The 283,519-nt window shown below is 46.0% G+C and overlaps 10 protein-coding genes, 2 long non-coding RNA genes and 2 other non-coding genes across 27 annotated transcripts in view; 9 read left to right on the forward strand and 5 right to left on the reverse strand.

Annotated features, from left to right (window-relative positions):
- Nucleotides 1–13,642: 13,642 nt before the first annotated feature.
- mmadhcb (metabolism of cobalamin associated Db) lies at nucleotides 13,643–20,707 on the forward strand. Of its 4 annotated transcripts, none has more exons than XM_075478905.1 (9): nucleotides 13,643–14,114; nucleotides 14,561–14,622; nucleotides 14,926–14,984; nucleotides 15,254–15,398; nucleotides 15,776–15,936; nucleotides 17,165–17,273; nucleotides 17,827–17,957; nucleotides 19,200–19,286; nucleotides 19,977–20,707. In XM_075478905.1, exons 2-9 carry the CDS (start codon nucleotides 14,568–14,570, stop codon nucleotides 20,187–20,189), a joined length of 960 nt encoding a protein of 319 aa, XP_075335020.1. In that variant the 5' UTR covers nucleotides 13,643–14,114; nucleotides 14,561–14,567; the 3' UTR covers nucleotides 20,190–20,707. The 4 variants fall into 4 exon arrangements, with proteins under 4 accessions (XP_075335020.1, XP_075335022.1, XP_075335021.1 ...); XM_075478908.1 differs by having other exon boundaries at nucleotides 13,919–13,950; XM_075478907.1 differs by lacking the exon at nucleotides 14,561–14,622 and having other exon boundaries at nucleotides 13,648–13,950.
- A 1,056-nt stretch (nucleotides 20,708–21,763) lies between these two features.
- Nucleotides 21,764–34,267, forward strand: LOC142396321 (transmembrane protein 50B). 6 transcript variants are annotated; one of them, XM_075478911.1, is made up of 8 exons: nucleotides 21,785–21,870; nucleotides 23,187–23,724; nucleotides 23,906–24,105; nucleotides 27,287–27,399; nucleotides 28,563–28,630; nucleotides 29,117–29,209; nucleotides 29,636–29,693; nucleotides 30,744–34,267. In XM_075478911.1, exons 3-8 carry the CDS (start codon nucleotides 24,007–24,009, stop codon nucleotides 30,787–30,789), a joined length of 477 nt encoding a protein of 158 aa, XP_075335026.1. In that variant the 5' UTR covers nucleotides 21,785–21,870; nucleotides 23,187–23,724; nucleotides 23,906–24,006; the 3' UTR covers nucleotides 30,790–34,267. The 6 variants fall into 6 exon arrangements, with proteins under 6 accessions (XP_075335024.1, XP_075335026.1, XP_075335027.1 ...); XM_075478912.1 differs by having other exon boundaries at nucleotides 23,187–23,254; XM_075478909.1 differs by lacking the exon at nucleotides 23,187–23,724 and having other exon boundaries at nucleotides 21,764–21,870.
- Nucleotides 34,268–36,981: 2,714 nt separating this feature from the next.
- Nucleotides 36,982–45,079, reverse strand: ifngr2 (interferon gamma receptor 2). The gene is made up of 7 exons (XM_075478917.1): nucleotides 44,919–45,079; nucleotides 44,263–44,377; nucleotides 43,884–44,056; nucleotides 42,741–42,886; nucleotides 40,339–40,480; nucleotides 40,028–40,167; nucleotides 36,982–37,514 (listed from the first exon to the last, which is right to left on the reverse strand). Exons 1-7 carry the CDS (start codon nucleotides 45,013–45,015, stop codon nucleotides 37,404–37,406), a joined length of 924 nt encoding a protein of 307 aa, XP_075335032.1. The 5' UTR covers nucleotides 45,016–45,079; the 3' UTR covers nucleotides 36,982–37,403.
- Nucleotides 45,080–45,819: 740 nt separating this feature from the next.
- LOC142396322 (interferon alpha/beta receptor 1b-like) lies at nucleotides 45,820–61,085 on the reverse strand. The gene is made up of 8 exons (XM_075478916.1): nucleotides 60,880–61,085; nucleotides 52,635–52,764; nucleotides 50,709–50,896; nucleotides 49,071–49,231; nucleotides 48,019–48,172; nucleotides 47,424–47,575; nucleotides 47,142–47,314; nucleotides 45,820–46,571 (listed from the first exon to the last, which is right to left on the reverse strand). The coding sequence occupies exons 1-8, from the start codon at nucleotides 60,932–60,934 to the stop codon at nucleotides 46,316–46,318; spliced, it is 1,269 nt and encodes a 422-aa protein (XP_075335031.1). The 5' UTR covers nucleotides 60,935–61,085; the 3' UTR covers nucleotides 45,820–46,315.
- Nucleotides 61,086–63,973: 2,888 nt separating this feature from the next.
- On the reverse strand, nucleotides 63,974–69,195 carry LOC142396324 (interleukin-10 receptor subunit beta-like). Its single transcript, XM_075478918.1, has 7 exons — nucleotides 69,030–69,195; nucleotides 68,730–68,853; nucleotides 67,408–67,580; nucleotides 66,712–66,866; nucleotides 65,405–65,555; nucleotides 65,021–65,166; nucleotides 63,974–64,676 (listed from the first exon to the last, which is right to left on the reverse strand). Exons 1-7 carry the CDS (start codon nucleotides 69,079–69,081, stop codon nucleotides 64,527–64,529), a joined length of 951 nt encoding a protein of 316 aa, XP_075335033.1. The 5' UTR covers nucleotides 69,082–69,195; the 3' UTR covers nucleotides 63,974–64,526.
- Nucleotides 69,196–89,129: 19,934 nt separating this feature from the next.
- Nucleotides 89,130–90,809, forward strand: LOC142396070 (uncharacterized). Its single transcript, XR_012772497.1, has 3 exons — nucleotides 89,130–89,392; nucleotides 89,541–89,823; nucleotides 90,024–90,809. It is a non-coding gene; the product is annotated as an uncharacterized LOC142396070 (long non-coding RNA).
- Nucleotides 90,810–91,702: 893 nt separating this feature from the next.
- nifk (nucleolar protein interacting with the FHA domain of MKI67) lies at nucleotides 91,703–95,377 on the forward strand. The gene is made up of 6 exons (XM_075478610.1): nucleotides 91,703–91,919; nucleotides 92,561–92,689; nucleotides 93,034–93,142; nucleotides 93,355–93,566; nucleotides 93,783–93,848; nucleotides 94,091–95,377. The coding sequence occupies exons 1-6, from the start codon at nucleotides 91,803–91,805 to the stop codon at nucleotides 94,286–94,288; spliced, it is 831 nt and encodes a 276-aa protein (XP_075334725.1). The 5' UTR covers nucleotides 91,703–91,802; the 3' UTR covers nucleotides 94,289–95,377.
- LOC142397037 (small nucleolar RNA ACA64) lies at nucleotides 92,814–92,944 on the forward strand. Its single transcript, XR_012772606.1, has one exon. It is a non-coding gene; the product is annotated as a small nucleolar RNA ACA64 (small nucleolar RNA).
- Nucleotides 93,884–94,012, forward strand: LOC142397036 (small nucleolar RNA ACA64). The gene has a single exon (XR_012772605.1). It is a non-coding gene; the product is annotated as a small nucleolar RNA ACA64 (small nucleolar RNA).
- A 953-nt stretch (nucleotides 95,378–96,330) lies between the features above and the next one.
- Nucleotides 96,331–192,983, forward strand: clasp1a (cytoplasmic linker associated protein 1a). 4 transcript variants are annotated; one of them, XM_075478919.1, is made up of 44 exons: nucleotides 96,331–96,474; nucleotides 98,123–98,799; nucleotides 123,947–124,025; nucleotides 124,421–124,524; nucleotides 124,641–124,732; nucleotides 125,009–125,084; nucleotides 125,639–125,736; nucleotides 130,711–130,781; nucleotides 150,327–150,464; nucleotides 150,560–150,633; nucleotides 151,111–151,203; nucleotides 151,297–151,442; nucleotides 153,098–153,233; nucleotides 153,441–153,511; nucleotides 153,876–153,935; nucleotides 154,355–154,432; nucleotides 154,525–154,692; nucleotides 155,001–155,047; nucleotides 156,180–156,350; nucleotides 156,892–156,915; nucleotides 161,825–161,932; nucleotides 163,659–163,685; nucleotides 164,193–164,387; nucleotides 166,674–166,832; nucleotides 168,730–168,792; nucleotides 169,398–169,501; nucleotides 169,828–169,851; nucleotides 170,560–170,804; nucleotides 171,429–171,492; nucleotides 171,718–171,881; nucleotides 171,978–172,056; nucleotides 172,137–172,280; nucleotides 172,969–173,064; nucleotides 178,538–178,687; nucleotides 178,797–178,903; nucleotides 179,530–179,655; nucleotides 179,961–180,108; nucleotides 181,503–181,749; nucleotides 182,331–182,387; nucleotides 184,085–184,275; nucleotides 187,349–187,480; nucleotides 189,259–189,465; nucleotides 189,863–189,979; nucleotides 190,785–192,983. In XM_075478919.1, exons 2-44 carry the CDS (start codon nucleotides 98,602–98,604, stop codon nucleotides 190,869–190,871), a joined length of 4,965 nt encoding a protein of 1,654 aa, XP_075335034.1. In that variant the 5' UTR covers nucleotides 96,331–96,474; nucleotides 98,123–98,601; the 3' UTR covers nucleotides 190,872–192,983. The 4 variants fall into 4 exon arrangements, with proteins under 4 accessions (XP_075335034.1, XP_075335036.1, XP_075335035.1 ...); XM_075478921.1 differs by lacking the exons at nucleotides 156,892–156,915; nucleotides 163,659–163,685; nucleotides 168,730–168,792; nucleotides 179,530–179,655 and having other exon boundaries at nucleotides 166,728–166,832; nucleotides 187,352–187,480; XM_075478920.1 differs by lacking the exons at nucleotides 156,892–156,915; nucleotides 163,659–163,685; nucleotides 166,674–166,832; nucleotides 168,730–168,792 and having other exon boundaries at nucleotides 187,352–187,480.
- An 880-nt stretch (nucleotides 192,984–193,863) lies between these two features.
- Nucleotides 193,864–222,205, forward strand: tfcp2l1 (transcription factor CP2-like 1). Its single transcript, XM_075478611.1, has 15 exons — nucleotides 193,864–193,922; nucleotides 205,766–205,914; nucleotides 210,272–210,345; nucleotides 212,169–212,274; nucleotides 212,512–212,618; nucleotides 212,695–212,847; nucleotides 212,928–213,038; nucleotides 214,781–214,881; nucleotides 217,274–217,325; nucleotides 217,459–217,552; nucleotides 217,689–217,779; nucleotides 220,600–220,682; nucleotides 221,280–221,422; nucleotides 222,031–222,082; nucleotides 222,168–222,205. The coding sequence occupies exons 1-15, from the start codon at nucleotides 193,864–193,866 to the stop codon at nucleotides 222,203–222,205; spliced, it is 1,413 nt and encodes a 470-aa protein (XP_075334726.1).
- Nucleotides 222,206–226,455: 4,250 nt separating this feature from the next.
- LOC142396326 (sterile alpha motif domain-containing protein 9-like) lies at nucleotides 226,456–237,173 on the forward strand. 3 transcript variants are annotated; one of them, XM_075478925.1, is made up of 5 exons: nucleotides 226,456–226,706; nucleotides 226,948–226,999; nucleotides 229,444–229,504; nucleotides 229,587–229,651; nucleotides 231,633–237,173. In XM_075478925.1, exons 4-5 carry the CDS (start codon nucleotides 229,628–229,630, stop codon nucleotides 236,097–236,099), a joined length of 4,491 nt encoding a protein of 1,496 aa, XP_075335040.1. In that variant the 5' UTR covers nucleotides 226,456–226,706; nucleotides 226,948–226,999; nucleotides 229,444–229,504; nucleotides 229,587–229,627; the 3' UTR covers nucleotides 236,100–237,173. The 3 variants fall into 3 exon arrangements, with proteins under 3 accessions (XP_075335040.1, XP_075335039.1, XP_075335041.1); XM_075478924.1 differs by lacking the exon at nucleotides 226,456–226,706 and having other exon boundaries at nucleotides 226,741–226,999; XM_075478926.1 differs by lacking the exon at nucleotides 226,456–226,706 and having other exon boundaries at nucleotides 226,741–226,999; nucleotides 229,447–229,504.
- A 4,780-nt stretch (nucleotides 237,174–241,953) lies between these two features.
- On the reverse strand, nucleotides 241,954–247,471 carry LOC142396073 (uncharacterized). The gene is made up of 2 exons (XR_012772498.1): nucleotides 247,386–247,471; nucleotides 241,954–243,575 (listed from the first exon to the last, which is right to left on the reverse strand). It is a non-coding gene; the product is annotated as an uncharacterized LOC142396073 (long non-coding RNA).
- A 22,670-nt stretch (nucleotides 247,472–270,141) lies between these two features.
- gli2a (GLI family zinc finger 2a) overlaps nucleotides 270,142–283,519 on the reverse strand; it is a 76,624-nt gene continuing 63,246 nt past the window's right edge. The window contains exons 8-14 of the mRNA XM_075478927.1: nucleotides 282,003–282,113; nucleotides 281,480–281,620; nucleotides 278,626–278,775; nucleotides 276,671–276,835; nucleotides 275,502–275,783; nucleotides 274,208–274,568; nucleotides 270,142–273,859 (exon numbers count right to left, since the gene is read on the reverse strand). Coding sequence (XP_075335042.1) covers nucleotides 271,551–273,859; nucleotides 274,208–274,568; nucleotides 275,502–275,783; nucleotides 276,671–276,835; nucleotides 278,626–278,775; nucleotides 281,480–281,620; nucleotides 282,003–282,113 — 3,519 coding nt within the window. The 3' untranslated portion in view covers nucleotides 270,142–271,550. The remainder of the gene's footprint in view (nucleotides 273,860–274,207; nucleotides 274,569–275,501; nucleotides 275,784–276,670; nucleotides 276,836–278,625; nucleotides 278,776–281,479; nucleotides 281,621–282,002; nucleotides 282,114–283,519) is intronic.

A 283,519-nucleotide genomic window follows, 5' to 3' on the forward strand; every position in this document is an offset into this window, starting at 1 on the left:
TTGATCGGAGCCAGACTAAATTAGACATCCAATCCATTTAGGCTGGTTTATCAGGCTAACAAACACTTACAACACTCATAAACAAACACACACAGAGAGGGACTGCTCAAGGGGCCCATTTGGGGTTATGTTTGTTTTTCTTAATTTAATTTGTCTGTTTTTTTGTTTGTTAAGACTTTGCATACCTAAAACAATTTATTTTAAAATATAGCAGAATTTAGTGTAAAAGTGAAGAATTGTGATTTTGGTATAAATAAAACAATTTTTTTGTTCTTTAAGTAGCTAGTTTATGGAGATGGGATACTGCAAGGGACCCACCCCCCCAAAAAAACCCGAAAGAAACCCCCCCACGCACATGGCCCGGCCCCTGCCCCGCCCGAATCTCACTCCAAGCAAACTTGAAAACTTGAGAGCCCTGAGGAAGCTATCCCAGACGACGGACGCGTTGCTGTAAAAGGGGGAAAAAAATGGTTCCGGAACCTCAAGGCATCAGGGGTGTCTCCAGACTCTGCATATTATAAAATTATGGAAGAAAAAAGGTGGAGATGATTGTGTTAAATGTGCTTTAATTTGGGAAAATAAGTTTTGTTTTCCACAGGGTGGAAGTTTGAGTGTGAACCAGTTAAATAAAGTAAAAGAGTTTATGGATGGAGATTGGGAGAAAAATAAGAATAAAATTAAAAACAAGATTTAGATCAGAGATAAATATGGGTAAAGTGTTGGAATGAATGGATTACGGAAGCCGTACCTAAGAAGAAAAAAAAAAAGAAAGTCGGAACTGAAACAAATGGCAGGGAGGAAAGATTTGTCTGGGGACGTGGGTAACAGACATGACAATGCTGGTCATTCTGTTGATAGTCCCACATTTCCACCTCCATATAGACCTAGTGATGCTTCACCCTCTTTGCTTATGCTCCATTACAGATGGATTTGCAGGCCCTCCAGATGGCTGACCCGGATCTGGACTCCCGTCCCCCTCCACAGCCCGTGCGTCAGCCTGGAAATCGGCCTGAAAGTCAGCCCGCGGATCAATCCGCACATCAGCCTGTGGTGAAGATGGCGATTTAAATCATCAAAATGGCCCATGGTATGCTGCCATGTAACATCTGTTTGCTGATTTGATCACAAAGTTTCCACAGAGGAGTGAATGTGCCGTTTTACAACAAGTGAAACAACGTCCTGATGAGACTGTCCCTGATTTTCTCCATCGCATGGAAGAAGCGTTCAGTAAACACTCGGGTTTAGAACGCCCCGCTGACTTTACTGTTTTGGGCCCCTGGGAGAAAATGCTGTGTGGGTACATCATGGAAGGACTTCTCCCTGAGATCGCTGCGCAAACCAAGACTCTTTATGATGGATGGAGACATGGAGTATGGTTTGAGGAACTGAGAAGACATGCTTTACACAGCGATGACGTTATCAACGACAAGAAGAAGAAAAAAGTAGATAAAAGAGAGACTGAGTTGCATAATGCTGCCTTGACTTTGTATTTTGCCACCAATCAAAGTGGTTCCCGAGGACGGCGAGGCAGAGGTCGGGGAAGAGGACAGTGGTCCCGCTACGATGCTTGCCATAATTGTGGACAGTTTGGACACTGGGAGAAATGAATTTCCAGAGAAATTGCAGCAACCTGACAACGGCTATTGACGGGTGGAGGACGGGACCCTGGATCCGGCTGCCACTCGTAGTGAGAAGGGACCTCTCAAGGGGCGTGAGATCACACAGACACACACACGATTGCATGATGATTCTGATTCACATAGGGTGCTTACAGAGGCGATCATACACTTAGAAGGTGCCACCGCTGTTTTATCAGGCACGTATCTTCATACACAGACCCCTGCCTTTAAAAGAATGCCTATGTTTTCTATGATGGTGATGGGTGAAGAAATTTATTTTGTTGTTGAGTGAGGAGCAACTCACTCTGTTTTATCAGCTAAATGTATCAACGAGAAGCCAAAACTTAGTGGTCGCTATGTTCATTCTGTCTCTGCTTCAGGTGAAACAGTTACAGAAGGCTTCTCAGTTTCCTTAAAATGTTCCACTCGTCAGGGCGTGGAATTTAAATATTCTTTTTTGGGGTTTCCTTTGTGTCCTTTAAATTTGGTGGGTAGAGATTTGATGTGTAGATTAAAAATAGCTATTACTTTGATTTCTGATGGACTGACAGTTCACACCCGGGATGACTTTGACTACACCGCAGCATATTGGACTCAAAATCAATTTTTGTATGCATATGAGTGGAAGCTTCCAGCTGGGCCTGCATCCCAGCATTTTGTCACATTAGCAGTAAATGCTGTGACACCTGACAGTGATATAATGGCTGCAGATGATTTGCATTGTACTTCAGATGGACCTGATTTTGAATATGAGGACGGTTGGTATGAAATCACAGATGAGAGAGTGCATCTCTCTGACATGTACTGGAATGATCATACAGCAGCTTTATCTGTGACTTTGACTTCTGAACAGCTGAACTTATTTCAAGCTTTTGGCTCGGTGCCATACCGAGCTGTATGTGTTTTCTGTCCCTGTGTTGGCTAAGGCTAACAATATGGAATGGAAGGATGTGGGGATATTTGTTAAGAGCTGTCTCCTTGCCACAGATTGGAGGGAGACAGATGTGTTTGTGTCTCTTTCTCAAAATGCTTTTAAAAGGTATTGTCCCACTGTTGTTGCCTGTAATGGTACAGTGCAGCTGATTTCACATTCACATCTATTGTTGGCTACTGCTTCTTCTGCGGATGCAGATCTCGCAAAGCTGCCTATTTCATTGTGGGCAGCTCATAAATACAATGTTGGCCTTATTAAGGATTGTGAACCAGTTGTTATTATTGTTGTACCCGTCTTTGTCAGGGATACACTGAAGGTCCAACTATTTTAACACAGCATTGAAATAATCTCTGGCTGATTTGACTCTGACTCCTGGAACTGTCCTTATCTAACACGTTGATGATTTATTACTTTGTAATGTAGGACAGACATGTTGAAACTGCTTCAACATCCTCATAGGAAAAGGTCACAAAGTTTCTAAATCTAAAGTGCAATTTGTGCAGGAAGAAGTGACGTTTCTTGGTCATGTTCTCTCACATGAGAGCAGAAAACTGTCCTCTCAGCGCATTGACGCAGTTCTGAACATCCCAAAACCTCTCACGAAGAAACATATGATGTCATTCTTGGGTATGACAGGTTATTGCAGAGTTCACATTGCAAATTACTTTGAGCTGGAAGAGCCATTGGCCAGCTTAATATATGGGAGGGGCTTGGCAGCAGCAGAAAAAAATTCAGTGGACTGCTGAGGCAGAACTGGCTTTCATTGATTTGAAAACAGCCTTGTCCTTTGTACCTGCATTGGCCTTACCAAATTCTGAGAAACCATTTATCTAAATGGTGGATGAAAAGGCTGGTTTCATGTCATCTGTGTTGTTGCAATCCCATGGTGATAAATTGCGACCTGTGGCTTATTATTCTGGTAAGCTTGATGCAGTCGCAGCGCTGTTGCTGCAGCTGAGAAAGCAGTGTTAGCGTCACGTGACATTGTTGGATATAATCCACTGACAGTTTTTGTTCCACATTCTGTTTGTGTCATCCTCCTGGAACAAAAGACGTCTCATTTATCTGCAGCAAGGTGGCTTAGATATTCATTATATTATTGGACATGCCTAACATTATAGTTAAACGCTGTATCACTTTAAAACCAGCCACACTTCTGAGGAGGATGGTTAAAAGTTAACTTCTGCTCACTAAGGGGGACGGAGAGCGGCATGACTGCGCAGCTGTTTTGAATGTTGTTTGTTCCCCCGCCCTGATAACGGGTCACCCCTTTGTCTAACCCTGATCTTGTCCTGTATGTTAATGGATCCTCCTTTCATTTGTTGTGGGTTTGAATTAATTCCTTTAACTGAGGCTTGCAAGTTAGCGGAAAGAAAAAGCTGGCTGTACTTTTGACAGCGGTTCTGGTTGTCATTTTTCTGATGGTAGACCATGCATGCCTAAACATTTTTTTTTTCCTGGTTTGCTAAGTGGACGCACGGATTAGATCATGCGTCCAAAGGAGGAATGCTGGATATGGTTGAAAACATTGATATTGGTTATGTTAACTTTTGTGGGAGTTCTAATAATATAAATTAAAATACAGTCCATGCCCATGGTTCTATGTGATTAATTAAATTAATTTGGCAAAGTGAACTATTGATTAAAAATTCAAATGAAATTATATTATCAGGGATATAACGAGGAAGAGAAGGAAGGCATAGAGGATGTGAAATTCTGGTTGATTCAAGCAGAAAAGAAAGAAGGAACTAGAGAAAGTAAACGCAGAGAAAGAAAGAAGTCAAACCGCACCAAAACCAAAGTGATGTTTCACAGAAAGGAAGATGATGAAATGATGGTTTGTGTGCGGAGAATGCAAGTGGAGGAAGAAAGTGATGATGAGATTATGGTGGACAGATTTTTGTGAAAAGGAAATTAAGGCAAGAGACTTATTTGTTCTAAAAGGAGCTGGATCACCCCTTTATTGATACAAATTAAATCTGCTAGAGAAAGATCCAGCTGGTACAGCCACAGCCTTTTTAACTGAAGGAAAGAATGTAGTGTCCAGATTACAAGACTATATGTCAGCAGAAGCGTTGCATGTTACTCTTTGGTTTAAAAATAACCCAGGACCCGATGAAGATTATGAAAAACAATTAAAAAAGAGTAACCCCAGTAAAAATAACTTTGTTTCTCATGTATATGCGGATGAGAAATAGATCCAGAGCTAATTTGAGACCCGCAAACACAGGAGGAGGACCCAATACTAACTTTAGCATGCTAATAACTGCTCATTTTGAATATTCCATGTTGGAATATTGTAAGGTTCTGTCACGTTCTCTTTCTCTCTCTCATCAGACAGTGAAAGCTGCCCTACCCCCAGTGGCTGATAAACCCCTGCACCAGTTCCAGCCAGCACAGTGGGTGCTGATCAAAGACACCAGGAGACGTCACTGGAGAGACAAACAGTGGAGAGCTCCGTTCCAGATTCTGCTGGTGACTCACACTACCATGAAGGTCCAGGGAAGAGACACCTGGGTTCATGCTGCGCACTGCAAAGTGTTCACCACACTATCTGAAGAGGATCCTGGTTCTGAACCCCCTACATAGGGGGTTCAGAACCAGGGGCTTCCACGACCGCCCACCTGTACCAGACTGGTAACAGCCTGAAGCGCAGAAGCCACTCAGACAGAGGCAGCAGGAATTTTTTTTTAATTATTATATTGTTTTATGGTAGTGTTTCTTCTGTTTTATTACAAGAAGAAAGGACATCCCACTGCGAGATTACAATGCAGTTGTATGGAAGATGGTCTGCATTGGTATTGCGAGTATTCTGATCAACCTGTTTTTATTTGGGGAAAAGGTACAGCACAGACAGTTTGTGATTAATCTGAGTAATTATCTCAATAATATTCATCAGCTGACTCGAAGAGAGATTCATCACATCCCTGACAACCATGATCATGCGGATAACATCTGGTGGCAACTGATGCATCAAACGGCAAGAAAAATAAGGAATGACAGTTGCTACGTTTGTTGTTTGACTCCACATGCTATTAATGATTAACCAGTGTTGGTACCTGTTATACCTGCTTCATGTGCTTTAATCAACAGAAATAAATCCAGGCCATGCTCTATCAGAACTAATACTTATGCCATTTCAGTATCTGCATTCTCAGTTCCCTATTTGTTAACTCTTAATCTTACAGCTTTACCGGATGGAAGTAAATTGTATGGTTATGCAGGTAAATTAACCACAGTCTCTATTACCTTTCCTACTAGAGATGGGTACTCGTGTCCTAAGAACATGGTTTGGATGTGTGGAAATAGATCATATTTGTATCTGCCTGCTGACTGGTCTGGAGTATGATATTTAGCTCATCTACTACCTACTGTCACTACTTATGATTCAATCGCCCCGTTATTAGAAAGGAAGACAATGCTTAAAACGGGAGGAGAGATCTAGGATTCCACACTGGAAAGGGATTTTGGGTACACTCATTCCTAGTTATGGTGTTGCTAATGCAGCCCATAGGATTAATGATTTGTCAATTGAGTTAGGAAATCTTACTGCTGTAACTGAGGAAGGTTTCACTTTGCTGACAAAGGAACAGCAGGCTATAAGAACTATGAGTCTGCAAAATAGAATGTCTTTTGACTACTTATTAGCTGAGAAGGGAGTTGTCATTTAATAGGGGAACAATGCTGTACTTTTGTTCCTGATGTGTCTAATAACATGACTGACATCCATGGTAGATTACTGGAGGTTGGACCTCTTGGTTAATGAGGATTGGAGCGATTATTTTCTTTTTCTTTTTGATTTTGATGTTTCTTTCGTGTTGCATTATTCCAATGGTTAAAGCTATGGTAGTGAGACTGATTAATGTTTCCATGCTGAAAGTTGATACGGATGTAAACTTGATTTCTGTTTGTGATGAGTCTGCATTTGAGATTACAGATTTTATGGATAAGGATTATATTATATGAAGATGCTAATGATGATGTAATAACTCTAAACTGTTTGGGGAGTTGAGACTGATATTTAGAATTATTGTGGTATATATATGAAGTTAGGAATATCCTTTAACATTACTGTTCTCCTCATTATTTTAGCTTTATTTTGTTAGTAATCTGAAGGTTATTAGATCCGGGAAAACAACAAATGTGTTTGATATATTTTTTTTTGTTTCCATTTTAATCTTTATGGTTTAGGAAGATGGTTTTGTAGAATTTTATTTTGTTTTGTGATTATCTTGTAATCAAAAGAAAGGAATGTGATGGGAAAATTCTTAAGTGGAAGTCTTTTAGTAAGTAAGTACTAGTGGTATTAGTTGTCCCATTTTATCCAAAGTCTGTTGTTTTCCATCTGAACTATTCAACTTGTGACCCTTCTGTATGGTCAGTGAGGGAAAACAGATGTTTACTCTATTGGGGGAATGTTCATGGTCGACACCTTTTGGGGAGATTAGTTCAGGGGGTCGTAAAGAGGCTACCTCATAAACTGTGTCATTTCAGATGTACAAGAGAGCACAGAGGAGGGGGATTATTGTTTATTGTTCTTTGTTCCCAACCTGAGGGGGAGAGATGACCCACCTATATAAGGAAGGGCTGTGACTGCATTCTGGGCTCTCTGTCCTACACAGGAGACTGTTCAAACGCTGTGTGCCTTTGAATAAAACTTACAGAAAGACAAAATCTAGATTTTCTCTTGTTATTGAGTAACTTCTTATCCACCTTGATAAAAATTCCACTACACAACCGATTGGATTTCTCTTTGTAAGCCACATGGAGAGGACATTAATGCCATGACTGAGTGTGTGACTGACTATATAAACTTCTGTGTGGACAACACCATCCCCACCAGAACAGTGAGATGCTTCCCTAATAACAAACCCTGGATCACCAGTGAGCTAAAGGAACTATTGAACAGGAAAAAAAGAGCCTTTAGGGAGCGAGACAGGGAGTTACTGAGGAGTATACAGAAGCAGCTCAAAGTCAAGATCAGAGAGAGCAAGGAGGTGTATAGAAAGAAGCTTGAGAGTAAACTGCAGAGGAACAATATCAGAGATGTGTGGTCAGGAATGAAGAAGATCACAGGCCTCAAGCAGAGGGAGGATCGGATGGATGGAAGTCTGGACAGAGCAAATGAGCTGAACACATTCTTCAACAGGTTCAGTTCAGGAACAAGCTCACCATCCTCCCCTCCTGTTCCCAGCCAAAGAGACATCCCACCCTCCTCTGACCCACAGCTTTCCTGTAACATCTCCACCTCCACCTCAGTCATGGATTCTTCTGCTTCCACTAGTTTGTCTTCAACCAAAACAGGAGATGCTGCTGTCCCCTTTGCCTCCCCCTCCCACTTTTCTGTTTCTAGAAGTCAGGTGAAGAGGCAGTTGGAGAGACTGAACCGGAACAAGGCTGCAGGTCCAGATGGTGTCAGCCCCCGAGTCCTGAAGGCCTGTGCAGAGCAGCTCTGTGGGATTCTGCAACACCTTTTCAACCTTAGCTTGACCCAAGAGAAGGTACCACTGTTGTGGAAGACATCCTGTCTGGTTCCGGTACCAAAGAAAACTCACCCTTCAGACATCAATGACTACAGACCTGTTGCCCTGACATCCCACATCATGAAGGTCCTGGAGAGACTCCTGTTGACCCACCTGTGTAAGCAAACCAGCACATATCAGGACCCCCTGCAGTTTGCTTATCGCCATGGAGTTGGAGTTGAAGACGCTATCATACACCTGCTTCAACAAACCCACTGTCATCTGGACAAAGCAGGCAGCACTGTGAGGATCATGTTCTTTGATTTCTCCAGTGCATTTAACACAATCCAGCCTGATCTGCTTCGTCTGAAACTCCAGAAGACTCAGGTGGAGGCCTCAACAATCACCTGGATTAATGACTACCTGACAAACAGACCACAGTTTGTCAGACTGAAGAATTGTGTGTCTAACCAGGTGATCAGCAGCACAGGAGCACCACAGGGGACTGTACTCTCACCATTCCTTTTCACTCTGTACACTTCAGACTTCCAGTACAAGTCAGACTCCTGTCATCTACAGAAATATTCAGATGACTCTGCAGTTGTCGGGTGTATCAGAGATGGACAAGAAGCTGAGTACAGAGAGCTGGTGGACCGCTTTGTGGCATGGTGTGGGAACAATCATCTCATCTTGAATGTTAACAAAACAAAGGAGATGATTGTAGATTTCAGGAGAAACAGGGTCAGATCAAACCCTGTTTCCATCATGGGAGAAGAAGTGGAGGTGGTTGAGGAATATAAATACCTTGATGTTCATCTGGACAACAGACTGGACTGGAGACACAACAGTGAAGCCATCTACAAGAAAGGACAGAGCAGACTGTACTTCTTGAGGAAGCTAAGGTCCTTCAAGGTTTGCAGCAAGATGTTGCAGATCTTCTACAAGTCTGTTGTTGAGAGCGTCATTTCCTCTTGCGTCATCTGTTGGGGCAGCAGCATCAGAACCAGGGACCTAAAAAGACTCAACAACCTGATAAGGAAGGCTGGTTCTGTTCTGGGGACGACTGTGGAACCTCTGGAGACAATAATGCAAAGAAGGATTTTGCATAAAATCAAGAGAATTATGGACAACCCTGAACATCCTCTCCATGAGACTGTTATCAGAAAACAGAGTCTCTTCAGTCAAAGGCTTCTTCAGTTTGGATGCAAAACGGACCGCTACAGGAAATCATTCCTGCCCACAGCCATCAGCATCTATAATAACTCCTTGATTTAATTGAGCTACATCAACATTTAATTTCCCTCTGGGATAAATAAAGTATTTTTGAATTGAATTGAATTTGAATTGAATTGAATAACATACCCATCCTCTCCACCAGCTGCTTGTTGGACAGCGGAGCTCCTTTTCCAACAGGCTCATCCAGCTCCGCTGTCACAAGGAACGATTCAGGAAATCCTTCCTACCAGCAGCCATCACCATCTTCAACTCCCCTCTGGCTGGAAGAGAACTTCAAGCTCAATAGGCTTGAAGTCTCTCCTAAAAAACAATAACAAAAAAAAACTCTTGACACTGTAGATATGTATATAGCGAATGTTTCTTCACTATTTTTATTTTATATTTATTTTATTCTATTCTATTTGCTTATTTTTACTGTATGCTGCTGCAACAAAACAATTTCCCAAATTGGGACGAATAAAGTATCTATCTATCTATCTATCTATCTATCTATCTATCTATCTATCTATCTATCTATCTATCTATCTATCTATCTACTGTATCTTACCTGTGATGCACCTCCCTGACCAGCTGGTGGCGGTAGTGATCCTTTTCGTTGTTTGACACCCGCCAATAAAGCTCAACAACAGGAGGAGGAAGAAGCAGGTTGGATTGACTGATGGTCAGAATGTAGTCACATCTAGTATTGGTAAAGCGGAGTTAATAGCTAAGACATTAAGTAAGGTGCATAGCTCAGATAATCTTAGCCCTAGGGAAAAGGCAGCAAGAGCTGAAACAGTGAGGGGGCATCAAAGTAACGATGCGAGTGCAGGTGTATTGGAGGAGGATCTCAATATGCTATTTACAATGACTGAACTCAATAAAGCACTTAGAAGGCTAGGTAAATCTTCTCCAGGGGGTGACAGGATTTGTTATGCTATGCTGGAAAATCTTTCTGACAAAGGGAAGGAAATATTCCTCTCCCTGTATAATAAGGTCTTGGTGGAAGGAAGAATTCCAAATGGATGGAAGGAATCTGTAATTGTTCCAATTAAAAAACCTGGTAAGGACGCACATATCCCTAGTAATTATAGGCCCATAGCTCTTACCTCTCAAATGGGTAAGACGATGGAAAGGATGATTAATGACAGAATAACGTACGTTGTTGAATCTAAAGGCTTACTTCAACATTATCAGAGTGGGTTCAGAAGGGCCAGAGGTACTATGGACCCGTTAATCATGCTAGAGGATATTGTAAGAAAGGCACAGGTGAACAAGGAGTCAGTAGTAACTGTCTTCTTTGACATCGAAAAGGCGTATGATATGATGTGGAAGGAGGGAATACTGATTGAGTTGCATAAAATGGGGCTCAGGGGAAGAGTGCTCAGGTGGGTCAAAGAGTTCCTGACTGACAGGACAATATCAGTTAGGGTTAATGGGGTAATGAGCAACCAGTACACTATTGAGAATGGAATTCCACAAGGGAGCCCATTATTGTTCTCATTAATGATTAACGGTGTTTTTACCAAGCACTTAGAATATGCTGTGGAGCTATTAGATGCACACCAGTCGCAGCCATCCAGGTGGAATTGGGGGAAGCACCTCTGTGCCTCAGGAGAGAGCAGCTAGCTGCTGTTTATTGGGCAAACTTGAAGGGACATTGTGCCAATCACATGAGCCAGGCAGTTTTGCAGCAATGTCAGGAGCACCTATGTACTGAGATAAGAAGTTTTGGATGGAGGATCCATGACTCTGTAAGAGGAATGGGTCTCTCAGAACTGAATGTGAGTCCTGCAATACCACTTCCAAATGCTCCGCCTTGGACATTTGGAGAACTCACTGTTGATTTGGGACTGCTGGGAAAGAAAAATAAAAGTGATTTTGATAAATATGAGGTGCAGAGTTACCTAATGGGGAGGTATGAACATGGGCTGAAAATTTACACCGATGCATCAAAACGAACAGACAGTAGGGTTGGGGTGGGGAATGTCATACCTGTGCTCAAACATGAAGAAGGGAAAAGGCTGAATGATGGTTTGGCAGTTTACACAGCCGAACTGATGGCGATGTGGCTTGCGCTGCAATGGGTTGAGGAGAAAAGGCCAACCAAAGTAGTGGTGGCATCAGATTCTAGTTCAGCACTAACCAGCATTAAGACTGGTCACTCAGAATCCAGGCAAGACATTGTCTATAAAATTGCAAGTATGGCAAATAATTTAATGAAATCAGGGGTGGATATTTCCTTTGTGTGGGTACCAGCTCATATAGGTGTTCAGGGAAATGAACTGGCGGACCAATGTGCAAAAAAGGCGACTAAACATGAGCGTGTAGACCTGCAAGTCAGCATCAGCAAAGCTGAAGTGAAGAGTATTGTGAAGCATAAAATGAAGGGGAGGTGGCAGACATTATGGGACTCAGGGCTGACTGGCAGACAATTCTATAACATTCATAAAAAAGTTGGAACTCCTAGGATGACAAACAGAAGTAGGAAAGAGGAGAATGTTTTTTCAAGGCTAAGATTTGGCCATAAATGCCTCAACAGTACCTTGTTACTAATGCAGAAACATGTTGATGGTAAATGTTCATACTGTGGTGGTCCTGAAACCGTAGAGCATGTTTTTCTTCAGTGTCCTAAGTTCCACGAAGACAGGCAACATTTAATTTTACAATTGGAAAGAGAAAAAATACGGTTTGATCTGAAAAACATATTGCAAAGAAGCACAGGAGAAATCAGTTTGAATTATGTTTTTAGTTTCCTGAGGAGTACAGGATTGATGCAACAAATTTAGATTACTCAATTTTGTTTTGTTTGTCTATTGTTTCTTTCTTTCTTTCTTTCTTTCTTTCTTTCTTTCTTTCTTTCTTTCTTTCTTTCTTTCTTTCTTTCTTTCTTTCTTTCTTCTTTTTTATTTATTTATTTATTAGGCCCGAGCAGCTAAGCGCTGCGAAGGCCTATTGTATCTGTAGGATTTCACTATTATTATTATTCCGGCTTCTTTTTCTTTTCCGCGCGGAATCGCAAATGGGGACGCCTGAACGTATTCGAAAACTCACCAAACTTTGCCCAAAATTGTCCCCCGCGTGAAATCACATGTTTTTAATGGAGTCGAAAGTGGGCGTCGCCAAACTGCTCTACAGCGCCACCTAACGTGAGATAGACCGAACCGTACGTCGTAGAGATCCGAAACTCGGTATGTATGTAGATCGCCTCAAATCAAGAACAAAAGTCTCTTGGAGGTATGCTCTAAAACGTACAAGGAGGCGGCCATTTTGGGTCAAAGGGCAAATTTTGGCCATTTTTCATATTTACACACCTCGCAGGAAAATTTTCACGCCCCAGGGATTTTGAGCTACGGACTTCATCTTTGGTCGGTATGAAGTTAAGGGATGGGGGCACAAAAGTTATCAGATATTTTGAGTTTTTGAGCATGTTTAGGGGGCTTGGCCAAGCCACGAACTTGGCGTACTCGCCAGTGTAAACGAAACGCTATAACTTTCACCTAAAAAGTTAAATCTGCACCAAACTTGGTATGAGTCATCCATGTTGGATGCATGTCAATCCTACGTGGTCATATGCTGACGTCATCTAAGCCCCGCCCCCTCAGAACAGGAAGTCACTTTTGTTACTTGGAAAGCTCCATCTCTGGCCCCCTTCACCTAATCAACATGATCTTGTGTGAGAATACAGAAAACAAGTTGGTCTCACTTGCTTTAAAGCACCAACAGTTTTCAGATGAAGGCGTGGCTATGGCGGCTTGGCGAAGTCAGACATCACGCCGTTACCATACGTTTGGCTCTAAATTCTACAGTTTTGAGCCGAGATGCACCAAACTCACTGGGATCGATCCTAATCCGCCCCTCAACAGGTTTGCAGTGCAATATTTGATGGGCGTGGCTTAATACCTCAACAGCGCCCCCTAGAAAATCTAAAAACATCAGCCCCAAGCCATGCTTTCACCGACGATCATGAAACTCAGCACATCTGTGCGTCTTGTAAGGTCCTACAAAATAGTGTGGGCGTGGCAGAATGGCACATTCCAATCCCTCGCCGTTTGCATACGTTCGGCTCTAAATCTCACATGCATCATCCGATTTGCACCAAACTAGATAAGATTGACCTTTGTTAACCTCTAAAGAGCCCAATAGGATTATATTGAAGTGTGACTCCAGTGCGCCCCCTAGATAATATAAACAGCTATATCTCCTTGAGACATCATCCGATCTGCACCATATTTTTTGTGCATCATTACGGAGCAGCGCTTGAAACGTTGGCGTGGTATATTTCTGACGTCGCTAAACCCCGCCCCCACAAAACAGGAAGTGACGGTAACTCCTGTCTGGAAGGTGAGATATCGCTCCAACTTTGAACACGTGCCACTGGTGTCTTACTGACGTGGACTGAAGGCGATTTGGGAGATTCGTCGCACGCTCCGCCCGGTGGACGGGCGCGGGAGACGCGTGACGGCGTCGATGATCACGTCGGGGCGGCGGTGCCGGCGGTCAGGCGGTCGCATGGCCGGAGCTGCGCTTGGCTGCGAGGGCCGTTATCACTGCTTGCAGTTCTTGTTTATTTTTGATCTCATTGAGTGATTTAGGTAAGATACTTCAGTTCATACCCCAGTCCAGATGGTGGCGGTAATGCACCAATTACGTTAGTTTGCCAGCCGCCATAAAACCCAAAAAAGAAGAAGAAGAAGAAGAAGGAAGCAGCAGCTTCAAGGTGAATCTTTTATGTTTAGACCTAGTCAGACAAGTTTTCCCTTTTAAAGACCCCCGTCACCTGAAAGAGTTGTCGGGGCCACATGTACCGCCTTGGCTCAGTTTCTGGTACCGCAGAGGGACCAAACTGAGCGAAGTTATTTTCTCTGAACTCCATATCGTCAGGTGAGATAATGCTCCGTGTTCCTGCTACTTTTCTTCGCTTAAAGTGCGTTCAAACCTGAACAGTCACCCTCAGATGTGTGACATAATCACGGTTCGAGGTTTTCTGGTAAAACGACACTGATATTAATGTTGACGTCAACTTTTATGGCTGTTTTAACTTCATGAATTTGTGCAGCATTAGATGCCTTTGGTCTTAGATGATCTACAGTCCTGCGTCTCAGAGCAACAACTAAAGCTGGAGAGCTGCTTTCAGCTTTTATGGAGCATATATGTGGAACAAAGTCCCAGATAACTCTTTAAAATCCAGCCTGAAGACTTTCCTGTTCATTACTGCTTTTAGATGATCACTCATCAATAACTTTGAACCACCCATACAAATAGCCCATTGTGTTTGCATGAGTAATTCATCTGTCATGTGTATTATTAATGATGTCATGTTCCTGCAGCAGACAGATGGACGCAGGAGGAGTTATTGACTCCATTTCCAAATCAGACCTCGTGTTTCTTGGTGTGTTCTGATATGCTGCTGTCTATCACATGACATGATGTCGTCTCTGGCAAACATCAAACTGACAAATCTCAGATCCATTTTCTATACCGGCTTAATCCACACACACACACACACCCACTCCTAGGGGCAGTTTAGAGTCACCAGTTAACCTAACATGCATGTTTTTGGACGGTGGGAGGAAGCCGGAGGACCCGCAGAGAACCCACACATACAGGGGGAGAACATGCAGACGCCACACAGAAAGAACCAGCTGATTACTTTAGGAATGGCTCCTAATTGTACCAAGATGTCCTTTTTCAGACCCTTCCCTGGACACTGCCTGTAAGCAGAGGCCCACCAGAATGGCCTGTATAAGTCAGGTACGCAGTCGTCTGTTTTCTCTAATATATTGATTCCTGATCATATCATTTATGAACTCAGCATAAAGTAGATGGACTTCGTGGTGTTGCAGACTGTATGAGAGCATGTTTGACTTGTGAGAGTGAACAGCCGAAGGGAGATGAAGGTATAGCTCAGGGGAGTGTTGAGTAACTGCGCACGTGTTTGATTTGGAGTTGTTGAGGTCATTTTAAAGGTAAAAAGATCCGTCTTAGGGAGCATGAATGGTTTTGTCTTTTTTCTTCTTCAGGTGCTGTGCAGCAGAACCAGGTTTGTCAGCTACCTACCAGGGATCCACGTGTTGGTGCACAGTGTGGCCGGAACCAGAGCCTCCTCTGCTGCTGTGTCCTCGGGCTCCGGTGAGCCCACGATGACAGCCGCTTTCTCTCACATGGGTACGTCATGTAAGGCTACGTATCTTGATTTGATTTGATCGGGTCGCCATTTAATTTGAATTGAATTTGGTTCTTGTTTGAAAATGATTTTCAGTCATTTTAGAATCTGTTTGCAAAGAGAGCAGAAACGAACCTAAAATGAAATGGACCCGTCATGATTATGTAAAAACACGCTTCCCACCTGATAAATACTGTAATGATGACACCTATAATCACTGTTGATTCACATTGCCCCGGCTGGCAGTGTTAATCATCGTTCATTTCTATGTTGTGAATCCATTGTAAATGTCTTCAGAAGATAAGACTTGTTAGGAATATGTAAGCGTTTCTGAACATGCATCATGATGGCATACTAACATGCCATGGTTCTGCTTAAGGACTGCGAGGTGGGCGGCCCGATGAGAGCACGAGGCCCTCGTGGCCCTTGGACCAGAGCTTACATCTGCCTGGAGTTGAGGAGCAGAGGAGGAGCCTGGCCGAAAGAGTGGCTCCTGACGTGCTGTCTCCTTCATCCAGCAGTGAGAAACACGAGGTGTCTGTAAGTCCATCATCAGCAGCTTTCCCCATTTAAATGCTGAACATAACGCAGGAAAAATGCTTAAAAAATGGTGACGTATAGCTCGTCTCTTAAAAGATGGAGCTCTGCTACAAAAGTAGCTCTAAAGGTGGAGTCTGAATGTGTCGTTTGGGGCTTCTGGGTCATGAATATTCTACATCGGTTTTAGATTAGAAAACAAAAAGAGAAGACACATATTTGTAGAAGAGGATGTGTGCTGGTGAACAATATGCCTCACTACTTTGGGTGCACTGATTACATTTCACACATTTCCATTGAAAATGAGAAGGAATGGAAAGCAGAGCTTCAGTCAGAACGGAGAGTTATGCACCTTTAAAAATGAAACTGTTTGAAAATACTGGGGAATTTCTTTAGTCAATGGCACATTCCATAGAAATGTGCAGGTTCAATTCAGTTTGATTTATAAATGGTCAAATCAGAACAATGTCATCTCTGAGCATTTCATAGATACAGTCCAATTCAAGCCCATTAGAATCCAATTCATTAAGTTCCAAATTGGTCCAGTTCATATGGAGCCAATTAGAAAATAAGTTTCCCAGCTAAGGAAACCAACAGACTGCACCCAAACTTCTCTCTGATCCAATCTCCCGTCCTGAGCGTGCACGAGGCGACTGTGGAGAGAAACGACTCCCTTTTTGTAAGACAGGTTGTGGAGGGTTACCTATCTGTTGTGAAACTAATTGAATGTTTTATCACAAACATAACCTGCTGCTGTACTTTGGCACTGCTCCCCATGTCAAAGAGAAGCAGCTCTTTAATACAGAACTCTGACAGTTAAAACTCTGGGTTAAATCTACCGTCACCTCCTGAGGCCTCACATCATGCTGTGAAGCGCAGGTCACACACGGAGTTCTGAGTCTCTGGCTTTATTTCAGCAGTCACAAACACAACAACTTTGTCATTTTTCTGTCTCTGTCTGTCTGTCTGTCTATCTCTGTCTGTCTGTCTCTGTCTGTCTCTGTCTGTCTCTGTCTGTCTGTCTCTGTCTGTCTCTGTCTGTCTGTCTCTGTCTGTCTGTCTGTCTCTGTCTGTCTCTCTGTCTCTGTCTGTCTGTCTCTGTCTCTGTCTGTCTCTGTCTCTGTCTGTCTGTCTGTCTGTCTGTCTCTGTCTGTCTCTCTGTCTCTGTCTGTCTGTCTCTGTCTGTCTCTCTGTCTCTGTCTGTCTGTCTCTGTCTCTGTCTGTCTCTCAGGACAGAGGTGACCCGACTCCTTCCCACAGCAGGGGTACAGCTGAACCGTACTTTGACACCTCCAGAGTGGAGTGTGCTATTCAGTCCTGTCCTGAGCTCCTGAAGAAAGGTGCACCATTATTCTTTATTCTTCTCACATTTATGACATCAGCATCATTTTCTGTTTTATTTCTCTAAAAAACCAAAGGTCCACATTGGACATATTGGCATGGTAAATACGGTGCCCGTATTCACCCACCTTGACATTTGTCGTAGATTAAAATAAAATAAATTTTTTTTTTTTTTTGTTATTTTTAGTCTACTTTTTTTATTATTCACTTTGCATCATCAGTTTGACTTATGAAGGTCCGTTACCCAAACTCCCCAAACACCTATTTTAGTTCCATGTTGTAAGGCAGGCGAGTCCTTTCCAATAAGCTGCCCACAGCACATGCTTCACTTTAAGGCTGTGATTCACAAACACATTTGCTATAATGCAGTTGGTCCTCCCTACATGGATTCCAGAGGTTCTTTATACTTCTGTTGCCAAAGTAAGAAGTGTACAGATGTTGCAACCTGTTTTCAGGGAATTGATCTATATACAGAGATTAATGATGAGTGTGTGTGACCATCATCTCTTTCAAAGCAAACATTAAGTTTGGCTCTCATCATGTGACCAACAGATTTACAGTCCATGTTTCCTGAAGCACCACTCTCTGGTATGATGGTCGTCACGGTGACCCAAAGGACCCAGAACGACATGATGTCATGGCGTGCTGAGGTGGAACAGGAGAGAGAGCATATGCTGGACAAGGTGAACCTGTTTCTGTGTGCACGTTGACTTAATTCAGTCATCCCAGGCAAACCAGTTCAATATAAATTGATTATCAGTTTATTGATCAGTGTAGCAGCTTTCTGTCCCACCTTCATCGTGTTCAGTGTCACAGAGGCGCTGACACTGTGCCCGCTGTCACAGGGTAAGAACAAACGCAGGAATCAAACTCTCCACATGCCTCTGAACATCTCCTGTGTTCGACTGCACTAGAACCACTGAAGTGTGCAAATGTCAGTCAACACATCAAGCCTGCCTCCCTGCAGAGAGCGTTTACTAAAGGAGCTACATGAGTGGTTACCTACAAGGATTACAGCGTTTCAAATGCAGCACGACTCATACGTTCAGAACACACACACCAAGGCTGCAGCATTAGGCCCAAAGGGAAGCAGCGTGGCTACTGCCTTCTCATGTAAACTAAACGACAAACTCTATTTACAAGAAGCTGCTCACAATAAAGACTCATTTAGATTTTCCTGTTTCTGACTTTATGTTCTGAGAAAAGTGTGAAACAGCTGTGGTCACGTTGACATGGCGTGGGATGTGATGCCAGCAGCTGATCGAGTGGGAATGCCAGAGAGGGTTAACGAGTTAAGTTGTCTGTTCTGTGTGGACACAACACTGGTTCATCCCTTGAGTTAGGAGCCTTTTTCCTGCCTGAATGGTGCATAGGTCAGAGTTAAGAAAAAACACATTCCTCTGAAGATGCTCAGGTACAAGGACTGGACTGAAGATGAGGGAAGAAGCAGAAAATGTCCAAAGAGGAACTCTGAGAGAGCTTCAGGAAGCTGCAGAACTGCTGATCAGGACTCTTTAAAGGTTACAGGAAGTCTGGAAAAAAGAAATGAGGACTGGGCCGGGACTCTGGGTCAGAACTCTGGATGATATTAATTCAAAGTTTTATAATATTAATTAAAGTAGAATATGGTCATGTACGATTCCTAATCTCGTCAAAGTCATTAAAGAATCTGAATACATCTGCTGAAATCGGCACTGAGCGCCTGTGGTCTCAAGTACAAGATGATGTCATATATGTTCAACTTTTGACGTGTTTTCTATGTTCTGCTGTTATGAAATATTGATTTGAGAGATTTGTACATCCTTGCATTCGGCTTCTGTTTACATTTTACTCGGCATCCAAATAGTTTTAATCAGGATTGTAGAAATGTGCGTGTTATGCGAGGCGTGTAACAGCCGTGCTGAGCCGGTCCTTCTGTTGTGCAGTTTGTTCACGGAGCAGAGGACATATGCATTGCCTTGCAGAAAGAGGGATTCTGGGCTGACTTCATCGACCCTTCCTCAGGCCTTGCGGTAAGACTCTCCCTCTGTTGTAAAAGGGACTGAAGGGTTTCTGTGTCTGCAGACACTCACCTGGTCCTATATGTGTTGGCTGTGCTCGCAGCTCTCATGCGTGTGCATGTCATCAGTCTAAAGTGCATTTTAGTCTCAGCTTAAAACAAGAAACCATTGTTTCTTTTAGTCCTGTCTGTTTTCTGGATAGTTATCGATCCCACCACATGCGATCAGTCTGTGGTCATAAATATTTGGGCTGCATGTGGTTGGCCATAAGGCCCCGGTGAACTCGTGAGATGATGAAACTTATGCCACACGGGCCTCATGGTCGAGGGTCGCCCAAAGCACGAGTTCCTTGTACGAATCCGATTGCATTTTACCAGTTCTCAGGCTGGTTCCAAATTTGCCTGAAATCCACATTCTTTACAGTTAAAGATTGTCCAGAATTCAGCTGACTTCCACCTAGCTAAGTGTAGCTCAGCTCAGCTGGGTGTGTGGTGTGCCACTTCATGGCACAAAGGCATGTCAAAGGCAGCTGTTCTGACTGAGAACAGAGAAGAACCTCCAGCAGAACCTCAGTTTTCAAACATGTTTCACATGGAAAGCTGCTGATCAGATGGATTCAGACATGTGGAAATGTTTAGAAGAGCCTCTTTCTAAAGTAAATTGGTTATGATTTTGAGATCATTTCTGTGTTCTCCTCCTCAGTTCTTCGGCGTGTACACCAACAACACACTGTTTGAGACCGATGACCGATACCGTCACCTGGGCTTTCAGATTGAGGACTTGGGCTGCTGCAGGGTGATCCGGCACTCTCTTTGGGGGACGCATGCTTTTGTGGGGACGATATTCACCAACGCCCCTCCCAGCACTCTGATGAAGAAGCTGCAGAGCAGCTCCACACCGGCTCAGGGACGGTGAAACATCTGCGCTGTGGTGTGGTAGTTTCTACAGAATGTCTTTAAAGTCTGAGTAAAGCTCAAATGGATGTCCCTGGAGTCTCACCTGGCCAATCGTGGACATTTGAAATCCATCCCATTAGCTTTCAGTCTCTTAAGTAAGTGAGCAGTATTCTCTGATCGAAGATGCTAATCCCACACCGATTGACAGATTTCAGGTCAGTGAGAAATGAACTGCACCTCTCATACAAAGTTGAGTTAGTTGTAACCAAAATAGAGATGAAATCACAAACTGCAGTGAGGAAATATCTGGGTCACTTTCAGGTTCCAAACTGTACAAACACATACTCGTATGGATGTATTTCCACAAAGTGAAGGCTCCATGCAAATGTCCAAGTTTGCTCTACTCTGACTTTAAGAAGATGAGAAATGAATTCTTCAGTATTTTTACTGAACTATTCATTAACTGATGTGTACACACGTGTTCAAATGCAGATGCTGAGCACTGCTCCTTTCAGAATAAAGTCAATCCTGCACTCATTCTTTCTCACTTCTTTTGGAATTCAGTTTTCTGACCCGAAACACCTGCAAATCAAGAGAATCTGACCAAACAACAGATTATCCGATTAGCTCACAAAACACGCATGAGAAAAAGACACTTTGAGGTTGTCCAATCAGAATTTAAACAGCAATGGCAGCTGTTTAATGGCACATCTCGTTCCATGTCATTTCAGTGTGCTTTTCTGTTAATCCAGTTTCATTGGATTACTGGACCTCAGTAACCGGAAGCACCCAGAGCAGACTTGGATTTGATTCTGGATTCAACCATAAAACTCATCTGAGGAGCTGAGAAACCCAGTTGAGTTCTACACAGCCAGAAAGTTAGAGATGCCTTGGAGGCTGAGCCATTGAGTGCTTTATGGGCTTTTAGGATGATTTTAAAGGTACCTCAATGTGTCCGTTCACTGTGAAGCATCAGCCAGGGATACCTGGATCCTGACATCCACATGCACAGAGCAGTGACGTTGTTCCACAAATTCCAACTCTTTAGGTCAATTTGTGTCGTTACTTTGGGATTTCACTTTAGAGAGAAAAAAATAAAAATCTCTGACAAGCTGCAGTGCCTCCCGAGCAATTGTGGTCTGGTATTTCTCAGTTCTAATAATATGCAATTAAAAGAAAAAGAAAAAGCTTAAATGCAATAAATCAAATTATCACACATTTTAAAAACTCAAAATTCTTGACTGAAAATATTTTTTCATCCCAAATTAAATTTAAGGCAACTTTTAAATGTTGTAAACCAGGGATGTCCACATCCGATCCTCGGGGGGGCGCTGTCCTGCAGGTTCGAGATGTTTACCTGTTTCAGCACACCTGATTCAGATCAATGCGTCATCAGCAGGCTTGTGCAGAACAATCTTTTGAAGAGATCCATTTCATCTGAATCGGGTTGAAGCAGGGAAACATCTCAAACCTGCAGGACAGCGGCCCTGGAGGACCGACTGTGGACATCCCTGTTGTAAACCAAAGCGTCATCTTCATTTATACAACACGCCGATAGGTGGCGGTAATGCGTCCAGCTCGTTGTTTTCTAACCACCATTAAATCTGAAGAAGACGAAGAAGGCAGAGGCACTCTTCAAACGGTGGGCGTTTATATATAATGTTAATGGTTTATACCGCCACCTGCAAGCGTCTTATCAGGTAAACACTAACGAGTCTTTACGGTAAATAAGTTTATTCCTGCTTTGTTCATGGCCGGAGTTTGACAGCCGTTAGTTGGTCTGCTGCGCAGGCGTAATGTAAAAAGCTTCATCTTGAGTTATTAATCTTTATAGTTGAACAACGCTCCGTTAGCCACCGTTAGCTCCGCGGTGCTGAGCGGGACATACCAGTGCGTTCAGGTTGGGGGGGGGATGCGGTCCAAAAAATAGATAAATTCACAGAAAAACGCTGGCGTCCACTATTCCGGCACGTCAAGCCGTATCCAACGCATTCAATTCATTTTCAATGAAATCCGGCCGATCGTTGTCGCCGTGCTCGCAAAGCATGCTGGGATTCCGGCACGGCGAGCGGCGGACCTGCGGCACGTCAAAAAGTTGGGCTCGGCCGGACTTTATGCAAATTTGCCACGGCGAAGTGCGTTACCCAATGACAGTAGATCATGTGATCTCCTGTGTCGCAGCAGCACAGCAGCTCTCCTCGCTCGCAGATCCGGATCCATGGTACAATATGAAATAATGTTCCATTGCTGACGATTTATACACATTAATTTCCCTCCAAAACTCAAATTTTTAGAGGGAGAAACTTCGGTTGGTTAAAATCACAAGTTATTTACTTTCCCCCGGAGCCATTCTACACGCCCCACACACCCACTGTAGTAGCAACACGGCGAGACTAGGCATCCAATCCGGCGAGTTACGTTGACGTGCCGGAATACTGGACGCCTAGCGTTAACCTTTGGTTATGTTTAAATGCACAGCTGAATTCCCATGGCAACCAGAGTATCTTTGCTGCCAGCGTTTTCTGTCACCTTATCCCTGAAAAGGTCATTTTAATTTATGTGCAAACCAGAGGAAAAGGATGGCAGGGCATGAGAAATCCGCCACAATACACCAGGAGCAGCATAGATGCAGGGTTTTCATATTTATCTTTTGGTTGAATTCTTTAAACGAATCAAAAAAGGATGTTGTACCTATGAATGTGAATTTAAATTGATTATTGACTGTTTTTCCTTTACTTTGGTAGAAGTCCAACAATGTAAATTACCAGGTGGGAAATAAATGCAAGTCCAAAATAAATCCCAAAGAGTAGTTTACCTCAGAGTCCTCTTTATACTTTGGACTTTGGATTGGATGGATTACCTTCCACCTTACTGGTTAACAAACATTCTGAGGTTAGGCGCCAAATCTTCTTTAATTCCAGGTCAAAATGAAGATTAATCCAGTAGAAGATGTCATTGGGAGCAGAGCTCATTTCTTTTTGTAACAAAGCGCTTGTGTTGGGGATCTTCTCGTTAGCAGAGAGACGGATCTGTCCAGCTGCTCTGTTGGTGGAGATGTTTCTGAGAAGCGGTCCAGTACCTGAGGTGACTCACCGCTCTAAGCTCAGCGGGAGAGACTGAATTAAGGGGTGAAGAACAAATAGTGTGGAAAAAAGCTTTATGTTTGTATAATACAGCAGAAAGGAAGTTCCAAATCTGGCATTTCTGAGGTATAATTTGGTAAAAGGGCTTTGATAAGAGCTCTTGTAACTCCCATCCACAGATTTATCTGCATGTGCATCAGGTAGACTTTTGGTACGTGTGCTCAGAATGATTCACACACACACACACACACACACACACACACACACACAAATGAGTAAATCACATAAACAGGAAAGCTCGTACTTCCTGATAATGTCAACAACAAAGCAACACTGACTCAACCAGCATCTTTAACACAGAGTGTCCTGTCCAGCTGCCTTTTTTAGGCTTTAAAGGAAAGTTCCAGACTGAGCTGGAAGTAAGTGAACAGCAGCCGTGATCAGAGAAATACTGAGTGAGCCGAGCTGGAAGTAAGTGAACAGCAGCCGTAGTCAGAGAAGTACTGAGTGAGCCGTAACCCTAACCCTGATTTTATAGCCACAGCTTCACCTGACAGAGTCCCCATTAAAGACAGCGTCTGTGCAGTGAACTCAGCTGTGAGGACATGTATGGTGACTGTGTTTTCTCATGCTCTGTGTATGTATCTGGTAGAGGAAGCTTCATCTGAGTCCCCGACATCCTGAGAAGGCAGCAGGTCCTGACGCAGGCCGAGCAAAGACGGTCCATTTGTCCCCCTGAGGAAAACACTGCAGATGGCTGGCTTTCTGGATAACTTCCGCTGGCCAGAGTGCGAATGCATTGACTGGGGGGAGAGGAGGAACGCCGTGGCCTCCGTTGTGGCTGGAACTCTGGTGAGTGGCTGGATGATTGAAGGATAAAGAGTGGACAGGACTTTCATCCATATTATCGTCCAGGGTACGATAAACTATAATGCACCAAAACATGAAGTGTAAGACTCTGAAAGCATATGGACATATACAGTTGTACAGTTTACGTTCACTTACTTCCCAGCAGCCAGACTTCCCTGGAACCTTTAAAGTGTCCTGATCAGCAGTTCTGCAGCTTCCTGAAGCTCTCTGAGTTTCTCTTTGGACATTTTCTGCTTCTTCCCTCATCTTTAGTCCAGTCCTTGTACCTGAGCATCTTCAGAGGAATGTGTTTTTTCTTTGTTAAGCCACTTCACTCTGACCTATGAACCATTCAGGCAGGAAAAAGGCTCCTAACTCAAGGGATGAACCAGTGTTGTGTCCACACAGAACAGACAACTTAGCAAAGAAGCCATTTTAAACAGGATCTTTAGGCTCTTTGTTCCCAGCAGCCTGTCACAGAGACACATCATTTGTTCCCATTTCTTTAGCTGCATGTGTGAAAAACAGCAAAGATAACACAGTGTGACAGACAGAAAACAGGATTTCTGCAGCAACAAGGTGATTCCCAAAGAGCTGTTAGCTGAAAACTTGGCATATCTCAGCATGGTGTGCAGTGTGTCCTTAAAACATTTGAGGAAACTGGACAAGTGGAGGACAAAAGAAGAAGTGTCAGGCCTAAAGAACTATCTGCAGCAGATGAACAGGATCTGAAAGTGATGTCCTTAAGAAAGAGGAAAAAATCCAGCAAAGACCTGACACAGGAGCTGAGAGATGCATCTGGACCTTCAGCTGATCCATCTGCTGTTGGCCCAAGCCTCATCAGAAATGGGCTCCATGGAAGGGTGGCTGTCAGGAAGCCGTTCTTCAGGAAGGGAAACAGGGAGAAAAGGCTGAGCTGTGCCAAAGGACACAAGAAGCCATTGTTAAAATTGGCTTTGTTCTTAGACATTATGAATGAAGTAGTCTCTGTACTTTTCCACGATGACCTAAAGTGATCCAGGAATGGGGAGACAAAACAATTAGCCTGGGAAAGCAGGGGCAGATTCACACACACACATTGTTTTGGGCTGATCCAGAGAATATGACGAAGCATGTTGACCCTACTCATGTCCAATCATACTCGGTCGAGTGCGAGTCCAACCTATGAGGCTATAAATGCAAATGATACCCGGAAATCGAGGCTCAGTCTGACGGATTTTCTGCGGGAGCTCTGTTCCACTGAGCCCAGCGCTGATATGCTTGACGTATGACTACCAATAAACACTTTATTTAACTTGAGATTCCTCCGGCTTGTTCTTGAGCTTCCATTGAAAGAATCGATCTTACACCATTCTTAAGGAAATGTATTATTAAAAAAACTGTTTATGTCCTTTGTTTTTCAATCCTGCCCTGCATGTTTTAGATGTTTCCTGCTCCAACACACCTAATTCAAAGGATCAGCTCCTTATCCGGCCACTGCAGAGCGTGATGATGAGCTGATCATTTGAATCAGGTGTGTTGGAGCAGGAAACTTCTAAAACATGCAGGGCAGTGGTCCCAGAGGACCAGGATTGAAAAACACTGCTTTGGAGCACACATGTGGGTGTCTGAAGTCCCAAAGCCGACGCTTTGTTTTGTGCCCCCTACGTTTAAAAAGGTCACCTGCTCAGTTTCAGTGGAAACTCATCAAGTTGGACCCCGCCTCCTCTGTTTGGCCTCAGCCTCTGTGACTTTGGAAAGGGTGGGGAACAAGTTTTGGAGATTCTTCTGTCAGATGGTGTGTGTCTGCAGCGGGTAGGAGGGGCAGAGTGTTTGTGTCGGGGGCACAGGAAAACAAACGAGGACCCTCTGGCCCATGAGCATCATGTATCCTATGATTGGCATGTGCAGAAAAATGGTTCCATCTTTTTTTTGTGCACCATGAACTTGTGTTGGAGCTGGACTGTGTGGTGGATACGAAGATGAAGAGGTGCAGCTGAGAGAAGGACGGGGAGTAGCTGACAAAACGATATTACTGTGTGGTTTATACTGAGCCAGATGTTGGGCTGCAGCAGCACACCTGCCTGCAGCTCCCTGTGTGTTTGGGTCTCACAACCTGCAGCTTTAGAATACTGTTGGAGACTAAAAACTAACTACAGACGTTGCACAAGCTGCTGTGAAGGATTTGATCTGCCATCATGTACAGACTGCAGATGTTATTCTGAAGACTTCCTGAGATGCACAATGAGCTGCTGCTGTTGCTGTCCTTTCTTTTTCCCACTGGGTGCACAGCATTTAACTGTTAGTTTAACTGCAGTTAGAACACTAAATGTAACACAAAATGGTTGACATAGTGGAGCACAGCCAGACGTTGCCTTGCCTGATGGCCCTACAGCCAGAAACTCCCCCTGTTCAACACAGAATGAGTGGCTCCAGAACCTGACAGGAATGTTAATGCGTGGCCAAACATGGGAGTTTATATTGAGCTTTTCTCTGATATACATCTTTGTCATACTCGCCATGTGTACCTGTGAAGAGCTGAGGAGCAGCAGCGAGCATTCCTTCTTAGTCTTTCTCATATAGTGGTGGTGCCTAACAGGTGAAGAAAAGATGTCCGCGTTCCCTCCTCGGCTCCTACAGAGGAGGCTCGGCCCTACGGCGTCCTGTCCTCACACGCATCGGCCTGGCGTTGCACAAGAGGCTGCCAGCAGCAGCGTGGGTTAGAGGCATGTTCAGCCATGTGGGGTTGATGTGTGTCAGCCTCACCTTCTTGGTCCCCTGATGTGTCAGCTTTACCACCCTTAGTAGCTGAGTCAGGTAATGCAGGACAAGGTTCACGGTTGGATTGATTCAAAGCACACAGCCCAGGGAAACCACATCTATCCAGTCTTATAACGGATCATTTCTCTGTGTTAGTTTGGCCTTGCAGTGGGTTGTACAGCAGCAGCAGAACGGTGTGTCCTCAGCCTGCTTTCAACACCGTCCCTCAGACACCTTCCCTGAAAGCTTCCTTATGTACCGGCTTGGACTTTGCTTCAAACAGACATGGTTTTACTGTTCTGTTCAGCAAACCTTCTTTAGACTTAATTGAGAGTTTTTGTGTACATTTAGTGACTGTTTTTGGGTTATTCTGGACTTTTCTGTCCAAGCCCACTGTATTGTATTCAGACATGTCAGATACTGATTCTGTATTCTGCTCTTGCAGTTCTTCACAGGCTGGTGGATAATGATTGATGCAGCAGTGACGTATTCATCCCAGGAGCAGATGAACCATGCCTTCCACACATGTGGCGTCTTCTCAACCATAGCTTTCTTCATGTAAGTGTGGGACACCCAGCTTAAGCAGTGCTGCTCCATGGATGCTGATGCCTAGGGTTTACCTGGATACTGCAGGTGTCAGTTACAAGGTGACCGTAGAGACATCCAGGAGGCAGCTCGCTTTTCCAACTGCACACCTGGATGCAGGATGTGTCCGAGGCATCAAAGGAGGAGCCCTGGCATTACGTGGCTGAGGGCTCCTGATTCTGCCAGTTTTGGCTTGATCCAAAATAATTCGTGCTGCAGAGAGCTCAGAGAGGAAACGGGATGACCGACGGATGCACAGTGAGCTTCACTGTTGCCACCAGCCAGTAATAACTGATCAGCTCTCTGGTTCTGACCCGCTCGCTCTGCTAATGTCTGTGGGTGATGTGATGTGCATTACGTTGCTCGTGTATTCATTTCACATTCAGATGCTTCATAAATGTAAATGAGAAGAAACAAAGTGTGTCCACTCAGCACATATTACATAGAGATATGCAGCCCAGATGTAGCTGGACTCTTTCAGTGAGCTCTTGTGTTGTTTTTGTCAGCGTCTTTGACACGTTGACATGTGCAGGGTCAGGGTGAGAGATTGTTTCTGCTGCAGCACTGTTACACACCTACAGCAGGAGGGGGAGAACTCTTACTTCTTGGGGCAGCTGCTTTGTTCGGTGTGTGGGGCAAATGTTAGTCAGGCACAGAGTCGGTTCTTTTCTTCTGAGATAAGGCTTTTATAATAACACAGAGCTGCTATGACCACTGGGGCAAAAACAATTCAGTTCTAACGCACATTGTTGCGCCATCGCTCCCTGGGTGTAGTTGAGCGTTCTTATCTACTTTCCCTCCCTAACTACAGCCAAGGTTACCCACAGCTGCGAGTACCAGCTTCCTTTCTGTCCTCCTTAAAGTTGTTTTATCAGGTAACGAGCACACGATGCCCTCAGGAAGGACGAGAGACAAACAGTCTGGTGTCTTCATTACCGGTTATACACAGTAACACTCTATACAAAGCATAGAAGAATTCATTTTCCTTTACAGGTGCAGTAACCCTTTAAAGGTGGAGCTGATTGTGTGTGCTGTATGAGAGTACAGAAAGCCTGAATAAACAGAAGTGACCCAATGTTTGTCATGGGAAGACTTTAGGATGAGTTTCACCTTCATGTGACTGTCTTCATTTTCAGGATTAATGCTGTGTCGAACGGCCAGGTGAGAGGAGACGCCTATGGAGAAGGCTGCCTTGGCAGGACAGGTGTGTTTCTTTATCGTGTGTGCACATACTTTCTATTGTTGGAGGGTAAGAAACAACGCTGCTCAGCCCTGTGGAGGATGCAGCTTCATCCTGACCGCTGTCAGGCCCGACTCTCACGCACGTGGTTCAGGCAGTAACGGTTGCCAGGCGCATAAAGGCTGCAGCCAATCATATCCTCTGATCTAATCTATCTGACCTGATCTGATCTGATCTGATCTGATCTGATGGTCACTACAGTGCCAAACGTCAGTCAGACGGTGAGCAGAGCAGCTGGACAGCAGTAATGTAACAGTGAGAGCAGATCTAAGCATGTGTGAAACCTTCTCTATCCTCTAAGCTAAACAGGATCTTTCGGCTGAATGTGATTTGTGTTAAAATGAGCTCATAACTACTTTGTTCCATACAACAGCAGTGAAAGTTGCTACAGTGCATTTCAGTGTTTTGCCGTCGGTGTGAAAAGTGATGGGTGTGGTTCTGGTATCACAGGAGCTCGTCTCTGGCTTTTTATCGGCTTCATGATGATGTTTGGCTCGCTCATCGCCTCCATCTGGATCCTGTTTGGTGCATATGTGGTTCCAAGTGAGTGTTTCCTCTGCTTTTCTTGCTGTTTGGTCACTACTTGTGTGTTTGTTCTTTGGTTAACTTTGTGTTGGGCTAACAATCTGCTGAACCTACACGACCTTCCTGTTCACTGACCTCGGTGTGTACTGTATGTGCCACATGTATCAACCAGCCATATGAGACAGAGATCTTGGATGTTGTTCCTGGGATCTGTTGCAGATCTCTAACTCTAACCCCTCAGGACCTGCCTCAATCTCTGTGGGGGCTTGATTGTAGCTGACTTCCTTGTGTGGGAGCCCAAGGTATTTGTAGCTGTCCTGAACCTCTGTTCTGGTACCCTCCGCCAGAAGAACGGATCCTTGGATGGATCTTTGTGGGGGGGGGGGGTCCACAGATAGATGGATCCTTCATAGCTCCCCCTCTGACTGTCTGTTTTTCCCACAGAAAAAGAAGTGGCCCCGGGCCTGGCTGTGTTCTTTCAGAATGCCTTCATTTTCTTTAGGTAAGTAGAACACAAACACTGGACTAAGATTAGATTTATTGAATTAGTTAATGCTTGAATAATAATAATAATGATGATAATGTTGTGCAGAGCAGGTGGAGGCAGTTGTTCTGGAGGTCTGAGGTGTTCAGAGTGCAGAGAAACAGTGAGAGTACAGTCCCCTGTGGTGCTGCTGTGCTGCGGACCACCTTCTCAGGCACACAACCCTTCAGCCTCACAAACTGAGCTCTGTTTGTCAGGTAGTTGATAATCCAGGTGGTTGAGGAGGCAGCCACCTGGATTATCTGCTGCTTCTTACATAAAAGTTCAGGCTGAATTATATCAAAAGCACTGGAGGAATCAGAGAACATGATCCTCACAGTGCTGCCTGCTTTGTCCAGAGGAGAGTGGGCTCGCTGAAGCAGGCAGATGATGGCATCTTCAACACCACCCCAGGACGATGAGATAACTGCAGTGGGTCCTGAAGGTAACACCTCACTTACTGAGGGGAGCCAGCAGGACCTTCATGATGTGGGATGTTAGAGCACCTGGACTGTAGTCGCTGTTCAGGTACTGTAACACGGCAGGATGTCTTCCACAGCTCTGCTGCCTTTAACCGAGCAGAGCTGACACCGAAAGAAATCCCAGAAACTCTTTCAGGGTAGTCCTGGGAGTGTTTGTCCCAAGAGTGGATAGATTTGTTGCTGGTTGCTGACGGGGGCTGGAAAGTAGTTCAATCTCTCTACGGAATCACCAAGTTGGAAACACTGGCAGTGCTGGTCTCCTGATTCTGCACTCCAGTGCAGTGAGAAGTGAAACAATGGTGTGGAAGCACATGGGAAGAGTGGATGGTGTGAGGTCATAGTTAGCAGGGGAAACATGAGCATCAGACAGCACCTTCCTGAGCTCTATGTGGACTGGCTACGAACCGTGTGCAGATGAGACGGTCACAGCACGATGATGTGGTCATTGTTTTCATCTGAAACTGCTGCTGGATACATGCTGGCTGTGCCTCCGACCGGCTGAAAGAAAGCTGCTAACAGACCTTTCCCTTTCTCTGTGTCCCTGCAGCACTCTGATCTACAAGTTCGGCCGTACTGAAGACCTGTGGGGTTAGAGGAGCCGGCCCCCAGGACCACCGGGTGTGTTGGAAGCAGCTGTTTTAAAGGCAACAGCTGGCAAAGCTCCACATGAATCTGCTCAATGTTTCAGCGGCTGCATTACTTTTCTAATGGACACCCATCAGTGCTGCTACACGCGCACGCGCGCGCGCGCACACACACACACACACACGTTTGTGCAGCTATCCTTATTAGGACATTGCATTTTTTAAACCTTACCTTAACCGAGCCCAAGTTCACTCCTTAGCCCTAACCCTCACCAGGGGCCTCACCAGGGGCCTCACCAGGGGCCTCACCAGGGGCCTCACCAGGGGCCTCACCAGGGGCCTCACCAGGGGCCTCACCAAGCTTTGGCCCCATAAGGACCTGGTCCCAACGAGATCAGTGAGCTTCTGACATGGTGGCAGAAACAAGAGCACAAACTGACTCGTGTAGTGTTTAAATACTGAAAACTACATTTTCAGAAAAGTTGGAGTTTTCTAGAGTGCAACAGCAGTTTAAATCTTGAATTTGTAACCTTTATTTAACAAAGTTCAAAAGAATAATGATCTGTTCACCGACCAGCTGAACATTTGTAAAGAACCTGCTGCAGCAACACTGTAAGAAATGTCCCGAGGGAAACCAAGAAGGACAGAAAGGAACGGCGTTCTGGAAGCTGCTCCAACCAGCAGGTCACCTGCTGACAGGTGGGGGTGTCAGGGTCGGGTAGAACAGCAGCATCCACCAAAGGAAGGGTCGTGGCTCACTGCTTTGGGCCAAACTCCATCAGAGAATCATCAATAAGTTCAGCAAATGTTTCTCAGTCAGACTGTAAAGAACTTTGGTCTCTCAGCATCTGCAAAGCAGAATATTGAGAAAGATTCAGGGAGTCAGGGGAAACTTTGGCCAACAACATAAACCACTGTAGCCTGCAACCAGCGGCTGGTGATGGCTCCAGAATGAGCATTTATTTATCTTACCAGGCCTGCCTGCCTGCAGTCCACATCTGTCCACATCTGCCTCCTGCTGAACATGTTGGAGCATCATTCAATTCAATTCAATTTTTATTTATATAGCGCCAAATACAACAAATGTCATCTCAAGGCACTTAGATAGTAAGTCCAATTCAAGCCAATTGGAATTCAATTAATTAATAATATCATCATGAAGAGGAGAACCAGACAGCAGCAACCAGGGAGCAGCTGGAATCTGGGATTCAGCAGGAATGGACCCAGATTCCTCTGAAAAACTGCAACAATCAGTGTCCTCAGTTCCAGGCAGACCCGGGCGGGCAGACCCGGGCGGGCAGACCCGGGCGGGCAGACCCGGGCGGGCAGACGAATTCTAGATTTATATTTTTGTTGCAGTCTATAAAACTTGTGTACTCTCTGAAAATCTTTTGTGGTTCATTCATTAGTTGAAATGCGTTCCCAACCCTCCTCTCTGTAAATACAATCTGCCCTTTAGTGTAAAATAAGGATTCATGTTTGTTATCCATGAAAACTTGATCTAAGTCTTCTTGTATCACACATCTGTTCGGCAGGTATGTAAAGAGTAGTTTCACTTCCGAATCTGAAAGGGAAATCCATGTCTCTCACTGTCATGTAAAGAGCACTTTGCAGGTTCATTTAAACTGTACCTCATCTTTAGTAGAATGGAATACCCAGGAGACGTGTCAGATCCCACTGAATCCAGCAGATTGTGGCACATCAGCCTCAGCGTTTGATGTTTCCTCTTTGCTGTGTGGAGAAGTAGGTGCTTCTGAGTCTCAGTGAGGAAATGATTGTGTTGGAGCTGCTTTTCAAGCAGCAAGCTTTCAGGACACAGTCAGAGTTTTTCCTCCTGCTGCAGCGATGTGTTCATGTTCGACAGGAGGACTGACTCTGAAGCTATAAGCAGCTTCCCTACCTGGCAGTAGCCTCTGGTACCGGTACCAGCAGGAACAGACTGCTGAGGTCAGTGACAGATCCAGCTAATATTTAGATATTTAGCTAATCTTGCGCGCTGCAGTAAGACCTTTTGTTGGATGACGTACAGCCCACCAGCTGACTCCTGGGCATTATGTTCTGTTTTTAATCTTTCTGCTCTGACATGCGATCCCAAAGCTGCACTTTGCCCTTTTCCTGCTCTCTGACTCGCTGTAGGCTGCTGTGCTTCTGCTGTGGAGTCCATGTTTCCAGCTTAGATTTGGCTACAACCAATCGTATATCTTTATTAAATAACTGTTATTTTGGTCTTTTTTTTTTCAGATCAAGTAGAGAAAACAATTAGCTGAATCACCTTCTAATTAGTATTTTTAAAACAAATACTGGCTGAAGTCTGCAGTTGAATCAGAGTTCCTGCAGAGGATGGTGAGCTGTTCCACCTGCTGATTGGCTGGCAGCAGGGCTCTGACAGCAGAGCTGTTCCACCTGCTGATTGGCTGGCAGCAGGGCTCTGACAGCAGAGCTGTGAGCTGTTCCACCTGCTGATTGGCTGGCAGCAGGGCTCTGACAGCAGAGCTGTTCCACCTGCTGATTGGCTGGCAGCAGGGCTCTGACAGCAGAGCTGTTCCACCTGCTGATTGGCTGGCAGCAGGGCTCTGACAGCAGAGTGGAAACAATAGAAAGAGTTCTAAACTCAGCTAACACAACATGTTGGCTGTTCCCAGTCAGCTGGCTCTGGGTGGGGGGGTCTGATTTACTGACACTTGATGGACCCTGAAGGGGTCCTACACTGGATGGTAATGTCTCTGGGGTTGCTGGCTCAGACTCTCAGGACAGTCGGTTTCCGGTGGACTTTTCTGTGGTGGTGGCTCAGGGTGAGGAGTGTTTGGTCCTCTTGCACTTTTTCCTTCTTTAGCTCTTATTTGTAGAATGAAACCTGCTCTGAACTGAGATGTGAGTGTCGGGTATATTATGGTACACAGCTAAATGTAATCCATGGACATGTCTAATATCTGGAGAGGTGGCCAACAGAGCACAGTTCCTCCTGAAGGGATCCATCCTGGTTCCTTTGCTTTCTGGAAGAAACCTTGGTGTATTTTCTTGGATTTTATGTGATGGACCTAAACAGAATATTCCCCAAAAAAACAACTCTAATTTGAATGGTTAAATCGTTTAAATGACTGGAAAACCACCTTTCAAACTGCTCGTATTGCTGAGACAGCGCTGATGCAAACCTCCTCAGGTCCAGTATGGTTAGGAACAACTTTTCTTCCTGCTCTAAATGCAACCTTTAATGCTTGTTTCTGACCAACTTCTGTCTGAAGCCTTTTTAATTGGCTGAAGTCTACTCTCACAGATGAGCCGGGGGCAGCTGGGCCCCTTTTTAACTGATGCCAGGTGATTTTCTTGAACTCAACGTGGAACTGGGACTCAGATCTCAGCTTTGACCCTTTGTTTTTGTCACTTTTTTATTGTATGTATTGTTTCTTGCATATTGCTGTGGAAATAACTTTGTACCACATTCAGTTTGTATGAAAAGTGCTGAAAAAATAAAGTCTGATGGATTGAGTCCACCTGTCAAAATGTTTTTTAATCGTAAATGATGGAAGCATCGATGCAGTTTAGAGACGGAGGGATGTAAAGGCTGTGTGAGGTAGAATCACAGACACCCTGAGGACGGCCCGGTGGTTCAGTCAGGAGCACTGAACCACCGGGGGAGGGAATCGGAGGTGCTGAAGGCTAACGGTCATGGCTGACCTGTTTGACGGGTAATGATAGAGAATGAAGCCGATGCATTTCTGATCATCAGTTTCATGTCAGTTTTAATACAATAAGTCAATTCTAGTTGTGTAGTTTGAGCTCATTTAGTGGATGATCAAAAGTCTGAGGATGAGTGAGTCGAACTCTTACAGGTGAGGATTCCACTCATTTTATCTGATGGTATCAGCTCTCAGGGGGCATTAATTAGGATTTAGGATTCATGTTACAGGGAAACAAGCCAGCAGTGGGAAGTTTGGGATTGCTTCGGGACCCCCAGGAGGAGCTGGATGTCTGGGTTTTCCTGCTGGACCTGTTGGTTTTGAGACCCGACCTGAGATGAGAGGAAGATGATGATGATGATGGACGGAGTGCATGATGAGACTCTGCACTAATGTACTGAGGGAAGAAGATTAAATCTACATTTATCTCCTTTAGTGAAGGAAACGGAAGCCCACCCTTTATAAAGTGGAGGGAGATCATTCTGTCCCAGTTTCCTGTGTTTTCCCGTTTTGCCCCAGTTATACGAACTGTGCTTCATGTGGATGAATATGAGGACAGGGTGGTCCCCTCACAGAAAGAGGGGTCCAGGTTCAACTCCCTGCTGGAGCCTTTCTGTGTGGGGGTGGCATGTTCTCCCCGTGTATGTGTGGCTTCTCTGGCTTCCTGCCACCACCCAAAAACATGTTCGATTTTTAAATAGGATTTAGCCCCAATGTAAGATGAGATTAGAATTAGAATTAGAATTTCAATCTGCCAGAGACTCAAAGAAACTGAACCAACTGGTGAGGAAGGCCGGCTCTGTGCTCTGAGGTCCGCTTTAAAACTCCAGCCACTGATTGTTACGACATGCTTTGAGATGTCAGACTTTTCACTTAAAAAGTGATTGCTCTGAATAGAAAAAGTCAATTTTAAATTATAATGATCCTGCAGTTTTATCCAGAATAAGAAACAACGACTCAGAAATAAGCTGTTTTAATGTTTTCAGCAAATTAAGCAAAGACAACCAAACGTCTCTTTACAAGCTCTAATGTACAACAAGGAAATCCAAAGCTGGCAGGCTTTACTTCACATTAGACTCACACAGTGAAGAAGTGCTGACAGTCACAGTAGTCATTAAGGCATTCTGGGACAGAAATAGTCATGTGTTGATATATTTGAGCAGGTCACTCATGTCTGAACTCTTTCACTAATCAGTGCTAACAAACAGGAATAAAACATGTAGCATTGAACATGTCCGTTAACACATACTGGGTGGACAGAGATAAAGAGAAAAGAAACCCAAACCCAGCAGCCGGGACTCTTTCTGCTCCTTCCAGCTTATTGCTCACCTCATCTGTTGAACTGTAAATCTGTCGGCTCAACATTTCCACTTCCCAAAATACTAAAACAAGAAATGGCGCCGTGCAGGTTTGTAGAAAACGATTGGTACCCAAGGCGGTTCAAAGTGCTTTGCAGCTACTCAACATTCAGGCTCCATTTTTAAATAGGCTCACTTTGGCTACTCTTCTCCTGCCCGTGAGCTACGTCAGCCGGGACTCACACGGGGACTTCTTCCACCACCATCATTCCTCACTTTCTCTGCACTTCTGGAAAATAATACTAAACGACACAAATAGAATGAAACTAATCAGCTAAAAAGCTGCTGGTTACCTGCTTGTGTATTCGGTTTAATAAGCTCTGAGACGACATGTTGAAAACTAAATAGATCAACTGAGATTCATTTAAAAGATTATGTTGCAAACTAAGTTTCACAAATAAATTGATTTACATTAAAAAATGACCATCTCTGATCCAGCAGCCAGGTCTTTGGGGTGCAGTTACACCGAGTGGTCAGTGGGGGGCAGTGTGTGGGAGGACTGATGAATGAAGCAGCAGCTGGAACTATCTGGGTAGTTCTGTGGTCACCTCTGTCACTGCAGAAACATTGTGGTGAAGTCCAGAAGCGGTTCAGACCAGCATGAGAACCATCCTCAGTGTCAGCTGGTTCCTCACCTGCACCGTGTGTCCTCTGTCCCCGCAGACGGAAAGTTGGACATCTCTAAGTTATCATCATGTTTTTCTGTCGCCTCTTTGTTTTACTCACTGGTGGTGCTCTTAAATGAGGAGACACACCTACCATCTGAGTCATAAAACCCAGAAGAAGAAAAAAAAACTACCATCAGATTTAGAACCTTAGAACTTTAACAAATGTTGGCCCAATCCTGACTCCGCCCCGTCCTGTCCTGACCCCGCCCCGTCCTGACTCCGCCCTGTCCTGACTCCGCCCCGTCCTGACCCCGCCCTGTCCTGACTCCGCCCCGTCCTGACTCCGCCCCGTCCTGTCCTGACCCCGCCCTGTCCTGACTCCGCCCCGTCCTGACTCCGCCCCGTCCTGTCCTGACCCCGCCCTGTCCTGACTCCGCCCCGCCCTGTCCTGACTCCGCCCCGCCCTGTCCTGACCCCGCCCTGTCCTGACTCCGCCCCGCCCTGTCCTGACTCCGCCCCGCCCTGTCCTGACTCCGCCCCGCCCTGTCCTGACCCCGCCCTGTCCTGACCCCGTCCTGTCCTGACTCCGCCCCGCTATAAATGTGCGTGATCTGAACTCATCTCAGATTTAAAAAAAAAAAACATTTAAGAGCAAAAAAGAAGCAATAAAAGATCAAAAAGTGAAACTTGGCTCAAATGAAAGGAAAGTCCAAAGATGAGAGGCGATGCTCTGAGAGAAGCATCGCTAACCAACCCGTCATTGGGATGAACCTCAGCGTTTGGATACCTTTAACTGCTCTGATTTAGAAAGATTTAAACCGAATGAACCAGAGACAGGGGCTCTGTGGCTCAGTCTTTATCTGGAGTGCGAGTTAAATGCAGATTAAATCAGACTTTCCACTCCGAGCAAGAGGAGCTCCAATTGTAAGTCGAGTCCTTCACGGCAGAGTTCTGATTTCCAGAGAGGGGGGGGGGGGGCGTCATGCAGAGTCCGGGGAGCTCGGTGGGGATATGCTGGAAATGCGATCGTAGTGGTCCTCGGTGTTGGATAGGATGGGGATCTGAGCCTTTAAGCCTGGCTCCAGGAACAGCTGGAGAAGAGAAGAACATCCATCAGTGACCTGCCGATCTCTGTGCTGACTCCAGCCTACAACGCTGCGCTGCACAGAACACAGCACCTGTCTCAGGTTCCTTCATGTTCTCAGAAATAACAAACGTTAGTGTTTGAATGTCCCAGAGATATGCAAACCCTTCGGGGGTTCCTCTCAGAGGAGGCCGAGCACAGCAGTCCCAGTGAGGGTTCAGCTGCAGCTGCTGCTGCTGCCTCCCTCTGCAGCTGCTGCTGCTGCCTCCCTCTGCAGCTGCTGCTGCTGCCTCCCTCTGCAGCTGCTGCTGCTGCCTCCCTCTGCAGCTGCTGCTGCTGCCTCCCTCTGCAGCTGCTGCTGCTGCCTCCCTCTGCAGCTGCTGCTGCTGCCTCCCTCTGCAGCTGCTGCTGCTGCCTCCCTCTGCAGCTGCTGCTGCTGCCTCCCTCTGCAGCTGCTGCTGCTGCCTCCCTCTGCAGCTGCTGCTGCTGCCTCCCTCTGCTGCAGCTGCTGCTGCCTCCCTCTGCTGCAGCTGCTGCTGCCTCCCTCTGCTGCTGCTGCCTCCCTCTGCTGCAGCTGCCTCCCTCTGCAGCTGCTGCTGCCTCCCTCTGCAGCTGCTGCTGCCTCCCTCTGCAGCTGCTGCTGCTGCCTCCCTCTGCAGCTGCTGCTGCTGCCTCCCTCTGCAGCTGCTGCTGCTGCCTCCCTCTGCAGCTGCTGCTGCTGCCTCCCTCTGCAGCTGCTGCTGCTGCCTCCCTCTGCAGCTGCTGCTGCTGCCTCCCTCTGCTGCTGCTGCTGCTGCCTCCCTCTGCTGCAGCTGCTGCTGCCTCCCTCTGCTGCAGCTGCTGCTGCCTCCCTCTGCTGCAGCTGCTGCTGCCTCCCTCTGCTGCAGCTGCTGCTGCCTCCCTCTGCTGCAGCTGCTGCTGCCTCCCTCTGCTGCAGCTGCTGCTGCCTCCCTCTGCTGCAGCTGCTGCTGCCTCCCTCTGCTGCAGCTGCTGCTGCCTCCCTCTGCAGCTGCTGCTGCTGCCTCCCTCTGCAGCTGCTGCTGCCTCCCTCTGCAGCTGCTGCTGCCTCCCTCTGCAGCTGCTGCTGCCTCCCTCTGCAGCTGCTGCTGCCTCCCTCTGCTGCAGCTGCTGCTGCCTCCCTCTGCAGCTGCTGCTGCCTCCCTCTGCAGCTGCTGCTGCCTCCCTCTGCTGCTGCTGCCTCCCTCTGCTGCAGCTGCCTCCCTCTGCTGCAGCTGCTGCTGCCTCCCTCTGCTGCAGCTGCTGCTGCCTCCCTCTGCTGCTGCTGCCTCCCTCTGCTGCAGCTGCCTCCCTCTGCTGCAGCTGCTGCTGCCTCCCTCTGCTGCAGCTGCTGCTGCCTCCCTCTGCTGCAGCTGCTGCTGCCTCCCTCTGCTGCAGCTGCTGCTGCCTCCCTCTGCTGCAGCTGCTGCTGCCTCCCTCTGCTGCAGCTGCTGCTGCCTCCCTCTGCTGCAGCTGCTGCTGCCTCCCTCTGCAGCTGCCTCCCTCTGCTGCAGCTGCTGCTGCCTCCCTCTGCAGCTGCTGCTGCTGCCTCCCTCTGCAGCTGCTGCCTCCCTCTGCAGCTGCTGCTGCTGCCTCCCTCTGCTGCTGCTGCCTCCCTCTGCAGCTGCTGCCTCCCTCTGCAGCTGCTGCTGCCTCCCTCTGCAGCTGCTGCTGCCTCCCTCTGCAGCTGCTGCTGCCTCCCTCTGCAGCTGCTGCCTCCCCCCTCTGCAGCTGCTGCCTCCCCCCTCTGCAGCTGCTGCCTCCCCCCTCTGCTGCTGCTGCCTCCCCCCTCTGCTGCTGCCTCCCATCTAACTGAATATTACAGTAAACTGGACTGCACCTTTCCACTGCCTTAAGATCCCTTTTTTGGTTTATCCACTAAGTGAAACTGAACTTTGGTGGTTTTTACATGTTTCAAAAGGAGAACTTGCTGCACCTCAGGAGGAACTGCAAACAACACAAATCACCAGCTGTTTCTGGTAAACACACCCTCATAACTTACTGACATCTTCATGATGGAATATCCCAGATATTCACAGATTTCAAAGTAATTATTCTACGTGAGCCCCCTCCATCTCCACTTGTGTGTGTCCACCACAGTATCTGTTGTCTGCTTTTCTGCTGGAGGCAAGGCTCTGCTTCGGACCCCTGCTTCGGACCCCTGCTTCTTCTGTCACTTCAAACAAGAAGCAGCCCGTTTCATGTGGGTCTGTGGCCCAGTCTGTTGATAAACTGCTAATATTCTACACAGTACAACATGATGAGTCTATGCTACAGGTTTCAGAGAGGAGTGTGTGCAGGCCAGGTCCCACAGCGTGTCCAAGCAGCCCGGAGCTCTGAACCTAACCTGAAGACTGCGTCTGCCTCAGCAGACTAACTCTGGGGAGTTAGAACCTGCTGTGAGGATTCACCCTCCACAGAAACCCAGATCAGCACACTTATTGCTGCCTTTGAAAAGGAAATGGGCACAGATAATTAGGGCTGTAGTCTTTGTGTGGTGTGAGAAACAGTGGTGGTGCTTACTGATATTTCACACGGGGGTCTCAGCAACTGTTTGACTTTCCTCAGCTGGAAGATGAGCAGATAGGCAACCACAGGCACCAGGACCACCAGGCCGACGGCCACCACCACACCTGCGATGATGGCTGCTTGTTTGAGGTAATCTGGGGAGAAGAATGGGGCACATTCTGCTGTAAGTGCTGTAAACACTGAAGCTCTGCTGCCTTTAAAGCTCAGAACTCAGCTGATTTCAGACTGAGATACAGCAAAGATGCAGCATCAGTCTGCAGCACAGAGGAGTAACTGCTGAGGCCTTCACTTTCTTTCATTCTTACCTGATGCACGGACGGTTTCACACTGGCTGCAGCCGGCCGGTCCAAAGGGTTCGTCCCAGAGAATGTGCTGTACCTGTACACAGTACCGCTGACCCGCCTCCAGCTCACTGAGGGACTCTGAGGCAGCAGCGTCTCTGCAAAACTGATGAGAAAACAGGGAAACCATGGCATGACAGCTCGCAGACCGACTTAGGCTTCATTTACACTGCAAGTCTTGATGCCCAGATCTGATTTTTTGCCTAAATCCGATTTTTTTTAACGTGTGGTTACACGTACTTTAATAATGTGACTCATATCGGATTCACGCGATTACACTTGCCTATCACCTGAAACATCACGCATGCTTACTTAAGTGTTTACCAAACTCTGCTGCTGAGGCAAATGGACGACGTTGACATAGGTGTGATGCTAGTGTTGCGGTACATGAGAAGTTTGCCCAACATTGGCAGGATTTTAAGGCAGAGAAGGAGGAAAAGGGCCATTATTGCATCCTGTGCACACGCTGCAATTATTGCCTCCCCAGCTGTTCAGAGGAGTGTCTGGGTGCGAGACCGATCCCAGTTCCTTGCATATTTAATGACGTGTGGAAACCAATGTGTAAGAATATCCGATCTTCCTGTTTACACGGCGGTCGCATTGTCACATATCCGATTCGTATCTGATAAATTTCCACATATGAAGGAGGCCTGTATCCGATCTCAAAATATCCGAATGCATGCGTCCTTGTCCTATTTACATGGTCAAAAAACATATCCGATCTGTGTCACATGAGAGCAAAAAATCAAAATTGGGTAACATTTAACTGACAGTGTAAATGTAGCCTTAGAGTCAATGAAGCATTCTGATTCGGACGTGTTCAGAAGGAAGTTTAGCAGATTCAAACAGAGAGCATCCACTGAGGGAACAGAATATTTGGGAGCTTTGTAGCACCGTGCATTCTGCACTCACCTGAACATATCATGCCTAAAGAGAAACCAACTCTGGTGTCAGCTTTACCTTTCAGTAAAAGAAGCTCGAGTCATGTGTGCCGTCCTTAGAGGACACCGTGACACTAAAAGCTTTCTGCACAGTAAACTGAATGAGAAAGAACGACTTCTTAGAGCAGCTGAAACAAGCTGCTCACTCCCGTATCCCATGTTCCCTCCCTGAACCACAGAGTGTCCACATTCAGCCTGCAGTCTGCTTCCACCACACATGTTCGGAGGTTTTTAGGCTTGAACAGGACACTGAACAGCCAGGAAACAAGAGAAACTAACTCTGAGTGAGTATAGAGATGGCTGAGTGAACTGTGAACTGGAGCCAACCCCCTCCTCACAGAACAGCCTCCGCGTTAGACGTCACTTTCAGTAAGAAACCTGTGGTCTAACGCTTTGCTCAACAACCCTCTGCTTCCTGTTTAAAGCACCAACTGTGTCACGTGCTGTGTACTGTGGGACTGTTTCCATTTGCAGAACACGACGGGTGTCACCTGAATGCTGAAAGCTGCGGAACCCTTTTACACGCAGCATTAAAGGGATAAGCCGGAGTAAAATGCACTTTAGATCAATTTACGGGATGTTGGGAGTACATACGTTGAGTTGACATCAAAATCATGTCATTCGGATGCGTTTTGAGAATTTCGATTTGACCGTTTTTAGCCAAAAGTCGTTAGCCTGGAAGTGAATGGGGCAAATCATGTCACCGCTACAAAACGCTATTTTTATACCTCTTCTACAGCTCCAAACAACATAACACTTACGTGGTAGTGAGTAGAGGGTCCCTAAAGCCAAACCGAAGTGTCCCGAGGTCTTCATGTGGTCGGAGAGAGAGTCCAGAATGAATTTAATGAAGCCAGTACCTTTCCGGAAATGTGTCTGCTGCAGCTGCCGCTGCAGACCGTGGTGAAGTTGGTTTGATATTGGATATTCGACAGATATTCACAATAAGGAAATAAGGTGTCTTTTTTTTCAAACCAATATCAAACCAACTTCACCACGGTCTGCAGCGGCAGCTGCAGCAGACACATTTCCGGAAAGGTACTGGCTTGATTAAATTCATTCTGGACTCTCTATCCGACCACATGAAGACCTCGGGACACTTCGGTTTGGCTTTAGGGACCCTCTACTCACTACCACGTAAGTGTTATGTTGTTTGGAGCTGTAGAAGAGGTATAAAAATAGCGTTTTGTAGCGGTGACATGATTTGCCCCATTCACTTCCAGGCTAACAACTTTTGGCTAAAAACGGTCAAATCGAAATTCTCAAAACACATCCGAATGACATGATTTTGATGTCAACTCAACGTATGTACTCCCAACATCCCGTAAATTGATCTAAAGTGCATTTTACTTCGGATTATCCCTTTAAGCAGAACCGTATGAACATGAAATCATTCAACCTAAATAAACTGGGACAGATTCTCACCCTCAGAGGCTCTCCTTCTTTCCCAAAGCAGATCCGGTGTTTGGCGTAGTCCGCATATCTCCGTGCAAGGCTGTTGTTTCGGCTCAGATGAACAGTCAGCGAGCCGGGCCCCGGAGTCAGACTGAACCTCGGGCTGCACGAGTCACCTGAAAGGTACAGTGTCGACAGTGAGGATCTACTGTGAGCCGGCCCGAAGAAGCTGTGCAGCTGCCAGGACTCAACAGGTTCCATGTCAGTGGCAGCTGCCTGAACTGGAAACCATGTTAGCAACAGACAATAATTCCAGTGAAGTTAAGAAGAATAGCTGGGCTGTTGGAAGACTTTCACACTTCTAACCGCAGGGTTTACACCCTGGTTAGGATGGTTAACCCGTCAAACCACATGACACGATACAGGCAATGTCACACCAGCCGTATCAATGAGGTTGGGGCGGTGCAGAATGTCTCATTAATGTAGACTTTTATTTCTCTGCGACGGGAGAAAGCAGGAGCAAAGATGGGCAGATGAGCTGCTGTGAGGGGGGGGGCAGGTACCGATGATGGGGGGACGTTTGGGAAGTCCTCCCCAACACATCCCAAACATCTCAGTGTGGGTTCAGGTCTGGACTCTGAGGTGGCCAAACCTTCATGCCTCATGCTCCCTGAGCACCACCATCTTGGAACATGCCCATGCTAACTCATGCACTCTTTTTCTGTTCCAGCTGACCACCCAAAGCCCTTTCTCACACACACATGGACATGTGGCCCGGGGAAGCAGGGGATCAAACCTCCATGCTCCTCCACAGCTACAGCTCTCATCTGCTGCCTTCAACTTGTTGTAAAGAAAAGAGAGATTTCTGCATCCCGTTCTGTCTCCTGTGAGCTGCAGAGCGGCCTGCCTGCAGTCCTGACCTGTCCTGAACTCTGAAACAACCTTTTTGGGACTTTTATGGGACGTGTTGCAGGTCTGAGATGTTCATCAATGTTCATGAGAAATATCATAGATCTATACCGTCTGCAATGATTGCCATTCCAACATTTATGCTTGTAGTTTGATTTGTGCACTATGAGCCCAACACAACAATCATCATCTTTGATTTTCTAAAGTATGGAGCGCAGTGTTTGTGTGCAGATGAATACATCAACTACACAGACAGGCCGTTACCGTGTGTGCTGCAGGCTCTGACCGCGGTGCTTCTCAGCCCGGCTCTCTGCACTTGTACACGCAACATAACGCAGTCATGTTCAGCAGTAGCAGCTATGCTAGCTGCTATGCTACAGGAGTGTGAGGGTATCTCTTCACATCCCGGCACAGCTGTCCACTCCTCTTGGTCAGAACTGAGAATAGGAGACAAAAGCAAGACACGAGTGTCATGATTCTGATATCAGTCAGTGGTAGATCTTTATCAAAGTGACTCCCATTAAAGATTACATCGCTTATAATGTGAAAGAATAATAATGATGACTTAATAATCCTTTAAGAAACTTTAATAATTATATGGAAGCTCTGAAGGAACCATCCTGAGATCAGCATGTGGACCCACCTGAGGTATTCCACCCTATATGTGAGGTCAGCGTCCTCTGAGCCAGGGGTCCATGTCAGCTGGCCCCCATCAACCTGGACGTCCTGTGGTAGGGGGGGTGTCCCTTCAGATAAAACTGGGACATGAGAGAAGAGTCATGTTATCCCCACAAAGCCCTCAGGACTGAAGACACATGCATATATAGATCTATTTTTACTTTAATCATAAATGAACAGAGCCCTCCCACTGCTGCACTACCCGATGCCCACAGAACACCAGCAGGCCCAGCTCATTCATGTAGTTTAAGGAAGACCACCACCAGTCTGGTGCAGTAGTGTTTCTAACGCGCACAGGGGTGTTGTTCCGGTTATTAGACATTTCATATAGTTTGTAACCAGAGTCTAATAAAGAGTGACGTTATTTCACTGGACACAAGCAAAAAGAAGAGACGAGTCTTTCCTAGCGGAAGACAACAGGTTAAAGGTCGGGTTGGAGCCGTTGGAGAATACAGATTATTTCATGACTAAAACAGATTATTTGTTTAAAATCAATGGGCCAAATCCGTGTGTCATCGTCTTCTCTTTGTAACGTACTCATAGGATCGGAGACGAACAAAATATCCCAAATAATCCAACAGGAACACGGACTAAAATCGAAACCTCTGGGGTGTTGCCTACCTTGAACAGCGGCTTGAAGGCAGAAGAAGAGGAAAATCATGACTGCTTCATTCTGGATATATCCGTTTTTATAAAATCTACTCAACAGCCGCCACATGACACGCAGACAAACGCTTCCTCACACAGGAACAAAATCTGGGCAGTAATGGAGCCTCAGCGACGGCTTCTTCCTTTACTGGAAGTCTGAGGCTCATCCGCGCTAGCGCCACCCAGTGGTAGGGAGTGCACACTTAAAGAAGTTACTTTACTTTCATTTTAACAACAATTAATCAAAGCACATTGACTTTCCCTTCTTTAACTAAAATACTTCCTGCTTGGTAGCACATACCTGGGTCCAAAGTGTTGATCCTGTGGATAAACCCCGGCTTTTCCACGGTATAAATGTCCAACATGTCATGGGACAGCATCAGGGGGACCGGGTCCCCTTCTGTCATACGGATACATTGTAAATGATTCTTGTAGCGGTGGAAAACTGGAAAAGCACTGCAGTTAAAATGTCTCAGCAGGCAGCATGTTACTGAACTACGATGCAGAGAGATTCTTAAATTAAACGTGTTACACTGCAATTATATATTACCATCTCAATGTTTGTCTCAAACATTCCCATAAAAATAAAAAAAATTTAAAAAAATGAATGAAGAACATTTTATTTTTTCAACATTTTATTCACAGGGAGCATGAGACTGGTAACCTTCAGTTTATTCAGGATTAGTTTTCTGTCTCCACTGGTGGGAGTCCAACACAGACGCTGTGAACTCAATACTCACCACCAACATCCAGTTCGTTCTTTCCACTTCTTCATAGTAATCATATGTGCAGTTTCAACATGAGCAAAAGGCAGTAACGAGGAAGACGTGACAATGCAGCGAGAGAGAGATTAATTACAAGGCTGACTCTCAGTTCCATCCGAGCACCAAATGGAAAACGGCTTTTGGGTTTCTTTATTTTTCCCCCACACTGTGACGACTCCTTTACAACACCTGCTGCCTAAAAATGTCAAAACCAGAAATCCTTACAGTGCACATTCATTAAAAGGCCATTTGCATTTACAAAGCAGATAAAAGTTAGTTCATCTCTACAAGCGCAGACAAGCCTCTGAAGCAACTGCCAAAGCAGGCCGGCCACACCTTTATCACCGATGAGCGCTCCAGCCGTACAGTACTGGGAACAAGTCTCTTTTCTTGAAATAATGCCATGAAAGTGGAGAGTAAGTGCAGTGATTTACTGAAACATGGATGTAAATACGGTAGAATAGGCTTTCTTTAGGAATAGTTCTCCAGGCCCTTCTTTGTGAGGTGCTCTGTCCTCTGAGGACACTTCAGTTTTTCCAGAGTCTTCCACTCTTGCTCGTATCTTTCGTCCATGTTTTCTGAGAGTCTCTTCCTCTCTTTGGGCTGTTATGACACGTGGATAACAGGCATGCTGCACATTTCCAACAAACCTGCATCTGTCTGAATACGGTCCTCACTGGTTGACTGCACATCCACACGTGTGTGCATTTTCACCCGCTCGGGGTCCAAAGGGCCGGTCCAGCCGTCCCCCGTGCTGGTGAAGCACTGATTTATGCTGGGCAGCAGCGCACCGGAGGTGCCCCCCGTTGAGTAAACCCCAGAGTCTCCACTGGTGCTGCTATCTTGTCGACTGTGTCTGCCACTGGAAACATTGAAAGGAAACTAATTATTACCGACCTCGTCAGGAAAACACTAAGGATCCTCCACACTGGAATAAATATTCACAATGCAATATTTTAAGTTCCTGAAATTACATTGATACAAGAATTTTCACTATTACTGAAAAGGTCTATTTGGAAATATTTGATTAGAATGAGTAGGATTTAAAAAAAAAAAAAAAGTTTTATCACTGAAAAGCTGTTCAGTTCATTTCAACACTGAACACCAGAGAAGAAGCCCCTGCGCCTCTGCTCTCTGCCACCGCTGTGAGGATAAGTCCTCCTGCAACGCTACCCAGACTGGCCTCAGAGGGAGGAGGGTAGAGCCCAGGAGGAAATTAGGATTCAAATCTGCTTCTGGTGCATCAGGGAAGGCAGTACTGTTGATTACATGGCAGCCATTTAAACAAGAAAGGGGGCGGGGGGGGTCTGGAGCATATACAGGCTGCCACAAAGCGACAGGCAGGGTCCAGTCAGACTGAAGATGTGAACACAACACTTCTGAGGAAACAACAAAACACACAGGCTGTGTAAGAACAAGAAGTCCAAGCAACCTGCTGTCTGGATCCAGGTCTGGTGTGGGTGCTGGGAAGGCCTCAGCCTGAGCGCTGGGCACTTCAAGGATGGCTGGCTGTGGGCAGACAGTCACGTTCTCACACAGCAGCTCCAACTGCGAATCCGAGTCCAGGTGGTGAGGAATGCCAGAGCCAGGAGAGCCATCGATATACTGGGAGGAGGCACAGAGGAAGGAGGCAGTTAGGCCCAGGTTTGTCCCCGCTGCCTGCAAAAAGCCCACAGTCATTCAGGTAATGCCGTGAGAAGAAGTGTCTGCTTACCTCTTTCAAGGATGGAGGCAGCTGTGGGAAAAACGTAGCTTTGTATGACCTGAAGCACCAGAAGGAGCCATAGATGGAGAGCAGCGAACCCAGGAACCAGATCATCAGAGAGGCCAGGAAGCACACAAAGATATACCACCAAGGGATGGCACCTGTTACAGCACACACACACACGCACACACACACACACACATTAGATCAGGGCGTCATCTACTTACACAGATGTAAAGAAACATGGAGATGCGGACGCATTCCCCCGTTTATGCTCCATCAGGCTTGGAACTACAGAGCTGTAAGGGCAGTTTGACCCTGGCCAGTAGACAGGTGAAATGCTTAAATCTTATTATCATCATGTCTAAATATGGAGACAGCAGCAAACATTCAGCTTCTCCTGAGAAAAATGGTCAAACACATTCAAATACTCCTGCTTATTGTGTGAATGACCAATAAAGCTGAGATTTCATGACTGTGCTCCTTCTGTTTATCATGAATTCATTTCCATCTGGGCCAGAAACCCTTTTTGCTGCTAAAGCTGCTTCTACAAGCGGCTCTCTGATGCTGCGGCCAGCTAAAATGGCATGGATCTGACTGTCACCTTCAGTCTGCATACAGTGCGGCGGCGTGAAGGCGCTGCTTTTGTTGTAGAAGTCGTAGCGCGTCTGGACAGCCACGCAGTACCAGGTCCAGGCTTTCAGCTCGGACAAAGTCACCGTACTGACACTGCTGCTCAACGTCTGGGGGCTAACAGCCTGAGGGACATGGAAACGAGAGAAATGCTTTAAATTCAGGACATTTACTTCATTGATGAGCCAGAACATATAAAGTGAGAATGTGGATCAGTGATGCGTGGTCTGGTGGAAAATAAAGAGGCAGAGGAACGATGTTGTTTTAGGCTGGCTGTTAGAAACCCTTGTTGGTGTCATGTTACCAACTCATAGGGCACTTTTAAAAGTAGAACCCCAGCCTGACGTTAGCCAACAAGCTAACAGAGCTCTGCGGCTTGACTTTCTGAGGACATGTTCACGTGATCCTGATCTGCCGCTGCTCCTCCTCACAGCTCACACCTGCCAAACAGAGGCTCAGCCCTGCGTCGCTGTGTGCCGAGCGATGCCAGCACACCGGAGGCGGGTCCATTTCGCCTCCGTGACCACCTCCCTCACCATCCCAGAGGCATATAAGTGGCGGGTCAACCTTGTACCCCCGTCCTGCTTCTGTACGTTCACACGATGCACGTCCTGGTTTGAAAAGGCGTAAGGCCCTGCTTACTGTACAAAACTGGGATTTTTTACATGTGAAATAGCAGCTTCAGTCTTTTATACGTCCGCTCAGCAACAACATTTTTCTTGCTTTCACCTGTGTGAGCATCCTCCTCTCTTTAACAGCAGGATCTACCACCACTGATTGGACAAAGGAGGGACGTGTTACAGTACTTTGGCCTTCTGAGAAGGAGCTCAGGTAGACTTTCAGGCGCATGTGCTCAGTTTCACGTGATCAAGTTCACAGTTTTATCCATCTGAAGGCAGAGAATTTAAGTTCCAGAAAAGTGCTGTATGCAGGAAGTTCTACGAGGTCACACTTTGTGAAAGTGAGTTCAGGGCTAGAACGTATTCACGGGGCTGGTGTTGAGCACAGGAATGACTTTCCTACCTCCGTCTCCACAGAGCGGTCCCAGTACAGAATGCTGTAGTAGAGCTTTGGGAGATGCTCCTTCATGGAGCCGTTGGTGCTGGTCAGAGGGTCAGAGATTAAAACCTCCAGGCTGCGGTCAGCTGGAGAAAGGTTAACCGAGGCCGGAGGACCAACACGAGCTACAAGAAGCAAGAGAGACAGACGAGACATTTCACTCAGGGACTGTGTGCTGTCCACACTCATGTTTCAGTAGTACAGTTAACAGTGCACGATCAAACACGTGACAGCAGAATCCAGTATAAAGTAGCATCTAACACCGGAGACAATAACCAGAACTGAATTTGGCCGTGGACCATGTTGGCTTTGACCTGCTGGTCTGACCTGGGAAGCTCTGGTGAGCATATTTTACAGACAGCATGATTAACAGAGAAGATAAGTGACACTCATCAGCCCTGTTCATGCAGGCAAACCTGTGTTCACTGTGATTAAAGAATCAAAGGCAATTACAGAGATCTGAGAAGGCTGGGTTTAAATGATGAATGAATGAATCATATGTTTGTGTTCAAAGATATGAAGGATATGTGAAAAGTGGGCCGGCCTGTTAATCTACAGGAAATTTAACCGAAGAAAACCCGGAACCCAAGCTGTGCTCCGTGTCTCAGGCAGTCAGTAATCCAGCTGGTGGAGGAGCTTTCAAAGAGATGGGCCGTACCAGTGAATATATACTGGGAATCCCCGGCATGTCCACTGAAACTAAACAAGCTACAGGAAATAAAGTCAAACACAAAACATCAAGAGCTTCAAAAAGCTGTTGCATGACAACTGGCCAGTTAAAACCCTGGCAATCAATGATACGCTCTGATAACATCTGCTATTGTATCTGGACACTTTAGTGCTTCTCTAGTCCTTGCTTTTAAAATGCGAGCCATAATGAGCCATAATGAGCCATAATGAGCCGTACACATATGCACAGACAGCAGTTCTGTTCACGCAGCCCTTTTTGTCCGTCTCAAACACATTCACCCACCAGTGGCCACACCCGAGATAACCTGAGCTTCAGGGTCATGCCCACAAACACCAGACATTTGGGGCTGATATCACTGACTGGCAGCTCTTCCTCAGGATCTACAGCTGGCATTTAAGACACTTTTTTCCTGCACTCTGATTGGTCTAAAAGAGAAAAAGCTTCAGCAATGATTCAGCAGAAATACTTTATCTTCCAAATGTTCCACTCTGAGAGAAGCTGACATGAATTCATTTAAATGATTTTATTTGTTTCTCTTTATATTCTTTTATGTATTTTTAATGCTTCTTGCACTCCCTGCTGCAATGCTTTTATTTTATGTAAAGCACTTTGAACTGTTTGTACATGAAATGTGCTATATAAATACATTTGATTTGATTTGATGAATGGATGCAGATTTATTTTAGTTTAAATTTTCTTTTACTTAATTTGTCATGACACTATAGTGTTATAATAAAGTGAATGATGAATAAATTATGATGATAAAAGACTTTTTTTACACCAGATCTCTTGTACGTCACACAGCTGCACAGACTGAGTCAGTGTGGAGCGTAGGCGTGTCAGAACAGAGACTCTGTGTTTGAACATGTGTGGAGCAGTGAGCCTGACACCAATGAGCGCCTCCCTCTTACCGTCTTTATCAGGGCAGAACTCCTTCTGCACCCAGACAGAGTGCTGTCCGTTCACACTGGCTCGAACACGAAGCATGTAGATGCCCAGGTAGTGCAGGTTGAGCGCAGTAAGGTCACATGACCTCTCCGATGTTTCGTTACACATCTTCGACCAGTTTGGACCTTTTTTGGACCTCAGTTTGTACTTCCTGAGGAGGGAAGAAAGAAAAAAAACACGAGACATTAATCATGGTAACTGATCATCATTTATGGTGTGGGACACCACGAAAAATAAAAAACCATGAATGATCATTTTGGACTAATATTTCAGTGGTTGCTCATCACTTCTCTCATCTCGTTGGGAGGAGCAGGCTGCTGACAGAGTGAACAGTTCATGTTCCACGCCCAGCGCCTCGTGCACAGCAGACTGTTTTACATGCAGTAATAAACTTTATGAAGCTCAGTGGAGGTGAAATGGACCCAATAAAGCCTTATGTGAAGGACTGAGAGCGCACCCCTCCGGTTACTTTGTCCAAATTGTGCTGCCATGAAGAGGAACACCTGTCAGCGTGACACTGGGCTGCTGATCAGTGTGACATTACAAAAAGGTGGGCTGATCTTAAAGTGGATGGAAGCAGGGGGGGCTGAGTGGAGGCCACAGGTGGAGCTGGAGCTGATGGTACACCACAGAGGGTGGCTCCTACAGTCAGACACTAGGGCTGAACGATAGGGACAAAATTTCATATCTCGATATTCATGCCAGATATCTCGATATCGATACGATACGATATGACTACGGGTTCGGTGAAAACCAAGCATTTTTCAGAAAAATAAAAACATCATAAAACAAAAGAGTGCAGTTTTATTGATTAATTTTCGCCAAGCACGACCTGCACAACACCTCGCTCTGGTCGACATCATCCTTTCTAAATCCAAAATACCTCCAAATAATGGAGGATGATTTATGTTTTGGCACAAAATTAGATCCTGCACTGCCACCGGCCGAATTATCTTCCGCGCTCATGTCACTTTTCTTTCGTTTTGATTTCGCCGTGAATTCCCCGTGACTGTGTGGCTGTGTGCGTCTCAGTCTACTTCTCCCTCACTCCCACCCTCCTATGTTTGTCATTGGTTGGCTTCAGCTGTCGATCCACAGCAAGCGTGAAATAAGCTTTGTGGTTGGCTGGCGGTGGGGTGCGTTCAAGCGCAATCTTAAAAGTAATGTTTATGGTGACTGCCGGAGCTGTATAAGCAGGGCGAGCGCGGGGAAATATATCGTTTATATCGTTGCTTTTTCAAAATTACTTTCTTGAATGTTCATATCTCGATATAGATACGATAACGATATATCGTTCAGCCCTATCAGACAACCATTAAAGCCTAGTTCCCAGCACAAGAGTTTAAGGCTGATTTTCATGTTATAGAGAACTGACGAAGGTCAAAGATAAAGGAACCAGAGGTGGTTGAGTCTGTGTCAGTGCTCCAAAGACATGGTTCAGAGTCTCAGAGAGGATACCCATCAGGTTGGAGATGATAACTGCTCAAAGCTTCCGGATCATTTTCAGTGAGCGGGCCAGATGCAGGAAGACAACACAATCATCATCATCACTCTGAAAATACTGCTGCTGCGTATCAGCACTATATAAACAGGTAATCCATCAATGCACAAGATCTCAAAAAGATCATTTGTTTCTTACCAGCGACAGCTGCACTGAGAAGAAAAAAGAAAGGAAGAATGTGATGACAGGTAAGGTTACAGAAATAGATATTATTTCAGAGTGGAGCAGATTATTGTGATCAGAATGTTAGTTTCACTTAATATTTCTCACTAAATCTATTCACTTCAGATTCTGCTGCACTCGTTTTCTAATGTATGTGCATGAGTGTGTGTGTGTGTGTGTGTGTGTGTGTGTGTGTGTGTGTGTGAGAGAGCATAGCGAGACTTACGCAACATATTGTGTGGTGAAGGTGACGGCGTCAGACTCTGCAGCCCTTTGGTCCCACTCCCAGCTCATGGTGTAATGAGTGTTCAGTGTGATCATGGTCAACATGCTTGGTGGGGCCAGCTCTGCTTCCACTGCAAGAAAGAAGCCAAAGGATGACATCATTTATATTGTTAGAACAATAATCATCAGGCCCCCCATCTGCGGTCAGATGGATCAGAACCTGAAATTCAGTCCTCCAGACTAAAGAGGAGCTGGACCAGGAGAGCTGCACATGTGGAAAGGCTCCATCAATGCTGAAAGGTCTAACCAGGTTTAGAGCAGCACCTGCTCCCATCCAGACCTCGTGCTCTTCAGGAAGGCCTTGCATGTTGCACACAGACAGTTCTACACCACATACTGCATCAGTCATTGATCTCTGCCCCAGATTGTTCTCAGTACGCAGCGCTGCAGCCGTGCACGCTGCAGCCGTGCACGGCTGCAGCGCTGCTCTCCCACCTCCTAACAGAAACCACTTTGTGTGAAAGTTGTTTGATGGGACTGAGAGGTGGACTCCACCCAGCTTTCAAACAGCCTAAGCAAACAGAGACTTTGGAAGGTGGAGGTGCAGCAGTGCTAGTTAACAACAGATGATGTCATCCTGAACACATCACTGTGGAGGAGAGGCTCTGTATCTGGGACATTGAGCTGTTAGCTGTGTGTTTACAGCCTCATCACCTACCAGGGGAGCTCACCTGAGTTACTCTTTAACAGTTTATCTCACCCCGCCCTGCTGCATGACATCACAGACGTCATCAGCTCAGTGGTTGCCAGGCTACAAACTGTCTGTGACGTCATCAGCTCAGTCGTTCCCAGGCTGTCAGCCTCTGTGTGGAGGGGACAGCGAGGTGCTTCCCCAGGAACAAACTCCGGATCAGCGGTGACGCTGATGTTGTCCAGCAGCACCACAGGGGACTGTACTCTTTCTGTTTCCCTTCACTCTGTACACCTCAGACTTCCAGAACAATCCAGAGCCCTGTGCTGCAGCTGCCCAAACTACCATAATCCCAAAGCCAAAGACAACACAAGACAGATTAAAGTTATCAAATTACACTTTAGAAATAGACAGTGGAAAGAAACTACATTCATTCTCAATAAAAACAGTTGCTTCTGTAGTTTCTGAGAAAAGTCCCAGAACTACATATAAAACATTTATCAATCAATGTTTAACCCATTGGCGCCTAAAGCACCTGCAAAAAAGGCTGCTCAATGCCTAAGCCAGTTTTTAGAAAAGGTCCCCAATGCCTGAGGTTTTTTTAACTAAAAACAATTCATTGAAAACACCTAAGAAAAATTAAAAAAAATTTCGCTGGCTGGCTGGCTATTATACTACTATTACTATACTGTTACTATACTATAACTAAATCATAATCATAATATCAGCAATAATAATGAATGATAAAAAAAAAACCTGCAATATATCTTGCATTGTGCAGTTATACTGTATACTTCAGTGACACGACTTCTAAAACATCATAGTTGTCATACTGCAGTAATTCGCACCGGGCTCTCTTGTTTTTTACATAAGGGCAACGCCACTCAAATAAGAATGAGAAGTCGTCAGAATGCAGCGCAAGAATCAATAATTACATCATGTCGAAACGATCTCGTGCCATCACTCGGGCTACATTTGCCTGATACAGCCACTTGCTCTGCCTCCAGTAGCCTAATCCCGGCGAGTTGGTAGTTTGATTATTCCAAAAGTTAGGCAGAGACCGATGAAAGATTTCATCTCCTGCTTTGACACGGGGCTCCACTTCGAGTTGGATGGTGTGTGGCCGCGCCAACACCACATCACTTCCATCGCTGTCACAGTATGTCTTGTTAACCGCAGCCATTGTAGCCGAGCTGTCAAATTAGCTACAAACGCACTATTGCAGAACAGGCTAATCGAAAACACCCACCTCATGTGTATTTGAACCAATTATTGTGCATTACATGCTGCATGCGTCTTGAAAATAATGATAAATGAACAATGTTGCGCTACGCAACAACCGGCGTCAATGGGTTAAGGAACATGTAACCCCCTGTGGGTCATTCTCTGTATTCAGAAACAACGGATCGAAGCAGGCGACACAGGAGGAGTCATGTTATCACCATGAATGTTACTGCTGCTCAAATTCTACAGCTAAAAGATGAACAGGAACACGGAGCAGAAACCATACAACAAGCTTATGATTGATGTAAAGATAAAAAGTTCAATTAGGGACAGCAGTCTGCTTTCCCCTCTCAAACTTCAACACTAAGCTCAACAAAGAGGAACTAATCAAAGAAGAAGAAACAACTTGTAGCTGTTCAGAGGTTAGAACACCTGTGCACTGAGAACCAAACCGAGTCATCGGAGCATGTAAACCCAATCCCTGTCTTCTGCAGAATGGGGAAGCTGACTTAAAGCAGATACAGACAGGAAGGCTGTTTCAGTCTCTCACATGACTGAAACTGCACAGAGTGCTCGACAAAAACAGGAAATACTGATGGTGTGAAACAGCTCTCAGGGAGACTGGGTTAAACCGGTTGTCTGTGCTTCTCCTTCTGAGTGTCGACAGACGCCTGGGGAGCTGGAGTCATAGCTTCGTCCATGACTCAGTTCCCTGCATACCTTTCCTGAGCTCAAGTCTCCCAGAAAAAGCCCCTTAAAACCTCATCTAAAGGACAAGTATGTGCATTATGAAGGAATAGTCCTGAACACTTTGTTAAAGATCACCATGGAGACTAAACACCTCACATAACTCAGCATTATCAGTTATCCTGAGTCACATGACTCCTTACAGTTTTTTCTGTTCGCTAAAGCACATTTTTTGTAACTTTGGCTGTTTAAGCTGAACTCTTCACACATATACACAAACATTTCACCAATGTAGCAAAACTGTAAGCACAAAAACGGATTTGCACTGAGTTTGATATGTTAGAAAGCACAGTTTGCTAAATGTACCAAAGCAATCCATTGCACAACACTCTTTTTGCATAACTGTAAACACAACTCACTGCTTTACACACAATTTCCAAATGATGAACACACTCCTAGAAAAACTATACACATTAATGGATATTTTGTACACTATACTACTAATTATTAGACAACATGTGACAGGTGGACACAATGTTAGATAATCACTTCACCTTGCAACCAGCCTTGAAATAAGTCACAGGAAAGCTTTCTGTGTGGAGAACAATGGAAGGAGAAAGACTTTTCGGAAGAGTGAGGATCAGAGGAGGACGAGGCAGAGGACGTGAAGAAATAAGAGGGAGAGGACAACATGGACCGAGACAAGAAAATGAAGTCTTAGGAAGAGGACGAGGGGGGCAAGGAGCAAGAGGACGAGGAAGGAGACAAAGACACATAATTACAGATGACATAAGGGCCACATTGGTTGACCATGTCATCAACCATGGCATGAGCTACAGGGAAGCTGGAGAAAGGGTTCAACCCAATCTGAGCCGCTACACTGTAGCAAGCATAATCAGAACATTTTGCACTGAGAACCGGTATGTAGAGTCATTTCATACTCTATACATTTCATACTTCATTTCAACATTGCAGTATAGGCCTACTTGCAATCTGTACATAGAAATACAGTGTACATGTTAGACAATATGTATACTTCTGTAATATGTAAAATACAGTAATGTACAAATGATGCCATTGCTACTTTACAGAATTGCTAGAATTCCGAGAGCTGGGGGCAGAAAAAGACTGTTCACACCTGAGCAGGAGATCCACATTGTGAATATGGTGATGGCGAACAATACCATATGGCTGCGTGAAATTCAGCACCGTGTAATTGAAGATGACATAACTTTTGCAAATGTAAATACTGTGAGCATCTCAGCAATATCACGCTTACTTGGCAGAAACAAAATTTGCATGAAGCAGGTCTACAGAGTTAGCCTGGCGACGCCATCCTACGTACTTCCGCCCAAAGATTTTGGCTCCGCACATAGTCTGGCCAAATCCCCCTACCTCGGTTCGCTCAGTGTTTTGCCAATCAGCAAACAGTTGCGAGTGGTGACGCAGAACTCACGCGCGGAGTCCATTGTAGTCCATATAATTGTAGTTCAACCGCAGCGGACATAAACATGGCGACGGAAGAACGCTAGAAGCTATCCATGAAGTTGTCTCTACTCTGGAGAGCATTACACAATTAAAACAAGAGCAAAAGGAATGCCTCGTCAATTTTGTTAGTGGCAAGGATGTCGTAGCTCTCCTTCCAACTGGCTTTGGGAAAAGTTTGATTTCTCAAATGGTACCGGTATAATGAAAGCGGATGTGGGAAGCTAGAGCCTCGCGAGAGTAAGCATGAACCTCGGCGCATAACCTACGTCCTTTCTAAACATTACTGATTGGTTAAGGGAACTCCAATTAATTTAAGTTGCTGAGTAAGGTCCCACCCTCCATGGAAACGGATTCCTCTTGGGTTTTTCCAGACTGTTTGACGGAGTCAACAGTCGGCTTTCGCCCAGGCTACTACAGAGTGCCCTTTGAAAGGAATTCAGAACGAGTAAAGCAACTGCGTTGTGAATATGTGCAGGTAAGCAACAGTATTGGTGTTGAATTCAGAAGTGTATACATGGTCCTTTTACATACTGAAGTGTATGTATTTTGTTTGTTTTTTCTTTTTCAGAGAGTAATGACGCTAGAGGCAGATGCCATGGGCCATGAGCTCATATTTGTGGATGAGGCAGGGTTCAACCTCACTGAAACAAGAAGACGGGGCAGGAATGTCATCGGACAGCGTGCCATTACAAATGTGCCAGGGCAGAGGGGGGGCAACATAACAATGTGTGCTGCGATCAGCCAGAACGGTGTCCTTCACCATCATGCCACACTGGGCCCGTACAAGACAGACCCCTCAGGCATGTGGGGATATTGACCAGGCAGCATGTCAGGGCTGGATACGCCATGCAAGGCGATACTTTCCCCGCTGTCTTGCACTTGAAGACATAGCATGTGACGTTGATGAAATCTTGTGGCCAGATCCAGCAAGGCGTATGGATGTTCAGTAACTTTCTTTTGTTTTCAGTACACTTATATTGAGTTTTCTTGTGTTTTTATTTACATGTAAAAAAATATTTTTAGTTTGTTTTGGTGAATGTAAATAAACAGTCACGATTGAAGTGATTCCCTGTGTGTTTATATCAAACATATTCATAATAAAAGTATGATGTAAAATTGATTTACATTATGCAAAGAAAAGCACCAGCCAAATGTGTGTATCATTTATAGCATTTGTGTGTAGTTGCAGTGTGGGCGTGTTAATCAAAATGATAGGTTGTGTGAATGATTTGCCACAAAAATGCAATTTTTACAAAGGTGTATAATGTTTTTCAACCTTAGTTTGATTTTGCAATGTATCTACAATGCTTTGCTAGATTGGTGTGAAGTTCTTGTAGTCGTGTGTAGAGTTTTGCAAAAGCAGCCAAAGTTGCGAAAATTGAACTTTAGCAATCAGAAAAAACTGTAATAGTTGAGCCTTGTCATGGTATTTAGTTTAAACTTGCTTTTACTTCCACTTCAATCCATTTTCCACAGCTGCTTTACCCATTGGTAAGGGTCTTCCTCGTACATTTAGTCTATTCTTCCTCACTTGTATCTGCCACAGCTTCTTATGTGAAATGACATCAGTGCCTTTCATTTTTCTTAATTCATTTATTAGTGCAAAAGTGTGTTATGTAGCTGCTGGCGTGTTACGCGAGTCTGTACGACTGTGTGCCGGAAACCAAAGATCTGAAGTGTGGCATCTCAGACCTCAGACATCACTTCAAAACAAGCACATCGTTTCAATTGTTGTTTTACAGCCATTCTCTTTCTGCATGTGGCTTCACTTCCTGTCTCATTTCACAACAGTATGGCCAGTTTAGCTTCACACACAGCAGAATGTTGCGCTATGGGCTCAGCCTTCATCTGAAAGAAGCAGCTCAATGTCACACATTACATTCAAAGCCATGAGACTCATCAGTGAAATGAGAAGCCAACTGTAGGCCTGCAACCAAAGCAGGTGAGGTGCTCAGTTACCCAGGCAACATCAACCATTTACCCTCTTAAAGGTACATTTACGCCTGAGAACAGCAGCAGGAACCAGAACTGATGGCAGAATAGCCTTGCACCGGACACTTTGGTGCTATTTTGACCAGTCGTGCACGTCCAAATTTTTGTAACCTGTTGCATAGCAGAAGTTTGACTTTGTGAGCAAGTTTGCCTAAAAGGCACAAGTATGACCAAACAACACCCCAGGTAACAGCTACAGGCACAGGTAACGGGTAAAGGGGAAGGTTGGGTAGCAGCTGCAGGTAACAGCTAACAGGTAACACCTAAAGGCAGAAAAACTCGCTTTCTGCCCCATATTCTGTCCTGATTACCTGGACAGAATATTTTTACTTCCTGCTCTCGGTGAAGGAGGACGCTTTTTCTCTCTGCTCCCAACCCTCCCTTTTTTTCCCTGCTTCTTTTTGGAGCATCTCTTTACATATCAGACGAATTCAAGTATGATGGATCTGGTCAGCTGGTCTCTCAACGCTATTGATCAAATTTTCTCTAATGCAAAGTTGGGGAAAGGAGAACCCTCATGCCCTGATGGGACATTCTTCGCTGGATACTCAATGGACTCCTGGGGGAAATGGAGAATTCTGTGTGTAGCGATGCTGTACACCGAGGACGTCGACGATGCCTATATATTTGGATTTATGATACTCGGGTTCCTGCTATTTGGAGTTGGAGGATACCTGGTATTTCACAAAGTTAAGAGAACGTGGAAAACGTTCGAGGGGGTCACAAGAGCAATCAACGCTCAGACTGAGATGCTAAGTGAGCTGAATCGGAAGCTGGATGCGCGCGCGCAGGCCGGCTGAGATTCCTGGACTCAGAAGAGAAATGGATTAAAACTGGGAGTAAAGTTGATTGATTACTTGGACCGGGCGGAAATGATCTACATTCCACAATTCGGCCGATCGGATTTCGCCACGAGACGCACCAGCAGAAACTTAAAGATAGACGGCAAAATCAGTAGTCTGTCTGAACCAAAAAACAAAAATTGTTATTTCAATCTGGCGCCCCAGGACTGGACTGGCCTGACAAAATCATTCTCCAAGTTTGTAATGTAAACATCTCTCTCCTCCTCTCCCCAATGTGTTGTTTCCTCTCTCATTCTACCCCTATCTCATTAACGCTTCACTAAGAGGAAAACTTAGTCATATTCAAATGGTTTATTAAGACCTATTATCACTGTATAAACCTTAATATTTCCTCTCAGATGAAAGTTTTTTACCCAAGTCCCCTTTAATTTAATTTATGGACCATCGAATGGCTTCTTAAATGCTCCCTCTTAGAGGAAAGCTTATCCATGTTTCTGATCTTATTAATGCTTAATGCTTCACTAGGAGGCAAACTTAGTCATATTCATATATTGAAGATCTGTTATCATTTATTATACCAACCGTTCTGTTATTAGCTATATTTTTAAATGCTTCCTCTTAGAGGAAAGTTTATCCATGTTTGTTAGCTTTTGTTAGTTTACTCAAATTACCTGCTCTGTATTTCTGTGTATTTTTTTCTGTGTTGTATTTTTTATGTCTTTATGTAAAGCACATTGAGTTGCCTGTGGTATGAAATGCGCTATATAAATAAAGATTGATTGATTGGTTGATTGATTGACATATCACCAGAAAACAGGTGCTGTTCAAGACTTACACACAGAAAACCTCAAAAGAGTCAAAAACAGGAGATGGTGTGACCTGTGGCTATGGTCACGTGCAGCTGTGAATAACACCCGCGGAGGGGGGAGGGGGGTGTTATACACATGTCTGTAAAAGATGCTAAAGGGGAATAGCCCCATTTTTCAGCCAATAATTCAAAGCCTGGTGACGGGCCACAGAACAACCGAACCATTAGCCACATACCTGCCTGGGTTTAATCCAGGTTAAACACCATCTTTTTTATTTGGCTGAAGTCCAAATAAAACGTCATTCTCGGGTCTTACTTTCAGTTTTCCTCAACAATGCAGACAATATTCAGTCCTGAGCTTCAGACCGTTTCTACATGAAAGCAACGCGTTTCAGCTGCTTTTCTTTTAGGAAAACGTTCATTTTCTTACGTTACGTTAGAACCCAAAGTCATAAAGATGTTAGTTTCACAGTAATTCAATAACAAAGCATTTCACAGAGTCCACATCAGGCCGACATGTCAGGGGGGTGCAGGGTGGTCCCAGGGAACTTACCCGCAGCGCTGCGGTGGCACCAGAGCAGGAGGCACGCGGAGACCACCACCAACATGGCGGACACGGAGCTGGAAGCACACCTTTAACACACCGAGTGGCAGCCGCTCATTGCCCTGCCTCTGTCCGGGAAGACTCACAGTACAGCAGGCTCGCTTCCATGGAGCTTCGCCTTCGCTTCTGTCGTCTTCTTCTTCTTCTTCTTTTTCGAGCTCTTCAAACAGTTGACATCCACGGAGTCGCATTACTGCCACCTACTGGATTCATCCTCAGATTCTCCCCAGTCCTCTTCAGGGTATTGAAAAGTCATTTTGTCCTTGTCCTTTTTCACCAGAATATTTTCCAGTCCTGTTCCAGTTAGTCCTTCTCCCTGCAGCCCAGTACTCAAAGTCAAATTGATATTTCTTGTCATCTCTCCACAGTTGGAGCATGTAGTTTGTAATGTACACATGGTGTAAACAGATAGAAAGGTAAGATATTGGATGAGAAAGGATATTTACAACTAAGTAGGCAAAGGCAGTGCAAAAAAGAGCAATCTGAGAAGTAATCCCAGTGACATCAAGTAACTATACTTCCATGGTCCTCAGCTGGTCCTCAGCTGGTCCCTAATGTGTTCTGTATATGTGGACCCAAAAAGAACCATGGTACCCGTAGGGAACATTCAAACAGAGCGTGACATATATGTGATTGATCTGGCTCTGATGCTGCAGTATCTCCTCCTGCATGTGGGGCGAGTGAGGGCCCCTGCACAGAGCTGCAGGCTCTCTGACAGACCACATCCTGCAGAGATGAACAAGGCTCTCTGCAGGGGCCTGTGGGCAGATGTGCTGCAGGGGCCTGTGGGCAGATGTGCTGCAGGGGCCTGTGGGCAGATGTGCTGCAGGGGCCTGTGGGCAGATGTGCTGCAGGGGCCTGTGGGCAGATGTGTCTGCAGGGGCCTGTTGGCAAAAATAAGCCTTTCATGGACAACATTTCTGTAAATGTGGGATTACCAGGGTCTGGGGTTTGGGTGTGTTTTGGTTTGCTTATGTCCCTTCCTCCTCCTCCTCTGCTCCTTGGGTTCAGAGGCTGCCGGTTGCTGATTGCCCTGAAGCGTTCCACCTGGGGCTGAGGCTCCTCCTCTGAAGCTCGAGTCTCTCCAGAATTCGACGTTCATCACTAGAAGGAGCTTTACTGGCCAATCACGCACGTTCATTCTAGTGTCAAGTCTGGCTTTGTGGAAACACTTTGAAACGTTGTTTACCGTTTCTGTTCTTAGAAGAAACCTGGAGGAAGGGTTTCCTTTGCACCATGTGTCACGCTCACAGTCTGAAGGAGCCAAACTGCACAGCCTTAAACCAGCATCATCAAAGCCAGTTCAAGGGTCCCTCCTTGCAGCCACTGGTCAGAACTCTGCTGTTTCACCAAGGTTCCAAGTGTCTCTTTCTCCCAAGCACCATGTTGAGCTGTGCCTTCCTGTCTCTCCATTAAAGGTGTAAGAGCTGTCCAACTCAACAAGTCTTAATTCTGCTCTTTCCGTTCATTAGTAGAGTAATTCCACCCCCCAAACCCCTCCTCATTCCTACAGTATTCCAAACTTTTTTCTATAGACTGGGATGTTAATAATTGTTGTTCTGTTTCAGTAACATGCTATTACACTCCTCATCCCAACTCCACCTACACTCTTAGGGAGTGATCCCTGTGCAGCCTTCCTTCATTTGGTTACCAGCTCCTGCTTCCATGTGATCAGCAGTAGAGCCCCAGCACTTCAGTTTGTTCCCAAACAAATACCTTTTGGAGATGGACTGTCTGTACATGCAAACTGCAGAGTAATGAGATTTTCCAGTGATACCCTGGAGACCCCAAAGCTCTTGAGCATTCCAGCACTTGACATACTTGGAGTTACAATATTGCCTCCTGCTGCCTTTAGCCATCCATTACAGCTGCTGTTCAACATCAGTGTGTTTAAGAATAACAGTTGTGATCATTGTATTACTTTGTACAGCTGTGAGCTGAAGGATATTTGATCACGAGGGCATGGGTGTGTGAGACGTGCTCCACACGAAAACCTCATTTCAGTGCATCCAGAATAGAGCAGCACCGAGGTTGGGATGCATAAAGCCAGATTCAGACTAAATCAGCCAATAAACGTAGCTGAGAATGTGAAATAAGTTGTCCCAGCCAGGATGGTGAACACACTGAGAGGATATGGACAGTTACAGCAAATGAAAGAGTGAGTGTTTATGACCAGTCAGGGTGGGGGGTGTGGTGGAAGTTTTAGTAAGGCACAGAGTCAGTTATTTCCTGAGGAGATAAGATGCTTTTAATAATGTTTTGCAAGAGAGAACAACACAGTACAGAGCTGCTCTGACCACGTGGGCAAAAACAATTCAGTTATAATAGAGATTATTACGTAATCGCTCCTTTGATATGTTCAAGCATTTTTATCTATTTTCCCTCCCTTCCTGCAGCCAAGGCTAACATGAAACTTTCCCACCATCCTCCCTAAAGTTGTTTACAATGTCCTCATTGAAAGGAAGAGGAAAAAGATCATTACGGGTTATACACAGTAACACTCAATATAATGCATATAGGAATTAATTTCTGGTTTATTTCACTCTCTCCTCCTTGGGGAGGTGGCATAGCTCAGCTCATTTTACAACCTCAACAATTACCCCCTTAATACCCGGGGGTCATTCTTGCATGTTTTTGGGAGTGTGATTAGATTCTGAAAGGAAATATCTTCTGAATGACGACTCTTCTTTAAATTGCTCCATGCAACAGAGATGCCTTCTATGGGCCGGCCTCACAGCAGCCCTCAGGTGGCAACCGCCACATCCATTGGCTTGGCAGCAGTGGGCCGACTCATGTCTTGATGGAGTGGTCTGTGGCCCGCCTGCAGCCATAAGCCTCTGCAGGCCTGCAGGCAGCACACAGGTTGGTTAAAGAGAGGGTGCAGCACGGCCGACCTTCATTTTCACTTAGCTGGGTCTGATAATTCACAGCAAGAACAAACAAAATGGGAAGGTTGGAAAAGGGAAGCAGTCGTCTGTCCTCTGAAGTATACTGATAATCTACCCAACAACAATAGTGATATCAGTGTATGAATTTGTTGAGATATTTTCGTGCAGAAACTGCCTCTTTATTCAAACCCGACAGGACAAATGTGAGGAGAAGGGAACAGGGAAGTTGGACAGCGTTACATGGTAACAATACTGATTTTGAATATGGCTGAATAAATAACAAGCTCACATGTTCTTGAATTCTCCATCACAAATACTTCCGGGTTTACATAAAAACATAATGTTTCATGTCACAATGACACAGTTTCACATCCAGAATCAACGACAGAAAGATGCGGGCGGGCATCCATTAGAGCCACGGCAGCGAGGCTGCACCATGTCTTACATATATACTATATATATATATATACACACACACACACAGTGTATATGATAAATGGTGAATTAAGAAACATATGATCAAATAAATGCCTGGATGAGACATATTTCCATGTCTGCCACGTATCCCTCCACAGTAGCGATCCCCCCAGGTGATAAGTCTTTGCTCTTATCGGGTCCAGAAGGTCATCTCTGCTGATCGTCTCCACAGTCCCATTTCCCAGCTGAATGCAGATCTGCTGGTCCTTACGGTTTCTTTTCCCCGACTCTTTATCCTTCCCCAGCGGCTGCCTCCCCAGCAGCCGCTTGGTCCACCGTCCTGTCGTCTGCAATGACTCTGACTTGGTGATTGATCTCCTTGGGGGGCTGCATCTCCTGCATTGCTAAAAACATGGAGGACTTGGGTGGTGCCAGCAGAAACTGAGAGGGAAAAAGAGATGGGACTGATTTTAGATTTGTGCAACATAAAAGCAGTTTCAATCAAAACCCTCATGAAGCCTTAGATGAACCTCATCATTAGCAAATATATATCTATAAAACTGGAATTATCCTAAAGCCTACAGTATAGACTGCTAATAATAAACTGATGCACCTAATAATTTAGACATAAGAGTAAGAGGTAATCTGTAACACAGGCCCCTGGCTTGTTTGACCCCTCTGTAGCTGAAACTGCAGAAAGCAGCGCACTGATTTCTGGAACAGAGAGACTGGCCCTTCTTGGCAGGAGAAGCAGACACAGAGATGCACGAAGGAAACATACTAACCTCTTTATACTGCTGGAGCAGCGTGTCTTTTGGGCAGAGAACTTGGGAAATGCTTTTCCAGTTCAGCACGGTGAGCACCACTGCTGCCACGATCACTGCCATGATGACAAACACAACCACTGCTGCCTCCCACTGAACTTCTGTTTCTGCAATTCAATCAGACCAAAACGCTTCAGGACCCTTCAGCTTTAATTCAGAGCTACGTGCCGTCATGTCTCTGGAGCAAAGCCTGCCACGTGATACCACAATAAAACTTAGAAACCCATCAAAGAAAAGGTTGTAAAAGACTCTTTCCTAATAACTGCTCCAGATCCACATGATCGATCACACCAGAACCGCCAACCAGGACTGGAACCTCTAATTAGACACCTATAAGATGCTCACCACTGCTGGTGCTCTCACAGACGATGCTGCTGGGCTGGCTGGGCTTTGGGTTCCTCACTGTGTTTATGTGGACTTGGACACAGTACTTGCTCAAGGGTTCCAGGTCATTCAGAACAACTCGGTTCTGCTTTATGTCGCTGATGCGTTTGATCTGCAGGAAATGAGAAGAGTTTTAAGGCTGTGTGGCTGCACCCTGCAGCAGCTGCAGGACACCACCGCTGAGGGGAAAGCATGTCAGGATTTACAGATAATCTCCCGTGCTTTGTTCTACAGTGCAGACAGGGAGCAATCAGCTGGTCCCCTGCAGGTGTGTGGAACACCACACTGATCTCACAGCTGCTTTTATCCACATGGGACATGTGGCTGCTGAGGACCACAGACCCAGTAAACCAGGAAATAAAGACTGATGTGTAAATCCATACTCCCGGCTGACAACCACGTCTATGAACATGCTGATACAGCAACAGAGGATGAACCGTAGGTATATGTGTGATGCTGTAACGACTCCTAATCCCTGTATTTTCCTCTAGTGCCACCGTAGGTGAAAGGTTTCAATTCATTCATCAGTTTAAGCTGTGCTTTGTCCTTTCTCCAGGTTAGAAAATACTGGAATGCCTGCGGGCAGAGCTGAGTTGACAGGCATGGCAAACATTATCTGATAAAAAACAGCATATCAGCAGTGCCACTAATGGCCCATCTTTAGCATGCATGCTGTATTCACACATTGTGCCAACTAGGGAACATGCTAACTTTATGGAGAGCCAGCCCTTTAAATCTGAAGATTTCCCAACTCCTCAGTGTGTCACCCTGGCAGCTGGGATCTATCACATCAGAACAACAGAGAATGCACCTTTGGGTCAGATTCATAGTCTGAGAAATTCTAATTTGTTTATTAGAGAGTAATCCTAAAGTTTGAATGGGGCAACTGGACTAAAGACTGAAGATGTTTAAGCTCTCATAACAAGGTTTTTCTTCAGTTCTCAAACCGGAGGAGGAGAGTTTCATCTTGGAAGCAGTTGACAGAGCATTCAGACTGTGGGCCTGTGAGCTGTGTAAGTGTGTTTAATAGTCACAGGATCCACGGTGTGCATGGCTGTGAAACCTGGGGAGGAGAGTCCAGGCTGCACCTGAGACCCCCTCCTCTGTTTGAAGCCTGAACTACTGTACTACTGGCTGTCCGTATTGAAAATAACTCGTTCTATGGTCTGACCTGTTAGGATCGCTGTCACACTCCTCAGGAACGAAGCTGGACTCTATTCAATGCAGTCAGCTGTCATACGTTACTGAAACCCAACAGTGGATCCCACCTTATCAGGCTGCTCACTCTTCCAGTAGTTGATGCTGTAGGAGGCAAAGCTGTACACATCCCTCAGTGTTGAGATTGAGAACACAGGATCTTTGATGATGAGCTCCAGCGCTGCCTCTTTAGAGAGGATGGACACAATGGGCGAACCGATGTAGGCTAGAAGAAAGGGAGAAAATCGGAAAAAGTATCCGCTGTAAGCATCGTCTTTGTTCCCTGAATGATTGTTAAAGTGACGGGCATGCAGGAAAAAACAGGAGTCATGTTCAACTGCTGGCTGCTGAGAGAGTTCACCTGTGTGTGACATCATCAGCTCAGTTGTTTCTGAGCAACAGAAACAGCCCGACCCACTGATGGAGATCTCTACCACACCTTCCTCTCTGCTGCACTTCAGCTTTCTGCGTGTTTGTCAGCTGATGTATATTCTATTTAGTTACCTTCCTATTACAACAACATGTCTATATATATCACCTTTGGGCATTAATAAAGTATCATTGGGCTGAATGGACCGATTCTTGCGGTGCAGTGCGGGCTGCAGCACTGGTGTGTGCTCTGACTGCATGTGATATGGTAGGCTGGATGGACTCTGACTGAACTAATTCAAGTACAGAGCCATCTCCTCCTGAGGCTGATGAATAACACCGTGGCTCATCATCACCACCGTTTTTAAGACACAGACACACAGCAGTGCTGTACTTACTGTCCATATCCAAAGTTATCTGGTTACTCTCCACCCACGGTGAGCTCTCTGCCCCCAGCTGCGCCCGGACCTTCCCAGTATACGTTCCGTACTGACTGATGTTGCCGGTGGGGAGGTGACATAGGAGGGCTGAGATGTTGAGGCAGCCTGGGAAGTAGTTTAATACCTTGCTCCTGGAAAAAGACAAAAAGCAAAGGCAGCGTGGCTTTGACAGATGTTCCAGTGGTGATTTCAGAGTGATACCGACAGAAGAAGGGCAGCTCTGATGTGAACAAACCCGATGCCTCAGTGGAGCAGCAGTGCAAGCTGGTGTGTTACAGATCTGCTCCTTCTCTGTTCACTTTGGCCTCTTTCTGCAGCTCTCTTCTTTGTCCTGAACTTCCACTTCCCTGCTCTAACCAAGTCATCTGTTAGGCTTAGGGACCTCTACATGTCACTCTGCCTTATAAACCATCTTTCATGCAGGACTCGGCTTCCTCAGCAGCAGGGGTTGTAGCCGAAACCGTGGTCTGTCCTGGGACCATGGTCTCTGGCACGGACCAGTGGTTACTGCCACTAGGGGCGCTAGAGACACTGGTCCTGCAGCTCCTCAGTGGTCTGTCCCGTGGTCCTTGTGGTGTGAATCAGTTAGTGAGTGGTCTGTGAAGCGGCTTTTGTAATCTTGATACATCTTCTCCCTTTTCTGGTCATGGTGCCAGCACTGTTTGATGACTAAAAGTCTATAAAATACAATCTTCTATTATTTATGCAGGTCCATGTGGTCAGGACCAGCTGGTCTCTGGCAAGGACCGGTGGTCAGTGACCACTATGTGACTAATATGTGTCCTATTAGGAACACATCAGCATGGCAGATCAGATGCTGTTTTTAGGTCATCTGACAGCAGAGTTTCAGAGAAGAGGAACAACGTGAACAAAGGGTCATTTTTCATCGAGTGAGGAGCGGCATTTAACCCGCCTGCACCCAGCAGAACTGTGGACTCTGTTAGCTCTCCTCTGCCCTTTCAACAGTTCCTCCATCCTCTCTCTAAAGTCAGAAAAGAAGGAACAACTGGTGGATCAGCCCATCTGATGACTGGCTTTTAGTGTAAAGCTGGACTTCATCACATCACTGCAGGTGGCGCTGCGCTGGCTGAAGGCACAGGGAACAGGGGGGCTGGTGTCCGGACCCTCAGAGGGCAGCACGAGAAGCAGGAAATGCTCGGTGTCTGACACTCCGACACACCTGCTGCTGAGCGTTTCAGGAATCTGCTCTACAGTTCCAGATGTGGACTCAGGCTATAATGATGATGTGCTGATCTGAAGAGGAAAGCAGAGGTACTCACCTGAACTCAGTGGTGTAGACCAGCCCGCCGGGTGCCCCCTCAGGTGGGTCCCAGGCCAGCACCAGGTCCAGGTTGGAGGAGTTCAGGTGGACATTGGTGGGACTGCTGAGGACCCCTGATGCCACTGCAAACACAGCGCTGTTAAAGCCACTGCCGCATGTCCAACATGTACCGGCTTATTCTAGGGCTGAAAAATACTGGATCCTGAAGAGAAACGGGCCCCTGAGAGGAGCGGTGTGTTTACACACACACACACGCGCACACACACACACACACAGATGAACAGAGAGGCAGCCTTACCTCCGGACAGGGCAGAAAACGTCAGGATGAGCGCTCGCACAGCCGCGGACATGTTGAGCTGTGTCCCGTCTGAGAAGGAGGAATCAGTCGGTGTCCTTCACACATTTATTTCCTGGTAGCACTCACCAACAAGGCTCGGGGAAATACGCGGAAACGAAACTTTTCTTCTTCTTCTTCTTCGGTCAGAGATTAAAGGCAGGGCTGGCCTATTACTGCCCCCCCCTCCCCCTTACTTTTTCATTTCAAGCCAACATACACTGCATGTTGAAATAGAGGTGAGAGTTTGAATTGAATTTGCATAAGTTTGATTGTCAGATCGTGTACTGCATTCCAGAAATGGTTTAATTTCTTGCAATTCCAAAATACGTGGATAAGCGAACCAGTAGATGTTTTACAGCGATGACATTTAGAGGACACAGTGGGATACATCTTGCTAAAACGGATTGGTGTTAGGTACATTCTATGCATGAATTTATAATTCTGCTCAATAATTTTGTTACAGGATAGAGAAACAAAGACATTATGACACATGTTGGTCCAAAGCTCATCATCAAGATCTTGTTCTAAATCTTTCTGCCATACAGTTCTAAGGGACATTAAAGAGGAGCTTTAATGGTCCAGTAATGCACCGTAGATCACAGAGATCTTCCCTTTCAGCTTTGTGGAGTTTACCATGATTTCTTCAATGGCTGATAAAGTAAAGGACATTTGCCCTGACTTTTCCAATGTAGTTATATAGTGACGAAGCTGTAGGTATTTATAAAAGTCTTGGTTTGGAATTTCAAATTCTGATCTGAGGTCTACAAAAGATTTTAGAGAGCCCTCCTCAAATAAATTTTGGATCTGATGTATGCCATGTTCTTTCCATTTAGTGAAGAGTGAAGTCCCTATCAGGGGTGGCAGGTCTGGGTTAGAGGATAAAGGGGCCAATATAGAAATGGTGGTATGTGATCCACAGAATCTTTCCAAGCCTGAAGGGTGTTTGCTACTACATATGTTCTAGATGTTGATTTTATGGCTTTTATGTTGTTGATGAATGGCAGAGTACTGATTGAGCTGGGGAAACAGAGTTCACTCTCAATTTCTGTCCAATGAGCTGTTGTTCGGTTCTGTATCCAACTAATCATATCCTTAGTCTGTGCTGCCCAGTAGTACAGTTGAAAATCTGGGAGACCCAGTCCGCCCTTTTCTTTAGATTTTGTTAGGGTTTTCAAGGAGATCCTGGGGGTGGATTTCTTCCATATAAAATAACTTATTGTCTTGTTAATTGACTGAAAGAATCGTTTGTTCCAGTAACAAGGTAAGGACTGGAAAAGATAATTAAATCGTGGCAATACATTCATTTTAATGACATTTATTCGTCCAATAAAAGAAATGGGAAGCAGAGTCCAGTACTCCAATTCCTCTTTGATTTTGTTAAGTAGGGGGGTGTAGTTTATTTGAAATAAGCCTTTTAGGTTAGGAGAGACATTTATTCCCAGGTACTTAAATCCACCTTGAGCCCAGGTAAAGGGAGAAATTATTTTAAAGTTTGGTTGAAATATCTGAGTTAAGTAGACAGGCATTGGATTTTGCAAAGTTAATTTTATAACCTGATATTCTTCCGAATTTGTTGATTAGGTCCAATACTGCTGGAATTGATCTCTCTGGGGTAGACAAGTACAATATCACATCGTCTGCGTAAAGAGAAATTCTATTCTCTTTTTTACCAATATATATATCTTTACTTGCCCTAACAGCCTCTACCAGGGGTTCAATAGCCAAATTAAATAAGAGAGGAGACAAAGGGAAGCCTTGACGACAGCCTCTAAATAGACCAAATCCTTCAGACAAAGAGCCATTGACACACACTTGTGCTTGGGGATCCCTGTAAAGATTTATAATCCACCTGTTATAAATTGGCTTTATTCTTAGACTTTATGTATTCATATTCTGTAGTTCTCTAGATAATCTATGTTCCTAGTTTGTACGTTACACTCTGCTCATACAACGCAAATGTATGTCCAACACTTTAAGATGACGTAGCGGGATAAAATAACTGGGTCAGATAAAGCGTCTCTTAGGACAGATAGGTCTGGTGCAGTAGATGCACGCCTGAAACAACAACACACACAGCTTATCACATCCAAACAACATGACAAAGACGGTGGATGGCCTGCTCACATCATGGGGAAGTATTCAATGATGCGTCGTCAAATGTAAGTACAACCTCTGTGAGATAAAGGTGGACATAAATATGAAATGTTTCCAGATATCGGGGCTCTCTCTGATGGAGGCCCTGCGAGGGCTCTGTCTCTCCAAGTTCAGCACGGCTAAACTTCACATGTGACCACGAATAAATACTTTAACTTAAGATTCCTCCAGCTTGTTCTTGGGCTTCCAATAAAAGAATCGGGCTAACAGCTGGTGCCGCGACCCCGTGAATTGGACTGACTCCGAGGGAGGACTGCCGGAGCTGATTGAGGGGGTCACTTTATTCAGACAATTCGAGGCGCCCGAGAAAAAAGGTGAGCAGAAAACCTCTTATATATGAATATATGTGAAATTTCTGCACATTGGACAAGCTAAATTAAGTTGTCTGAATTAAGATGTCCCCTGATCAGTAAAAATCAAAGTATAAATTTACTGTCTGATGGTCACATTGAATGCTGATATGTAAAGTATAAACACATTTGAAAACATAGGAATATGTCACAAAAAATGATCAATGAGTGGAAAACATGTAAATCCCGCTCTTTGGGATCGGCATTATTTGACACCTTGACTAGATGGCAGAAAAAAGCAGAAATATTTCTGGCAAAAGTTAAATTCTCTATTCAGAGACAGTCCTCTGCACAACTACCACATCAAATGCCAGTCAAGACGTTATCTTCTCCAGAGACACATCCTACTACACAAGAAGATAAGATGCCTCCGTCCAACATAACTGACACGTTTGAATCACGGTCAAAAGAAACCCAATCAGGGGAAGCACCATCTGAACCTATCTACATGAATAGATCAGGGGCTGCAAATGGTGGTCCCTCAGTAAATGGCCTGACTTCTGTGTTTGAGCAAAACAGACCGAGTGAGTGGACAAATCGTACTGAACATGTCCCTGCTCAGAAACCAGATAGCGGTAATGTTCACTCTCGCACAGACATCCGCCGCAGTCATCATCAGATGCCATTGGTAATGGCATCTACAGGTGATGGTCGCACCACCACCACGTATAATCCATTTTCCTTGCAGGACACTGTAATGATTAAATCCCAGTTACCAGACATAAATAAAGGGGGCACACCATGGATTAAGGCATTTCTAGAAGCATGTGCTGGAATAGTTCCAGCCCTAGGTGATTTCAGACGAGTATTTGCCTCATGCACGTCATTGGGCATGTTGAAAGAAATTGAGCAACGCTGCCAAACTGATACGGCCCTAGACAGTACGCCCCTACATCAGCTTGTGTACTTGTTATGGCCACTAATACGAGAAAAGTTCCCTGTACACATGAGGTCAGCTGAACTGTGTCGACTACCACCGAATGGAGATGAGAGAGGGGCAGCCTATTTACTCCGGGTAAGAGGGCTATGGCAGGATAGAACTGGTGAAGATCCAGCCGTAAGTGAAACCATTGAGATGCTATTTAGAGGAGCTGTGGAAGGATCACTGTCTCCCTCTGTGCAATCTACGCTGAAACAAGGGGTTGGATTAACAAACTTGACATATGCATTATGGGCAGCCCATGTCACTCAATACATTGATAATGAAATAGAAGAACGGGAACAAGAGAAAAAGGAATTAATTTCCTTGCAGGTACAAGTGGCAAAATCACAATTGAAAGAAATAAGAGAAAAGGTAAATCATAACAAGGCTTATGTTAAACAAATATCTCAGCAGGCCCCTCCTCCTGCTATGCAATCACACCATCCACCTGCTTCTTATGGGCCATACCCATACCCACCTCCATTCAGAAATAGGGGAAGAGGAAACCACCACAACAGGGTCAAACTCACCCGAAGAAGTAATGATCGATGCTATCAATGCAGGGGCTACGGCCATGGGGCCAAACAAGGTCGGGCCCAACAGTACTCACACCAAGTACGGGGGATTCCTCAGTATGATTACAATACTTACCCTCCTCCAAAACAGGATCCTCGTCAAGCCCCTCCACACTCAGACCCACAATCAATCTAACGCCAAACTAACAATCACAAGAGCAACAAGCCAAATTAACCTAGCATCAAAGTAACATCTTTTTTTTTTTTTTCCCAAAGGTTCATTGACAGAAGTTAATAATTTTTTCAGCATCAACGCACTAATAAGAGACCTATAAGGAAAAAAGATCAACAGAGTTGGAAACTTGGCCTGAGAGAAAGTTTCTAACTAAAGATTGGCTAAATAATGAATCACACAGATTAAAAGCTCCAAACACTTTTTCAGATAACTGATAACCTCCAAGCTGCTCCATAATGTTATTAGTTGTTCTCTGTCATAAAATACTATCACCCTAAGAGTGTCTCATCTCAATCCTGCTTCTTCTTCTCTCATTCAGCCTGAGAGCGAGGACAGTCTAAACAATACGTTTATCTACGGACTCTGAGGGATCATTGGCCGGTACTTTAAGAGTACAAGAACTACATCTAGTTATTTTAACATGAATATGATTAGGAGAGATACCAAAGTACTTAGATAAACTGAAAACAGCTTTTCAATGCAAGAATCACAGTGAAGAGATAAGAAGCAACAAAATGTCCAAAATAAATCCAGGAAAACAAGACATTCATACAAGTTGTTGCTGAAATAAGATTTACACAAGCAGAGTGTTCAGAATATTTCCTCCTTGGATTGAAAAGCTGTTGGAACAAAAACAAATGTTCTACAAAGTGAGACTTTATGATTTCCACCTGAAGCAGGACTGAGATCAGACAGTCAGACCATGTGACATAGGTTGAACAATCAGGATTTAACAGCAAGGCCAGACAGTCAGATGTCAAACAGCCGGTTATTGTCAGGTTTGGGTGTGGAAGGGAGGACACGGATGCGGACTTACAAAAAAAAGGTTGATTTATTAATAACAAAAAACAAAGTACCAACATAAAACACGGCTGAGCCGGAAAAAACGTAACTGTGAACGAAAACAACGAACTTAGCACGGCATGGATAAATAAATACTTAGCTTAGAAAACGTGGAAATCATGGGACGCAGGAATCCTGGCATGGGTATACAAACTGACATCAAACAAAGATCCAGCAAACTGAAAGAGGAGACTGGAAACTAAATAGGAGGTGAGAGTGATTGGGGAGTGAGTGCAGCTGAGGAAAAAACACAGGTGAAGTGAGTGAACCTAATGAACAGAGTGAAGGGAAACTAAGGCAAAACTAAACATGGACTGAAAACAAAAGCATAACCTAAAACATGAAAACTAAAAATGAGTCCATGGGCGTGACAGTTATCATCTTAAAGCAGTAAAGGTTAGCTGTTATTATTTTAGAGATCATATTAACATAACTCCAAAAATTTGGCTGATCTAAATAGGTCTCCTCTGCCTCTCTTCACCAATTCTGAGTTAATAGTGATCAATATCCATATACCATTTAACTATTTAACTGCAGCAGATCTATGAAACAATTAAAATGCTCTCTTAACAAAGCAGCAAAGTGCTTTATAGAGAGGTTTAAAATAGGTTAGATTATTAGGATATTAACAAAAACACAACAAAAGGCGCTACAGGCAGATATCACCAATAGCTTTCTTAAAGAGGAAAACTACAGCTGCAGTGAGACTGATTCATAACAAGACAAGATAAGTTTTGTTTTTATGACGCATTCAAAAACAGCCACAGTGACCAGAGAGCCGTACAAGAGAAACAATATATCAACACAATTAGCAGTTTCTAACCCTGCAGATAAATGATAATTGAATTAAACAGTATAGCATTGGATAGAATGGGTGAAATAGAAATAAAATTCTGTTTACAGTTAAAGAGATGCCACTCAACCATAGTAACAAACTGAGAATTTTAGAACATTTAAAATAATTAGAGGTCTGAGCCGCTCTGATTGGAAAAGGAAGATTAATCCGTTTATAAGAAAAATTTTTGTGAGCTCAGCCGGCGCCCTGTTAAACACCTACATCAACATCAAGCAGCAGCTGCTCCAACTGGAAGGCAAGACAATGAAAAAGAGAAATAAGTCATTAAATGGCTTACAAGAGAAATTATTCCAATATTTGGGGTACCAGAAGTGATAAGATCAGACAATGGTGCTCACTTCTCTTATGAAGAACTAAGAGAAGTGGAACAGATGTTTGGAACTGGACATAAGCTCGGTGAAGTCTATCACCAGCTTCACAAGGACGAGTGGAAAGAGCAAATAAGAACCATCAAAAAGGCCCAACAAACTCTGTGCAGACACACAGTTAACTTGGGCTGAAGCTCTCCCTATGATGTTAATTAACCTGAGATTTACTCCAGATGCCACCATGAATGTTGTCAGGTTGTCCCACATGAGGCCTGGGCAGGGAGAAAAGACTCTGTCCATTTACTACTGCACCAACAGACTCACCCCCTGTTCTACGACAGTATGAAAACTTGTGTGAATAAGTGAAACAACTGAATAACACGGTGATGAGTATATCTCAACAGGTTACAGAAATGCTCACTAAGGAACAGGACCGCCATACTTCACCTGTTGAAGTAGGAAACTGGGTCCTAAAGAAAGTCAACAAACGTGACTGGTCCTCTCCTCTGTGGACGGGACCAAACAAGGTAGCTGCATACATCGGATTGTGTAAAGGTTTGGTTGATAGGAGACAGACTGAGTAACTGGAGCCACAAGACTCGCTGTACTCATGCTCCAGATCCCACCGAAAGAACACTGACTGAGGAACCTCACCTACTGACAAAGACTGCATCACTGGGACTAAAACTCTGAACAGACCACTGACGTTGAAAACAGTAAGAAAACACTGCGTTGGAGATTAGACTGTAGTACCACAGTGGCAGTAACATCAATGGTTACAATCACTGCAATGCTCATTTTCATTCTCCGCCTGGGGTGGGAGAGTCGAACATGAAAAGCTCAATAGGGAATGTTTCTGATTCAACTGGAACCGGAAAAACTTAATGCTAACCACAAACATTTCTGTCCTGCAGCAGAGAGCAGCACAGGAGCAGAAACTGCAGTGGAGATGTTCGGCAATTTATTACTTCTTAAGTTTTCCCAACAAAATTCTCTGTGTGTTTTTGTCTTCTTTTGTCTTTGTTTTGTGTTGTTTTGTGTTGTGTCTCTGTGGTGATGTGTTCTCTAAATGATTTGAAGTTTTTTTTCCACAGCAAAATGAAATTGATGGTACTGAATTCTGCAGTAATGCTGCACAACATTGAGTTACATGAGCACTGTTATGGTAAATTCGATGTCTGCTAACCTTTTGTCTCTTAAAAGACACCTTGTTGTAGACCCAATGTCTGCAGACCATGTGTCTGTTGATTAACACATTGACAATAATCATTCAAATGACCATTGTCTCCGGATTCTGCATCTCCCCAAAGTGCGAGACTTTCCCCCAGGGGGTGTGGCAAGGAGACAGTTGGAGAATACACACGGTGTGTTCTTTCAGGTGTCACCTGAAAGAACCAAACCCTCCTCTTTCTGTATAAATGCATCGTATTTCCTTTGTTCTGGGTCTCTTCTCACCACGAACGCTGACTGGTGAGGATTGACCTCTTTTGCAGAAGAAAATAAACACGTGGCCGGCCGGCACAAACATTGAAAGTCTATATTTCACTTCTCATCAGATGTAATAGGAAGGTAAGCAAAATCTTAATAGGGAGTTCAGACAATAATTCCATAACAATTTGGCGTTGTCGGCAGGAATTCACGCGCAATCGTCCGGGGCAAGACACGGGAAGCGATTGGCCGTCCTGGATTATATAATTCAGCCTCCGAACGTCTGTTTAGTTTTTAAGACGGGAGGGCTAACCGTGTATTTGTCCTGAATCGTTGGGGCTGAAATCCAACGAACATAATTCAGCGAAAAACCATCTGGTGAGTACTGAAATATTGACTTCTAAATTATTATTTCAAATTTGGGTTTTAGCATTTCCATTTCTCATGATCTTAGCAGGTGGCAAAGTTTTTTGCTGCTTGTGAACTTAAGAAAACGAAGCAGAGACGTTAAATGTTGTCTAAATGTAGTTTTTTGCTGCTTGTGAACTTAAGAAAACGAAGCAGGGACGTTAAATGTTGTAAATGTTGTCTAATATGTGTTTGTTTGTAGTTTTTTGCTGCTTGTAAACTTAAGAAAACGAAGCATGAGGAAAGTTAAATCAGTCGTACGACGCTTCCTATTTGGAATGGGGAGCAAGGTCCCCGTTGAGGAGCGCGGCCTACGGGGAGGGCCACTTGTTGACGTTATGAGAAAGAAATGTGGGGGGAAAAAGGTTAAAATATCTAAATGTTTGGGTTCCCAATAGGGGGTCCCTTAGTTTAAGAGACACGAGGTGAGAGATATACACAGATACAGATTCCATTTACATGCGAAGGAGTTGAAACCAATGGCGGCTGGATTCTAATCTCAACGCACCAACTCCTTCACACACCTCGTCTACCACACCCTGAACATGACTTTTGCTAACCAATGGAAATTGCAAACTTTAACATGCTTCTGAGTTTTGTTTCAGCCAAGAAAAGCAAACGACTTTAAGACACCAGAGGACCTGGAATGCATTCCTTATGTGCCACCTGAGGAATCATATGGGGAAGGCTGGTTAAAGGAGAGGTTTGACAAACTCGCATTGAAACACATTTATTGGACACAACATAAATGTGCTGCACTAGTCTCATTCAGGCCCACACATCCCACTAGAAAAACACACATCAGATAGTTGGGAAGATTTAAGCCCCGTTATGAAATCATGTAAGCGTGCAGCCGATTAGCAAGAAAATCTGATCAATCTGGTTTATGTTTCTCACCTACACTGCAGTGGTACAAAAAAAAAAAAAAAAAAAAAAAGAGAAAAAGTGACATCTGTGTGCACACCCAAAGGAAAATCCAGCTGGTAACTGAAAGCACTTCTAAAAAACTTTTGTTGTTTGTCCAAAGAAAACACTGTACTCAAACAGCCTTACAGGAGGTCTCCAAGTCACTGTGGGCTGTCGGTAAGTATGATGTTTTTCAAAGTTTGTGAAAATGTTGTCATCACTCCAAAATCAGACTTTAAACTTTGTAATTCAGTTAAACAAGAAGCCATCGATGGAAAACCACCATTCTTTGAGTCTCTTAAGACAGCAGGAGTCATTGTCCCAGATGATGATTCTCCAAAACGCACACTTTTATTTCCTGATAAGAAGATCAGAGATAAAAAAAAAAAAAAATCAGCCAACACAGTGGCGTGTTGTTCAGGGTCTGCAAGCAGGTGATGCAGCCAATTAATACAAAATTTGTTTCGATGGTCAACTTTTTCAGACATCTAATTTGAGGCTCCAGGTTTACACAGGAAGCTAATTCTGGTTTGCTTTCAACTTCAGCACACGAGGCCATAAATCCACACGTCTGTTTCAAGAATACTGTGAAAGCCAATGAAGCGTTCAGACAGTCTTGAATCCTTTGTTTTCTCTCCAGACACTACTTCGTTACAATATGCTGATGACCTAAAGATTTGCATCCCACTTTGCAGGTCTATTCTGATGTTGATATTCTATTCTCACACTAACAACATTCAGATCCTGTCTCTCTCTAGGAAATGCAGGCGAGGATGCCGCTGGCTGCAAACAGAGCGACATTCCAACACACTGCCACTGATTTTGTATCAATTCCTGTTACCATTCCCAACTTTCTTACAGCAACACAGCCCTTCGCCACACCACAGGAAAAGATGCTCCAGTGCCACACAAAAGGAAGCTGTGTGATGTGCACCTGACTATAAATCTTTCCTGCCTAAACATTTCTTTCCTCACTTTGCATAACTGACACATGGGTTGAACCATGTGTCAAAAGGGGGGAATAATGCTATAACCCAACACTGTTTTCACTAAAGGATTTTCAGATTTTCTTCAAGTTTCATCAATCATGAATGGTTTGTGCAACGCATAACAGGTAAACAAAACGATCACACCCACTCACCCACCACAGACAGACCATTTCAACACATGAATAATTGCTTAGTAATAGATCGACGTGTGGTCGAACTGAATTGAAGTATTCCCAGCAAAATACCTAAAGAGGCTCTGCTAACAGAGATTATTCCCAGCTCACTTTGTCAATTCTGCAATAACCCAAATTAATACATTTCTTGCTATTAACCTCAAACAACATTGTTTATAACACCCTGCCAGAAAATGACACTCTAAAATCAAAATAGCGTAGTGTTGTGAGGAAACAGGACTGCCATGGACAAAAGCCTATTGTCCTTATGCATATTAGAATAAGGAAAACATTTAACATACACATGAGACCTTTTGCAATTCTTTTACACGCGGAGTTTGTAACCAGGCCACTCCATTCCACTCACACAAGGAAATATGTTACAATATCGAAAACTTATTCTGTCTCTCTGTGTCAGCAGGTAAAATTAACAGCTTCCACATCACGCCATGACTTCCAGCCTGACGACTGAGTGGGGGTGGAGGGCCTGAGAAGGAAGCACCGGCATTCCAAATGGTAACGAGATCCATTCCAGGGCCTTCTGATGACGCATACCGCTGTGAAGATGGCAGAGAACGACGCGGGTTCACGTCAACCACTGAAGGAAGATCCTCGAGCCAACGGAGGAGCCAAGCTGCCAACCGGAACGACAGAGGAGGAGCAGATGACACAAGGACGAACGACAAGGAGGAACACACGCCGAGGATGAACAACACGAGGACGAATGGTCCAAGGACGCACAGACGCCAAGGAAGATGGATGACATCAGGAACAAACGGTGCAAGGACGCACAGACGCCAGAGAGGACGACGCAAGGAATCAACTCAATAAACGCCAACTAGACGTGTTTCAACAAACTACACCATGGCACGTATTGGTGTGGAATTAAATATCCAAGCTCGGATATGCAACTCGGATATAACAACTCAGTTATAGTCAATGGGTCACCCGACCCACATGGCTCCCAAATTTAACATGTTGTTAGATTTTAAGACGGTCAAGCGGACCTCTGGAACTGAAGACAATCACTCTGATGAATATGAGAACATTACCAGCATCATCAAACATATGCAAGATGCCATTCAACCCCCACCAGCAGTGAATGACTTTCTAGGCTAAAAATCTTAGAGCCAAGGATGGCCATCACGGTTTTTAATAATAATTTTCTTTTTGCTCTGCATCTTAATTCCATGCGTGTTAAAATGGCTGTTTGATGTGCTCATAACAAAGATGATTTACTCCTCCATGTATGTTCATGTGTATGCCAATAAGGCCGACCAAAATTCAACCTCTGTTCACATTCCTGTCACCAAATCAGACTCTGATAACATTTTGTAAATGTTCATTTTTATTTTCTTTGTTTTGCTTTGGTTTGGTTTTGTTTGTTTGTTTTTATATTCCATTATTTTCTCTCTTGTAGACAACCGCCAGGATGATATATATTTTTCAATCTGTGTGAATTAGTGATAATAGTTATGACTATTTTTAATTTTGTTCCCTTTTATTTTTTTTAATTCCTTTTTATTTTTCTTTAAGGTTGTTTTGTTTTCTATTAGTGATTAGGTCTACTCAATTGAAAGAAAGTGGTTGATGATTTCTAATTTTTATCTTTTTAAAATTCTATTTCAATATTGTTTTCCTTTAGTTTTACATTATTTCATTTTTTTTATTTTTTATGGTTTTCTCCTATTAGTGATTAATTAATAATCAAAAGGGACAAGTGTTATGGTAAATTCGATGTCTGCTAACCTTTTGTCTCTTAAAAGACACCTTGTTGTAGACCCAATGTCTGCAGACATGTGTCTGTTGATTAACACATTGACAATAATCATTCAAATGACCATTGTTTCCGGATTCTGCATCTCCCCAAAGTGCGAGACTTTCCCCCAGGGGGTGTGGCAAGGAGACAGTTGGAGAATACACACGGTGTGTTCTTTCAGGTGTCACCTGAAAGAACCAAACCCTCCTCTTTCTGTATAAATGCATCGTATTTCCTTTGTTCTGGGTCTCTTCTCACCACGAACGCTGACTGGTGAGGATTGACCTCTTTTGCAGAAGAAAATAAACACGTGGCCGGCCGGCACAAACATTGAAAGTCTATATTTCACTTCTCATCAGATGTAATAGGAAGGTAAGCAAAATCTTAATATGGAGTTAAGACAATAATTCCATAACAACACACAAGGGTTATATCAACTGGCCAGTTGTTTTGTTTTGGGTTATTTTATTTTACTTTATTTTATTTTATTTTATTTTTATTTTTTGTTTTATTTTATTTGGTTGTTTTTGTTTTGGTTTGGGGGACATAAGAAAAATGATGAATTGGGCACTAGGACTGAACCTGTGCCCACTAGTGAGGACAAGAAAGACATGTCCTGAGTATAAGATACAGGGCAAATGAAAATTGCTCTGGTGTGCTGCATGATTTCTTCTCCGACTAATTATTAATCCACAGATTCGGAACCACTACAGGACTCACAGCCAAGCAACGGACAAGGAGTCCATCTGAAATTCTGGAAGGCCGTGCCCATCATGCCAAGATGATAGTTGAACAAACACACAATCTTCAAGCACTGTCAACATAGCACAGCGGACATTCTCTCTTGAAATTGTCCTAAAAACAAGATTAGTTAGGGAAAAGGGATGCTGAAGATCCCTCAGGAAGTGACGTACTGGTGACCTCTCCTTCCAAGATTAGGTCCGGATCAGAATGCTGAACTGATGTTCAGCCATGAGGAGAACCGAGCACCAAGGAGTGACAGGATTGGACCAGAGGAGACCACACGACTCGTCACGTGGACATCATAAAAAAATGTATTTGTTCATATGTTGTATTTCATGTAATCATTAAGCTGATTAATCATTTTGTGGGTATAAATCAACCAATCATTAGTATAACCATTGCCAGTGGTATGACGGCTGTTTGGAGCGGGACCTTAGACACTGAAAGGTAATGAGGTGGTCGGTCGCCAAGTGGAAACGGGGCCATAGGAGAATTTTTCCCGGTTCAGCCATCGGGTTTTCGCTCCTATTCGCTGCAAACGGTGGACGAGCCTGCTGGTGATGTTAATTGCCTTATGTACTGTTTGAGTTTCAAGATGTTTGAAATTTTTGTAGCTTCGTTATTTATTATTATGTGTTATGATGGTACTTATGGGTGAGCAGGGCCTTGACACTGCTCAAACCACATATAGTTTTCCACACAGAAGATGGGGTCGGGGCCACATACACACAGAATAATATAAATATTTACAGTTTTTCTCAGTCGCTTTTGGACAATTCTCAGATCAGAGTTGCAATTCTCAAAACTACGTGTTCAATTGTCACATCATTGTGTCACTTGTGCACATCAAACAAGCAGTTTCTCATTTCTTTCAGCAAGTTGCCAATGCTTTGGCACATCCATGCACATGATTATGTACAATTCTCTGCTGTTCCCTACATTATCAATTGCTTTTGTCATGTTGATCAAAATGTATTGTACAGGTCTCTGTTGAATAGTCTCACCCCCCACAACATTAAGGCATTAGTTCATAATATAGGTCTTTACATGCAAAATGGTTGAACAAGTTGTCATAATATGTCAAGCATATTTCTATACATTTCCATTAGACTTTTGTTCAAAATCTGTCCTGAATTGGTAAATTGCTCCCAGGTGAATGTTGACTTTCTCTAACGACCAATCAACTGACAAATATATATATAGCTGGAGCACAACACAATGTTTCAATGTCTGACAATGGAAGGAATTAGACGGGGCCAACAGGGAAGAGGAAGAGGAAGAGGAAGAGGAAGAAGAAGAAGAAGAAGAAGAAGATTTTGATTTTTACAAAAACATTTATTCACATTTTAACATAATACATCACACTGTGTCAATCTGTAAAACAGGATAAATTAGTGCTCAAGAAAAGGTGCAAACTGCAGTTCATTATTAACATCAATGGAACAAAGAATATCGTTAAAACACCAGATGCTTTTAAAACGTTGGAGGTCGTCTGTGAGTTTGTAAAAATAAAACTCCAGCCTCAGTCTGCACCTGAGGTTGCAGCACCACACAGAGGCCGCCTCCTGACCCGCTTTGTCCGTCACTTTGTTCTTTCTAGAAACATAAATAGCCAACTTAGCTTCACCCAAGATAAAATTTAAAAGCTGAAACTTCTGTTTGTCTGTTTTTTTATATCCTGCGCCATAGATAAAACGTGTGATGCTAAAAGACTCATTAAATAGGTTAAACACTGTGGTTAAAAGAGTGAAGAGCACAGTGAGTCTCTGACACTCGCTAAAAACGTGATAAACTGTCTCCCGAAGGAGACAGAAAGGGCACTGGTTAGACACAGCCGGGTTTAAAACAGAGATAAAAGCATTGGAGGCGATGGCACCATGTAAAATCCTCCACTGGAGGTCGGCAGTCCGTTTCTTTATGGGAGGCTTGTAAAGAACTCGCCACTGTGGACCGGCTCCATTGGCTCCCAACCTGCCGGTCCACACGGTGGGCTCCCTGTCGCAGAGCCCCCTCCTGTTGAGCACTGTCACACAGAGGCGGTAGAGAGTCCTCCTTCCAGCCGTGCAGAAGTCGATGCTCCCGGGGTTCCCGAGTAGAGGCCCACTGAGTTCCCCAAGCTGGGGACTCACGTTGACCCCAGGAAAAGGGTCCCCAGGGTCCGGCTCCACCCCTCTGCCGTAGTCCAGGAGGAGGCCTCTCTCCTTGCCAGAGAGCCTCCGCCTCCAGAGCTCCAGTACCCGCTCTGCCACCCTGGCGGACCTGATGCCGAGGAGAGAGCCCACGGCCTGCGAGTCCGTCAGTGCCGGCCCCGCAGTGTCCACCAGCTGCTGGAACACCACAACCTTTCTCCTGCACAGTGCTGTTCCCAGTCCAGGCGTAGCTCCGCTGGACACGTCCAGACGGGCCCCGTGCACCAGTGGCTCCTGCAGCAGCCAGAACAGGGAGGCAGAGCTTTGTCGCGAGTCAAGTTTAAAAAGGACCCATGACTTAAAAACACTGTGATAAAAAGGAGGCAACCCGTTTAAAGTTAATAAATTGCAATCGGTTAAAAACAGAGCAGCATCCAGTCCCAGGTCACCCGCACGTTTAAAAATGCAGCCGGCCACTTCTCTCCACACCAAGTCCGCCGGACCTGTTAAAAACCGTTGGACAAACTGAAGCCTGAAAGTGGAGGCCCTGCTGGCCAGGTGGATGAGGCCCTGGCCCCCCTCCTCTCTCGGTAAAAACAGCACCCCCTGTGGCACCCAATGCCGACCATTCCAAAAAAAGTCGACAATCTTTGCTTGGACCTGAGCCAGTAGACCTGATGGGGGGTCCACGCAGGCCAGGCGGTGCCACAGCAGAGATGCTACCAGGTTGTTCAGCACCAGCACTCTACCCCTATAAGACATCTGGGGGAGCAGCCATGTCCATTTTTGTAGTTTGCCTACAACCTCTTCTGTGACGCCCTCCCAGTTCCTCCTGGTCATCTCCTCACACCCGAGGAAGACGCCAAGGTATTTCAGCCCCTCTCTGCTCCATTGCAGGTGCTGAGGGAGAACTGGGAGGCCATCACACCATCTGCCCACAGCAAGGGCTTCACTCTTCCTCCAGTTCACCCTCGCTGCGGACAGAGTGTTAAAGGAGGCGGCTAGTTCAACTAAAATATCTACTTCTCTCTGGGATCCGATCAGAACAATGACGTCATCTGCGTAGGCAGACAACACAATGCTCTGTTTAAAACCAGGTAAAAGCAGGCCATCTATGCGTGTGCGAATCTTACAGAGGAGGGGCTCCAGGGAGAGTGCATAGAGCATCCCAGACAGAGCACAGCCCTGCCGGATGCCTCTATGCACCCTGAAAGGAGCACACAGACTGCCGTTGAACTTCAGCATACTCTCAATGTTACAGTATAACACCCGGATCTTGGCTATAAAACCAGCGCTGAACCCAAACCTCTCCATGGTTTTCCAGAGGAAGTTGTGCTCAACGCGGTCAAAAGCCTTTTCCTGGTCTAACGAAATGAGACCAGTATCAATGCCCAATGAGCTGGAGACCTCCAAAACATCCCGAATCAGGTAGACATTGTCTACCATAGACCTGCCAGGTACACAATAGGTCTGATCCCGGTGGATGACCTGCTCCATAGCATTCCTCAGCCTGTTCGCCAAGGCCTTGGACAGGATTTTATAATCTGTACACAGGAGCGACACAGGGCGCCAGTTCTTTATCTCCTGAAGGTTGCCTTTCTTTGGCAGGAGGGTGACAGCAGCCCTGCGACAGGACAGCGGCAGGGAACCCGAAGCCAAGCTCTCGTTAAAAACAGCTAAAACGTCGGGTGCTAAAATGTGCCAGAAGGCCTTATAAAACTCGACAGTCAGACCGTCGATGCCGGGAGCCCTCCGTCCCTGCATGCCCTGCAGAGCAGCCTGCAGCTCCAAAAGCTGTAAGGGCTGCTCCAGCTGTGCGCTGGTCTCCTCAGAGACCTGAGGCAGCTCACCACAGAACTCCTCAAACAGTGCATCATTCTCCTCATATGCACTCGCATAGAGGGATGCGTAAAAATCCACAGCTCGCTGTCTGATATCTGCAGTGTCAGTGAGTTCCTGCCCTGTGTCGGAGAGCAGAGAGTGGATTACCTTGGCCTGACCTCGCTTCTTCTCCAGGCCGAAGAAGTAGCTAGAGGGAGCATCCATCTCGGAGATGTTTAGGAACCGGGATCGGACCAGTGCACCCTGCACCTTTGTGTCCAGCAGGTTGGCCAGAGCCATCTTTTTAGATTTGAGGACTTCAATACATCCTCGATTTCCTGTGGAAGTGGCAACTGTCTCCAGTTCCACGATCGCAGTCTCCAGGTCCTGTATAGATCGACAGGCATCCCGTGTAACATTGAGAGTGTACTGCTGGCACAAGAGTTTTATCTCAGTCTTACCATGGTCCCACCACTGCCTGAGACACGTAAAATCACCTTTCCTAAGTCTAAAAATGGCCCAAAAATAACTTAAAGCTTCTTTAAAACCTTTATCAAACGTCAGCGCTGAATTAAAATGCCAGTACGCACTCCTGGGTAAAACATTCTTTAGAACAACATGACATAAAACCAAAGAGTGGTCAGTAAAACCGACTGGCATGATCGTACAGCCCTTAAAAACATTAAAATGATGTTTAAAACAATAAAAGCGATCAAGCCTGGCCGAGGAGATCCTATTGTCTGTCAGGTGGGACCATGTGTACTGCCTGCAGTCTGTGTGCGTCCTTCTCCACACATCCACCAGGCCGTGGGAGCAGACCAGCCGCCTCAGAGCGAGCTGGGAGGCTGGATGAGGCTCTGCATGGTTACGGTCTAAAACCGCGTCTCCAGTACAGTTAAAATCCCCCCCCAAGAATAAAAAGTCCTCCGAGCCACAGCAGTTCAGTCCGTCGTTGACCTGATTAAAAAAGCTCTCCCTCCCTGGACCATTGGTCGGAGCATATATATTTACAAAAAACAGTGTGTGGTGTTCAAACTTTGTTTTGATTAAAAGGCACCTCCCTGGTACAATGTGCTCGACCTCCAGAGACAACGGAGTGAATGTTCTGGAGAAGATGAAGCCTACTCCTGCACTCTGAGTGCTGTGATGGCTTAAAAACACTTCACCTTCCCACTCCCTGTTCCAGTCTGCCTCGTTGCTGGCATCGCTGTGGATTTCTTGTAAAAACATCACATCTATCTTTTTTCTCCGTGCTGTGTCAAAAACCAGAGCCCTTTTTCTGGCCTCCCTGGCTCCGTTGACGTTTAACGTCCCCATTTTTAAAATGTTCATGGTAAAGGAGGTGTTAAAACCAAAGACAGTAAAATGGAGAAGTAAAACCAGTTCTAAAACCCTCATCATTAAAGTCCGATTTGACTTCTCACTTTGATCATGTGTTTCCTGAGTCTGTAAATTTCCCGATCAGTGAGGCCTGAGGAAGCCTTGTGCTGAATAAGGCGTCTCGCTGAGACGTAAAACTTTAGCAGATCTGGAAAACGCTGCTCTAGCCGCAGGCCCTTCATGCCCTTAGTCTGGTGCAGGAAGGTCTGGAACACCTCAGCAGGATACAGGTCACCCTCCTGACTGCCGGTTGTCTGACTGAGAGACAGCTCGCTGCAGTCAGACACACCGCCCTTGCTGTCGCTGCTGCCTGCGTCGCTCACTCCAGCCTCCAGCCGGCCGGCCTTACAGCCCCCCACAACCTTCACCACATTTTTGCGCTTGCTGCGACGTTTTACAGAAACAAAGTTCTCCCCAGACTCACAGGTCTCCATGAGTCCAGCTTCAGCAGCTAAAGCACCTGGACACGCTGCAGGGAGGACACTCACCTCACCTGCAACCTCACCCATCTCACACACCTTACCCGTCTCACACACCTTACCTGTCTCACTTACCTTACCTGTCTCACTTATTGGACCCGTCTCACACGCCTTACCTGTCTCACTTATCTCACCTGTTGCACTTACCTTACCTGCCTCACTTACCTTACCTGTCTCACACACCGTACCTGTCTCACACACATTACCTGCCTCACTTGCCTTACCTGCCTCACATACCTTACCTGTCTCACACACCTTACCTGGTTCACTTATTGTACCTGTCTCACTTATCTCACCTGTTGCACTTACCTTACCTGTCTCACACACCTTACCCGTTTCACTTACCTTGCCTCTAACTTCACCCTCCTCCCTTTCCCCCTCGCGGCTCACCTCCCGCTGGCTCTGTGTCTGCCCCCCCCGGACGCCCAGCCGCGGCTCCATCAGAGCCGGGGGCAGGACCCTCCCGCCCCGCGGCACCAGGAGCGGGCCGCCCGGCCGCCGCGGCTCCATCAGAGCCGGAGGCGGGAGCATCAGCCCCCCGCCTCGCGGCACCAGGAGCGGGGCGGCCGGGCGCCGCGGCTCCACCAGAGCCGGAGGCGGGAGCATCAGCCCCCCGCCCCGCGACACCAGGAGCGGGCTGGTCGGCAGCCGCGGCTCCGCTGGAGCCCGCCGGAGCGGCGCGGCTGGGACAGGCTTTAATAAGGTGGCCCTCCATGCCACAGCCAAAGCACTTCATTGTGGAGGAGGTGGCGAACAAAGTATAATCGAACCCCTCCACACGCACAATAAATCTCAGATTTAACTCCCCTGATTTATCGTTCAGTATCATGTGTAGCTGTCTGCGGTGAGACACCACATGCGTTAGCAGTGGGGACTTACAGCCCGACAGCACCTTATTCTCAGTGGGGAAACCACCTTCCCGTGCCTGGAGAGTTCCTTAATTAGGAACTCGTCACTAATAAACGGGGGCACGTTTGACAGAACGATCTTCGAGGCCGGCTGCGTGAGCGGCATCACCGGCTCGAAGATCCCATTAACCGTGACTCCCGTCTCCACTAGCAGTTTAACCTGCTCCACCTTCGCCACAAACAAGACAACAGCTTTGTTCATGCGGGCAGCAGACTTAACAGAGCTGTGCCCGATCACCTGCCCCACGGCCAGCGCCACGTCCTCCACGCTGCACATGGAGCCGGCACCTACCCTGATGCCGTGCTGCCTGGACAGCGCGGAGAAGCCGCCCGCCGCCATTGCGGCTTCCCAGCAGTGCTGGGAAGCACGCCCAACAAACGCTACAAAAAGAAAAACTAAACTAAACTCACAAGACAAAATACTCAGAAAGACACAACTAATGAAACATTGAAACAAAGAAAACCAAGAATAGAGAATAAATATGACAAAAACATCTTTTTCTCTCTCTTTCGCTCCGCTCTTCCTCTCACACACCTCTCACTAGAAGAAGAAGAAGAAGAAGAAGAAGAAGAAGAAGAAGAAGAAGAAGAAGAAGAAGAAGAAGAAGAAGAAGAAGAAGAAGAAGAAGAAGAAGAAGAAGAAGAAGAAGAAGAAGAAGAAGAAGAAGAAGAAGAAGAAGAAGAAGAAGAAGAAGAAGAAGAAGAAGAAGAAGAAGAAGAAGAAGAAGAAGAAGAAGAAGAAGAAGAAGAAGAAGAAGAAGAAGAAGAAGAAGAAGAAGAAGAAGAAGAAGAAGAAGAAGAAGAAGAAGAAGAAAGGTTGCGTGGCGGAGGAGTTGGGAGGCAGAACAGAGGAAGAGGCCGAGGACATATGCGCGTTCCAGATGAGATCAGAGCCGCCCTTGTGGACCATGTTCTCAATCATGGGCTTACAATGGCAGAGGCTGGTCGAAGGGTGCAGCCAAATGTTGGCAGAACAACTGTGTCCTCAATCGTTCAGACTTTTCGTCGAGAGAACAGGTATGTAATCCAACAATAGGCACTGTTCTGTAATGCTTCATACAATGTAACAGTATTCCACATTACAATATAAGTAAGTATACTTCATACAGTGACATTTTATCTTACTCAATTTTGTGTTTTGCATTGCTATATTGTTTCCACATAGGACTGCAAGACAACTTCACAGGGGTGGCAGAGGGCCCCTTTTCACACCTGAACAGGAGGAGGCCATTTGCACCATGGTTATAGAGAACAATGCCATAAGACTTAGGGAGATACAGAGTGCCATTATAGAGGACAACAACATCTTTGCAAACATCCAAACAGTCAGCATCTCAACAATTGACAGGGTACTGAAAAGACACCAAATGCATATGAAACAGCTGTACACTGTTCCCTTTGAAAGAAATGAAGAAAGAGTGAAGGAGCTGTGCTACCATTATGTACAGGTAAAACATGTATGAGCCGTACTTCACAGTAAACAGTACAACATTGCATAGTGATATACAGTACAGTAAGTGTGACCTTTACACATTTGCTATGGCTGTAGAAAAGAAGATGCAATATGTGCTGTATACATTTGATGTAACCTTATCAAAATGAAAATGCATGTAACTCATAAAACTAATTTTGTGTATTCTGGATATAGCGTATAATGGAACTGGAAGCAAGCGAGCCACCGCACAGCTTCATCTACATGGATGAGGCTGGCTTCAACCTCACAAAACGCAGAAGGCGTGGGCGAAATATCATCGGGCCAGGCCAACGGGGCAGGAACATAACAATGGGTGCTGCCATCTCAGAAAATGGTGTGCTAACGCATATTCCCCTTATTGGTCCATATAACACAGAGCGTCTAGTCACCTTTTTAGACGCTCTTTACAGGGATCTCATCCCTGAACATGAGAGGTCAGATTGGAGATGACTTGCCAAAGCATGTGGTAATTTGTGACAATGTCAGCTTCCATCGCTCAAACATCGTCAGGCAATGGTTTGCAGCTCACAATATGATGCTGATGGAGTTCCTCCCACCCTACTCCCCATTCCTTAACCCCATTGAAGAGTTTTTCTCTGCGTGGCGTTGGAAAGTGTATGATCGCCAGCCACATACACAAATGACCCTTCTGGCTGCCATGGATGCGGCGTGTGAGGACATCACAGCAGATGCCTGCAGAGGCTGGATAAGACACTCAAGAAGATTCTTTCCACGCTGCATCGCAAGAGATAATATTCAATGTGACATGGATGAGAATATGTGGCCCAACAGACAGGAACGTCAACAGGTCTAGGAAGACTGTCTGCACTGTAATTCCTACAGCACTGTATGTACAGTTTTCCCTTACTAGATTGTAGGTTCACATTTCTACTTTTTCTTTGTGCTATGCAGTGCTGTCTTTTCTTTTTTGTACAAATTACAAACAGTAAAAGGGTAATTGTGAATCTTGTCTCTTGTAATCAATCTCACACATACACTAAGGTGTAAATTACAATAATTGTCATCAAAACTTAGCCATAGTTTACATCGGAACATCCCTCCAGAGTACACTGTTATATTGACAACATGACTAAGCAATTTGACTGTCGTATCCGTACACAAGGACTTGACATTCTGATGGCACTGACATGTTCATTGACACAGATATTTAGTTTTGAGAGATGAACTAAGGATTTTGAGCAGGAGAGTGGCTTTTGCAGGTCATCCATGGTGTTTTGCTATTTGTCCAAATAGTTTTGAGAAATGGCGTACTGTTTTGCAAATGGCGAGGATGATTCGAGAATTGTACCAAAGCGACTGAGAAAAACTAACTAATTCCCCTAAAGTCATGTTCTGCCTCTTTATCCTCTAATACTCATTCATTTCACTCACCTGCTTCTAATGAACATGATCAGATCTGAGAGTTATTTTCTGATAGATAGATGCCAGTTTCAATATTCAGTGTGCTGTCTTGCTTTCAGTGAATATTATTAATCATTCCCTTACCAATATTGCATTATATTACATTCGTTATTTACACAGCGACCCTTTCACAGTGTTTAAAACAGGCTTGAATCAGAACTAATCAGTTAACTCTATCATCCATGGGAGTCTGTTGTTTTGGTGTGCTCATGGTTCAAACTTCCACACATAACAATTGTTTGGACATTGTTGCACTGATAACGAACTCTTGGTGTGGTGATTAGGACCGGCAGAGATGGTTTTAGGCCCCTTTAGCTCCCCCACATCCCCATGTTTGCTGCGGTGAGGAGACGGAATCCTCCCTGGCTGCAGGGGGCGCTGTGAAACACGCATCACTGCATAAACACTTCCTTCCGCTGCTCGTTGGTCTCCACCACATGAGGCGGACCAACGTGCGTGCTGGGAGTACCGTGGAACAGCAGCACAGTGTTTGATTTCCATTTTTATGTCACATTCTGTTAATTAATCGAAATGACTGAAAGCGAAGCAGGAAGTGCTCCTGCCGCAGAACTGTTGGCGTTAAATCCGACGCAAGAGTCCGAGTTCAAGAAGAAGGTGAAGGAGGTGAAGAAGAACAAATCCGGCAAGGTGGGTCGACTATCACTTGAGGCCTTTGAGAAAAAGTCTTGACGTTATTAGGTCAGCAGCGCATCGTATTTAGGTCATTACGACATGAAACAGCTCATTAGTGAGTCTTTGCCTCGCTAATAATAAGTGGGCTATGGCAGCTTTCCCCAAACTGCTGCTGATACAGGTGATGTAGTTAGAAAAGAGTGATTTGAGCATTTTGCTCCATTAAATGGTTTTTAGTCGGCGGATCAACAGAAAGTTGAGGTGATTAGTGTGCCTTTGACTTGATGGGTGGGAGCTGTGCCACATGGAGGGAAACGGGAGAAGGTGTTGGATGTACTGGGTCTTTAATCATTTCCAGTGCAGGGCTGTGGAATAAAGGGGCAGCAGCAGTCCCAGCATGCATCTGTTTTCTTCATCCATAATGGTAATGCTAATCAGGGTTCTGGCACGGACCCAGTGTGGGTCTGGTGGTCACTACCTGTGCACCACACCAGGGTCCACTGGGCCGGCTTCAGCCTCTCACGTGCGTCTGCAGGGGGAAGTGAGAGGAGCTAGATCTGGGGAATCTGCTGAAAAGCTGCAATTATCAAATGTATACACAGCATATTGTTGCTCCATGCTTTAAAAGGTTCCTCCTGCTGTTTGTTTTCCCTCAGGGCTGTCGTCTGACTCCGGGAGTGATCTATGTCGGCCACCTGCCGCTGGGCCTGTTTGAGCCTCAGCTCAAAGTGTACTTTGAACAGTTTGGGAAGGTCCTGAGGCTCCGGCTCTGCAGGAGCAAGAAGGTAACAAATGATGTCATAAAAAGTGTGCTTGACTTGTGTGAAACGCACAGGAGGGAAGGATACAAACATCAGTCCTTCCCTTTGGACTCAGATCTCTGAGTTACAGCAGTGACAGACTGATGGCTTGGACTGAAAATGATCTCAGATGGAACGGTGGTCTGAGGTCAGATAACTGAGCCTACAGTATTCTGGTGCATTAAGCTTATTACCTGCTCCTCCTATTAGCAGCGTGATAAAACCCATGTGCCAACAAACACAATGTAAAGGCCCAGGACTGCCGCCAGGTTAAACTGATTCATGTGACGCTCATCCTGATTTCCACGCTTCCTGTCTTTTTGTTGCAGACTGGTGGCAGTAAAGGCTATGCCTTTGTAGAGTTTGAATGTGATGAGGTGGCCAAGATTGTTGCAGAGACCATGAACAATTACCTCATGGGAGAGAGGCTCATCAAAAGTAAGTACCGTTGGCCCTCAGACCTGATTATTACAGGAGTGAGTCCAGCTCAGGGACCGCACCCAGCAGGTCAGCACCATGAGAACCAAACACGGCTCCTCAACTAACTGCTTTAAAATCACTCCACATGTCCTTTTATGCCTGATTTTTATTTACTCATGTATTTATTTGTGTCTGTTTAGTTTAATGAGCCTGTTGCTGCTTCTTGCCAGGTCACGTGATGCCACCAGAGAAGATACACGAGAAGCTGTTTGTGGGCTCCCAGAAGATCTTTAAGAAGCCTTCCTACCCTGCAGTGGCACGCTACAACAAGAAGCGCTCAGCTGAGCAGATCGCTAAGATGACGGACAAGCTCCTGCGCAAAGAGTCGAAGCTCCGCAAGAAGCTCGCAGCTCAAGGCATCGACTATGAATTCCCAGGATTTGTGAGTGTTTGGATGGTTATTTTTAATGGGGGGAGGCAAACCCTGGAGATTGTCTGGGAACTTTGTTATGTGGAACGTTTTGGTGAGGATTTAATTACTGAACGTGTGGATAATGTGCGTACTCCTCCTAAATAAGCTCAGCTGTGCCGGCCCACCAGCCTGCTGCTGCTTTCTGTTGCCATGGCGCTGACGTTGGTGTCTCTTCTGTTTTTCCAGGCCTCCCAGGTGCCTCAGAAGAAGAAGAAGTCCTCTGATCCCATGAACGCTTCTTCCTGCAGTGATGTAAGACCTGCACGTGTTGTTGTCTTTGTTCTGGCTCAGACTGAAAATGAGCCCAGGCCTGTCTGTGGTCTCGGGTCAGATAACTGGGCCTACAGTACTGTGGTGCATTAAGCTTATTGCGTGTCTCTTTGTGGCAGCGTGATAAAACCCATGTTCCTACATCGACTCTGGGAGGAGTTGCACATGTGCTCGGGGAGGCGTCACAGCGTGTTCCACTAATGCTTTCCTATGTTTGAATCCAGGACACCACACCGGTCTGCACTCCGTCTTATCTGGAGAGGAGGAAGTCCACGGTGGGAGACGGAGATGACGAGATAGTCATTAAGATGCCAGCTGTGGAGAATGATGAGTCCTCTGCAGAGGAGGAGAGCAGCGATGAGGAAGGCGCTTCAGAGGCAGACGAACCCTGTGAGGAGGACACGGAGCAGCAGGGAATGTGAATGAGTGTTGTGTTGGGGACTTTGACTGTCAGAGCAGAGATGCAAACCTCAGGATCCTGTACAGACTTTAATTTGTATTCAGAGTAGATGGACAACTTTGAATTGTGTCCAGAAAATAAAATGTCTCTGTGTGGCAAAATCACACGCAATTTGGAGATGGACTCACTGAGACCATTGGCTGTCCCGGTACCTCATGGTGAGTCTGACTGATGGGCAGCAGCTGTGCTGTCATGTGTCTGACAGAGGAAGCGCTCAAGCCTCCTTCACATCCACCTTTTCAAGCTGGGACTGATGTGCATCCTGTGGCCTGAAGCTGCAGACTGAACGGGGTGTAGAAGTGGATGGGCAGCTGATGTGCATCTGAGCCGCTGCAGCAGGTGGTAACGGAGGTGAAATGTGCTCACACACGTGGAGCCGGCTCTCTGATTGGGTGACGCCGGCTCCATGTGTGTGTTTCTGCTGTGTTAATATTAAATATGATTGTGAGCATGTGTCCTTGAACAGTTGTATTGCAAATCATTTCAGAAAAGGACCTGATTCTAATGAATGAGGCTCATGCATGAGTTTCTGTGCACACGCGTGTCATGCTGGTGCTCACTCCCTGATATCTGACCACCTGCATGTACCGCTGCTGCCCTACCTTTGGCTCAGCCTAATGTCACTGTTCAAGGGTTTATCCTCTGCTGGTCCAGAACTAGAGCTACGCCCGGTCCTCCTGGCACCGCTACACCACCTCTGCATACCCGAACATCATAAAGCAATTTTAAATGTTGTTGATTTCCCTTTTTAATTTGTTCTGCTTACATCTGTAGACTGTGTAATAGATGATGAGCAGGGGAGATGTAGGTGTTATGTCATAAAGTATTTAGACTGTTCTTTTGAAATGTATTTTACTTATAATTAGTTGAAATGAGTTATCTAACGCATGGTGCACATGAATAAGAGGTCTTTGGGATGCAGAACACTGTCCTGGCTGCCATTTTAATGGAAACATGAACAAGTATGTGCAGAACATCTTAATGCCAGTGTTAAAAACAGGAAATGAAGTCATTATAAAGATGAGTATGAAATAAATCTAATACAAAGTCATGATATGTTGTCCTCTTTAAATGGAATAACCAGGTTTCTGCCTAATGTACCAAAACCTGCTGGCTGATCAAGTAGCTCCCAGGCAGAACAAAACCTCTTATATCAAGCTCAAACCCATCCCCTGTCTTTTTAACCGCCCATATGTTAGGCTGGAGTAGAGAAGAAAGCTCTTTAATCTTGTTGCTTCCCTCCATGGTTCCAGTTCATTTCTCCATTCACTGAAATGGGACGAACAGCATCTTCCAGAGGGCCCTTTCCTTCTGTAAAATGGTTGGAATCACTTCTTTGGTGACACCAGCTGCTCTGCATCACCAGTGTGCATCAGTTGGGTGGCTCACTGGTCTGAATCCTGCTAACTAGCAGCTCATCTCTTGGGTTAGGGTTAGTGGTCCCCTCACCTTAACCCAGGAGATGAGATGAGGGTGAGGGTTAGTGCCCTCACCCTAACCCAGGAGATGAGATGAGGGTGAGGGTTAGTGCCCTCACCCTAACCCAGGAGATGAGATGAGGGTGAGGGTTAGTGGTCCCCTCACCCTAACCCAGGAGATGAGATGAGGGTGAGGGTTAGTGCTCCCCTCACCCTCATCTCCTGGTTAACATCAGGGTTCAGCTCATTACTGAAGTCTAGCCAACACAATGTTTCACACGGTTTGAATAAAGAAGCGACTCTTCCATATCTAATCATTTATAGAAGAGGAGCTAGGCTTGTGTATAACCTTCCATGTCAGAGGAGCCTGCTAATGAAACCTGGACAAAGCACCTTTAACTCGCCAGTTTAAACCAACCGCGCGCGCACACACCTTAATTGCCCAGTAGATGCCGCCAGAGACCCGCGCACACACGAGCGGAACACACCAGGGTGTTTTTTCTCTTTTTTTCCCAGCATTGCCATGCGACAGTTTTCCAAGTGCCAACATCATCTCTGGGCCGACTGCGCATGCGCGCGACGATCCCATTCTTGTCCTGCAGGCAGCATTCCGGGTGGAGAATGAGAGGAGAGCCAGGACAGACCTGAGGCCGTGGAGCGGACATTTACAGCCAGAAACAGCCAGCGACGTGTCCCAGCTGTGGAAGCAGGACACGGTGAGCGGAACACGGTGAGTGGAGCTACACCTTCTGCTCCCACTGCCCTCTTTGTGCTGCGTGGACGTGGACTAACGCCTCAGAGAGGCAGGGCTGCGCTAAGGGCTAGCTTTAGCTTTTATAGCTTTTATTGTCATCACGGCTCTGCCGGGGAGCCGCTCCACGCACACAAAGACCGAGGCTGTCCGAGGGCGGCCGAGGCTGTCGGGAAGCTTTGCCTTCATGGAGGCTGTCAGTCGGGCTCTGAGCTGGCTGGAGCTCAGCAGGCTGCACAAAAGCAGAGGACTGTGCGTGTGCGCGTGATTTTACCTTCATGCAGAGCCCCGGTAAATAAGGGTGGGTGGCCTGTCAGTGTCAGTGGGGCACGCTGAGCCATTGTTAGAAATAGAAAGGAAAGTTGAAATGGCTTGCTGGGATGAAATTATTTCAGCTGAAGAAGTCTTTAGTATTATTTCTGTCTTTATTCAGTCTGCTGTCTTTATTCAGTCTGCTGTCCTTATTCAGTCTGCTGTCTTTATTCAGTCTGCTGTCTTTATTCAGTCTGCTGTCCTTATTCAGTCTGCTGTCTTTATTCAGTCTGCTGTCTTTATTCAGTCTGCTGTCCTTATTCAGTCTGCTGTCTTTATTCAGTCTGCTGTCTTTATTCAGTCTGCTGTCCTTATTCAGTCTGCTGTCCTTATTCAGTCTGCTGTCTTTATTCAGTCTGCTGTCCTTATTCAGTCTGCTGTCTTTATTCAGTCTGCTGTCTTTATTCAGTCTGCTGTCCTTATTCAGTCTGCTGTCCTTATTCAGTCTGCTGTCTTTATTCAGTCTGCTGTCCTTATTCAGTCTGCTGTCCTTATTCAGTCTGCTGTCTTTATTCAGTCTGCTGTCTTTATTCAGTCTGCTGTCTTTATTCAGTCTGCTGTCTTTATTCAGTCTGCTGTCCTTATTCAGTCTGCTGTCCTTATTCAGTCTGCTGTCTTTATTCAGTCTGCTGTCTTTATTCAGTCTGCTGTCCTTATTCAGTCTGCTGTCTTTATTCAGTCTGCTGTCTTTATTCAGTCTGCTGTCCTTATTCAGTCTGCTGTCTTTATTCAGTCTGCTGTCCTTATTCAGTCTGCTGTCTTTATTCAGTCTGCTGTCTTTATTCAGTCTGCTGTCTTTATTCAGTCTGCTGTCCTTATTCAGTCTGCTGTCCTTATTCAGTCTGCTGTCCTTATTCAGTCTGCTGTCCTTATTCAGTCTGCTGTCTTTATTCAGTCTGCTGTTGTCCTCTGATCTGTTTCAGCGTCTTCACCTGGAATCTAAGGAGACATGGTTCTGCCATTGTTTGTTTGCCCAACAGGGATGAAGCAGCTCCCACAGCAGGGCTGCATGAAGGTCAAAGTCCACTGAATGTGGCTCATATCAAGCTTTGATTGTCTTTCCCAGAACAAAGGCCTCCACCTGACAGGGATATTTTGGACATTCCTCTGCTTGATAACCTTGTCACTCAGAGTCTCAGAGAGGCTGTTTGAGGGGCTAAAAAACTCTTGCTTTGGTTAAAGTACGCTCATGTGTGATGGATCTGCCTCTGTCCACAGTTTACTGTTAATAAATCAAGTGGTTTGATAATTCTGATTCAAATGATGAACCTTGTACCGGACTGACTTTGTTCTGTTGTCTGTTTTGCTCCTCCAGGGCATCTGGGGACAGATTCAGGAACACAACATGGAGCTGTAAGCCTGCCCTCTCCAATCATCTCCATTTGCTGCCTTGCCCACTGCTCGCCAAAACCACCTCTCCTTCCCCTGCTGTGGTGGTGGTTTGGCTCAGACTTCTCCAAGAGAAGAAGAGGGGGAACAAAGTGGGAGGGAGTAGTAAACTTCCCCCAGCTGCCGTCCAGAGACACACATGCTGCATTGCTGCCATATCCCCAGCCCGGCTTCATCTATCCCTGGGGCACGGCCACTAACTTGCTAGCAAGCTGGAAATTGGCAGAAAACAAAAGCCTGAGGGATAACAATAGAAGCACTTAGTGCACACTGGCCTGCTCCTTCTTTCCTCTCCCCTTGGGTCAGCTAACCACAGCCTCACCAAGTTGAACTCTTCTGGTTGCTGTGAGCAGTGGAGGATTGCTGCAGGGCAGGCGGTCCCAGATCCAGCCAGACGAGCTCAGGATGATGGAGCCCAGCATGGAGAACTGCCTGGTGCAAGTCCTGCAGAAGGATATGGGCCGGCGGCTGCAGGTCGGCCAGGAGATCATCGATTACATTCTGGACAAAGAGAAGTCCCATGACCTGGAGCAGGACCAGACGGCGCTGGACAAGATGGTTGATGGCATTGCCAGCTCTTGGGTCAACTCGAGTAATTTCAAGGTAAGCCCAGAGGTGGTGTGAAAATCAGGATGACTGTGTGGAGTTTTTGCTTTGGAAGAACACAAATATGCTTCTTCGTGCATCTCTGTCTGCGATCAACCATCTTCCACCCACTGCCGCTCTGCTCAGTTCTTTGCTCTGCCACAGCTGGAGCATTTCTGCGTGGTGTTGACTTCATCTGCAGCTGGTGATATTCGGCCCTCACGGGGGGCACTGATAGATGGAAGTTGTGGCCCAGCGAAGTTGAGTGGCCTCTTCCTTCAGCCCCATGGCAGGAGTGGTTGATGGTTCCACAGAGGACAGAGAGGAAATAGCTGCTGGTTATAGTGGTGCTGAGCAGAGCTGGAGATGATGGATACCTGTCGTCTGCATGTGACCTGATTATACCTGAGGATAAAAGGCAGATTTTAGAGGCTGTTTTTTTTATTTGCTTTATATTCCTGTTTGAGACAAAGCACCGTATGATTTACATCAAATCTGTTTTTACATGTCAAAGCAGGGTTGAACAGATACTGCGTACACAGATAATGGAAATATACTGAGATTGGAATCAGTCAGGTCATCAGGTATGCTGTATTCCTACTGTATATTTGAGTTTTGTCTGGCCATAGGCTTCATTTTCCAGTTTTTATTTAGTCTTCATGGTCCAAGTATAAATTTCCCTTCCTTATCTGCTGTTTGCTGTGCTGGAAAGCAAAATATCATGGGGCAGACACAGTCTCCTGATAGTGCTGTTCCCCTGCTCCCCATTTCTGCTCCTCTGTGATTGATTGGGCTTCTTTTTGGAGTTTGATCTGGGCCACACTTTCCTCACATCAGCAGTTCCTTCAGCACTCAAACACTGGGAGCTTTGTCTGATAGAAGTGTATGAACGCATTGTTGACCTAATCTCTGATTTCATGATGAGATATGAAGCTTTTGCTCTATGTAGGCTGAAAAATGTGAGATTTGTGCCTGAACAAAGCCGAGCTTGCCTGCGCTGCCCTACATACTGCTGCTCAGTGAGGAGGCTTGGAGCTGTGTCAGTGGTGCCGTGCTCAGCTGTGCACAGATAGTTGTTTTGTGTGCTTCAGACTGAGGCGTAGCTCTGCTACATGGTTAGTAATGTGAGTTTAAAACGTGCTGAAGCTTAACAAAGAGCAGTCGGTGGCTGTGGACAGAAGAAAATAAACTTTTTTTTAATCGTTTAGCCTCCAAAAGACAGAATATCCCGTCATCTTTCTTGGGTTAGGGTTCTCCCAAAGCTTGCCATGGCTGATGTGAATGTGGTGATGATGCATCTTGATTTAAAGGTCAAATTGGACAGGTTGGGTGGATGTAAAGGACATCCCTGCTCCGTCAGGGGCTCTGCTCTGCTGTTAGCCCAGTGCAGGCAGGATCCTCTGCGCAGGCCTCACTGGTCACCAGGCAACTAATGTGGAAACTATTCAGTTAGAGTGAGGCAGAGAGAGGTGATGGATTCATTCACCATAAATGGAGGTTTGGGGAGCATGCCTTTTACACAAACTGCAGCAGTGCTGGAAAGAAAGAGCAAAACACTCTTAACCTTCAGCTGTACTTTCTTTGTGAGCCTCCACAGCAGAGCTCAGAGTTTTATCCTGCTGGATTCCAGCTTCAGAACGGCTCTGCGTCCCAGACATGAAGGGATTCAGCCTCATGAGCGGTGACAGAACTGCTCATTTAGGGCCAGTGGTCCAGCAGCAGCACGGTGGCGAGGCATGGCGTCCTCACAGCAGGAAGGTTCCCGGTTCTGACCTCAGCTGTTCTCTCTGTGTGCATGCTCTGGCTGTCAGAGACACTCAGAACTCTAAAGTGACCCCGGGCCTGAGTGTGAGCGCTGGTTGTTCATCTGTGTGTCCCTGTGATGGACCATCAACCTGTCCAGCGTGTACTGTCCAGGCTCCGCCCCCTGTGACAGGCTCCGCCCCCCTGCAACACTGAATTGGATGAAGTGGACAGCAACGCTGCACCGGTATTGATTTGGTTGGTGAAGCTGAGGAAAAGGCCCAGCTGACACCACTGAGAGAGAAAACACTGTCTGAGGAACAACTGTTGTGGTTTGCTTTTATTTCACGGAGCTTCAGGCTGTTTGCTCCTTTATTCGTGTTCTTTTTTAATATTTACTGCAATACAAAAATAGATATGACATTAACTGGCAGATGAGGACCGTTCCAGTGACATGAAAATATGAGAAGACACAGACATGCGGTCAAACAAACGTGTGGCTTCTCTGCAGAATAACGGGCTGTGTCCCACTTCTGCCTTCTGTAAGTTGGACAAGTCGTCTTTGCAAATGAAAGGGAACTCTTCCTGAAAAGGTGTTTTCTGTTTTATTCCAGAGGATGATGCTAAACGATCATGATCTAATTCAGCTTTTAATGGCACTGAGGCCGTGGTGTGTTCCTGGTGTAAGAACTGCTGAGTCACTCTCTGCTGGCGTGCACGTACTGCCTGCAGTCGTCTGTAAACACACAGATGTAAGGGGAAGGTAAACGCACAGTTTCATCAGCCCACGGGTGGTACAGAGTGAAGACGTGACCCAGCTGAGCCCCTCCTGTCCGTGAGGGGCTGCCAGCACAGCGAGGCTGCGGCGGAAGGTGTGTTGTTGCTGCTGCGAGGTCAGGGTGGCAACCAAAGAACGGTTCTACCTCGCACCACGCTGGTGGCTGCCCGAGTTGTGGAGGTGGAGGTCTTAATGAGGTGACATCATTTAAAATTCTCACTGTTTTATTCATGAAGGTGGATCTTAATAAAATACAAGAGATTACGCACTGACCCTTTATCACCTTTTTCACACACTCACCTGTGTGACATTGTCTCAGCTGTATTCATTTATTCAACCTTTTTCACTCCAAAGTGCATGTGACCTACTCAACATGGCTGTAAACAACTGATTAAAATCAGCTTTTATGCACTAAATGTCCTCCAATAACTTCACAATGTGCAGCGTGTAGCGCTCCTCCTGTTCCTCATTCCAAAGAGATGCTTCCTGTAGTTCCCCCAACGCGCTGTGATCAGTGGCCGACAGGTATTACCGTCACACCACGTGCTGCGTCCGCAACTGGAGGAGAAAAAGCATTTCAGACCAAAGAAAAGGGAAAATACTGCGCTGTGTTAGCTTAGCATCTCAGCAGAGAACAGCCAGTTCTATCAGACCACGCTGAATCTGTGAAATCGGAGACAAGCAGACAATAAGAAAGGAAATAAGATGAATAAGAGTCTTTATTAGGATTTCAGCTGCATTAAAAAACAGTTTATGAAAGCAGACACAGTAGGAGAGAAGCTAACAGATGTTAGCACAGCTGGATGTGAGCTAGAAAGCTAATAGCTGCTGTTCTGTAGTCCTGTGTCAGGAGGAGGAATGTTTGGAGATAAACGTGTGTTTTGGCCTTATCACCCAGCCCTGACTGTAGCTAAAAGCTGCTTCATGATGTAACTTTTGTGTGTTCAGGTCATTTTATTTACTGTATTTCTGATTTTTACTTTGAAAAGAAAATGTTTCTTTAAAAAAATATTTTGATATGGCTCTTCAGTGCTTCCATCTTTTCTGAAACATTACTCAGTGAATGGTTCATGTGAAGACAGCCGGAGTTATTAAGCTCAAGTGTTTGTGATCGATTCATCGATGGAATAATGGAATCAGCCTGGAGGAACACGGGTACAGCCTGGAGGAACACGGGTACAGCCTGGAGGAACACGGGTACGGCCTGGAGGAACACGGGTACGGCCTGGAGGAACACGGGTACGGCCTGGAGGAACACGGGTACGGCCTGGAGGAACACGGGTACGGCCTGGAGGAACACGAGTACGGCCTGGAGGAACACGAGTACGGCCTGGAGGAACACGGGTACGGCCTGGAGGAACACGAGTACAGCCTGGAGGAACACGGGTACGGCCTGGAGGAACACGGGTACGGCCTGGAGGAACACGGGTACAGCCTGGAGGAACACGGGTACGGCCTGGAGGAACACGGGTACGGCCTGGAGGAACACGGACACGGGTACGGCCTGGAGGAACACGGGTACGGCCTGGAGGAACACGAGTACAGCCTGGAGGAACACGGGTACGGCCTGGAGGAACACGAGTACAGCCTGGAGGAACACGGGTACAGCCTGGAGGAACACGGGTACGGCCTGGAGGAACACGGGTACAGCCTGGAGGAACACGGGTACGGCCTGGAGGAACACGGGTACGGCCTGGAGGAACACGGGTACGGCCTGGAGGAACACGGACACGGGTACGGCCTGGAGGAACACGGGTACAGCCTGGAGGAACACGGGTACAGCCTGATACTCTGCTGTGTTTCTACCGCTGGTCCCACATTTCGACGTGTTGTTCCCTAAGAGCAAAACTAACAAATGTGGCTGGAGGGAAGTGGCTCGGCAGCGTCTGGATCCATCATCTTCCCTGCAGGGCAGCTGTATTTCATGTGTGCAGCTTCAAAGGGCTTCCATGCATCCTCACCTTTAAAGGGGTGGAGCTGCAGGAGGGTTTGGGGGACTGCACCTAATCACCTGTTGTGGCTTTGATGATGTTAGCCGGTCAGTTCTCCCCTCACACACACAAAGCCAAAGCTTCATCTGCCATCGCGGTTGCTTCTGGGCTTTAATTTCCCCCCCCCCCCCCCCATGACTTACCTAAAGGAAGTACACGAGCCAAAAAGCTTTGGTTTCTGTGTGAGGACATGTGAGTCTGCCTCAGGACTGAGGGGACAGCTTCTGACACTGGCACTGACGCTAACATGGTCCTACATAACACCTCATAATGAACCATAAGGAGAGGAAAAGGCCACCATACGATGAACTGACATCAGGAGATCGGGGTTCCTCAGTGACGGAGCAGAGGGTGGAGTAAAGCAGACAGGAAATGAAAGAGGTGCTTGTGTTTGGAGCCAGAGAGAAAGTGAAAGAGTAAAGCAGATTTATGGTCGTCCGGGAAAGGCCACAGAAAGCCCTCTCCGTCGCTTGCGTGTGTCGGCCAACATTCCTATCTATCCGCCGAGGCGACGGAGACTCGCGGAGACCGCAAGGGTTGTGATTGGTCAGCTAACAACATCATTTCCGGAATCACTTTCCGGTTTAGCTCCTTCCTCTCACAACAACAACACCGCCATTTTTGAAAGAGTTTAGTGTGTGTCGGTCAACAACTCCAACAGTCTTTCTCTCTCGGTTGCCATCGTTCACTGCGAGGAGTGGAACGGAGCCGGAAGGTGAACAATCAAACAACCACTTTCACCATAGACGTCGCCAGATTGGGTCGTCTAACGTAGCGACGCCTACTGATTGGGAGGTGAATCGCCTTGCGGATCCGACATCCCGACGGAGAACTTCGAAAGGTTTAAAGCCTCTGCGTGACCACGGAGTCGGATTGACCGATAGCGAAGGCCTCGGTATGCTACTCAGTTGCTATCCCACGTCATGGGCCATCCACGCTATAAATCCAGCTTTAAGAGTGTGCTCTTTAACAAACCTGTGCAAATGACACATCAGCATGTGACCAGTTGTAGGAAGCACACAGAAGAGCCCTCATCAGACTTTGATTGCGTCCTGTCCTCTGTTATCCAGCACAGGACGGCCCATCTACACCCCCCTGTCCTCTGTTATCCAGCACAGGACGGCCCATCTACACCCCCCTGTCCTCTGTTATCCAGCACAGGACGGCCCATCTACACCCCCCTGTCCTCTGTTATCCAGCACAGGACGGCCCATCGACACCCCCCTGTCCTCTGTTATCCAGCACAGGACGGCCCATCGACACCCCCCTGTCCTCTGTTATCCAGCACAGGACGGCCCATCGACACCCCCCTGTCCTCTGTTATCCAGCACAGGACGGCCCATCGACACCCCCCTGTCCTCTGTTATCCAGCACAGGACGGCCCATCGACACCTCCCTGTCCTCTGTTATCCAGCACAGGACGGCCCATCTACACCTCCCTGTCCTCTGTTATCCAGCACAGGACGGCCCATCCACACCCCCCTGTCCTCTGTTATCCAGCCCAGGACGGCCCATCTACACCCCCCTGTCCTCTGTTATCCAGCACAGGACGGCCCATCTACACCCCCCTGTCCTCTGTTATCCAGCACAGGACGGCCCATCGACACCCCCCTGTCCTCTGTTATCCAGCACAGGACGGCCCATCTACACCTCCCTGTCCTCTGTTATCCAGCACAGGACGGCCCATCTACACCCCCCTGTCCTCTGTTATCCAGCACAGGACGGCCCATCTACACCCCCCTGTCCTCTGTTATCCAGCACAGGACGGCCCATCGACACCCCCCTGTCCTCTGTTATCCAGCACAGGACGGCCCATCGACACCCCCCTGTCCTCTGTTATTCAGCACAGGACGGCCCATCCACACCCCCCTGTCCTCTGTTATCCAGCACAGGACGGCCCATCCACACCCCCCTGTCCTCTGTTATCCAGCACAGGACGGCCCATCTACACCCCCCTGTCCTCTGTTATCCAGCACAGGACGGCCCATCTACACCCCCCTGTCCTCTGTTATCCAGCCCAGGACGGCCCATCTACACCCCCCTGTCCTCTGTTATCCAGCACAGGACGGCCCATCTACACCCCCCTGTCCTCTGTTATCCAGCACAGGACGGCCCATCTACACCCCCCTGTCCTCTGTTATCCAGCACAGGACGGCCCATCGACACCCCCTTGTCCCTGTTCCAGATTTGACTTGGCCTCAAACGTAATGAACCGATCTCTGCCTGCCTCTGTGGGCTGCTTTTGGCCTGTAGCTGGTCTCTACTGCAGAACATTGCAGAGAGAGTTTCTCTGTTCTCACTTTTAATAACAGAAGCAGAACCTCAGAAAGGTTTCTGAAGCAATTCTCCAGCCAAAGCACCGGTTAACCCTGGACACCAGCAAGCATCGAGATGTGGCTTCCTCATCATCGCTCAATATAAGCATCCACTGTCCTCCTCTTTTAAACTCCTGCCTTCTGGACGTCGTTTTTGTCCCCCCCTCCTGTCCAAAAACAGGTCAAAGTTCTCTTTTATTCCCCAAGCGATAAAGGCACTAAATGAGGTCAGTAGTTTATCCAGCCACCCAATGTAGTGTGTACTAGTAGCTGTTTTGTGTTCTATGTTCAATGTTTGTGTGTGTTTTTTTCTTTGATATGCCTGATCGTGTCTCATGTCTGGTGCCAGCGAGTGTAATGCAAGTACAATTGCCCCACAGGGACAAATAAAGCTCTAACTAACTAACTAACTAACTCCTCTCATGGAAAACTGAAAGTGAAGCAATGTTGAAGTGTGTTATTTTAAAGCTGACCTGTGTTATTTGACAGTGTTAGCTCATGTGTATTGGATGAGCTTTGACTCCAGACGAAGCTCAAGCCCTAATGGAGCCTGATGGAGAACTTTGGATCATTGGGAAGGTGTCATGATAAATGCTAATCTGCGAGCAGTAGAGCAGCAGAGGTGTAGCTCCATGGCTGATTTACAGAACAGAGGCTTTGTGCAGGAAAGAGAGTGTTTGGGAGTCAGGATGATGCTGTGAGCCACTTGTGTCATTCTGTAGGTTTACATCATGTTAGTCCGACTATAATGCCTGTAAACATGGTAGTCTAACCAAAGCAAAGTTCTCAAAGTTGTTTAATCACACTCTGTTTCCATAGCAGTTTATGTGTATGTTAATCCTGCTGAATTCTCAATAAAGTTTCCTAAACTAGTAGTGAAAATCAGCCCATAAAGACTATGAGTCAGCTCACTGAAAGCTTTTCAGGACTGTTGCTCTGCTCTAATAAAACCTGATTTAATAGCCACAGCCTCATCTGACAAAATCACAGTTAAAGCAGCTCAAAGACAGCGTCTGTGCAGTGAATTCAGCTGGACTCACATGGACCAGGATCTCCCACAGAGGAGGTTGGAGGCAGCAGGATGCTGACTGACGTAGTTGAGCTGTAACCCCAGTTTGACTTTACATGCATGTAACCGTGCTGATCGGGCTTTGATGATGTTGCAGAGCTGGCTCCAGAGCAGTTTTTAACATCACTTACACTGTCAGAGTAGATCCCAGCTCGTATGTGGAGCTGTTAAAACCCCTGAAGCACTTTCACATAGATAATATTCTGTTGTGGGAGTCGGTCCTCTCTGTTTAGCTCATTGCAGGGTGTGAAATGAGTCCTGAGCAGTTGTGGCATTGCTATAGTTGGGTTAAGCTGAGAGTCCAGCAGAGGTCAGTTTAATGAAGCTTAACTTGGTTCACCACAGATGAAGTGGTGAGTAAATCTAAGTTTGGAATATATGTGCGAGTGGAGCTGAAGTGGATAGAGGCACTTTGTATTCATTATGTAATGGTGTCAGTCCTGAACTGCATCAACACTGTTATTCAGATGGAGAGATAACATGCTCACATCCCTTAAAAGCTTGTGTGGTCAGCTGAGGTGAAGCAGACCCTCCTCCCTGTGGAGGAAAGATGTGGGCGGTGCAGAGGTGCTGCAGCTTTGGCTGTGCCATGATGTTAGTGATGCAGCAGAGGGTGGAGCAGTGAAGCAGCAGAGGGTGGAGCAGTGAAGCAGCAGAGGGTGGAGCAGTGATGCAGCAGAGGGTGGAGCAGTGATGCAGCAGAGGGTGGAGCAGTGATGCAGCAGAGGGTGGAGTGAAGCAGCAGAGGGTGGAGCAGTGAAGCAGCAGAGGGTGGAGCAGTGATGCAGCAGAGGGTGGAGCAGTGATGCAGCAGAGGGTGGAGTGAAGCAGCAGAGGGTGGAGCAGTGATGCAGCAGAGGGTGGAGTGAAGCAGCAGAGGGTGGAGCAGTGAAGCAGCAGAGGGTGGAGCAGTGATGCAGCAGAGGGTGGAGCAGTGATGCAGCAGAGGGTGGAGCAGTGATGCAGCAGAGGGTGGAGTGAAGCAGCAGAGGGTGGAGCAGTGATGCAGCAGAGGGTGGAGCAGTGATGCAGCAGAGGGTGGAGCAGTGATGCAGCAGAGGGTGGAGCAGTGATGCAGCAGAGGGTGGAGTGAAGCAGCAGAGGGTGGAGCAGTGATGCAGCAGAGGGTGGAGCAGTGATGCAGCAGAGGGTGGAGCAGTGATGCTGATAGGCCTGTGGCGTTGTGCTGCTCCCTCTCTCTGTCTCTTTGCTCCTTTTGGTCCTGTTTACAACCCAAAACCGTTGTGTTTTCTACAATGTAAATGATGTCAAATCACTGAGAGCCTGAAACAGAATGAGAGCGTTGGGACAGCAGCAGAACCCGGCTCAGAGACGGGTCAGAAATGTGATGACAGCACGGGCAGAGTGGCTGAAAGTCCATTCTGTTATTAATAAGGTTCAGGAAGAGTGTTTCTGCCATCAAAGTTAAACCCAGTATGAATTAAAACACACCTCCATTCCTCTGTGTTAGCATGCTGTCTTTGTACTATTTCTTTATTTAAAAGGATTCAGTTGTGTTTTTCTCCACTTTCAGCCACATGTCAGTATGAGGCGACACCTCGGGCTCATCGGTCACCGTATTGTTCATCCTTTCTCTCGTCTTCTCTCTCTTTCTCTCGCTGCATTTATCATTCACGTCCCACCTGTTTTCAACCCTGTTAATGCAGTTATTGATCTGATTCCTACCTTCCAGGCACACTTGGTGATAAGTATGTTGTGATGGATCGGCCCATGTTCGGGGTGAGTTATGTCCACTGGAAAGGACTGATGGTTATTCTGCAGCATTTCAAGCTTGTTGAGAGCAGCAGGAGTCCTCACAACTGGAGTTAAATAAGCTTTATGTTGAGCTGCTGAGGCCTTATATCCTGGTCAGATCACACACACTCACACACACACACACACACACACACAGGAGTAATTCATATCAACAAAAACCTTGTGCTCATCAGATGACGTCAGCTCTAACGGTGCCTTCAGACCGGACGCGGTGCGAATTTTTCGCGCGACGTGATTACACACAAAGTCAATGCAAAGAGCCGGCGGCGCGAATGAGGCGAATTCCGCGAATGACAAGACGCGAATTCAGAAAATCCAACTTTGGCTAAGTATTCGCGTCACGACAGCCTATCAGCGTTGAGATTCTGGACGACAGTGACATCATGCGTCCCGGGATCTTTTTAATTGGTTTATCGGCCGCTGTTTTGATGAAATGTGACAGGAACTGCTTTTAAGTTACGATACCTCCCCATCTCTTTGCTTGATACTCATCATAGGATGGTTTTGAAGTATGGAACATTGATAAATAATGTTCTGAATATAAATCAAAGACTTTAAATACGGGCTGCACGGTGGTGTGGTGGTTAGCACCGTCGCCTCACAGCAAGAAGGTTCCAGGTTCAACTCCCTGCTGGTTCTTTCTGTGTGGAGTCTGCATGTTCTCTCTGTTTATGCGTGGGTTCTCTCCGGGGACTCTGGCTTCCTCCCACTGTCCAAAAACATGCATGTTAGGTTAATTGGTGTCTCTAAAATTGTCCTTAGGAGTGAGTGTGGTTGTGTCTGGTTTGTCTGGTTTGTCTCTATGTGGCCCTGTGATGGACTGGCGGCCTGTCCAGGGTGTACCCTGCCTCTCGCCTGATGACCGCTGGAATAGGCTCCAGCCCCCCCCACGACCCGACCGACGGATTCAGTGGGTATAGAAAATGGATGGATGGACTTTAAAAGCACCATGTGATGGATGATTGGTGATCAGGCCCAAAACTGCATCCTTAGGGACTGTAGTTTGTGAATGATGACCTCGCTGTGTGTCACCGTCACTGCCTCCATGTTTGTCAGGAGCACCAGCAGCAGCAGCACCACCACCAGCACCACCACCACCAGCAGCAGCAGCACCACCACCACCAGCAGCACCAGCAGCATCAGCACCACCAGTACCAGCAGCACCAGCACCACCAGCACCACCAGCACCAGCAGCAGCACCACCACCAGCAGCACCACCACCAGCAGCAGCACCACCAGCAGCAGCACCACCAGCAGCAGCACCAGCAGCAGCACCACCAGCACCAGCAGCACCACCACCAGCAGCAGCACCAGCATCAGCACCAGCAGCACCACCACCAGCAGCAGCACCAGCAGCAGCAGCAGCAGCACCACCACCAGCAGCAGCACCAGCATCAGCACCAGCAGCACCACCACCAGCAGCAGCACCAGCAGCAGCAGCAGCAGCAGCAGCACCAGCAGCACCACCAGCAGCAGCAGTACCACCAGCAGCAGCAGCAGCAGCAGCAGCAGCAGCAGCACCAGCACCAGCAGCAACTAATCTCTCGTTCTGGTGACCTTCCCACAGCGCCTCCAGTACAGATGTGTCCAGTGGTGGCCAGACTCCAGTCATAATCTGCTTTCTTCTTTAATCTGCTCAGCTTTAGGATTTTCCTCTTTTTTTCCCGGACGAGCTTGCATTTCCACGTTTATTTCAGTCCCTCCCTTCGGCCTGTCAAACACGTGAGGAGGAGCCTGACGGTGTTATTTGCTCACACATCAGCGTTTGGGTCGGAAGCTGACATGTGCTCTCTCCACCGGTCTTCCTGGTTTGTCTCAGTGTGATTAAATGTGAACTTGTGGACAGCAGACAGTTTGCTGGCAGCTGAGGAGCACAGATGGAGGGGGGACGCAGACTGCTGAGTCAGCTTAGCCAGCGCTGGCCTGTTTCTGCCTCTGTGACATCACAGCACAGCGAGGGATGAACGAGGGGCCGATAATTCTCCTCAAGGGTGGTAACAGGTGGCTGTGTGCTGGATGTGTGCATGGAGTGAGTGAACACACAACTCCTGGTGCTGTTCAGGAGGCTGCAACCACGTCTCATTAAAACAGCCAAAAAGCCTCTGACAGCCACGCCACAGCTGGAGCCAGTTGTTACCTGGGATTACACTGCTAACTGCGTCTCTTTTCCTACTCAGAAACATGCCATGTTGTGACACGGGAATGTTTTTCTGGGATGTGGTGCGTGTATTCAGACCTAAGAAAGACCTCTGAGCTAAGAGTGAATGATCCGTTTGGGATGGACTCGGTCATATGTCCTCTCTGTGTGTTCTTCTGCGTACCAGGACCGAAACACTGCAGATAACTGTCATTAACAAAAGTTTTTAAATATGTTAACTGATAAAGTCAGGTTGATGGAAGGCAAAGAAGAAAGTCTTCCGTGTGCAAAGATGGCAGAGCGAGAAGTCCAGCCGCACCCTCTGCATTAAGAGCCGGCATATGGGAGTACTGTGGCTCCTATGAAGTTGGGCTTCAACATGTTGGAAACGCCACCAGCATGAGGAACCACATTCCATGTTTCCAGCTTTGGAAGGACTGGAAAACTGGACCTTTGGAACCAAGATGCCACATTCATTCTGAAAGCTAATGAGACCAAAACCAAGTGATGATTTCAGAAGGAGTGCTCTCACATCAGAATCAGAATTCGTTTTATTGCCATTGTTAGTGAACAGTGTTCACTAACTAGGAATTTGCTGCGGCGTAAGGTGCAAACATGTAACATAGGATATAATGATAAAAAATAAAGAATAAAAAATATATGAATATAAAATGTACAAGGTGTGTACAACAATACACAGTATCCAATATACAGAGCAACAACAGTGTAGCTTCATTAGTGCTATTTTAATGGTGGTAAAGTGATTGGGGCAGGTTATGAGGTGATTATGAAGTGTTCATAAGTCCAACTGCAAGGGGGAAAAAACTGTTTTTGTGACGGGAGGTTCTGGTCCGAATGGACTGAAGCCTCCTGCCCGAGGGGAGTTCAGTCACTGAAGCTTCTGTCACCGGATCTGCACAGTCATCACATCGTAAAAAGAAGTTCTGATCATCAGTAACTAAATGCATGTAACAACCCCCATCATTTGTATGCCATGGACAGCCATCAACATGCCATCAGTAAGCCCTGCCTTCACAGAAACAGCTGGCAGACACATGGCATCCTTGGCTGGGGGGCTGACAGGAGACGGGTTGTAAATACTGTAACACTGAATTATCAGAGTAAACATCTGGATTCTGTGGGTTAGCATTTCTGCGTCCTGTTGGACTGGCTGATATCTCCCAGATGTGGTTGCCATGTTCCATTCAGATGTCTGCACTCACTCATGTTTATGGAGTTGGGTGTGTTTCCATTCAGATGCACACAGAGGGGAAGCTTTTGGTCTTCCTCTGAAAAGCGAGTCAGATGAGCTCCTCAGGCTTGTTCTCTGGCTGGATTTAGTCTGTGGTAGTGTCGTGCACATGCTCTGCATGTTAAACATTAAAACAGTAAAACATCATCCAGCCGAAGTTCCCTTAAGTTGACTTAACCACACTTTGGTGCACGGTAGTTTCTGTGCACATGACCTCAGGGCGTTATCACCCAGGAAACATGCGCATGACTCCTGCGTGTTGCTTCACTCCTGTCACACTCGCTTGGATCAAAGTCCGTTTCTGCATTCTGATAACACTTCAGGCTCATCCACCTTTCTGATGGACGAACAGAGTCTGTTTCTCTGTGCTTACTCTAAGCCAGACAACATTGGCCTGCCACTCCCTTATTGGACATGTTTGAAAAATACACATTAGCTATATTTGGAGTTGGTGTGTGTGTGTCGTGGCAGTTAAAACTGTGATCTCACTCTAGGAAAGGTCCCAGTTGGAATCCCAGCTGGGTGCTTGCTGTGTGGAATTTGGATGTCCTGTCCGTGCACGTGTGGGTGCCTCCTCCCACAGTCCAAACGCGTGCATGTTGGGTGGATCATAACACTTAACTGACCACAGGATTTAGTGTGTATGGCTTATTGTTGACTCTGATGGACTGGCCATGTTTTTCTATCATTTTTATATGTTGGGAGGCACATTTGGGATTAAATGGTATATTTCTGTCACTGACTCGTTCTGTAACGGATCCCACGTGGACACAGAGTAATGTTAAAGTCAGCTCCACAGTACCTGATGACCTCATGCACGTGTAAATGATGCCATGTCCTCCATCTTTGATTTGCAGAGATGAGGCTTGCTACTTATCAAACTAGTGCCCCTCCTCCTCTGTGGTGTTGGGTGAAAGCAGGTCACCATGACACTGAGTCAGCGGGGTCACTGCCTTTCAAAGTGTGGTTATGTGTGTGACAGAAACTGTTACTGTCTGTATGACACATCAGGGCTTTCTCCATTTTCATCACCAGTTGTTGCTCTGCTGACGCTCTGGGCTGGGCTCCGCGCTGGGCTCCGCGCTGGGCTCCGCGCTGGGCTCGGGTGGGTTTGCTCAGCCCAGGACAGAATATTGTTGTAGTGTTCAGGTGTTGCCTGGTTTGTTGTGTCTGTTTTTAGTCCTCTGCCCGTGGCCAACGGGACTCACGAGCACCTCAGCGCACGTCACTGCCTGTCCCGTGGTTGCCGTCTGACATCTCTCCCTTCGGGACACTGAGGAGTCAGATGCACAGACACAGTGGAACCAAGATGGAGGCAGAAATGTCTTGGTGTTTGTCTGAGAAAAAAGCCCTCAGTGCTTTGAAAAGAAGAGCGGAGCCGACATATTCGGCTGTGATAAGAAAGAGCTACAGTTGTGTTTTTTCTCTCCATGGTTTCTCAGTGCAGCTCAAAGGCGAAGCTGCCCTGAGATGACTTCTGCTGGGCTTCTATGACCCCATTGTGCAGCCTCAACTGCAACTAAATGTCTGCAGTTGGTCTATCATTGATGCTGCACACCGGGGGCCTCATGTACAAAGACTTGCGTGGATTTCCTACTGAAACATGGCGTACGCTCAAACCCAAATGCCCTCCAACGTCGGATGTATGAATCTGTGCGCATGCATCAATCCAAGCACATTTAGTTTGTACATCCCAATCAACGTGGAATTGAGCGCACATGTCGGAGCACCCGACTCCTCCCTGTCCACGCCCCTACTTAAATTTGCAAATCATATTTAAATGAGCCCTGCACCTGCGATTCCCCTCTCTGTACGATCAGAAAATAAAGAAAAAAAGAATGAATAAGACGGAAAAAAGAAGAACTTTACGGAAAGCAAGATGGAGGTGCTACTTTCTTAAGTGGAGGCTTGCAAAAATGTGTTCTTTGGCACGCTGTCCTCCAGCATAAGCAGCAAACGCAACAGGAGTGGGTGGGAGAGCCTGAGGCTGTCAATGCTGTGGGGTCTGAGAAGCCTCACAAGCAGAGGGGAAGAAGAAGTGGTCCCACATTAAGGTGGAGGTGAAGAAGAAGTGGTCCCACATTAAGGTGGATGTGAAGAAGAAGTGGTCCCACATTAAGGTGGAGGTGAAGAAGAAGTGGTCCCACATTAAGGTGGAGGTGAAGAAGAAGTGGTCCCACATTAAGGTGGAGGTGAAGAAGAAGTGGTCCCACATTAAGGTGGAGGTGAAGAAGAAGTGGTCCCTCATTAAGGTGAATGTGAAGAAGAAGTGGTCCCACATTAAGGTGGAGGTGAAGAAGAAGTGGTCCCACATTAAGGTGGAGGTGAAGAAGAAGTGGTCCCACATTAAGGTGGAGGTGAAGAAGAAGTGGTCCAACATTAAGGTGGAGGTGAAGAAGAAGTGGTCCCACATTAAGGTGGATGTGAAGAAGAAGTGGTCCAACATTAAGGTGGAGGTGAAGAAGAAGTGGTGGATGTGAAGAAGAAGTGGTCCCACATTAAGGTGGAGGTGAAGAAGAAGTGGTCCCACATTAAGGTGGATGTGAAGAAGAAGTGGTCCAACATTAAGGTGGAGGTGAAGAAGAAGTGGTGGATGTGAAGAAGAAGTGGTCCGACATTAAGGTGGAGGTGAAGAAGAAGTGGTCCCACATTAAGGTGGATGTGAAGAAGAAGTGGTCCCACATTAAGGTGGAGGTGAAGAAGAAGTGGTCCCACATTTAGGTGGAGGTGAAGAAGAAGTGGTCCCACATTAAGGTGGAGGTGAAGAAGAAGTGGTCCCACATTAAGGTGGATGTGAAGAAGAAGTGGTCCAACATTAAGGTGGAGGTGAAGAAGAAGTGGTGGATGTGAAGAAGAAGTGGTCCGACATTAAGGTGGAGGTGAAGAAGAAGTGGTCCCACATTAAGGTGGATGTGAAGAAGAAGTGGTCCCACATTAAGGTGGAGGTGAAGAAGAAGTGGTCCCACATTTAGGTGGAGGTGAAGAAGAAGTGGTCCCACATTAAGGTGGAGGTGAAGCGGAGACTGGCTGCCCACCGCCGCAGTGTGGCCAAAACAGGCGGGTGTGGGGGTCACTGACTCTGTTTGAACAGAGAGTCGGGGCAACTATGGGTGACACTGCTCTCTCTGGGGTGGTGGGAGCACATGTGGGTGACTCTGATTACCCCCAAGCTAAATACCCATGTTTTTGTGTAACTCCCAACAACGTGTTCATACAGTAACATGCAGAAGTGCGCCGGGGAAAAGGTGAGGCTGATTAAGGCATTTCACACTTTACACACGGGGTTATTAACATTTGCCCACAGAGCGATCAGGGGCTTGTTAGAAAGATCTTAACACATTGAATACCGGCAGTGTTTACGGAATTATGTCGTAGAATCCCAGCGTTCTAAACCATTTTTTGACGTTTTTTGTACAGTCACAGCACATTATGTGATAGGGCCACTGAAACATGTTATGGCTCGTTTGAAAGCTGAGACTTTAAACTCTTTGTGGGTCAAAACTGCGTGTCTCTAGGTGCCGCCATTAGCGAGCTATCCTTAGCTAAACCAAGGCGGGTATCCACCAAAATCAATAACAAACTGAGATATCGGGGCTTTTGTGAAACGTGCGCTCTTTCAGCCTGTGGCACTTTAGATACTTACATATCCGGGTCAGAGGATTTGCGTCGTGTCGCATGTTGCAAAGCTAACCTGTTCATAAGACCGCCTCCTTAGACTTGTCGCGTGTCTTCTTCTCCTTCTTGTTGTTTGTTTATGTTACTTTACCGTCACCCTCTGGAAACCGACACGTGCGATTGGACAAAATGCGGAAATGCACAACAATCAATGCAGCGTTATCAAAATTGTTCTTGAGTTGACGCAAAGCCATTGGCGTAATGATCAAAATGTCCAGATGATGACACCAGTTTTTGACTGCCATCTATGTCAGTTCTGTTCATCACATAATTACAAAAATCACACAGAATGTGCATTAGAATGTATAGATTCAGAATCCATAAAAAAAACCGTAAAAACGTATTTTTACCATTTGGGAGCCAACGCATGGGCAGTAAAAACGTAGTTTTACGTGACTTGGGAGTCAGTGTGTTAAGCTGAAGTTTAACCAGCAAAAAACAGCAAGAAACTAACTTTAACCACCGATTATGATGCTGTGAAGACGGGATAGAAATTGGGGTCGCACATACTCAATGCACGTCACGGGGAATAATATTAGGACAATTACACAAATAAAGTTACTCACCAAGAAGCCAGCCATCATGCACAGTGCCACCCTGTAGTCTGTTCCCAGCGATGCTGTTACTCAGAATGTATGAATCGTGCGTTGAACCAGGCCACCAGGCCACAATGTTGGTTAATTGCATTTACCCATCACATATGATCTGTACATCGATCGAATGAAAATGTTTCTTTTTTAACATACAAATTCATCATGTGATGGGGCTTTTATAACAATGTGTGATCAGTCGATAGCTCCGATTACAAAACCGGCTCTCGCTTCAAATTGAGCTTTAATGTTGGCCTGTTTGATATACGTAGCTGAGTTGCGGATAATTCTGTCCCACACGGCTGGCATGGCTCGGCTCAGGGTAGACTGGCACAGTCCCAATCGGTTGGCCAGCTGCCTCTGGAATGCCCCGGTTGCTATAGGAACCCCAGTGTGCACATCACCTGTGAGCACAGGCAGCGTATGGCTCCTCGCTGTGTCGCAGCTCTGCGCACAGTTCCAGGAGGATTTCTGGGCTCCCTCACATCAACCTCTGGGTTCCCTCACATCAACCTCTGGGTTCCCTCACATCAACCTCTGGGTTCCCTCACATCAACCTCTGGGTTCCCTCACATCACATCAAATGAAATCAAACTTTATTTATATAGCACCTTTCATACTAAAAAAAGCAGCACAAAGTGTTTTACATAATAAAATCAATAATCAAATCAATTCATGCATAAACTCACACACAACATCACACCGACAACCACACTGCACACATACCAATAAATAAATAAATGAAATAAAATTCAGCTGTAAGCTAAACTAAAAAGGTAGGTCTTGAGCCTCTTTTTAAAAACATCAACATTCTCTGCAGCCTGAGGTTCTCTGGCAGGCTGTTCCACAAATGAGGTCCATAATAGTGGAACGAGGTCTTACCATAAGTTTTTGTTCGAACTTTAGGAACAACTAAAAGGCCGGTACCAGAGGACCTCAGGGTCCGCGAGGGCTCATAATTTAAAAGCAGAACAGATAGATAAGAAGGCCTAAGACCATTAAGACATTTATAAACAACTAGAAGAACCTTAAAATCAATCCTGAAATGCACGGGGAGCCAATGCAGCGATTTTAAAACTGGTGTAATGTGTTCCCGCCCTCTGGTCTTTGTCAGCACACGTGCAGCTGAATTCTGTATTAATTGTAGGTAATAAATACTTTTTTTGGGAAGATCAGAAAGCAGGGCATTACAATAATCTATTCTACTAGAAATAAAAGCTTGCATCAGCACCTCCGTGCTGGCAAGAGAGAGAAATGGGCGGACTCTGGCAATATTTTTAAGATGATAAAATCCTGTCTTTGTTACATTTCTAATATGTTGGATAAAATCCAGCTCAGAGTCAAAAAGAACACCCAGATTTTTTACATGTTGAGAAGATTTAAAATTTTGTAGTTTGGGTAAAATTATCTCTCTCTTGTCTTCAGGACCAATAATTAAAACTTCAGTCTTGCCCTGGTTGAGCTGTAAGAAATTCTCTGCCATTGATGACTTTATATCTAAAATACAGTTTAAAAGAACGTTAACTGGTTCTAGGTCATCAGGAGACACGGCAATGTAAAGCTGTGTATCATCAGCATAGCTGTGAAAACCAATGCCATGTCTCCTGATGACATCCCCAAGTGGCAACATGTACAGATTAAAAAGCAATGGGCCTAAAATTGATCCTTGGGGAACCCCACACTTGATTTTATGAATTCTTGAGGAGCATGTATCCATACTTATAAAACACTGTCGATCCGTGAGATAGGAGTAAAACCATTTAAGAACAGTGCCAGAGACACCCACCAGGCTTCTAAGTCTGTTTAATAAAATGTGGTGATCTGGGGCGGTTGGTGGCGTAGTGGGTTAAGCAGCCGCCCCATGTACAGAGGCTACAGTCCTCGCTGCAGCTGGCCCCGGTTCGACCGAGCGGCCCTGTGCTGCGTGTCTTTCCCCTCTCTCTGCCCCCTGCTTCCTGTCTCTCTCGAACTGTCCTAACATTAAAGGCATAAAAAGCACAAAAAAAAAAGTGGTGATCTACTGTATCAAAAGCTGCACTAAGATCCAGCAACACCAGGACTGAAAGCTTCTGTGAGTCCATGTTACACCTGAGATCATTTACAATCTTTAAAAGGGCTGTCTCTGTACTGTGGTTCTTCCTAAAACCAGACTGATGTTTCTGAAAAATATTGTGATTGTTTAAAAACGCATTTAATTGGATAAAAACAACTTTTTCTATAATTTTACTTAATCAACCTCTGGATTCAGGGCCTTTCTCGGTAACTCCACCGGACCATAGTCAGGACTTTGGCTGAACGTTGTTTTCTTGCTCTTTGTACTGTGTCCTGTGATTCATTTTATGAACACGATCCTACATTTTTCTTTAGAATTAGCTGGTTTCATTCAACATTGCTCCATCTACAATGGGAAGCTCTCAGAGCTCGGAGGCAGCTAAACCCAGACACTACACCACCATGTGTCACAGGTGGGCCAAGGTTCTTCTGCTGGAAGCGTCGTCTTCGTGTCTCCAGACAAAACACTTCTCATTTACACCAAAACCTTTTGGTGTCGTCTCTCCACAAAACCCTGTCCTTCCAGCCTTCTGCTGTATCCCTGTGAGCGTCAGCTCTCAGCCTGCAGTGACATTAACCTCAACCAAGATGGGACAAGCCAGTGTAAAAGTTAGCCTTGTTCCCGGTTTTATGAAATGTTTAGTCCATCCACACCTCGTTGTCATTTCACTGACACCGGTGGCTGTCCAGAAGCCGTTCTTAAGGAGGGGAAACCAGGAGAAAAGGCTGAGCTGTGCCAAATGACACAAGAAGTGGACTGAAGATCAGTGGCAGCAGGTCTGATGGAGGGATGAATCCTCCCCAGAGCCCGGAGCTCAGGATTACTGAAGCAGTGTGGGATCACAGGGGCTGCTGAGACTTCTGTACGCTGCAGTATATACTTTTATTCTTTAAATGGCAGAAATGTTGGATCAGTTCCCCCACAGAACAAATGTGAAGTCTAAAATGATTTGTGTCATTAGTTTAGTTGGCTCCTCTTTATTCCCTCTGCCAGAGGGGTTTTGTGTGGTGTCTGTACATCAGTCCGGCTGTGGACCCAGGCACTGCTGGTCTCCAGTGGGGGAGCACAGCGTGTGGGGGGCCGGGGTATTTGTTTGCCTGTGTTATCAGACGCAGCTGATCGGGCTGCTTGTGAGTCCTTGGTGTTTGTTGTGGAGTGTGAGTGACATTCCACACAGCTGTTCACACACCAGGATGAACTCTGGTGTGTCTCTACTTGTGTATGAATTTGTGGTTTAGGGTTTGGACAACTTCACATGTTGCTATGTTAACACACCATCTGTTCAGGTGGTCTGTCAGTGGTCTGGTGGATGCAGTGTGACTCTGACCCTGTGTGTGTTCAGATGATGATGGACACATGAAACAATGAGGCTCACGACAGTATGGATGGAAACCTGTGGAGAGTGCAGCGACTGGTCTGAAAGCACACTCATCATCACGGGCCCTTTATCTGTGCACGGACAGCCCTTTCACTGCTGCAGGTGTCCAGTCAAAGCTCACACACACCAACACACACACTCATCCTGCACTTCTTATTCCCTCCAGTACTGCAGGAGCTTCTTCTCTGTCACACACTGATGGATGCGTCAGAGGCAAGGTGGGGCTCTGTGTCCGAGGAAGCCGGGAATCAAACCTGTGGTGTACAGTGTACATGAACAGCGTATAACAACAAGATTAAAGGATGATGTAATAAAGGAGCAGAGCTTTGCACAGGCCACTTTAACAGAACTCTTTTGAGAGAGGAAGAAGCAGACCCGACCTTGAAAGCTTCACTCTTCCTACAGCCTTACAAATGAGCTGAAATGAGGAGAAATGCAAAGCTCAGCAGGCCCACTGTGCCTCATTAAAGTGGTTAAGCAGCAGTGGAACAGTATGAATTTAAGGCTGTTGTATGTTGGAAAGTGTGCAAAGTTCTTTGGGACGAATGTAGGGTTTATGTTGGGGCTAAACAGTGATCGTTACAGCCGTAAACACTACAGGACTGCTGCCCCATCCTTCCAGTAAGTTTCCTCACACCTGAGTGTGTGCAGCAGCAGACCTGAATCCGTTCTGGAGGCATTTTTGTTGTTGTTGCCCTGTAATTTGTTGCTGCTCTCTTGCATAGGGACGTGTTTGTATCCGTGGCAGCATGCCTGCAGGAGGATGCTCCCATTTCAGTGTTCTCACTGCAGCACGGCGTGCAGGAAGCTTGGCCTCTGGAGGAAAAGGAACGTCTGCCTGCACATTTCAAGTCTTCATGTGCCCTCTGTATCAGTGGGGTGGGGTCACTTTGGGTAATGTCTGCCGTCCTGCCTGGGGTCTGTGTGCTGCCACTGCTGGCTCATCACATCTCAGGGTGTTAACACCATTTCTGTCATTTCCAAATGCTGGAACAGCATTACTCACTAACAGAAGTTATTTCATGTCTGTTCCTCGGTGCAGAAACTTTGGTAGGTTGAGTTAAGTCTCCCACTTTATATATACGGAATGATACTGGTGGGTGAGCAGATGTTACATTTTGTGCTTTTATGCAGCTAATGCATGTAAATCTGTTCTGTAAACTCAAAGTTAAGGAAAAAATCTGCTTCTATTTTCTGTACTGAGGGACCACTTTCTCTGAACAGCATACCTTTAGCTTCCTTAAGTGTATGTGCATGATCACCCGATCCAACAGCAGCTGACATCGCAGCTGAAGCTCCCCCAGCTCCACCAGCTCCACCTTTCTTCCAGCTCAGATGCCGTGTGGAAAGGTGTGCTCCATCCTGTTGGATAGTGTTGCACAGTTGAATTCATGACTATATTTACTCATTTGACAGGAATATTTCTAAGGAATAATCCCATAACTCTGTTCAGAGTAACCTTCACCAGACTCAGTATCGTCATACAGCTGTCCTTCTTGTAGTATCTGTGGAAGCTTTGACTAAGAAACATAGGGAAAATGATCTGACTTGTGTACATTTTGTCCACCTGTAAGACTGAGGAGAAATCCCTTTGTTTTCTGTATTTCAAGAATAACCGTCCCTGTCAGAACGTTTTTTTCCTCTGGGAAAGTTCTGACTTCTCTAATTAAAGGTGTGTGGGAGCTCTGATTAAAGGTGAGCTACAGTTAGCTTTAACCCAGCCCTGCTGCAGACAGACGGCTGCTCTGTGCTGCAGTGTCACGGCTCAGTTTGGGATCAGGAACACAGTTTGTTCGGTGCGCTCTTTCAATGATTTGGTTGTTTTGTGGACAGTTTCATCTGTGTGTGTGTGTGTGTGTGTGTGTGTGTGTGTGTATTGATTCAGCCCAGGGAAAAAGGATTGCATACCCAGCTGTTGTGTTGACTCACAGCAAAGAACTGCAAACATGGCCACACATGTCTGTGTGTGTGTGTGCACATGAGTCAGTCTGTGAATAACTGTGTGTGATGCTTCCACTTGTAATGAGCTGACTGAAGATCACTCCATGATTTAATCCAAAGCTTCCCTCTCATCAGAGGCAGATGGAGGAGCAGTCTGTGGTCAGCTGGGTTTTTCCAGCAGGTCTCTGGATGAGCTCACACACGTCCGTGAGTGCCTGAGATGGGATGTTTGTGTGGAAGCTGCACGCTCAGACAGGTAGACCTCAGACCTCTGCAGATGGACCTGTACAGCAGCTGTTCTGGACCTGTTCTGGATCTGTGTGCCCTGTTCCATCAGAGTCTGCAGAGTGTAGAGAAGCTGCACGCTCAGACAGGTAGACCTCAGACCTCTGCAGATGGACCTGTACAGCAGCTGTTCTGGACCTGTTCTGGATCTGTGTGCCCTGTTCCATCAGAGTCTGCAGAGTGTAGAGAAGCTGCACGCTCAGACAGGTAGACCTCAGACCTCTGCAGATGGACCTGTACAGCAGCTGTTCTGGATCTGTTCTGGATCCGTGTGCCCTGTTCCATCAGAGTCCAGAGACGGTGCCACCATTATTTACACCTCTGAAGATCGAAAAGTTGCCACAGAATTACAAGCTGTCATCATAACCTGAGTAAGGTCAGCTGGATTTCTTCTTGGTTCTTGCAGATGTTTCACCTCTCACTCTGAATGAGTTCATATCACCTTATCAGTAGTAAGGGCCGTGTATACTCTCGCAGCAGTGTGTCGCAGTGAGCTTGTCACAGGTATGACGCAGTTATTTTTGATTTATGCCCAATTTTGAAGCGCTGTCTGCGCTATGTTAATCCCACGCCACAACGCAAGAGGGACAATCACGGACAAGCTAGGATTGTGGGTGTGGTGGGTGGCGTGTTTCTCTCTTCCGGTTACAGAGGTCATTCAACAACAATGGCGACTGGACGAATGCGCACTTTGATTGAGATGCAGCTGATCGATCTAGAAATAGAAGAAATATTGCTACTACTGGAGCTGGCAGAGAGGCGAAAAAGGTCACGGTTAGCCGGTTAGCCAGTTAGCGTCACCATTAGCCGGTTAGCAAACCGGAAATACGCATAGTGTAGAGCGGATGTAGAGTTGACCAATCAGAGGCCTCCTTTCTCTCCTCCCTGCGACGATATCTGTGGCACTGTCTGCGGTGAGTTACAATTTTGGGGAGGTGCACCAGAGTGTCTGCGGAAGGGGGGGCATATCTGCGTTAACTGCGACACACACGCAGACGACCTGGTTTCCGACCATAAACAGGCCTGTAGAGGGGCTTGGGGTCGTTAGAGGCACCATTCACATCTACTGCAACGTCCCCTCTTTCCTGTCCTCTCAGCCCCAGCTGGTCCAGGCAGATGGCCACCCTTCCTGGTTCTGGTTCTGATGGTTTCTTCCTGTTCAAAGGGAGTTTTTTCTCTCCACAGTCGCCTCGTGCACGCTCAGGACGGGAGATTGGATCAGAGAGAAGTTTCTGTGCAGTCTGTTAGTTTCCTGAGCTGGGAAGTTGTTTCTGAATTGGACTCTGTATGAATGAATTGGACTTAGTTTCAGTTGAATTAATTGGATTTGATTGGACTATGATTAGAATGAACAGGACTCTAATTGGCTTGACTTGGACTGTATCATTGAAGTGCCTTGAGATGACATTTGTCGTGATTTGGTGCTTAATAAATAAATTGAATTGAACACCAGAAGGTGAAATGTCTTCAGGGACCAAGAAGAAGTCGTCCAGTTGGCCTCCCTGAAGCTATGAGGATCACCATGACCTGGATGAGTCGGAGGCTACACCAACATATGCATCAGAAAAGACTGACGCATTAAAATGACTTTATAAAATAATAAAGTTTGTTTCAAAGAGTAAAATCCTGGATCAGAAGTTGAACTGATAAATACTTTATTGATCCTGATATGGATGGATGAAGGTAAATGATCATCACACACTCACATGACAGTTTGACTTCATCTCCCACAATTCAAAAGACAGTACAAGGAAGAGTGTTCACTTTTTGTTTTGGGTCCCTCTTATCATCAGTCTTTCTCTGGAGCAGAGAACAAAGGTGCTGGTCTGTAGATGCCAGGCCTTCCATCTGCTGGGACACCACCGATTCCCACAGACAAGGGGATCTTTACCTGCTATGTGTTGTAGTCCAATGAAGATGTCTTTACCTGCTATGTGTTGTAGTCCAATGAAGATGTCTTTACCTGCTATGTGTTGTAGTCCAATGATGCTGAAAGAGGACAGTGTCCTTTATTAACACAGCAGCAGGTTCAAAGGTAAAGAAAGTGCTCCGGGGGGCTGCAGTCCTGCCCTCTGCTGGGCACTTTAACACTGAAGTGATGATAAAGCTGGTGTGGTGTGGTCTGTTACACTGAAATGCTGCTGTGGACGCTGTGTTCACACGTCTGTGGTGTCTCCTCCAGGTGGCTCTGCTGGGCTTGGACCTCCTCTCTGCCTTAGTGACCAGGTTACAGGAGAGATTTCGGGCCCATGTGGGAACAGGTAAGAGGACATTTTGCTTGGCTGTCCTTTAGCTTTGTTATCAGGGTAAATGTGAATATCTGCTGGCTTCGTAGCTCCCTGTCATTGTCTGTAGATGGTTGGAGTAATTCCCTTCACGCCCCTGACTTCTGATCGTCTTCCTCTGAATGTGAATGTGGGAACACTTGTGCTGAGGTTGCTTTTTAATGCCCACTCACAGCCCAGTCTCGCCCTGGGCTTGGTGTCTGGGTGATCTCAGCTGTTCTGCTCTCATATTCATGATGTGAAACAGCATTCGGCTCCCTCTCATGTCCTCGCCCTAACCCTGTCCTCTGCTGCTGCACCAAGCCCAGCTCCACACATAGTGCCCCTGATGCTCCATCAGCTGCTTTTAAGGAAGACTTTTTCCCTCTCAGTTCTGCCCAGCCTTATCGATCGATTGGGAGATTCCAAAGACCAAGTACGAGACCAAGACCAGACGCTGCTGCTGAAGATCATGGAGCAAGCTGCCTCTCCACAGGTACCCGCCTGCATTTTCAGGAGGACGGATGTGCTGCCTGTAATTTCACTTTTTGGGTTTCTCTCCAGTACAGGCCTGATGATTGTGATCCCTTCTGTGTGTGTGTGTTGTTGCAGTATGTCTGGGACAGGATGCTGGGAGGTTTCAAACATAAAAACAACAGGACCAGAGAGGGAGTGTGCCTTTGTCTCATCTCCACGCTGAGCACGTGAGCCCTGATTTCACTTGTGTTGATCAAAAGTAGATGTCTCTGATGACTGTTTAGCATTTAGTTTATTTCTGCTCTATACTCATCATCTTCTACGACAGCCACTTCCTGTAATCAGTAGATTACTGCTGCTCTTCTAACGTTGAAGGGAAAAAAATGTGTTTAATCGGCTTCTTCTGTTGCTGCTTCTGAAAGGCAGACATTTGAACCTGGCTGCATTTTGTGCTGTAATGGAACTGCAGTTCATCTGTTAATCAGGCTTATTTTTTCTTTCAGATATGGAGCTCAGGGCCTGACCTTAAGCAAAATAGTTCCTCACATATGTAACCTGCTGGGGGACCCCACGAGTCAGGTAACCCAGTCATGCTTGTTGTGAGGTGGAACACAGTGAATATACTTCATGTTTAAAGGCTTTGAAAGAACATTTTCAGGTCATACATGACCGTTTTTTGGGAGTAATATCACTCAGATTGACATTATTCTGAATTCCAAACTAAATTGTAAAGTCATTTCTGTCAGTGTTCCAAACTTTGATTTGTCCCAGCTTCTCAGATGTGAGAACATGATGCAGACCAGAGTTTTGCTGTTGGTGGCATGAAATAACCAGCCAACAGGCAGGGTTCTGGGTCATTGTGTTCCCTGTTTGACAGTATCAACAAAGCTTTTGTTTCCTGATGTGTCTGATGAGGGGAAGGGGTTCTGAACAGATATAAAAAGAGTCTGCAGGCTCTGTCACTCCATCCGCGGCCCTCCCTCTAGTGACAGGATTCAGTAATGCACCTCCAGCTGCTGCTGAGGTTCAGACCCAGAGAATCTGGGGCAAATGGACCAACCTAACCCAGAAATACGTCAGGAAAAGACTCCCACAGCGATAAGGTAAAAGTGATTGTGTGTTGTGATCACCAGGTACGAGATGGGGCTATGAGCTGCTTGGTGGAGATCTACAGACATGTGGGGGAGAGGGTGAGGCTGGACCTCAGCAAGAAAGGCCTTCCACAGTCACGGTAAAGTAACAGGCAGCACCACCTCCTCTCCATCCTTTCTCTTTCTCTCACACCAGTGTACATGTGAGGAGGCTGTATCTGGCTGAGAGAGAGATGTGGGACCTCCCCCTTGTGGTCTCTTTACATACTGCAGCTGTAGAAAACAAAGATCCAGCGGAACGGTCTTACTGTGTTTTTCCTTCTTCCTGTGAATGTTAATGGGCCAGCTTTAGTTGGGCCAGCTTTAGTTGGGCCAGCTTTAGATGAGCCAGCTTTAGTTGGGCCAGCTTTAGATGGGCCAGCTTTAGATGGGCCAGCTTTAGTTGGGCCAGCTTTAGATGGGCCAGCTTTAGATGGGCCAGCTTTAGATGGGCCAGCTTTAGATGAGCCAGCTTTAGATGGGCCAGCTTTAGATGGGCCAGCTTTAGTTGGGCCAGCTTTAGTTGGGCCAGCTTTAGTTGGGCCAGCTTTAGATGGGCCAGCTTTAGATGGGCCAGCTTTAGATGAGCCAGCTTTAGATGAGCCAGCTTTAGATGAGCCAGCTTTAGATGGGCCAGCTTTAGTTGGGCCAGCTTTAGATGGGCCAGCTTTAGATGGGCCAGCTTTAGATGAGCCAGCTTTAGATGAGCCAGCTTTAGATGGGCCAGCTTTAGTTGGGCCAGCTTTAGTTGGGCCAGCTTTAGATGGGCCAGCTTTAGATGAGCCAGCTTTAGTTGGGCCAGCTTTAGATGAGCCAGCTTTAGTTGGGCCAGCTTTAGATGGGCCAGCTTTAGATGGGCCAGCTTTAGTTGGGCCAGCTTTAGATGGGCCAGCTTTAGTTGGGCCAGCTTTAGATGAGCCAGCTTTAGTTGGGCCAGCTTTAGATGGGCCAGCTTTAGATGAGCCAGCTTTAGATGGGCCAGCTATAGATGGGCCAGCTTTAGTTGGGCCAGCTTTAGATGAGCCAGCTTTAGTTGGGCCAGCTTTAGATGGGCCAGCTTTCGTTGGGCCAGCTTTAGATGGGCCAGCTTTAGATGAGCCAGCTTTAGATGGGCCAGCTTTAGATGAGCCAGCTTTAGTTGGGCCAGCTTTAGATGGGCCAGCTTTAGTTGGGCCAGCTTTAGATGAGCCAGCTTTAGTTGGGCCAGCTTTAGATGGGCCAGCTTTAGTTGGGCCAGCTTTAGATGGGCCAGCTTTAGATGGGCCAGCTTTAGTTGGGCCAGCTTTAGTTGGGCCAGCTTTAGATGGGCCAGCTTTAGATGGGCCAGCTTTAGATGAGCCAGCTTTAGTTGGGCCAGCTTTAGATGGGCCAGCTTTAGTTGGGCCAGCTTTAGATGAGCCAGCTTTAGTTGGGCCAGCTTTAGATGGGCCAGCTTTAGTTGGGCCAGCTTTAGATGGGCCAGCTTTAGATGGGCCAGCTTTAGTTGGGCCAGCTTTAGATGGGCCAGCTTTAGATGGGCCAGCTTTAGATGAGCCAGCTTTAGTTGGGCCAGCTTTAGATGGGCCAGCTTTAGTTGGGCCAGCTTTAGATGAGCCAGCTTTAGTTGGGCCAGCTTTAGATGGGCCAGCTTTAGTTGGGCCAGCTTTAGATGGGACAGCTTTAGATGAGCCAGCTTTAGTTGGGCCAGCTTTAGATGGGCCAGCTTTAGTTGGGCCAGCTTTAGATGAGCCAGCTTTAGTTGGGCCAGCTTTAGATGGGCCAGCTTTAGTTGGGCCAGCTTTAGATGGGCCAGCTTTAGATGGGCCAGCTTTAGTTGGGCCAGCTTTAGATGGGCCAGCTTTAGATGGGCCAGCTTTAGATGGGCCAGCTTTAGATGGGCCAGCTTTAGTTGGGCCAGCTTTAGATGGGCCAGCTTTAGATGGGCCAGCTTTAGTTGGGCCAGCTTTAGATGGGCCAGCTTTAGATGGGCCAGCTTTAGTTGGGCCAGCTTTAGATGGGCCAGCTTTAGATGAGCCAGCTTTAGATGGGCCAGCTTTAGATGAGCCAGCTTTAGTTGGGCCAGCTTTAGATGGGCCAGCTTTAGTTGGGCCAGCTTTAGATGGGCCAGCTTTAGATGGGCCAGCTTTAGATGGGCCAGCTTTAGATGAGCCAGCTTTAGTTGGGCCAGCTTTAGATGGGCCAGCTTTAGATGGGCCAGCTTTAGTTGGGCCAGCTTTAGTTGGGCCAGCTTTAGATGGGCCAGCTTTAGATGAGCCAGCTTTAGTTGGGCCAGCTTTAGTTGGGCCAGCTTTAGATGGGCCAGCTTTAGATGGGCCAGCTTTAGATGGGCCAGCTTTAGTTGGGCCAGCTTTAGATGGGCCAGCTTTAGATGAGCCAGCTTTAGATGGGCCAGCTTTAGATGGGCCAGCTTTAGTTGGGCCAGCTTTAGATGAGCCAGCTTTAGTTGGGCCAGCTTTAGATGGGCCAGCTTTAGTTGGGCCAGCTTTAGTTGGGCCAGCTTTAGATGGGCCAGCTTTAGATGGGCCAGCTTTAGATGGGCCAGCTTTAGTTGGGCCAGCTTTAGATGAGCCAGCTTTAGATGGGCCAGCTTTAGTTGGGCCAGCTTTAGTTGGGCCAGCTTTAGATGGGCCAGCTTTAGATGGGCCAGCTTTAGATGGGCCAGCTTTAGATGGGCCAGCTTTAGTTGGGCCAGCTTTAGTTGGGCCAGCTTTAGATGGGCCAGCTTTAGTTGGGCCAGCTTTAGATGGGCCAGCTTTAGATGGGCCAGCTTTAGATGGGCCAGCTTTAGATGAGCCAGCTTTAGATGGGCCAGCTTTAGATGGGCCAGCTTTAGATGGGCCAGCTTTAGTTGGGCCAGCTTTAGTTGGGCCAGCTTTAGATGGGCCAGCTTTAGATGAGCCAGCTTTAGTTGGGCCAGCTTTAGATGGGCCAGCTTTAGTTGGGCCAGCTTTAGTTGGGCCAGCTTTAGATGAGCCAGCTTTAGTTGGGCCAGCTTTAGATGGGCCAGCTTTAGATGGGCCAGCTTTAGATGGGCCAGCTTTAGTTGGGCCAGCTTTAGATGGGCCAGCTTTAGATGGGCCAGCTTTAGATGGGCCAGCTTTAGATGGGCCAGCTTTAGTTGGGCCAGCTTTAGATGAGCCAGCTTTAGTTGGGCCAGCTTTATATGGGCCAGCTTTAGTTGGGCCAGCTTTAGATGGGCCAGCTTTAGATGAGCCAGCTTTAGTTGGGCCAGCTTTAGATGGGCCAGCTTTAGTTGGGCCAGCTTTAGATGGGCCAGCTTTAGATGGGCCAGCTTTAGTTGGGCCAGCTTTAGATGGGCCAGCTTTAGTTGGGCCAGCTTTAGTTGGGCCAGCTTTAGATGGGCCAGCTTTAGATGGGCCAGCTTTAGATGGGCCAGCTTTAGTTGGGCCAGCTTTAGTTGGGCCAGCTTTAGATGGGCCAGCTTTAGATGAGCCAGCTTTAGTTGGGCCAGCTTTAGATGGGCCAGCTTTAGTTGGGCCAGCTTTAGTTGGGCCAGCTTTAGATGAGCCAGCTTTAGTTGGGCCAGCTTTAGATGGGCCAGCTTTAGATGGGCCAGCTTTAGTTGGGCCAGCTTTAGATGGGCCAGCTTTAGATGGGCCAGCTTTAGTTGGGCCAGCTTTAGATGAGCCAGCTTTAGTTGGGCCAGCTTTAGATGGGCCAGCTTTATATGGGCCAGCTTTAGTTGGGCCAGCTTTAGATGGGCCAGCTTTAGTTGGGCCAGCTTTAGATGGGCCAGCTTTAGATGAGCCAGCTTTAGATGGGCCAGCTTTAGATGAGCCAGCTTTAGTTGGGCCAGCTTTAGATGGGCCAGCTTTAGTTGGGCCAGCTTTAGATGGGCCAGCTTTAGATGGGCCAGCTTTAGATGAGCCAGCTTTAGTTGGGCTAGCTTTAGATGGGCCAGCTTTAGATGGGCCAGCTTTAGTTGGGCCAGCTTTAGTTGGGCCAGCTTTAGATGGGCCAGCTTTAGTTGGGCCAGCTTTAGATGGGCCAGCTTTAGTTGGGCCAGCTTTAGATGGGCCAGCTTTAGATGAGCCAGCTTTAGTTGGGCCAGCTTTAGATGGGCCAGCTTTAGATGGGCCAGCTTTAGATGAGCCAGCTTTAGTTGGGCCAGCTTTAGATGGGCCAGCTTTAGATGGGCCAGCTTTAGTTGGGCCAGCTTTAGATGGGCCAGCTTTAGATGGGCCAGCTTTAGATGAGCCAGCTTTAGTTGGGCCAGCTTTAGATGGGCCAGCTTTAGATGGGCCAGCTTTAGTTGGGCCAGCTTTAGTTGGGCCAGCTTTAGATGGGCCAGCTTTAGATGAGCCAGCTTTAGTTGGGCCAGCTTTAGATGGGCCAGCTTTAGTTGGGCCAGCTTTAGATGGGCCAGCTTTAGATGAGCCAGCTTTAGATGGGCCAGCTTTAGTTGGGCCAGCTTTAGTTGGGCCAGCTTTAGATGGGCCAGCTTTAGATGAGCCAGCTTTAGATGGGCCAGCTTTAGATGGGCCAGCTTTAGTTGGGCCAGCTTTAGTTGGGCCAGCTTTAGTTGGGCCAGCTTTAGATGGGCCAGCTTTAGATGGGCCAGCTTTAGTTGGGCCAGCTTTAGTTGGGCCAGCTTTAGATGGGCCAGCTTTAGATGGGCCAGCTTTAGATGAGCCAGCTTTAGTTGGGCCAGCTTTAGATGGGCCAGCTTTAGATGGGCCAGCTTTAGATGGGCCAGCTTTAGATGGGCCAGCTTTATATGAGCCAGCTTTAGTTGGGCCAGCTTTAGATGAGCCAGCTTTAGATGGGCCAGCTTTAGATGGGCCAGCTTTAGTTGGGCCAGCTTTAGATGGGCCAGCTTTAGATGGGCCAGCTTTAGTTGGGCCAGCTTTAGATGGGCCACTTGGACAGTGGCTGTGGTGGTTCTGGCCCACCATGCTGCACAGAGCGCAGCGTGTGCTTCTCACCTCAGAGGCCATCCATCCCTCTCTGCTGCCACTGGTGGACACTTCTATGTCTTCTCCACATAACTGTTGTCACATCTGTAGATTTCGGTCTGTATCTTTGATCTTTCTTGCTCTCTGTCCACTTTCTAGGTTAAATGTAATCTTCAGCAAGTTTGATGAAGTCCAAAGATCTGGAAACATGGTCTCGTCCTCTGGCTCAGGTGCGTACTCTGCTCATTCGTCCTCATATTGGTTCTTTGTTCAGTTTCTTGAATCCACCAGAGTTTAATATTCACTATAATATCAGAAGTCCCCGCTGGGAAGTCTGTTTTATTACTCACATCCTCCAGCTCAGTGGGAGCAGAGTGGGATGCTCGGTGAATATCGAGGCTGTAGTTGGTTTGAATGTAGGACGGTTTGTGGGTCTGGATCAGCCAGGCAGATGTTTGTCATGTGGTGAAAGAGTTATGTGTGCAGTTTGTATTCATTCAGGCTCTCAGGGTAAGAAGATGGCGATTGTGTTTTCTCTCCTCTTCTTCTCTGTCACTACATGTGAGTAAGTCGGTAAGTGTTTTACTGTGAATGGGAAGGAGGGGGGGTGTTCCAGGCCAGACGGAGAGCCTGGGTCGAGCGGAGATGAGTTTTCACCACAGGAGCTGGGTATCCAGTTCAGATGTTCCTTTCAGAACCGACTTCTCCAGAACTGAATGTACTAAAACACGCCGACAGACCTGAGACCCAACTCCATCTAAGATGCAGACAGCTGTAAGCTCTGTGCAGGCAGAGCTGCTCAGACATGCTTACTGCTGACTCTGTTCCATTCCAGCTGACCACAGTGCATTTAGGGCAGAGGCGCTGAGCCAACGGGAGCACAGCCAGCACAGTCCCTGCACGGTTGGTTCAGGCTGCGTTAGGACCAGCGTCCTGGTCCCGCTGTACCTGCACGCAGCACAATCCACTTACTGGCTGAAAGGGACCCTAACACCAGGTTATTGTATTGTTCCCACACTGTAAAGTCATGAGGTGCATTCCCACCGTAGGAACCTTCTGCAGTTCCTAGAACCTTTTAATCCGCGGGGCCGTTTTCTCCCGCATTCGGACATACAGGAACTCGGGACCATCGCCCTCAGTTCCTGGAACCATTTCAGCTCCTTCTCCTCAGCTGGCTCTGTTCTGGGTTCTATAGGAACACATCTGACGGAGGTGTTTGGTGGTCGGTAGCCCCGCCCCTTGTCATGTTGTCAGGCTGAAATGTTTCCTCATACAACATGGACACAACCTGCGCGTGTTTAATAAGTTAAACTGACACGTGGTCTCCTTTCTCTGCTCTCCTTCCTCCATGATAAATATCACCATCATGCAGACCATGAACACGGTGGCCTCCCCGCTCTCCATGTTAGCTTCTTGGTGGTGTTTTTTCTTCTCTCCTTACTTTTACCGGGTTTTGTTTTGTTCTGTTTTGTTGTTGAATGTGGCGCTAAAGTAACACGTCGCTGTCTCAGACGGCTGCGCCGCATCAGTGCCGACCTGGTCCCGACTCATGTGGGAATGCAGACTGAAACAGTTCCGCTGGGGAAGGACAGTTACTAGAGATGCGTTCTCAGAGCTGCGTTCTCAGAGCTGCGTTCTTAGAGCTGCGTTCTCAGAGCTGCGTTCTCAGAGCTGCGTTCTCAGAGCTGCGTTCTCAGAGCTGCGTTCTCAGAGCTGCGTTCTCAGAGCTGCGTTCACAGAGCTGCGTTCACAGAGCTGCGTTCTCAGAGCTGCGTTCTCAGAGCTGCGTTCTCAGAGCTGCGTTCTCAGAGCTGCGTTCTCAGAGCTGCGTTCACAGAGCTGCGTTCACAGAGCTGCGTTCTTAGAGCTGCGTTCTCAGAGCTGCGTTCTCAGAGCTGCGTTCTCAGAGCTGCTCTGTCCGAATGCGGCTCTGTGCTCTGTGACAGGAGGCCACGGCAGACTCATCTTCATCAAACAGCTCCAGTTGTCGCACACAGCTCTCTCTTGGTGTCGACTGTACGTGGTTAAAGTCGCTCATGGTGATTCAGTCGGTTGAGGAGAAGCGCCACATTTGCTGGGGATGTCAGCATCGTGTTTTCTTTATCCAAATTCTGTTCCGTTTCCTGAGGAGTTCCTTCACCAGGCTCCCCTTCATGTTCCGGGTTCCCCCGTGGTGTCGCCTGACCCGTCTCATCGGCTGTCGCTCCTCACTAACCAACTCCTCCTCAGTATCCAGCTGTTCCCTGAGCTCTTTTACTTTGGCCGTGATGGAGAAGGTCATGTGGCTCAGGAAGGATGGCAGAAACGTGTCTGAAGCACAGTCGGCTGCGCTGCAGCGGGACTCTCTCACTTTGTCTGATGCTATCCGATCACACTGCTACATGAAGATGATGCCATATCCGTCATATTAGAGATGAGGTGGAATATGTGTGTGACCTCCAACATTTGAATGTGAAAGTGAGGCTCAGGATCTGAAGCAGGCTTTAAGGGGCATCATGTAAGAATCTCTGAATCTCTGTGTTTTAGCCCTTTTTTGCAGGTTAGCAGTACATATGAGGAGGAGTTACTGTAAATGATTTAATCTCTCAGCACAAAGGAAATGCCCTCAGCTCAAATCCTACCGGTTGCATAATTAGCAGCTGACCTAATCTTTTCCTGCTTTGGAGCACAATAATCTAATCCTGGGCACAGTCGCAGTGTTACGTGAAATCTAAGAGACGATCTGACTTGGTGGAAACTGTTCTGTTCTTTAATATGAGTCCTGATGGTTAAAGGGGGGCAGTCCCTGAGCAGAGTCACTGAGAGTCCTAGCCGTTATTAGATGGTCACCGTGTAATCCTGATCAGCTGTTTGGATCCACCTCGCCCTTTCACAGCTGCTCTTAAATTGCCTTTTCGACTACAGATGACGAGTCATCTTAAATGAAAGCCGTTTGCACACTGAAACATTTCCCTCTGAAGCTCCGTTTGATAGGTTCTGTGCAAAGATGGAGGGATGATGTTATATCAAGATGTAAAGCGTCAGAATTACAAGAAGACTTTAATGAGAAATTCCACATATAATGTTAAAAAAGGCTTTTATTGGGAAGCTTTGGAACACAGAGTCTGCCTTCACTGTGAGAGACGGAGGCAGAAGGGCTCTGCTATGAAGGCAGAGAGGAAAGGGAGGGAGGGGAGGAAAGGGAGAGGTGCAGACAGAGGAGAGATGTGAGGGAGGGAGAGCAGAACAGAGCAGCCGTCTCTGTAGCAGCACCCAGAGGTAAACGGTGGCTGAGAGGTTTGGTTTCTCTGCTGGGGGCAGCTTCGCACCATGACAGCTGGAGAAGGTAAGCCTGCAAACAGAACCAGAGCCCACATAATTACCCCTCACTCATCTGAATATGGTGCCATTATGTGCTTAGCTGTTGAGAAAAATGGAGTTGTAGCCCTCTGATGCCACCTTTCCTCCCTGCTGGACCCAGTCACAGTAACGCTGATAGTTGCAGAGGAAGCAGGAGTTTTCTGTAGTTTCTCAGCTCAGGCAGCAGTTGACTGAATGTGTCACTTAAATTCGCTGAAGGCTGGTTGTTTTCTGCTGGATTTCAGTCTGGTTTCCTTTCAGTCTGGTGCTTTAGTGTTCTGCTTTCCTCCGGCACTTTCCTCCGACCATTCGAGCGATGAGGTGTTCTATCACTACGTAAATTGGCTGAGTATGATTTATTATGCTGTCCATTCAAGTCGTGTTACAGAGTTAGAAAAGTGTAGCATTCCTTAAAAATCGTTTTTTTTCCTGTGGTGAATAAAATGGGAAAAGCCAGAAAAGTCTTCCTGTGTTTTCTGCTTTCATTTACATTGAACGTCAGGAATGCATCTTCAGATGATTCCTGCACCGACTCGCTCTGATTGTCAGCCTCCAAACGCGTCGCTACGGCCTGGAGCCCCCATAAAAGTGCAGAGCTTAACCTTAAGAGTCAGCAGCCAGTGTCGCTGTGAATGTTACCAGATGTAGCATCATTTAACCTACTGATTGTTTGACATGGCTGGAAACCCAGATATTTGCAATCTATTATCACAGAAACACAAATATGGGGGGAGTAGAACGAAAACATACGGTACTGAAACACTTCCTAGAAATGGTCATCCTCCAATGTACGTCGTATGGCCAAGTGTGGGTTCTTTGGGTATGGACATATCTCGGGATGATTTGGGACCGTTGGATTAAAGATCCTTGGATCATTAACTGGTGACAGATGCCCACTGTCACCAGCAGGAGAGAGGAGGAAGCTGCCCAGTTAGCTCCTGTTAACCTCAGAGCTCGGTTTGCCTTCTTCTGAAGTCTCCTCGTCATGTTTCTGTGGCTGATGGAGCACTCTGTGTCGGCATGGACCCATTTATAGCACCGATGCATAATGCAAACTGCAGCCTCAGATGGAGGTGGTACTCATAACCACTGAGGCTGTACGCACCAAAAAAAGCTGCATCTGAGCGGATTGTTGTGATCACACTGCATCAGCCACTGAGCTCTTCTCTGAACACAAGTCAGCATTTGGAATTGGCTGTTTTCCCAAGGCTTGTTGTGCATATTTGTGTGTTGTGTGCACAAGCTTACTTCAGTGTCCTCGATTCCACCACTGTGCTGTTACATAAAGGTTGCAGACGCAGCAAGTCTGCCTTCTCTCCAGAGTTGAGCTGTGACGGGCAGCAAAGTGAGAGCAGGAAGGCTCCAGCAGGTCACCTTCATGTCACAGCCTAACACAGGCCTGATGCTCCGGCTGCTGACGTGTGTCTGTGTGGGTGCCGTGTTCCACCATGTGAAAGGGTTAACATCAGAGGGTGGAGGGGAAGGAGAGGCCCTCTGATCATCACCCTGCATCTTGGAGCTGCTGTCGGCTGTTTCACAAGGCGGAGGAGGCTTTGCCCCGCCAGAAAAAGCTGCTCCATATTTGTACTTTTCTATGACTCTGAGCATTGTTGGTGTTTTCTTCAACTTGAGTTTTAAGAGTGAATGCTTGGTTTGGATTTCCATGTGTTTTTCGGCACTAAAACTCAAAGAGTCTGAGCTTTCCCCTCTGCAGGTTGTTAGGGTTTAGCTGACAGTAATGCTTAAAAGGGCTTTAATCTCAGGCTTGTTGTGAAAGAACCAGCACCTGTGCATGAAGGGTTGGCCCAACTCCTGCTGCTTGGATTTACATCCCATATTGTGGCTCAAAGCTGCTGGTTCCTCCTGGAGAAGAACGGTTCTTCTTCTTCTTCTTCTTTTCTGGCGTTTTACACTTGTGTTGCATCGTTAGTGTTTCAGGCCCCCTGAGTCTGTATGTGAAGCAGCAGCAGAAACTCAACACATCCAGAGTATCCTCAGGTGATAACTAACCCAAATGATGGTGATCAGCCTGGCACATCCACTCAGGTTGTGTGACTCTCAGTATTTGGGCGTTCGTGTGAAACAGGTGGCGTTATCAGCAGCTTATCCATCACATTCATTTATTTCTGAAAAGCATAAAAGCTGCTTCTGCCAAAGCAGGAAGGAAAGATGCCACAAAGAAAACCAGTATCATTAAAGCCCAATGATCCGGATCAGCTGATGTATGATCCTGTGTTGATGCAGGAAATATTCAGTGTGGAAGTGGGATTATTGTAAATGTTCACATAGTTTTATCAGGGCCTTAAATCCATGGGTTTTAGTTGTCCAGCCGTTTGCTGTTGGTGTTGAAGCACTTTTTTACAGCTGCATGTGAATCCGAACATGGTGATGACCTTTTGGAGACTTTGATACAGACTTTGAAAGAACTTCTAGTTCAGTGATGATGTTAATGAATATTGTTAGTCAGACTCAGACAGAGGCCGACCACTGAAGTCTGGAGAAGTGATTGGTCAGGAGGCAGTGATTTTACATCATGTGATCAGTGCTGTGTGTGTTCACTGCAGCATGACACCCAACTAAGAGGCCCAGTGATGTGTTGTGAATATTCAGTGATCAGATGAGTCCAGTTACTTTGATTGTTTATCCCATACTTTGTATTTCTGTGCAAACATAGACATTACAATAAGGAAAGAAGGGGGTTGTGTCCACTTGGAGGATGCAGATAAACACTGCTTTGGGTTTATTTAGTCGGCACACAGACCAGCGACTGTGTGAGGGGGGTGGGGGACATTTAGTTCTACAAAGGGAGATAGAAACGATGAGAGACAAGTAGGCCAGCGTACTGAATGACAGGATTGTCTTCTTATGCTCGCTGCCAAGACAAATGAGTGAGTAGCCTCTCATCTCTGACTGTGGGGTCTTTGCTGGGCCCCTCTGCCTGGAAACAGTCCAGGGTTGTCCACACGGCACTGAATATCTGTGCAAGTCTGTGAAAAGAATGATAAAGTGATGCTTGTGAATGGGCTTTGGTGCTCATGACAAATATAAGCTCATCTTGAAACACTGGTTTCTTTAGGTTTCTGTGGAGCTGCGACTTCAGCTTGATCTGTTCATTGAGTTGGACCTCAGTGCTGCTGTGAATAAAGGTGCAGTGCACAACGCTGTAGGCTTTGATAATGACACCTCTCCCCACGGCTGCTCCTGATTGGTCTGTTTCACGGAGCCCTTCATCCAATGAATCTGGAGCCATCAGACACCTCCATGAGGAATTTTGAATGTCTGTGAAATAAAGCCCATCCTTTTTATAATGAGGTTCTACATATCAGAACATTATTACATTATTTAACATTATTGCTTCAGCTCACTGAGGTTTGCAGCATTGGTTTCTGCACAGCTCTCTGAAGGTCCCACCACAGCATCTCAGTCAGGCTGAGGTCTGGACTCTGACTGGACCGTTGCAGAGGGCATTTCCTGTGTAAATTGAGATTGTAATGTTTTAGCATATATGTGAGTCAGCAAAGACAGAAAAATCAAAGCACCTTTTCAGCAACACGGGTAACCTCATTGAAGGGAAACGTCACGTGTTGAGGACAGGATTGGCACCAAATGCAGGTAGCGGGTCTGACTTCTCAACAATCAAAGCATCACTCTGAAACTCAGAAAATAGGAAATGCTAGAGCTTTTTGGGTGAGGTGATGAGAGGTCTAGTCCAGAAATGTTAAGCCCGTTTGAGCTCTTTTATTAGTGTTTTCCACGAGTCAACTGAGGGTGGAAGAGAATGAGCTGGGAGCTGGGAGCCCGACACTGACAGCATGAACAGTCCGTGCGCTACCTCTTTGCCTCATTACTTCGGTGGACTATGAAGTCTGACGGGCACAGCCAGCCTCTTATCCTCAGAAGAACAAGGCAACAATAGTGTGACTCCATTCAGCCTGTGTGCCTGTGTAACATCACACCCAGCACTCAGTGACCTAGTTTCTTCAGTTTCACATGTTTCATGTGGACGCTGTCGGAGGGTTTTCAGTTTTCTGTAACAAAAACAATAAAATGGCTGAAACCTTTTTTTGGAAATCACTTTATAATCAGCATTCTGCTGATCAGGTGTGAGGATTAGCCTCAAAAGATTTTCAGTACTGCCTCCACTCAAAAGGAAGTTTGGCACCTTGTTCACATGTTCTTGTGGTGTTTCCTGTGATCTGAAACAAGCGGTCAACACCACAGCTGGACATTTCCACTCTGTAACTGCAGGGTACCAGTGTGGGCGCAGCTCTAAAATCAGGGTTTTATTAGAGCAGAGCGACAGTCTGGAAAAGCTTTCAGGGAGCTGACTCGTAGTCTTTATGGGCTGATTTTCAGACCCAGTTTCTGATATGTTCTGGAGTGTAGCTGAGTGGACACATGCACCAGTCCCGATCACATCATCTGGGTGTGTTCGTCCAACTTTGACAAGCTTGACTCTTTGTGATTTTGGTCGGACTAACATGTTTTTTTCTCGTGTCATGTAAGCATGGTCACTGATGTAGGTGTTTCCATCCACAACCAGAACATTTCCCATTAAACATTATGAAGACGCATTGTTCAGACCACAGCTGACATTTTACTGACCGGGACCTTTGAGCCTGAACAGAACATATCAGCCTCAGCTTTCGAAGAGAAGTTGGTGTGTTGGCTGAGACTGCTGAACAAATGAACTTGTTCTTTGAAGAATTCTGCATGTCCAGCATTTGAAGGTAGAGGGGAGTGTTTAGTGGCTTTGAAGGCAGCTAAAAATGGTCCTTTATCCTTTAACCTGTGGAATCAGGGATTCAAGTAATAACATTAGAAACATTCTCAAGAAGCCAAACTGCAGAAAATACTTATTTATAGATCAGTTGTCTGAAAAAATTAAATGTTCTCCAGCAGAAGTAAGAAAAGAAATGACACAGCCATAGCTCCCACTGTCAGCGATGTAAGCTCCTCCCCTTTATTGTCAAATCAGTGATTGATTCAGCCAGTGAAACAAACGTTCCTGGAAGATATCCGACAGACTGACTCTGGTGGCCTGGTTCAGCAAAATGAGACATTTCCACTCTGACATGAAGCTGATCTGCAGTTACTCGTTTCCTCTGTAAGTCCCAGGCTGCTGGGTGACAGAACATCCCATCATACTCCCCTGAGCTCCAGGAGGAAAGGGATGGCACCAGGAGAAAAAGTGATGAAAAAGTGAGACATAAAGTAGGCGAGGAAATGAGGGATGAATTGAGAGAGCTATAAGGTACAAGGCCACTCTGGATGGAGGGGAAACATTAACAGGGAAATAGAGCATCCCTTCCTCCATCTCCTCGCTCCTGTCGCAAGAGAAAATCCTCCCTGGTATATAAGTCTGTGTTCAGAGACAGAGTACTGGTGACTGCTGATCCCTTTGCAGTTTCAGCAACTTTGGGTTTATCAGTGTGTAGCAGCTGCTCTGTGCTGCGTCACCTAGAGTCTGCTGCCACCTAGTTGCCACCTAGAGTCTGCTGCCACCTAGAGTCTGCTGTCACCTAGTGTCTGCTGCCACCTAGAGTCTGCTGCCACCTAGTGTCTGCTGCCACCTAGTTGCCACCTAGTGTCTGCTGTCCCCTAGAGTCTGCTGCCACCTATTGTCTGCTGCCACCTAGTGTGTGCTGCCACCTAGTGTCTGCTGTCCCCTAGAGTCTGCTGCTACCTAGTGTCTACTGCCACCTAGAGTCTGCTGCCACCTAGTGTGTGCTGCCACCTAGTGTCTGCTGCCACCTAGTTGCCACCTAGAGTCTGCTGTCACCTAGAGTCTGCTGCCACCTAGAGTCTGCTGCCACCTAGTGTCTGCTGCCACCTAGTTGCCACCTAGTGTCTGCTGTCCCCTAGAGTCTGCTGCCACCTATTGTCTGCTGCCACCTAGTGTGTGCTGCCACCTAGTGTCTGCTGTCCCCTAGAGTCTGCTGCCATCTAGTGTCTGCTGCCACCTATTGTCTGCTGCCACCTAGTGTGTGCTGCCACCTAGTGTCTGCTGCCACCTAGTTGCCACCTAGTGTCTGCTGCCCCCTAGAGTCTGCTGCCCCCTAGAGTCTGCTGCCCCCTAGAGTCTGCTGCCACCTAGTGTCTGCTGTCCCCTAGAGTCTGCTGCCACCTATTGTCTGCTGCCACCTAGTGTGTGCTGCCACCTAGTGTGTGCTGCCACCTAGTGTCTGCTGTCCCCTAGAGTCTGCTGCCACCTAGTGTCTGCTGCCACCTATTGTCTGCTGCCACCTAGTGTGTGCTGCCACCTAGTCTCTGCTGTCCCCTAGAGTCTGCTGCCACCTAGTCTCTGCTGTCCCCTAGAGTCTGCTGCCACCTAGTGTCTGCTGCCAACTAGAGTCTGCTGCCACCTAGTGTGTGCTGCCACCTAGTGTCTGCTGCCACCTAGTTGCCACCTAGTGTCTGCTGCCACCTAGTGTCTGCTGCCACCTAGTTGCCACCTAGAGTCTGCTGTCACCTAGTGTCTTCTGGCACCTAGTTGCCACCTAGTGTGTGCTGCCACCTATTGTCTGCTGCCACCTAGTGTCTGCTGCCACCTATTGTCTGCTGCCACCTAGAGTCTGCTGCCACCTAGAGTCTGCTGCCACCTAGAGTCTGCTACCACCTAGTGTCTGCTGCCACCTAGTGTGTGCTGCCACCTATTGTCTGCTGCCACCTAGTTGCCACCTAGTGTCTGCTGCCACCTAGAGTCTGCTGCCACCTAGTTGCCACCTAGTGTCTGCTGCCACCTATTGTCTGCTGCCACCTAGTCGCCACCTAGTGTCTGCTGCCACCTAAAGTCTGCTGCCACCTAGTGTGTGCTGCCACCTATTGTCTGCTGCCACCTAGTTGTCACCTAGTCTCTGCTGCCACCTAATATCTCCTATCATCTAGTTGCCACCTAGTGTCTCCTGGCACCTAGTTGCCACCTAGTGTCTCCTGGCACCTAGTTGCCACCTATTGTCTGCTGCCACCTAGTTGCCACCTAGTATCTGCTGCCACCTATTGTCTGCTGCCACCTAGTTGCCACCTAGTGTGTGCTGCTACCTAGAGTCTGCTGCCACCTAGTGTGTGCTGCCACCTATTGTCTGCTGCCACCTAGTTGCCACCTAGTGTGTGCTGCCACCTATTGTCTGCTGCCACCTAGTGTCTGCTGCCACCTAGTTGCCACCTAATGGCTGCTGCCACCTAGAGTCTGCTGCCACCTAGTGTCTGCTGCCACCTAGAGTCTGCTGCCACATAGTGTCTGCTACCACCTAGTGTCTGCTGCCACCTATTGTCTGCTGCCACCTAGTTGCCACCTAGTGTCTGCTGCCACCTATTGTCTGCTGCCACCTAGTTGCCACCTAGTGTCTGCTGCCACCTAGAGTCTGCTGCCACCTAGTTGCCACCTAGTGTCTGCTGCCACCTAAAGTCTGCTGCCACCTATTGTCTGCTGCCACCTAGTTGTCACCTAGTGTCTGTTTGCACCTATTCCTATCAACTAGTTGTCACCTAGTGTCTCCTGGCACCTAGTTGCCACCTAGTGTCTGCTGCCACCTATTTTTTTTTTTGTGATTATCTTTTTATTATATATTTCAAAACATACATCAAAGAGGTATCAAAAAGGCACCTTATGGATAGAGAATAAAATAAAATAAAAAAATATATACAATACAGATCATAACACACTCAGCTCGTGCTGGCAGCAAACTCAAAGAGACAAAGTATTCATAGAAGGTCTTTAAGGGCAGCAGCTATGCTCATCCAAGTGTTTACAGTGGTTTCCTTTGCCTTATTAATCTTTGCAGTTGTACCTTCCAAACACACTATATAGTGAAAAGAGACTATCCAAATTTTTTTAAGATTTGTGTCTGGGTGTATCCATTGCTGCAATATAGTCTTCTTAGCAGCAGTGAAACCTGACATCAACACTCTTTTTTCACACAGAGAGAACTGATACATTGAATCATCATTAAGCAAAAGTAAGCAAGGGTTCAAGTCAAAGTCCAGTCCTGTGAGACCACGTAACATACGGGTGACATCAGGGGCGTAGCACCAAATTTGGGGCCCCAGGAACAACCACTACCATGCATATTTGAACCAACATCGACCCTATGTTAGGCTTTTGGGACACTTGTATAGGCTAATAGTTATTATGAAAATAAATACATTTAAGACAAATATGGCTTCTATTTCACAATTATGTGGTAGCTAACAAAATGAGAGATTATTTTTTAATTATTTGACTTCGGCTGCTATCAGGGCCGTAGCCAGGATTTAGGAATAGGTGAGGTCCATGATGCGCGTAGCGCGCGCCGAAATTTTTACAATATATATATATATATATATATATATATATATATATATATATATATATATATATATAGTTTAAATTATATAGTTTTTTAATATATAGCAGTGTTGCACATTGAGGCTAGTAGCAAAATAAACCATTATAATGTAACAAGAACCCATAGCTAAAAAGAACCTGATTATTTCCCAATGCAAGCCTATACAAATGTTTGGTACAAGCAAAGGCCATTTGGCCAGGCATAGAGTAAGGCTAACTAACCAATATAAAAAATAGAGTTAAATATAGATGGATAGATGCATATTGTAGGCTATAGCTGTTGCTAAACAACCTATAAAGATTTATGGGCTATATTGAATTCATTACTAAATTAGATGTGAAAAATTGTCTCCATCCTACATAAATGTGCATTGCTATAACAAGGTGCTGTCTTCTTTATTCACGAACCATACATGACATCGATATAACAATCATATCATTCTAAAGAGCTCGAGCTGAGCTTTCCGTCAGTATATAGCAATCGCCGCTGCACTGCAGAGTGGCCGAGGAAATCGTTCGTCAAATTCGTCTAATTTTTCTATTACTGATTACTGGTATGCAGCTACTATGTTGACGGTACTTTTCTCACCGACTACGGAGCGCACACACGTGTTATACACACTGTTGGAAAGGGCAGAAACAGACCTTTCAAATGGTACCACGCAGTCACACATTCACGAAAGTGATGTAAACACAAACGTCAATTGAAACGTGTATGCGAAAACCGAGATTAAAAAAATAAATAAATAAAAAATCCCTGAAAATTACCGAGGTCCAGACCTCGCTTTCCTCATAGCTGGCTACGGCTATGGCTGGTATCACAGTGGTATGCAACGGAATGTGAATGGGATAATCAGTTACTGTAGGCTGTAATTTTGACATTTGGGCTCACCTTTCTTGGGAAAGAAATCAGTAAGCAGTTGCTTTCCTTCATTTTGTCTCTCTTGCCTTTCTTTTCTTTTCTGAAAGCCTGATTTTTTTTTTTGGATGACATCTTTCATGTGCCGGCTGCTGCGTTTAATGCCTAATAATGAAGTGAGTGAAATTTATGGCGCATGTACAATCAAAAGTCCGCCAGAGGGCGGACTAAACCAATGCGCACTGATAATGGGGGTGTCTGATATAGATTATAGCCTATTTGCAGGCTGGGATATACATTTCAACAGATGTATTTCCAGAGAACATTGGATTTTTATAAATTACCAACATATATTGATATTATTTAAAAAATGATTTTTAAAAAACGAAAGAAGAAGAAAATTTCCCTTAGGGCCCCCCTTGTAGGCTGGACCCTGTGAATCAGTCTGACTTTTCCCCCCTGTTCGACGCCGCTGGGTGACATAGACCCAAAAGCGTTGAATAACTGGACAGTCCCAGAACATGTGCAGGAATGTACCAGTAGTTCCTGTGTTACAGATGCTGCAGTGAGGGTGGGTTATGTGTTTCATGAGATATCGCTTATAGGGTGTATGATAGAAACGGTGAATAGTCTTAAAATGGATAAGTACATGACTAAGATTTTTAGAAGTAAGGCAAAGATTTGACCACACTGTTTCCCAATCTGGTTCGAATCCCAACCAAGAAAGTTCCAGATCCCGTTTTGATAGAATCTGCAGAGGTTTCTGAACGTTAGTGAGTAAATTGTTATAGATTCTTGAGACTGCACCCCTCGAACACTTAATGGGATTAATCCAACAAAACATTGGGTGGTCGTTTAAAGTAGAGTTCCATGGGACACCATAAGCTTTCATAGCTGAACGCAACCTGAGGTACAAGAAGAATGAGAAGCCCGGTAAATTATATTCTTGTTGGATATCCTGGAATGTGCGCAAACCATTTGCATCAAATGATCAGATTAGAGAAGGTGAAAACACTCTTGGATGACCACAGAGGATAAACAAAAGGTTTATGATCTGACAGGAAATAAAAGTTATTCCATAGTGGTGATTGCTTGAATAGTTTCTTTGAAAGACCTGATGCTTTTTCAGCACTGCTCCAAGCAGCTAATGTTGAAAAAACAATGCTACCCAACTTAGGGTATGATTTGCGATGCCCCACCCCAGTGAAAGGTAAATCTTGGAGCCTATGAGGATGCACTAGAGCAGATTCTATGCTTCTCCACGGTACTGCACTTTCAGTGTCTGCCCAAGTGCGCATTGCTCTGATTTGAAATGCCCAGAAATAAAGTTTAAAATTAGGAAGTGCAATCCCCCCTTCTAATTTTTGGCGTTGCAAGACACAAAAACGCAATCTAGGTTGTTTGCCATTCCAGATGAATCTAGATACTGCTGAGTTCAATTCTTCAAAATATTTTGGCGGAGGTATGCATGGAATCATAAAAGACAGGAAGTTAAGTCTAGGTGAGACATTCATTTTTACTGTACTTATTCTGGCTTGCATTGAGATTTTAAGATTAGTCCATCGCTGCAGATCAAGTTTTTTATTTTCTGGCTCATCTCACTGAAGTTCATGTGGATGATCTTTGGCAAGGAATCTGCTATTTTAACTCCAAGATAAGTGAATGATTTAGTAAATGCAATGTTGGTAGGGAGGTTAATATGTTGTGAGATGGTATTAAGGGCCATTAGAGATGACTTATCCCAATTTATTTTGTAACCTGACATAGTACCAAATTGATTAAACAATTCTAACACGCTTGGTATAGATACATTTAGGTTTGAGAGATACAAGATTATGTCATCTGCATATAATGATATGTGATGATGTGAACCATACAATGTGACAGGGGAAATAACTGGACTCTGTCTAAGGGCCTGGGCTAATGGTTCCAATGAGAGAGCAAAAAGAAGCGGTGATAGAGGACAGCCTTGACGGCAACCTCTTCTAAGTGGGAAAGGTGCAGAATGGGAGGTGCCTGTTGAGATGGAGGCTGTGGGGTTTTTGTAAAGGGTCTGGATAGTACCTATAAACTTAGGGCCAAAACCAAAGTGATGCAATACGGTCCATAAGTAGTCCATTTCGAGTCTGTCAAACGCCTTGAGCGCGTCTAGGGAGAAAACTGCGCAGGTATTGGGATATGTGTGGGCGTGTTCAATAATGTGTAGTAGGCGGCGCATGTTGTCTGAGGCAAGCCCCCCTCTGAGAAACCCAGTTTGGTCATAATGTATGAGATTGTCCATAATGAGCTCTATACGGGAGACCAAAGCTTTTCTGCTGCCACCTATTGTCTGCTGCCACCTAGTTGCCACCTAGTTGCCACCTAGTGTCTGCTGCCACCTAGAGTCTGCTGCCACCTAGTGTGTGCTGCCACCTATTGTCTGCTTCCACCTAGTGTGTGCTGCCACCTATTGTCTGCTGCCACCTAGTTGCCACCTAGTGTGTGCTGCCACCTATTGTCTGCTGCCACCTAGTTGCCACCTAGTGTCTGCTGCCACCTAGTGTGTGCTGCCACCTAGTTGCCACCTAATGTCTGCTGCCACCTAGTGTGTGCTGCCACCTAGTGTGTGCTGCCACCTAGTTGCCACCTAATGTCTGCTGCCACCTAGTGTCGGCTGCCACCTAGTTGCCACCTAATGTCTGCTGCCACCTAGTGTGTGCTGCCGCCTAGTTGCCACCTAGTGTCTGCTGGCACCTAATATCTCCTATCACCTAGTTGCCACCTAGTGTGTGCTGCCACCTAGAGTCTGCTGCCACCTAGTGTGTGCTGCCACCTATTGTCTGCTGCCACCTAGTTGCCACCTAGTGTGTGCTGCCACCTAGTGTCTGCTGCCACCTAGTTGCCACCTAGTGTCTGCTGCCACCTAGTTGCCACCTAGTGTCTGCTGCCACCTAGTGTGTGCTGCCACCTAGTTGCCACCTAATGTCTGCTGCCACCTAGTGTCTGCTGCCACCTAGTGTGTGCTGCCACCTAGTGTGTGCTGCCACCTAGTTGCCACCTAGTGTCTGCTGGCACCTAATATCTCCTATCACCTAGTTGTCACCTTGTGTCTGCTGGCACCTAGTTGCCACCTAGTGTGTGCTGCCACCTAGTGTGTGCTGCCACCTAGTTGCCACCTTGTGTCTCCTGGCACCTAGTTGCCACGTAATGCCTGCTGCCACGTAGTGCCTGCTGCCACCTAGTGTCTGCTGCCACCTAGTGTCTGCTGCCACCTAGTGTCTGCTGCCACCTAGTGTCTGCTGTCACCTAGTGTCTGCTGTCACCTAGTGTCTGCTGTCACCTAGTTACCACCTTGTGTCTCCTGGCACCTAGTTGCCACGTAGTGCCTGCTGCCACGTAGTGCCTGCTGCCACCTATTGTCTGCTTTCACCTAGTGTCTGCTGCCACCTAGTGTCTGCTGCCACCTAGAGTCTGCTGCCACCTAGTGTCTGCTGCCACCTAGTTGCCACCTAGTGTCTGCTGCCACCTAGTGTCTGCTGCCACCTAGTGTCTGCTGCCACCTAGAGTCTGCTGCCACCTAGTGTCTGCTGCCACCTAGTGTCTGCTGTCACCTAGAGTCTGCTGCCACCTAGTGTCTGCTGCCACCTAGTTGCCACCTTGTGTCTCCTGGCACCTAGTTGCCACGTAGTGCCTGCTGCCACGGAGTGCCTGCTGCCACCTAGTGCCTGCTGCCACGTAGTGCCTGCTGCCACCTAGTGTCTGCTGCCACCTAGAGTCTGCTGCCACCTAGTGTCTGCTGCCACCTATTGTCTGCTTTCACCTAGTGTCTGCTGCCACCTATTGTCTGCTTTCACCTAGTGTCTGCTGCCACCTAGTGAACACAAAAAGTAATACATCCATTATTGCTGAGTCACTGTGTTTAATAACTCTATTTTTACATCGGCCTGGTTTTTCATGTCAAACCCATTTTCTGTTCATGTGAAACTTCGTGTGCATGTGACTGATCTTCCTGCTGCTGCTGCAGACATACACTGTCATGATATTGCACCAAGGAGGTCGTACTCATCAGGTCACACCTCCATGCCTCGTTCAAGAAAAGAAGTCTTTTACATTTAGAAGTAAAAACCAATGCATAATTAATATCTGATAAACCAGAATTCCATTCACAACAGAACATATCAAAAGTTTAAAGTCAGATATTTTACTGCTTTAAAAAATATCAGCTCACCTTGAATCTGATGGCAGCAACTCGTCTCTAAAATGATGGGACAGCTCCATGTTTCCCACTGTGCAGCATCCCCTCTTCTTGTAACAACATCTGTAAACATCTGGAACTGAGGAGCCCAGCTGCTGGACCTCTGGCAGAGGAATGTTGTCCCGTTCCTGTCTGATGGAGGACTCCTGGCTCTTGATGTTTCAGGTCTGGACTGCAGCAGGTCAGTGCAGCAGCCGGACTCCTCCACCACGCAGCCCTGCTGCTGGAACAGGTTTATCTCTGTCCTGCTGAGACATGCAAGGCCTTCCCTGGAGAAGAAGCAGATGTTGCTCTAACACCTGTTCATACCTTTCAGCACTGATGGAGCCTCTCCAGATGTGCAGGTTTCCAGTTGCCCCCCCCCCAATCAGAGATGCAGGCTTTGAACTGAGAGCCAATAAGAAGCTGGATGGTCCCTCTCCTCTTTAGTTTGGAGGACCATGGATTCCAAACAGAATTTCAGGTTCTGGTCCATCTGACCACAGAACAGTTTTCCACTCTGTCTCAGTCCATTTTAAACGAGCTTTGGTTTCTGGATCATGTTCACATGGGGCTTCTTTAACCTGAACTGTGTTCACAGACAGTGATTCCTGGATTGAATCTCTCTGAGTGTGGCTAAAAGACATGCTGGATAATAAAATATGTGCTATTGTTTGGACTGTCCTGTTGGAGATCCTCCTGGAAGCTGAAGGGTGACATGGTGTGACTAAATGAAACCTTTGTGACTCAGAGCTTGGCTTTCTCTGAGGCTTTGTAAAATAAAGAGGCTCTCAGAGGGTGTTGTCAGCAACAATACTCTCTCTTCTCCATTCCTTTATTATTCTTTATTCCATGTTCTGTGTTCCTGTGCTTCCTGGTAATGTTGTGGTGTCAGAGACCCCTGCAGTTGAGCCTGGGTGTGGTCAGTGTTTGGGTCTGATCACTGCACACCCTGGCCTCTGTCAGCTGTGTTGTATTCTCATTTAAAAGTAGAATTTAGTCAGTTTCAGACCCTCTCAGACAGACAGACGGAGGGAGGCGGTGTCAGATGGCCCTCCCTCTGCCCTCAGCCTGCAGCAGACAGTCCACCGTGTCTCCATCTTTTATCTGTGCACCTGAACAGCTCATCTGATGTTGCTGCACCTGAACAGCTCATCTGATGTTGCTGCATCTGAACAGCTCATCTGATGTTGCCGCATCTGAACAGCTCATCTGATGTTGCTGCACCTGAACAGCTCATCTGATGTTGCTGCACCTGAACAGCTCATCTGATGTTGCTGCATCTGAACAGCTCATCTGATGTTGCTGCACCTGAACAGCTCATCTGATGTTGCTGCATCTGAACAGCTCATCTGATGTTGCTGCACCTGAACAGCTCATCTGATGTTGCTGCATCTGAACAGCTCATCTGATGTTGCCGCATCTGAACAGCTCATCTGATGTTGCCGCACCTGAACAGCTCATCTGATGTTGCTGCACCTGAACAGCTCATCTGATGTTGCTGCACCTGAACAGCTCATCTGATGTTGCTGCATCTGAACAGCTCATCTGATGTTGTCGCATCTGAACAGCTCATCTGATGTTGCTGCACCTGAACAGCTCATCTGATGTTGCTGCACCTGAACAGCTCATCTGATGTTGCCGCACCTGAACAGCTCATCTGATGTTGCCGCACCTGAACAGCTCATCTGATGTTGCCGCACCTGAACAGCTCATCTGATGTTGCCGCACCTGAACAGCTCATCTGATGTTGCCGCACCTGAACAGCTCATCTGATGTTGCCGCACCTGAACAGCTCATCTGATGTTGCCGCACCTGAACAGCTCATCTGATGTTGCTTGCGGCTGTAATTGCTCCCTGACACGGATAGATGAATGAACTTGGCAGTTGTGTCAGCGCTGGTGACAACAGCAGCTCTGACAGTGATGATGGGTGCTTTTCTTGGAGTGGCAGGACACTGTGCTCTCCAGCTCATAGTTTGGTTATATGAAGTCACTGTTTGTCGGCTTATTCCTTCATTGAACTAGAAATCCTATAAACCAGGTGAAATCACCTGCGTTTTCCAAAAAACCCCCAAAGTTTCTATATAATAAAATCTAAAAGTAATTTAACATCTTTCTCTGAAAACTAATATAATCCTAATATGACTTTTGAAGGGTTTACTGCTGTAGTTGGATCCTGTAGGTATTAAAGGAGACTTATTCTGCCCTCTTAATGAAAGGTGTGGGACCTGTCTCTCCTCCATCATTACAGAATGACAGAGCTAATCGTAAATACACCAGAATGAACACTTTTCCACCAGCAGGCTGGGTATTCATCTGAAAAACGAGGGGCAACGCTTCTCAGCAGCTTCAGAAAAAAAGAAAAAGGAGGAGCCAGACAAACGAAACACAGTAATTCAAAGTCTCTTGGAAGACGAGGGGTTTCGGGCTGAGAAGAAGGTCCGACGAATGGAGAATGGGCTCTGTGGTTTGTAGAGACTACAGAGCCCAACATACGCGTGCTCTATGCTGTGGTTTCCTGTAAGATGCCCCCTGAAACACAGCAGAGCTGTTGTGCTGTTGGTGAGTCTCACAGCACAGACTCAGCAGGTGACCTCCCAGCAGAGCCCTCCCAGCAGAGCCCTCCCTGCTCTCATCATGAGAGCCCGTCCTGTCCAACAGCATCACCACTGAAAGGAGTGACACACACTCCTGTGCATCACACACACCCAACCAGAGTGCTTAGAGGGTGCAGCAGAGACATGCTGAGGAAGCTGATGTGCCAGAGAATCTGTGCTCGTAAGGACAAGGCTTTTACCTCCCTCTGTGGTTTCCTCTCCTCTGAACACCTCCATGTCTGCCTTTTCTGCTCTCCACCTGTTGCTCTCGCTCTCCATCTCTGTAGTCGAGTCACGGTGATGGAGATATTCTTTTCTGTCCTACATATCAGTTCCTGACTTTGCTCCCTGGTGAGACTTACATGTACTTAACATGTACAGACTTAAACCCGTCCAGTTCACCTTCCTCATCTCTGCTTCTTCTTCTCTTGTGCTGCAGATAAGAATTTTGAGGATGAGGACTCTGTGGATGGAGGCAGGTCCTCCTCCTCCTCGTCCAAAGCCCCCACCAGTGGAAGGAGGACCGTGATGAGCTCCATCAGGAGGCCCAGCTCTGCTTCCACAACCAAGGTCACAGGTGAGGCCACAGGTGCCGTCTGGTCCCGTTCACCTCAGACAAAGAGCTCAGACTCTCTCTTTCCTGCTAACCTCATGCCTTTCTCCTGCTCTAAGGTAAAGATGCAGCAGCTGGTGCTGTGGACGAGGAGGATTTCATCAAAGCCTTTGAAGACGTGCCCTCAGTCCAGGTATGTCAGACAGTGATGGAGGTTAATATCCAGGCCAGAACCCCCCTAACTTCTCCTCTGTCGCCATCCTGAGGTGAAAGTTGTTTTTCATGGAAATGTTTCAACACTTAAGGGATGGATTGGTGTAAGAGTTGGAGCACACATCCAGTGGACCTGGACCCTGAAAGCAAATCCTTTTTATTTGTTGTTCTTACTCTCTGAATAAGGATCAAAGTTTTAATGGATCTCCCACATAACTATGGTAAACGTCTGTAAAACCACCAAGGACAATTTTTATGGTGTCCATGGCAACCTACATTATTGTGTCTGATCTCGCACTGGCATAGGTGATTCCAGTTATCAACAGACACAAACATGAGGATTCCAGACGGTGAACAAGCTGAACTCTCTGTTTAGTCTGGTCACTGTGTTCAGCCTCAGAGCTGTTTAAAATCCTGCAGAAATAAGGCCAACACAAGTACATCTCTGCTTTCACAGATCTTTTCGAACAGAGAGTTCGAGGATCAGCTGACCAAGACCAGGGAAGTGTTGTCTGATGATAAGCATGACTGGGAGCACCGGGTGGTGGCGGTAAGTCTTTGTGCTCCCTAAAAACAAGCTGCTCAAGTGCATGAATTCCAAACCCAGGACAGACTCATTCTTCTTTTCTTCTGTCTTTTCCAGCTGAAAAAGGTTCGTTCCCTCATGTTGGCGGGCGCTGCCAACTATGAAGGTTTCCCTCAGCAGCTGCGCCTCCTGGAGGCCGCGTTCAAGATGTCGGCCAAAGACCTGCGCTCCCAGGTGGTCCGGGAGGCCTGCATCACTCTGGGGTAAGCTGCGCCTTCAGCTTCCTCACCTGTGAAGCAAAGAGGACTTTTTCTATCTAACAAAGAGAGTTTCAGTCCCACAGCAGCAACTGTCTGTACCTCCTTTCTGTCTTTGGTTCATAAGATATTAATAGAACAGCAGAATTTCAGTTTCCCAGCTTTCTTTTCTTATTTCTTTCTTTTGCTTGTCATGTGTGAACATACACTTTTTAATGTGTGCAGAGAGTTGAGAAGCAGAGAAAACCCAAACCCAGCAGTAATCGTGCTGCATTGATTTTGGGAGTTAGTCGGGTCTGGACGATCGATCAGAAATGTCTCCGATGGCTTTTATTGACAGCAGTGACATTAACTCTGATCTGTAACTGATGAAGCTTTGCTGTGAAAAGCACAGCTAATGAAAATCAGTCTTACTCGGGTATGAAACCAGCAGCCTGCGCTCCACATAAAAACATTTGTCATCCAGATTCTAATCCAACCCTGATGAGGTGGAACAGAGCCGACACACACTTAAAGAGCAGGAAGTTGATGAATACACTTAAAGCTGCAGTCTGCAAGATTTGTTGTTGTCATACGTAAAGTCCTACTTTTTGGCATTTTAAGAGTTTACATGATCTATCAGAACGCTTGAAGTTGAAAACGGTGACCTCCGTAGTCGCAAAATGCAAGAAATGCTTATTTTTTAACCGAAAAATAAAAAGTTATTCAACTTCCTGTCCCGCCCCTTCAAAACACATGAGAACTCGTGCACGTCTACGTGCACGCCAGATGCGCCTACATGACTCCTCATTCATCAACTCACCTGTCATTTGCGATCATGGAAGACACAGTAAGTAGACAAGCCCGTAATGAAGTTCAATAGTCCAGATAAATAAGCGTGGGGACGTGCCTACCTTGTATCGCGCGTGCACAATCTGTGATTGACAGGCAGCAGAGCCCAGCTCGTAAACTGATTGGTTACCTTTTACCGGTCCGGTCTGCAATTTTGTAAACAAACCTGCTGGCTTTGGAGGGACCTAGCGGGACATATAGGGGACCTAGAGAACTCATTTTTTTTTGTATTGGGGTATTTAATGTACTACTTTCAGAATCCCCGGACAGTTCCAGGCATTATGCTTGAAAAAGAGTTGCAGACTGCAGCTTTAAGCTGCCTGTCAGCCCTAATGTCATCGTCCCAGCTCGCTGTTCACTGCAGAGCAAACGTTACAGACCAGGCTGATTTATGGAGGAAGTGAAAAACTCCAGATGGGACATGTCTGCAGATGTAAATGTGACATAAATGTGCTAAAAGATGAACACATTCAGCAGCATGAGGTTTAACTAGCAGTGCATTTAGCTAATTAGCTGTGAGTCATCCAGGAAACCATATTTAGAAATAAGTTTTCAAACTGGCCCATTGTTGGCCACCTATAAGCTGATGTGATGCCAGTCTTTGCATTCATACTGACCAGCTGTGGTCGTCTTCCTGCCTGTGGTTAGAAAACCACCCAACTTGTGTCTTCATATACTGACACCTGCCCCAACTTTTCCTTTTGATTAGGTTTTAGATACAAAGAGAGGATTCAGCCTGTAAACATGATGCCATTAGCTGTACATTTCACACGGGACAGATCATGTGAGGGTGCCACACTTGCATGTCATTCTCTCTTTCTATCTCCTAGACATATGTCTTCAATATTGGGGAACAAGTTTGACCACGGAGCAGAGAGCGTCATGCCCATTCTGCTGAATCTTGTGCCCAACAGTGCCAAAGTCATGGCCACGTCCGGGGTGGCTGCCATACGCCTCATCCTCAGGGTGAGACATCTCAGGATGCTGGATAAGCATAGATTTCATGATGCCACATCATGCTTCTGTTCTTAGAGCATTTTTCAGAATCACATTACAAAGTGCTTTACAGGCAATGCAGGTACTATAATCAGGATAAAACGGCCACATGATGAGAGTGAGTTACAGAAGAAAGAAGCAGATCTCTCCCCTGATGTTTTTGACTTTCTCTTCCAGCACACACACTACCCACGTCTCATCCCTATCATCACCAGTAACTGCACCTGCAAATCAGTGGCAGTGAGAAGGTAAGGGTGCCTTATTGCTCCACCACTCATACAGTGAGCAGATGCACACAGATGGCACCGCTGAAACAGGCCAGCAGCAGGTGACACTGTTCACTGACACTGTTCACTGGAGTGCCTCATCCCTGAGAAGGACTTGGGATTACTGTTTTATTCAGAAGGTAAACTCCCCTCTGCCTGGGCAGCGGCAGCAGGAAAAGTGGCTGAAGGAGACATTCAGGCTGCTTTCCACATGAAGCAGCACACACATTGGAGCCTGAGCAGCACGCCATCTTTGAGTCGATGCTCTTTTAAAACAGATTGCTTCATACCGTGTGCTGAGCTGCTTTTGTTTGAGCTGTTGATGTGCTCCTCCTCTTTGTTCCAGACGCTGTTATGAGTTCCTTGATCTCATGCTGCAGGAGTGGCACACAAATACACTGGAAAGGTAAGCTCTGCATCTGCTCCTTCCACCACAGCCAGCACCGTAGCTGGAAGTGTGCGGATGCTGCGTGGAATAATTAAGATGAAGATCATCTTAAGATGATGCAGACATGCTTCTGACATTTGAGCTCTCCAACGTTTGCGTTAGCTAAGCTTTGGCTCGGTACACCACTGATGAGGCCCATTAAATTGATGAGTCCTGTGAGAGCCTTCATCATTTAGACTCACTGTGATGAGGGGACTTCCCAGCCCCGTAACCATGACAACAGCAGTGGAGACTTTAAAAAGCGTAGGACAAACCGGAGTGTGGCCACATTCCCTGGGGATCAGTGAGGGAATAAAGCTGCAGGAGAAAGAGGGAGTTACTCAGCCTGCTTTAACCTGACCTCTGGGCCTCCTCGCCATGTTTCCCTACTATCCCAGGCATGTCGCTGTCCTCACAGAGACCATCAAGAAAGGAATACACGATGCAGACTCTGAAGCTCGATCTATTGCAAGAAAGTAAGTGCTGTTTAAAGCTTGGTCTGATCTTCATCTCCTGTAACTCGGGGCAGTTTCTTCACACCGTCTGCTTTTCCTGTCATGGCCTGCAGGTGCTACTGGGGTTTCCATGGCCACTACAGTCGGGAGGCTGAGCATCTGTTCCAGGCACTGGAATCCACGTACCAGAAGGCCCTCCAGTCTCACCTGAAAAGCTCCGACAGCATTGTGTCGCTACCCCAGTCCGACCGCTCCTCTTCTTCTTCCCAGGAGAGTCTAAAGTAAGAACCAGAAAACTGCTATGTGTGGCTTTTTCTATATTTGATCTGACTGATTGATATGTGTTTTATTGAATAAGATTCTAAAAGTATTGGAAAATGGATGGATGGAATATTTGTGTTTGAGCCAGATTCTAATGGCTTCATGTGGAAAAGAGCTCTAAAGCTTTGTTTCTGGCTGCGTAAAGGAGCACAGTGTAACGTTCTGATTGATCATCTCGTTTAAAGGGCTTAATGTTATGTCAGGTAACACATGAAAAAGTCATCACGTGTTTCTAAGGTGTGCTCAGCGCTGTCCTCTCTGTCTTCAGCCGGCCACTGTCTGTGAAGAGTGTTATCGGAGGGGGCATTACCAGGGGTGAGTCACTGTCTATTCCATTAGTGGAAATGATCTAAAGTTTATCCCAAATGTGTGAGTTCTGTAGTAAAAGCTGCAGGTGGAGTTCCGGTTTGATCGTTTGAGCCAGGCCTTGTGCACCTGTCTGTCCCCAGCTCTGTTTGTCTTTATCTCAGAGAATAAGATGAGATGATGTTTTTTGAGATTAACATCTTTTTATTTTCATTATTTCAACAATACAATAACAACATCTACTGCTGTGGTCCTTCATGTAGCAACACTATTTGCATCAATGTAGACAACACATAAAATAACTATAACAAAATTAGACACAGAAAATAGCTCCAAACAAGGTCGATACATCAAATTAGTAAAATAAGCACTACGTCAGAGAAATAATAGGTTAACAGAAAATAAATAAATAACCATAAGAAGAAGCACTGTTATGTATTTATCCACCACTACTTAAAACTTGCATCTCTCCACTATATGACACCTTTCAGGAGCCCTTTAAAAAGTTAAAGTATTTGCCCCACTTTGCTTCATGTAGATCCAGTCTGCCCAGTCGTTTATATGACATTTTTCGAATGCTGCAACTCGTGCCATCTCCACAGCCCACTCTTGAAGAGAGGGCATCCCCTCCGTCTTCCATCCCCTGACAAGTACTTGTCTGCCAATCATGATACTGGTTTGGATATAACTTTTGATATGTTTATCCTGTCCTGTCAGAACTGAATGAAGTTTGATGTGGGTAATAATCCTAAAATGAGATGATGTTGTAAATAATCAGATGAGATAGGTCTGTGTTGGGAAAGCTGTCTCACAGCAGTGAAAGAAAAAGTATCAGGCGTCAGGAAAGAGATGTTACTACAGGAAACGACTACGAATCAGAAAAGGGTGGGATGGGATGGAAAAACACTGAAAATGCAGCCATTCTTACATTTCCTCTGACTTTTATTACGCTTTGTTGTTTATTCTTGTTATTCAGCCTTTCGTGGCTACTTGATTGTGCAGAAAGGAAAGCGCTGCTTTCCATGCAGAAGTCATGGTGATGTGTTTCTGTTCTGTTTCTGTACATCCACGGTGGGATGGAGCTGCAGTTCATTCACTTTAAAGAAGTGATTCCTGCCATCTGCTTTGTGCTCTGCTTCAGGTAAGCTGGTGAGCCACCGGGCACCCACAGCATCGGGCTCCCTCCAGCGTTCCCGCAGTGATATTGATGTGAACGCAGCCTCCAGCGCCAAGTCCCGTCTGTCCACCGTTCCTGCGTCCTCACCGTTCAGTTCTGCGGCCGCCCTCCCTCCAGGATCATACGCCTCACTAGGTAACCCATGGCTCCACTCCCTTTAGCCTCACATGGGCAGAAAGGAAACCCGCTTGGTGAGCAGCTCCAGTGAAGGACGGCTTGTTTTTCAGTCAAACTTTCCCAGCAGCTTACTGAAGCGGGGATTCCTATCCCCATGAAAAATGAGCCCATTTTCTCCTGTAATCAGTGGCTTTTATGGACCTGACTTGGGTTATTAATGACACCGATGTTCACATTAGACTGCTCTGTCAACAGAAACCGCATTAAGACGTTTGACAGATTAACTCGATGAGGCTGAGTGACCTCTTGGAGTGATGAAAGCCCCGATACTTCCTCAGAAGTTTTGGTCACCATTTTAAGCCGATCCTTTTTTATTTATTTATAAATTCATGTCCACTGCTCCTGAAATGAAGCGTTGGATTGATAACAACCATTAATAAAAACGATAAGGTCCCTTGCTCACCGACACACTCTAGTTCCTGCTTCAATTGCTACTAATGTCTTGCTCTATGCCTCTTCTCCCACTCTCTGCTGCACTGCCTTTCATTAATGCCCAAAGATGGCACTCCTGGTAAAAGTGATGGTAAGATTTGTGTGTGTGTGTGTGTGTGTGTGTGTTTCTGTGCAGTTCCACACACAGATGGCATGAATGTAAAGATGTAGAGTGTGTTTCTGTCACATGTTTACATCTTCTCTTCATCTGTCTTCTTCTTCCTCTCTTTAAACCCCAGTGGTCTGTAGAACTCTGCATGGACTGTCTGCATGGATTTCCTCCTGACTGTAACCCAACTACTGAACCCATAAACTCTGTTACTCACACAGTGGTCCAATCCAACTCTGCCTTTTCACCGGATCTTTCTCTACAGGGTTGTTTGTAGCTGATAACAAAAATCGTTTTCTTTGCTGCTGTTCAGAAACAGATGATACTTTTAAAACAGACCGTGGACAGATGTGCATCTTTAATGCACAGCAGCAGGGTCTCAGAGACCGTGGACAGATGTGTGTCTCTAATGCACAGCTGCAGCGTCTCAGAGACCGTGGACAGATGTGCGTCTTTAATGCACAGCAGCAGGGTCTCAGAGACCGTGGACAGATGTGCGTCTTTAATGCACAGCAGCAGCGTCTCAGAGACCGTGGACAGATGTGCGTCTTTAATGCACAGCAGCAGCGTCTCAGAGACCGTGGACAGATGTGCGTCTTTAATGCACAGCTGAAGCGTCTCAGAGACCGTGGACAGATGTGCGTCTTTAATGCACAGCAGCAGGGTCTCAGAGACCGTGGACAGATGTGCGTCTTTAATGCACAGCAGCAGCGTCTCAGAGACCGTGGACAGATGTGCGTCTTTAATGCACAGCTGAAGCGTCTCAGAGACCGTGGACAGATGTGCGTCTTTAATGCACAGCAGCAGGGTCTCAGAGACCGTGGACAGATGTGCGTCTCTAATGCACAGCTGCAGCGTCTCAGAGACCATGGACAGATGTGCGTCTTTAATGCACAGCAGCAGCGTCTCAGAGACCGTGGACAGATGTGCGTCTTTAAAGCACAGCAGCAGCGTCTCAGAGACCGTGGACAGATGTGCGTCTTTAAAGCACAGCAGCAGCGTCTCAGAGACCGTGGACAGATGTGCGTCTTTAATGCACAGCTGAAGCGTCTCAGAGACCGTGGACAGATGTGCGTCTTTAATGCACAGCTGAAGCGTCTCAGAGACCGTGGACAGATGTGCGTCTTTAATGCACAGCTGCAGCGTCTCAGAGACCGTGGACAGATGTGCGTCTTTAATGCACAGCAGCAGCGTCCCAGAGACCGTGGACAGATGTGCGTCTTTAAAGCACAGCTGCAGCGTCTCAGAGACCGTGGACAGATGTGCGTCTTTAATGCACAGCAGCAGCGTCTCAGAGACCTTGGACAGATGTGCGTCTTTAATGCACAGCTGCAGCGTCTCAGAGACCGTGGACAGATGTGCGTCTTTAAAGCACAGCAGCAGCGTCTCAGAGACCGTGGACAGATGTGCGTCTTTAAAGCACAGCAGCAGCGTCTCAGAGACCGTGGACAGATGTGCGTCTTTAATGCACAGCAGCAGCGTCTCAGAGACCGTGGACAGATGTGCGTCTCTAATGCACAGCTGCAGCGTCTCAGAGACCGTGGACAGATGTGCGTCTTTAATGCACAGCTGCAGCGTCTCAGAGACCGTGGACAGATGTGCGTCTTTAATGCACAGCTGAAGCGTCTCAGAGACCGTGGACAGATGTGCGTCTTTAATGCACAGCTGAAGCGTCTCAGAGACCGTGGACAGATGTGCGTCTCTAATGCACAGCTGCAGCGTCTCAGAGACCGTGGACAGATGTGCGTCTTTAATGCACAGCAGCAGCGTCTCAGAGACCGTGGACAGATGTGCATCTTTAATGCACAGCAGCAGCGTCTCAGAGACCGTGGACAGATGTGCATCTTTAATGCACAGCAGCAGGGTCTCAGAGACCGTGGACAGATGTGCGTCTTTAATGCACAGCAGCAGGGTCTCAGAGACCGTGGACAGATGTGCGTCTTTAATGCACAGCAGCAGCGTCTCAGAGACCGTGGACAGATGTGCGTCTCTAATGCACAGCTGCAGCGTCTCAGAGACCGTGGACAGATGTGCGTCTTTAATGCACAGCAGCAGCGTCTCAGAGACCGTGGACAGATGTGCGTCTTTAATGCACAGCTGCAGGGTCTCAGAGACCGTGGACAGATGTGCGTCTTTAAAGCACAGCAGCAGCGTCTCAGAGACCGTGGACAGATGTGCGTCTTTAATGCACAGCAGCAGCGTCTCAGAGACCGTGGACAGATGTGCGTCTTTAATGCACAGCAGCAGCGTCCCAGAGACCGTGGACAGATGTGCGTCTTTAAAGCACAGCTGCAGCGTCTCAGAGACCGTGGACAGATGTGCGTCTTTAATGCACAGCAGCAGCGTCCCAGAGACCGTGGACAGATGTGCGTCTTTAATGCACAGCAGCAGCGTCCCAGAGACCGTGGACAGATGTGCGTCTTTAAAGCACAGCTGCAGCGTCTCAGAGACCGTGGACAGATGTGCGTCTTTAATGCACAGCAGCAGCGTCTCAGAGACCTTGGACAGATGTGCGTCTTTAATGCACAGCTGCAGCGTCTCAGAGACCGTGGACAGATGTGCGTCTTTAAAGCACAGCAGCAGCGTCTCAGAGACCGTGGACAGATGTGCGTCTTTAATGCACAGCAGCAGCGTCTCAGAGACCGTGGACAGATGTGCGTCTTTAATGCACAGCAGCAGCGTCTCAGAGACCGTGGACAGATGTGCGTCTTTAATGCACAGCAGCAGCGTCTCAGAGACCGTGGACAGATGTGCGTCTTTAATGCACTGCAGCAGCGTCTCAGAGACCGTGGACAGATGTGCGTCTTTAAAGCACAGCTGCAGCGTCTCAGAGACCGTGGACAGATGTGCGTCTTTAATGCACAGCTGCAGCGTCTCAGAGACCGTGGACAGATGTGCGTCTTTAATGCACAGCAGCAGCGTCTCAGAGACCGTGGACAGATGTGCATCTTTAATGCACAGCAGCAGCGTCTCAGAGACCGTGGACAGATGTGCGTCTTTAATGCACAGCAGCAGGGTCTCAGAGACCGTGGACAGATGTGCGTCTTTAATGCACAGCTGCAGCGTCTCAGAGACCGTGGACAGATGTGCGTCTTTAATGCACAGCAGCAGCGTCCCAGAGACCGTGGACAGATGTGCGTCTTTAATGCACAGCAGCAGCGTCCCAGAGACCGTGGACAGATGTGCGTCTTTAATGCACAGCAGCAGCGTCTCAGAGACCGTGGACAGATGTGCGTCTTTAATGCACAGCAGCAGCGTCTCAGAGACCGTGGACAGATGTGCATCTTTAATGCACTGCAGCAGCGTCTCAGAGACCGTGGACAGATGTGCGTCTTTAATGCACAGCAGCAGGGTCTCAGAGACCGTGGACAGATGTGCGTCTTTAATGCACAGCTGAAGCGTCTCAGAGACCGTGGACAGATGTGCGTCTTTAATGCACAGCTGCAGCGTCTCAGAGACCGTGGACAGATGTGCGTCTTTAATGCACAGCAGCAGCGTCTCAGAGACCGTGGACAGATGTGCGTCTTTAATGCACAGCAACAGGGTCTCAGAGACCGTGGACAGATGTGCGTCTTTAAAGCACAGCAGCAGGGTCTCAGAGACCGTGGACAGATGTGCGTCTTTAATGCACAGCTGCAGCGTCTCAGAGACCGTGGACAGATGTGCGTCTTTAATGCACAGCAGCAGGGTCTCAGAGACCGTGGACAGATGTGCGTCTTTAATGCACAGCTGCAGCGTCTCAGAGACCGTGGACAGATGTGCGTCTTTAATGCACAACAAGCTGGATCTTGATAAACTGGTGCATGGATAGCACACATGGTGGGATTGCTTCCCTTTCACCTGTAGATGAGTTATTTTTAGCTTGACGGCCAGTATAATCACTGTAATCTTTGCCACCGTGTTCTGCTGTTATTGATGTGTTGTGTAATGGCTCCCTTCAGATGTAGGTGAGATGGCCTTTATCAGAAGACTTCCCATAAAGTCCTCCAGTGAAGCTGCAGACTTGCTGGTTCCAGCAGCCGTCTCTTTATCTCATTTTATGATGGGGCTCTGGCAGTGAGGCTGGTTAGAAACATGTTTTCCAGAATGAATGCCAGTGACAGTAAACCAGATATTAGACTGAGAAGATTTTTCAGCATGTATTACACAGATGTTCTTTGAGTTGGGTTATGATATGCAGCCCAGGTCCACTTATCTGTGTGAGGGTGAGATGATGAAGTCCCCGTTCCATTTAGTCTCCGTGCACACTGCTCTGAGAACGCAGCCAATCAATCGGCTGTTCTCTCTGCTTCGGCTGCTGCACAGACGGCAGCGCACCCGAGGTCCCCTGGTTCCTGTCGCTCCAGATCCGCTGTCAGCTTTTCATTTTATCCGTCCAGAAGTTTTTAACCAATAGTTTCTGTTCTCCAAAGGTCATTCATGATGCAGATTGATTGTTCAGTTGGATTGTGGTCTCATGGCTTGCGCCCAGTCCATAAACTGGTGGAGCTCATTTCCTTCTAAAGTTAGGTGAACTAACCAACTACTGATGAAAGAGCCAAAGACGTTGCTCCTCCTACTTCTCCTTCAGAAGTGACTTCAGAAACCCAAATATATGCTCACAAGCACACAAGAAGGGATTTTATGTCCCTTTTCAGTAACTTTTTTGGTAATAAAATTATAAATTTATCTTTTTGTTACACGATAAAACGAACAATGAAGGAGTTTTTAATGCCCATTTTAAGTCCCATGTTTGTGTGATTTTTCCCCTCTGTCCCCTCATCCAGGTCCTCCTCATTCTGTCTCCAGACTTTCCCTTCTTCAGCATTTCTGTCCACGGTCAGCTGAACTCAGAGGAATCATTCACTCTTCTGTTCTTTTCTTCCCTTCAATGTCTGGCTTCATCAACTAGGTCGTGTTCGCACAAGAAGACAAAGCTCAGGCAGCGTGGGCGGAGCTAGCACATCAGTGGTGGACAACAGGGGGCGAAGCCGGGCAAAAGTGGTCTCCCAGTCTCAGCGTATGTATACACACTAAACCTGGGTCATAAACCTCTTCAGTCACATACAGCAGCATAAGTGAATGCATGCACACGTGTTCCAGTTTTCCACGCGTGTGCATCGGCTTCATGACCCCACACACCTAATGTCTATGTGTATGTTGAGTGTGTCTTTCCCCGAGTGTGCCTTTCCCCGAGTGTGTCTTTCCCCGAGTGTGTCTTTCCCCGAGTGTTTCTTTCCCCGAGTGTGTCTTTCCCCGAGTGTGTCTTTTCCCGAGTGTGTCTTTCCCCGAGTGTGCCTTTCCCCGAGTGTGTCTTTCCCTCCCGAGTGTGTCTTTCCCTCCCGAGTGTGTCTTTCCCTCCCGAGTGTGTCTTTCCCTCCCGAGTGTGTCTTTTCCCCGAGTGTGCCTTTCCCCGAGTGTGTCTTTCCCCGAGTGTGTCTTTCCCCGAGTGTGTCTTTCCCCGAGTGTGTCTTTCCCCGAGTGTGCCTTTCCCCGAGTGTGCCTTTCCCCGAGTGTGTCTTTCCCCGAGTGTGTCTTTTCCCGAGTGTGTCTTTCCCCCAGTGTGTCTTTTCCCCGAGTGTGTCTTTCCCCGAGTGTGCCTTTCCCCGAGTGTGCCTTTCCCCGAGTGTGTCTTTTCCCGAGTGTGTCTTTCCCCCAGTGTGTCTTTCCCCGAGTGTGTCTTTCCCCGAGTGTGTCTTTCCCCGAGTGTGTTTTTCCCCGAGTGTGTCTTTCCCCGAGTGCGTCTTTTCCCGAGTGTGTTTTTCCCCGAGTGTGTCTTTCCCTCCCGAGTGTGTCTTTCCCTCCCGAGTGTGTCTTTCCCCGAGTGTGTCTTTCCCCGAGTGTGTCTTTCCCCGAGTGTGTCTTTCCCTCCCGAGTGTGTCTTTTCCCTGAGTGTGTCTTTCCCTCCCGAGTGTGTCTTTCCCTCCCGAGTGTGTCTTTCCCTCCCGAGTGTGTCTTTTCCCTGAGTGTGTCTTTCCCCGAGTGTGTCTTTTCCCTGAGTGTGTCTTTCCCTCCCGAGTGTGTCTTTCCCTCCCGAGTGTGTCTTTTCCCTGAGTGTGTCTTTCCCTCCCGAGTGTGTCTTTCCCTCCCGAGTGTGTCTTTCCCTCCCGAGTGTGTCTTTCCCCGAGTGTGTCTTTCCCCGAGTGTGTCTTTTCCCTGAGTGTGTCTTTCCCTCCCGAGTGTGTCTTTCCCTCCCGAGTGTGTCTTTCCCTCCCGAGTGTGTCTTTCCCTCCCGAGTGTGTCTTTCCCTCCCGAGTGTGTCTTTCCCCGAGTGTGCCTTTCCCCGAGTGTGTCTTTTCCCTGAGTGTGTCTTTCCCTCCCGAGTGTGTCTTTCCCTCCCGAGTGTGTCTTTCCCTCCCGAGTGCGTCTTTCCCTCCCGAGTGCGTCTTTCCCCGAGTGTGTTTCCAGCTTCTTGGGGGGAGAAGACCTTGTTAATCTTGATTCTGTGTGTGTGTGTGTGTGTGTGTGTGTGTGTGTGTGTGCACGCATCTCCATGCATGCACAGTACGTGGGCTTGTGCTTTCAGTCTGCCATACGTGTGTGTGTGTGTGTGTGTGTGTGTGTGTGTGTGTGTGTGTGTGTGTGTGTGTTTTGGTGTCTCTATATATATGTTATATGAGATCTGTGAGTGATCCACAGCCACCCAGAGAGCATGCTGGGTGCAAATCAATAAACATGTTCCCCACTATCTCATTTTGACCGTTCTTGATTTCCACCCTGTCCTGCCTATTGCTTCCATCACCCAGGATCCAGATCAGCCAATCCCATCAGTGGTAAGGCCTCAGCTTCATCCAATCACAAGACAGACACCTCATCCCCAAATCTGCCCTAAAGCACCCCACCCTTTGCATGTAGTCTTGTAGCTCTTGGTTTCAGCACATCCCTAATAGCAGCATGCTTAACTATAGATAATTTTGATTTGGGATTATTTACCCCGCTCCCCACAGTTTACAAATGGTTTGGAGTGTTTGCTGTCAGCCATTCTGTTGTCTGTTGTAGTTAAAGCATTGTGTGTTCTCACTGGTGACTGGTGCCACAGTAAATGTTCCCCTCAGCGGTTAGGGATGGTTAGAGCAGGGGTCCACACCCTCACCCCACCTGTGTCACCAGTGTAATGTCTGTGTTTGACAGTTCAAAGACATAAACCTTGTCTTCACAGTAGATTTCGTGCTCCGAGTGTTAGATTATCCACTATGCTGCAGCAGTACCCCACAAGGTTTGAGTTTGGGAGATCTTCTGTCTAAAGAGGATCTCTGTGTTTGTCTTTTCTGCCCTAACAGCTGGCAGTCGCTCCAGCTCCCCGGGCAAGCTGCTTGGCCAGGGCAGCTATGGCCAGGGCAGCTATGGCCAGGGCAGCTATGGCCGGATCCCCAGAGCCACGGCGCCGGCCCCGACCACGCCAGCAGACAGGCGCAGCAGAATCCCTCGTAGTCAGGGCTGCAGCCGGGAGACCAGCCCCAGCCGGCTGGGCCTCGGTAAGGCCAGGCACTCACTGTTCTGTCTTTAGAAACGGGCTGTACGTCAGCACTACTCTTTGTGATTCATGAACTGGTATGACCCGGTTAAAAAATGTTTCAGTCCCAGTTTGCACAGACTATAGTTGGACCATTCAACACACTCAAACAGGCTGTGCTTGAAGCTGAAGTCGTACATGATTCCACACAGCAGATCAGAAGGCCAACTGTACAGGCAGCTCATAACTGAGCTTATAGTTGAGCTTATAGTTGAGCTTATAGTTGAGCTTATAGTTGAGCTTATAGCTGAGCTCATAGTTGAACTCATAGCTGAGCTCATAGTTGAGCTTATAGCTGAGCTTATAGTTGAGCTCATAGTTGAGCTCATAGTTGAGCTTATAGCTGAGCTCATAGTTGAGCTCATAGTTGAGCTCATAGTTGAGCTTATAGCTGAGCTTATAGTTGAGCTCATAGTTGAGCTTATAGTTGAGCTCATAGCTGAGCTTATAGTTGAGCTTATAGCTGAGCTTATAGTTGAGCTTATAGCTGAGCTTATAGCTGAGCTTATAGCTGAGCTTATAGTTGAGCTTATAGCTGAGCTCATAGTTGAGCTTATAGTTGAGCTTATAGCTGAGCTTATAGTTGAGCTTATAGCTGAGCTCATAGCTGAGCTCAGTGGTTCCATCCATCAGCAGGAGCTGCAGTGAGCCAAGTGAACAGAGGAGAAATAAGAAAGCTAACACATCAAACATTGTTCCACTGCAGCTCTGTTAGTCACTGTGCAGCCCATTAACACATGATAAGAGCAGCTGGACCTTCCTATCTGATGAAGAGATAAAGAGTCTGCTTTGTCCTTTTAATGTTCAAAGTTCTGCCGACAACCTTTGTGCACCAAAGCTGGGACTCATTGTTGTTTGGTCACAACAGTTTTCTGCTGCTTTCACTGATGAACTGAGATGCTTTGGTTGTGTTCAAATTGCCTGTTGTGTGATGTTTATTGATATTTACATGTTTTCTAAAGAACATATATCATTCCATTATTTATTTATCTTTTTTAGTATCTGACTGGCACTCTACATGAAAGTAACCTTTTAAAAAAAGCAACTCTTAATAAATCCAGATCTGGGTTATTTGCATGTTATCAGTGATGGTAAAAGCCCAGAAATGCTTGTTAATGTGTGTAATGTTTACCCCATTATAACATGTCAAACAGTTTGGAGTGCACAGGCTGTCTAACCATCCCTGGCAGTTTGCTGTTTGACCACTTCTCTCACTCACTCTGCTCAGACGCTGCTTCTTTCTTTTTCACTGTTTCACCTCACCTCACTCTCTCCTCTTACTTTCACACTCTGTCTGTCTTTTCATCTCTACCTCCCAATCTGCAGTAGGACTGTCTGTTAGCTGTTTTTCATAAGATGTACACACATTTCTGACATCATTTGGATAAGTCTATCCAGTGTCGCAGCGTTCCTTCCAGAGTTGCATGAATTTCATGCAAAGATCTTCTATTAATGATGCAGAGTCGGACTGCTGCGTAAAGGCTCCTCTCCTAAGTCCCAGAGAAGAGAAGCTCTACTGATGGAAAGAGCAGCTCATTCACAGTATGTAGATCCCCTTTTTTTTAGGAACATAAACTGAAACAGCCCCCTTAGTTGATTAATAAATCCAAACTGAAACGGCCCCCTTAGTTGCTTAATAAATCCAAACTGAAACAGCCCCCTTAGTTGCTTAATAAATCCAAACTGAAACGGCCCCCTTAGTTGCTTAATAAATCCAAACTGAAACGGCCCCCTTAGTTGCTTAATAGATCCAAACTGAAACGGCCCCCTTAGTTGCTTAATAAATCCAAACTGAAACGGCCCCCTTAGTTGCTTAATAAATCCAAACTGAAACGGCCCCCTTAGTTGCTTAATAGATCCAGGGGGTGGCTTTTTTCAGCCTGGCAGTGTATGCCATCCCCTCGGCTGGGGCATTAGAAACCCCTGCTGGATAAGCAGGTCCCAGCAGAGGTTCCTAATGATTTTCTTGACCTCCCAAATGGCCCTCCTCTGTATATCAGCTCCAGGTAAGCACCTTGGTGAGCAGGGGGCCTACTCGTTTCCTGTTCACTTTAACCATTTAGAATCACCCACCTATTCAAAATGAATGGGGGAATTGCTTTACATGGTTAGATATAATGAACGTTGTACTGGCTTCTTTATGCCAGAGGCACCCTCCATATCTCATCACATCTCCCTGTCTCGGCTCTCCTCTCTCTGGATCTCACCTCTCACACTGACACTCACACCTAACTTGTTGTCCTGACAGCCAGCCTGTGTGGTAAAGCTCTTCTTCCTGCTGCTCTTCCCTACCGCACGCTAGCCCGGAGCCGCATTCCCCGTCCCAGCATGAGTCAAGGTTGTAGTCGTGACACCAGTCGCGAGAGCAGCCGCGACACCAGCCCTGCACGGGGCTTCGCTCCTCTGGGTGAGTACAGCAGCGCTGTGCGACCGGTCCCTCCCAGAGAGCTCTCCCACTCTACAATCTGTGCCCAATGCTTAGATGAACGTGCCCCCTCGTCTGTCTGCTGTCTTTGAGCCCTTCTGTCTGCCTTTTTCCTCTGTGCATGCACTAATCCTGTCTCTCTGGGTTTGGGGGACATTGCTGTTCTATAAGATGAAGGCAGCTCATTTCTATAACTATTTTAATCATATTCTCTGTATGGTATCTCTTTGAAATGTCCTAAGTGTTCTTCTGTGCCCCAGAGGTGGCACAGTTAATGATAGTTAATGTGCTACTTCTTCTCCTGAAGTCCTTTCTTTGTGTCCACACCTTTATCATGAAGAGTTGATGGATCACTGTGTTTAAAGAGGAGGAATCCGTTGAACAGCACCGTTTTTGTTGTTATTTATCCACAGATGCATCAGTTGTCCTCATGTTGTGGTTTCTTTTATTAAATACTGTTACTGTTACAGCTGACTGATGGATGCTCACTGTAACTACAGTTATCAGTCACAGCACAAACCTGAATTAGCCTCCATGGAGCAGAGTTCAGTATGTCTCAGTATGAAAAATCACCGTGACATTTTCCCAACTTTATTGACTTAATGTGTGGAAGGATGCAGGGGAAGTAATGAAAGAGATGCTTCAGGATGAGTTTTCTCCATAAAAACTACATTCCAGCTGTCACATACAGCATCAGAGGGAGTTTGATATCGTCACCTTCCTAAAATAATCGCATAAGTCATTTTTTCAGGTTTTTCAGGAAACACAAAAAACTCCCCCCAAAAGTTAAATTAGCGCTAAAATAATAATTTCAGTAAGTATGTATCAAAGGATGATGCTTGACATAAGAACACTTATTGTTTTTCATAAAAACTAAGATTAAATAAATGACTTAGGCATTTTTTGGACCACACCTTTGATGCCAAAAAATGACTTAGGCGATTATTTTAGGAAGGTGACGATATTCAATCAGACCTGTTCTCATTTACACTTTAACTTACCTGCACGCTGCCCTTCAGGACAGCTGTTCTGGATGCTTGTGCTTATATCAGGCAGATAGTGAAGAGAATTGATCTGATAAGATCTGTTAAAGATGATGTGAAACAGGCAGAACCGGCCCGGTAAAACACACAAGTTCTTAAAGAAATATGGCGTCATTCAGCATCACAACCCCAAGCCTGCTGCTGAAAGGAAGCACGAGCGCCTGAAGGGGAATGGACTCCGTCAAGGTCAAGCTCTCAGAGCCCATTTATCATCTGCCATCTGTGGTCATCTGAACAAGCTGCTGTGTGCACTCAAGTTTTCTGTTTCTTGGTTTCATTTATGTGTGTGTGTCCTCTGAGTGTCGGTCAGATGATGCAGATTCCACAGAAGGGTTCATTTTATTTCCAGGCTGTAAGGTGGAGCGGGGGTGGGCTGTTAGGTGGCTGCCGTGGTAACATGGTGTGTGCAGCTGGGTTGTGTAGCTCCTGCTCTGGGTGGTGTAGCTCCTGCTCTGGGTGGTGTTGCTCCTGCTCTGGGTGGTGTTGCTCCTGCTCTGGGTGGTGTTGCTCCTGCTCTGGGTGGTGTAGCTCCTGCTCTGGGTGGTGTTGCTCCTGCTCTGGGTGGTGTTGCTCCTGCTCTGGGTGGTGTTGCTCCTGCTCTGGGTGGTGTTGCTCCTGCTCTGGGTGGTGTAGCTCCTGCTCTGGGTGGTGTTGCTCCTGCTCTGGGTGGTGTTGCTCCTGTTCTGGGTGGTGTTGCTCCTGCTCTGGGTGGTGTTGCTCCTGCTCTGGGTGGTGTTGCTCCTGTTCTGGGTGGTGTTGGTGGTGTTGCTGGTGTTGTCCTGTGTGCACACTAACCCCTCGGCCCGGATGTGGCCCACCTCTCCTGTCCCCTGCAGCCTCCCGACGTCACTCCCGTTCAACCAGCGCGCTCTCCACAGCAGAAGCTCACGGGCAGTCAGGTGACCTGCATGCCCCCCCCCCTATGAGCTATGCTTCTGTGGTTGTGTTCAGTGGAAGGACAACAGGCCGCACCCATCCATCCTTTGCTGTACATCCCCTTTCACAGTTTTAGTCTTTGATGAAACTGAAAACTCAAGAATAGACAGTTTGTGTTGAAGCATGTCCATGTTGTCATTTCCTTTCTGCTTACTTTGGATTGATTTCACCGGCTCAGACAAACCTTTTTAGCTTTTGTGACTGTGGCAGTCTCAGTTTGTAGCTGCAGAACATTTTCATTTGCAAAGTTTCTTGTAGACCCTGTTTCATTCCCTTTTCATGCTCCATGTGAATGTGTTGATCTGATGCTGAGCCATGTGTGGGTCATGCTGGGTCATGATCAGCCTATAGCAGCTGCAGTACATGCCTGTGCGTTCATCCCAGGGCTTTGTCATCTGCTGGTTGGGTTTTCATGTGGCCTTTAGTGATTAGCTTTAGCTCTATGTTGAAACAAAGATATGACAGCTTAGTCCTTTTAGGAAGCAAAGTAAGAGAGGTAAGTTTTGATCTTCATACAGCTTCACTAACCTATCTTCTCTCCTTGTTTCTTCCACCGCGGTTTGTCCAGATCGGTATGGGTTGATTCACCAGGCTCGGATTTCTGCATCAGTTAATGCCATGAGGGTTCTTAACACTGGCACTGAGGTGGAGGCAGCAGTGGCTGATGCGCTGGTAAGTGTGCGGTTCTCTGATCCCTGTACAGCTCAGGCCTGCGTATAGATCCCTCTGTTACCACGGAGCGTTGGATTCCTCCAGCTGTGAAACTCCCTGACTGTGATAAGATGGGATGAATTAGAACGGCTTTGCTGTTATTGAACTGAAGTAAGATAACAGAACCTTTGTTACCTTTGGTAACCGGAGCCGTAGCACAGATCAGCTGAAATGTTAATCATCACGTATCCTCCTCCTCATGCTCAGTAAGTCTGTACTTGTTCCTTGAACCCCCTTTAAAAACTCTCCTCTCTCCTCTCTTTCTTGGTTGTTTATTGCTCCTTCAGCTGTTAGGAGACTCCAGAAATAAGGTAGTTGCTCATTTTACATCCTCTTTGTGTCTCCACCCCATCACACACTAATCCAGTTCAGAAAACGTTGAAGCTGCTTGGCTCCCCACACTCCTCCTGCCCTTCTTCTAATCATCAAGTTATTCCTTTAGTCAGTGTTCGAACTATGCCGAGATTTTCAGGGGGTCCCATTTTTTCCACGGGGGGGTGGGTTGCTTGCTTGCTTGCACTTGACTCAGAGCGCGGATCTCGAAAACACATGAAAAGCCTATATACAGAATCATACGCGGACAGCACAGCTTTATGCCAATTACGCACACAGGCTCCACACCTCCACACACGCATCGCGTCTGCAATCATAACTCATCAGGGGAAATCACATTTTGCCAATATTTTAGAGACCCCCCAACATTTCCCAAATCATGTTTTCGGGGGGTCTCGGATCCCCCGAGTCTCCCCGTAGTTCGAACACTGCCTTTAGTGTCCTTCGCATCCCTTTATGATGAGCCTCTTCTGTTTTCCTCTGCATTGCATTTAAAGTGATGAATGTGGCTTTATTATTTAGATTCTTTTCATTTCACTGTATACTCTATGCATCAATAATATCTAGAGTTTCTTAGAAACAGCACAGAATACTGCATCTGGCAACCTGCTTTTAAAGATTCTTTCCTCGAGGCTGGGAGTTTCTCCTCTGCATGTTCTACACGCTGCCTTTGTTCTTTTCCACAGAGGAAGCCTTTGAGGCGGCGTTACGAATCGCCTGGCATGTACTCTGATGATGACGCCAACAGTGATGCATCCAGCGCCTGCTCAGAGCGCTCATATGGCTCACGAAATGGAGGCATCCCCCATTACCTCCGCCAAACAGAGGATGTGGCAGAGGTCCTGAACCACTGTGCCAGCTCCAACTGGTCAGAGAGAAAGGAGGGCCTGCTGGGCCTGCAGAACCTCCTGAAAAGCCAAAGAATACTGAGGTGGGTGAGGGCTTTTTGACTCTGTGGTACCGCTTTGCTCCCCTTCATGAGATGGGCTTAACTTTTCCATATATTTCTAAAGATTTTTCTGTTCTGCTTCAGCGAGTCTGACGTGTTTTAACAACTAATGTGATGAACTACCATGCCAGCTGTTCCCAAACGGGAGCAGCTGATCGTTTTAAAACCCAAAATTCACAGAGGAAACGCTGTGGAAGCAGAGGGATAGAGACACGGGTGGAGAAAGTTTCAACCCTCAATCATCCAGGGGAATGTCAGAGGTCTGGCAAATAAAAAGGAAGAGTTCTGAGTGTTGTGTATTTTACTGAGACAGTCAGGAGCATATCCTGGACTTCAACACTTCTCCGCACAGCTTTCAGACTATTAGGGAGGAGACAGGCAGAGGAAGTAGTGGCAAAAGGAAAGGTGGAGGTATGGCAGTGCTTGTTCACAACAGATGGTGTAATCCTGGACGTGTCACTGAGAAAGAGAGACACTGAACTGTTAGCTGTGGGCTTACAGCCACAGTGTTGTTTTTCATTTTCCTAGCAATTCCCCCAGAAGTCCAGATTCCAGCTCGTGATTAGGTGCATATTGATCATGTCTCCTTCTCTCTCTTCCCTGCAGCCGAGTGGAGTTGAAGAGACTCTGTGAGATCTTCACAAGGATGTTTGCAGATCCGCACAGCAAGGTAAGCAGTGTAACTGTTCACAGCTGAGGACAAAACCGTAACGCTGGAACTCATGTACACACTGTCTGTGTGCTGTGACTTATCTGGAACTAATGGAGTGTCTCTTGTTGCATGGTCTGCCTCGTGTGGATTTAACAACAGAGAGTAAGTGTGCCTTTCTCTCCATTTCCTACACAACCTGCTGAGCGTGTAATGCAGTAAATCTGATCATTCACGTGTTCTCAGGTGTTCAGCATGTTCCTGGAGACTCTCGTAGACTTCGTCACAGTGCATAAGGAGGACCTGCAGGACTGGCTTTTTGTCCTGCTCACCCAGCTTCTGAAGAAGATGGGTGCGGATCTGCTGGGCTCCGTCCAGGCCAAAGTCCAGAAGGCTCTGGATATCACCAGGTCTGTAACACAAGTGCTCATTCTTTCAGTTGAATGGAAGCTGTTGGAAGCCATGAAGCTGACAGGAGGGGGTGTCCTGCCTTCACTTGTTTGCAGGGAGTCCTTCCCATTTGACCAGCAGTTCAACATTTTGATGAGGTTTATCGTGGACCAGACTCAGACACCAAACCTCAAGGTAAAGCAAAGAGAAGGAGCAGAACAGGAAGCGTGTGTTCCTCAGTCAGACGGGTGACCTGAAGCTTGTTGACTCCTCAGGTAAAGGTGGCCATTTTGAAGTACATAGAGTCCCTGGCCCGGCAGATGGACCCCTCAGACTTTGTGAACTCCAGCGAGACGCGACTCGCAGTGTCTCGCATCATCACTTGGACCACTGAGCCCAAAAGTTCTGACGTCAGGAAGGTAAGCTAGAGCTGTGTGTGTGTGTGTGTGTGTGTGTGTGTGTGTGTGTGTGTGTGTGTGTGCACGGTCCTGCTGGAGATCCACACCTCAGTGCCAGCTGTGCTCATTACAGGCATTGCATCATAAGAACTCAGAGGTCCCCCTTTTCTTACAAGTTTGTGTTATTAGATGTTTCATTCTTCAGCTGCTTGTTTGGCCATTTGATCCAAGTGAAAACATGAATGAGTTCTAGGTCCAACACGCTGTAATGCAGGTTGGACCTGGTGTGCCAATGAGCTTAAAGCATATGGATGAGACGTCTGTCCTATGTTCTGCATTAACGTGGGAAATTAGGATGAAATCACGCAGTTGAATGTGAAACCAGACGCTTTATTATTTTTAAATTAGAGATTTAACTTGTCAGCCAGTGACAGGTTCCCCACCCTGTGTCTGCAGTTCACCTCTTCAGCCTGCAGGGTTTGTGGAGCAGTAGTTGTAAACTCTGTGTGGTCATCAGCCCATTATCTCTCCCACATCTGATGCACCTAACATGTTCTCAGGTAGAGTAGACTTCTCTGCTGCTCAAAGCCATTCCTGGCATTAAAAGCCCCAGAGGACTTTCTGTTTGGCTCTGTATTGCATCCTAATGTGAAAGTGGACAGCCTGTGTCATGCTGTAATGCCCCTTCTGCCTTGCACCTGTGCCCCAGACCCTTCATAACTGGGTGAGCGAGGAGCTGGCTGGCAGGTCCGGCACTGCGGCCTCACTGTCCACTGAGGGCAACCAGGAAGAGAGGTGTAAGCAGGTAGAGCCGCTCTGACAGCCTCTCACAACTCAACAAGCACGCAACGCCCGCCTGCTCAGTGCCTAACCTTCAAGACTGTGAACAGTCCAGCCTGTCTCACTCACCGTGTGAGCTCCAGCTTTCTGGCTGTAATAACCTAAAAGTCAGTCAGTCTGTGCCTTGCAAACGTTTCACAGATAAAACTCATGTTCAACTTTGGTATTTCTCTAAATGACAGCAAGCCCTCTGATGTGGGTGTATTTTTATGGATTTGTATATTTTTCTGCCCACTCACAGGAATGCTGCCTTGTTCAAACTGTGCCTAACACGTTTGTCTCTGACTCACGTTAACAATCTGCCCTTCACCTGCACACCTGCATGTCCTTAATGCTTCAACTTTCTCTACAAGAGCAGTTTTTAGAAGGATTTTAGAGTCCCGCCCCAGAGACCCGATCAGTCTTCATTTCTTCCAGACTTCCTGTAACCTTTAAAGTGTCCTGATCAGCAGTCCTGCAGCTTCCTGAAGCTCTCTGAGTTTCTCTTTGTACATTTCCTGCTTCTTCCCTCATCTTCAGTCCAGTCCTTGTACCTGAGCATCTTCAGAGGAATGTGCTTTTCATCTTGGCAGAGAACGGAACAAAAGGCAGTCAACATCCAAAGAAGAGCTTTGGGATGTCCTTCAAGAAGCCTGGAGAACTATTTCTGAAGACTCCTTAAAGAAAGGACAGAAAGCTCGTCTGAGAGGGTTCAGGCTGTGCTGGAGGAGAAAGGAGCTCAGAGCAGATATTCACTTTAAAGCTGCTCAGAACTGAACTAACTCTACTTCTGCCTCAGATTCTGGGTTTATGTTCATGTTGGAACATGTTTCAGTGAATCTCTGCAGCTGTTACCATGGAAACATCTACAGATATTCACTTTAAAGCTGCTCAGAACTGAACTAACTCTGCTTCTGACTCAGATTCTGGGTTTATGTTCATGTTGGAACATGTTTCAGTGAATCTCTGCAGCTGTTACCATGGAAACATCTGCAGATATTCACTTTAAAGCTGCTCAGAACTGAACTAACTCTGGTTCTGACTCCGATTCTGGGTTTATATCCATGTTTCAGTGAATCTCTGCAGCTGCTTCCTGCTTCCTGGCAGTATATAAAAATGAGGGGTGGTCCAGACAGAGCACCAGGATCCAGATGTTATTTAATCAGTGCTACAGCATAGGTGCTCAGAGTGCAGCTGGAGTGAGTCACCTGTCAGCAACATGGGTGAGGTAGAAACCCTCAGCAAGCTTATTCCAACTTTTCTGTTACCTCTGGCATTAAGAGAGACCTGCTGGCTGCCTCAGACCATGTTCTTGCCAAATGAAAACAGATAGTATGACAGAAACTGACACTTTTTCCATCGTCACAGCTGCACACATATGTACGTGGCTGTACCTTCTTCACAGATGCTTTATCAAATCAAACTTTATTTATATAGCACATTTCATACTAAAAAAGCAGCACAAAGTGCTTTACATAATAAAATCAATAATCAAATCAATTCATGCATAAACTCAAACAGATCAGGGCGGGCCGGCATCCACACCACAGCCAGGGCTGCAGTGCAGGATCCCCCAGCCACCCCGAACCAGGGCGATCCCCACAGTAATGACCCCACAGACCAAGTGGACATAGTCCCCGGTGTGGAAGATCCCCATGAGGAAAAACACTGGATAAATAAGTGTATAATCAGTATATAATAAAATAATTAAATAATAATAATAAATAAATAAATAGATATTTTAAATAATGGATGAATAGATAAAAGTAAACTAAAACAAAACAAACAAACAAATTAAATAAACAAATAAAATAATAATATTTATTTATATATATATATATATATATATATATATATATATATATATATATTTATGTATATATAAAGTGATAAATAAATAAATAAATGAAATAAAATTCAGCAGTAAGCTAAACTAAAAAGGTAGGTCTTGAGCCTCTTTTTAAAAACATCAACATTCTCTGCAGCCTGAGGTTCTCTGGCAGGCTGTTCCACAAATGAGGTCCATAATAGTGGAACGAGGTCTTACCATAAGTTTTTGTTCGAACTTTAGGAACAACTAAAAGGCCGGTACCAGAGGACCTCAGGGTCCGCGAGGGCTCATAATTTAAAAGCAGAACAGATAGATAAGAAGGCCTAAGACCATTAAGACATTTATAAACAACTAGAAGAACCTTAAAATCAATCCTGAAATGCACGGGGAGCCAATGCAGCGATTTTAAAACTGGTGTAATGTGTTCCCGCCCTCTGGTCTTTGTCAGCACACGTGCAGCTGAATTCTGTATTAATTGTAGGTAATAAATACTTTTTTTGGGAAGACCAGAAAGCAGGGCATTACAATAATCTATTCTACTAGAAATAAAAGCTTGCATCAGCACCTCCGTGCTGGCAAGAGAGAGAAATGGGCGGACTCTGGCAATATTTTTAAGATGATAAAATCCTGTCTTTGTTACATTTCTAATATGTTGGATAAAATCCAGCTCAGAGTCAAAAAGAACACCCAGATTTTTTACATGTTGAGAAGATTTAAAATTTTGTAGTTTGGGTAAAATTATCTCTCTCTTGTCTTCAGGACCAATAATTAAAACTTCAGTCTTGCCCTGGTTGAGCTGTAAGAAATTCTCTGCCATTGATGACTTTATATCTAAAATACAGTTTAAAAGGACGTTAACTGGTTCTAGGTCATCAGGAGACACGGCAATGTAAAGCTGTGTATCATCAGCATAGCTGTGAAAACCAATGCCATGTCTCCTGATGACATCCCCAAGTGGCAGCATGTACAGATTAAAAAGCAATGGGCCTAAAATTGATCCTTGGGGAACCCCACACTTGATTTTATGAATTCTTGAGGAGCATGTATCCATACTTATAAAAAACTGTTGATCCGGGAGATAGGAGTAAAACCATTTAAGAACAGTGCCAGAGACACCCACCAGGCTTCTAAGTCTGTTTAATAAAATGTGGTGATCTGGGGCGGTTGGTGGCGTAGTGGGTTAAGCAGCCGCCCCATGTACAGAGGCTACAGTCCTCGCTGCAGCTGGCCCCGGTTCGACCGAGCGGCCCTGTGCTGCGTGTGTTTCCCCTCTCTCTGCCCCCTGCTTCCTGTCTCTCTCGAACTGTCCTAACATTAAAGGCATAAAAAGCACAAAAAAAAAAGTGGTGATCTACTGTATCAAAAGCTGCACTAAGATCCAGCAACACCAGGACTGAAAGCTTCTGTGAGTCCATGTTACACCTGAGATCATTTACAATCTTTAAAAGGGCTGTCTCTGTACTGTGGTTCTTCCTAAAACCAGACTGATGTTTCTGAAAAATATTGTGATTGTTTAAAAACTCATTTAATTGGATAAAAACAACTTTTTCTATAATTTTACTTAAAAACGGTAAGTTGGATACAGGTCGGTAATTATCAAGGATCTTGTGATCTAAATTGCTCTTCTTCAGAAGAGGCCTCACCACTGCAGTTTTACAGGCAGTCTGAAGAGAGCAATTTACAATATTTAAAAGCTCACACTCAAAGAAACCATAAAATGTCTTTAAAAGAGATGTGGGAATGGGATCTGAAAGGCAGGTTGTTGGGTTTAGTTGGGAGAAAACTCGACCAAGCATCTTGGCATCAACCAGGACAAAACTATCCAGTGTTTCCTCGGGTAAAAACAATGCTTCAGAAATGTTAAAATCAACATTTTGTTGAGATAAAAGGCTGGATCTAATAGCATTGATCTTACTTCTGAAGTGGTCTGCAAAGTCCTCACATGCAGCGTCTGATGCTGGGATGGAAGACTTGTTAAAATCTGTGTTTATTAAAAGATCGAATGTTTTGAAAAGGAATTTAGGATTATTTTTGTTCTGTGTAATAAGATTTGAAAAATGGAGGGTTCTTGCCTGTTTTACTGCACTGTTGTAATTTTTTTGTTGTTCCTGAAAAATCTCTAAGTGAATAGTTCATTTTGTTTTCCTCCATTTTCTTTCCGCTCTCCTGCAGTTCCTTTTCATTTGTTTGATTCTCTCATTTCTCCACGGTGGTATGGTTTTAACTTTTACTGATTTTGTTTTAAGTGGAGCTGCAGCATCAATGGCTGACTTCAGTTTGCTGTTAAAATAATCAACAATAAAATCACACGATGCAGGTAAAAACTGTGCAGGGGTATGATGTAAAATGTCAATAAAATCTGCAGCCACTTCAGAAGTAATATACCGCTTCCTCACGGTTCTCACCAGGGCCTCCTGTTGGATAAAACTGGTTTTATCCAACTTTATCCAGCTTTAGTTCATGCTTTGATAGATTAATGCTCAAGAATCAGCCGGAGCATTACCTTTGTTCCGTTGAACTCCACCTCCTGTTGTTCTGCAGCAGTAATAAACTCATGCTTTCTACAGGCTCCTTTAACTTTATCTTTACTCACTTGCATGATGCAACGTTGATATCGCAACAAAGTCCTTGAAGGGTTTTGTTTTCCTCTTTGTTTCCACTGGATGCAGTTATGAACACTCACTTTATAACCACTTTGTTTTTACAGGCTAATGTATGTTGTTGGTCCACACTGTGGTTTCCATGGTTTCAGTATTGCACACTTTCATTGGCAATGGTTTTAATGATACAGTATGTTTATATATATATATATATATATATATATATATATATATATATATATATATATATATAAACCTACTGTCACTCTGGTGAAGTAGCTGTGAAAAGCCTCTCTGAAACCAAGAAAAGCATCAGTCCGTGCTGCTGCATGCTGCTCCATGCTGCTCCATGCTGCTCCATGCTGCTGCATGCTGCTCCATGCTGCTCCATGCTGCTGCCTGCTGCTGCTCCATGCTGCTGCATGCTGCTCCATGCTGCTGCATGCTGCTGCATGCTGCTGCATGCTGCTCCATGCTGCTCCATGCTGCTGCCTGCTGCTGCTCCATGCTGCTGCATGCTGCTGCATGCTGCTCCATGCTGCTGCATGCTGCTGCATGCTGCTCCATGCTGCTGCATGCTGCTGCATGCTGTTCCATGCTGCTCCATGCTGCTGCATGCTGTTCCATGCTGCTCCATGCTGCTGCATGCTGCTCCATGCTGCTGCATGCTGCTGCATGCTGCTCCATGCTGCTCCATGCTGCTGCATGCTGCTCCATGCTGCTGCATGCTGCTGCATGCTGCTCCATGCTGCTGCATGCTGCTGCATGCTGCTCCATGCTGCTCCATGCTGCTGCATGCTGCTCCATGCTGCTGCATGCTGCTGCATGCTGCTCCATGCTGCTCCATGCTGCTCCATGCTGCTCCATGCTGCTGCATGCTGCTCCATGCTGCTGCATGCTGCTGCATGCTGCTCCATGCTGCTCCATGCTGCTCCATGCTGCTCCATGCTGCTCCATGCTGCTGCATGCTGCTGCATGCTGCTGCTCGATGCTGTGCCCTTTCCTAACCTGCTGTGCTCTGCCCGCAGGCTGCCCAGGTGGTGCTCATCTCCTTGTTTGAACTCAACACCCCAGAGTTTACGATGCTGTTGGGAGCCTTGCCCAAAACGTTCCAAGATGGAGCCACAAAACTGCTTCACAATCACCTGAAGAACTCGAGCAATACCAGCAGCAACGTGGTAGGTCACATGCAGCCTGCCTGGAGTGGAGTCCTGCACCCATTCACAAATGATGATGGCAGTTCTAGATCACTGTAACCAGCAGATACTTGGGTTTTTCCTTTTTCAGGGGTCTCCAAGTAACACCATTGGCCGCACGCCGTCCCGCCACACTCCCAGCAGAACCAGTCCCCTCACCTCACCGACAAACTGTTCCCACGGAGGGCTGTCTCCCAGGTAGCTACCCACCTGCTCCTACAGCTCCCACCCCCATGCACGCTGTGAATAACGCTGCTGCCACGTGTTGTCCAGCTGACACAGGGGCTTTAATCCTGGTACTGAGTGAGTTACTCTGAAAGATGACAGGAAGATGTTTTCATAGAACTGTGCTTATAATAAAGTCATGCTCAAAGTTCAGATAGATCTTCCAAAAACTAAGAACTGTTTCTGTGAAACACATCGGCCAATTTAAGCGGCCGTACACAGATAAAAACGGAGCAGGACGGGTGGGTTTTCACCTGTTCCTGTGAATGATTCAGCTCTGAGACTGAGCAGCTCATTCAGCCTGTGAACAGTGGCAGAAACCCACAAACACTCGGGGCTCTGAAGGTGCTCTTCACAAAAATAAGCCTTGACTGAATTCTATCAGCTTTGTGGGGTTCTGCTGCTCTCCTATACTAACTCCTTCCTTTAACCTCACAGCTCAGACTAGTTTCTCTTTGTCTTTTCTCTTCCAACACACCTGTATTTTCCCACCTTCCCTCTCGTCTCACCGTCTGCCTGTGTTGTCGTTTTCCATCCTCTTCCCCACGTTCTTACCCTTGTCTGTCCATCCTTACATTGTGGCCACGCTGTGGCAACAGTCGGTTATGGGGATGGGGGGTCGACGGACTGTCTAAGCACCCCCCTGCCCCTCCTACACCCCCTCCGTCTCACTCCACCCCAGCTGCCCCATCCCTCAGGGTCCTGCGCAGAGCATATTCACCCAGGTAATGAGGCGGGCTGAGACACACAGGAGGCCACACCCTGATCCTTTTCTTTACCCACACTCTCTTTTTCCATTCTAACTGAGAGGATTTGTTCCGTTAACTGTTCATTTCTCCATGAATCAAATGGAAGCATCATTCAGCAATGCCATAACCAGCCACAGCTAAGCTTCATGTTGGTCCTGACCTTTGGCATGTGCAGAGCTAATGTCTGCCAGTGTGTGCATGCAAATGAAGGATTAATGTAATGTGTCCGCTGCAGCTGCAGGTTACATATCAGTTTGTGTTTCTGTCTGTGCCTCTGGTAGCATGATGGAGTACGACACTGAGAACATGAACTCGGAGGAGATCTACAGCTCCCTGCGCGGTGTCACCGAGGCCATTCAGAGCTTCAGCTACCGGAGCCAGGAGGACCTGAACGAGCCAGTCAAGCGCGAGGGCAAGAGGGATGATGCAGTGAGTCTTACGCTGTCTCTGACTGAGTGAATGTTTCTTCTTCTCCTCCAGAGGACAAAGTATTTATTGATTTTTAGTGAATGTTTTCATCCAGAACTCAGGTGCTCACATGAGCTCTTTCTTTTCTGCGGCCTACCATGCTGCTCTCACCGTGGCAGCAACACTTCTGCACAATGTTCCCTTTACAGGCTCGTCTTTATATATGAAGCTCTGAGCTTTCAGGAACGTGTTTCTGCTGCTATCTGTGGGAGGAATGACTGTACAACCAAACAACTGCGAATGGTTAGCGGGTTTCAGCTGTACAGTGTGGAGCTTTGTGCTAAGATTTAGCCAAACCTTTAACATTGATCAGATGGTGTGGAATAACCCACAGACCAACCATCTGGAAGCTGCTGGAACACCAGAGCGTCTGCAGAAAACTGACTTTTACATTGTTGGAAACGGGGATGTTCATTTCCAAGAAAAGGTTCAGCAGGTGGTACCTGCATGCAGGAGAGGGCTCAGCCCTCCCCAGCAGGCATCTTTCCCAACCAATCCCAGGTAAAAAGAGAAAGAATCGAGTTGAATCACTACTAACGTGGCGCAGCGTTAGTAGCGCTGTTTTTAACTTCTGAGTGGATGCTCAGTGTTCCTCCAGCCATCCCTTCATCCCACTGCTTGTGAAAAACCTGCTCTAACTCTACTAAATGTTCTTCTTCCATGTTAAACCTTCAAGTTTTAGTCTGTTGCAACTTTTTTAAACGTAATTCTTTTGGTTTTGTGATGAAGTACAAAAGAAGGTCATTTCTCAGCTGGAACTGCCTCTATCCGGTTTGAAGCTGGCGACCTTTGACCCAGTGCTCTGCTTTCAAAGCACTGTCACATTGGCTGTGTGTTATCTCCTGCAGCCCACCCTAACACACCAGCTCACATCTGGCCCTGCCACACGGACAATGAACACTCTCCTGGAGGAACATTTATGAGCTTTTTGAAGGATTTACCAGGATTTACTCATTGACTGGCAGTTGTGTGTCCCATCAGGCTGTGACTGACGAGGGTTTTAAATGTGGAAAAGCAAGAGAAGCTGAGCTGATGTTATCCAAAGCCTTGCTAAATAATCAGGGGAAGGTCGAAATAAGGTTTGACATAACCAACAGGGGAGGGCTTTTTCGGCGTGCCACCACAGGCTCCTGACGGTGCTCATTTGCAGGCCGTCTGTGCACGTGAAAGCACAGGAAACCATGTTCAGCCTCATCATGAGCATTACACATCTAAAGGACTTTACTGCCCCCCTGCAACACACCCACCAAGTGTGAAGTAGATCAGACAACGAGCGTGAGGAGCTAAATATTGTGATGCATGGAAAACGATGTGGTCCTTTCCTCCCTGATCTCCCCTGTCCTGCTGTCCTACAGGCGGGCAGAGAGGGAGTAGCATCCTCTCCTGGCTCTGATGCCCGTTTGGGCTTAGACATGGTGGAAGGGGGTCGCACGGCGTTGGACAACAAGACCTCACTGCTCAACACGCCATCGCCACGCTCCTTCTCTGGGCCACGGGGGCGCGAGTTCGCCCCGTACGGCTACGGAGAGAGCATCTGTACGTATGACAAGAGTGCGCTGAAAGAGGCCGTCTTCGACGATGATGTGGAGCAGTTCCGTGACTGTGAGTAGCTGCAAAAAGGTCTGACAAAACGTTGTTTGGGGTTTAAAACTATGCTGCGGTAAAGGTGCAGCTTATCTGCTTCAGTTTCAGTCTCACACACACATCACATGTGCATCTGCTTAAACAGGAACAGAGGAATCATTGCTGTTGGAGAGCTCACTGAAGCCCTCAGAAGCATCAGTAATCAGTACTTATAGGTTCTGTCTGTGAACACAGAAGCAGGAGGCGCTTCTCTGCCTCCAGCATCTGTGACAGAGTCTGCCGACACGTTTACCATCAGACCTTCATGCCATTTAGATGTTAAATATTTCAATATACTGTGTGACAGGCTGCTGTGGCCTCTAACTCGGTCTGATGGTTGAAGGCTGTCTTCAGTGAGTGGAACGGTCCAACAGACCTTCCCTTTATTACCATGACCATAAACACCAGTGTGATAGTCTCCAGCTCCTTTTGTAATGTACTAGTCAGCCTGTGTTTCAGTTGTTGTTGTCATCACATTCTTTTCCCTACACCCTGTTGTCTCATGTCCCCTCTGCCCCCCACTTCCACCTCCATCCCCCCTGCACCTCCCTCCTCTCCAGGCCGCCGCCAGGAAAGTGGTGAGAACAAGATGACACTCCCCAAGGTCTTTGCTCCTGGTAAAGATGCTTTTCCCTGCCTGACAGAATGACTTCCTCACTGCGCTTTACTCCGTTCACCCGTTGTCTGTCTTTGCATTTTTACTCTGTTTCTCACTTCCCCTCATTATTGCTTCATGCTCTTCTAACTGCTTTTAGTCCAGTTGTAGCCAGTGGGATCATGTTTGGACTCCCAGCTGTAGCTTTCTCAGTAATAAAGTGATTATATGACGTTGAGCTGCCACCTACAGCACAGTAAATACATTTAGTCCAGCACCTGGAATGATTTGATCACCATGAGAAAAGATGAGAAGCTTTAAAAGCCTCCTTTCTGCTGGCTCCCCCCCCGTGTTGCTGTAGCAGTATCTGCTGACAGATTTGACCTGCTTTTAGCAACACGCATCCTTCAGTTCTGACCAACGATGGCCACAGTGGGGGTGTGGTAGAGTGAGGAGTGTTTGATTTGAACTACAGGTGGTGAGGGGCATTCTTAGGCAGGCTTAAAGGTGGGGTATGAGATGTTTTCTGGAGCATTTTTTATCATATTGTCTGAAAACCTCCTCACGACCCCATTGCACCCACTAAAATAGAATGTTTGGAAAAAAATATATATATTTTAGTCCATTGTAGAGGCTGTAGCAAGAGGAAATGTCTGACCAATAGAAGTAATAATGAGAGTTACTTCTATTGGATTCTGACACGCCAATCAACCGTCAGCCCCCCTCCCCCCTCCCCCCTGCGCGTTCACTGACTCGTGATTCGTTCATGTGTTTTGAAGGGGTGGGCTGAAGGGAGAGGCAAGGTTGTGTATTTTCAAAAATATAGCTTGCAGGAACCGTTTTTCTCCGTCACAGAGGTGGCGCTGCTACGTAAAGGTTACCGCTAACTACTCTACAACCACGAAAGTCGAGAAGAAAACAATGAAGAGCAGGAACACTGTCATCAATGATACTGCTGCAGTTTTCGGATCATTTTAATTTTTTAATTCAGTTAATAGAGGTGAAGGTCTGAAGCCCCCGGTATCAACAGAGTCTCTCCCCTCTTCTTTGCTTTCACGGATCTGTCCCGTAGCTTCTTCCACACATTCTTACAGAACTCTCCCTCTTTCCCCAAAGTTCTGCCCATCTCTGTGCACCAGTTTTGGGAGTTTATGTGCTCCCTGTGCTGTTTCACTGCAGTGTCGTACAGCTGTCTGTACAAACGCACCTCCTGACTGAGCCTGGTCTCAAAATGGTCCATCCGGCCTGTCGTTGTTGGCGCCGCCAAGTTACAAAAATCGACTGGTGCACGACACCGCACTGCGCCGTCTTTTCAAGGGAAGCGCCAGGCCTGAAACGTCATTTTGACGTCACGGTGCGACACCGCCGTGACAGACGCGTCAACTGTAACTCCAGCTTTACAAACCCTGATTTGTACTTCCCCAGAACTCTCTCCCTGTTCTCTGTGCCGCTTCCACACATCTGAACTATTCTGTGTGAGCTCATTACATAAAGCTGAGACTGCACTGCAGATGTTCTGTTAGACTCCAGAGCATTCAGAGATGGTGCTCCTCCTGCCCATCTTAGTATGTCACCTTACATCGGCTCATCAAAGGAACACAGAGAGATAGTTGAGAAAGATTTTTCCAGCTGAAGTGGTCGATGGATGAGCTTAGATGATTTATCTGTTGGTTTCCCTGATGGCTTGCTTTTGTTTGACTCATCCCTTTTGCCCCTCAGTTGGTCAGGACCACTCAGACCTGGTGGCTGATCTGCTGAAAGAACTGTCCAATCACAACGAGCGTTCTGAGGAGCGTAAAGCCGCCCTGGTGGAGCTGCTGAAAATCACACGAGAAGACAGCATGGCTGTGTGGGACGAACACTTCAAAACCATCCTGCTCCTGCTGCTGGAGACACTCGGGGATAAAGATGTACGTGACCTGGCGCCTCGCAGTCTGATCATGTTTAGTGTGCAGCATATTGAGTTCCTCTTTGTGTAGACGCTACCAGGAAGCACTCTGCTATGAAACCGCAGACTGCTTCAGTCTATGTGACCGCTCTTCATTTTCTGTGCTGTTTTCTTTCAGGTGAGACCAGATAAATTGATCTAACCGCTCTCTTCTATGCAGCCGACTCTAGAACGAACACAGATCTGAAAATGAGTCATTGAATCAGGGAAATTAGTTCTGAGAGTCTCGCTCTGAGACTTGGATGATTCCCACGTTAGGTTGCTATGAGACAGTTTGAGTTTAAGTTAAAACTTTACGAGCTTTGTTCAGCTCGACATAAACAGCGGGCAGATTATAATTCCGGACGTTGAACAGTTTCCAAGCCTCCTGTCTTAACTGCAGCATCTGATTTCTGTATTCCTCATACTTCCTTCTTCATACAACCTGCTGTCCGTACAATAAAGAGTCAGCTGATTGGTGTATTATAAAAGGCAGAAAATAACACTTTAAACGCTGCAACGCTTTTACTATGAACGTGCCAAGCCTAGAACGGGGGTTAGAACGGGGGTTAGAACGGGGGTTAGAACGGGGGTTAGAACGGGGGTAAGAACGGTGGTTAGAACGGGGGTTAGAACGGTGGTTAGAACGGGGGTTAGGACAGGGGTAAGAACGGTGGTTAGAACGGGGGTTAGAACAGGGGTTAGAACGGTGGTTAGAACAGGGGTTAGAACGGTGGTTAGAACGGTGGTTAGAACGGGGGTTAGAACGGGGGTAAGAACGGTGGTTAGAACGGGGGTTAGAACGGTGGTTAGAACGGGGGTTAGAACGGGGGTTAGAACGGGGGTTAGGACAGGGGTAAGAACGGTGGTTAGAACGGGGGTTAGAACAGGGGTTAGAACGGTGGTTAGAACGGTGGTTAGAACGGGGGTTAGAACGGTGTTAGAACGGTGGTAAGAACGGTGGTTAGAACGGGGGTTAGAACGGGGGTTAGAACGGTGGTAGGAACGGTGGTTAGAACGGTGGTTAGAACGGGGGTTAGAACGGGGGTTAGAACAGGGGTTAGAACGGTGGTTAGAACGGGGGTTAGAACGGTGGTTAGAACGGGGGTTAGAACGGTGGTAAGAACAGGGGTTAGAACGGTGGTTAGAACGGGGGTTAGAACGGGGGTTAGAACAGTGGTAGGAACGGTGGTAAGAACAGGGGTTAGAACGGTGGTTAGAACGGTGGTAAGAACAGGGGTTAGAACGGGGGTTAGAACGGGGGTTAGAACGGTGGTAGGAACGGTGGTTAGAACGGGGGTTAGAACGGGGGTTAGAACAGGGGTTAGAACGGGGGTTAGAACGGGGGTTAGAACAGGGGTTAGAACGGTGGTTAGAACAGGGGTTAGAACGGTGGTTAGAACGGTGGTAAGAACGGTGGTTAGAACGGGGGTTAGAACAGTGGTTGGAACGGGGGTTAGAACAGTGGTTGGAACGGGGGTTAGAACAGTGGTTGGAACGGGGGTTAGAACAGTGGTTGGAACGGTGGTTAGAACGGGGGTTAGAACGGTGGTTAGAACGGGGGTTAGAACGGGGGTTAGAACGGTGGTTAGAACGGTGGTAAGAACAGGGGTTAGAACGGTGGTTAGAACGGGGGTTAGAACGGTGGTAAGAACGGTGGTTAGAACGGTGGTTAGAACGGTGGTAAGAACGGGGGTTAGAACGGTGGTTAGAACAGTGGTAGGAACGGTGGTTAGAACGGGGGTTAGAACAGGGGTTAGAACGGGGGTTAGAACGGGGGTTAAAACGGGGGTTAGAACGGGGGTTAGAACGGGGGTTAAAACAGGGGTTAGAACGGTGGTAAGAACGGGGGTTAGAACGGTGGTTAGAACGGGGGTTAGAACGGGGGTTAGAACGGGGGTTAAAACAGGGGTTAGAACGGTGGTAAGAACGGGGGTTAGAACGGGGGTTAGAACGGGGGTTAAAACAGGGGTTAGAACGGTGGTAAGAACGGTGGTTAGAACGGGGGTTAGAACGGGGGTTAGAACAGGGGTTAGAACGGTGGTTAGAACAGGGGTTAGAACGGGGGTTAGAACGGGGGTTAAAACAGGGGTTAGAACGGTGGTAAGAACGGGGGTTAGAACGGGGGTTAGAACGGGGGTTAGAACGGGGGTTAGAACGGGGGTTAAAACAGGGGTTAGAACGGTGGTAAGAACGGGGGTTAGAACGGGGGTTAGAACGGGGGTTAAAACAGGGGTTAGAACGGTGGTTAGAACGGGGGTTAGAACGGGGGTTAGAACGGGGGTTAAAACAGGGGTTAGAACGGTGGTAAGAACGGGGGTTAGAACGGGGGTTAGAACGGGGGTTAAAACAGGGGTTAGAACGGTGGTAAGAACGGTGGTTAGAACGGGGGTTAGAACGGGGGTTAGAACAGGGGTTAGAACGGTGGTTAGAACAGGGGTTAGAACGGGGGTTAGAACAGGGGTTAGAACGGTGGTCATGGTAAAAATGTGTAAACACTCATCAATGTTAATGTTCAGCATAGCTGCATTTTATTATTCTAAGATTTAAACTTTAGTTTGTGTGACTGTAATCGGACCGATGGGTCGGGGTTAGGGTTAGTGGTTAGAGCCTGAACATGATGGGGACACGGGTTAAAGAGAAACTGCTAACATCTCTAAGCCACTCGTCTCGCTTGGTGCCTGCAGCACTCTGGTTAGAATCCGTGAAACTCCAGACTTCAGCTGATTGTTGTTGGCTCATCGTCCGACACTCTGTAGCTACATCAACACCACACGTGGGAAGGGATTTGCCCCCACATCATCCAGGAAATAAGGAAAGATTGTACAGTACATGTGTTCATTGTGATGACCAAAGAGTTCAACCCAGCTGTGGACGTGTAGCCAACACATGGTACAAGATGAGATCTGGTTAAATCGTTAAATCTCAGCAGCTCTGATCTGATTTTTCATGGTTTGGGAAACGTAGACTGGAAACCAGTGTGTTTTAATTTGAATAAACAATGATGCATTTCATGCAAGTGATTTCTTTCCACTGCTCATTCTGCTGTTTCCAAGCAGCACACCATCCGAGCCTTAGCTCTGCGTGTCCTGAAAGAGATCCTGAGGAATCAGCCGGCCCGCTTCAAAAACTATGCAGAGCTGACCATCATGAAGACGCTGGAGGCTCACAAAGACTCCCACAAGGAGGTACACAGCCCCCCCTCAAAATACTCTGCGCTGGTGCTGTGAAACACAACAAACTAATGTACATCCAGTGCTGTCACAATATCTGATTTTCTCCTAAAATCCTACTTTTTTATCCCACTACATTGCTCTGGCTTTTTGTCTCTTTTTTTTTTTTTACAATTAAATTACTCTTAAATGGCAGTTAAGGAACTTTAGGAGTTACTAAAACCAAAGACTGTGAGATCAGTTACAGTGTAATTACAGGTGTGTTATTAAAACTACGCTGATATTTGATTCTTTTAATATCACAACTGTCATCAATGCAGTGGAATTATTCCCGCTCTCCTTATCGCTTGTTAGCTTCATCTCTTTAACACCACAGTTGGGTTATTAATCTGAGAAAAACCATAGCAGAACACAGTAACCCCAACCTTTGACCCTTGACTCAGGGTGCGCAGCCAGGCTCAGACAAAGGGTAAATAAATGTTGATAACAAATTGAACAGAAAACGTAGCCTGGGAATTCCCATGCTGCTTTGCGCTCGATTTCATTCTCACTGCAAAGTCAGCCTGGAAACCACCGCCCTTATTTTTGCCAGAGTTTGGGAACCAATCACAGAACGGGGGGGGCAGCAAGACGATGAGGACGTCTATGCGCTACACCGAAGCTTGTAGAGTGTTAATCCAACATGACAGCGGACACAACGTTACCGTTCAATGCAGCCTTAGAAAGTGTTTCGGAGTAGATTCACCCTGGGGTCATTTGAACCGTGACATCCAGCCAAGTAGCCCACCCGAAGTTTTTCCGATATTGGCTGAACATCAGCTGAGTTACTGAGTTATCCCGAATACCTTAGTACAAGCGCTAACGGACCCTGGCAGTATCTCCAAAATTACCACACTAAAATCACATGTCATGACACCAAACTTCTACAGTAGTACAAATATGGTCTGTACTCACAAAACGATGCATTTGGAAGTTTGTACATAGTCCAGGAGTTTATTATTATCATCAACACAAGCCTGATAGCTTCTCTGCTGCTAAACCTGCGTCGACGTCACTTCTGGGAGCTTGGAGCTTCAAAGTAAGATGAGGGTTGATCTACTACTGTAGACAACAAAGCAAGGCTGCTCAATTTCTCCATTATTAAAATAAATTCACAACTCTACAACATAAAAAATCATGTAGAATATAGCATATAGGCCTACTTTGTTGTCAATTTAAGTAGCTTAGAGCGCAAGTTTAATTTTATTTTCCAATTTTTTCTTCTTCCTCGTCGAATTTCTGTCGTCATCTGGTATAAGTGATACAATTGGCTATGAATCGCGCTCAAAGCAGCATGGGAAGAACCTGACGTCATTTGATAGACATTCGTAGTGCCCAATAAACGGCTCTAGGCATTCGTAAACCACGCCTCAAATACGAGAAAATGCACACCTAGTTCCCAGACCACCATCTCATCGAGATTGTGGACGCGTCAGCCAGGCTACAGAAAACGCTGAATCTCAGAGGAAATTTCCAGCTCAGGTTTGTGCAAAGAAGCGGGGTGTTGTGACTGAACATTGCTCTGATGAGGCTTTCTTTCTTTCTGAATCATCCTGAGTGGTTTCCAACCCAAGAATGACTTCTGAATATTAGTCTATGAGGATGGTTGTAGAAGGGAACCTCTAAAATGGAAGGGGTCCCAGTAAGACACCGGTTGCCCACTCATGTTCGATGCTTTACAGACAGAAAAACAACATTTGGTTAGTTTTCCCCTCCACACTGAACCTTTGTTTGAACATGTTAATGTGCTTTAGGTGGTGCGTGCAGCTGAGGAGGCAGCATCCACCCTGGCTGGTTCCATCCACCCAGAGCAGTGCATCAAGGTTCTGTGTCCCATCGTGCAGACGGCCGATTACCCCATCAACTTAGCTGCAATCAAGATGCAAACCAAAGTCATCGAACGCATCGCCAAGGACTCTTTAATCCAGCTGCTGCCCGACATCATCCCCGGACTCCTGCAGGTACAGCAGGGAAGAGTGTGCAAGCGTGTTTACAGAGAGCACGGATACCAGCTGTTCTCATGGATTTGATCAGTTTTAGTTCAATAAACTTTCATTCTTAATGAATATAAACACAGAAAAAGTAAAGAAATGTAAATGTTTCTCATGGCTGGAGTGTTGGAACAGGAGAGGAGACGGACGCAGCAGAAACTTCCATGTCAGCTCCAAAAAGGCTTATTTGGACAATGGTCATATTTGGACAGGGGGAATTATTTGCCTTATTTGTCCCTGGAAATGTTTGCGTGTACTCTGCACTCTTTGCGACTCCTCCCACGTTCCTGCTGACCTCTCATGTGTGTGTGTGCATGTACACGCGTGTGTGCACGTGGTGCCTGATGCTGTCTTGTCTTGGCTGCAGGGCTATGACAACACAGAGAGCAGCGTTCGCAAGGCCAGCGTGTTCTGTTTGGTGGCTATCTACTCTGTTATTGGCGAGGAGCTCAAACCCCACCTGGCACAGCTCACGGGCAGCAAGGTACGCAGCGCCACAGCCAACCTTTCCACCAGCACGCACGCACACGCAGGCGCGCACACTCTGTTATGGAAAGCTCCTCAACAGATGCAGAGCTTTATCATCTTCCCATGTTGTTGTTTTTGAGCTGGATCCAACCAGCTGCCCAATAATAAAGCATGTGTCCTTGAGTTATGTAAGGGTCGAGGTCTGAGGGTCAGGTCCACCTGACTGGAGGGACCCTCCCCTGATGCTCTCTGAGCAGGATGCACCTTCACATTCTCAGCTCGGACTTTGGGATGTCGTCTCACATTGAACCTTTTCCTCTCTTAAGCGCTTAGAAATTATTATTATAAATAAAATTATTATAAATAAATTCCATTTGAAAACATTTAGCGGAAAGTTTTAGTTTATATACAAGAACATATCTCTCAGCATTTTATACACGCTCAGATGTGTTGGCAGGAAGGAAGTTATCTTTGATAAGAAACATATGAAAGTGTGAGCCCAGTTTCCTGATCAGGTGATTAAAAGCTCAGTGCATGGCAGCGAGACCTTCCTAGTTCCAGAGCATTCAGCACATCTGACCAGCGTTTGTTGGGAATACTCCTAATGTTGATCACATGTCACATTGTTATTGACAGACACACACTGACTTAAACTCATGTAGTTCTGTTCTAAGTTCATTCATTAGCATGAATGTCCATGGCTCATGGACAGGAGGTTATCGGTGGCATCAGGCCTAAGTAATGTAAAAGTTAAAGGGTGTGAAGGAATGCTTTTTGTTGAGTGAACAGCTGCAGATGTCCTTCTTTCTCTCTGTTTGCAGATGAAGTTACTGAACCTCTACATCAAGCGAGCCCAGACGACCAACAGTAACAGCAGCAGTTCTTCTGATGTCTCCTCTCACAGTTAAGCTTTCTTTTGGAAACCCTGTTGGTGGATAGCATTCAGGGATTTGGCGGATAAAGTGGACGCTCTCTCCGACTTCTCTGTTTCTGAGTCCCCCCTCCTCATCATAACTCCAGTTCTGCCGTGCTTTTCTCTCTGTGTGGAGGGCGTCCTGTCGGCCTGCTTGTCCCGTAGCTTCCTCCTCCTTCACTCCTGCTCCAGAAGCCGTTGAATGGAACTGCTGTATTGGGTTTATCCTGGAGGGGAGGGGCTCAACACATCTGGAGTTTGTCAGGTTTCCCCTCTTCCACGTCACCTGCTTCCTTGTGCCCACGTTTGTTCATACGATGCTTTGAAATGTTCCCATCAGAGTGGAGGAAATGTTAGCATGCAGATCAACAGCAGTTTGGGATGTCATTTGGCTGGGCCAGTGATGGTCGTCCCTAACTTTGGGCTCTAATCTTTTGTGGGACAATAAACCAAATGTTGCAGGATAAAACAGAATAATGTGACAAAGAAAAGGTTTTTTTTCATCAAGCTGTGTATTGATTGTAGTTTTTGTGCTCATTTGTTATTAGAAGTGGCTCAATCCATTGAATCCCTTCATCACAAACTTATCATTACTCCCAACAAGGTGACAGTTTAGCTCAAGATAAGCTTTCCCTCCAGATAATCGACAATCCTTCAAATTGTGTGCAGATTCTTCAGTTGGTAAACTTGCTGTTTAACTTGTTAAAAATGACTGAAACATGTCTTAAAATTCGCAGTCAGGACACAGAGCAGAAGCTGAGCCTGTGATGTGTTGTGTTGCTCCTTTTTCCCACACCAAACCTTTTGCTACTCTGTTCAGAAACTGTATGAGACTTTATGTTGCACCTTCCCTGTGAAGCTGCCAGGCTGCCGTTCAGTCTGAGCATGCTGGCTGACTCTTTGCCTCTGAAGAGGAAGTCCTTTGTAAATAACTGCAGATGGGGGAGCCGGACCAGAAGAGCTGAGCCGGGCCTTTTCCACTTTCCTCACACCCATGTTCAAAGACTGGGCCTGCCTGGAGTGAACGAGAGGTCCAACGCTGTAACTGTCGGCTCTGAGAAATGTGAATCTGCAGCGAACAGTGTTCCCACCTGCGATGATGCAGATCCAGTGTTAGGTGTGTCCTCTGACCTCTGACCTCCATCACTTCCCCATCACAACTCCGCCGCTCCTGCACTCACTGCTGATCCATCCATAAAGGTGTTTTGTACATAAACGTTTTGACCACTGCTTGACAAACTTTCAACAGGTTGACTATCTAACTTTTTGCACGTAGCAAAATAGCTTGCATGTGACCAGCAGCACATGTCAACTCTGTCCAGGTTTTTGGCTCTAAAAGTGCACTTGTAACATCATCTGGTTACTCGTCTCTGATTTAACGGTTCAGGAGAGGAGGCTGCCACATTAGCATCCCATTAATATTTACAAGGTACGACATGGAGCAAACTGAACCTTTTGTGTTGGTGGTGTTTAATTTGTAGAAGCATTCAGGCAGGGAGCTGTGAAAAGCTTTAAAATGTTGGATTCCTGCGGTGAGACGCCCCATATATTCCTCAGTCTGAGTGCTACACTTGCTCTATTGTAGGACCGAGTCATAGACCTAAAATTGCTTGCTAACTTCTTGCAAATTGCTAAGTATCTGATTTTATTTAGTGTTTTAGGTCAAAGTGTTTTTGTTTTGGGAATCTACTGAGAATGGGCCAATTGTGGTTATTTAAGTAAATGAATGTATAGAATTGACATGTTTTTGTTCCTATATGTTCGGTACTGAAAAGGATTCTGCAGCTCTGCACCCTCTGCCTGGCGTTTCCGGCATCCATGTACCGTATTTGTTTTGAACGGGATTTTCCCAGTTTGTAGTGGGAGGCAGCTCCCTCATCACATCGCTGGTCCCAACAGACGAGACGTCGAGCTGTACACTCATTTTCTTTTGTCTCATGCCATATTCAGACCTGTATTTATATATTTTATTTGATCTGATTTTATTTTATTTGGTTCTCATGATGAATTGTACAGAAGCTTTTTTTTTCTTAACATCCACCTGTGATAGATTTGCAACAATGTAAAGAAACAGTTTGCTCTAGAAATAAACAGACTGAGAACTGACCTCACTGTTTTCCGGCTGTTTACTCCAGAATTCACAACTCTTACTAATCCCAACTAAGATTTGAGCAGTTTATCAAAGCTCGGAAGCCTTGTCCTGTTTCTCCCCATTGCGGGTTGGACCTTTGCTTTCACAGGGGGTACCAGTGGCGGTTTGCCCAGTCGTCCTTCCATTTACGAGCTCATGCATCCAAGCGCTGAGGTGTGCTTAGCGACTCTGTATAAACATTAACCTGAGCAGACTTTGAGATGACCCACTCTTAATCTCTGGTCTCTCAGATGAGTCCAGGCAGCAGCTGCAGCGGCATTTAACGTTTAAAGTTTCTTCAAATATTAACATCAAACATTTTGTGAAAAATGCACGAGCTTTCTCAGTAGTGTTCTGTTATTACTCCTGTTTATTTGGACTGTTGGCTCCTGTTTTTCTGAGTAAAACTCACCCATGTTCGTACATGTAATTACACTAAAGCAGGGGATAGTTAGGCTTGAAAACTGTCTGCCCAAGCCAGTCTCTTCCAAATATCTGTGGTCACTCCCATGCTTGTTTTCCTCAGTTTGCTTCCAGACATCTTCCTTTCTAGGAGTACCTTTGGGTCATACAGTTAGTGTCAACAACTGATCAAGTGGGACTTCTATTAATCCATCAACCAAGGCAGACATTGGTACTGTAGTAGGAGGTGTGCCTGCACACCCCTCCTCTCAAAGGTCGTCAGAGGTATGCCAATGGTCGCTGTGATGACATCACTGGGACAATATAAGAGGTGGTCAGTAAGGTTTGGCTGCAAAGCTCTCTGAGCTGATTCAGAGGAAGCCAGCAGGCGCTAAGCAAGCTCCGTGTGTCTCCACGCTCCTCCTGGGATACGAGAAGACTCCATCTGGAAAACATGCTGTTCTGCCATTCCCAGCCTGAGACCTACCACCAGCACTCTGCTAGTTACATCAGGTAAAGTTTCACAGTCGAGTGTGGAACAGGTGTGTGGAAGCTTCAGTCATGTGTGGAACGTGTGTGGAAGCTTCAGTCATGTGTGGAACGTGTGTGTGGAAGCTTCAGTCGTGTGTGGAACGTGTGTGGAAGCTTCAGTCGTGTGTGGAGCATGTGTGTGGAAGCTTCAGTCGTGTGTGGAACATGTGTGTGGAAGCTTCAGTCGTGTGTGGAACGTGTGTGGAAGCTTCAGTCATGTGTGGAGCATGTGTGTGGAAGCTTCAGTCATGTGTGGAACATGTGTGTGGAAGCTTCAGTCATGTGTGGAACAGGTGTGTGGAAGCTTCAGTCATGTGTGGAACATGTGTGTGGAAGCTTCAGTCATGTGTGGAACAGGTGTGTGGAAGCTTCAGTCATGTGTGGAACGTGTGTGTGGAAGCTTCAGTCATGTGTGGAACGTGTGTGTGGAAGCTTTAGTCATGTGTGGAACGTGTGTGGAAGCTTCAGTCATGTGTGGAACAGGTGTGTGGAAGCTTCAGTCATGTGTGGAACGTGTGTGTGGAAGCTTCAGTCATGTGTGGAACGTGTGTGGAAGCTTCAGTCATGTGTGGAACGTGTGTGGAAGCTTCAGTCATGTGTGGAACATGTGTGTGGAAGCTTCAGTCATGTGTGGAACATGTGTGTGGAAGCTTCAGTCATGTGTGGAACATGTGTGTGGAAGCTTCAGTCATGTGTGGAACATGTGTGTGGAAGCTTCAGTCATGTGTGGAACGTGTATGTGGAAGCTTCAGTCATGTGTGGAACAGGTATGTGGAAGCTTCAGTCATGTGTGGAACAGGTGTGTGGAAGCTTCAGTCATGTGTGGAACAGGTGTGTGGAAGCTTCAGTCATGTGTGGAACAGGTGTGTGGAAGCTTCAGTCATGTGTGGAACGTGTGTGGAAGCTCCAGTCATGTGTGGAACAGGTGTGTGGAAGCTTCAGTCATGTGTGGAACGTGTGTGTGGAAGCTTCAGTCATGTGTGGAACAGGTGTGTGGAAGCTTCAGTCATGTGTGGAACGTGTGTGGAAGCTTCAGTCATGTGTGGAACATGTGTGTGGAAGCTTCAGTCATGTGTGGAACATGTGTGTGGAAGCTTCAGTCATGTGTGGAACAGGTATGTGGAAGCTTCAGTCATGTGTGGAACAGGTGTGTGGAAGCTTCAGTCATGTGTGGAACAGGTGTGTGGAAGCTTCAGTCATGTGTGGAACATGTGTGTGGAAGCTTCAGTCATGTGTGGAACAGGTGTGTGGAAGCTTCAGTCATGTGTGGAACAGGTGTGTGGAAGCTTCAGTCATGTGTGGAACAGGTGTGTGGAAGCTTCAGTCATGTGTGGAACATGTGTGTGGAAGCTTCAGTCATGTGTGGAACGTGTGTGGAAGCTTCAGTCATGTGTGGAACATGTGTGTGGAAGCTTCAGTCATGTGTGGAACATGTGTGTGGAAGCTTCAGTCATGTGTGGAACGTGTGTGGAAGCTTCAGTCATTTGTGGAACATGTGTGTGGAAGCTTCAGTCATGTGTGGAACAGGTGTGTGGAAGCTTCAGTCATGTGTGGAACAGGTGTGTGGAAGCTTCAGTCATGTGTGGAACATGTGTGTGGAAGCTTCAGTCATGTGTGGAACGTGTGTGGAAGCTTCAGTCATTTGTGGAACAGGTGTGTGGAAGCTTCAGTCATGTGTGGAACAGGTGTGTGGAAGCTTCAGTCATGTGTGGAACAGGTGTGTGGAAGCTTCAGTCATGTGTGGAACAGGTGTGTGGAAGCTTCAGTCATTTGTGGAACATGTGTGTGGAAGCTTCAGTCATTTGTGGAACAGGTGTGTGGAAGCTTCAGTCATGTGTGGAACAGGTGTGTGGAAGCTTCAGTCATGTGTGGAACATGTGTGTGGAAGCTTCAGTCATGTGTGGAACAGGTGTGTGGAAGCTTCAGTCATGTGTGGAACAGGTGTGTGGAAGCTTCAGTCATGTGTGGAACAGGTGTGTGGAAGCTTCAGTCATGTGTGGAACATGTGTGTGGAAGCTTCAGTCATGTGTGGAACGTGTGTGGAAGCTTCAGTCATGTGTGGAACATGTGTGTGGAAGCTTCAGTCATGTGTGGAACATGTGTGTGGAAGCTTCAGTCATGTGTGGAACGTGTGTGGAAGCTTCAGTCATTTGTGGAACATGTGTGTGGAAGCTTCAGTCATGTGTGGAACAGGTGTGTGGAAGCTTCAGTCATGTGTGGAACAGGTGTGTGGAAGCTTCAGTCATGTGTGGAACATGTGTGTGGAAGCTTCAGTCATGTGTGGAACGTGTGTGGAAGCTTCAGTCATTTGTGGAACAGGTGTGTGGAAGCTTCAGTCATGTGTGGAACAGGTGTGTGGAAGCTTCAGTCATGTGTGGAACAGGTGTGTGGAAGCTTCAGTCATGTGTGGAACAGGTGTGTGGAAGCTTCAGTCATTTGTGGAACATGTGTGTGGAAGCTTCAGTCATTTGTGGAACAGGTGTGTGGAAGCTTCAGTCATGTGTGGAACAGGTGTGTGGAAGCTTCAGTCATGTGTGGAACATGTGTGTGGAAGCTTCAGTCATGTGTGGAACAGGTGTGTGGAAGCTTCAGTCATGTGTGGAACAGGTGTGTGGAAGCTTCAGTCATGTGTGGAACGTGTGTGGAAGCTTCAGTCATGTGTGGAACATGTGTGTGGAAGCTTCAGTAATGTGTGGAACGTGTGTGGAAGCTTCAGTCATGTGTGGAACAGGTGTGTGGAAGCTTCAGTCATGTGTGGAACATGTGTGTGGAAGCTTCAGTCATGTGTGGAACAGGTGTGTGGAAGCTTCAGTCATGTGTGGAACAGGTGTGTGGAAGCTTCAGTCATGTGTGGAACATGTGTGTGGAAGCTTCAGTCATGTGTGGAACGTGTGTGGAAGCTTCAGTCATGTGTGGAACATGTGTGTGGAAGCTTCAGTCATGTGTGGAACATGTGTGTGGAAGCTTCAGTCATGTGTGGAACGTGTGTGGAAGCTTCAGTCATTTGTGGAACATGTGTGTGGAAGCTTCAGTCATGTGTGGAACAGGTGTGTGGAAGCTTCAGTCATGTGTGGAACATGTGTGTGGAAGCTTCAGTCATGTGTGGAACGTGTGTGGAAGCTTCAGTCATTTGTGGAACAGGTGTGTGGAAGCTTCAGTCATGTGTGGAACAGGTGTGTGGAAGCTTCAGTCATGTGTGGAACAGGTGTGTGGAAGCTTCAGTCATGTGTGGAACAGGTGTGTGGAAGCTTCAGTCATTTGTGGAACATGTGTGTGGAAGCTTCAGTCATTTGTGGAACAGGTGTGTGGAAGCTTCAGTCATGTGTGGAACAGGTGTGTGGAAGCTTCAGTCATTTGTGGAACAGGTGTGTGGAAGCTTCAGTCATGTGTGGAACGTGTGTGGAAACTTCAGTCATGTGTGGAACAGGTGTGTGGAAGCTTCAGTCATGTGTGGAACATGTGTGTGGAAGCTTCAGTCATGTGTGGAACGTGTGTGGAAGCTTCAGTCGTGTGTGGAACATCTGTGTGGAAGCTTCAGTCGTGTGTGGAACATGTGTGTGGAAGCTTCAGTCGTGTGTGGAACATGTGTGTGGAAGCTTCAGTCATGTGTGGAACGTGTGTGGAAGCTTCAGTCATGTGTGGAACATGTGTGTGGAAGCTTCAGTCATGTGTGGAACAGGTGTGTGGAAGCTTCAGTCATGTGTGGAACATGTGTGTGGAAGCTTCAGTCATGTGTGGAACGTGTGTGTGGAAGCTTCAGTCATGTGTGGAACATGTGTGTGGAAGCTTTAGTCATGTGTGGAACGTGTGTGGAAGCTTCAGTCATGTGTGGAACGTGTGTGGAAGCTTCAGTCATGTGTGGAACAGGTGTGTGGAAGCTTCAGTCATGTGTGGAACGTGTGTGTGGAAGCTTCAGTCATGTGTGGAACAGGTGTGTGGAAGCTTCAGTCGTGTGGAACGTGTGTGGAAGCTTCAGTCATGTGTGGAACGTGTGTGGAAGCTTCAGTCATGTGTGGAACATGTGTGTGGAAGCTTCAGTCATGTGTGGAACATGTGTGTGGAAGCTTCAGTCATGTGTGGAACATGTGTGTGGAAGCTTCAGTCATGTGTGGAACATGTGTGTGGAAGCTTCAGTCATGTGTGGAACAGGTGTGTGGAAGCTTCAGTCATGTGTGGAACAGGTGTGTGGAAGCTTCAGTCATGTGTGGAACGTGTGTGTGGAAGCTTCAGTCATGTGTGGAACGTGTGTGGAAGCTTCAGTCATGTGTGGAACGTGTGTGGAAGCTTCAGTCATGTGTGGAACGTGTGTGTGGAAGCTTCAGTCATGTGTGGAACGTGTGTGGAAGCTTCAGTCATGTGTGGAACGTGTGTGGAAGCTTCAGTCATGTGTGGAACAGGTGTGTGGAAGCTTCAGTCATGTGTGGAACAGGTGTGTGGAAGCTTCAGTCATGTGTGGAACGTGTGTGGAAGCTTCAGTCATGTGTGGAACAGGTGTGTGGAAGCTTCAGTCATGTGTGGAACGTGTGTGTGGAAGCTTCAGTCATGTGTGGAACGTGTGTGGAAGCTTCAGTCATGTGTGGAACGTGTGTGGAAGCTTCAGTCATGTGTAGAACGTGTGTGGAAACTTCCATCATGTGTGGAACAGGTGTGTGGAAGCTTCAGTCATGTGTGGAACATGTGTGTGGAAGCTTCAGTCATGTGTGGAACATGTGTGTGGAAGGTTCAGTCATGTGTGGAACATGTGTGTGGAAGCTTCAGTCATGTGTGGAACAGGTATGTGGAAGCTTCAGTCATGTGTGGAACATGTGTGTGGAAGCTTCAGTCATGTGTGGAACGTGTGTGGAAGCTTCAGTCATGTGTGGAACAGGTGTGTGGAAGCTTCAGTCATGTGTGGAACATGTGTGTGGAAGCTTCAGTCATGTGTGGAACGTGTGTGGAAGCTTCAGTCATGTGTGGAACGTGTGTGGAAGCTTCAGTCATGTGTGGAACAGGTGTGGAAGCTTCAGTCATGTGTGGAACGTGTGTGTGGAAGCTTCAGTCATGTGTGGAACATGTGTGTGGAAGCTTCAGTCATGTGTGGAACATGTGTGTGGAAGCTTCAGTCATGTGTGGAACGTGTGTGGAAGCTTCAGTCATGTGTGGAACGTGTGTGGAAGCTTCAGTCATGTGTGGAACGTGTGTGTGGAAGCTTCAGTCATGTGTGGAACGTGTGTGGAAGCTTCAGTCATGTGTGGAACATGTGTGTGGAAGCTTCAGTCATGTGTGGAACGTGTGTGGAAGCTTCAGTCATGTGTGGAACGTGTGTGGAAGCTTCAGTCATGTGTGGAACGTGTGTGTGGAAGCTTCAGTCATGTGTGGAACAGGTGTGTGGAAGCTTCAGTCATGTGTGGAACAGGTGTGTGGAAGCTTCAGTCGTGTGTGGAACGTGTGTGGAAGCTTCAGTCGTGTGTGGAACATGTGTGTGGAAGCTTCAGTCGTGTGTGGAACGTGTGTGGAAGCTTCAGTCATGTGTGGAGCATGTGTGTGGAAGCTTCAGTCATGTGTGGAACATGTGTGTGGAAGCTTCAGTCATGTGTGGAACAGGTGTGTGGAAGCTTCAGTCATGTGTGGAACATGTGTGTGGAAGCTTCAGTCATGTGTGGAACAGGTGTGTGGAAGCTTCAGTCATGTGTGGAACGTGTGTGTGGAAGCTTCAGTCATGTGTGGAACGTGTGTGTGGAAGCTTTAGTCATGTGTGGAACGTGTGTGGAAGCTTCAGTCATGTGTGGAACAGGTGTGTGGAAGCTTCAGTCATGTGTGGAACGTGTGTGTGGAAGCTTCAGTCATGTGTGGAACGTGTGTGGAAGCTTCAGTCATGTGTGGAACGTGTGTGGAAGCTTCAGTCATGTGTGGAACGTGTGTGGAAGCTTCAGTCATGTGTGGAACATGTGTGTGGAAGCTTCAGTCATGTGTGGAACATGTGTGTGGAAGCTTCAGTCATGTGTGGAACATGTGTGTGGAAGCTTCAGTCATGTGTGGAACATGTGTGTGGAAGCTTCAGTCATGTGTGGAACAGGTATGTGGAAGCTTCAGTCATGTGTGGAACAGGTGTGTGGAAGCTTCAGTCATGTGTGGAACAGGTGTGTGGAAGCTTCAGTCATGTGTGGAACAGGTGTGTGGAAGCTTCAGTCATGTGTGGAACGTGTGTGGAAGCTCCAGTCATGTGTGGAACAGGTGTGTGGAAGCTTCAGTCATGTGTGGAACGTGTGTGTGGAAGCTTCAGTCATGTGTGGAACAGGTGTGTGGAAGCTTCAGTCATGTGTGGAACGTGTGTGGAAGCTTCAGTCATGTGTGGAACATGTGTGTGGAAGCTTCAGTCATGTGTGGAACATGTGTGTGGAAGCTTCAGTCATGTGTGGAACAGGTATGTGGAAGCTTCAGTCATGTGTGGAACAGGTGTGTGGAAGCTTCAGTCATGTGTGGAACAGGTGTGTGGAAGCTTCAGTCATGTGTGGAACAGGTGTGTGGAAGCTTCAGTCATGTGTGGAACGTGTGTGGAAGCTTCAGTCATGTGTGGAACATGTGTGTGGAAGCTTCAGTCATGTGTGGAACGTGTGTGGAAGCTTCAGTCATGTGTGGAACAGGTGTGTGGAAGCTTCAGTCATGTGTGGAACATGTGTGTGGAAGCTTCAGTCATGTGTGGAACAGGTGTGTGGAAGCTTCAGTCATGTGTGGAACAGGTGTGTGGAAGCTTCAGTCATGTGTGGAACAGGTGTGTGGAAGCTTCAGTCATGTGTGGAACATGTGTGTGGAAGCTTCAGTCATGTGTGGAACGTGTGTGGAAGCTTCAGTCATGTGTGGAACATGTGTGTGGAAGCTTCAGTCATGTGTGGAACATGTGTGTGGAAGCTTCAGTCATGTGTGGAACGTGTGTGGAAGCTTCAGTCATTTGTGGAACATGTGTGTGGAAGCTTCAGTCATGTGTGGAACAGGTGTGTGGAAGCTTCAGTCATGTGTGGAACAGGTGTGTGGAAGCTTCAGTCATGTGTGGAACATGTGTGTGGAAGCTTCAGTCATGTGTGGAACGTGTGTGGAAGCTTCAGTCATTTGTGGAACAGGTGTGTGGAAGCTTCAGTCATGTGTGGAACAGGTGTGTGGAAGCTTCAGTCATGTGTGGAACAGGTGTGTGGAAGCTTCAGTCATGTGTGGAACAGGTGTGTGGAAGCTTCAGTCATTTGTGGAACATGTGTGTGGAAGCTTCAGTCATTTGTGGAACAGGTGTGTGGAAGCTTCAGTTATGTGTGGAACAGGTGTGTGGAAGCTTCAGTCATGTGTGGAACATGTGTGTGGAAGCTTCAGTCATGTGTGGAACAGGTGTGTGGAAGCTTCAGTCATGTGTGGAACAGGTGTGTGGAAGCTTCAGTCATGTGTGGAACAGGTGTGTGGAAGCTTCAGTCATGTGTGGAACATGTGTGTGGAAGCTTCAGTCATGTGTGGAACGTGTGTGGAAGCTTCAGTCATGTGTGGAACATGTGTGTGGAAGCTTCAGTCATGTGTGGAACATGTGTGTGGAAGCTTCAGTCATGTGTGGAACGTGTGAGGAAGCTTCAGTCATTTGTGGAACATGTGTGTGGAAGCTTCAGTCATGTGTGGAACAGGTGTGTGGAAGCTTCAGTCATGTGTGGAACAGGTGTGTGGAAGCTTCAGTCATGTGTGGAACATGTGTGTGGAAGCTTCAGTCATGTGTGGAACGTGTGTGGAAGCTTCAGTCATTTGTGGAACAGGTGTGTGGAAGCTTCAGTCATGTGTGGAACAGGTGTGTGGAAGCTTCAGTCATGTGTGGAACAGGTGTGTGGAAGCTTCAGTCATGTGTGGAACAGGTGTGTGGAAGCTTCAGTCATTTGTGGAACATGTGTGTGGAAGCTTCAGTCATTTGTGGAACAGGTGTGTGGAAGCTTCAGTCATGTGTGGAACAGGTGTGTGGAAGCTTCAGTCATGTGTGGAACATGTGTGTGGAAGCTTCAGTCATGTGTGGAACAGGTGTGTGGAAGCTTCAGTCATGTGTGGAACAGGTGTGTGGAAGCTTCAGTCATGTGTGGAACGTGTGTGGAAGCTTCAGTCATGTGTGGAACATGTGTGTGGAAGCTTCAGTAATGTGTGGAACGTGTGTGGAAGCTTCAGTCATGTGTGGAACAGGTGTGTGGAAGCTTCAGTCATGTGTGGAACATGTGTGTGGAAGCTTCAGTCATGTGTGGAACAGGTGTGTGGAAGCTTCAGTCATGTGTGGAACAGGTGTGTGGAAGCTTCAGTCATGTGTGGAACAGGTGTGTGGAAGCTTCAGTCATGTGTGGAACAGGTGTGTGGAAGCTTCAGTCATGTGTGGAACATGTGTGTGGAAGCTTCAGTCATGTGTGGAACGTGTGTGGAAGCTTCAGTCATGTGTGGAACATGTGTGTGGAAGCTTCAGTCATGTGTGGAACGTGTGTGGAAGCTTCAGTCATTTGTGGAACATGTGTGTGGAAGCTTCAGTCATGTGTGGAACAGGTGTGTGGAAGCTTCAGTCATGTGTGGAACATGTGTGTGGAAGCTTCAGTCATGTGTGGAACGTGTGTGGAAGCTTCAGTCATTTGTGGAACAGGTGTGTGGAAGCTTCAGTCATGTGTGGAACAGGTGTGTGGAAGCTTCAGTCATGTGTGGAACAGGTGTGTGGAAGCTTCAGTCATGTGTGGAACAGGTGTGTGGAAGCTTCAGTCATTTGTGGAACATGTGTGTGGAAGCTTCAGTCATTTGTGGAACAGGTGTGTGGAAGCTTCAGTCATGTGTGGAACAGGTGTGTGGAAGCTTCAGTCATTTGTGGAACAGGTGTGTGGAAGCTTCAGTCATGTGTGGAACGTGTGTGGAAACTTCAGTCATGTGTGGAACAGGTGTGTGGAAGCTTCAGTCATGTGTGGAACATGTGTGTGGAAGCTTCAGTCATGTGTGGAACGTGTGTGGAAGCTTCAGTCGTGTGTGGAACATCTGTGTGGAAGCTTCAGTCGTGTGTGGAACATGTGTGTGGAAGCTTCAGTCGTGTGTGGAACATGTGTGTGGAAGCTTCAGTCATGTGTGGAACGTGTGTGGAAGCTTCAGTCATGTGTGGAACATGTGTGTGGAAGCTTCAGTCATGTGTGGAACAGGTGTGTGGAAGCTTCAGTCATGTGTGGAACATGTGTGTGGAAGCTTCAGTCATGTGTGGAACGTGTGTGTGGAAGCTTCAGTCATGTGTGGAACATGTGTGTGGAAGCTTTAGTCATGTGTGGAACGTGTGTGGAAGCTTCAGTCATGTGTGGAACGTGTGTGGAAGCTTCAGTCATGTGTGGAACAGGTGTGTGGAAGCTTCAGTCATGTGTGGAACGTGTGTGTGGAAGCTTCAGTCATGTGTGGAACAGGTGTGTGGAAGCTTCAGTCGTGTGGAACGTGTGTGGAAGCTTCAGTCATGTGTGGAACGTGTGTGGAAGCTTCAGTCATGTGTGGAACATGTGTGTGGAAGCTTCAGTCATGTGTGGAACATGTGTGTGGAAGCTTCAGTCATGTGTGGAACATGTGTGTGGAAGCTTCAGTCATGTGTGGAACATGTGTGTGGAAGCTTCAGTCATGTGTGGAACAGGTGTGTGGAAGCTTCAGTCATGTGTGGAACAGGTGTGTGGAAGCTTCAGTCATGTGTGGAACGTGTGTGTGGAAGCTTCAGTCATGTGTGGAACGTGTGTGGAAGCTTCAGTCATGTGTGGAACGTGTGTGGAAGCTTCAGTCATGTGTGGAACGTGTGTGTGGAAGCTTCAGTCATGTGTGGAACGTGTGTGGAAGCTTCAGTCATGTGTGGAACGTGTGTGGAAGCTTCAGTCATGTGTGGAACAGGTGTGTGGAAGCTTCAGTCATGTGTGGAACAGGTGTGTGGAAGCTTCAGTCATGTGTGGAACGTGTGTGGAAGCTTCAGTCATGTGTGGAACAGGTGTGTGGAAGCTTCAGTCATGTGTGGAACGTGTGTGTGGAAGCTTCAGTCATGTGTGGAACGTGTGTGGAAGCTTCAGTCATGTGTGGAACGTGTGTGGAAGCTTCAGTCATGTGTAGAACGTGTGTGGAAGCTTCAGTCATGTGTGGAACAGGTGTGTGGAAGCTTCAGTCATGTGTGGAACATGTGTGTGGAAGCTTCAGTCATGTGTGGAACATGTGTGTGGAAGGTTCAGTCATGTGTGGAACATGTGTGTGGAAGCTTCAGTCATGTGTGGAACAGGTATGTGGAAGCTTCAGTCATGTGTGGAACATGTGTGTGGAAGCTTCAGTCATGTGTGGAACGTGTGTGGAAGCTTCAGTCATGTGTGGAACAGGTGTGTGGAAGCTTCAGTCATGTGTGGAACATGTGTGTGGAAGCTTCAGTCATGTGTGGAACGTGTGTGGAAGCTTCAGTCATGTGTGGAACGTGTGTGGAAGCTTCAGTCATGTGTGGAACGTGTGTGGAAGCTTCAGTCATGTGTGGAACAGGTGTGGAAGCTTCAGTCATGTGTGGAACATGTGTGTGGAAGCTTCAGTCATGTGTGGAACATGTGTGTGGAAGCTTCAGTCATGTGTGGAACGTGTGTGGAAGCTTCAGTCATGTGTGGAACGTGTGTGGAAGCTTCAGTCATGTGTGGAACGTGTGTGTGGAAGCTTCAGTCATGTGTGGAACGTGTGTGGAAGCTTCAGTCATGTGTGGAACATGTGTGTGGAAGCTTCAGTCATGTGTGGAACGTGTGTGGAAGCTTCAGTCATGTGTGGAACGTGTGTGGAAGCTTCAGTCATGTGTGGAACGTGTGTGTGGAAGCTTCAGTCATGTGTGGAACAGGTGTGTGGAAGCTTCAGTCATGTGTGGAACAGGTGTGTGGAAGCTTCAGTCATGTGTGGAACGTGTGTGTGGAAGCTTCAGTCATGTGTGGAACGTGTGTGTGGAAGCTTCAGTCATGTGTGGAACGTGTGTGTGGAAGCTTCAGTCATGTGTGGAACAGGTGTGTGGAAGCTTCAGTCATGTGTGGAACGTGTGTGGAAGCTTCAGTCATGTGTGGAACAGGTGTGTGGAAGCTTCAGTCATGTGTGGAACGTGTGTGGAAGCTTCAGTCATGTGTGGAACGTGTGTGGAAGCTTCAGTCATGTGAGGAACAGGTGTGTGGAAGCTTCAGTCACGTGTGGAACATGTGTGTGGAAGCTTCAGTCATGTGTGGAACAGGTGTGTGGAAGCTGCAGCAGTAGCATGGAGCATCACCTTTTAAGATGAGCTCTGCTGTTAATTTCAATTGTGTCTGTATTGGTATTATTCTTATTCAGTGAAGATGTAAAATGAACATTTTTCATTTTAAAGCTGATTTTGATTTAAATTCCAACAAAACTCTTTTAAACATCTAGCTGAGTTCCATGAGAACATTCTTTTAAAAAAAAATCAACCTTTTGCACCTTTGTTACCGTGAGCGCTGGAAGTGATAAGATAAAAAGGAAAACAAGACAATGGCATTTATCCTCGCTCTGCTCTGTGCGTGTGTTGGGTTTGGGTGGGTTGTAGACAGATGTGTAACACATCTGTTTTTTTTATATGTATTGTAATTGTTTTATTTTATTTTTGTTTTGCTTGCTTTTTTGGCTGTAATTTATTCTTTTAATTAATAGGTAATTTTGCCATGCTCCTTCTGGCAGGGGGACTACCAATGGAAACTAGCCTTTTGGCTATAATTGGGTGCATTTACATTTTCTTTGTAAAATGTCAATTAGTGTACACTGTCCCTCTATAACAAATAAAGTTAATAATTAAAAAAAAAATAATAATAATTTGTGCTCTCTTTCAGAGAGGCTCTGGCACCTTTCTTGAAGAACGAAGAAGCCAGGCTTATGGCTGAAAATGGTGCCAAGAGGACCCCATTCCAGTACAATCTGTGTGCAGCCACATCACCGGCTGTCAAACAGCAGGAGGAGACTCTCACCTACCTAAACCAAGGTAGCTATCTGCTCAGCTTGGTGAACGTGTATCACTGAATGGATGGAGCTCATTTTGTCACATGTAACCTTAGCAGCAGCAGTGTTATATTAAGGCCTACTGAGGTGGCGTTTCAGGTTCATTTATAAGTCTGGGTTAGGATAAACCTTGCTAAATTAACCTGATTTAAGATGACAGTGACAAAGGGCAGCCCTGACGGAGTCCAACCCTCACAGGAAACATGTCCGACTTACTGCCGGCAATGCGGACCAAACTCTGACACCGGTCATACAGAGACCGAACAGCCCATATCAAGGAGTCCGGCACTCCATACTCCCGGAGCACCCCCCACAAGAGTCCCCGAGGGACACGGTCGAACGCCTTCTCCAAGTCCACAAAACACATGTAGACCGGTTGGGCGAACTCCCATGCACCCTCCAGGATCCTGCGGAGGGTATAGAGCTGGTCCACTGTTCCACGGCCAGGACGAAAACCACACTGCACCTCCTGAATACGAGATTCGACTATCCGGCGGATCCTCCTCTCCAGTACCCCCGAATAGACCTTACCAGGGAGGCTGAGGAGTGTGATCCCCCTATAGTTGGAACACATCCTCCGGTCCCCCTTTTTAAAGAGGGGGACCACCACCCCGATCTGCCAGTCCAGAGGCACTGCCCCCGATGTCCACGCGATGCTGCAGAGGCATGTCAATCAAAACAGCCCTACAACATCCAGAGCCTTGAGGAACTCAGGACGGACCTCATCCACCCCCGGGGCCTTGCCACCGAGGAGTTTTTTGACCACCTCGGCAACCTCAGCCCCAGAAATGGGAGGCCCCACATCCGAGCTCCCCAACTCTGCTTCCTCATCGGAAGGCGTGTCGGTAGGATTGAGGAGGCCCTCGAAGTATTCCCCCCACCGACTCACGACGTCCCTAGTTGAGGTCAGCAGAGCCCCGCTCTCACCATACACGGTGTTGACGGTTCACCGCTTCCCCCCCCTGAGCCGCCGGATGGTGGAACAGAAACTCCTAGAGGCCGTCCGGAAGTCGTTCTCCATGGCCTCCCCGAACTCCTCCCAAGCCCGAGTTTTTGCCTCAGCAACCGCCGAGGCCGCATTCCGCTTGGCCTGTCGGTACCCATCAGCTGCTTCCAGAGTCCCACTGGCCAAAAAGGCCCGATAGGACTCCTTCTTCAGCTTGACGGCTTCCCTCACCACTGGTGTCCACCAGCGGGTTCGGGGGTTCCCGCCACGACAGGCACCGACCACCTTACGGCCACAGCTCCGGTCGGCCGCCTCAACAATGGAGGCACGGAACATGGCCCATTCGGGCTCAATGTCCCCCACCTCCCCCGGGACATGGTTGAAGCTCTGCCGGAGGTGGGAGTTGAAACTCCTCCTTACAGGGGATTCCGCCAACCGTTCCCAACAGACCCTCACAATACGTTTGGGCCTGCCAGGTCTGACCGGCTTCTTCCCCCACCAGCGAAGCCAACTCACCACCAGCTGGTGATCAGTTGACAGCTCTGCCCCTCTCTTCACCGGAGTGTCCAGGACATACGGCCGCAAGTCCGACGATACAACCACAAAGTCGATCATCGAGCTGTGGCCTAGGGTGTCCTGGTGCCAAGTGCACATATGGACACCCTTATGCCTGAACATGGTGTTCGTTATGGACAGTCCGTGACGAGCACAGAAGTCCAATAACAAAACACCACTCTGATTCAGATCGGGGGGGCCATTCCTCCCAATCACGCCCCTCCAGGTCTCACTGTCATTGCCCACGTGAGCATTGAAGTCCCCCAGCAGGACGAGGGAGTCTCCCAGAGGAGCACTCTCCAGTGCCTCCTCCAGGGACTCCAAAAAAGGGTGGGTACTCTGAACTGCCATTCGGTGCATAAGCACAAATAACAGTCAGGACCCGTCCCCCCACCCTAAGGCGGAGGGAGGCTACCCTCTCGTCCACCGGGGTAAACCCCAATGTACAGGCGCACAGCCGGGGGGCAATAAGTATGCCCACACCTGCTCTACGCCTCTCACCACGGGAAACTCCAGAGTGGAAGAGAGTCCAACCCCTCTCGAGGAGGCTGGTTCCGGAGCCCAAGCCATGCGTCGAGGTGAGTCCTACTATATCTAGCCGGAACCGCTCAGCCTCGCACACCAGCTCAGGCTCCTTCCCCAGCAGAGAGGTGACGTTCCACGTCCCAAGAGCTAGCTTCAGTAGCCGAGGATCAGACCGCCAAGGTCTCCGCCTTCGGCTGCCGCCCAGCTCACACTGCACCCGACCCCCATGGCCCCTCCCACGGGTGGTGAGCCCGTCAGAAGGGGGACCCGTGTAATTTCTTCGGGCTGCCCGACCGAGCCCCACGGGCACAGACCCGGCCACCAGGCGCTCGCCGGCAGGCCCCACCCCTGGGCCTGGCTCCAGGGGGAGGCCCCGGTGACCCGCGTCCGGGCGTCCAATATTGTCCATCATCATAGGGGTTTTATGAGCTGTTCTTTGTCTGGTCCCTCATCTAGGATCTGTTTGCCATAGGTGACCCTACCAGGGGCTTAAAGCCCCGGACAACATAGCTCATGTCACCGATTCTGTTCATAATTTTTATGGACAGAATTTCTAGGCGCAGCCAGGGCGTTGAGGGGGTCTGGTTTGGCAACCTCAGAATCGGGTCTCTGCTTTTTGCGGACGATGCGGTTCTGTTGGCGTCGTCGGGCCATGACCTTCAGCTCTCACTGGAGCGGTTCGCAGCCGAGTGTGAAGCGGCTGGGATGAGAATCAGCACCTCCAAATCTGAGACCATGGTCCTTGGCCGGAAAAGGGTGGAATGCCCTCTCCGGGTCGGGAATGAGATCCTTCCCCAAGTGGAGGACTTCAAGTATCTCGGGGTCTTGTTCACGAGTGAGGGACGAATGGAGCAGGAGATTGACAGACGGATCGGTGCGGCGTCTGCAGTGATGCGGGCTCTGCACCGGCCCGTCGTGGTGAAGAAGGAGCTGAGCCAGAAGGCCAAGCTCTCGATTTACCGGTCAATCTATGTTCCTACCCTCACCTATGGTCACGAGCTGTGGGTAGTGACCGAAAGAATGAGATTGCAAGCGGCCGAAATGAGTTTCCTCCGCAGGGTGTCGGGCTCTCCCTTAGAGATAGGGTGACCTCCCTGGTGAGGTGTTCCGGGCCCGTCCCACTGGGAAGAGGCCCCGGGGAAGACCCAGGACACGTTGGAGAGACTATGTTTCTCGGCTGGCCTGGGAACGCCTCGGGGTCCCCCCAGAAGAGCTGGAGGAAGTGGCCGGGGACAGGGACATCTGGGTTTCTCTGCTCAAGCTGCTGCCCCCGCGACCCGACCCCCGGAGAAGCGGTAGATGATGGATGGATGGATAAGATGACAGTTACTAGTTAACTCAGCTGTTGCGCAATGCCCCAAACCAGACAACACAGACTAGTGTTCAAAGTCATGAAGATAAAACCCTGTAAGCTCCATTCTGCAATAAAAGGCGGGAGTGAGGAAGATTAAAGGCTGCAGATACTTCCTTCATAACATGCAGGGTTAGGAAGGTGAAGATGAAGTTCATAGAAAATGTCAAAATTCAGTTGTATTCACATTTTGACAGTCTCATGAAGTGCTTGAATTTCAGAAATGAGTATCTTTACAGATTTTATTGCCTCCATAATTATCTGTTTGGAGTAAGCTATCGACTGGCCTGTAACACTGTGATATTCTACATGTGCAGTTGGCCACAAACACTAAGAAGGCTTTCAGTATGGCTGAATTAGAGAAATCAGTGGTTTTAAAAGCATTGATGTGTTCATCCAGGCAACATGAGCTTCAACATGTCTGTTAATTTGTCAGATTTTCATCCTCCAATCTAATTCACCCTCCTCTCTTCCTTCTGTTTGTTCCTCCTCCACTTGAATCAGTCTCTACCTCCTTCTGATTGGTCCTTTTCCCGACCTATTCTTTGCTTGTGCTCTTTGTTTGCCCGGCTTCACTGCCCTGCAGTAATTTGTCTGGAGTAAAACGTTTAATGAAAGCAAGCTTGCTGCAACATCCAACAGTTACACTGAAATGTACAGGTGGCATGTGTGGCTTAGAGGATAATTGCCATCAGGGTAGGTGCCCTGGTTTCAAATCAGAGAAGCACTGATGCAGCTGTTAGTCTTTCCCCTCATTGGCTATTTCAATCACATTTGCTGATAAGGAGCTTCATGTACTGTATTTGATCATGATGGAGATATGCAAAAGTTGCTGGCCTTGATATCTGGCTTCGAGGGTTTCTATTTTGATTGAGTTTCTATCTCCACTGCCCCTCTTTACTGATTGATTGATTTCCCATTTTTCAATTTTAATCAGGTTTTTTTTAATGTTTTAAAATGTAGGTCAGTCCTACGAAATCCGTATGCTTAACAGAAAGCTAGTGGAGTATACAGATATAAGCAGCAAATATGTAAAGGTAGGTGTAAGGTATTATGTATGTCTGTTTTTTAACATTCATGTGACCTCTTCCTCTTTCTTCTCTTGTCTGTTTTCAAAGTCTTACTTCCATGGTTTGTGGCAGGTCCGTCAACCCTCCCTTCCACTTCAGGGGTGGGGTGTCAGCCTCGCAGAGCTTGGTACTATCACCCAAACTTACCCTTCCTCTCTCCTGAAACTGACAAACACCACCTCGCTTTCACTCTTCCAGCACACACGCTCCTGCTTTGGCTCATGTGATCATGCCACTCTGCTTCTGTCTGCCTTACTGGGATTTCTCCATCAAGACATGGGCATCTGTATGATTGTAGCCTGTCAGAAGACACTTTGTTCAGCTGAGATAAGAAAAACAAATTTGTAAATATCTGATGCCAGTGCTGTATGGATAAAGCCCAATAGCAGCCTTTCATGTCCGTTATGCTACTTTCATCCTCATCTCGCAGGTTTTGTGCCACTCACATTGTAAAAGAATAAATTTCAGATGCAAGTTGAAAGTGGCTCATTTAAAAGGCAATTATCAGCACACTCAAGTCAATTTCTTTGATTTCTCTGAGGGCATCCTCTCTACGTGTCTCTGTGGTCAGACTGCCTGAGCTAGAGAGCCAAACATTTCACCTGTAGCATCCTAGAATCACAAGAATGTGGCAGGTGGCATCTATGCAAACACATGACGTAGTGGATCCAGAACTGTTTGTGTTCTGGTGCTCAGTCATGCGTCAGCCTCCCTACATAAATATCCCAATGGTACATGTTTCTGCAGGTTGTTCATTTCATTTGTTGACACTTTTCATGCCCTGTTTAAAAAAGACAGCTGCTTTACACATTAGATATTGTTGAGAAAAACAAGACAAAGACTTTCTCTGATCAGAGTTCCCACATTCCATAAGAAAAGGGTAATAAGAGGTAAATAAGGTACCCTGGAGATACCCCTCATTTCAGGAAAAAAGGAAATAAATAACTATAAGTAAACAGTGAAAAAGCCTTTTTGACTCAGGCTGTATTTGCATTTCAGTTAGTTCAGTTCTGAGCAGCTTTAAAGTGAATATCTGCTCTGAGCTCCTTTCTCCTCCAACACAGCCTGAACCCTCTCAGACGAGCTTTCTGTCCTTTCTTTAAGGAGTCTTCAGGAATAGTTCTCCAGGCTTCTTGAAGGACATCCCAAAGCTCTTCTTTGGATGTGGGCTGCCTTTTGTTCCGTTCTCTGCCAACATGATCCCACACTGCTTCAGTAATGTTGAGCTCCGGGCTCTGGGGAGGATTCATCCCTCCATCAGACCTGCTGCCACTGATTTTCAGCCCACTTCTTGTGTCCTTTGGCACAGCTCAGCCTTTTCTCCCCGTTTCCCTTCCTTAAGAACGGCTTCTTGACAGCCACCCTTCCATGGAGCCCATTTCTGATGAGGCTTGGGCCAACAGCAGATGGATCAGCTGAAGGTCCAGATGCATCTCTCAGCTCCTGTGTCAGGTCTTTGCTGGATCTTTTCCTCTCATGTAAACACATTAGTGGATGTGGGAACTCTATGTTGCAGGAGGAAGGTCACTGTCGTTAGATAATCTCACACGGATCTCTTGTTCAGATATCTTTGTTTGAAGGATAACTACAGTATGATGGGTTGAATCAAGCTGAAACTTACCATGATGTTTTAACTCCTTACCCTTGCCGAATGACACATCTTTTAATAAATAAATACAGCGGGGCAGTTTGCAGTTTGCACAACAGCTCAGCTGTTCAGCACTGTGCAAACTGCCCCGCTCCATCAGTAGCTGTTCTTCAGCCTGAAGCCTGATCCTGCCTGTCCACAGAGCATTGTGCGTGTGGTGTTTCATGACCGCCGGCTGCAGTACATGGAGCACCAGCAGCTGGAGGGGTGGAGGTGGAACAGACCGGGAGACCGGATCTTGGATATCGGTGAGTAAAGCACACCACCACATCAGCTAAAATATGTCCTACCCACTCATATGACTCAGATCAAACACTGACAGATAAACGTGTCTGTTTATCATGGATGTCCTCACTGAATGTCCAGAACCCACCTGAGCAGGAGGCATATCTAAGAAGGACATTTGAATTTACTGGATAACCAAAATGAAGATGTCCGTGTTCTTTAAAGCACAGCTGAACTGGGTGATGCCTCCTTACTTGCAGACATCCCGCTGTCAGTGGGGATACTGGAACCTCGCTCAGACGCTCTGCACCTCAACACCATTGAATTCCTCTGGGATCCTGTCAAGAATGCTTCTGTTTTCATTCAGGTACTGATGGATTCTGTTTGAACGTCGCCACGATACTGGGTGGCTTTGGTGGCTCCATTTGTTTTTGTCTTTTCAGGTCAACTGCATCAGCACTGAGTTCACCCCACGGAAGCATGGTGGGGAGAAAGGGGTGCCCTTTCGTGTCCAGGTGGACACTTTCACCACCAACGAACACGGGGAATACATGCAGCACGTTCATTCATCCAGCTGCCAGGTCAAGGTCTTTAAGGTAGGACACTGTGTTGCTGCCCCCCATGAACATTTAGTCTGAATTCTCCGAGTTCATCTGAATTTATCTAATGTTTTAAGCCTAAAGGAGCTGATCGCAAACTGAAGACAGACAGAGAAAAGATTGATAAAAAGACCCCTCAAGACAGAGAAAAGTATCAACCATCCCACAAGACCACCCTGCTAAAAGAGGTGAGGCTTCCCCGAGCTGCAGAGCAGATCTAAGAGGACCCTTTGTTTGATTTCAGTCTGTAAAAAGTGCTTTAATGTTCAAACTTTATTCATCTGAATGATAAATCCGTGCATTGCCTGAATATTCATAGTCAGAATGCTTTCCTCCTCCTCCGCCTCGCCTCGTTGTACCCGGAGCAGTTGGAACAGTAAAACATCCCCGCATGTTAATACGTTACTTCACTACTTTGGAGGCACATTTTTAAAGTGCTGCTGACGTTTGTCAATGATTGGGGCTCTTGCGGTGCGTCACTTCGATGTCTTCGAACATCATGTGAATCATTCGGTTCTGTGTTCCTGTTAATTCAGTGAGTTATTCAACTGGAGGAAAGATGAACCCGATCAGAGCGTAATGTAATGTTAAATCGCTGCAGTTTAGTCTCACAGCACCGTGCAGAAACAGCATTAAAGTTCTGTTTTTAGAACATTTACACGTGCGCATATGAAAAAGAAGGTGCACTCTCTTTTCAGTTCCAATGTTTTATGTATCAGGACATAATAAAAAAAGATCTGGTCCTCATCAGCTCTTGAAATGAGGTAATGTCCACCCTTACCTGATCAATGCTCTGATTAACTGATCAGCAGGCAGTGTGAGCTCCTCTATAAAAGCAGAAGTTCTGCAGCATTCAGGTGTGTGTTAACACGATGCCAAGGAGGAAAGACATCAGCAATGATCTCATAGAAGCAGCTGCTGCTGCCCATCAACCTGGGAAGGGTTAGAAGGCCGTTTCCAAACTATCTGGAGTCCATCATTCTACAGAGAGAAAGATTATTCACAGGTGGAAAACATTCAGGACAGCTGTCAATCTTCCCAGGAGAGGACGTCCCAGCAAGGTCACCCCAAGGTCAGAAACCCAGAGCTACATCTCAGACTCTGCAGGCCTCAGTTAGCATGTTAAAGGTTAAAGGTCACCCCAAGGTCAGAAACCCAAGAACTACGTCTCAGACTCTGCAGGCCTCAGTTAGCATGTTAAAGGTTAAAGGTCATGACAGCACAGTTAGAAACAGGCTGAACAGGTGTGGCTTGTGTGGAAGGGCTGCAGGAGAAAGCCTCTTCTCTCTAAAAAGAACATGGCAGCACAGCTTAGGTTTGCAAAGCTGCATCAGAACAAACCACAAGACTTCTGGAACAATGTCCTTTGGACAGAGCAGACCAAAGTGGAGATGTTTGCTCATAATGCACAGCAGCACGTTTGGAGGAAACCAAACACAGCATATCAGCACAAACACCTCACACCAGCTGTAAAGCACGGTGGTGGAGGGCTGATGATCTGGGCTGGTTCTGCAGCCACAGGACCTGGGCACCTTGCAGTCATTAAGTCCACCATCAACTCCTCTGGATACCAAAGTGTTCTAGAGTCAGATGTGAGGCCGTCTGTCCGACAGCTAAAGCTGGGCTGAAACTTAGCTTTCACACACTGCTTCTGTGTTTTGTCTCAGGTTTTGTTCAGTAAATAATGACACAGTGTGATATGTCATGTGTTCAGCTGAGGGTGGATTCACTGAGTTTTAAGACCTAAGTCAAACAATAAGTTTATTATTCCATAGAGTAAAAAGAGGGTGCACTTTCTTTTTCACATGGACAAATGTATTGGATTACCATAAATCTATGGGCATGCAGGCAGAACTTTGGCATTTCAGCTCACTGAGGTTGTGTGTACATCTTCACTTACGTGCTCTTTTTCCTCTGTCTCACTTTGAAGTGCTCCCCTTGGCCCGATGCCCTAAATCTCACCAACCACAGCAGCAGCACTCCATCACCAGTTTACCACAGCTCACCAACGCCGTGTGGATTCACAGATGGGTAAGTTAGCATTCTCACCACATGTCACCTTGGTTTGCACAAGCCCTTGGATCTAAAAGATGGACGCAGCCTCTATGACGTCACCCATTGGTTTCTGAACTGATGTTTTGTTGACTGAAGTTCTGTATTCGGCCATTGTTGTGTTCTTTAATACAAAATGGCCACATTTGCATATGTGGATGGAGATTAAAAGGCCTAATATCTATCTGATTATGGAACCATTTTCAAAAAACGACAGTGGTCAGAAGGGGCTAGCGACACTGTGAATACTTGATGGAAAAAGGGATCGTTTTAGCATTCCTGAGACAAATTTATATTTGATTTGGAATCTGTTGGAGCTAGAGATGTACAGTGCACAGTGAAAATGAGTACACCCCTGTTGAAAAGTAACATTTTGAACAATATTTTAATACACACACAAGTTATTCCCAAAACGTGCATAGAGTAAGTTTAATACAACATCTGTTCAGCTTACAACAGAAAAGAAAGGTCAATAATATAACTTAAATGACATATTTGTCCATTTTTGTGAAATTATGCTGGTGCAAAAGTGAGTACACCCCTATGTTAAACTCCCTGAGAATGGGCCGTGTTGGCCCGAAATGTCATGAAATGAAAAGGCATTAAAAGGGAGGTCATCGTTGTGCGTTTCATCCTTGCCTTACATTGAAATTTTACATTTTGAGTCTGCACCAGGCTAAAAGAGACATGTGTGAGATTTGACTGAAATCCTATGGAGAGTATCATGATCTGCTTCAGTAGTCACAGTACATGTTGACAAGCATGTTTCTTTTGGTGAAATTCAGCTTCCTACTGTTGATGGCATCCATACAGCCCCAAACCATGTCACTCCCACTACTATGCTTGACTTTAAGCATGGGGCACTTTTCTTTGTACAAATCACTTTTTACCACCACACAGGCTTGACACCATCGAAAGCAAATTTGTTTATCATTGTCTCATCAGAGACAAACAAACTAAGGATATGGATTGCTGGAACCATGTCCTGTGATCTGATGACACCAAGATGAACAAATTTGCTTTAGATGGTGTCAAGCCTGTGTGGTGGTAAAAAGTGATTTGTACAAAGAAAAGTGCCCCATGCTTAAAGTCAAGCATAGTAGTGGGAGTGACATGGTTTGGGGCTGTATGGATGCCATCAACAGTAGGAAGCTGAATTTCACCAAAAGAAACATGCTTGTCAACATGTACTGTGACTACTGAAGCAGATCATGATACTCTCCATAGGATTTCAGTCAAATCTCACACACGTCTCTTTTAGCCTGGTGCAGACTCAAAATGTAAAATTTCAATGTAAGGCAAGGAAGAAACGCACAACGATGACCTCCCTTTTAATGCCTTTTCATTTCATGACATTTCGGGCCAACACGGCCCATTCTCAGGGAGTTTAACATAGGGGTGTACTCACTTTTGCACCAGCATAATTTCACAAAAATGGACAAATATGTCATTTAAGTTATATTATTGACCTTTCTTTTCTGTTGTAAGCTGAACAGATGTTGTATTAAACTTACTCTATGCACGTTTTGGGAATAACTTGTGTGTGTATTAAAATATTGTTCAAAATGTTACTTTTCAACAGGGGTGTACTCATTTTCACTGTGCACTGTATTTTATTGATATCACTCCTTAAAACACTTCTGCGTTGGCTTCAGGACTGACAGTGGATGACTTCCATCTTTTGTACGTGGTCAGTGGTAAAAAAGACATTTGATTTGACTGCTTTGGTAGCTAACTTGACCATTTCAAAGATCTAAAGTGACCTGAATCTCTAAATTCTAATCCTAAATCTGAGTGGGAGTGATGTGCAATGAAAGCAGGACAACCTGTGCTAAAAGCACCATCAGTGGCCGTCAGGACAGTTTGTATGCATACATCTCTACTGCTCTTGCACTATAAAGGGGCTAGATGGTCCAGTATATGGGATGCAGGGACCTATAAAAGCATTAATTGCAACCAAATAGATATGCCCCACCTCACCCTGCCCTTCCAACTATGCTGGAACAACTACTGTGGGCAAGAAAAACACAAAAGCAAATGCTGGCTCTGAAAAAGAGTTCTGGAGCCAGTATTTGCTTTGCTTCTTCTAAAGTATTGTAGTAACATGGTGGAGGGACGAGATGGGGACCCCCAGTCTGGATTTAAATGGCTTACTCAAAGGTAAAGGAAACATGAGTTCACATGCAGAGGATCTATACTAACCGTTAATATTTTATATAAATGTGACTCAATGTTGGAGAGAATTAAAGAAATAAAGGTGTTAATAGGAATGCACGGAGGCATGGAAGAGTACTTTAAACAGTTCAAACCAAATTATTTAAAAATCATCACCCAAGTCTGTTTTTTTTCCCCCATGCACATTTTTCTCTAGCAACTGTTCTCCAAACCAGCAAGGGGAGGTGTTCGTGCCTGGCTGCACTGATGTAAGTAACGGAGAATGGGGCAATGAGAAAGTGTTAATCTTGCTCTCTTATCCCCTTTAGGCCATTATTTGGAGACAGTGGATGCTGTGCTGCTATACTCATTTCAAGAGCTCTTCTTCTTTTTGACATGTAGCATCTTCTGCCGGCGTCCTCGCCGCAGGACACTCAGCAGTGGCTGCACCGTCACAGGTTCTCGCCTTTCTCAAGGCTCTTCTCCAGCTTCTCAGGTAACAAGGTCAAAAAAGTTCCCACTTACTGTTACAGACAGGGGAACGCAGGATAGTCCAGGCGGTCACTTTGGTGAAATGTGTTTAGCAGAGGAGGGCAGCAAGCAGAGCCAGATTTTCTCTTCTGTGCTTGTAGGCGCTGATCTCTTGAGGATGAGCAGGGAGGATCTGATCCAGATTTGCGGGCCAGCAGACGGCATTCGCCTTTTTAACACCATGAAAGGAAGGTGAGACATAAAACTACTCAGTGCAGTTGCACCATTGGCTGTCCCTATGAAGCAGGCTCATGCGCAACCTTAAAGGAACGTCTGCAGGTGATGCTATGGAGCAGGCATGGGAGGAAGAGGGATTGTCTGTCATTAAAAGGTCACTAGTTTGAGTCTTCACTTCTCTGGTCTTACATTTCCCCCGAAGTGCTCATCACTGTGTGTGTGTGTGTGTGGTCAAATACAGTCAATATGCAGATATGCAGCACTGTGTGAATGTGTAATTCACTCTATAGGATTTCTAGGGTGCAACAAGGCTAGAAAAGTGATGTTAAAATGTAGCTGATTCACCTTTTACTCTAAAGGGGACTGACTGCAGACTACAGTTAATATTCTATTAGTTCTTGTTTTTATAGACGGATGGAAAGATGGGTAAGAAAACAGATGGATAGATGATGGATACAGTGCCTTGCGAAAGTATTCGGCCCCCTTGAACTTTTCAACCGTTTGCCACATTTCAGGCTTCAGACAAAGATATAAAATAAAAAATTTTGTGAAGAATCAACAACAAGTGGGACACAATCGTGAAGTGGAATGAAATGTATTGGATGTGTCAAACGTTTTTAACAAATAAAAAAGTAAGTAAGTAAGTAAAATTTATTTATATAGCACTTTTCGCAGAAAAGGATTCACAAAGTGCTTCACAGTGAGATCAGTGAAAAGTGGGGCGTGCAATATTATTCGGCCCCCTCACGTTAATACTTTGTAGCGCCGCCTTTTGCTGCAATTACAGCTGCAAGTCGCTTGGAGTATGTCTATCAGTTTGGCACATCAGAGACTGAAATTCTTGCCCATTCTTCCTGCTGTACAGCTGGAGCTCAGTGAGGTTGGATGGAGAGCGTTTGTGAACAGCAGTCTTCAGCTCTTTCCACAGATTCGATTGGATTCAGGTCTGGACTTTGACTTGGCCATTCCAACACCTGGATATGTTTATTTGGGAACCATTCCATTGTAGATTTGGCTTTATGTTTTGGATCATTGTCTTGTTGGAAGATAAATCTCCGTCCCAGTCTCAGGTCTCTTGCAGACTCCAACAGGTTTTCTTCCAGAATGGTCCTGTATTTGGCCCCATCCATCTTCCCTGTCCCTGCTGACGAAAAGTAGGCCCAAACCATGATTCTGCCACCACCGTGTTTGACAGTGGGGATGGTGTGTTCAGGGTGATGAGCTGTGTTGCTTTTACGCCAAACACATCATTTTGCATTGTGGCCTAACAGTTGGATTTTGGTTTCATCTGACCAGAGCACCTTCTTCCACATGTTTGGTGTGTCCCCCAGGTGGTTTGTGGCAAACTTTAAACCAGACTTTTTATGGATATCTTTGAGAAATGGCTTTCTTCTTGCCACTCTTCCATAAAGGCCAGTTTTGTGCAGTGTACGACTGATTGTTGTCCTATGGACAGACTCTCCTAGCCTGGCGACGCCATCCTACGTACTTCCGCCCAAAGATTTTGGCTCCGCACATAGTCTGGCCAAATCCCCCTACCTCGGTTCGCTCAGTGTTTTGCCAATCAGCAAACAGTTGCGAGTGGTGACGCAGAACTCACGCGCGGAGTCCATTGTAGTCCATATAATTGTAGTTTAACCGCAGCGGAAATAAACATGGCGACGGAAGAACGCTAGAAGCTATCCATGAAGTTGTCTCTACTCTGGAGAGCATTACACAATTAAAACAAGAGCAAGAGGAATGCCTCGTCAATTTTGTTAGTGGCAAGGATGTCGTAGCTCTCCTTCCAACTGGCTTTGGGAAAAGTTTGATTTCTCAAATGGTACCGGTATAATGAAAGCAGATGTGGGAAGCGTGATTCGCGGGCTAGAGCCTCGCGAGAGTAAGCATGAACCTCGGCGCATAACCTACGTCCTTTCTAAACATTACTGATTGGTTAAGGGAACTCCAATTAATTTAAGTTGCTGAGTAAGGTCCCACCCTCCATGGAAACGGATTCCTCTTGGGGTTTTCCAGACTGTTTGACGGAGTCAACAGTCGGCTTTCGCCCAGGCTAAGACTCTCCCACCTCAGCTGTAGATCTCTGCAGTTCATCCAGAGTGATCATGGGCCTCTGGGCTGCATCTCTGATCAGTCTTCTCCTTGTTCCAGATGAAAGTTTAGAGGGACGGCCGGGTCTTGGTAGATTTGCAGTGGTTTGATACTCCTTCCATTCCAATATGATTGCTTGCACAGTGCTCCTTGGGATGTTTAAAGCTTGGGAAATGTTTTTGTATCCAAATCTGGCTTTAAACTTCTCCACAACAGTATCTGGGACCTGCCTGGTGTGTTCCTTGGTCTTCATGATGCTCTCTGCGCTTTGAACAGAACCCTGAGACTATCACAGAGCAGGTGCATTTATACGGAGACCTGATTACACACAGGTGGATTCTATTTATCATCATCAGTCATTTGGGACATTGGATCATTCAGAGATCCTCACTGAACTTCTGGAGTGAGTTTGCTGCACTGAAAGTAAAGGGGCCGAATAATATTGCACGCCCCACTTTTCAGTTTTTTATTTGTTAAAAAGTGTGACACGTCCAATAAATTTCATTCCACTTCACGATTGTGTCTCACTTGTTGTTGACTCTTCACAAAAATTTTTTTTTTATATCTTTATGTTTGAAGCCTGAAATGTGGCAAACAGTTGAAAAGTTCAAGGGGGCCGAATACTTTCACAAGGCACTGTAGATTCCCAGATGGTGTTCAATTGAACAGGAGGGCAAACCAGGAGGGATGTCAGCTCTGCATGATCATCTGGTACTTATATTACACTCTGCTCAAATTTTCCAGATGTATACAGCCTCGTCTTACCATCTATGTATGTCAGCAACAAACCAGAAATCAACCTCCCATCAAGCCAGGGGGTGGAGACAGTAAGTCCACATGCTGTAACTCTCACTGCATGTAGAGTCACTCGTGTTGCTTATTCTGAGTGAACATGCAAAGTTGCGTTGTATACTTGCAATGGACAGTGGTGTCATTTCTTCTTCAAACTCAGATGTTACAGTGTTCACATGCTTCAGACAATGGGCTGCATGGCATCAGACTGTTAGTGCACCTTGTGATCCAGCAGAGGGCACTCTAGCATCAGCTTAACCTGATGCATCACTCTGTAACTTATTCTAAGAAAAATAGGCTTTAAATACATTTGAAGAATGACAAGTTTCTTTCAAATTCTGCTGAACTTGATTTTTTTTTCTTAAATAAAGACTTTTGCCATCACCAGACTCGTTGGACAGTAGAACAAATGAGCTTCTCTAACCCTGAGAGGCCACCTCCGTGCATCATCTATATTTATATTATAAGAACATGCTCCACCCAAATTCTTTTAAACTGTTAAACCTGTAAATGTATCATGACCTCTCCAGCATGTGTGGGATATGATGGGAGATTATGAGTATGAAGTGGTGAAACTGATGCTGGTTGAAAGCTTAGTGATGAGATGTAATGTATTTATCTGTTGCCCACAGTCTACCACGCCGTGTACCTGGAGGAGCTGACACTGCTGGACCTTTCTGAAAAGATTGCTATGCTCTATAGCATCCCTCCACAACAAATTACACACATCTACAGGCAGAAACCCACTGGGATCCACATCGTGGTTTCTGATGAGGTATCTATGAAGCATTCCCTCCTGACATCTTCTGTTGGTTCCCAGGATTGATAGAAAATGAGACCACAGCTTTCCGACCACTGTGAAAAGGGTCAGTTCACTGAGGTTTGCCTCAGCTCCCATCATGTTGCCTTCACTCTGAACACAGAAAAAAGCCTCAGAGCCAAAGTTCGCCACTATAATCCTCTGCCTCACACACAGCTGAGCCTCCTGCTTACACCAGTGACAGAGTAACACTGCTATGGTTACTATGTTCTGCTTTCATACTGATGTCTCGTTACTGCTGAGGAGCAGTGAAATACGTTGGGACGTCCACATATCACCATAAAGCCTTTTCTTTCATGGCATTAGTTCCACAGGCCTTTATCTTGACTTAACCATATCAGGGTCATCAGCTCAGCTTCTGTCTGTGATGTTAAAACCACCAACCAAGCCAGAAATCTGGCTGTTATTGTGGACTCAGAGCTGAACCTTAACAGCCACATCAAGTTAATAATGAAGCTGGAAAAATCCGCTGTATTCTGATTGTCCAGACTCTGTCAAACATCCTCTGGTTGTCAGGAGAACATGTGTTCATAAAGACTGGTGTTTCCATGTGTTTGTTTCAGATGGTGCAGAACTTCAGGGAGGAAGCCAGCTTCATCATCAGCACAATGAGGGGTAAATGCTCTTTATAGGCAACCTTTAACGTCACGGTCAGATTTCAGCCTGATTCCAGGTACATTCACTGTTCTCTGTTCAACAGATGAAAACACTGATGGCTTCCATGTAGTGTTAAAATGACCAGCAGGAACTCACCAGCTTTCATTGGTGGAACTGTACAGATTGTAAATAAGTCTCCTCATATGTGGCATTTAGAAAGATTCCTACATGTAGAGCAGCAGCATGCTTAGAAGCTTCCTGTTGTTGTTGTCATGCTTTATCTGTATGTTCTTTGGTTACTGATTCATGTCTGATATTCACTGTAATTCTTACTAACAGTGCTGTATTACTCCTTTATATGTACATACCTTAATATAATGCGAGTTAATGACTTTCATGATATTAAACCAAATGGGTGCTACACATCATCATGCAGACCAAATAAAAGACAAATGAACAAAGTTGCATGATGTCGCTGTTTGTCCCACATGTGAAAATATGAATATGTGCCATATGATGGAGCTGCCCTTGCTTTTATAAGGCTTCATGTGATTGGGATGTTGGAACATGAAGCCCTATGAAGTGCTAAAGTAGCAGCCAGTTCAAGTGATGGAATGAGTGTGACTGTAACTTTCCGTGTTGTACGTGTGTTTTACTGAAAAATAAAATATTTGATGCAGTTTCCTCTTCTGCCTGTTTCAGATTGAGTGTAGTTTTATGTCAGTGTGACATGAAGAGTAAATATTTCCAGTTGCTAAACTGCATCCCCAGCATTTAAATCAGGGAAATTGTAAAGAATCTGAATATGTGGATGCAGATTTGCACATTTATTACCTTCATTATGACGTAAAGCCTTTAGAATTTAGCTTACAAGATGAAAAATATTTTATTTTTCACCTCAGGTATGGCACCAACAAAGGTTAGCTGTTTTCCTTCTGTGCTTCAAATTTGAAGGTGTATTTGCTAATCTGAGATTTATTTGACCAAAGGTCACTCAGGACAACTACAACAAACAAATTAAATTCCACAGTACTCCGGCCCGGCCCAGCTCCGGCCCAGCTCCGGCCCAGCTCCGGCCCAGCTCCGGCCCAGCTCCGGCCCAGCTCCGGCCCAGCTCCGGCCCAGCTCTGGCCCAGCTCCGGCCCTTCAGCAGGGAATCAGCTGTGTAACAATGCAATTCAAATGCAAATGTTGCCAGTAACTGGTGTAGCACTGAAGCAATTCAACTTTTCATAAAATGTTTTTACTGCTAAATCGATCACTTTTTATCCCTGTAGATTACAGACTGGTAAATATACATACATATCATACATCATATATATATATACATATGGATGAGTCACCTGAAGCAGCAACTGCATCGAGTGGCCAAAAGGGTTTGTGGTTGCGGAAGTCGAACTCGAGCATAGGAGGAGTGGACTTCTGGCTGGCCTCAAGGATGTCCTGGAAAATCATTCAAAGGCTCAGACAGAGAAATCAGGGCCCGTCCCGGGTTGTGCTTGATTTGGGTGGAGAACTACTGATTTGAGCACTTTTAGGACCTTCTTAATGAGACCAGCATGTCCTCCACTTTCACTAACATACCGTTTTACTCTGTGATCAGCTGTGTAAGTGAATGCATAATTGTACTTAAGTTCAATAATTCAGGACCTTTGCAGTAAAGAATTAGGTTTTCGTGAACAGACTTATCCAAAAAACTTATTCCGCCTAGACTACTGTAATAGTCTTTTTACTTGCCTGAGCCAGAAGGATCTTCATCGTCTCCAGGCTGTTCAAAACTCTGCTGCTAGGCTTTTAACCCACACTAAGAAAAGAGCGCACATCACACCGGTTTTAGCTGAACTACACTGGCTCCCAGTCCGTGTCAGGATTCATTTTAAAATTCTAGTGCTCACTTTTAGAGCTCTGAATAATCAGGCCCCTGCCTATATTTCTGAGCTGCTGACACTTTATAATCCTGCACGTTCTTTAAGATCCTCTGACAAATGCCTGCTGGTCATTCCGCACACGCACTTTAAAACCAGAGGGGATCGAGCCTTTCAATCAGTGGCCCCGAGACTGTGGAACGCACTGCCACTTTCTTTGCGCACTTTAAACTCTGTGGAGCCTTTTAAAAAGCAGCTGAAGACCTTGCTGTTTAGACAGACTTTTAGTTAAGGTGAAGGTTTTTTTTTTTGTTTTTTTTGTTTTTTTTGTTTTTTTTTTTATGTTTGATGTTGTGTTTTGATGTGTATGTGTAGCTGTGTGTTCAGTGTTTTTTTTTTTTTTTTTTTTTTCCCTTGTTTTTTATTCTGATCTCACTGTGAAGCACTTTGTGAATCCTTTTCTGCGAAAAGTGCTATATAAATAAATTTTACTTACTTACTTACTTACAAAGATGTAAGATCGTTTGAGCCAGTACAGTCTCAGGCCAAAGACCGAAGGGGGGGGGTTGTTAGGAAATGAAGCCACACACACACACACACACACTTGCTTTTAGTGTACCGTGCAGTGTTCACTTCAAGCAGCAGTAATTTGCAGAAGGCACGTCTATTACTGCTAAAATGTGGCCATTTTGTATTAAAGAACACAACAATGGCCGAATACAGAACTTCAGTCAACAAAACATCAGTTCAGAAACCAATGGGTGACGTCATAGAGGCTGCGTCCATCTTTTAGATCCAAGGGCTTGTGCAAACCAAGGTGACATGTGGTGAGAATGCTAACTTACCCATCTGTGAATCCACACGGCGTTGGTGAGCTGTGGTAAACTGGTGATGGAGTGCTGCTGCTGTGGTTGGTGAGATTTAGGGCATCGGGCCAAGGGGAGCACTTCAAAGTGAGACAGAGGAAAAAGAGCACGTAAGTGAAGATGTACACACAACCTCACTGAGCTGAAATGCCAAAGTTCATGTTGGGTATGAAGAAGGTTTGATCCTGAAAATGACTCCTGACGTTAAACTTCACCGCTTGCAGTGAAAAGATAGTGTGGCTGCTGAGTCCCGTCCTCTAAAGGGTTAAACGAAAACGTGCTGGACACATGATTCAAACATCCCACTGAAACACAGCACTTTAAAGCACTTTTGTACTGGGTGGCAGAAAGAAAGAGCAGAGTTCGTGTTCAGCAGCACAAAGTTTGGTGTTTTGTGATGCTCGTCTGCTGCAGCAGGGCAGATTGAGAGCTGGTCAGCAGAACCTCAACCTGCTGTTCATGAGGTGGAGGTGATTACATCATCGTGTCTGCCCACCTGTGTGTTTGTGGATTCTCTTCATGTCGTACTATGGTCGACCTGTGAAATTTGCAAATATGTACAACAGTCTACAAATATATCCAAATTCACGTGTTGTTGTGTCACTTCCTACAAGTTTGTGACTCTCATGTTAAAAGATGAGAAAAGATAAGAGCATCCACAGGGTTTCATGCATGGAACTGGTTCTCAACAAAATATGCATTAAAAACATCTGTTGAGTTCATTTCAACAACAGCACATCTTTCACAGACTGTAAAAATACAGCTTTCCTGCTGCAATGATGGTGGATTTTTGTGATGATCTATTTTTGAGTGGATATGATTTTACATAACAAATATAAAAACACAGATTTGTGTACTGAGATATTTGTGGACCGATGTTCATATTTGTGAATTGTCTTGTTGATCAGTTCCACCAGGACCAAAACTCAGGATTACAAATGCAACATAATCCTGTGAGCAACTGAGCAAAATCTGATCCACACAATATCAGAATATTCAAAGAGTAAACAATACACATCTGCATATTATTCTGTATTTTTGAGCAAACAATAATACATTATTATAGATGGCGATATATTTGTGGATTCTCTTCTGTGGGTTTCAAATATTTGTCCATCAAAAATATTCTGAATCACCCTGTAAAAACTCCCTGATGTAGGCCACACAGCAGCCCTTCATGCGTCTCCCAACCTGGGCCTCGGATAGGCGTCCATTGTTCCGTCAACGCAAGCCGTATCCAACGCATTCAATTCATTTTCAATGAAATCCGGCCGATCGTTGTCGCCGTGCTCGCAAAGCATGCTGGGATTCCGGCACGGCGAGCGGCGGACCTGCGGCACGTCAAAAAGTTGGGCTCGGCCGGACTTTATGCAAATTTGCCACGGCAGACGGAGTGCGTTACCCAATGACAGTAGATCATGTGATCTCCTGTGTCGCAGCAGCACAGCAGCACAGCAGCTCTCCTCGCTCGCAGATCCGGATCCATGGTACAATATGAAATAATGTTCCATTGCTGACGATTTATACACATTAATTTCCCTCCAAAACTCAAATTTTTAGAGGGAGAAACTTCGGTTGGTTAAAATCACAAGTTATTTACTTTCCCCCGGAGCCATTCTACACGCCCCTCTGTACACACCCACTGCAGTAGCAACACGGCGAGACTAGGCATCCAATCCGGCGAGTTACGTTGACGTGCCGGAACAACAGAGCGAGCCCAACTTTTTGACGTGCCGCCGGTCCCCAGCTCGCAGCATGCTTTGCGAGCACGGCGACAACGATCGGCCGGATTTCATTGAAAATGAATTGAATGCGTTGGATACGGCTTGCGTTGACGGAACAATGGACGCCTAGGAACACACGCTTCCCTGACATGAAATAAGCTGATCAGCAGTGTTCATTAAATGATATGTGCGTATATACATATATATTTAGAGAGTAAAACAGACATAGATAGATATTGTCTGCTTTAACGCAAATGTGAAATTACCAGGAAGTTGTATACAAGCAGGTGTCATTTTACTGAACAAACCAGTTGAAAAAATGCGCTCCTGCTTAGGTTTCGTTTACCCAGAATCCCGCCCTCCTCTCCCTCTTCCTCCTCGGTCATTCACCCGCAGGTCTACCTGCTCTTATCTTTGTCCTTCACTAGGTGAAGCGCTCACAGCATCAGTCTGAACCGGCAGCAGGGCCTCCATGAACGGGTGAGTTAGGACTGTGTTGGTTTCTATAACGGTCGATGCAGCTTGATCATTCGTGATTTCTGACTTAGACTCTGAAGCTTTTCTTCTTGTGTGAACTGACAATCTGCTACAGAGTTATACCACAGCCATTATAGTATTATAGAATCTGTGGTTATACTCAGGGCTCTCAAGTTTTCAAGTTTGCTTGGAGTGAGATTCAGGCGGGGCAGGGGCCGGGTGCGCAGGGGGGTGGTTTCTTTCGTTTTTTTGTTTTTTTTTGGGGGGGGGGGGGGGCTGGTCCCTTGCAGTATCCCATCGCCATAAACTAGCTAAAGAACAATTGTTTTATTTATACCAAAATCACAAATCTTCACTTTTACACTAAATTCTGCTATATTTTAAAATAAATTGTTTTAGGTATGCAAAGTCTTAACAAACAAAAAAATTTTATGAGTGTTGTTGGAAGTGTTTGTGGCAGATTTTGATGCTTGATGACTGATATTGGGGACTCCCATTTAAAGCACTGTGGCTCAATGTCAGCCATTTTCACAGTCATGATGGATGACAGAGTTCCATTCAGAGCCAACGTGTTCCTGGTCTTGGTTTTATTGAGCCCCACCATGGAAAAAACCCTCTCTACATCAGCATTTCAGTGCGGCAGAACTAATACCAGTTTGGCAATTGTAGATAACCTTATTGGGAATCTGCTCACCTTTGAAAAAAATTAACCACGGAAGCCTAATTACACTCCTACATATTTTTCATTTTTCATTAAGTTGCTCATGTCAAAGGGTGTGTGCTGAATATTTAGACCTACTACTCCAACGAACACTTTAATCGGCAGGTATTGGTCTTTTACAAGGAGTAGGAAAACTATAGTAACTAATAAAATATTCAAATAAATGAAGATATGACCTGCTGATGATCCTGACGGTTCTCTTCCACCTCCAGCTCGTCTACAACTTCTGCACGCATTCAGAGCATAATAGGCTATGTCCGCTGTGCATTCATGGGACGCGTGCTTGCAGCTGAAAGCTATTTCACACCCGGCAACAAGAAATTCTGTTTTCTGATTGGCTGAGAAATTCTATTTTGTGATTGGCCGATGGGTTGCTAAATCAAGACAGCTGTACCAGAGCTATAGTTCTGAGCTGTACGAGCGCACAGAAACCTGCCATTGACTCGTTTATAGTATCGGCCATTAGAATTTCTGTGCGACGAAGTTGGTCATTTCTCAGCGTGAGAAATGGCATGTGTGGCGTGTGAGCGTGTGAACTTGTTGAAATGCGTGTGTCTCACGCTCATTGCGTGAGACTTGAGAGCCCTGGTTATACTGCAGGTGCTGTGTTTTCAGCTTCCTGGTTTCCTGCTTTTGTTTCACCATAGTTGGCAGCAGACAGGGTCCAGTTCTCACTTTAGTTTAAAGATTTAACTCATGTAAGAGAAAAGAGACATTTCTGCTCTGCCTATCGTTTCCAGATTTCAGATATTTTCCAGGCATTTGTTGTGGTGTTAAACTTGTGCACGCTCACCGTGACGCCTTTAATAAATTCTGATGAATCCATCAACCTTACTTACATGTGGTTACACTGTGAGAGGAAGCTGGTGTAGTTACCAGGCAAAAGGGGAACATGTTCTGCACCCAGAAGGGCCCAGCATTGATTTGAGCGTCCGGCAGTGGGGTGACTGTCCAACTATGACACGTTTCTCTGTATAAAAAGGGCTGATGGACTCAAACACAAGGGAGCTTTTTAAAAGCATTAGAAGCTCTACTATCAGAGCACGTGATTATTCTAACGGCTACAATGTCATCATCAAAGGTCTTGAAATGACTATTTCAAGTCAAGACAGGAAAAAGTGGTTTCTGGGTGTGGCACGCTCTGTGAGTGACATCAGTGTTTCTGGGACAATGTTGAGGGAACTGAGCCTTTAAGTCGTGCAGTGCATCATTTTATCTGTTGGTTATAAAATAAGACTCACGGGGAAAATGAAACTAACACCGCCTAAACTTGGTGGGGGTTTTATTTTAGTGTGGGACTGGAGATAATATATGTATCAAAGGAATGATGAGCTTAGTGTTAAAACTTGGTTAGAGGTAAAGGGGCCTTTCTGAACACACCTCAGCTGGGAGTTTTTACCTGGAATCCTTTGAAAAGAGTTGCTCTCTGTACTGTAAAAAGAATTATTGCAGCAGTTGCAGTTGCAGAAACAACCAGCAGAGAGCTGTGTGGCTCTTCTTTTTACTGGAAAAGACCTCTGGCTTTTTATTTTTGTGTTAAAGAGCAACGAGATGATTTCAGCCCTGGAACATTTGTATTTTCACTGAAGTCTAAGGAATAGCTTATATTAGGTAAATAAAGTCTTTTGAGGTATGTCACTGCTTCCTGGTGCTCCACAGATACCACCTGGGTAGGTAAGTATCATTTTTGTACATAAATAATTCATTTTTCTTTTGTTCTTTGCAGCAGCTGTGGCGTAAAGTTGTGAAAAGTGCAACAGCTGTCACGGTTGATCAGAAAAACTAAGGTAATACTGAAACCTTTAACTGCGTGTGTGTAGAATTCCTTGTCCTCCATTAATAATTGCTCCCCTTATCTTATTTTTGAAGCGTTAGTGATCTACATCTGTGAAGAGGGAACCAGAGGTGTTATGGCAGATCAAGGAGAAATGAAAGTAAGTAATGCATTAAACATTCAGCTTTTCAGTGGAATATCCCTTTAAACTATAAACCATTAACCATTTCCTGGCCCAGCTTGAATTGGCTGCACTTAGTGGCTCTGTTGCAGTTCCTTAATATTCTATGCAGAGTTGTTCAGGATGGGACACTGATCATGTATTTTACATTTGGCCTGACCCTGAATCCTGTCTGTGTGAGTTATAACAACTTTCTCTTTCATAGTGAAGAAGAAATAGTTGTCATCAAACATGGAAACAAATAATCACAACATTCAGTATGAAGCCTCCTGCCTCCACCTCTGGCACCCTCTATACCTTCATACCCCCCTACCCGAACCAGGGTTTTAATCCCATTCCTACTTATCTTTACCTCTTCTATTTCTACCCCCTACCCGAACCAGGGTGTTAATCCCCACCCCGCTGTGACTGGTGTGCTGTTGGTGAGAGGCTGGAGTAGCTTGTGGCTGTGGAAAAAAAGATGGTTATTGTGTTGTGAGGAGCAGTGTTGGCTGGCATTAGGGGGGTGACTCTGGTGACCCCAAAGACATGTTGGTCAGCACTGCTCACTGGTCTATATAGGGAGTATAGGGAATTATGCATTGGAGTCTGTTCCATTGTTTCTTTAGCACAAGTTTCTTGTGTTTACCTTAAAGTAAATTGTCCTAATAATTGGCTCATCAAATTTAGGGTGGCTCAGGTCATCCTCCCAGGAGCATCAAATCATCAGTCAGTTTAAAAAAAATTATACCTCCCGATGACACTAAATGACACTTTTGCCTGGTAGTGGACACTGAGTGCAGTTTGGGCCTGATTGTGCTTCGTATGTGTGAGTTTTAACAACTTCCTGAAACACCTCATTACTTTGTACCTTCTCAGAATGGCTTTTAGGTGTTGTGAGAAGGAATGGAAACATTACAAAGTAGGAAAACATTTACTGTCCCAAACTTGTTGACCATGTCAATGAGGTGCAGGCTTGCAATGCTAAAATTGATTTATATTAAGAAATTAAAAGAATTTGAGTTGAAAAAACATGAAATATCTGGCATTCATAAAAAAGTGAAGAATTACTGTGTGATTAATTTCATTTGACTATTTTGATTAATTGATTTAGCAGTTTCCATTTCATCTAAACTTTTCTTTATCTTGGGTTTTAAATATAGGTTTGAGTCAGCTAAATATAATCAATGCACGCTTAAAGGGGAAGTTCAGTTTTTTTAAACCTGGACCTTATTTCTGGCATAAAATACGTTCATCTACTCACCGATAACAGTTTGGTGAAAGTCGGCATGAACACTATTGCACTGTTAGCTCATAGCTGCCGTGTTGTTGTTATCCGGGGCTATCGGGGGGCTTATAGGAAGCTTTCTACACTTGCATCTACTCGGGTGACGTCATTGACGCGTGCTGCAGCAGCATCTTTACACGGAATGCTGCTGGTAACATGGTTCGTTATTTCGTATTTCCAAATTGCCATGTTGCACAAAACTAGCAGTAACATACTCCGTGTGAAGTTAGTCGACCGTCGCAGAGTACGGAGTGAATGAGCTGTGCTGCAGCGGCGTGCGTCAATGACGTCATCCCAGTAGATGCGTGTGTAGAAAGCCCCCTATAAGTCCCCCCAATAGCCCCCAATAACAACAACACGGCAGCTCTGAGCTAGCTGTGCAATAGTAAGCCTTGATTCATTCATTGGTCTTAAAGTGTTGGTGAAATAAAGGCAGATAAAGCCTTATTTAGAGGCTGTATTGTCTCTGCCCTGTTCTCTCCGTTATATGAATATAAGCCGATCTCAAGTGATCTAAATATCTTCCGAAGGACGGCGACTTTCACCAAACTGTTATCGGTGAGTAGATGAAGGTATTTTATGCCAGAAATTAGGTCCAGGTTTAAAAAAAAAACAAAAAACTTCCCCTTTAAGTGTGCATTAATTTAATTTGAAAATGAGGAAGACTCACAGCACTTTTTATTTTCATGTCAGGACGGGGATCTGCCACCAGACATAACGGACTGGAGTAAAGACCAAGTGAGGAAATGGGCTCTCAGTTTGGAAGGTGTGGGTGTCTCTGCTGCTGACATATTGCTTCAACAAGACATTACGGGTCCCAGTCTTCTGCTTTTAGAAACAACAGACTTAAACCATTTGGGTGTGACTTTTGGACCAGCAAAAATTCTAATTCACGCCAGAGATGAGAGGGTGAAATTTAAGAGAGAGGAGTCCACAACTTCTACAAACCAGCCTGGAAAATCATGCAAGCCTTATCCATTCTGTAGGTACCACGATACATTGTGCTATGTAGAGAGCAGCATTCTTGATGTCACAGAGTCAGGTGCCTCCGACTTTATTGAACCCTGCCATGAGTATAAAGCTTTTATCAATACAACTGATGAAACTAAGTTAGACAAGTTCACTACTGAGGTCATTCGCTTTGCAGCTGCCTGCATGAACAGTCGCACAAATGGCACTATACATTTTGGAATTGGGGACAGGCCGTACTTCACCCATGGCCAGGTGCTGGGAGTGGTTGTTGATGACAAAGAGGCTTATGTTAATGAACTAAAGTCAGCCATTAATTGTTGCTTTGATTATAAGTACAGACCTGACGCTCAAATGTGCGTCAAACCTCCTCGATTTGTTGAGGTTCTTAAAAAAAACACCACATCTTCTGACAAATGTGTGATTGAAGTGGACATAGTTCCTGAGTCTGCGGTCTGTGCAGAAAACTTCTATCACACGCTCAGCAAAAAAAAATCCAAGAAAAAAACCAAGGAGGCTGAATCCCAACCAACACGGTGTTTCTATGTCCGAGATGGCGGGAGCAGCAGGAATCTTGACCAATCATCGGTAGAGTACAAACAGTTTACTGACAGCATGGCTCAGCAATCACAGCTCCGCAGAAATGCGGAGGAGAAGCACCTCACTGTAATAAGAAGCAGCACTCAAGGCTCCAGATTGAGTCAGATGATAACTGGTGGCTCCTCGTCATTGGATAAGTCACGCTTTGAGCGGTATGTGATAGTGACCAACAAATCACACCCAAGCCATTTTGAATCTATAGGCTTTCTTATAGAGCTCAACCCAACAGCCGTTTTGGACTTTGATCCAGAATCAGCTAAGCGTGGTTTACAGCACCACTTTGACCAGCAGAGCACAGCAAGTCCCCATTTACCAGCACAGTACAAAATCACAGAGGGAGTTGAGGACATTGCTAACAAGTTGAAATTAACTCGAAACACCAGCTGGGTGTTCTGTAACGGAGGTATTGAGTCTGAGGCTCCCTCAGAGGTTGACCAGTGGTTGATGGAAAAAGGAGCCTCAGTTCGAGATGTAATTTCCTTCTTGTGTCGGAAAGTTGTGCTTCCAAACAAGAGGTTCCTTGTCATTTTCTTACTTTTGTCAGCAGTGAGGAACAGGATGGACCCCCTCATTGAAGCTTTCAGTATGTTCTGGCAGGAGCTCCGGGGAACTGGGCAAATCCTCTGTATTTTTGACAATGAAAAAGCATTTACCTCCTGGAGGGGCCTAATTGATGCTCGATGCGGAATCAACATCTCGGATAGATGCATATATGAGCTCAGTTTTGCTGAAGTCAATGGCACTATCCTAAGTCTTTGGTCAGAAAACCGCAGAGCCATCCGTTTCCTACCCTGCGGCGGTGACAGCAAAGTAGCTCTTGAGAGGAAAGAGGAGCAAAGCCTGAATACATTAGAGGTCCTGTGTGTGAACCAGTGTGATGGAGGAAACGAGGACCGAATCGTCATAGAGGAGAACTTCTACAAAGGAGCAAAAGTGTCGTGGTGGAATTTCTATTTCTCAGAGCAGCCTGGATCCACACCATTTATCAAACGAGACAAGTTTGACTTCATCATGGACACGGTCATACCCGACCTGTGCTCCCTGAGAAAAGCGTGTGTGTTGCTTAACCTCCTCCATGCACCTGGATGTGGTGGAACTACTTTGGCCATGCATGTATTATGGGCTCTGAGGCACAGGTTTCGCTGTGCTGTCCTTAAGAATGGCAGTCCTGACTTTGCTGAAATAGCCGAGCAAGTGGTCAAACTTTTGATGCATCATAATGAGGAGCAAATACCAAAGATCCCCGTCTTGCTGATGATAGATGACTTTGATGATATGGAAAAGGTTCACGACTTGCAGCAGCTCATTGAGAAAGAATGTGCTAATAAACATGTTCAGTCAAAGTCTGTGCAGGTCATGCTCCTGAACTGCATGAGATCAGAGTGCTCCGACCTGACTGAACCAACTGCAGATACTGTTTTTATTGGAAACAAACTCACTGAGAAGGAACAGAAGATGTTTGAGGAAAAACTTGTTGAAATAGAGAAAACACACAAGAATGCTGACACGTTCTATGGTTTCATGATTATGAAGAAGAACTTCGACAACAAGTATATTGAAGATGTGGTCCACAACACTCTGAAAAGCTTCAACATGAACCAGAGACACACTCGGCTCCTGGCTGTTTTGGTCCTGTTGAACGTATACTGCAAAGGTTCCTCCCTCTCTGTGTCCCTGTGTGAGGACTTTCTTGGCCAACCAAAGCCAGTTTGTGGAAGCATCAAAATTGAAGATGGATTTGGGAAATTTTCCACTTTCATTGCCAGCTGCACGGTTGAAGGAAAAGTAGTTTACCAAGCTGTGAAAATGATCCACTCAAGCATTGCAAGGCAGTGTTTAAAAGAACTTACAGCGACACACAATGTGACAAAAGCTGAAATTACTGACCTTCTGCTCACCACAGAGCAGCTTTATGAGAGCACACAAGGAAAAGGGAATCTCCTGCAGGACGTTCACCACATTTTGGTGAAAAGAAATCATTCAGCAGAAGAGGAATCCCAGTTCTCTCCACTCATTCAAGACATTGCAAGTGAAACACCTGGAATGGAAGAGATGGTGCTAAAAAATGCATCTAAAAGGTTTGACAAAGATGCCGTAGTCTCTCAGCTGCTGGCCAGGTACTACTACCTAAAAAAGAAGGATTTCTCTGAGGCAAAGATTTGGGCAGAGAAAGCTAAAGGCCTTTCCAAAGACAACTCCTATATTGCAGACACATCAGCACAAGTTCTTAAACATGAGCTGAAGAGTGTTATTGCAACCTGCAGAGCAGAGTCTGTCAGCACAGAAAATCTCAGTTTCTGTCTTAAAACGGCTCAATCAGCAATCGAGGCATTCCGGCAAACACAGAACCTTGCAAAGAGGGAGTCAATTCAGCGACTAAGCAACAGAACAGATAACTCCCTTTTCAACACATCAGGCTGCTTGGGAGAAATCCAAGTTGGAGTACTCATCATCGATCTGCTAGAAAAGACCCCTGTATTCTCCCCCTCTGACACTGTTCGGCATGACATAATGAGCCAGGTTCTCTCTGGAGACATTAAACTTCAGGATGTAGAAAGAAATGATCCACGGCACAATAAAAACAGAGCCTGTTATGACATTCTGAAACAATTTGAAGATGTACTTTCCAATCTCAAGTTCAGGATGAAGTTTCACATCGACTACCTTGACAACCTGTTTGTGAACCTTGGCTCCAGATTTGGAATGAAAGACAGTCGTGAGCAGGTGGCCCAAAATGAACTTTTCAGATGTTTCAGACAGTACGCAAAGGTGTTCTGCAAGACTGCACTTCTTTCCAAGAATAAAATGATGATGATGATGAATAAAATGATGAGTGCCATGATATTCCTTGAGAATGCAAAAGCTGACACGTACTTTGGGATTCTGAATTATCTTTCAAAAGACAACACAACTCAGACAATGGAGAAAATTGCCCGACAGTATCGTTTTGTTTGCCAAAGAAGCCTCAATTTAAAGGATAGGATCAACTCAATCTATGCCAATGTTGTGCTGAGTCGTATCAAACTGGATTCACGAGAAATTCTGCCATACTCGAAGCTGATAAATCTCCTCTCTGAAGTTCTGCGTGAGCAGATTCCATTAAATGACTGTTTGCCTCTGTACTTCATTGCTGTTGCGCTCTTGTGGCCTCCATCGGAGGATCCCAAATGTAAGAGTCTGGGAAGTTTCATTTCTCAGATGAAGACCTTGTATCACGAGGAGTTGAAGGAAGTGTACAATGGCAAGAGTCCCATTGTGCATTTCATGTTGGGGAAGAAGCTCGGCTATGAGCGACTGGTGAACATGGGGGAAATCAGACGCATTGTTGCAAGGCAGGAAGAGTTTGCTGCCATATGGGGAAATGGCAAAATATGGAAAGAGAAGAGAGTGAAGGAGCTCCTTTTCAGGGCCACAGGTGAGGTGAAGAGGGCCGGGATACTGACAGACACCGACATCCGAGATGTGAAGGTTGAAGTGGCTCCAATGTATCGAAGTCAGATCAGCGGATATGCTGAGGGCTCAAAAGTGTCCTTCTTCATCGGTTTCTCAATGAAAGGCCCTCTTGCACTTGACATTGAAGCTGAAGTTTAAAGGAGCTGTTTACAAGCCTATCATGGATAAACCAGCTCATTCAGATGTATGGATAACTGATATCACATCTTTCACTAAGAGGATGGAAAATGTCACAATCGAGCCTCTTAGAATTTTCTGTATGATTTATCATAGACAGTCAGGGAACAAAGTTTCTCTTCAATGAATTTATTATATATTTTTTTAATCATTTGATATCAGTTCTCTTATATGAGATGAAATATTTGGCACCATGAATTTAACTTGCAGTGTTGTACAGCTTACAGGTGCATCTTTGATCCCGTCTGTTCCATTATTGATCCTGTTTTCAGTAACATTTGAGTTTTAATTTTTAAGATTTACACTTTATTGTCATGTGCATGAAATTACTCCTCTGCATTTAACCCATCAAGGTTGGCACCTGTTGAACACACACATGCACATGCACGGGGTCACACACTCATGGAGACAGATGCCATACACTGGAGCGGTGGGCAGCCATTCACAGAGTTGAATACAAACTCTAACCCTAACCCTTTTACTCAAACAAATATTGACAAGTTAATGTTTTGGTTTTATTTTTTTCTGTCATGTATAAATATATATCTGAAGTGCTGTTTTACTTATTGTCATTATATATTTTTCTTCTAACTTTTGCATTCCATTTACTTTTATAAACTCTCTACGTTTGGTAAAGATGCACTGCAACATTACAAGGTTGGAACTGACTTTGCTGTCTGTGTATGGATGCATCTACTGCTGCAGTTAAGAAAGCCAGTAAAATTGTCATGGTACAATAAGATCAGATAACATAAGACAGTCCTTTATTAGTCCCACAGTGGGGACAACACAATGTTGCAGCAGCAAGGACCGTAAGATAGAAAAACTTGGCATATACTTCATTTGATGATTTTGAATGTTCAGAGATTGTGTTGTATTGGTTGAGGAAGAATAAAAAATAAGATACCATAAACAAACGGAATGAGTATGGATGGATATTTACAATGTATTTACGGTGTCACACTGATTAAACATGGATATGTGCACATGATAGGGATGAAATGGCACATTGTCCCGTTTTTAATGTGTAAGCTGTACATGCAGCCTGTGGTCTACTGAGAACAGTGCTGGTTCTAAAGTCTACCAGCAGCAGGGAGGAACGACCTGCGATACTGCTCCTTCAGACATTTTGGATGTTTCAGTCTGCTGCTGAAGGAGCTGCCCACAGCGGTGACAGCGGTGTCCTGTAGGGGGTGGGACAGGTTGGCCATCATTCTCCTTTCTCCCACCACCACCTCAACTGAGTCAAGTGGGCACCCCAAAACCAAGCTGCCTTTCCTCATCAGTCTTTCCAGCCTCTTCCTGTCCGCTGCTGAGATGCCACTGGCCCAACAAACCTCTGCGAAAAAGATGGCTGATGCCACCACAGAGTCATAGAAGGTCTTAAGGAGTGCCCCCTGCAGCCCAAAAGACCTCAGTCTCCTGTGTCATCTGTTAAGCTGTTCATGAATAAAAAGGTTTCTGGTGAGCATGTGTTGAGTTTGCAGAACATCCCTGTTAAACCAACATTGTTCTTAAATGGTGTGTCTAACTCTGTGTTAGCCTGGGTGACTCGGGTGTGTGGCTTGCAAAAGTATTCACCCCTCCTGGCTTCTTCTTACTGTCGACATCACATTCTACAGCTGAAATAGACTGTTTGATAGATTTTATATAATGGATCTACAAAAAAACGGGCTGAAGTGAAAAAATTCTAAAAGATAGCAAAATCAGAATGTATTCACCCCCTTTGTTATGAAACCCCAAAATAAGATATGGCCTGAACCTGGGGTCGTCAACCTGAAACCCTCCATTTGGACCTGTTTCACCGGGAGCCACAAACCCCTTCAACATCTAAACTGAAGATAACACTGCATACATCGTGTTTTTACCTTTATACTATGTATTAAAAAACTGTTGTGTGTTGCATTTATTAAATCAATTAACTGATACAGAGAAAAAACAACACAAAGCAACAAAAACATTTTGAACTCCGAAAAAAGACGCTGGGTTGAAGGTTACTTTCAAATAAAACAAAAAGCCGAGCTTAAATGATCCACCTGCAGCAAATCCATCGGGATACTTTTCAGACTGCTAAACGTCAGCAGTGAGAGCAGATTAATCTGCTCATGTAGCCTTAAACCTTCTGTTTTTTTCAGAAACATTCTCCTCTTTGAAAAGATGAAACACTTTTTAGTATTACAAGATCACCATCATTTTCACATTTAGAATTACATCAAAAAAACTAACGAAGCAAAATAAAATAAATTGAAATTAAATACTCAATATTTATTTTCCAAGGCCACAGTGAGCCACGGCAGAGGGATGAAAGGGCCTCATTCAATTCAATTCAGTTTTATTTATAAAGCGTCAAATTACAACAAATGTCAAGGCACTTCAGTAATACAGTCCAATTCTGGGGGTTAAGAAGACAGAAAAGACAAAGGGGACAACAAGCACCATAACACCAGGCCAGTGATACCTGCTTAACACAAGTTAATGACCTCAATAATGTCACATGTACATAATATCATTTGAGAAATGAAACGGGGGGGGGGGGGGGGGGGGGGGGGGGGGGGGGAGTAAAGTGAGGAAAGGTGTGACAGATGAGCTCCCCCAGCAGGCTGGGCCTATAGCAGCTTAACTATGGGATGTTTCAGGGTCACCTGAGCCATCCCTAACTATAAGCTTTATCAGAAAGGAAAGTTTTAAGCCTGGTCTTAAATGTAGAGAGGGTGTCTGCTTCCACACACACATGCAGCTCTGGAGCCACCGGGGTCTTAGCGCTGGCCTAAAAAAGGTCTACCTATGTGCACTTGAGGTGTCTGATGACCTCAGCATATATACACCTGTTCAGAAAGGCCCCAGAGTCTGCAACACCACCAGCCAAGAGGCCCCACCAAGCAAGTGATACTATGACCAAGAAGCTCTCCAAACGGGCCAAAAACAAAGATAGCTGCTGTCTTTTCTGCAGTGATTCTGTTTATTCAAGAAGGCAGAAAAGAAATCCTTCATCAAGGCAAGGCAATTTTATTTATAGAGCACAATTCGTACACAAGGTAATTCAAAGTGCTTTACAGCTACATAAAATCACAAGAAGGCAATAAAATCATTAAAAAAATAAAATAAAAAATAAAAAACCCATTAAAAATAATCATTAATTAATTAATTTAAAAGTGAAGAGTGCAGATAAATACTTTCAGGTGTCATATGCACAGCTAAATAGAACTGTTTTCAGTCTGGATTTAAACATTGTCAGAGTTGAGCACACTGAAGATAAGTTTGGGTCTTAATGGTGCAGTATAGAATAAGATCATGTAATTACTACTGCTAATAACAGAAAATATTCCTATGTTCTATAATTGTTCCTATTGTTGCTACTGCATGTACAGTTGAGTCACTGAGCTGACCATGAACTCATCAGGATACCAAAGTATTAAAGACTCAAATGAGTCTATCAGCAGAGGAGTGGCTCATATTCACTCATCAACAGGACAATGATCCTAAACACAGCAGCAGATCTACAGCAGAATGTGTGAAAAAGAGAAGAATCAAGGTGTTGCAACGGTCCAGTCAGAGTCCAGACCTCAGCCTGACTGAGATGCTGTGGTGGGACCTTCAGAGAGCTGTGCAGAAACCAACGCTGCAAACCTCAATGAGCTGAAGCAGCGCTGGGGAGAAGAGTGGGCCGAGATTCCTCCTCAACCATGAGAGAGACTGAGAACATTATACAGGATGTCGGATACTGTCCTGATACATTAAATGTGTACGAATACTGGAGATAACAAATTAGCAAATTAAATCCTGTGTTGCACACAAGAGGGCGCTACAAGTTCAGAGATGACTATTCAGTTTTATTTTTACAACACCAAATCACCTAATCACAGTCTATCTATCTATCTATCTATCTATCTGTCTGTCTGTCTGTCTGTCTGTCTGTCTGTATCTGGTGAGTGGTTGATGGGTCTGAGTCCTCCCTCTGATGCTCATATGGGGACAGATGGTTCTAAGTGAACTCTGGTTCCCTGACAGTCTGACTTGTGATGTCACCAGGGCTTTTCAGTGGTGGACAAGATAACGCTGCACTCTTATCCTGCTGGACGTGCGCTCACCAGCACACAGGCTGCCATTGGCGTGCTGTACCTGCTGTGTTACCACATGGATCATGATAATAAGGGAGAGTGGAGCCTTAATATTGCTCTCCAGCCTTTTTGGAGCTCACGTTCTCAGCCTGTTCAGACAGATCGAGTTTGTGTCATGTGTCTCAGAGGAGAAAATGCTTAATAAGGGACACCGATGATGTTAGTCAAAGATTTGAATGTGCTGTGCTCGTGGCTGCTAAGGACACCAGCCCTCCCTAAACCCTGCTGCAGACTATGATGAGAGACAACAGCATACTGAACTGTGCTGTTCTGTACTGTTTTATCTTGCTCAAGGACACTAACATATAAACAAGGGGGTTTGGGAATGAAACCAGCAGCCTTCTGATTGAAGGACAAGCACTTTACCTCCTGAGCTGAAGCCTTCCCGTAAACAGACTGAATTTATACGGGGGTTACGTGATAAGCAATGGTAAATGGTCTTTCCATGATAAATCATCTTGTGAAGTGTGAGATCACTGGCAGATCTCATGGATGGACCTCTAATATCGGAGGAGATATTGTCTTTTTAATGGCTGCAGGAACAGCTCTAACAGCTCTCTGCTCAGCTTTAGGACTTTATGGGATGACAGAGACTGCAGACAGAGCGGTAACAGGAAAGGAGGAGGATCACAGAGCTGGTTAACAACAGATGCTGTAATCTATTCAGTTCAATTCAGATTTTTAATAAAGCGCCAAATCACGAAAAATGTCATCTCAAGGCACTTCAATGATACAGTCCAACTCAAGCCAATTAGAGTCCAACTCATTGTAATCAGAATTCAATCAAATCCAATTAATTAAATTCAAAATTAGTGCAATTCATACATACAGAACCAATTCGCACTCTGTTGATGTATGTTGTCAACAGAGAGCTCACCTGTGTGATCTGCCAAAGCTTTGTGTACCCAGCAGATACCCTGACCCAGTGATGGTGATCCGTTGTACCACACCGCTGAAGCATATGATTAATAAGAATTCATACTGCAGCTCTATAATTATTGATTGATAAAGTATTGTTGAATTCAAGTTTTTTGTCTTGTTGACCTACGAAAGAGACATTTTCCCAGATTATAATGCAGATGATAAGGTGATCATATTTTTCTCATGAGTATTTATCACAATATTTGTGGTAAATCATGGATTTATGGCAACCCATCTTCAGTGAGACTGATAACCAGACAGCACTGAAGAAAAGCAGACAGTGTTCTCCTCTTCCTGACACATTTAATGATGAAGAGATTTGAAAAGACGCTTCAGACTGCAAGAATACCAAGTCAAGATATTTATTACATTTAGGCCATTAAACTGAGCGTGAACAGCAGTGTGGCTTGTGTGTGTGTGTCAGAGGGACTCTCTGCATCAGAGCTGGAACTCTGAGGAACTCTGATCTCAGTCTGACTGAGAGCTTTGTTACGGAGGGACTGGGGGACTATTCACTCTTTCTCTCCTTCTTTGGCTGCCTGATGAAGTTTTCGTTTGGGATGAACTGATAGACATGTGGTGTTCCTTCAGTGGTCAGAGGGGATGGAAATGATCCTGATCATCTTGCACAGTTGTGCCAGAAAGTGCAGCCGACTGACTCTTGGTTAGCTTGCCATCTAACTTTTAATCCTTACAAATGTTGTTCAGGCTGCAATAATCCATCCGATTAATGGGCCAATATGAAGTCATCTTAAGGTAAAGGATTGAAACTGAGATTCCTTTCTTTTCTTTTATTAATTGAGCCAAAGATAGTCAACGTCAAACAAATAACAAAAGAATTCAAACTGTGTCACAGAGGTTTACATTTATGGGGTCATACAACAAGTTTCTCACAACCCCCCCCACAGGCAAGGCCTTCTGCACAGTCTAACATACACAACCCTGTTGACCCTCCTCCCCAAAAGTCCACTTCCACCCAGCCCATCCTCCCACCTCTGTGAGCTGCCTTTGAATTATAGCCCTCTCACACTAAGGGGAGCACAATGTGAGGATTGTGATTGTATTTTAATTCTGATGGTGGACTGAAAAAAGACTGCTTCCTCTGAGAATGGGATGGATTTATGGGGCCTGTCCTGGCTGCTGGCCCCACATCCTCTCTGATCTGTTTTTACTCAGACGACCCCTCGACACTCAGGGGTCATTAGCGAGCCCCAGAATGGTCCGGCTGGCTGCCAGCCCGCTTCACATTGCTTGTTTTCTAATCAAATCACTATATTTAACGGGGACACGAGACCAGGGCCAAGTCCAAACAGACATCTGTTTGAAATTGTTCCTTGCAATTATTTCACACAGAAGTCCCCCCACCTCCCTTATCCCACTTTGGTTTTTTGTTTGTTGTTGTTTGTTTTTAGCAAAAACCTCCCCCTTTTGGATAACTGAAGGGCAAAAATGCGCTGGAGAAGTGGGGGTTTTCAGGGTTGGTGAAGGCATGGCTCCTGGAACCACTGTCACACAGATATGCAGCCAGAAGGGGAGAGCAAAACCAGCGAGGGCTTTTTGATTGAGCACAAAGCAGGTTTTTCTCTCCGAGCAGGGAACAGCTTTTAAAGTAAGGGGCCCCGGACTGCTGCCAGCACACATGACATCTCCATTAAGACTGTCAGTCATTCATTCATGCTTTCACACCCTGGGGACAGAATGGATTTGTAAACTAGGCCAATCTGATTGAGGAAAAAACATGCATTATTTCTGATTATGGCTTGTGTTTGTTTTCATTTCTGCCTGAAAATGTGATAAAGAAAAAAAAGCAATCTCCGATTATTTTGTAGATTTGGTTAGTCACTGCAGGGAACTTAGCTGGACAATGAACATGAAGATGACTTGTTTGTGAAATCACACATTTTCTAGGAAGTCAGATCCACACAAAAAAGAATTGTGTTGTTTGTACATAACAGTTCTAACAGGCACTTAAAGATTATCATCCTCATTACACTCCTATCCTTTTTTCCACATTATGTCTGTTTTAGGACCAAAGAGCCATCTCTCCTTTGAGACGTTAGCCCAACTGCACGTTGAGTCAAACTGTGGTTATGGCTTGGCCATTTCTCAGTGTACATGCACGGTAGGGGGATCCAGTTGTTGAAGTATTTTAAAGCAGCAATGCTGAGAACTGTCAGAGAAAACCTTCCAGACATCCTGCTGCCTCCAACTTCCTCTGTGGGAGATCCTGGTCCATGTGAGTCCAGCTGATTTCACTGCACAGACCCCGTCTTTGAGGTTAGTTAAATGGTGATTTTATCAGATGTGGTTATAAAAATCAGGATTTCATTAGAGCAGAGCGACAGTTTGGAAGTGAGCTGACACATGGTCTTAATGGGCTGATTTTCAGTGCCAGTTTCTGAGAAAAGAAACAGAAAAAGGTGAATGTGAGCAGCTTCTTTGGGTATTCAGCTGGATTAATATACACTTTACTGTTTTTACTAAAAGATGCTGACAGATGGAGCTTTGGAACGTCTGTGAAGCGCTTCTGAGTCTAGTTAAGTGAATACATGCAGGAGCTATTCGAACCCCAATGATCTGGGTGTGTTAGTCCTGTTTAGAAAAGCTCAATTTCGTACGATTTCGGTCAGAATAACATGTTTACATGTGGACATACAGTGGACATAAAGGAAAGGTCAGCTGCTGTAGAGCAAATTGCAGTCACATTTAGCTGCGCTAACTAGCACTGTGAGGCTGCACGTTGCTAAAAGCAAATACCAGCCTGCTAACCGCTTTATAACTACACCGTTATCATGGCGATGTTTACAGTACAGTAAACTTTAAGTGCAGCTGTGGCCAGTGAAATATACACTTCTGCCACTTCATGAAGTAAAGTATCAAAGGTAAAAGCTTCTCTCTGGCAGGTTAGATGTAAAAACTCACGTAACTACTGGTATGACCGGTAAGCCAGGATGGGCAATGTTTTCATGGATATGTACAAAATGGTCTTTGAGACACAATAACAAACATTACAAATCAGTGAGTTTACACACATTACAAATCAGATTGCTAGGTTGTCTTTGTCCATATCTGGGATCTGAACGGTGGAGCCTCCTAAAGACTGAAACTGCCTGCACATTCATGTCTCACAAGGGTGACGGTTAGCTCAGAGTAAGTCTGCAGCTGTATGGATATGTAGGATATTTAAGCATTTAGCGGGGGCTTTCTGTCGTCAGTCCCTGCTCTTAGTCACTCCCACCCATGTCGCTGGATATTAGATGTGTGATAATGCTTTGTCACCTAAAATGGAACGTTTTGACACTTTGGAGTGCTAAAAGCCAACAGATGACCGAGGACTTTTACACTGTGCTTCAGTTTTACTAAAAGTAGAGAGTGGGTTTGCCTCAGTCTTCTGGATTGGAGGCAACTGAACAATAAATTAATCTTATGCAGTACTTAACTTTGGAAAATAAGATAATTTCTTTAATCTAATTTTTGAGTGTTGGTTTACACGGGTGTCCAAACATAACTTAAAGGTAGGGTAGGAGATCCTGGATTTTGAGTCCAGCGAAGCTGCATTTTGAAAATACACAGGTAAAAAGTCCCAACCCTTTTCTTCACTTTCCCCCCGAAGGCACGGCTCTGGAGTACATGAACATGCACGAGCACGAAGGTGCACGAGCGCTGTTCTGACAGCAAGCACCAATCGTTGCCGTATTTAGTATTTAGTATATGATAACTATACATTTAATAATGCTAGGTGCTAGCCAAGCTGGATCTAGTTTAGCTTCCTGCCAAGCTTCTGGACGCGTAATTCGTTCACGGAGCAGGGTACGGGCACAGGCGGAAGGAGGGGGAGGGAGGGGGAGGGAGGAGCAGATTGCAGTTTGATAGACGGCATCAGTATCTGCCTTTAAGAATAAGAGGAGAATTAGATTTAACATAGTATTGCACATCAACCATATATTAAGGCTGTGAGGACATGAGTTGGACCTCAGACAATCTAATAAATGACTTTGTGTGTGTGTGTGAGTGATTATGTGAGAGTGTGCGTGCTACATGTACTTCAGTTATGTGAGACATTAAAGGCGGGGTAGGGGATCTTTTTCTGGAACATTTTTTTACATATTGCTTGAAATACTCTTCACACCCCCATTGCAACCAATTAATTAAAAGTTTTGACACAAATATGAAAAGTTTTAGTGGCCTCTAGAACGTACAATCTAGGAAAAACACTATCCAATCATACTGAACGGACCGTTCACAATGATTGGATACTGATGCCGTCTATCAAACTGCAATCTGCTCCTCCCTCCCCCTCCCTCCCCCTCCTTCCGCCTGTGCGCGTACCCTGCTCCGTGAACGAATTAAGGTGGTAGCATGGTTGCTGCGTCTGTCACGGCGGTGTCGCACCGTGACGTCAAAATGACGTTTCAGGCATGGCGCTTCCCTTGAAAAGACGGCGCAGCGCGTTGTCGTGCACCAGTCGATTTTTGTAACTTGGCGGCGCCGAGCACAACGAACCGGATGGACCGATGTGAGACCAGGCTCAGTGAGGAGGTGCGTTTGTACAGGCAGCTGTACGAAACTGCAGGGAAACAGCACAGGGAGCACGTAAACTCCCCAAACTGGTGCACAGAGATTGGCAGAACTTTGGGGAAAGAGGGAGAGTTCTGTAAGAATGTGTGGAGGAAGCTACGGGACAGATACGTGAAGGCAAAGAAGAGGGCAGAGACTCTGTTGATGCCGGGGGCTTCAAACCTTCACCTCTATTAACTGAATTAAAAAATTAAAATGATCCGAAAACTGCAGCAGTATCATTAATTACAGTATTCTTGCTCTTGACAGCGGCATTGTTTTCTTCTCCACTTTCGTGGTTGTAGAGTAGAGGTAACCTTCACGTAGCAGCGCCACCTCTGTGACGGAGAAAATTGCAACTACTGGCGCGCAACGACTTGCGCCACTATATAGGGTCCTATGGCGGGCACGAACTCATGACGTCATCAACACCGCTCGCGCTAGCAGACGCGGCAACCATGCTAGAGCCTTTACGCGTCCAGAAGCTTGGCAGGAAGCTAAACTAGAGCCAGCTTGGCTAGCACCTAGCATTATTAAACGTATAGTTAGCATATACTAAATACTAAATACGGCAACGATCGATGCCTGCTGTCAGAACAGCGCTCGTGCACCTTCGTGCTCGTGCATGTTCATGTACTCTAGAGGCGTGCCTTCGGGGGAAAAGTGAAGAAAAGGGTTGGGACTTTTTACCGGTGTATTTTCAAAATGCAGCTTCGCTGGACTCAAAATCCAGGATCTCCTACCCTACCTTTAAACCAACGGTCATCAAAAACAAGGTTGATATGTGAACAGCCTGCAACCAACTGAATGTGTGAACTAATCAATATGCCAGAATTGATTAATGCAATAATTTGTTTATGAAGTATTAACTGAAGACCCCCCCATTCAGCTGCATAAGATATAAACACGAATGACACATGAACGCAGAAACTGTCACAGAGAAAGACAAAAAGAAGACAGGGAGAAATGATAAAGAACTAAATTAATCTTAAAGTAAATATGTACAATGATTCAGTTGTAAAATGACAAAAAAGACAATAAAGAAATAAAGAAGTTACAAGAAATATGAAAAATAAATATAGAGGGGAGAAGCAATAGATTAATATTCAGGGTTGGAATAATAAATATGAATAAATTAATGATAAATTATTGAATCAATGAAAGAAACTGAAAATCAAATGACTTTAGAAAAAAATAGGGTTATTAACACAATGTGAAATGAATACAGTTGGAAATTAAATATGAATTAATGTCACACTCTTTACCAGGTGAATATTGCATCAATGATAATTTTTTTAAATCATCTTATTGATCATTAAACTGCTTATGGAGTCATATCTACATATTTTTGTATTTATTTTGAACTTCCTAGTTCTTTTGTTGGTTTTAACAAATCATTTGGCCCACTGAGTCTCTGCATATGTCCTCTCCCATTAGCACTGCTGGAACAGTAGCATTCCAACAATGTGAGATTCTCCACTTTATTCCATGAACACTATTGCGGCGTATAAACTAAAAAACCAATACAAACGCCGCGGCCGGCTAAGACATGGGGTTTTACTACTGAAGACGCGTCACGCAGAACTATTGCACAAATGGTGTTGTTTATTGCTCCATCTCACGAGCTTGTACGTAAAAGACAGACACTTACTTCCTTTTGATGCATTTCACAAGCCGTGCAAGGATGCCTCTGACAGTGCAGTTAATATTATGCTTACGTTTACGGTTACGGTTACGTTTACGTTTACGGTCAACAAAAAGTTTTTCCCCAAGCTCACCCAGCCGCCATGATCCAAGCTCATCACCCCACAGCTGAGCTCACCTGCTCATTTAAAGGAAAAACACACCCAAAGTGCCACCCACAGACACCGGCGACAGCCTCCTGCTGACGTCATGCATGTGCAAACAAAAAAATAGAATAATACAAAATAAAACAACTCAAAATCAATGTATGGCTCCTACATTCCGGCCCCAAATTATTGCAAGGTAATAATTCACCACCACAACCTTGTAGGAGACACCAAAATGCAGAGTGAACATACAAGTCAAGTCAAAGTAAAAAGAAAAGCCAAAAGTTCAAAAAAAGAGGTTTATGACTGAATGTCCAAATAATCCAAAAAGGTCTTCACTGGTCTTCTGCTTCCTGCAGAAGGCAGACTTTGGTTATCGGCCTGTCCAAACAGCTTGTTTTAGTTTTAATCCGTACACTTCGAACCAGTCCATTTTTATCCGGAACAGCATTCACAATTCTTCCTGTAATCCAAGCACTGCGAGGTGCCATATCGTCCACCAGCACCACGATAACCTTCTGCAGCAGAGCGAAGTCCAGACCTTTCACCAAGTGAGTGTGCTCCATGTCGCCTCCCAAAAACTTGGACTCCTGGATCAGCTGCCACCGTTTCTCTGCCGCCGACTTGTCTGCCTCGGCGGTGGGTCCGGTGGGTCGGTAGCTTTCACTTCTGCTCTGACGAGCCATAAGAGCCGTGGCTCGGTAGCTCGCTCCTCCTGAGGGATAGTAGCGAGAACTGTACGTCGGTTACTGATCCATTTATTGAGCTTAAATCCACCTTCAGTTTGCACCTTGACCTGATGAACTCTGGCCTCAACATCTGCCATGAGCGCCACAGGTTCTTTGCGGAATTTCGCGAGGACTCCCACCAGCAAACTTGTGAGGTCTGGTCCTTGCAGAAGTTGAGAGTTCAAAGATGTCCCTTGAAATGTGGCACCGCAATCAAAAACCACCCGCAGTTTTTTCTTTGTTGGGTGATACACCCCATGGTGCGGTATGTACCACAACCTTTCGTCACAACGGGCCAACTGCTCAGTTGCAACTCTCTCCGCAAAGCCATTAGCCAGCATCCCCGACATAAATGTGGTGTAGTCAGAGAAAAAGGATGGATCTTTATTTAAACGTCTTTTAAGGCCCAATGCACGCTGTACTGCAACTGTCTTATTGTTTGGCAATTTGAGGCATCTTTGTCTTAATGGCAAACCAATGCTGTAATGACCATCAGTGAGCTTGGCAGACTCCAAGACAAACTCGATGAAGCGCTGATCTTCCCTTGACAGAACAGACTGCTCATTCTGCAGGGTCTCGGGGAAATCCACTTTCAGCTGCTTCTCCCAAAGCTCATCAAGCCTCGCCACAGAGATTCTATTGACTGTGATATCTGGCTGAAAACATTGTTCACTGATCTGGCAGTCTCCTCGAAGCGGGCCAGTCACAGACCAACCCAGGATGGTCTTAGTAGCATAGGGGCCTCCATCCACTGCACGAATCACCTCCCACGGTTCCAGAGCTTGAGGTACATAAGTGCCGATCAGAAGGTCTACATCTGCGTCAATCTCTGGGATTCTTATATGTCTCAGGTGTGGCCATCTTTGAAGGTCTTTTGAGTGTGGTATGTTCCCTCGATTTACAGGCATGCTCCTTTGTGTGAACATCTCGGGTAAGCCACAAAAGGTGTCAGAATCCAACCCAGCCACTTCCAGGTCAGTCAACATGTAGCTGTCCACCACCTTTTCTTGTCCCATTGTTCTGAGGAGTATTCCCAGCTTCTTACCAGTCAGATTCAGCCGGTTCATTAATCGTTCTGTGCAAAATGAGGCAGTACTCCCCGGATCCAAGAATGCATATGTGACGACAGTCTCCTGTCCCCTTTTGGACTTCACCTGGACAGGCAGAATAGAGAGAGCACAGTCCTGTTTACCGGCCCCAGTCAAGCCACTGGACTGCACAGAAACCACTACACCTTCTCTGGCCACTTCCGATCCATCATTAGCCTGAGTTGAGCTCTTTTGTTTTGCGTTGGAGTGGATATGCAACAATGTGGGGTGCTTAAGATTGCATACTCTACACAACAAACGTTTTCTGCAATCTTTACTCATGTGCCCAATGCACAGACACCCAAAACACATCTTATTTTCCTTCAAAAAAGACATCTTCTCATTTTGTGTCCTTTTGTCCAAGAGAAGGCAAATATCCAAACCATGTCCAGCTCCACAAAACGGGCACACTTTACCATGTGAGCTCTCCTTATTGTTTCCAGGATCAAATTTCTTCTCAGGTGCTACAGTCGTGGCAAAACTACTGCCTCTAGCAGTTAAGCTAGCCTGAGGTTTTGCCAGTCTTGTGTCTTTTCTTCCAGTCCCAGGTGTATCTTGTATGTTTCCAAAAATCGGGTCACTTGCAATTTTGACTTGCCTCTCCACAAAATTCACAATGTCAGGAAATGTGGCTCGATGATGGAACTTCTCCTGAATATCACAGGCCACACTCCTCCACCGATCCCGCAGCTTATAAGGCAGCTTTTTCATGATGGTTTGCATATTTGTAGGCACGTTCAAGTCACTTGCAGTGGCTCCCATCGAGTTACAACATTCACGCAGCAGCAGACTGTAGGCCTGTAAAGCCTTGATGTCCTCAGCCTTAACGATCGGCCATAAAAGCACTTTATCCATGTAGGCGGCGGCTACTTTGAATGGGTCACCAAAATGCTCCAGAAGTAGTGACTTTGCCTTGGTGTATCCATGGGAAGATGGCAGATATTGGCAGCTTCTGACCAAATCCTTGGGCTGACCTCTAGTATATTGCTCGAGGTAATACAGACGGTCCTTGTGACTCTGTGTTCTTCCTTCAATGTTGTGCTCAAATCCTCGTATGAAAGTTTGGTACTGCAGTGGATCTCCATCAAAAACCTGCAGATCTCGCTTAGGTAAGAGGAAAAGTGACTGTTGTTCAACCAATAAAGATGTTATTCGATTTTGCCTCTCCAAAACAGTGAGAAAACGCTGCTCCGAATTATTCTCCATTGCAGATGCAGCTGGGTCCAGCTGAAGGTGAGGACGTGATGGATGTAATGCACCTTCAGGTGATGCATGCAGACCAGCTCCAATCCTAGCAGTGGGCAGAGTGGGCAGAGCAGTCACAGCAGTGGGCAGACCAGTCACAGCAGTGGGCAGAGTGGGCAGAGCAGTCACAGCAGTGGGCAGAGTGGGCAGCTCCATTTTGTTGTGCGTCTTGGGCCTCACAGCAGCATAACTTGAGGGCAAAACAAGATCTTCAGCCCTCATGGTCGATGGCTGTGTGGTGAGCTCAGGCACAAACGCTGCAGCATCAACATTTAACTGCATTCTCTTGCTTTCCTTCAAATAGGAGTTCATCCCATCCGACCTAGCAGACCTGCGTGACACACGAGACCCTTCTGAAGCTTTTAACACGCTCACCTTAGCCATGGAAGCTGCCAGCTCTATATCTAAATCCAGCTCCTCCTTCTTTCTTCTCAAGAGTTCCTGCTGCTCCTCCATAGCATGCTTCTCCCTCAGCAGCTTCTGACCAGCCATAAGAGCAGCTGTTTCAGCCTCAGCTCTCCACCTGGCTGACGATGTAGAGAACAAAGATTTGCTCACCCCTGTACTGCATTTCTTTGATCTCCCGGACACATTAGATACACTGTCACTTGGTCTAATGTCATCTTCAACTGTGTTATCCATATTTTCATTGTTATTTGAAACAGACCCCAAACATGGTGCAACAGCATCCTCTGCTAGTGCATCTGGGACATCTTGCATATCAAACAGCCATTTATTTGCTTCCTCCACAAACGCAGTCTTATGTTCTCCAACACTGTGAAACCATGTGTTTTGGTTTTCTTGTTCTTCCGGCGGGAGCATAGGAATCACAACACTATGAAGATGAGTCGCTTCTAAGAACAAACTTGAAATATTTCCAAGATATGATTTTACCCTTTCAGCATTGTCAGCACTTTGCATTAGGCAATTAATTTCTTTTATAAAACCTTTGATCTTTCTTACTTTAGCTTGGCGCTCTTCTTGGAGCTTTTCCAATTTAAGTTCAAAAGCTTTGGGTGTAAGTTTTGTTTGTCTCTTCTCACTTGTTTCATTTCCAACACTTGACTCCATTTTTTTTTTTTTATATAAATCACAAAATTAATCCAAAAAACACATCACAAAAATAGCTGCTTTACTGACCACACAGCGCCTGTGTTTCCACGTGAACAATGTACAATGCGTTGTCGTTCCCTCTAACTTTCCAGTGGAGCTAAGCTAACTCAACCCTAGTCTTCTGTGCATACTAGCAGTGGGTATTTATGTACCTAAATACCGATAGTCTCGAACCAGACTGACCGTCTGAACCAGAACTACGGCGGTACTCCCAAGCACAAAGCTTCACCCGCTTGACACACGAAAGAAAAACTGCAAAAGTCCCAAACAAATAAACCAGCACATCACCTTATGTGAATATACCGCTTAGCCTAGCAGGGAATACATTCATGCATTGACAACAAATCTAATCCGAAATGTTTACTGTAACTTTCAACGGAGGCGAGTATGACGACAAAATGAGTGTAGTAGCAGCAGTATTGTGAATGAATGGGAGTCTAGCGCGCATTCACGTCTATGTAACTGGGAAAGCGATCTCAAACATCCAGCGTATCCCGACATTACACTTAAATCTGCGCTTAAACAAAACACTTTTTTGTTGACAAAATATTGCGGCGTATAAACTAAAAAACCAATACAAACGCCGCGGCCGGCTAAGACATGGGGTTTTACTACTGAAGACGCGTCACGCAGAACTATTGCACAAATGGTGTTGTTTATTGCTCCATCTCACGAGCTTGTACGTAAAAGACAGACACTTACTTCCTTTTGATGCATTTCACAAGCCGTGCAAGGATGCCTCTGACAGTGCAGTTAATATTATGCTTACGTTTACGGTTACGTTTACGGTCAACAAAAAGTTTTTCCCCAAGCTCACCCAGCCGCCATGATCCAAGCTCATCACCCCACAGCTGAGCTCACCTGGTCATTTAAAGGAAAAACACACCCAAAGTGCCACCCACAGACACCGGCGACAGCCTCCTGCTGACGTCATGCATGTGCAAACAAAAAAATAGAATAATACAAAATAAAACAACTCAAAATCAATGTATGGCTCCTACAAACACTGTTCCAGTAGCCCCCTTACCATTGATGTCCTGGTCCCCCAGCACCTTGTTAATTTGGGCGACATCCGAGCTGGCTTCAGTTCTATGTCAAGGTTGCTGGAGGCATGCCCTGACCGGGAATTGAACCACTGATCTTCTGTTCCTTCACTACACACACACACACACACACACACACACACACACACACACACACACACACACACACACACACACACACAGACAGACAGACAGACAGACAGACAGAGCCATATACATGTATATGGCGCTGTGTGTGTGTGTGTGTGGATCTAGATGGAAATAGAGATTTCTATCGAGAAGAGAGAAGAAGTCTGTGGTGAGGCTAAAAGTAAATCCTAGCTGGCTGGTTCGTCTCCAAGCCATCCTTCAAATTTGAGTCACTCAGAGCTTCAGACATTATTGTTTAATTTCCTTGTCATTCAACCTAATTATAACATAACATAACTTAACTTATACCAGAGCACAGGCTGGCACATGCCATGCAACATGCTAACTTCAGTAGCTATCTCTGGGGTTAGGGTTACACACTTTAACGCAGGTGCAGAGCCAAGGGGGGCCCGGGCTGACAATGACCCCCACCCAATTAAGTCTGACCACCACTCCTGCCACCCCCCACACAACTAACAGTGAAGACGTTTAAAGTCTGAGGTTGTATTTAGAAACTGAGGGTAGCACAGCTTTCTTTACAGAAAGTTAAAGCATGAATACATAAATAAATAAACTTAGTTTACTGAATGAAATGTGATTCAACTTGTCAGTCAGGGTGGCCTTATGTTATCTTTTGGCACCTCAGAGACTTAAATACAAAAAGTGGCTAATTTCATACCCTTGTTAGCTAACTCATGTCATTATACATTATTTGATGTATTTTTAAAAAATGTTTTACATGTACTCCTCTTTTGTTTTGTAACACTTAGCTGCTGAGGGAGGATAAGCATGCACTGAGCCCCACGGTCAGGAAAAAGGATGAGCAACACAGGCCTGCAGACCATTTTTAGGTTTAGGCATCGGATTGTGTTTTCTTTTTGGATTAAAGCAAGCCTGCTCTTGCAATGTTACTTCATAATAAGCATAATTGGTAAAATGAGCTTTAAAACAAAAATGAACCAGCAACATTCCACTAATGTAATGTGAAGTATTACAGCTATGTCATCTCTTCACTTTGGACAGTGTACAAGGTAAAGCTGTAAATCAGATTTTAGACAATAATTGCTGTCAGCTCTTTGCCATGTTCCTACATCATGAAGATGTCAACCATACAAGTTTTACAAGTGTTTTCTTAACTCCAAATACCTGCAGAGGTCAGAGGAGATGGAAGAAGTTGTCCTGGACAACGCTTTTCAGTCATTTCACCTTTCTACTTCCCTCTTACTCGTAATTCTTTTCTACTGTGTGGGTTATGTTCAGGCGTTAAATGCATATGATTTGGCTTTGAATTATTGTATATGGTGAGATCTACAGTTTTCAAAATAGATTTTTCAACAGTTACAAAAATGAGTGGGTTACACAGTTGTACAATCATGTATTGTATTTACCGTCATGTAACATGAGCGCTGCCCCACAGAAAAGAGATACATAATCATCACAGTTTAATGCCTTGAACTGTGACACAGCTACATTTCAGACATGTGGACAAATGTCACCATTACGTGTTTTCTGATGAGATTGGGCTGTTGGAGAATGAATGTGGACTCAAAGGCATTGCATTACAGCCATAGTTCCTCCACTTTAACAGTGTCACAGGGTTTGTCTTTTTAGAAAAACTTGCTTCGGACCCTGAAAGTAGAAATCTTATTTGGCAAGTGAAACAATCAGTATTTATCTGGGTACGCTTTGTGCTGCATCAAAACAATTTTTCATGCCTCTAGCCTGAGGGAAAAAATAGTGAAAATATGATCCTTGTGAGATGATCAGGTCTCGTGCTAAACACAAAGTGACCTGATGGGACTTGGAAAACTGGGAAACTCACCTTTTTGTGCCAGGATTGGTTTTTCTGAAATGCCTTATGGCATCAACCTTCTTTCTCCACTGATTTATAATGGGATGTTCATTATCTCTGTGCTGAGCTGTTTAATTTGTTTTCATGCGAAAAACAGAAATGTAGGAATATCCCACTGCTGAGGGCTGATTTTCAAGCTCAGTCATTTCACTATGTGTCAGCTGTGCTCACTATTCAACGCAGTTTTGGTGGCATTTTGTGTCCCATAATTACAGTGTTGTGGACGTGAAAATACCGGTCCATCTGCATAAACTACAACTCAGGTCTCTCTGAGCCTGAAAAGTTGAGGAGTTCAGCATTGCAGAAGGAAACCTCCTTTTGGGCGATTACTGCTGTTGTTTCTGTTGAAGCAAAACTGCTACAGTGACAGGATTTCTGCAGTCTTGGTGAGATGTTTGGGTCAGTGTGGCCTGGATAAAATGTGAGCTAGTAAAAAAAGACCTGCCCATCCTCCCTGTGCTACTCACACAGCACATTTTTCATCACCACGGTAACAAATACATCTTTAGCTTTTTAACGTTTACAGGATTATATAAAACGTTACCCAGCAGCCATTTGCACAAGTATACCTCCATTACTAGAATGACTTGTGAGCGACACATCATTCAAAGCACAGTGGGTGAAGAAGATGAGGGGGTGTACGTTCTTTGTGCAGTGTTAACAGGAAGAGAATACCTCAAGAAACTTAAAATGTTGGCAAGCATGAGCTCAGACAAGGTCATCAACTCTCCAGTTTCACTCTCTCTCAAATAAGTCTTTGATGAGAGGACCCCCTACCCCCGACCTCAATCAAACAACGGCATTCCTAAACGGCCTACTCATGCTTTCAGAGTATCTGACCTCGGGTCTGGCTGGCAATAGAGGCTAACCTGTGAGAGGTCATGATCTGGAATGGTGACTGACCCTGGACTCCAAAACAAGGCCACAAAGATGGTCTTTATCGCAGGCATCCCCGAGGCTCTGTGCATGTGCTTCATAATTCTTGCACTTCCAGTCTTTAGTGGGGCACACTCTGCCCTCAGGCCAGCAGCAGCAGTACGGATCAGAGTACCACTGGAGCAGTAGGTAACCCCGACTCAGACATGAGTCATGCTCCTCTGATCTCAGAAGGCACAGAGCTCAATGCAGGAAACCTTTGATGCCAAACTGAGCATAGCCTGGAGTGCCACAATAAGCTCAGCATGTGAATCGCTTTATTATGATGACCTGGCCTCAGAGGTCAAAGAGCAATATGTGACACACTCCAAAACTTCTTTGGATGTGCTCAGATACGTTCAGCATTTTCCAAAGGGAATCTTAAACTGTTTCTGTGCTCTGGTCTGTCATTTGAAGTCCCAGTCTTTGTTCTTGGCTCCGATCTTTCCACCTCTCTAAATCTGAACATTGTTTGTAAGGTGTACGTAATACACTTTTCAGCACAGCAGCAAGAATTTGATCTTCATGGTTTTTACAATTTTAATGTAAAAGGGCTCTCGTATCCCCCAGCAGATGGCCACCTTCGGTGGTTCTGGTTCTGATGGAGGTTTCTTTCTGTTAAAAGGGGGGTCTTTCCACTGTCACAATCCTGCTTGCACTGGTGTTTGTTTTCGTTTCTGACCCCTAGGTGGGGTGGAGCAGGTTCTAGGAAGTCCAAGGTGGGGTCTGGTCAGCTCCTCCTTACACACCTGTCCTTCATCTTCAACCAGACTTTGCCAGTTTGTATCATTTCATACTGCGGTAATCCGGCTGTTAAAAAGGCCCATCTACCTGAAATAATCTTTATTATTTTAGTTAGTAGTTTTTTATTTGTTAATTTAGCTGTCAGTCATTATCACAGTCAACCAATCCCATTGCACTCTTAGCTGTCTGTCCCCGCCCACTGCTGCTACCGTTTCTCATTCTGATTACGGATCGCAGACTGCCTTTCACAGACATTAGGAGCGCTGAAAGTGCTGTGTGTGCATTAAAACTGTGATTAAAGAGCTCAGGACATTTGTGTGCAATGTTACTGTAGTTTGTCATGTAAAATGCGGATTTTGTTGTTATGTTAACGGTCACGTTTTTGCTGGATTAATTGTTATGCTAGCTCTAGTGTAATGTTATGTCCGGCGGGCGGCCAGACATCCGGCGATGGGGGAGCCATCCCTTCAAGGGATGGATCCCAGACATTCCAAAAAGAGGGTGGGAGGGAGGGGCTCGAGACTGTGGGTCCTTGGTCTGTGGCTCTCTGGGCTCTCTAGGCTCTGGCTCTGGCTCTCTGGCCTCTAGGGGCGCTAGCTCTCTGGACTCTGTGGCTGCTGGCTCTCTGGACTCTGTGGCTGCTGGCTCTCTGGACTCTGTGGCTGCTGGCTCTCTGGACTCTGTGGCTGCTAGCTCTCTGGACTCTGTGGCTGCTGGCTCTCTGGACTCTGTGGCTGCTAGCTCTCTGGACTGGGAGTCTGTGGACTGTGGTGTTGGAGAGGTGAGGGAGGATGTGTACAGCGCAATGATTTTTTTCTGGCTCCATGCCAAAAATGTCCAGTAACATATCACGCTGTGCACTCCTCGCATGAAAGGTTCTCAGTCCATTTCTGGAGTTTCCGTCTTTCTAAAAGAAAGTCCAGGAGATCGTTAGTCACCTGTAGTTTCAGACATGGGGTGGCGTCCCGTTCCAAGCAGTGCCAGAACTCTTCATATAAGTCCCAGAACCGGTCAGAGTCCGCCGCGTCCATGGCTGGTGATTTCTTTCTGTCACGTAGGGGTGGGTTGGCAGGACACGGACGCGGACTCCAGAGGTGTAAGGCAAAACTGGGTTTATTTTCAAAACAGGGTTTAACAAAAGGCGCAGCTGAGCCGGAAGGCAAAACTTGACTGTGGGAACAAAAACATGATTAGAACTGTGATAAGAAAACAAATAACTTGACATGGCATGAAAAGCACTTTGCTTAAGTCGTGGCGTGTCGTGGCGTGTCGTGGCGTGTCGTGTCGTGTCGTGGCGTGGCAAGGGAATGGTGAGATCGGGGACAATGAAAACAGGTGACGTGAGTGAAACTAAGTGAGGGGGAAAACAATGGCAAAACTAAAACAAAACATGAACTCAAAAACCAAGACATGACACAACCTAAAATATGAACCAACCTCAGCCTCTCACCAACTGCACACTAGTCACAGCGTTGTCGGGATGCAAACCCTGGTTCGGGTAGGGGGAGAAATAAAAGAGGTAAAGATTAGTAGAAATGGGATTCAAACCCTGGTTCGGGTAGGGGGTAATGAAAATATAGAGGGTGCCAGAGGTGGAGGCAGGACAAAACACACTAGCAGATTCAGCAGACAAACTCATCTAAACAGTCCTATAATCACAAAAAATGCCAGCAAAAACAAAGCCATACAACTCACTCAAAGCCAACTCATCCAAAATGGCCGCCTGGTTTCAAAAGGATCACATGGGCCACAACCTCCACTTAAATATCTTGAACTTCTTCTTTGCTTTTTCCAAAAGTCTGTTTACCCTAAGTGCTCCCCCTGCTGGGCCCCCAGCTGCTATTGCTTCTTCTAATCCAAATCCACTGACTGGACTTTACTGCCTCATCTGACACTTCCTTCACTATTTTCCTCACACTCTGTCCACTTACACCCAGCTCCCTCAACAATGAGACAACAGATTTTGCAACAAATCCTCTACATCCTACTTCCACTGGACAGATTCTAACTTTCCATCCCCTTTGCTCTGGTTCTGCCCCCAACTCCACACATCTAAGCTTTTTCCTTTCATATGCTTCTGCTACGAATTCCTCCCAAGGAACAGTCAGCTCTATGAAATAGACTCTCATTCTACTCCTAGACCACAAGACTATATCAGGCCTTAGATTTGTAGAGGCTATCTCCTGGGGAACCACAAGCTTATTTCCTAAATCTACTTGCATCTCCCAATCACAAGCATCCTCCAAGCTGCCGTGCCTCCTTATCGTCTTTTTAACTTTCTCCCCCTCTTGAACAAACTGAATTGCAACTCTCTTCACCTTAGACCCTCCTAAGTTTACCTGCCTTCGTTTATCTTCAATACCTGCAGCTACGCTTCTTAATACTTGGTCATGTCGCCATGTATACCGGCCTTGTGACAGACTAACCTTACCACCTGACAAAATATGCCTTAGAGTTGCAGTACCTGAACATAACGAACATAACGGGTCTCCATTTACCCAGAGTTTTAGGTTCTGGGGAGTTGGCAATACATCATATGTTGCGCCTATCAAAAATCTAATACTCCTTTCCTCCATACTCCACAGTTCTTTCCAACTAAGCTTTTTCTTCTCTACACTCTACCGCTTGACGCTGTGACGCTTTGCGGTAAGACGTGTTGCATCACTTCCTGTTACCTTGCTCGTGCACTGTGGAATTTCTTGCTCCGCTTGGAGTACTGATAATCACTTTATTTCGATCTATAACTTACACAATTTTGCATAGTTAAACTCTATAGCTTACCGTTCTGTTCTAACACACTCCTACAGATCTTTAATCTTTATTCTCACTTTTTAGCGGTGTGTCTGGTTCTCTAGCGTAGCATGGCTACCGGTTCTCTTCCTCCTTCTCCTGCTTTCACCTGCTCCGTGTGTCAGATGTTTAGTTACTCCTCTGCCTCCTTTAGCGATAATGGTACATGTAACAAATGTAGTCTTTTTGTAGTTTTGGAGGCGAGGTTATCTGAATTGGAAGCTCGGCTCTGCACTGTTGAAAATCAACCGATAGCGAACCAGGTCCCTTTAGCCAGTGTGGAGCCACCTAGCGTAGCTAGCTCCATTAGCCTCCCCCTAGCAGAACCTGAGCAGCCAGGATTACATCGTGGCTGGGTGACAGTCAGGAAGAGGCATAGCTCTAAAGTCAAGCCCGTTGTTCACCATCGACCTGTCCACGCTTCAAACAGATTTTCCCCACTCAGCGACACACCCGCTGAGGATAAAACCCTGGTAATTGGCAGCTCCATAGTCAGAAACGTGGCATTAGAGACACCAGCGGCCATAGTCAAATGCATTCCAGGGGCCAGAGCGGGCGACATAGAATCCTATTTAAAACTGCTGGCTAAGGATAAACGTAAATATGGTAAAACAGTTATTCACGTCGGCGTTAATGACACCCGGTTACGCCAATCGGAGGTCACTAAAATTAATGTTGCATCGGTGTGTGATTTTGCCAAAACAATGTGGGACTCCGTAGTTTTCTCTGGACCCCTGCCAAATCTGACCAGTGATGACATGTTTAGCCGCATGTCGTCCTACAATCGCTGGTTGTCTAGATGGTGTCCAGCAAACAACGTGGGCTACATAGATAATTGGCAATCTTTCTGGAGAAAACCTGGTCTGATGAGGAGAGACGGCATCCATCCCACTTTGGAAGGAGCGGCTCTCATTTCTAGAAATATGGACAAATTTATTTGTCACCCTAAAACATGACAACCCAGGGCTCAGACCAGGATGCAGAGTTGTAGTCTTACACACTTCTCTGCAGCTTCCCACCTGCTGCTACCCACCCAATCAATTAACACAAAAGGAGCAAATCCTCTTGTGCAAAAAGAAATTATTAAAACAAAAACTTTAACTGAACAAAAACATCAAACTATTAAATGTGGTTTGCTGAATATCAGATCTCTCCTTTCGAAGTCTCTGTTAGTGAATGAGTTGATTTGTGATCATCATATTGATATATTTTGTCTTACAGAAACCTGGCTGCAGCAGGAGGATCATGTTAGCATCATGTTAGCATTAATGAAGCAACTCCCTCTGACTGTTTAAATGTTCACGTTCCTGGAACCACAGGCAGAGGAGGAGGAGTGGCAGCTATCTTCAGATCAGGGTTACTCATCAGTCCCAGACCCAAGATTAGTTTGAGCTCTTTTGAATCTCTGATTCTCAGTTTTTCCCACGCAAAGTGGAAATCCCAGAAACCTCTTGTGTTTGTTGTTGTGTATCGTCCACCTGGCCCTTATTCTGAGTTTCTGTCTGAATTCTCAGAGTTTTTATCCCAGTTAGTGCTGAGTACAGATAAAGTCATTGTAGTGGGTGACTTTAATATTCATGTAGATGTTGAAAATGACAGCCTGAATATGAACTTTAATTCTATATTGGACTCTATTGGATTTTCTCAGAGTGTACACAGACCGACTCACTGCCTTAATCACACCCTTGATCTTGTGCTGACTTATGGCATTGAGAGTGAACAGTTAACAGTGTTCCCTCATAACCCTGTCTTATCTGACCATTTTCTGATAACCTTTGAGTTTACATTACTTGACTATACAGTTTCTGAGAAGAAATGTACGTATAGAAGGTGTCTATCAGAGGATGCTGTAACCAGATTTAAAGAATTAATTCCATCATCCTTTTCTTCACTGCCATGTGCAGATATGACAGAAGACGACTACCTAAACTTTACTCCAGCAACACTTGACTCTCTTGTTGACAGCACTATAGTTTCAATGCGTACAGCACTGGACAATGTTGCCCCTCTGAAAAGGAAGGTAATCAGTCAGAAGAGGCTGGCTCCTTGGTATAATTCACAGCTGCGTGCTTTAAAGCAGACTGCAAGAAAGCTGGAGAGACAGTGGCGTTCCTCTAATTTAGAAGAGTCTCAGTTAGTCTGGAAAGATAGTTTAACAATGTATAAGAAAGCCCTTCGTAAAGCTAGAACTGCTTATTATTCATCATTGATAGAAGAGAATAAGAATAATCCCAGGTTTCTTTTCAGCACTGTAGCCAGTCTGACTAAGAGTCCGAGCTCTGCTGAGCCAGTTATTCCTTTAACTCTCAGCAGTGATGATTTCATGAGCTTCTTTATTAATAAAATTGTTTCTATCAGAGAGAAGATTGATGGAGTCCTTCCCACTATTATCAGTGATGTATCATCAAGTACAGCATCTTTAGAAGTATCTTTAGAACCTGATTTGTATTTAGACGGCTTCCGCCCAGTTGATCTCTCTGAACTAACAACAGCAATAGTCTCTTCTAAACCATCAACTTGTGTTTTAGACCCAATACCAACCAGACTGTTCAAGGAGGTTTTCCCATTAATTGACACTTCCATATTGGATTTGATCAATCTGTCTTTGTTGACAGGATATGTACCTCAGACTTTTAAGGTTGCTGTAATTAAACCTTTACTTAAAAAACCTACTCTTGATTCAGAAGTGTTGGCTCATTATAGACCTATATCCAATCTCCCTTTTATGTCTAAAGTTCTTGAAAAAATAGTTGCAGCTCAGCTTTGTGATCATTTACACAGAAATAATCTGTTTGAAGAGTTTCAGTCAGGATTCAGAGTGCATCATAGCACAGAAACTGCACTGCTGAAAGTTACCAATGATCTCCTCTTAGCCTCTGATAGCGGACTTGTGTCTGTGCTTGTCCTGTTGGATCTCAGTGCTGCATTTGATACGGTCGATCACAGTATCTTATTACAGAGACTTGAACATGTTATTGGGATTAAAGGAACTGCATTAGGCTGGTTTAAGTCATATTTATCTGATAGATTTCAGTTTGTTCTTGTAAATGAAGAATCTTCCTCACACACCAGAGTAAGTCATGGAGTTCCTCAGGGTTCTGTGGTTGGACCGATTCTTTTCACTTTATACATGCTTCCATTAGGTAACATTATTAGACAGCATGGCATAAATTTCCATTGCTATGCTGATGATACTCAGCTGTACTTATCTATAAAACCAGATGAACCCAATAGGTTGGTCAGACTACAAGCATGTCTTAAAGACATAAAGACCTGGATGACTCAGAACTGTCTGCTGCTAAATTCAGACAAAACTGAAGTCGTTATCTTTGGACTTGAGCGTTTCAGGGAGAAATTGTCTAGCTATATAGTTACTCTAGATGGTATTTCCTTGGCTTCTAGTTCTACAGTGAGGAACCTTGGAGTTATTTTTGACCAGAACTTATCATTTGACTCGCATATAAAACAGGTTTCTAGGACTGCCTTCTTTCATCTTCGTAATATTGTTAAAATCAGGAACATCTTGTCTCAGAGTGATGCAGAAAAACTAATTCATGCATTTGTTACTTCAAGATTGGACTACTGTAATTCTTTATTATTGGGCTGTCCCACATATTCTCTGAAAAGCCTTCAGTTGATCCAAAATGCTGCAGCCAGAGTTCTGATGGGAACTAACAGGAGAGATCATATTTCTCCAGTTTTAGCTTCTCTTCATTGGCTCCCTGTTAAATTCATAATAGAATTTAAGATTCTTCTCCTAACATATAAAGCTCTTAATGACCGAGCTCCATCATATCTTAAAGATCTCATTGTAAGATATTTTCCTAACAGAGCACTTCGTTCCCAAACTGCAGGTTTACTTGAGGTTCCCAGAGTTTCTAAAAGTAGAATGGGAGGCAGAGCCTTCAGTTATCAGGTCCCTCTATTGTGGAATAAGCTGCCAGTAAATGTCCGGGAAGCAGACACCCTTTCCACTTTTAAGACCAGGCTTAAAACTTTCCTTTTTGATAAAGCTTATAGTTAGGGATGGCTCAGGTGATCCTGAAACATCCCATAGTTAAGCTGCTATAGGCCTAGACTGCTGGGGGGCCTCATCTGACACACCTTTCCTCACTTTACTCTCTTTATGTATATGTGATATTATTATGGTCATTAACTCGTGTTTCCCTGTTCCAACAGATATCCTTTGAATGGTGTTACAGTGCCGCCGCCGCGGCCCCCTGCCCCCCCCCCCCCCCCCGCCTTTCTGTCTTCTCAAACCCCAGCTGGTGGAGGCGGATGGCCACCCTTCCTGAGTCTGGTTCTGCCAGAGGTTTCTTCCTGTTAAAAGGGAGTCGTTTCTCTCCACAGTCGCCTCAGGCACGCTCAGGCCGGGAGATTGGACCGAAAAACAAAAAGTTTTCAGTGCAATCTGTTGGTTTTCTTAGCTAGGAAATTGTTTTTGAATTGGCTCTATATGAACGAATTGGATTATTTTATGAATTATGATTATTATTAATTAATTGAATTCCAATTGGCTTGAATTGGACTTACTATCTAAGTGCCTTGAGATGACATTTGTTGTATTTGGCGCTATATAAATAAAAATGAATTGAATTGAATTGAATTACACCTTCCCAATTCAACCACCGTCCCTGCTTAGCCTGAGCCACTGCCTTTGCACCCCTTAACATTTCCTCCTGTCTACGAACCTGCTCAACAACTAGCTTTCTCTTCTCCTTTGGACCTGCTCTACTCCACACTGGTTTGCCTGGGCCAAGCCCCAAGCATCCCCGGCCTATTTGTACATTACCCACAATCTCTGCATGTCTAAGAGTTGCTTCTGCCTCCTGAGCTGCCATTCTTGGTTTCCACTTCCTCCCATTGGTTGGGTTTGGAACCACCTTACTAACTACCACATCTTTACTCCCAGCTAATAGGAGCTCTGTCCTAACTTTAGTACATTTAAACTCCTCTACTAGACTAGATACTGGGAGCTGGAGTATGCCTTTCCCATACAGTGCCACTGAACACCTAGCCACTTCCTAATATAAAACTAATCTTTCCATTTTTTCTACAACAGATAATGGAATCTCATACACAGACAGTGGCCACATCAACCTAGAAAACAATCCAAACTGCAGACACCACAGCTTCAACTTTCCTGCAAGCTCTGATTTATCTATTCTATCCAGTCCCTCAGCAACATCTTTCCGAAACTGCACTGCCCGCTCTCCATCATTCATGTCTGCCTGGTACCACCTGCCTAAACTCTTTACTGCTTTTTCCCTAATTATTGGAATGTTTTCTTCATCTATTACAAACTTTCTATCACTTAATTTCCCTCTACTTATTGAGATACTTCTAGACTTAGTAGGTTTGATTTTCATACCAGCCCACTTTAGATTTTTATTAAGTCTCTCAAGTATTCTCTTCATACATGGCACTGTTGTAGTCACCAACGTCATATCATCCATGTATGCTCTAATTGGTGTAAGGCGCATGCCATCCTCTTAAGGTAGAAAAAGCTCTATTGGTCGCTGACTCCTACTGTAACTCAAAGTACCCCTATTCTGACATGATGGCCACTCTTAACAAGCAGGGTGGGCAGCCGCACCAACTAGCCCTTCAGCGGATCACCGAGCTGATGGATGGCCCGAATATTGCCAGTGGTGATATCAAGGCTTTCAGGCTGTTCGCCCTGCGAGTGCGCTCACTAGTGGGTCTGTTGGAGCAGTTGGGTAGGAAAGTTAAGGTGGAACTTGAGTTTGGCTCACATGTCTCAAAACTGCTGGGGAAACTCCCACATGACTCAAGATCCAGCTTCCGCCGTTACATCCATCAATATCGGATGCCCATTCCCACTCTGCTTGATCTGGCAGACTGGCTGGAATTTGAGATTCAGGTACAAGAGGAGAACACAAGGTTCACTAACAGCTCAAGGAAGGAGACTCCAACAAAGATTCGTGACCAACGAAAGGAGTTTAAGCAGGCCGTCCGGACAACCACAGGAAAGCTCTTGCCACTAAAGACAAAATGAAAATGTACTGCCCTTACTGTGATAATGGGAACCACACGCTCAATAGTTGTTCTAACTTTCATTGCCATTAAGACACGCCTTGGTTTCACTGAGCAGCATTGCCTTTTTACATCTACTCTTCCCTCATCTGCGGACCTGTATAGTCAGGTGGAAAGGCTGTGGCAGATGGACATGTTACTATGGCGTAATGACAAAGCTAGCGTCAGATCACGTCAAGTTCAGAAGGCCATAGAACTTCTCGAGGCCAAGATTGTGAGAAAAAATGTTGCTTCCCAACTTCCCTCCCATCTCACCAATAACAGCCTTTACGAACAATTCCAGTCTGGTTTTCGTCCACGCCACAGCACAGAAACAGCCCTTATAAAGATCACCAATGACCTTGGCAGCTGACTCCGGTTTCATCTCCATCCTCGATCTGAGTGCAGCCTTTGACACCATTTCTCACCCCATCCTCCTCAATAGACTCTCCTCCTTAGGCATCACCAGCACCCCCCTGCACTGGTTTCACTCCTACCTCACAGGCCGCACTTAGTTCATACAGCTCAAGTCCTTCTCCTCTCAGCCCTCCCCCATCACTTCAAGTGTTCCCCAGGGCTCCGTCCTGGGGCCACTCCTCTTCATCATCTACCTCCTCCCACTTGGCAATATCTTCAGAAAATGTGGTATACATTTCCACTGCTTCGCGGATGACACCCAGCTCTATCTGTCCAGTAAACCTGATGCCACCCTCCCTCACCCACTGCCTCTCTGAGATTAAATCCTGGCTCACCTCAAACTTCCTTAAACTCAATAGTGATAACACTGAACTCCTCCTTGTTGGCACCAAATCCATCCTTTCCTAAATTGACAGTTTCTCCCTCACCATAGACAGCTCCACAGTGTCCCCCTCCCCTCAGGTTAAGAGTCTGGGTGTCATCCTCGACAGCACACTTTCTTTCCACTCCCAAATCAATAACATAACCTGGTCTGCATATTTTCAGACCAACCCGACCCCGATCGACAGTTCGTCCTGGAAGTGGATGCTTTGGACTGGTGTGGGGGCTGTATTATCTCAGAGGGTCATAGGGTCAGCTACACCCCTGTGCATTTTTCTCTCGACGTTTGTCTGTAGCAAAGCAGAATTATTATGTTTGTAACCGGGAGTTGTTAGCCATCAAACTAGCTTCAGAGGAATGGAGGCACTGGTTGGAGGGAGCTAAACACCCTTTTGTTGTATGGACCGACCATAAGAAACTCACTTACCTCCAGAATTCTAAGAGGCAAAATTTCCGTCAAGCCCATTGGTTTTTGTTTTTTGCAAGTTTCCCCCTTCTATTTCTTCCTGTGCACTTTGAATCATCCCTCGGGCTCCCCACACTGCTTCTCATTTAATAAATCTTGTCTTAATTCAACCCCTGTCGTTACAGAGTCTGCTCTTGTGCCCTTTTGTCAATCTACTGGGCACTAGCTGTAACATCCAGTCGCCTCGTGCACACTCAGGACAGGAGATTGGATCAAAGAGAAGTTTTGGTGCAATCTGTTGGTTTCCTTAGGTATGCTACTTTTTTTCAAATTTGGAATTTAATCAAATGGAATTGATTGAATTGTGACTTTATTATGATTGTATTAGAATGAATTGGATTGTTATTGGCTTGAATTGGACTGTATCTTAGCAGTGCCTTGAGTTGAAATTTGTGATTTTGTGATTTGTGATTTGGCACCATATAAATAAACTGAATTGAAATAAATTCACCTCATAAAAGAACCACAAAATCACTGTTACGATGAAGAAGTTTTAAGAGAAATTTCCCTCCTTTCTTATGAATGATTGCTCAGTGTCAGTTTTATTCATAGAGACAATTAAAACAGCACCTGATTTTGACTACTGGCTTTCCTTCGTCAGCCTGTTTTCTGCCTGCTTGGATTGGTTTGAACTTGTTTTTCTGCTCCTTTCATTCAGAGCAGTTGTCAGAAATAAATTATACTGAGAACTGAGCCAGTTTGGCAGTGTGCTGCAGTGTATTAACTTATTATCTGTTACTTTCTGTTACTATCAAGCTCCATCATATCCTATAGATAGTTGGATATTTTCCCAACAGAGCACTTTGCTCTCAGACTGCAGGTTTACTTGTGGCTCAGTTTGGGAGGCAGAGCCTTCAGTTATCAAGCCCCTCTGCGGAACCAGTTGCCAGTTTGGGAGGCAGAGCCTTCAGTTATCAGGCCCCTCTCTGTGGAACCAGCTGCCAGTTTGGGAGGCAGAGCCTTCAGTTATCAGGCCCCCCTCTGTGGAACCAGCTGCCAGTTTGGCTTCAGGAAGCAGACACCCTCTCTACCTTTAAGATCAGGCTGAAAACTTTCCTTTCTGATAAAGCTTATAGTTAGGGATTGCTCAGGTGACCCTGAAACAATCCCATAGTTAAACTGCTATAGGCCCAGACTGCTGGCGGAGCTCCCATGATGCACCTCTCCTCCCTCTGCTCTTTTTCCTATCCATGTACATATGACATCATTGTTGTCATTAACTTGTGTTTCTCTCTCAGCAGGTATCTGGCCTGGTGTTACGGTGCTTGTTGTCCCCTCTTTCCTGTCCTCTCAGCCCCAGCTGGTCCAGGCAGATGGTCGCCCTTCCTGGTTCTGGTTCTGATGGAGGTTTCTTCCTGTTCAAAGGGAGTTTTTTCTCTCCATAGTCGCATCGTGCATGCTCAGGATGGGAGATTGGATCAGAGAAAGGTTTCAGTGCAATCTGTTGGTTCCTTACCATGGCAACTTTTTAAAATGATTTCTTTTTTACTTTTTTTACGTTTTTCAGGCAACTGGGAGGAGGCCCTGTGGCAGACCGAGAACACGATGGAGGAATTATGTATCAATACTGACCTGGGTTGACCTCAGGATCCCCCAGAAGGAGCTTGTAAGTGACATTGAGGAGAGGGATAGCTTAGTTTCCCTCTTGGTCCTGTTGCCTTTGCAACCTAACCTTGGATAAGTGGATGGATAAATAAATGAAATAAAAACTGAATAGGTAAATAGGGGTAATAACGCAAATTTAAATACAGCTGGAAATTAAAGGAGAAATACACCTTTTCAAATTACATGAATTCATATTTGTTTTATCATAGTGATGTTTATTGATATATTACTTCATTTATTTATCCATGAATATGTTTTTACATTTGTTTTTTTTTCAAATGCACATAGCAGATTAATCATCTTGTCATGGGAATAAAGAAGGGCAGTGCAAGATACTTAACTGCTCTGTCACCATCTCATGGAGGCGTGGTTTTATCTTTTGTTCTGCTGTCAGTACGAGAGAGAAACCAATGTGCTATTCAGTCTTTGGCAAAAAAACCAAAAAAAACATTGTATTGGCCCAAGGTGCTTTGGCCATCCAGGATATCGTCCGGTATGTCAGATTACCATTAGCCCTGCTTGGATGGGAATTGTTTCCATAGTGACCAAGCAGGCCAGTTTTAGCTGACGTATGCTACCTCTTAAAACTTCCAAATGGATAAACTTGTTGAATTTCTGTGATACTATGATTTTTATAAAACTTTGGCATGAGTTCCCTCTTATCCACTTTATGGCAAGGCCCTCAAGTCTCTTCACCTTTGCCTTTGCTACTCTCTCCCTCACTTCCGTTTTTATGTGCATAACTCGCCTTTGTTGTAATTCTGACATCATAACTTAGATCCATCAAGCGTCTTGTTGGCTTTTTCTTTGAAGAGCTCTCCTCTGCCTCAGCCTGCTCACTGCCATGGTTTACATTTCTGGTCATGTTTTATGTTTCTGTTTAGTTTCTAGTTTAACAGTTTAGCCTTGCCATTTCCTCACCTTCCTCAGACTCTCTCTGGTCTGGTCATCGGTTCCACTCCCTTCACCTGTGTTCATCATACATGCCATGCTAAGTAACCCATGCTGGTTCAAGTTTGTCCTTGTTGTCATAGTTCCACTTGAAGTATTTTTCATAGTCTCAGTTCAGGTTTTTGATAGACCTGCTCAGCCGGACTTTTTGTTTGGATTGTTTAAAATAAATCAAGTCTTCATTTTTGGAATATCTGCATCCGGGTCGTCCCCCCCACGCCATCAGATTGTAAATTGGGCAAAATGTTTGAAATTCATCTATTTTACATCAATGAATTAATGATGACGCACCTCTTTCTCAATGCTAGCTGGGGTGAGCTCCAGCTTTGGTCCTGCTTCACTCTCTGAAGCAGGGGAAGGCAGCCTTAATCTGACCAAAAGGGCTCAGTTTGACTTCCTGTTAAAATAAAATTCAGTTTTCACTTCAAAGAGTACCCTGTGTGTGAACAGAACAGGGGGCTCAATTAGCTGATTTCATGATGGGATTTTTTTTGTCCAACGTTTACAGTATGACGCCTCTGAGCTCACCATCTCTCCTCATCTGTGTGCTGTCTCACCAGCCTCTTGTTCTCTCTGTGAGGCTCCTTACCCTGGGGCTATTTTTCTCCCATGCTTTCACTGAGAGAATAAGAAATTCCAGTGGCAAAAGCAATCAGTGGGCTCTACTTCTAACCAGTCCCCAGCAGAATATACAACGTAATAAAAGGGATTTCTTCTCTCTTTTAGTTTTCTGCATCTTCTCTTTTACAACTGACCCCAGCATGTAGGCTCTTCTCTGTTGACCACCTCCAACTAGCTTGGCTCTGTTCTTCATCATTCCTGTCTCTCCTCTACTGCTTTATGTTACCCTCAAGACTCATTTCTTCAGGACAGGCCTGCAGCTATCTGTTTTGGACAGCACTCTGAATTAAGGAACTGCTTAGTATGCCTATTAGTTTGTATGAGGAGTGACTTTGTGTCTGTGGCGTAAGCAACACTGGAGTTACAGTGAGTACACTGTATGTTCAGTCAGAGAACAGGCCAAATGTGGTTTCACATGTAACATCTTAGACTTACTTTCATGTGGCCACTGGGGACCACAGATCCTGTGATATCAAAGAAGACACAAGAACAGTTTTAACAGAAAAAAAGGATAGTTTATTTGAAATATACAAAAGCTATATACACACAAACTCACACACACCAAGCATAGTAAAAGCAGATTGTAGCAAACACACAAATATTAAAAGTCTACTCAAAAATTCAGCAAACATAATAAAACTGAGGGATTTCCAGATGCAGTTAGCCAACTCTGTCCGAAACAGGATTTCATTATCAAAGTCTGAGTCCCTTCCAGGACTGCAGTTCATCTGGAACCCAAGGGAAAAATGGGTTGCAGCGATGGGGGGTATGAATGTGTTAATTAGGGTTGGATCTCTGCTGAAAACACACAGAGGTACTTGTATATTCTTTTAGAGAATACTCTTCATCAAATGCAGAAGAGCTCATATGCCCTGACAGACTAACACAGAGGCACATTCTTGTCATTTTCAATGATTTTCCCTCGTGAGATTGGACCATGGAGAGTTAAAGTTTCTGATCTAGTAGGGCAAAGAAGGAAATCTGATTTTACAGTGCCGTTACTAAGAGCTTATGGCTACATTAAAAAAACATCATAATGCTCATCAACCGTGTGTTTAAACATGGGCTGTCAAAAGCTTCATTTTGTAAACAGTAATTAGTTAAAAATCTGTTGCAGACACATTTGTGTTGTGGTAGTACACGTGTCCTATTCATTTTTGGAACGTTGCAGGATCCATGTGGTAACATTAGTGTTTTTACTTATATCACACATTGTGTTGTGTATACAGAAGATACATTATACTGTAACTTAGCCATGTGAAACAATCTTTTACTACTCTCCAGAACAAGCAGAGTGTTACTGATGACCAAAAAAACCCCAGAAAATTCACATCTTTTCATATTAGATGCGGATATCTTACTGCTCCTTTGGCAGCTGGAGTTCAAACACCAAACGTCTATAGCATAACTTAAAGCAATTACCATACAGTATAATCTACCCACATAACACGCTTCTGGGGAAAATATCATACATATCATGTCCACTGGCTGGGGACTCTTTTTTCATGTTGTCCTCATGTACTGATGTCCTCATCAAGGCACAATGTGAACTGATATCAGCGCACCACCTGGTAAAAGGCCTTTTACACCAGCAAATACTGAATGGCAATTGTTTACGATGCATTTATATACCCTGGGTTATCCTAGATTTGTAGCTTAAACATATGGCTTTTTAAGAAATGATAGAAAAATTGCTCTTAACCCTACCTATATTTACTATGACATTTTCCAACATATTGTTATCTGAAGCAAATATTACAAGTATAGCATATTACTATGACCAATGAAAAAAGTGTATAAAATAGCCAGTTTTGCCTTGTACCGTCAGTGCTCTTTTGTAAAGTCCACGTATTCCTGGTAGAAAAGGTGATAAAGGGTGGAAGATGAGGTGTTTGATTGCACTTAGCTAATCATGTTCAGGAACTTATTTTCTTCTGCCAAGGCTGTGAGCATGGAGCTCATGTCGCCAATGGCCATGTTGCCAATCCCTGTAGGCACCGATGCCAGGGTGACAGAGTTGCGGGGGGTCGTGAGACGTGAGGAGCTCTGGGAGAGGCTCTGAAGAAGGCCGGGACTCAAGGTCCCAGACATTAGGCTGGAGTGGTCCCCATCATCAAGCATGGTGTCAAAGTCTATCTGGGCATGCTCTGTGGCCCCTGATCCCCCCGCGGAACAATCGGCTGTACTGCTGGAGACCTGGTTGACTCCTGGTGAGGCCATGTTGGCTGCTGCAGTGTGGCTACTGGCGCTAACGTCGCTGACACCGGGGGACATGGAGGCATCAAAGCTGGCAGAAGATGGCTCAAACATATGAATCTGACCCATGTAGAACACAGCAGAGTTCAGATTGTTGCTGTCATGGGCAACTGGTTTACTGGGCCTCTTTGGACTTGCCTCAGAGGTGTCGTTACTGTGACTGGGCCTCAAATCGGACAGTTTGGGAGTTCGGCTTGCTTGTGTTGTGCTAGAACTGGTGTGATGTCTGGCTACAGACCTGGGCTCTGTGGGCGGCCTGGGCTGTATCATTCCCCGAGTTACGTTTTGGATACTCTGCTGCTGCTGCTGGGAGGTTATGTTGTAATTTTGCTGCTGATCCACTTGGTTCACAGGAGAATATCCATCAGTCTGTGTCCTTGTTCTATAACTTTGTAGTTCTGGATCTGCAATACTGTTATGGGGAGGTCGCAGGCAAGTGCTCACAGGTATAGAATTTAGGTTTGCCTCATTGCTGAATCCTTGCACGTGACTGGGTTGCTCACTAAAGTTCACACTGTTGCATTGCCTCGGCTGCTGATACTGCTGTAAAGAGATGTTTGTCAGACTCTGGTTGCTGTGGTTTGCATACCCTTGCATAGACATGTTCTGACTCATAGGAACAACCTGCTGGTTGCTGCTCAGGCCCTGAGTTTGAGTTTGTGCTTGTAGCGAGCCAAAGTTTTGCCTCTGCTGAACTACAGCTAGATTCCCCCTGAGAGGATGCTGCTGTTGTTTAGCGAGCTTGGTTGTGGTATCCATCGTTCCCGAGCTCACCTCATTCCACTGCACAGGCATGTTATTCTTTTTCACGTTGTCCAGCTGGGAGAAAGGCTGCTGGGAGCTGCTGGGACCCATTTGAAAGGACTGCATATCCTGACGAGACTGGGCCATGCTAGCATCCACCATGGCCATCCTCCTCTGTGCATAGAAGGATGGTGGTAGGGCCATGCCTGTCTGGTAGCCCTGAGCCTGATTGTTTGAACTGTAGTCGACTTGCCCCAAGTTTTGACCTGAGGGGCCAGAGTTCTGTGACCTGAGGTACTGAACCACATCATCTGGAAGCACCATATCATCCTCTCCACCCTGCTCCCCCCCAGCCATCAACCCATCTATTGCCATGTTCTCCATAGCTACATTCTCAGAAATGCTAGGTGGTCTCGGGGCAAACGGATAACGCTGAAGGCTTCCATCAGAGCGAGTGTAACCCTGGATAGCCAGCGTCTGATGTCGATCAGCAGTTGATGGAGCATTCATGGGGTTCATGCTGTTCATGCTGCTGTAGCGCTGAACCCTTGGAAATGAGAGAGGGTCCAGAGTGGGACGACGCACAGGGTCACTGGCACGGCGTGGGAGGTTGGTGGGTACTTCATGGGGCATCATGCTCTGTGTGCCATATCCAATATCACTACATCTCCTTGGCACAGTTCCAGAGGGTGGCTGTCGGTATGAGTGGATCGAGCTTTCATGAGAGTCGCCGTAGAGCGCCATGCGTGTCCTCAGGCTCATTCGATCCATATTGGGGAGAGGAGTGGGTGGAGCTCCACCAATGGCAGCGGCATACTTTGCCTTGAGGCGATAATGCTGTGCTGGTGTAAGACTCAGAAGACTTGGAAGGCCTCCTCCACTGACACCACCTCCACAGTGACTGGCCTCGCTGGAGCGGCGAGACAAATCAGTGGAGATCGGGTCATAGGAGTCAGCCGAACTGATGTTGTTGTGGCGATTAGCGCCAAACTGAGATGCCTCACTGGAGCGACGGCTGGAATAGCAGGGAGATATCCCAGAGGAGCGCCGACTCAAGGTGTAAGCTGAGCTGAATGTGCTGGTGGTGCTGTCACGGCGCTCATTCAGCTGGTTCAGCAGCGTCACTTCACATGAAGACAGGTCGCCTGCGGATTGGCCAGAAGGCAGACCACTTATGTGACTCATCATATTGGAGCTCTCCAGCAGGGAACCTGGCAGATATGAATGAAAGAAGGGACATAACAACATTATATTACATAACAACAGCCAACTGATGGCATATTTATGTAGAGGTTAACAATTACAGAGAGAGCATTACTAAATATGGCTCTTTATGTAATCTAATTTAATCTTCTAAATAAATGGTAAATGGACTTTTCTAGTCTAGTTGAACACTACCAGCCACATTCACACACACTTGTTGTACAGCACTTCTTAGTCTATACAGTGTTGATGATTGGTAGACCACCACTCTTCCCCCTGAGCTCCAGCCGCCCAGCTTAATGACCAACCAGAGCAGCTCTTAAACTTTACAACATTTCTCGAGAGTTCGTTCTTACCAACTGCAGGTATGGGAGGGAGCTTCATGCTGTTGCGTTGGCCCTGCGGTGGCTGTGGCGCAGTGTTCACCCAGAGGCAGGAGTCCCTCACTGTCTTCAGCCTTTCTTTCTTGATGTTTTCCAACTTGATGGTGACTGCTCCACCTGCAGCTTTTCTCAACTGAAGCCCCACTCCCACCTGCTGTCCCCCAGCAGGAACAGTGGAGTCAACCATGGGGCACTCATCCTGTGTGCTGAGGTCCCCGAAGCTGCCCCCGCTGTGGATGGCCATCTCTACCCCACTGTCGTTGTTGTTGGCACTGCTGAGAGGCGATGGCTCACTGCTGCACGACGAGTGGCCCCCAGGACTGGACTGGTACGACTGGAGGAGGACAGTAGGCATAGGTCTGATGTAAGTCTAATCAATTAAGCAATTTTCCGCCAACAGATGAAAATTCTGCCAAAGTTAATATCGACATCAGTTTGCTTCTTGAATATATGGAAAATGGACGTAAAATAAGTGAAATTTTTAATGAGAAACTGATATGAATTTCAAGAATAATAGTACAATCAGTCTCACACCATGTTCAGAGAACTCCATTAAGCATTTTTCAATATTAAATTACTACCAAAGTTACAAAACTGGGATTGTGATAACTAATATAGGTCTTTAGTTCTATAACCTTTTAAATTATAGATGAGAGTGATTTATTTACAACAAGAAAACAAATGGATAATAAATGAGTCCTGCGAGCAACAGTCAAGTGGTGACAGAAATTCACACTGGCCCAAAATCAACCAAAGTCTTGATCACAGCTTGATGCAAGCACTTTTTGTTCAGAACACATGCTCCAACAGTCTCAGCCTTTGAATACTAATGTGACTGTGGCTTTTAACATTGGCTTTCATATTGAGACTGTCTGTACATGAATGTGTGAATCTCATGTACAGAATGGATAGTCATGCAGTCAGGACACATTTGTGTCATGCAAGAAAGCAGTGATGTGGTATGAAAGCCAAAGACATGTTTCCCATGCTGAGAAGCAAAAAGACAGTGAGACAGTGGGCTCACCTCAGTGAAGACTGGCCATGAGGAGGGTGTTAAAGGAGAGACAGAAGCACAATCAAGCAACAGTCCAGAGGGGGATTAGAAAGGATGTAGACAGTCCTCAGCTACATTTAACTTCAGGGCATGGTTAGTAAAGTGGATATGTGAAAAAAATGTGTGCTGCGCTTTGATCGCTGCTGAACTACATACAGACATGCAGCTGTTCTCCAGCAGTAAAACGGATCACTTTCCGTGTCCAGAACTCACCACAGAGTTCTCTGTCTTGATAGTTTTGACCTGCTGGCAGTCTTCCATGCCTCTGGATGTGCTGTTGGCCTCAATCTTGCCATCGACGCCTCTCGCGCCATGCTTGGAGTTCACCTCATTCTCCCCATTTCCTTGAGGTGGCTGCAGCCTTGGTGGAGCGTCGCTGCGTTGTTTCTTAGTGACGTGGGCCTCAGGTCCATGGACAGTCTTGACGTGCTTCCTTAGAGAGCTTGGGTCTGTGTAGCGCTTCGTACACCCCGGAATTTTACACACATAAGGTTTCTGCCAAGAGGGATTTAGAATTATACATATTTTCACTGAATTCAGATGTGGCTGGAAAACATAAATATCAAGAGAGCTATGACAGATTTTTCAGAAGGCATATTCACAAGGTTCTATGTGCAGCCTACATAAAACCTACATTGTTACATGTAGGAGCAACTGACCGAGCCTTCCAAAGTTTAAGAAATGGCCTGAGTAGGACTCCAAATCCCAGACGAGTTGAAGAGGAGATGGCCCAGATTTACAGGAGTGGCAAAATGGAGAGCAAGGAAGAGGACGTTTTAACCATTACTTCCTTTGATCATCACTGGGAATGTGAGATCACTGCCGAGTAAAATGCACAAGCTTGGAGAGCTGATGATGACACAGTGGAATACTGGGAATGCAGTTTGATGTGTTTAGCGACATCATGGATGCAGAAGAATACTCCAGAATCCAATGCCTCCCCTGGCTGTCACACCATGCAGGGCAGACAGAGACTGCCGACAGAGTGGTAACAGTAAATGAGGAGGAACAACAACAGATGACTTTACCTGCGTTACCTGACGGTGCTGTATGTGATGTCATCAGTTCAGTTGTTACAAACACAACACCCCAGTACATTCATCGTGATCTCTGGAGATTTCAACCACTCCTTTTCCACTGCTTCACTTTAATTTTCCAAGAATTTGTCAACTGATATTTCTAAAAAAAATTCTTTATCTAGTTATGTATCAATTATGTTATTTTTCCTCAAAAATTGTTACGGCAGTAATATAATCTCCCTTCTGCGGTTAATAAAGTGTAATTCAGCTAGACTGAATTAAGTTAAATTCAATTCTGAACTAATGTGAGACCACATCAAAAGCATAAAGTCTTAGTGGATCATTTGATTTTTATGAACATACCTCATTTGAGTGTGTGCGGTTCTGGTGCTTGGCCCGGTCTGAGGCATTGGAGAAGGCCTTGTTGCAGCCTTCATGTTCACATACATAAGGCTTCTCCCCAGTGTGGGACCTGAGATGGGTCTTGAGGTTCTCCAGACGAGAATAAGCTTTGGAGCAACCCTCGAACTGGGAAGAGACAGACGTTCGGACAAAAAAAACAAAAAAAACAAAAAAAACACAAAAGAACAGGGTGAATATTGTGGTTTTATATAGAGAGTACCAAAAAGAAAAATGCTTAGTGGGAAACAGTTTCTAAATGTAATCTTGGACTCTTGCCCAGCCACAGAAAATGAAAGCCCCGCTGCACTTCTAAAAAGGGCTATTATGTGAAATATCTAAACTAAGTGTCAGGTGTGGTAGTGCTCTTTGTCTTGTGGGCTTTGTTGAGACAAAGAGAGATCTGTGTTTAGCCTTTGTATTCACTTGTACCGATCACGCTATAATTTGGCATTCCTTCTGAGCAGTCATTGTGAGTGTAATTGGCTTTGAAATCAAAAGAGAATAAAAAAGTAGTAGCTCAGAAACCGGATAAAAATGTGAAAAGATTCTTCTTCACAAGACTAAACTAAAGGGGAGTTAGAGTGTTATAAGAAGATACATGTGGGATTTGTGCACAGAATAAATAGCCTGAACTTAATAAGGAGCCATGGCCCCCTGCTTGTCTGCAGATTTTAATTACACACCCATGCTGTCAATCAGCTTTCTTAAGTCGTTCCCTCACAAGTTATCTCTTTTAATGCATTCACAAAAGCCTGTGAGCGAGCCTTGAAGCTACACAAACAGACCCTCAACTTGATCTTCACACAGCAAACCAAAGCTTCAATGAAGCCTCATGATTTATCAACATGAAAAATATCACTGGTGATAAGCACAAAGAGGATCTCAAACTTTTTCATGTTTAAAGAACTTGATGCTTCATCATCTCCATGCACGGCTGATGCAGACCTGGTCGGAAATGTAATTACACTGCAGGGTTATGACACTCACACAGATACCATGCAGAGATAGCAGGAGCTGCCATAAGTAATGTGTTGCGGCTTCGATAAAGAAGGCTTGTAGAGCTGTTTTGTTCATTTTTTGAGTGGTTTGGTGTGAAGTATTTATGGGCAGTTAGTGTCTTTCCTGCACGCTCTGTTTGGAGACTGGGCGAGCCCAGGAACGCACGCTGTTTGTGCAGCAACAAACTGTGCTGTTGAGAGAATGTAGTGAAGAAGAAGTGTCTGACGCTAAAGTGACCTGATGTTAAACCCCACATGAAGTTCTTTACATGTTTTAGATGGTGAATATCCCATCAGTTGTCCCTGGTCTGAGCAGTGATTGGCTGGGCTCTTCCCCAGGCCTCCAAACTGAGAGTGACCTGACCGCGTCAATTCCAGGTAAGACACCAACTACTCATGAGTATTCAGTTTTTAATCAGAATAATTATATCAGTAATAATGAAAAACATTTTTATTAATGGTATAAAAATGATAATAATTATTCCTAATATGTTTTAAAATATTGGTGTCTGAGATATTCTTATCGTTGCACTCTGGTTTTATCTATATTTTACATGGGGGTTGTACTTTCAGTATTTCCACTCAGCGAAAACAACGACAATCTTATGGTATATCACACCTGCACTTATTGAACCCTGGCTTCTGGAAAAATATTTGGAATCAGTATTTTTTTTCTATTTGAAGAATTCATTTTAGTCTGTTTCTGCCATCACAGCTGCTAACCGCCAGAGGCAACCTGAGGGGGCTAAACATAGACCACAGTCTTCCTTGGAATATATATATAACTTGATTAGGTGTATACACACACATATATATGTATACACCTTACAGACTTTAGGTAGTGCTGACAGTATTTCTGTCCTCAGTCCGGTAAGCAGCCAGTTCTCCCAGTGTGTCCCCTGAATATGAGCTGCTTACTGTGCACTTGTGTGGCTTCTCTCCTGTGTGTCGCCTCATGTGGACCACCAGCATGTACTGGGCCTTGAAGGGCTTCTGCTCCCGTGAACAGTCCTCCCAGCGGCACACAAACTCCTTCTTCTCTCCATGAATGTGGTCATTGTTGATATGCTGAGATGACAAATCAGTTCTGGTCAAACATCACAATCTATCTGAGCATATGTTCATGATGCAGAGCTGTAAATGTGAGGAGAATGAAACTGGACATTAAGTGTGTTTGTGTGTGTGTGGGTTACTAGTCTAGACGAGTCAGCAAATTCTTGTCTTTTTTCCCACCAGAAGATTCTCCCTCTTTTATGTGTTCATGTGAGCGCTGTCAGCGTGAGGACATAAATACATTATTGGTGACAGCTGTGCCTCAGTCTGTGAAAGACAACGCTTGTGAAATAACTCTGACTGTTTGTTCAGGCTGTGGGACTTTGTTTGAGCTTTTCTCAAGGAAAAGGAACTTCCTCAGATCAGATCAGGAAGAAGATTTGGTGCCCACCGTTATCTTCTGTTCTCCTACGTTTTATGTCAGTTCCTGTGTGAAACTGAAACTTTCAATGCATTGTGCTGGAGCTTTGAGATCATTCACCTCACATTTGTACTGAATTATGCAATAAAAAAAGAAACTTAAAGTGCCTGGCAACACAAAAGAAGAAGAAACTTTTCTAACTTCTCATTCCTTCAACTCCCGTGTTGAAGACACATCCTGCGATCATGGAAAGAACATCTGTTTCAAATTATTGGTCCGCATCGAGCAAACAAAACAGCTAAGCAGACGCAACGCATTGCTGAAGCTGTGAGGAACAGTGGTGAAACAGTGGTGACTGAGTCACATGTTGAAGAAAATCAACTGAAGGACACACAGCAAGGATTGCAAAAGAAGAGAGCATTTCCACACAGAATGCAAAAGCAGCTTGAGCCCTGATCAGGGAAGTAAACTGGAAAGACTTCCCTGCTCCAGAGAGATAGGTGCATCAGGGTAAGAAGTGCTTACTGTGCTTACTGTGCCAGCGACAGCGTTAGGATCTGTGGTTGCTTCAGTTAGTTTAGGTTCAGTAACAACGTGTGCCAAGTCAGCTGACTCGCTGAAAACATGAAAAAGACTGTTTTCTTCCCTGGTGTCACAGGCATTTTCCAACATGATGATGTCAGTGAACGAGTGGTTCAGGGAGCATGAGACACCATTTTCACTCATGGGTTGGCCCCCACAGAGTCTGGGGTCTGACCCCGGTGAGAGGCTCTGGTGCTGGAGAAATGGGAAGTACAGTCCATAAGGCACTTTTACACTACAGAACGCTCACATATCCGTCCACACTCACATTGTCCCATCATGTTGGACGCTGTGTTGTGACATTGGATGAATTGAAATGACGGCACAGAAAATGTGTGTTGTATTCAAAGCTAAAGGTTACCCAACAAAATATGACTGTGGGAGAATCCCAGCACATATTTAAAGTTCAAATGCAAATCAGGCTAGCTAACAAACATTAGGCTTAGCTTGGACCTTTAGCACCTTTTGCTCTTGTCCAGATATGGTCATTTCTTCACTCAAAAACTGAGGAGGCAAACCTAACAGGTTACCCACAGACAAATGAGTCCACTTCTCTTATAGTCTGCGTCTCAGACAAAACAAGTTCCATAAAAATCGAAAGAATATTGCAGACAAACTGAACGGACACATTTCAGAACATCACAAGCAAATATCCACACTTCCGTAGGAAGCACTTCATTTCCTGATGACACCCAAGCCCACAATAATCCACTCATCTCGTCATTTCCTCACCAGCAAAGACCTTCTGTGGTTGGTGATTCTGCTGGCATCTATTTTGGGCGTAGGAGGAGGGATGGAAACAAGTGTGTGTCCCAAGCAGAGGTCTCTATTTTCAGGTCACTAACGAGAAGCTATAATTTGGGAGCTCATGAAACAGGACTGCTTTGGTGGAGCAGAAACCAGAGAAAAAAAACAAAAAAACAGGTGTACACATGCTTCTCCCTCTCTCTTTTCCTCTGCTGATATTGTGAGAAGTCTTAAAAGACAGAACTTTGACAGATTAAGCCCCCAAACAGCTAGTCCACTCACTAAAGGTGGACTAAAGGGAGCTGAAGTAAGGTCAAAAGTTTTTAAAGGAAACTCGGGTCCTAACTCACAAGAGCCCTGAGCAACCTCCCCACCTCCTCCCACGAGTCTTTGGATGTGACTCCTTCCTCTGCCACTGCTCCGAGATCACTGACAGGCAGAAGTGGAAAACAGGAAGAGACGTTGGTTTGGAAATGGGGGAATATAAGGGTCTATAACTCCAGGGTTGCTGGCCTGATGATGGATTTATGGCCAGCTCTCTGGGCTTCAGGGGTTGGGGGTGTTGCTGGGGGTGAGAGGTTAGGGGTTAGAGGTCATGGGGCTGAGAGGGTTGTCGGGTGGGGTGGCACAGCTGCAGGGCATGGGCTTGAATTTGGCAACAGCCCGAAGGCTCATTAACATTGTGCACGTCAGCCCAACAGGAAAGGATCAGTCATTGGACGACTTCCTGACCAGATTCAATCAGTTCAGATGTAATGACTAACTTAAGTGTTTCCACTTTTTACACAACAAAATGCAGGGCCTCTGATGGCATGGTTACTAAAAACAACCAACGACATGCACTTTAGCATAATCAAACACATCTGGGACACCAGAGGTGATGGAGGAGAGTTTTCTCTGTGGAAGCTCCATTTCAGCAGTCCATGCTCTTTCTTTCAGTGAGCTCTAACAATAAATATGATAAAAACAACAACAAACAAACAAGCAACAACAACGACAGCAGGAGACAGAGATCTGCATGGCACCCACGTGAACAAGTTGGTCCTGGGTGTCGTACTCCTTGGAACAGCCCTCCCAGTGACAGTTGGTCTCATAGACGGCCTCAGGCTCCTGTTTGCACTCATCTTTATCAAGATCCTCACTCAGGTCCAAGATCCCCCCACCATGATCCTGGAGAAAAACGGTATGGCACTCTGTCAGAGGGGAGCAAACAAGCTGTACAGAGACACGGCTCCATTCAATTCTATCAACGCTAACCGCATCTTGATCTGTTCAGGAAGCATTCTGGACTCATCTTTCTCATCTAATCTACTCCTTAAGCACAGTGGAGCTGGGGCTTCATCTTACTGTGTGAAAACACCTCTTGCAGCTGATTAGAGCAGCAAGTTTATTCAGTATGTGTAACCAATGACAACCCAGTTAGCAGTTAGAGTTGAAGATGTGGTCTGAAAGTGTTTGGAGCTGACAGAGACGTTGTTGTTCAGGGTTTGTGGAGCTCATTTAATGGTTGATGCAAAGGATAGACCAGACTTTCTGTTTGTTCTCTTCTTACCTGAGAGGATGGTGAAATGGGCAGTGGACCATCTGCTTCAGTCTTAACCTTTGACCTCTTGGTAGTCAGTGGGTTGACTGTACTAGTGACTGCTGGATCTCCGCTGGCATTCTGAACAGAACAAAAGAAGAACAGAGGCAGAGCTTCAGATCTCTATGAATGATTTCATATGTTCCCTTTGGAACCAGAAAGGAAGGCATAAAAGGATGCTTCCCTGACATTTGATTCATCCCCTGACCCAACAAAATGTATTCCTACAGACGAGCTAACATCCATCCCTGAGTCCCCCCACTCACTCACCTATTATCCAAGTATTTACCCAAACATTTAAAACCCCAGATTCCTCAGTTGACTACAACTGCCCACAACAACACAGGGAGTAGCAAAGTGGGAGTCAAACAACTAATTCACTGTGTTATCATTTTTCTTTCCCACATTGTGATGATCCTCTGCAAAGAGATAGGAAGCGTCCCGTTTGTGCCAGGAACCGTAGCCCATAAGTCAGACTGGGACCCGCCGCTGAGACTAAACAGTTTAGACTGCTTTATGATCACCAAAGCTGCAAGGAAATATGAAAGGAGAAGAGTTATAACCCTTGTTACACACTGGGTGAGGCAGAGCTGGGGCTAGGGGGGAGTGGGGGTGTGTCGGGGGTGCTTTGATCTGCCGACTGATTCTGTGCACAGGAAAAAGACAAAGGCTCAGAAGGCCTGTTAAAACTCAGATGGACGGGAAAAGAAAGGAAAGATATGAATGAGTGTTGTGTGTATATTAAGGTTTATTAGAAATGATCCAACATGAAATGGGGGGGGGCTGTAATCCCACCCAGACACTTCAGTGCAGTTCAGCACATCTGCTGGCCTCGTTCATTCATTCAATTGGCTACAAACCTAAAGAGAAATATGGTTGTGATCAGAGTTAATAAGGCTGCATGTGTGTTTGCATTGATGTGAGAGTATGTCTCTGTTAGAGTTGGAGGGTTTGCATGCATGCTGCTGTACTGCTGGTGTGGGTGTACAGACAGCGCGCTGGAACTGAGCCCAACACTGCTGAAGGTGGTGCGAGGTGGAGCCATTCTCTCAGCGGGAAGTTTACATTGTGAGAGTCTGCAGTGTATACAGAGGGCTGATAAAGAGAGGGACAGCAGACAGTGGGAAGGGGGACATCTGGAAGCCTCCTGCATGCTTCGGACCCGAGACTTCATTTACAGTAACCACATCGTTTCAATCCATTGTTCAAACCATTTTTAATATTCAACTACTTTTCACATAAATGTAAAGCCCCAAATCAGAATAAGTCATAACAGTATGAAAAATATATATAGTGATTCTTACTTTGACTTTTATTTCTTTACAGTATGAAGCCAAAATATTCCTTTTTTTTCTATTCAACTTCAGTTCATTTGTAAAAGTGGACATGGCATTTCATTCTTCCTCTTGGGTACATCTAGATTAGCTCTGCACCAATTAGAACCCAAAATAGTTTCAGAATGAGGCACTTTACTGAGAACAAAAGGA

This window comes from Odontesthes bonariensis, chromosome 12 (assembly GCF_027942865.1).
Source record: "Odontesthes bonariensis isolate fOdoBon6 chromosome 12, fOdoBon6.hap1, whole genome shotgun sequence".
Taxonomy (NCBI): domain Eukaryota; kingdom Metazoa; phylum Chordata; class Actinopteri; order Atheriniformes; family Atherinopsidae; genus Odontesthes; species Odontesthes bonariensis.

Excerpts from the sequence above, each read along its gene's own strand:
- tfcp2l1 (XM_075478611.1), top strand. The coding sequence starts at position 193,864 with ATGCTGTTCTGCCATTCCCAGCCTGAGACCTACCACCAGCACTCTGCT. Across the intron at positions 210,346-212,168 it reads TAAGCAGCAAATATGTAAAG|AGCATTGTGCGTGTGGTGTT; the intron begins GTAGGTGTAAGG and ends GCCTGTCCACAG. Across the intron at positions 217,326-217,458 it reads TCGTGCCTGGCTGCACTGAT|CATCTTCTGCCGGCGTCCTC; the intron begins GTAAGTAACGGA and ends TTTGACATGTAG.
- LOC142396321 (XM_075478909.1), top strand. The coding sequence starts at position 24,007 with ATGGCTGGCTTTCTGGATAACTTCCGCTGGCCAGAGTGCGAATGCATT. Across the intron at positions 27,400-28,562 it reads TCAACCATAGCTTTCTTCAT|GATTAATGCTGTGTCGAACG; the intron begins GTAAGTGTGGGA and ends CTTCATTTTCAG. Across the intron at positions 29,694-30,743 it reads AATGCCTTCATTTTCTTTAG|CACTCTGATCTACAAGTTCG; the intron begins GTAAGTAGAACA and ends GTGTCCCTGCAG.
- LOC142396326 (XM_075478925.1), top strand. The coding sequence starts at position 229,628 with ATGGCAGATCAAGGAGAAATGAAA. Across the intron at positions 229,652-231,632 it reads CAGATCAAGGAGAAATGAAA|GACGGGGATCTGCCACCAGA; the intron begins GTAAGTAATGCA and ends TTTTCATGTCAG.
- ifngr2 (XM_075478917.1), bottom strand. The coding sequence starts at position 45,015 with ATGTGGCGGCTGTTGAGTAGATTTTATAAAAACGGATATATCCAGAAT. Across the intron at positions 44,378-44,918 it reads CCTTCAAGCCGCTGTTCAAG|TTTTATCTGAAGGGACACCC; the intron begins GTAGGCAACACC and ends CTCATGTCCCAG. Across the intron at positions 40,481-42,740 it reads AAGAAGGAGAGCCTCTGAGG|TTTTGCAGAGACGCTGCTGC; the intron begins GTGAGAATCTGT and ends TTTTCTCATCAG.
- nifk (XM_075478610.1), top strand. The coding sequence starts at position 91,803 with ATGACTGAAAGCGAAGCAGGAAGTGCTCCTGCCGCAGAACTGTTGGCG. Across the intron at positions 93,143-93,354 it reads GGGAGAGAGGCTCATCAAAA|GTCACGTGATGCCACCAGAG; the intron begins GTAAGTACCGTT and ends GCTTCTTGCCAG. Across the intron at positions 93,567-93,782 it reads ACTATGAATTCCCAGGATTT|GCCTCCCAGGTGCCTCAGAA; the intron begins GTGAGTGTTTGG and ends CTGTTTTTCCAG.
- clasp1a (XM_075478919.1), top strand. The coding sequence starts at position 98,602 with ATGATGGAGCCCAGCATGGAGAACTGCCTGGTGCAAGTCCTGCAGAAG. Across the intron at positions 171,493-171,717 it reads TTGCAGATCCGCACAGCAAG|GTGTTCAGCATGTTCCTGGA; the intron begins GTAAGCAGTGTA and ends ACGTGTTCTCAG. Across the intron at positions 187,481-189,258 it reads ACAAAGACTCCCACAAGGAG|GTGGTGCGTGCAGCTGAGGA; the intron begins GTACACAGCCCC and ends AATGTGCTTTAG.
- mmadhcb (XM_075478905.1), top strand. The coding sequence starts at position 14,568 with ATGGACGCAGGAGGAGTTATTGACTCCATTTCCAAATCAGACCTCGTG. Across the intron at positions 14,985-15,253 it reads GAATGGCCTGTATAAGTCAG|GTGCTGTGCAGCAGAACCAG; the intron begins GTACGCAGTCGT and ends TTTCTTCTTCAG. Across the intron at positions 15,937-17,164 it reads GTGAGAAACACGAGGTGTCT|GACAGAGGTGACCCGACTCC; the intron begins GTAAGTCCATCA and ends TCTGTCTCTCAG.
- LOC142396324 (XM_075478918.1), bottom strand. The coding sequence starts at position 69,081 with ATGTCCGCGGCTGTGCGAGCGCTCATCCTGACGTTTTCTGCCCTGTCC. Across the intron at positions 68,854-69,029 it reads GTTTTCTGCCCTGTCCGGAG|TGGCATCAGGGGTCCTCAGC; the intron begins GTAAGGCTGCCT and ends CTGTGTTTGCAG. Across the intron at positions 67,581-68,729 it reads GTCTACACCACTGAGTTCAG|GAGCAAGGTATTAAACTACT; the intron begins GTGAGTACCTCT and ends GTCTTTTTCCAG.
- LOC142396322 (XM_075478916.1), bottom strand. The coding sequence starts at position 60,934 with ATGTTGGTGGTGGTCTCCGCGTGCCTCCTGCTCTGGTGCCACCGCAGC. Across the intron at positions 47,576-48,018 it reads GCACTGTATGCAGACTGAAG|GTGCCATCCCTTGGTGGTAT; the intron begins GTGACAGTCAGA and ends GTGCTGTAACAG. Across the intron at positions 46,572-47,141 it reads GACCTGGATCCAGACAGCAG|TGGCAGACACAGTCGACAAG; the intron begins GTTGCTTGGACT and ends CAATGTTTCCAG.